Source organism: Drosophila simulans, chromosome 3R (genome assembly GCF_016746395.2).
Source record: "Drosophila simulans strain w501 chromosome 3R, Prin_Dsim_3.1, whole genome shotgun sequence".
Taxonomy (NCBI): domain Eukaryota; kingdom Metazoa; phylum Arthropoda; class Insecta; order Diptera; family Drosophilidae; genus Drosophila; species Drosophila simulans.
In genome coordinates, this window is record NC_052523.2 from 5,567,681 (window position 1) to 5,844,528 (window position 276,848).

A 276,848-nucleotide genomic window follows, 5' to 3' on the forward strand; every position below is an offset into this window, starting at 1 on the left:
ATAAAACAGACAACGGCAAATGAGTCGACCCACTAATTTATGCCCCGAACGGATATTCCTACTAACTAAGCAACTCTGCGGGAAGAATACCCCAACCACTCGCAGAGAAATCCAATTTATTTGCTTCACTTTCCGCAGCAAGAAAGTGTTTTATTTGATGGAAATCAATTGATAAAAGGCATTAACTTGCAGCTAAAGTTTCAGAACCCACTCCACCAACCATTTGGCCTCCATAAAATTGGTCGAGAGCAGATAAAGTCGACTGTTACACCCAAAGTTTGGCTATTAACGCTAACAAGATAACCAAGATCTTTAACGGCGCCGCCCTTATAGAGATTCATTTTGTAGGCATAATTAATCAAAGTAAATTTAATTTTTCCCTGCGATTTCAAGGGGTTTCAAGAGGTCGCAGGAAAAACAATTTGGGCACGCTCCCCGAAGTTCGGCCAAACTGAAATATACATATATATATGGCACATTTGCATAAATATGGCAAAAAGTTAAGGACCCTACAGGCAGGTAGTTGATAATTGGGCCAACAAATGGTAGAACAAACTGGTAGATGGCATAAATTACAAAAGTTTCTGATTTCATTACGTAAACCACACACAAATAGAAGGAAGTCAGCCATTGTGAACTCCTTTAAAAGCCTCACCTTCGCTGCTGCTGTAAAATCCTGTTTGGGCCAAGGCCTTAAGCTCCAACAACCAAGTTCAGAGATATAACCAAGTGGCATTGGAGCGTGCACCAAACGGACGACTGACCGTCTGACCAGCTGTCTGAGTGCTTTGGCTTTGGATCCCTTTGTTTGCACTCCTAGGTGCAGATAGAAGGACACGCCGGCAAGCGGATACAGAAGCTAACGGTGCTGAAGGCAGGCTATTCCCAATGCTCCTTCCCCAATCGATAGAGCAAACATTCCAATCCGAGCCCAGAAAAACAGGGAAACGCGCTGAAAAGTGGGGGCACTTAAAGGGAATGCCCAGAGCACACGAGTCAAGAGATTTGAAGATTTAATCGATTTAATTGTGCTAAATGATTTTAAAAGGGATTTGAAGCTAGCTTTGGTGGCCAAAAAACAACGAAGCCATGACTAACTAAGCTGTAATAATATAGTCATCAGATTTTTCCATAGTTTTTCGACCACTTAAAAACCACAAAAGAAAGATGGTCATTTTTTTCCATTTATTATTATTTCTATGACAGCTATATGATATGATATATGTATTCCTACAAAATATGCCACCAGCCACTTTTCAGCATATGCTTTTTTGTCTGCGTGTAATGGAAATACTCATTGATTGCGGTACTGTAGTATATTGCAAAAGTTCATATTTAAAGAGAAATAAATGAAATGTCCATGTATGCTAAATGCAAAGACCCCTATATTCACAAAACCTTCAATAGTTTTTAAACAGCATGTGGGCATCATATAAATTTGGTTTTTTCCTTCAACTTGCCAACTTTTTTGTCCCTGTGGACAACAACTGAAAGGACAGGCAGCGACAGCAAAACAAATAAGTCAGCTTGCAAAACTATAAAGCGGATTTTCAAATGGAGCGGAAATAAAAACGCAAGTTCGAGTGTTTCACCGATTCCCAGATTCTCAGATTCAGAGCAGAAGCTGCTAAGAGACATGGCCACAAACAGGGTTTACAAGAAATGGGAATCGTAGATGTGAAGACAGCTTAGCGGACTGCCGACTCAGCGAACTGTTTACACACTCTTACGGGCCAAAAGTTTCCCATTTGGCCAGTCGAGAAAAATGTATCGAACATTGTTATCTGGGCTTTAAGCTGCTGCCGCTGCTACTGCTAGCCTCGTTAAGTGCAAAAGTTTGACAAGTTGTTAGTTAACATTTTACGATAACTCGAAAAAGTTTCAAATCGCTGGAATAACAGGGATAACGCAATCGAATTGTTTTGAAAGTAAGCACCCATTAAATTCCCCACAGCATTATTAATGCATAGGGTCCTTTGGTAAACGATGCTCTGGCTGCTTTCAATCAGCCGAACCCATGTCAAGTTATTGGCTCGGCTCCTTTTTAACCAAGTACAAAAATACAAGGACACACACTTAACTCTGCCCACCCAAAGCCTGCCAAAGCGAGTGGTGACAATTTGCGCAAAGCGTTAATTCCATTAATTTAAGCCTAATTGTTATGGCCGCCTGAAGTGCAATCAACGGACTGGCCCGAAGGACCAGTGTTTTGTTGCCCACTCCCAAAGAAGGAAAAAAGAAAACAAAATATAATATCCAGCACGCACACGAGCCGAAAACAATTTTTGCAACCCACAGACGGGGATTCACGGGCACAGGACCCTTGGGGGAAAAGTCCGCAGTTGACGCGTTTAACGAACAAGCCGGCGAGTCCTGCCATCCGCAGGACCATAGTGCGGTTGGTCGCCCGGCTGTCAGCCAAGTGCCACCTGCCAACTGCCACCTGCCCGGCCATTTTGCAGTTCAATAACCCATTTCCTTTCCAACGATTGCCACAAAAATACTCGGAACAAAACGGGGCGAAAAACAAAAACAAAAAACAAACCGAAACAAACAAAGCCAAGAATATCAAGCTGGAGTTTGCGTTCGAGCAGGCCATCCAAAAAAAAAATGGCAAACAATTTGCTTTTATGGCAAAACGAAAAGAGCAGAGAAACATTGTTCGACTTTTCCTGCTCAGCGTACGAAAAACGTGGAAGTCGATTTCCGCCAGCTATTTTCTGTTCGGTTTGCATTTGGATTTGTGTCACTTGGTAAGTTGCTTAGTTATTGTTGCTGATAATTTGTTGACGGAAGCAGACGTTCGGCTCAACTCAATAACTTATTTGGCTCGATTCAATTATGATCCATCAGAGTTCGGTCGAGCTAAACGCTGACCGGCACTCGATTTCGCACATTGGTAATTTGATTTCGCAGATTACATCTTTGATGTCTGGGTGAGGGTATATATCTGCCCATAAAGTAGGTTCAACTTAAATGTACAAAAATTAAATACGGCCTGCGGTCATTTGTACATGGACAAACTTATAAAGGTCGAAATTAGCAGGAAAAGTGGAAAGGAAAAGGAATACAAAAGTTGTTCTCATCCAATTAGCTAGTTGACCTCAAGCACTTCGTGTTAGCTTGAACTTGAGCTAAAGTTCAGTCTTAAGCTGTTTCTTTACTCCATAGAGGTTCCAGGATTATTACAAATTATTTCCTGGATTAAGAAATCTTTAATTGCGGAAATCCCTAGATTTCTAATATACATTTTAAACAAAAAGTGGTCCAAATGAATGTCAGTTATCTGTTGCATCGCGGGACAATAAAAGACATGACCGCCATTTAAATTCATTCGGTGGGCATTATACGGAAGTTTGCTGCCAGAAAAGGCACAAAGAACGCAATTTTCGACAGGTCCTTTGTTGGCCATTGTTTGCAATGCACAGATTTATGACTTCCCCATAAATCGCTCCTGGGAAAATGGAGAAGGACGAGAGACGGGGCTCTGTGGCAATGTCGAAAGCAGATGGAACTTGCCCACCTGCGCATGGATTTCACGTTTTTATGATAGTATTCTCCGGTGGGGATTTAAATCTTGGGCGTGTGCCCAATGGCTTTTCATGAAAGTCATTTAATTTTCGCACAACTTTAATCCTATATATGAACTCATTTAATGCTAGCAATGGAGCGTGCCAGATTGTGGGCTATACAGAAAAACATTTCAATGTAAACACTTTTGGGAATGCCATTTATTTATTTCCATTCACTTCGCCATCCATCATTCCCTGGCTCCCACTCGAAAATTGCATTGAACTGAGTCCACATGACCTTACGTCCATTCACTCTCATCATTCAATCAGTCATCCAATCAAATTCAATAAATGCGTAGATTTTAAATACTTTAATTTAATGCGCATTTGTGGGAAATGTTTCATGCTTTTAAAGGTGGCCTAAATTGTGGCCCAATATCTCATTTATTTATTGGGTGGTGGCGGGCTGTATTTCCAGATTAAGCAAAACCTCTCTTGAGAACTCGGTCAATCGCCTGCGTTTGGCGTGTGCCGGAATTATTCTTCCCACGCCCACTCACTCGCCAACCCGCCAGAACGCCCACCCGCCATACCGCCCACCCGTGGCCACTCGAGTGGTTTTTGAATGCGAAATGACTGAGCAACAATCTCCCGGGCTTTCCTAAATGTCAGCCACAATTGAGCGGCAAGAGTTTTTGCCACTGACAGCGCAAGATAAACAGAAGTCCTGCCGCTCGGTTAAGCTGCTACACGGTGGAAATTTCCGTGGAAGTTGCTCGGAAAATAACCCTTTTTGTAACCATACAAATAACCACTTTTAATGACTAACATTGTGTTTTCATATTATACTACATACAACAAATACTATGAAAATAAAAACATTTTATTCACTTCTAGCTAATTACGATTACTTTTTGTAGAGGGTAACTAATATAGATATTTTATTTCAACTTGCATTTAATTTAAGTCCAATAATAAAGTGGAATACGTGAAAACATAAATTACTAATATTTAGAAAACATTCATTATGTGGTCACAAAAGTTCTACCATAAAAGTGTGTTATAACTTGTATTGACATCCCACTTAATTTGAATATTAAATTTGGAATCATATTCTTAAGCTGCATTTTACATAAAATAATTTTAAATAAAAACTTAAAAATATTAAATTAATAGCTTACTATATTTTGGTTCAGTATTACTGCCTACTGCTGGCGACCGAATACCAGGATGCCATTAAACAGCTGCATGCCGCTCAACGTGGTCGTATCGTTTCGCGAGTTTTTGTCGCAATTTCGCCGAAACGAAAATTACACAGAAACAGTGCCACTCCCCCTGCTTCACCACCCACCACCCACCGCCCACTGCCACCCACTTAGTCCATGCCATGCGATTTCGGTTCAATGTGCAGTTAGGCAGGCTTCTGGCCATCTTTGTTGCTGGGCCAATGGCACAAAAAATGCGGCAATATCAAAGTTGGCAGTTTGTGTTTCGCTGGCGGAAGCATGACAAGCCTGCAAGTATGCTTCACTTTTTGCGCCACAATGAGAGGGGAAAATGGGGCTCGCGGCCGCAGAGCTCAAGTGGTTGGTAAGTTTGGACGCAAATGAAGTTGTTGCCAACCAGGCAAATACGTACAAAGCACCGTGAAACGACTGCTAATAAGTTTTGGCCATAAATCAATTGGCAGGTCGGAAAAAGTTGGCAATTATGCGCAGTTTATCAAAGTTAACCGAAACGTATTTGGGTAATTTGTATATTTTCAACGGCAATAAGTAGTTTTCGCCATGTCTGCACTACTCGAAAGAAATATAAAAACATTATTTGCTAACAAACTTGAGTTCGAGAAGTGTAGATGGAATTTCGCTCTTATAAACCATTGCGCTGCATAAAAACCCAAGCTGATTCAAAAAAATCTTCACCTTCGTGGCGCCCACGCTGTTCCATCCAATGACGCAAATCACCGAAAGATGTCTGGCCGACCGGTTGGGAAAAATCCGGCAGGAGCCACCCGCCCGCCCATTCCCCACAGTGGATTGGTAAACTTATCACGCAATTAGATGCCCCACACCTGGCCATAATTTATGGCCGAGCACAGAAAGGTAGGCAACGCAAAAATTAAAAGCAGCCCGACTAAAAAAGAAGGGAAAACAACGGCATTATGCACGGTTCTGCGGTGGAAACTTGAAGAATGATGTGTACGTTTGAATACTCCAGCCGAAGTGCCTGTGTTGTTCTTTTTCCGGCTCCGAACTTGGCACTTTCGTGGCCCATATAACAACCACGGAGGCCGGGATAAGATTAATGCGTTGCAATAAAATATGATTTGTTTTTTGGGACTCCCTGTTAACAACAATATGCCAGGCAGTGTGAAAAGTCAACAACTGGCATAGAAAAGCCAAACATCACATTTCCCAGGTGTCCTGGGCCAGGTGTAAGCACACCCGACCAACGGTGCGTATACGTGTTTTTGGCGGCTTAGTGTGCTGCATGCAAATTGGCTTGCTTGTGGTTTCGATGATTGGTGTTTGGGCTCCATTGGGCTGCTGCCTGGCACAAAGCCGGAACGAAATTGAGCCATTTTGTGTGATCGAGCTGGGCAAATAAGGCCATAAATAACCCGAAACCGAAAGTGGGTCTTAAGCTCCGACCGCGTTCCTCTCTTAAATGTCACTTATATTCTTTGCACAACCCTGTGGACGGGAATCAAGTGTCATATACAGTATAGGCTTTGAAATAATTGGATTTTGTGTGTATTTACCAAAGTATGGGATATGTTTTTAAAGTATCTGCAAACTTAAAGGGGGAAATTGCTTCAATTTATGAGCACTCAATGTCTTGTCGTCCATGACCGAAGAAGGTCAACTGCTGATGCGTATTGGATTCCTAATACTGAAAAAAAAGGGCTCGCTTGTATGGCTGCTCCGCCATATTTTCCGATGAGTCATCGGAATTATAACTCGAATTGTCGCCATATCAACAGGTTGCCAGATGGATGACGAAACTCAAGACGAAAACAAGGCATGGAAGAGCACTTGCGTCATCAGTTCCCATTTCTGGGACTGGGTATCCGGCTCCAGTAATAATCTGCAGTGCTCATAACTGGCGAATCCCCATGAATCGAGCAAATAAGTAAAACGGTCTGGTCTCCTTCGCCGTCTGCCTGGTGTCGCGTCAGACATTTATGCAAATGGGCGTCTTCTGCTCTATGAATAGCACGAGTACAGAGCCATCTTCAAAGGACAATACATTCAATTATCAAGGACTGCGCCAAGAAGGGCCTTGTATTTTTGGTGTTTGCTTTTCCGCTGTCACAGACAACGCCGGTTTACTCAAATGTCTTTGGTCCTGGTGCAACTGCTGGGATTGTGGCATCTGTACTCGAAGCCCTTGTCTCATTGTTAACACCAATTACACAACATGACAGGGTGAAGCTGGAACGTGTAGTTTCCTCCCCGAACTTCTGCTACAGATTTCCGACTCAATTTATGAAAACATCCACCCGCCCGAAAAATAAGCGCCATTTCTGCCTCCTTGGCGTCAATGGTCTATGTGTAAATTGCACGCTGAAGAAGGCAATTTTTGGCTGATAAGGGATCAGGCGAATAAAATGGGGCAAATTGATGTCAGACCAACTGGCGGCAGGCAGCCGATAAGTCGCTTAATGTTGGCCTGCAGTATTTATGGCATATTCGACGGCTTTCAATCGCAATCCCCGGGCTTAGCACTCCAAGACTTTTGGAGGGCACGACCTAGGATATTAGGCAATATTAAAGTTCATTCAAGAAAAAATAGAAGAGGCTCTGTCTTCGCATGATATTTAAGTCAAATAATAACGCTGCTCTTAACAGTTCAGCAGCAAAGTTTCCTCACAAACTTGTGATTAAAGATGTTTGTTAAACTTTAATGGGTACTTAAACTTTGTATTTCTAAAGATCTGCATATATATATAAATTTAAAGAAAAACGCTCAACTATATAGGAGGCAGATTTGCCAATCTAGATTTCATTGAACAAGATTATAATAAATTCAACCAAAGTGTCTCTTTGTCCTTTTCTCTAACCAGAACCATCCAACCGGGAACAATCCAACTCCAGTCGTGTTACGAGTTTTTTTCCATTTCTGGATAGCTGGATGGCTGGATAGCTGCCTGGTTGGTTGGTTGGCTGGACACCCGAGGCGCCGCCTGCGCTCGTAAATGTTTTGGTCATTAGCCATGGCGTGAAAACCAATAAACGTGTCCGGGCATATAGAAATATAAATGGCTAAAACGAACCAAAAGTCAGGCTCACAAAAATCGCAATGAAATCAAAAACTACAAAACAAAAGCAAAATGCCTTTATGATATGGCCATAAAGGCGGACCACGCTGTCCCAACAATGGGCCAATTTGTGGCGGTCAATAAAAATAATACAAATATTGCAATTTTTGTTAAAGCCAACCATTCTGGCCACAGTCTGCGTAAGCTCTTTAGTCACTTGTCAGTTTGTTTGTCCGTATCTCTGTGTTTGTTTCATATTTTTTCCATTGCGGCACGTTTATGAGTTTTTATGGGGGGGAAAGTGAGTGGCGTTCAATGTGCTTGTGGTTTGATGGTCAGCTGCCACGCCCACTTTTTCGCAGCAGGTGGGCGGTGTTAATAACAAACCTTTGATTTATCGTGAATTTAATGTGGTTTTGTCTCGCTATCTGTCTGCACGGCTGCATTCCTCGGTGTTTGAAATATAATTGATGATTTCGCCAAATATTTTCGGTAGTATGAGTAAGATGTGACAGGTGTAAAGACATGGCTAAAACGTTAATGGGTGCATTTCGCTTGCGATCCATAAATCATAAATCATTTTGGCTGACCCCAACGGAAATCAGCTGTCAAAAATGCGGCGTTAATCAGTGTTATCCCATATTCTTTCTTCGCATTTCATATTCTCTCAAAACGCTTTTATGTAGTCAATGAAATTCGATGGTGGCCAGGCAAAAGTGGTTTTCCAAAGAATTTCCCTCGTAAACGCGTAGGCCACATATTAAATATAAAAGTTTGCTGCCATTTAATTCAGTTCTCGGTCGTGCTTTTCACACTTCAGAGCGCTTGCACTCGTATAACTTCTCACATCGCACATACGCCCCATTGCCCATTACGCATTCGCCCAGTGGTAATCATTTCTGTAAACTGTTTTCGATCCCCGCCCCCCGCGGTCACCCGCATCCCGTCATTCAGAGCACGTAGGAAGGGAAACCTTTTCGTCCTTTCGTGGCCCGCAACCACACACGCAAACTGAGTCCAGGGATCGGGATACAAATGGCTGTCCTGGGCAACTTGACTTGACTTGTCTGTCAGGCGGCAAAACAAATGGAGGAGCCCCAAAGCCGCAGAGAAACTATTTATATGCTGCCCCAGGCGGGGCCAGGAATCGGAAGAAATTGGCGCGAGTGCGACTGTGCCACCAGTTCGAATAGATGGATGGATGGTTGGATCCTTAAAGGTGGTCCGTCTCCTTTATTGGCAGCATATTCGAGCGCATTGTCTGCAGCTGCGGTGCGTCTTCGTCTTGATTAATCGACTTGCGGACATTGAATTTGTGCAGCGCCAGCAAAAGGAATCTCAGTCTACACTGCTGGCATATTTCCACGTGCCTGTCCTGTCGCGTTCCAAAGTTTCTCTCACCTAATTGGCACAAACTTTCGCCAAAGAATTACACCTAGAAAATAGGTGTAAGACTTGAGGATCTGGCAATAGGAGAAACAATAAAACGTTTAATTAACCGAAACGTAGTCGATGAATATCTTCCTTTCATGTATGTGTAAACCTTTATCCCTAAAATCGAATTAATTAATAGATTTCCAAATATTTTGAGATACTTTATATGCTCCTAATTGCAGTTTAAATGTATATTTTTGATATACAAATATTTGTAATCCATAACTAATCTTACCATTTAGGTTTATATTAACTGGAAATCATTAATTTAATGACATAAACATTTTTTCAGTATAATTTTCTTAATTATCAATTTCAATCAAAATATCTAAATTTCTATTAACAAAATATTGTCTTAAAATCATAAAATAATTGAAGGCACTGCTAAAAAATGTATATGCCAGTGCACACACCCCTAAAAAAATAAAAATGCACAACTAATATAAACAAATTGCAGTTTTAATACATATATTAATATGTATTGCCTCTTGTATCGTCAATACTTCTGAACTTATGTTTAATACTGAGACTATTGCCTTAAGTTATGTTAACTGCCACTTCCAAGAAGAGGCCACAAAAAACGAATCAATAAAAATACGTTTTTATCATAGGTGTGGTACCCGAAGCATAAGTTCCCACTGGCACATCCACCATTTCGATGAGTGTAGCCAACACCCACACACGCACTTCGCACCAGCGCTATCTCAGCTGGGAAACGCACGGATGGGCAAACAGAATGCCCCCCGACCCCAACCTAGACGACTCCATTACCTCCTGGTCCTGCCGAGCTGGTCCTCCCCTGGCTGCCGTGAGTTATGTTGTTGCTTGTGCTGCTAAATGCTAACGATGACGAGGCCAGGGAAATGGTTGGTAGGTTGAGAGCCGGGGAGTGGGAATTGACGGAGCACGGAACGGGGAACGGGAATGCGTCACAGGACGATGATGATAATGGCCTCGTTGCCATTACTTTGTTTAGCTGCCTGCTGGCGCAGCTCCTTCTTGGCCGTGTGGCTGTTGTTGTTGTTTCTAGCTTGTTGGCTTAATTGATTTAGTTGAAGCTGCACAAAGTTTAATAGTTGCTCATCATTTATGTGGCGCCCAACAGCCACGCGTAGCTCTTCGCTCCGTTCGCTTTATTTGGCGAGTCGTTTAATTTTCTCCGCCACTGTGCTACACATTTCGACGCGTTGATAGGTGGCGCGTGGAAACCGGTTGGGAAGCATCCACCATTCCGCCACTGCCGTCCCATGCAATCGAGCCGGGCTATTGAGTCAACGCCAACTTAGAGCCAACTCAGAGCAACCACTGGTCAACAATAGTCAACCTCCCTGCGAAGCTCGGATTGCCAACTGACGCCTCAGAGCCATGAATGGCGTTTTATCTTATCCGCGGCAAAGCAGCTCGTCGCCGGCAGTTGCTGCATTTAAAAACCCATTTTAATTATTTATTAGCAGATTAAGCAAGTAAGAAATTTCAAGAATCTGAACTGGATGCTGGTGACAGTGGGAGAGTCGTTTGCTTTATTACCCCTTTTTCTCTGTCATCCCTTATCTTTCATAGTAAAATTTCAAATACCCTTTGTAAATTTAAATTTATGGTACAATGTTATCAATGCAATAAAATTACAAAATAGGCTTTTGATTTCTTTTAACATATAAGTGAAAAGCTCTTTAAATTTTATTTCATATACCATTTTTCATAATATATGTCCGACATTATATGGTGTAATAGTATTTATTTGAGTGCCCAAGGGAGGGAAGCCTTTGAATAATAAATTAATTAAAGAGATTTATTAAAATTAAAATTATAAATTATGCAACTGACCTCGTAAATCTGATAGACAAGAATGTATTGCTAACTCGATATATGTCTCCATGTAGGGCAGCCAACGTTCCGAAGACTGGCTCGTGTCAATCAAAAGGCCAAGTTCAGGTGTAATGACAACTGCGTCTTTTGATCGGGTGGTCAAGCCTTATGGTGCACATTACACACATTAACAAGATCATTGTCTCTCGTAACTGTTGTTGCTGCAATTAGCGTTGGTAGCACTTGATTTATGCAGGTGCCATGCAAAGTGGCAGCAGCTTCCAAGTATAGACAGTGCCCCTGCTCACAATTAATCAGCAGTCGCAACCGGCGATCTCCGTATGACCGTATAAAAGCTGGCCTAGGGCATTGCCAACCGAGTCAGTCCCGCCGTGGAAGCTGTCGAGAACGGACTCGAAGGGATCGGAAACTAGCTCTCCAAGATGCGTGCCACAGTGGTGAGTGGAGTGACGAGCACATTATGTGGAAGACGGCTAACTTTTCGTTCTCCTAACCAGTTTTTCCTCGGCCTCTTGGCCATCAGCTTCTGGGAGGAGTCCCATGGCCATGTTGTGGGCCTTCCAGCAGTCGGAACTTATCTACTGTCTCCACCCGTTGTCTTGCTAGTCCAGCCACCTCCTCCTCCGCCGGAAGACGATGGCTCCTACAAGCCGCCTTCGCCCCCCGAAGATGGCTCGTGGCAGCCACAGCCTGGTCTGGAGGGAGAGTACTCGGACCCGGAATTAAGCCAGAGTGGCAGTGGAAGCGTTATAGCCAGTGACGCAGGAGCTGCTGCCTTGAGTTTGGTTGCCTCACAATCTGTAGACGCCCAAGATGCCCCTGCTCCGGCGGAGGCCGGAGGAGCAGGAGGTGCCGGACAAGCGGGACAGGCTGGAGCACTTCTAGGCGGAGCGGGGGGAGCAGGCGGAGCTGGTGGTGGAGGCAGCGCTGGAGGCGGTGGCGGCGGAGGAGGCGGCGGCGGTGGAGGTACGGCCACATCCGGCCAGAGCGGCGACAGTGGACAGCCTGGAGCGCCGAGTCCGTCGGGTGCTCAGCCCGATGGTGAAGATGGCGCCGATGGAGCCGATGGGCCAGACGGTCCGGATGGCTCCAAGGGCGGAAAGGGCGGCAAGGGTGGAAAGGGAGCACGCAATGGAGCCGGAGGCGGCGGTGGAGCTGGAGGAGCTGCTCCTCAGCCAGCGCCAGCAGCGATTCCTGTTCAGGCGGCTGTCCTGATTCCCGCACCCGTTTGGGCCGATCCAGAGCCAAATGCGATGTAAGTAAAAAAGGAGCTATGAAATTATTACATCACCAAGACTATCATTTTCTCACATTCCTTGCAGTCACGTTGTGTAAACGCTCGGTGACCTTTGTGCCATTTGCCTTAACCCCCCCTTTGATGGTCATTTAAGTTAGTCCTAAAGCTAGTCAATGTTTTTGGAGCTTACATTTACCCTAAGCTAAGGCAAGCGAATATTAAAATTCGATCACAAAGTAATGGGTTTTGTGGTTTTTATTCCTTTTCACATTGTGAACAAAGGTCAAATGGTGGTCGGTCACATAGGCGACCTTTTAATATATAAGTTGCCCTAATGGAATTGGGTTAGTCACTCTATTTTCGAAGTGTTCTATATTTGAACTGAATTAATACTGAAACAACCTAAGCATCTGTCAATTAGAAACGGATGTGTATAAAAGCTCTGACAGCAGCTTTTGAATGTCGGGTTGAGTAATGCATAAATTATGCCCAAAAGTAGGCAATGTAATTTACATATGCTTTTCCCTAGCCGATTTTCCAGGGGAAAATGCTAATTGCATGCCAATCAGTCGATGTTAATTTTGAAAGGGGGCGCTCCAAGACATGTTTAAGCCAACACCAAAATAGAGCATATAATACATTGTATCACGGTCGGCTTTCAATTGAATATTCATGTGGGAAAATGTCAAACCCTAGAGGAAACTATGCTAACCTTTCGAACTCTTTTAACAATTTCTGCTCAGTTGCATTCACTGTATTTCTATTCAATGTCGGTTTCCTGCAAACTTGCCTCAGCTTTGTCGGTGCAAAAGTGCTTCTTATTGCTTCGATTCTCATGCTTTCGTGTGGCTCACTTTGTTGCACAAATTGCGCGAATCGCTAGAAATCGAATTTTCAGCGTTGCACTATCTGCCTTGCAACAATGATTCTGCCTCATTCGTGTGTGCTGGCGCTATTTGCGCTGATATCTTCGAAAAGACTCACAAAGTGGATGAATCCTAATCGGAACAGCAGCTGCGACATAGTATCAGTCAGTGCTTAGACACGATTCCACTTTCGCGGATTAAAGTGGATTGCGTAGCAAATGGAATATCCACCGGAAGATGGCCAACTTAACGCTTTTACAAACTGGGAAGCCAATCACTTTTTCTCCACACTTACCATTTCGTAAGGCTAATGTCATTGGATAGTTATGGAAACACTTGTTGCTAATAGTAAGTAAGCTCTAGATAATCTGTCGTTAAACAATAAAGCATGAATATAACTTAAACAAACATACTACATTTTTGAATTACATTAAATAATAATTAACCTATTTGTTTAAGAAGTCAAAATAAGAGTATAATACTCTTTATGCCCTCTAATCATTCTTTTTATGTAAAATATTTATTAATAGGTACACATTAATTATATATAAAATTCACCTGCTATATATAAACTATTAGAATCATATGCAATTATTTTACAACTTAAAAGACATATTCGTAGCTCGTTCTTCCAGTGTATGACAGAGTTTATAATGTATGGCTCCTTTCTCATCCGACTAGCAATTTATTTACACAACAATTACCGATATATTTCGACACTCCTGCCATTGCAACATGTATTCAAATCAGACCAATTAGGCCATAAATTAACGCCTAAACCATAAATTAAATTTATGTAAAACATAAGACCCATTTGACCAAAGATATGCAAAATGCCCCTCGACGTCAGTGCAACGCCCACCAAACTAAAGACAAGACAGCGTCAGAATACCTGGGCCCGAAATCGCTTTCGGATTGGGTTGGCTTACAGTTTTGTGTTTACCCAACAGCTATGTCAGTTTAAGCCAAAAATCCGGGCCCTAAGCGCTGGGCCAAATGCCGCACACAACCACTGGCCAAAACAATTCTGGCCGAAAACCACAAGGGGCATCGATTGGTTTGCCTAACTGGCGGGCAAATGCAAATGCAATTCTTCAATCGGAATGAAATTTTTGAAAGCACGGAATAAGAAGTGAGTGAAAATCAACGCCAACACTTGCAATAATATTGCTTGGTCAAAATTAGTTGGCAGCAATGTTGCCGTTGCACATTCACTTTTGGCTGGAGCCCGCGACCACGCCCCAACACTTGCAGCCAACTAGGCGGTTGTTCCATCGGTGTTCAGATTCGGATTCGGATTTGGTTGCGGGTTCTACTGGCCAATTGGTCAGACTACCGATTTAGCTGGGTGCCAAATATTCCGAACTCCAGATAAACACAATCGCTTGGCGAGTAATTCGAACAATTTTGGGCTTTTATGTTCTGCCTGGCGTGTAATTAAATTAACTGCTGGGTCAGTAACCGGATCGAAAGAGTCTAACACTCAGAGCCCCACCTGCCCCACAAGGTCGAATATTTTTAAAAACGATTTCACTTATTGCCACCGTTAGCCGACAATTGGTCGTAAATCGAAATGCCAATGCATGCTTAATTAAATGGCAAGCGACCCATCCCCAAGGGCGTCCCGAAATTTACGATAACTCGAGCTTGGCGCCTTTGTTTATGCGTGGAAAATGGAAAATTGTGAATCCCTGCTCACACTTTCACCTGCCGGCTGACCTTTGCGTGCCGGCCAAGAGTTGTTAATTTTTAATTAGCTACCAGCCTGCCAGTGAAATAAACTAGCCTCCTTCTCGGCTCAAGGTCGGCGGTTGGGCCGAAAGGTTGCACTTGGATTTATGGCGCCCAACGTGGGGCCAAGGGACCACCGCTCGTCGACCATTTGTTGGAGCACATTCAATTCGAACTTGACAAATGCCTGGAAATCTATTTACTCAAATTGTTTGCCCTGTTTTCCAGGGCTCCAATAGTTCGAGTCACCCGAAGTCGAGTGACACATTCCCCGCATAAGACACACAATTTTGCAGGCGGCTGGGCAAAAAATACAAGACTCATACCGCATTGATTGATTGTTTGTTCGCTCTCAGTGTCGTGCCACATGCAGCTATTCCCTGATGGGGATTCAAAGGCCACGCCCACATAGCAAACCACCCACCGCCCCCCACAGGGGCACTTCCACATGGAACACACAAACACATATATGCACGGGGCTATGCAAATTTCAATCGTTGCATTGCAAATATTTATGTTCCTTTCAATGCAGTCACTGTGGGCGGAAACTGGGTGGTGCTAGTTGTGCGGTTCCAGTGGTGGCTTAGATGGTTGTTCTGGGTGGTGCGACATTTGACCTGAGACTGGGAAATATGCGAGAGGGTTTAAAGTAAATGGAATATCCCACAGACAAGGCCAAACCCTAAAACGGGATGCCCTTTTAATTAATATGACAAAACAATAGAAAAATCATAAAATATGGGATGAAGATAAAATAAACCAAGGATGAATTTTCAATTTCAACTTAAATTAAAATAAATTCGACTTAATTTAAATCTAATAAGACTAAAAAGTGTTTTAATTATTGTGTAGAAGCCTTAGTTAATTGAAAATATGTTAACAGAAATCATGGATTAAATGTGAAAAGTGATGTTGAAAAATAAAACCAAATATATTTCTAATTTTTTTAAGGTGCGCTTTTTATCAACGAAATTTAAAACCCTATCGCAAGAAGTAAGTTAACATTTCACCCTGATTTTAAATTCTTAATACCACAATCCCACCGCCAATTCCAAACACTTCAAAATGTGATCAAATACATTTTTGCAGTTTATTTGTCTGTTTGCATGTTCATATAAAATATAGATCTATATCTGGTCAGATACATAAAGATTACAACTGTTATTTACAACATACTCATACAGCGTTTCTCAATCGAAGTAACAAGAGGATAAAGATATAGATATAGAATGAGGGAAAATCAAAGTACAGAGAGAAGTATGTAGGTAGATAGAGATGTGTGTGCTGTGACTGGATCCAAAATCCAAATCGGTCAAAACCCAGCGGGCAAGGAAGGCTTCCTGCGAAACACTTCAATCTCCCGTGTGTAGTCGCTTTCAGTTTTCCGTGTGTTTTTGTGGCAGAGGTTAGGAAATAGCAGCAGTAATAGAACAGATAGATGTAAAGAAAGACAGATAGTTGCGAATGCTGTATAAAAGTGGCACTGGCGAGCGAATACGCAATGCAAAGTTACGCATACGCCACGCTGGCTTCGGTAGTCGGTTAGTCAGAGTGTATAGAGATGCTCGTCGTCGATCGGAAGTTAGACTCCTCTCAAGTGCCGACCACTCGCCACTTAATAGTGGTCGTAGTGCGCGTGGTACTGGCCATCATCCTCGTGTCCATTGCCACCGTAGTAGCCACCATGGCTGGCGGGAGCTCCATGTCCGGCGGCGGCCAACGCATTCAGATGCGCGGCACGGGCGTGCTGCACCTCGGCGGGCTCCACGGGCACTCCGTTGTGGATGACCGGGATGTGGATGGGTCCCTTGTGCGCGTAGCCGGAGGCGTAGCTGTTGTGGCTGCTGTGGCTCTGTTCCCAGCGTCCGTCGTAGCTGCCATCGTCCCAGGATCCATGCGAGGCTCCTCCGTGGGCGGAGGCCTGAGACAGGGCGGCGTAGTGGGCGGCCTTGGCATGCTGCACCTCGGGCGTATCGACGGGCACTCCATTGTGGATTACGGGCACGTGATAGCCACCGTGGTTGATGGGGGCAACGGCATGTCCGGAACGGGCGGCAGCATGGGCAGCAAAGTGCGCAGCCTTGGCGTGCTGCACCTCGGGCGTCTCAACGGGAGCACCGTGGGCATGAGCCACATGGCCCAGGGCTTTGGCGTGGGCGGCATAGTGTTCGGCCTTAGCGGCCTGCACATCGGGAGTATCAACGGGCACACCTCCATGAGTCAGCGGCACATGGGCGGCCTGTCCGTAGGCCCATCCTCCGCCGTAGATAGAGCGCTTGTACAGGTGGTGTCCTCCGGCATTGTGGGCGGCAGCAGCGTGGGCAGCAGCGTGGGCAGCCTTGGCGTGTTGCACTTCGGGAGTATCGACGGGGACGCCTCCGTGGGTCAGCACCGGGATGTGGATGGGTCCGTGGGCGTAAGGAGCATAGGCGCCATGGGCGTGGGCGGCAGCGTAAACGGGAGCGGCATGAACTTGAGGAGCCTGAGGCAGGTTGGTGCCCACAGCGTTGAAGCCATGGTGCGGATCAGCGGTGTAGGACACCGACTGCACATGACCGTGACCATCCACGTAGGAGTAGGAGCCGTGCGTGGTGCCGTCATGGCTGCGCGTCTCGTGCTTCTGTGAGTTGGGATCGGCGTACCCGTAGGAGTAGGTGTGGCTGTGCGGGTCCAGGTGCTGGTACTGTGTGGAGACGGCTCCGTGCCAGGAGGCGGACACCGTCGAGATCAGCAGCGCTGCGGCAATAAACTAAATAAAAATGGAAAATAATTTTTTTAATTTGAATGTAGCTAAAATTGGTTTTGGAGTATTAAATGTGTTTCCTAATATAAAGAATTACGACAAGAGAGCTCTGCACCTTCATTTCTTTGAATATTTCTAATTATTAACATATAGTTTATACATGTTTCTCACAGTGTAGAAGGTGTTAGGCGTGGGATTATGTGACTGCTCAATAATTACTCGTGCGGTAGCCACCGCCCAAAATCGTTAATCGCAGGTGTCACTCAGTGGAAGCTTATAAGCCGCCTCTGCTAACCTAATTACAGGCTTTTCGCTTTTCTTGCTCTTGCGCCAGCGTTTTCCGCTCGCTTTTCTTGCGCCACACGCCCATCTTTTCGCTTTTCTCCTGGACTCGCTTTTCCTCTGGATTCGCTTTTCCAATGGTTTCGCTTTTCAGAGCCGCGAAGCGCAACCGTTAGATGTGATTCCGAGATATGTTAGTCAGTAGTCGGTCGTTCGGCCAATATTCGTTCGCAGATATTACCGCATGCGGCGCGATTATGTACCATATTATGTGTCAGCAGGTGAGTGGGGCAGAAAGTGGTGGAAAAACGGTTGAATAAACTGTCCGACATGCAACATGTCAGCGGCTTATCAACGGGATTTCGCACGGAGTTCCATGGCAGCTGATGGTTTGCTGGGTGGTACGTTTAGCATGACGTGCCATGGTAATTGACTCTCGGATGGAACTGAACGATGCACAGGTGCCATTTTGTTCGGAGAGGAATTTGAGCGAATTAAATTGGGTTTACAGAAGCAATGTCAGTTTAATTTTAAATTAATTGCGCTATGACAGATTAAAAGAATGCCAGGAATGCATTCAAACTTAATGGCAAGTCACTGTCAAACTAGTGGTTACTTTTCGAACGGCTGACAAAATCCAATTTAACATTTGGTATGCCACACTTCTCTTTTGAAACCGACTAACATATCCCAAAGATCGAAAATGAACGAGCAGTTCTAACTACCAAAACCTGGCTGGTTATGGACTTTGACTACGATTTTAATTAACTTAAGCATTTCAAGATAGAATCAATCAATTAAATGTACTTTGATAGTAAAATCTTTGAATTTTAAGAAATATAAAAAAAACTGTCACATATAGATTTGAAAAAACAGGAAATTTTAGAATTGTATCTCAGTAATTCAAGCACTCAATCCAAATATCCTTTTCTCCTCACGTTTCTCTACACACACTCCAACTCATATTATTTATAACTTTAATCCTCTTGCACGGCGTTATCCTTTCGATCCCATGGCGCATACTTACGAATGGCTTCATTTTAGCTAAGATCACACGATTGAGCTTCGAAAAGGAGTTTCGGGAACACACTGGGGATGAGCGGAAAACTAACTACACACGACACACGGGCACAGGCACTGGTCGCTGGACGCTGGTTGAACCTCCTAGAACCACGACTAGGACTGTTAACGAACTGTGCTGACTGCTGGCTGGCGGCCCTAATATATACCGCCCGAGACCGGCGAGCCCGGAGACTGGGGATTGGGGAGCAGAGACACCGCAGCCGAGACTCCGGCTGAGACGCCGGCGCATGCGCAACATTGGTAACAGCAGCGAAAACACCGCAACACCAGCTATATCGGGCGTACAACAAAAGCCAACAAAAGCCAACGAGAGCAAGAGCAGAACAATGTGTGTTACCAGTTCCAGAGTAATCGAATTACCACTTTAATCGGGGCTCGAAGCGGGTTTTGGCCAGAGCCGAAGTGGATATCGCAGCCGAAGAATGTGTATCAATCGCTTCCATTGGAGCGCCGCTGCAGCATGTTGCTGGCCTGCAGTTGCACTGGCAACATGTTGCTCGTGCGTTTCCTCGCTGCGTTTGTCACTGTGGAAAAAATCACAGCTGCCATGACCTTGCTTTCGACGCGATTTAATTGCCGGTTTTGGTTTCAACCTGGCTTCAACATTAGGCGATTAATGTATTTTATTTGAGGTTGTTTTTGGGGGGGCTAGCTCTTTGACTTCCGCGGTGCGGACAATTAGCACTCATTATTTGGCCACGGGATTAGGCCGATCTTATCGATCAGTGCCTTTCCAAAAAACGCCCAGCAGCCACGCCCCAAGCGCACCGCTCGATCAAATTAAAAAATTCTTACCCACCGCTTGCAACATGCCCCAACGGGGGCCATAACGAAATGTGAGCTGGCCAATTTCTGGGCGTTTGCCTCTTTAATCATTGAACTGCATCGGAAAACGAAACGAAAACTTTGCAAATTAAAAAATAAGGAGAAACAAGAGCACTGCCCAAAGAAGCAAGCGGAAAACAAAAGACAGCAAAATGGATTTTCTATTCACTTTTGGCCACCGCTGTTGCCACATGTTGCAGCATTTCTTTGCTGTCCGCTAATCTAGATGTTGCACTCACAAATGCACTTGGAAAATCAAGATTCTGCAAAGCATGAAAATTATTAAACTAAAAATGAGAACTAAATCTTAACTAAGAATTATACCTAAGAAGGAAAAATGATATTCGTAGAAAACTCTTCATGTTTGATTAGACAATAATTTCAAATAAAAATGACTTTAAAATATATTTCGAAAGAATAGCTTTTGTAACTAACATTTGTAAGTATTACTAACCTTTAATTTAAAAAAATATGAATCTCTTAATTGCTAATGAATATCCAAATATTTTTAGAATAATAGAATATCTCAGTTATTAAAGAAGATATCATTTTAAATATTATTTATTAATAGCTCAATTAAACATATTATCCTTAAAGAAATAAATATAATTTAATGTAATGATTTCAATATCATATCCTGTGCATAGTTCGAATAGGAATATCATATATTTTCTCCAAGTGTAGCAGTGAGCCTCTCGTGTCCGTTGCAATATAATGAGTGCTTGCACCCTGGCTAACTTTGATTATTTGCATTCGATAAGCGGAATCGGCAGAGCGGGTGGCTATACGCCTATAGACTCCGTTTATAGTCTATATGGCACACTCCATATTCTCGAGCTCGTATCGGCAACTTAATTTGTTTGGCTTTGCCTGCCACCAATTTAATTTGAATAAACCAACTTCAAACTGCTCTTTTGAACTCGCATGTGCTGTTGTTGTTGTTTTTTGCGCGGGTGGGCGATCGTTTTGGGGCGTGTTTGACATTTTTGCGGTATGCGCAACATTATAAATTATATTTTTTGCCGGTGCCACTTTTGTTTTCATTTTATTAGCTCGGCCCACTGTCGACAGCTGTGGGCCGACTGCCTGAATGAATGCCCCGACGACTGGCTCAAGTGCAATCCACACATTTGTGGATTGTCGAGGTGCCCACCTTCAGCCACCTTCAGCTTCAGCACCAACCCGACCCGATCCAATCCAGCTCCATTTGCGAACGTCGTCTGTAATTATGGTCTTGGCTCTCCATGCGAACACTACTGGCCGGGTGTCGGGCATATGAATTCTGATCGCAATCTGGGTGAAAATTAACTAATTACCTGGTAATAACGCGTATTATGCAATCAGAATCAATTTATCTAAATGCATTCCTAATCTAAGCGCAGTCAGGCTAGAGTGTATTTTACAATTTATTTCTTTCAAATTTATGTGCTAGGAAATCAAAATCATAAGTAAATCGGACAATAAAATTTAAGTGACTTGAATAGATTGAAAAGGAAATAGTAAACTATATTAATGACTATTTGGAAAGTAATAAAATAAATCCCAGAAATTATTTAAAATAGTTTATACACACTTTTTCAAGTTTGTAATATATACAATATATATAATATATATATTTGCCCCAATTTTTTTCAGTGCTTCCCTTTAAGGCTTACTCATTGTTGGCTTAGCACGTTCCAATGCCAAACTATCTTTCTTTCAAAAAAAAAATAAAAGCAAAAAGATTGAAAACTATTTCGTACCACTTGCGAGCCCCCAGAATTCTCTGTATCTGCAGTCATTGTGGATTTAAAGATACAGGGAATGCCAAACAATTGCGAACAGCAAAGAAAAAAACTTTGAAGTGGGCGTAGGTTGGGTAGCACCCCCTTCTAGTTATGCAGTTACTTGTTGCCTTTTGATCCATTTGAATATATGCAAATAATCAGGGCTGGATGCGAACTGCATAGATGTTTTCCAATAAATTGCCTGCTCGATTTCAGTCTTTATTCAATTGCCGTTATTTACGGCTATGGGCCGGAAAAGAACATTTGCATCTGCATGGAATTACGTTGGTGTGGGCAGGTGTTGCGTCCGCAATCGTTTGTCTACTGATTCCGATTGCGTACGTGCACATGGCTAAATCATGTCCAATTAATTGAACTAGTTGTTAAACAACATAATTAAGATGAATAGCGGGTGGTGGTGTTTATAGCACTACTAGATCAGTGGGCTGACCACTTGCGACCGGCGAAGCCATTAGGCAAATGAAGCGTGGTTCGCTTCTAGCCGCGGCAATTAGTTGTAATTAATATTTAAAATTCTGCCCGCAAGACAATAAAATTCTTCATGATGTGTCGCAACTGAAACTGGCTTGGCCAATACCAGTTGCAATCGGAATTAGCATGGCAACACCAGCGGTGATGCCTTCTAGCCTGGTCACGCATCACCGAACCAAAAGACAGTAAGACCGCAGTCTAAAAACTCTTTTAAAAATAAATGCTCAACAGGTAAGCCTTTGTGAAACTTAAAAAGTTAATCAAATAGATTCAATGTTTCTATATCTTTTCACAATAAAACATACTGCTGCAGCAATTTGAAAGTCAGGTCTTTTTAATTAGTCATATAAATCTGCGTTAGTTCGTAAATTGTAAAAATACAATAAAATTGCCATGAAATCCGCGAATTCGTCCCATCGTACCATTTTGGCATTGAAATTCTTCTGGTAGTTGGTTTTGGCCATTCCAGACGCTATGCCCTGGTTAGCCCAGCGAAGTGGATGCACTGAAGCGGTTAGTGCCTTTTGGTCATGCGGATGCAATCGGGGTGTAAATGCCCTCTTGGAAATGGCTAATTGAAGGCAACGGCAATAGCAATCGCAATGCTTGATTTCGTTCTTTGGCTCACTTCTGCGCTTTTTCGTTCTTACACAAAACTACAAACTGTTGTTGCATCGAATATTTGTGGTGAATTACGAATGTTAATTGTTGTTCCGCCAGTTGTGGCCATAAGACAAATAAGTTTATGGTGCGAGAATCGAGCATTTCTTGGCTACAGGGTGGTGGAATAGGTTCACTTGGTAGTACCCATTGCAAAATGTAAGTTTCCGCTTCCCAGCTTTAATTGCTCGTAAAAGAATGTCTATAAACACCCTGTCTGCTGCCATTCAAGAATTAATTCAATGTGCTAAGCGTGCAGAGGAAAATAAATCATTAAAATTTATGAATTTAATTGGCTTCAATTATTGGCGCAGATACAACCTAAAGCAAGCTGCAACAACTCTAATCGAATCGGATTGAAACCATAATACTCTTCGGATCGTGTTGAGTGGTCGGCGATTCAATTCAATTCAATTCGATTCAATTTTGATTCACGAACAGGGGCCACCCTAACGTGGAATTATGAAAATTATATCCAGGGACTTTGGCTAACATATTATTAGGGTGTTGCTGACGAATGAACCGGGTCCAAGTGGGGCGCAACCGTATCTATAAGTATATGTATCTGCATCTGTGTATAAATCCGTATCTGGCATTTGTCACATGGCGACCCAAGCTAATTGGCAAAATGCTGTTGGGGTTAACCAACCCAAAAGCTGCGGGCGTAGCCGGCAGAAAATTAAATTGCAAATTTCCAAAATGATTGATTGGCGACGGGCAAAAGGCAGAGTTTGGCTTTGGGATGCCGCCGCTGAGAGGAGGTGGCTGCAGTTGCGCAGATTCACTCCTAGTTGGCCAACGTGGGAGGCTTCAGATGCGGCAATGGGCTTGGGTTCTCAGCGGTATCCGCTGCGATCTAATGGCCCAGTTCAAAACTGGTCAGAGGCACAGCGTGGCAGGCATCCAACCATAAGCAATTTGACACGCCACAAACGGGTTTCTGTTCACTTGCAACATCTGGGCCTGCAGCGAGTGGTCGGTTCACCAGCTGGGCGCCAGGTTGATACCCTCGCCACACCCACACATCGCGCCGTATTCCTGCAGTTGACAACACTCGTGTCCTGGCCCAAAACGTCGCGCAATCACGAATGGCCAAATTTCATATTTCCATTTTGTAGCAACGCAAATCCGTCGTCATCCCGCAATCTCGTGGCACAAAGTGCGCCGAGCGAATGGTTAACATTTTTGGAGGCGCACCCCGCCAACGGGCGCCATAAAGATATAGAGAGACATGAAAATCCATAGCTAACCCACATGCATAAAGCGAGACCTTAAAACTCCACACTGACCACCCAAAATTTTTGGCAACGTGCAAAGTCAGCGGGGTGAGCATAAAGTTGGCCAACAAAGTAAACAGCCAGGATGGAGCGTAACAAGGGGCCATAAAACGTAACAGAATGCTGCACGCTGATGTCTATTTTATTTTGTCAAAATGCACAAACTCATAAAAAGAGTGCCTTGAAAACTTAAGATGGCCCTGGGAGGAATACCATTCGCAGAGGTGAGAGGATAAGACAGGATGTAATTTATTGCTGGCATAACAATTTCATGCTTACATCAAACCGGGATTAGAGGCCACGCATTTCTCGGGCCTGTCAAATCCCTATTTTTCAAATTGAGCCACGTGCCACACGGCACACGTAGATAGATAGGTTATAGTATGCATGGTGTACGCCGGCTCCGCTCCTCCATTATTCATAGCCCACTTATGAAGGTCACGCCTGCTACGCCCACGACATCCGCTCGAAATGCTAGTCAAATGTCGACCTTTGGCATTAAGTCCGATTCGATTTTTGGGAAAATGCGAATCGGACTCAAGTGCGGCTCGCTTCTGGGGGCTCTTATCCATCTGTCAAATCGCCTATCTGACAGCCCAGCAGCTGTCTCACTTTCAAATCCACGCTATGATTGCGACTTTCGGAGAGATGTCAACTGAGAAACAAAGTAACAAAGGTCACGTTCGGTGTCAGCACAGCGAGACTTTCAATTGATGGATCGGGTCTGCAGGTCAGTGGTTCGTGGGTTCGGGGCTTTGGTGGTTTCAGGGCTAATTAGCCAGCGGGCCAGTGGGTAACCTGATATCCTACCTGCTCCAACATTCCCATGAACTGCAGCCAACTTGACTCCAAGTTCACGACACCGAAAGGGATTAAAAACTAATTAGGCGAGCGCGTAAATAAAAAGGCCAGAGTGCAAAGTGGAAAGTGAGCTACAAAGCTAACAAGGAAAACCGCAGACTGGCAGGCGGTTAGTTATCCCTGCTTTTGATTTTATAAAGTAAAGATGGGAGGCGATAAAAAAGACAAGCATCCTGCAACTTGTCTGCTGGCTAATTGCCGCACATTCTGCTAACTACTTCTTTAGATCCTTCGGAAGTGCCGATGAAAGTGCCATTTAAAACTTTATCCACTTGCTAATTGCTGCAATACCATTTGCATAATCCTCCGCAATCGATTAGCACAATCGCAACCGCAATATAAAAGTTGGCACACCAAGAGTGTGAAAGTCTGTCAGGAAAATTGTACTGCAACTGCAATCAAAGCAAATCAATTGGAATTAAATTGATTCGAGCGAAGTGAAGCCCGCATTGCAACATGCTAACCACATTAGTGACAAGTGTGGCAAATTGCCGCCAACCACACCAATTACTCGGCCCGGTGGCGCATGCGTGCTCGCACACCGCTGCGTATACGCAACCTCAGGGACAGCCCCGAATAAAACCAGTCGCAGTGGTGCAGTTTCCCGCCAAACGGGAATTCGTGTTGAAAGTCAATGCCATGGATGTTGCAAACGAATGTCGAGTTGCGTGAAAATTACGTGTTGGTTAGAAACAACCTTGAATGCAATGATTTTCGAACTGCGTTTGAGGTCAATGGAGAATTGTAGCCCGTTTGATAAATTGTGACCAGAAGCAAGAAATGTATGATATAATGGGCTCAAGGTGTCCTTGTCCTTCTTAATCAGTTATATCCTGCGGTTGACTAAGTTTTCATTTAAAATAATGTAAGAGAAGGAAGAATTGTGGCAAATTTCAAAGGAAATCGGTAAGAGAAATAGTTTAATATAATAATTCTAAACCTTATGGATATATAGCACTATATTATAGAAACATTTTGTCAAAAAATATGAAATGTTTGCATGTGCATGACGCAAGGTCCAAATTGCATGTCTAGTTTTGCTAAAATGTGTCTGTAAATATAGGCATGCCTAATTATACCCAGATATTAACTAGCAATCAATTATTGAGTTTCTTATGAGTTTCCCGCTTAACTGCAAACACAGATTTCCCCATCTGAGCTATCTGACTTCATGCAATAACTAACTTTAATTGGCCCCAAGTCCTTACCAGCGCATTTCTCTTAAGCACGGAATTAGTTAAGCGATACATTTCCATATCAATTTCCCAAGCCCGGCTTGTCGCAATTTGGCCAACGACAGCAATAGCCACTTGCAGTCGGCATGCAAAATAATATAAAGCATATCGAATGCTTGAATGGCAGCACCAAAACCAAAACCACCAGCAGCAGCAGCAGCCGAAAGACCCAGCAACACCTTTGCGCATGCGCAGTGCGCACCGCTTGGGAACCACAGACGCTGGCGGGTGGTCCGCTTGTCAGTGGGAACGACGGCAGGCAGGGCAATAAATGGCAAACATGCACTCTGCACCGAAAATAAAATCTGGCCAACTGAAATGTTAGCTGCTCATAAAAAAAAAAAATATGGCTCTTTTGTAAGATCGTTATGAGAGGGTATACCAAATGCCAGACAAACAGAAGAAAGTGTGTTGTTGCATTGCATAATAGTCTATAGTTATATTGTTTATAGGGTAGCTATAACACTTTTATGTGCTTATCCAGCACATTTTGGAACACATTGGCTTAGCCGAATCAGATTTAGTTTATTATTGTGAAAAACATAAACTCCTAATTTATATATTTTATAACTAATATGCCCGTAAGTGCCGTTCAAATCATGTATTTGCTATAACAAATTGTAGGTTTCATTTCATTTAGCTACAATATTTGTATATATATATAACTTGAAAGTAGATCTTAAGTTTATGATATTAATTTACCATATATCTAACTTGAAAGTATGTCTTAAGTTTACAATATTGGCTTGGATTTATAGAGTGATTGCACTAAAAGGTATTTATTCTTCTAGTCGAAAAATCCGTGTCGTGTATTATATATTTTCCAACCAATTGATGATATTACACCCAGTTTTTTTCATTGTGTACTGACCAGCGAACCGCAGTGGCGGCGCCGCAATAGTCGACGCCGACAAAGTGCAAAGTCACGGATGAATGAGCCAGTCGGAGTTGGCTGGAACTTTGCTCCAGCGATTCGTTTTAATTGATTTTGTTTTGCTGCAGGAACTGGGCCCATAAAACGCACCGCTTCACACCCCACCTGAACCACTGGCTAGCAAGCCGAAAGTCCAAAAAAATCAGCGCTTGGCCAACTAATTTTGGCCAAACATGAGCGGCCAAGGAGTTGGCAAATATTTACGGCCATTTCCAGAGTCTCCTAATTGTGGGCACCCTCTCGCTTTTGTTGTTGTTGATGTTTGTTTTTTTTTCTTTTTTTTTGTAATTGGCACGGTTGGTAATTCTTTTTTGGCTAATTTTTGGATATTGGATTTTATATTTGTGTGAGTGTTTATTTTTGTTTTCAGTATTTCCATTCGAACGAATGCCCGCTGCTGACAATTTGCAATACACAAAGTTGCACTTTTTGTTTTTGTGTGTTTATGCAATCAAAATTCTTGCAGTTCCCGGGGCGAAAAATCATGAAAAAAACACGGCAATAGGCAACACAAATGGCTCGAATGGCACTTGTGGGTGCAATTGTAATTATCCTAATTTATGTTGTCTGCTGGTCGCTCTAATGCAGTTTTCGGTTTTCCGCCAACTATTCTGAAACGGCGGCAGATTTATTGTAAATTATCTCGCAGTCCGACAATGATCGATAGTGCAAAATTTATAGTCGCCACAGTCGCATTTTCCCCCATTAATTTTTCGGGTTTTCCTTGTTTTAGCATTTAATAAAATGCCGGCTTATTTGCCGGCTTTCGGTTTTGGCCAACACGTTGGCCACCTTCGACGCTGACGGCTGTGTTTCACAAATAATTAGACTAATAAATGAGGCCGCAGTGCGCTGGTGGAGGAAGTGCATTAGTGAAATGGAAATTCGTGAGTGATGGCCCGAAATTAATTGACCCGTGCGAATGGTAATGTAATTAAAAAATATATTGGTTTTCCCACCTCGCCACGAATATTTGATGTGTTAAATGGCGGCCGTCAACAAAAATGTACAAACACAAACTGCCCATAAAATGTTTCACACACAAACAACGCCCTCAGCTCTTCACTTTGGTTAATTAAATCAAAGTCCTTAATTATTAAATGACCCGCATAAAAGGCACTCCAATAACAACTAAACTTTTTATTGCACGAAAAGGGCATCGCTAAGCAAACATGATTGACAATGGCCCTGTTCAGGTGTGGTCTTAGCCAATCAAATTGTAATTGAAATATTCTTGTCAGCCGACAGCAAACATCGTGAGTGGATAAATCAATGATTGTGGGATTGTGTGATTTATGTTCTTTTAGCGGGCTTTAAATTAATAAAACTACTCGCCTGCCAGTTGGAGTTGTCAATGGCACATTGTGTTTGATGAATTCAATTAGCATTTTTATAATGACACGGGTATGAACATGGATTTGAAGTGTGTTAACTATCTACATGTCACTTGCAATTATATTCAGAGTTTTGTTTGAACTTTAGCAGACAAAAAATATTTAACGTGTAAATTAAAATGTTTATTATGTTTTTAATTTTTTGATTTGTTTAGTGGCGCAATCGTTAATCAGAGTATCAGAGGTGCCAGAATTAGAAGTAAGTGAGGTATGCTAGACTTGTTAGTTTGTAACTGGTATAAGGAAGCGTTTCTGATCCTATGATGTTTATATATTCTTTTTCCGGATCACAAGCCGAGTCGATCTGGCCATATATATCTGACTATCCATCTGACTAGGATGAGAAGTGATCGTGTTTCAAGAAGCCATGTATCTTATATTATATATATATGTATATATCTTATCTTATCTTATATTATACATAAAATATATTATATATGAGTAGTCGTTTTTGCGAAAAATGTCATTAAAATTGTAAAATTCAGCGTCGGCCGATCTCCTGTGCACAAGTGAATGAATGGCCGTGAATCACCTCCATTGATGACGATCGAGCACGAATTAGACCCTTACAATCGCAACTCACCAGTCTATATCATAGTATTCCCTTTGGAAAACAGCAGACAGCTCAGTGGTAAAAGCCCCAAGCGATAACGAGCAGATGGATCACTACCAAGCACGCCGGTAACAGCGACGCAGTTCCACGTTCTAAATTCAAATTGAAATCAGTCTTAGAACGACTTCGCAAGCAGCGGCAGTGCTCCGTAATCCTCCACTGAAACGAATCCCGCGATCCAGGCCTTTTGAAGTATTGAAGTGTGGTGCAACCTGAGCAGCCATAAAGTGAGTTTGTTTGTTTAACGACATTCCCAAGTCAAGTCCTTTTGACCGAAAGAGTAATCCAGGTGGAACCTTTTTCCACCTGCTTTCGACTTATTGTGAAGTGTGGAGAAGGCGGCAAAGTGCTATAATTGAATAAGTAGTATAACTTAAGGCTTTCATATTCCTTAATGCATAGTTAACATTTTGATTGGAACTCCGAGACTTGGTCAGTTCATATCATATTTATTGCAAAATAGTGCTCTTAATGTATGTAATTGTATTTCATGTCCATCTCACACTTGAATTTATTACAATTTCAATTTGTTTTACAATTTTATGGCTATGTTTTACACTATGGCAGTAAACTTTATTGAAAAACTTAATAGCTGCTTTAACTAGTTCAGCTACCAATTACATCGCTAATTAAAGTAAAAAACAGTTGACTTCTCTAGCATAATATCTAATTAGAAAATTGCAAAAAAGTAATACACTTGAATAAATTTATGCGTACGCCAGTGAGTGCATTTATTCAAAACAAAGCCAGAAAATGAATGACGTCCAGTCCGTTCTCCCCTTTTGGTTGCCGTCTAAAATGATTAAGTTAGTTGAGTTAATTAATCTGGCGGTGTCGATAACCCGAGTTCAATAGTCATTGCCCCCTCGGAGTCCCGCGACCACCGCATCCAAATGCAATCCGTAGTCTATATGCGTAGTACACTCGATCCTCGGGCATATTTATTTTCATCAATTGATTGATTCACGACTCGTTCGTTTACCTCTCGCAAACCTGATGCCGCAATCGAATGTGTGTTTGTGTGTCGGTCGCAGCGTCGCATGTTGGCTCAGTGGGTCATGCGTCGACGGGTTGGTCTTGAACCGCAGATCAAGTGAACACAAAAGCCAATTGAAATTAGAATCCATCCGAGCGTTGGCAAATTGCATAACATTTGCAGTGGGGGCTGCAGGCCATTTCCATTTCCATTTACCCCCCTCCCCCCCACTCCATGGCGAAAGGCCACATGTTGTTATACACATGTTGCAGATTGCACTGCGGCATTCTGCTGCATATGAGATTGACAAATGGACGACGACGAGTCGACTAATCTCGGTCATAGTCGCTAATTAAAAGGTTTAAGGCTAAAATTAGCATATGAAGCAATCGCCATTTCCCCCGGCAGCATAAGCACAGATACAGATACAGATACAGATACACCCGCAACCGCACACACTCGCACTCATCTCACACAGATACACCTGCGTGTTTGGTGTTCATGAGACTGAAATACATGACGTGAACAAAAGCCATACCTCCTGGATTTCCACACCCCTGGCGATCCGCCGACCAGAATGGGCATACGACTCCATACACATACGTATGCAAAGTAAGGTGGCCGGCGGGCGGAGGGGCGGTGTTTTAGGCACATTAGATGGCATCGCATGCCACCAATTACCCGCATAATCTTGTAATACTAACCCGCCGAACCCTCCGCACTCTGAAGGGCCAATTTGGCTGGCTTACGGTTACGCCTCGCAGAGCTTTAATTCCCTTTAAATAGTGGCACACTAGATGACGCCCAGATGGGGATTACATTCCCCAAAAACACGTGTGACTCGAGTAGTTAGTGGCGCCCAATGACGCCATCTCTATTACACTTGAATGGTCAGGCTTAAGTGCTGAGTTATGGGCGCTGTTGACAGCGTTTAAACGCATCTGTATCTGTACTATGTGTAGTATCTGCAGTATCTGGGGTTCTTTGCCAGTCGAAAGCTTAGTTCCGATCCACCGCGTCCACTCGAGTAGGTAGCCCGTGGCCAGCTGTCCGTCGACGGACTGGTCAATTATTTTGTGAAATTAAATTAAATTGATTGAATTTAGACGCTTTGCGGACAGAGGTCAATGCGGAGGTGCTTGGGTGGCATCTGTGCACATGAAGAAAATATGAGGTGGTTGTTAAATTGTCTAATGGAGTAATAATAACTGTTGACAAAGCCAAATCTTTAGTTGATAAGATCGAGTGGGATTATTAGAAAATTTAAAAGTGTATTTTGAAACTCGAACTATTCGTCCACATCGTTATGACAACTTTGTTAGCTAATATGTAATATTTACATAGAGATAAAAAAAAAATTGAAATACCACAGTACTTAAACTTTCCCACTTTAATATTATTAAAATCAAAACTAACTAAACTAACTTTTCATTTGTGCATTTCTTTTAAAATGAAAAAGTTCTTTTAAATAACCATTTATCGTATAAAATATAATATAGTTCAATCTGAAAGGAATCAAAAAAAACATGTTGTTTTTAAAATATCTTAGAATTTAAATATCGATATAAAAGTTAGCTAGCTTGGTTTTTTTTTCTGTGTACAAATTGCTATAGATGAGCGTTTGTTATTGCTAGTTTTGTGATAATGACACAAATATTTGAACGATCTGTTTTGTAGTCGTTCCTGTTGATTAACTGAGATATAAAGGCGAATTAATGAAGCGATTGAGGTTAAGGGGTCAAATCAGTGCAGGTATCTGTAGCGGAAATCCGGATATTTCCTGTCCTTAGATCGGCATAAGTAGTTTTGAAACCAAGATCACCCCAAGCAGCATCCCCCTCCTTCGGCTGGAGATCCATTGATTGCATGTTGCCAGTTGATAGTCGCTGTTGCGCCGACTGATGTTGCTGCTGCTGCTGCGCCGGCTGCTGCTGCTGATGTCGCTGGTTGCTAGTTGCCGCTGTCGCCGCTCAATTGTTTGTCGCGCGCCGTGATTGCGCATCCCCGTGCGGCGCTTTCAGTTGGCGATGCGAGCGCGACTCGGCCGCAGTAGTCTTCGGTCTCCAGCTTCCAGTTCCAGCCTGCGGCATCCGATCTGCAGCTCGGCATTCTCGGCTTGGGTTACGTCCAGTGCGGCTCGGCAAACTGCGTTTCGCGAAAAATTGCGTTTAATTAAAGTATAAAGGCCAGCGAGCTCCTCAATTACGGCTGCTCGTGGGATGAGTCGCCACAGCCAACTGAAGCTAGCGATGCCCTCGGTTCATGGATCTCCAGCCGCCGCTCCTGGCTCGCCGATGAACGCGAAAGCCCGGAGCGTGAAGCTCGGACTGGGTGTTAATCAGCAGACAGGTCGGGTGCAGTGGTGTCCCGGTCTGACCTGCTGCAAATTGCTTCTACTTCTTCCAGTGGTAATGCTGCCACTGACCCTGGTGCTCATCCTGATCATGCGGCTGGACGGGATGCTGGCGGCGCTGCAGTTAAACGAGCAGAGGATGAGGGATTTGCGGAACTCTCACACCGAGGTGCCTGTCTATATGGAGGATTACGAAGCCCTTTTACCGGAGGGCAGTACCTACAACGACCTGATCAACGAGGAGTTCATACTGCCGGCGAGCAAGCGGACCCAACTGCAGATTTTAGCCGCGGAGAGGGCGCGTCGCTGCCAACCATATCGCTACGGGAACGGGGAGTCCATGGAGTTGGAGGAGCGCAACACGCTGATGAAGGACTCCCGAACCTCCTTCCTGCCACTGGGCATTCCGCGAGAGTGCCTCGGCAGCGGCGTTGAACTGGACATAAAGCCCATAGATGAGGAGGTCTACCAGCGGCAGAAGAAGCGCTACCAGGACATAGCTCCTTATTGGCTGGAGAAGATCAGAACACGGGAGCGCCGCGAGGCCGAACGTCAGGCAGAGGAGGCCAGTGCCGAGATCAGCGAGGAAACCGCCGCTCTGCAGAGTTTCTGGAACGAGGAAGGCACCCGGGAGGGCATTCGCATGACCCAGGCCAAAACTATGAAGCGATACATGGACAACAAAGTGGATCCCTGCGTGGATTTCTACAAGTATGCCTGCGGCAACTGGGAGCGCCTGCATCCAATACCCAAGGATAAGGCCGGCTTCGATACCTTCGAAATGCTGCGCGAGAGCCTGGACCTGGTGCTACGAAATCTCCTCGAGAAAAATACCCCTGTGCACCCCGCAGCGGAGCCACGAAAAAGTCCAGTGCGGAATACTCTATTTAAGCTCAATGAGCAGGGCGAGGGTGAGGGCGAAGCTGACCAGGCGGCGGAAATTACGGCGGAACGCCTGCGTCGGCACATAGTCAGCAAGAGGCAGTTGCTCAACCGCGTTCTGGTTCGCTACAAGCGGTATACCAACGGAACGAAAAGGAAACGCCTCATCGAAACCCCACGGGAGAGAACCAAAGAGGAGGAAGCTGCTCCACCAGTTGTCCTGCCAAAGGACAAGTCCAAGGACAAGTCGGATACCGAAGAGCAACTACATGTGCCCACCGATTTTCTAAAGCCCCATCATGATGCCCAGCTAAAAGCAAAGAATCTGTACCGATCCTGCGTGAACAGCGCGGTGCTGGCCAAGCGGGGATTGGAACCGCTACACACTCTCATTCGGGATCTGGGTGGCTGGCCAGTCCTGGAGCCCAAATGGAGCGACTCCAACTTTAACTGGCAGGTGCTAGCCGCCACCCTTAGACGTTACAACAACGACATCCTCATCGTCCAGTGGGTGGGGGCGGACATCAAGAACTCCGAGGAGAACATCGTTCAGTTTGACCAGACGGGTCTGGGCCTGCCCACCAGGGAGTACTTCCTCCAGCCGAGCAACGCCAAGTACCTACAGGCCTACCAGCGCTACATGGCCGAGGTGATGCACAAAATGGGCGCCAACAAGGCAGACGCCCAGCGGGTGGCCAGCGAGCTGGTGGCGTTCGAGACGCAGCTGGCGGGGATCACGGCTCCAGCGGAGCAACGACTTAACGTCACGAAGGTGAGTGGCTTCTAAGACTATAACTTATCTGAGTGCTGTTTATTGTGTTTTGTTTCGAAACATATTTGTATAGAATACCTACAAGTTTTAATACGTCTTCATATTTCATACAGCTCTACAAACGCATGACGCTGGACCAGCTGCAGGATGTGGTTCCGGAAATCAAGTGGCGAGCTTACCTGCAGAGTCTGCAAGATCGCGAAGTTCTGGGCTCCGAGGAAGTGGTCATCTATGCGGTGGAGTACATGAGCAAGCTGGTGACTCTTCTGGATGAAACGGACCCCCGAACGGTGTCCAATTACATGATGTGGCGCTTTGTGCGGCACAGGATCAACAACGTGGACGATCGATTCGATGACATCAAACAGAATTTCTACCACGCACTCTTTGGCCGCGAGGAGAGTCCGCAGCGGTGGAAGGTGTGCATCGCCCAGGTAAACACCAACATGGGCATGGCAGTGGGTTCCATGTTCGTGAGTCGCTACTTCGACAACAATAGCAAGCGGGACACCTTGCGGATGACGCACGATCTACAGCAGGCCTTTCGGGATATCCTGAAAACCACCGATTGGTTGGACGACACCACAAAGCAGTTGGCCGAGGAAAAGGTCAACGCCATGTCCCTGAAGATCGGCTATCCGGATTTTATCCTCAATCCCAGTGAGCTGAATAGCAAGTACGCGGGCATAGAAATCTATCCGGAAAAGTATTTTGAAAATACGCTAAATGTTCTGCTTCACACGGCCAAAACGGAGCAGGCCAAGCTCCACGAGAGGGTCAACAAGACCAACTGGCAGACAGCTCCTGCCATTGTCAATGCCTATTATAGCCGCAACAAGAACCAGATCATGTTCCCCGCCGGCATCCTGCAGCCGCCCTTCTACCACCGCCACTTCCCCAAGTCGCTAAACTTCGGCGGCATCGGTGTGGTCATTGGACACGAACTGACCCACGGTTTCGATGACAAGGGTAGACTCTTCGACCGCAACGGCAATATCCACAAGTGGTGGACGGACTCCTCGATTCGCGGGTTCGACGAGCGAGCCCGCTGCATTATCGCCCAATATAGCAACTATACCGTCGAGGAGGTTGGAATCGTCCTGAATGGAGAGAGTACGCAGGGTAAGTGGATTTGCTGTTGACCAAACGTACAAAAATATGATTGATTGATTGATGGGTTTATCACAATCATTCTGAAAGGTTTAGTCATCACGCTTCACAATCATATATATACATATATTAATCATTTCTAACGATTTATCTCAGGTGAGAATATCGCGGACAATGGAGGCCTGCGGCAGGCCTTCCACGCGTACCAACGCTGGCTAAAGGAGCATCCCAGCGAGGTGCCGGACGAGATCCTGCCAGGACTTAACATGACCGGCCCGCAGCTGTTCTTCCTGAACTTCGGTCAGGTTTGGTGCGGAGCAATGCGGCCGGAGGCCATCCGGAACAAGTTGAACACGGCCATCCACAGTCCAGGTCGCTTCCGGGTGATTGGGACGCTCTCGAACTCCATTGACTTTGCGCGGGAGTTCAATTGTCCCCTGGGCTCACCGATGAATCCTCAGAAGAAGTGCAGCGTTTGGTAGTCGGAGGAAACCAAAGCAATAGCCTAAGAGTATTAAGCATGACATATGCCACGCATTCCTAGACCAAAGACCGAAGGCATGCCATTTGGTGAGTACCCGGGTGGGAGTGGAACCTCCGCAGTCGGGGCTCTAATTGCGCTCCACTTTGGGCGCCACTTAACGGAGAAAGTGGTGGTGTCTGGCAGCGCAGCTTCCTTGTGGCTCGTTACCCATTTGGCCCCTAACTATTGTGCCAACAACGGCATCACACTTCAATTGGGGCGCATACACTTAATTAATGGTGATTTATGCCCAGCAGTTGGCTCAGTTTCTTGACGGGGAGCAACTTCTCCAATTGTCTTTCCAATCAAACTGCAATTGATGCGAGTCACTTGGAATGCCAATGGGGTTGGAGTACCACTACTCTATATATATCTATTAATACGCTCCGTTAAGATTTTCCTCTCCATTACAGGGATCAAGGGACGGAACACCCATCTGGTCATTGCCGAAGATTCACCTTGGGTTTATGGCTCCCCCATCACAACAAAGATAATGTGCCAAAAATTAACTTGCAATCTATATATTTTTCTTAGCCCTTAACTATTTATACTTGTAACTTGCAATAGTTTAGTTTATGATGCAATTTATGTTTGTGATAATTCTAATTAAATGTATTTATATTATCAACAAATGGCGAATTTTAATTTAATGGCGATTGTTCAACACTGGAAGCTTTCAAGTTCAAAAAGAATATTTTGGAAAACTTTTGAGTGGAATTTTTAAAGCAATTATGAGTGGCCATTCAGTTGGGAACGTGCGCTCGGCGACTAAGGAACTTCAAACACATCGCGCTAGTGGGTGATCCAAAAATATACGTATATATTTAGAATACCCATTGTTAGATACTCGAAAACCAGCGGTGGGAAATGAAAAACTCCCAATCCAAACTTCAATAATTGAATTCGATGCATTTCTGTTGGATATCTCTGATTATTCTCAGCCTGAGCAGAGTGCAGGCACAGTTTTATGGGGGTAATGCATACGAAGCATCCAGTGGTCAATCCATACGTCTGGGTGAGTGAAACATATGAAAGAGCTTAAGCAGATAGTTCTCCCGAATTTCGTTTTGACTCAAAAGAATTCATATATATATATAGGCCTTATCACCGACGACGCCACCGATAGAATGCGGCAGACTTTCGAGCACGCCATATCGGTGGTAAACAATGAACTGGGTGTTCCTTTGGCCGGCGAAACCGAGCAGGTGGCCTACGGCAACTCCGTCCAGGCCTTTGCCCAACTATGTAGGCTAATGCAGGTAAAGTGTTTGCAGTGCGGGTAACAAAAGGAATTCCCTTGATTAAAATTTGTTGAGTTGCAGAGTGGAGTGGGCGCCGTCTTTGGGCCAGCTGCCAGGCACACAGCCTCCCATCTTTTGAATGCCTGCGACTCGAAGGACATACCCTTCATATACCCGCATCTCTCGTGGGGATCCAATCCGGATGGTTTCAATCTGCATCCCAGTCCGGAGGACATAGCCAATGCGCTCTACGACATTGTAAATCAGTTCGAGTGGTCTCGCTTTATATTCTGCTATGAATCCGGTTGGTATTCCAAAGAATCCCTCTTGACTCCCAACTAATCATTGGTTCTGCACTAAAGCTGAATATCTGAAAATTTTGGACCACCTTATGACCCGATATGGCATCAAAGGACCTGTCATCAAAGTGATGCGCTACGATCTTAACCTGAATGGCAATTACAAATCGGTGCTGAGACGCATTCGAAAATCGGAGGACAGTCGCATCGTGGTCGTGGGCTCAACAACGGGCGTGGCGGAGCTACTGCGTCAAGCCCAACAGGTGGGCATCATGAACGAGGACTACACATACATCATTGGAAACCTCAACCTGCACACCTTCGACCTGGAGGAGTACAAGTACAGTGAGGCAAACATCACAGGTATACGAATGTTCTCGCCCGATCAGGAGGAAGTGCGAGATCTGATGGAAAAGCTGCACCAAGAACTGGGAGAGAGTGAACCCGTAAATAGTGGTATTACAACCCAATATTATATAAATAATTTTGAGTTAATTTCTGTGAAATTATCTTTGAGGTTCTACATTTATCACCATGGAAATGGCGCTTACCTATGATGCGGTACGTGTCATCGCGGAGACAACAAAGCATCTTCTCTACCAACCTCAGATGCTAAACTGTTCCGAGCGCCACGACAATGTTCAACCCGATGGCTCCACTTTCAGGAACTACATGCGATCGGTTAGTAAGCCTTAGCAATCATTAATAATTATACTAAATGTATAAAACTCAAACAGCTGGAGATCAAAGAAAAAACCATCACAGGTCGCATATACTTCGAGGGAAATGTGCGCAAGGGTTTCACCTTCGAAGTCATCGAACTGCAAACCAGTGGATTGGTCAAGGTGGGCACTTGGGAGGAGGGCAAGGACTTCGAGTTCCAGCGACCTCCCCAAGCTGTCAACTTCAATGACATTGACGATGGTTCCCTGGTCAACAAAACCTTCGTCGTTCTAATATCTGTGGCGGTATACTATAATTATTTGCATAGCTTTGTGGTTGTTAAAGACTTGACCGTGGGAAATTTAAATTACAGACCAAACCGTACGCCAGTCTGGTGGAGAGTATTGACACACTAATAGGCAACAATCAGTTCCAGGGCTATGGAGTGGATCTAATCAAAGAGTTGGCCGACAAGCTGGGCTTTAACTTTACCTTCCGCGACGGTGGCAATGACTATGGCTCCTTCAATAAGACCACGAACTCGACGTCAGGAATGCTCAAGGAAATTGTCGAAGGGGTAAGTATCAAGTCGAATCAAATAACTATGGATTAAAAATGAAATTTAATTACAGAGAGCTGACCTGGCCATCACTGATCTTACCATAACATCGGAGCGGGAGGAAGTCATCGATTTTTCCATACCATTCATGAATTTGGGTGAGAATTTTAGATTAAAGTACTGATTCCATATTCTGACTAAATGATTTGATTACCAGGCATAGCCATTTTGTATGTGAAGCCACAGAAGGCTCCACCCGCTCTTTTCTCCTTCATGGACCCATTTTCTTCGGAGGTGTGGCTCTACTTGGGCATTGCCTATTTGGGAGTATCGCTCTGCTTCTTTATAATAGGTCGACTTTCGCCGATCGAATGGGATAATCCCTATCCATGTATTGAAGAGCCCGAAGAGTTGGAAAACCAATTTACTATCAATAACTCGCTTTGGTTCACAACGGGAGCTTTACTGCAGCAAGGTTCTGAAATTGCACCCAAGTAAGAGAAACCATTACTCTAACTGTAACTTTATTAGCATAATATATATTTTTTTAGAGCACTCAGCACGCGGACAATATCTGCGATTTGGTGGTTTTTCACTTTGATCATGGTGTCTTCCTACACCGCCAATTTGGCTGCCTTCTTGACCATCGAGAATCCCACTAGTCCCATCAACAGCGTTAAAGATTTGGCCGACAACAAGGACGACGTTCAGTATGGAGCTAAGCGTACAGGATCTACAAGAAATTTCTTTTCGGTAAGCTTGGTAAAAAAGTTAAGTTTGAGATTAAACATTGTTTACTTAATACCAAGACGTCGGAGGAACCCATCTATATCAAAATGAACGAGTACTTGAACGCCCATCCGGAGATGCTAATGGAAAACAATCAGCAAGGCGTGGACAAGGTGAAGTCGGGCACCAAGTACGCTTTCCTCATGGAGTCCACCTCGATTGAATTTAACACGGTTAGGGAGTGCAATCTGACCAAAGTGGGAGATCCGCTGGACGAGAAGGGCTACGGCATAGCGATGGTGAAAAGTGGGTAACATAAACAATGATCCTTCAGATCCGTCGTACTAACTACCTCCCACAGATTGGCCCTATCGTGACAAGTTCAACAAGGCCCTGCTGGAGCTGCAGGAACAGGGTGTCCTGGCCAGGCTAAAGAACAAATGGTGGAACGAAGTTGGAGCCGGTGTTTGCAGTGTATGTGATTTGTGGGATGTGGACTCTTGATTAGCCCCATAATAAATCTGTTGTTGCAGGCAAAAAGCGATAATGATGGTCCTTCTGAGTTGGGCGTGGACAATCTGAGTGGCATCTACGTTGTCTTGGTCATCGGATCCATCATATCCATAATTATCTCCATTCTATGTTGGTGCTACTTTGTCTACAAGAAAGCTAGGAACTATGAGGTAAAGTAAACTTTTACCCTCCCAAAGGAGCGTTAAAGCAGATTATTTATTTTTCAGGTACCCTTTTGCGATGCCTTGGCTGAGGAATTCAGAATTGTCATCCGCTTTTCGGAAAATGAAAGACCTCTAAAGAGCGCCCAGTCCATATACTCTCGTAGTCGGAACTCATCTCAGTCCATAGAGTCCCTTAAGACTGATTCTGAGGAAAATATGCCGGTTGAGGATTAAATATGAGATATTCTCTCCAAAGTTTCGAAAAAGCTCTCCATAATTTCACTCAAAACGTTTTCCAAATTGACATTTTGGAAGCAACAGTCAGTTTTCGATTTTCACTCGAAGTGTTCAGTTCGGGAAACACAAGAATTTATTTTACCGAATAAAAAAATATATATATATAAATATATATGTCTCAAATAAAAGCCATATAAAATGTTTTTCAACCATTTTGTAATTTTGTGGAGCATTATTAGCATTCATGTTTCAGTTAACTGGGCTCAGTATGAGAACTTTGGCGGATACGATAACTACCAAAGTTCGGGAAGTGTCCCCATCGGTAAGTAATTTCGAGAAAAAGCCCCAAAATAACTCATTTGAAAAATGTGTGTCGCGTGAGTTTTTTTGTCGTGCAGTTCCAAACAAACTGTTTTCAACGCGCGATTTATTTTTAATTTCTCATAAAGAGAACACGCTGTTCGTTCCATCAACGCTGAAAGCTCGTAAAAACGATTTTAGTATTTGTTTGTTTGTTTGGGTTTTCCGACTGAATGGGATGATTAGGTCAAGTTGTTGTTTATAAACAAACCGGCAAAAGAGAAATGGCAAAAAGTGGATGAGAGAGACTTTTCTCGGTTTCAGGTCTGCTCACCGACCAGAACACCGAGCAGATGAACATAGTCTTCGACCATGCCATCGATGTCGCCAACCAGGAGGTGGGCACATCCTTGACGTCACTCAAGGAGGAGGTCAACTACGGGGATGCCTACCAGAGCTACGGCAAGCTGTGTAGGATGCTGGAGGTAAGTAGGAACTAAATGTTTAAATTTTCACAATTTATTATTGATGTTATAAACAATCAGAGAGAATAACTATCAAGTACCCTGCGATGAAGATAAGTTCAACTTTTACTGGATATTTATAGTTAGCTATTTATTTATTTAGATATTGTGATTTTATTAGCTCTTAAACATTTTCAAAGTACGTTCTTGTATCACTTTCCAGACTGGCATCGCTGGAGTCTTTGGACCCTCTTCGCGGCACACTGCCGTCCACCTAATGTCCATATGCGACGCCATGGATATACCCCACATCTACTCGTACATGAGCGAGAACGCGGAGGGATTCAATCTGCATCCGCATCCTGCTGACCTGGCCAAAGCTCTATACAGCCTAATCACGGAGTTCAATTGGACCCGGTTCATTTTCCTCTACGAGTCGGGTGAGCTGTCCATGTCGATGAAATATAATTGGTTCCGAAATGATTCCCAATCGCATTGCAGCCGAGTATCTAAACATTTTGAACGAACTAACCATGATGTTGGGCAAAAGTGGAACTGTGATCACGGTGCTGCGATACGATATGCAGTTGAATGGCAATTACAAACAGGTCCTCCGGCGCGTTCGAAAGTCCGTGGATAATCGAATTGTGGTCGTGGGCTCCAGCGAAACGATGCCAGAGTTCCTCAACCAGGCGCAACAAGTGGGCATCATCAACGAGGATTACAAGTACATTATCGGCAACCTGGACTTTCACTCTTTCGATTTGGAGGAGTACAAGTACAGCGAGGCCAATATAACCGGGCTGCGTTTGTTTTCTCCGGAAAAAATGGCCGTCAAGGAGCTGCTTATGAAGTTGGGTTACCCCACCGATCAGGATGAGTTCAGAAATGGTAGGCAATATTCGTTATGCTTCAAAATTAAAGTAATAAAGTTCGTTTGTTTGTTTCTATAAGGTTCTTGTCCCATAACCGTGGAAATGGCTTTAACTTACGATGCCGTCCAGCTATTTGCACAGACCCTAAAGAACCTGCCCTTTAAGCCAATGCCCCAGAATTGCTCGCAGAGAACGGAAAGCGTTCGAGATGATGGCTCCTCCTTCAAGAATTATATGCGAACTGTAAGTAGCAAGGAGAAATCCTCTTAAAACTCACTTTTTTACTTTTGAGCGTTACAGCTGCGCCTCACGGATCGCCTGCTCACGGGACCCATCTACTTCGAAGGAAACGTCCGAAAAGGGTACCACCTGGATGTCATCGAACTGCAGCCGTCGGGTATCGTCAAGGTGGGCACATGGGACGAGGATAGGCAGTACAGACCACAGCGACTGGCACCCACCACCGCCCAATTCGATAGCGTTGACAATTCGCTGGCAAATAAGACCTTCATAATCTTGCTCTCGGTACCGGTAGGTGGCACTACCCTCCAAGCCACTTTAATCATCTGAATGTTGAATGTTGAAATCCAACATTTCAGAACAAACCATATGCCCAGCTGGTGGAGACGTACAAGCAGCTGGAGGGCAATAGCCAGTATGAGGGATACGGCGTGGATCTGATCAAGGAACTGGCCGATAAGCTGGGATTTAATTTTACCTTCGTAAACGGAGGCAATGACTATGGATCGTACAACAAATCCACCAATGAATCCACGGGCATGCTGAGGGAGATAATGACGGGGGTGGGATATTCTATCCATGTTTTGGCCCATTAATAAACCAATATTCTTGCAGCGAGCTGACCTGGCCATCACGGATTTGACCATCACCTCGGAGCGTGAACAGGCTTTGGACTTTACCATTCCCTTCATGAATCTGGGCATGTCATATATTTATATATTTATGTATATATTTATTTATATTTATATTACACATTTCAGGCATCGCCATTCTGTATTTGAAGCCCCAGAAAGCCAAACCTGAGCTTTTTACCTTCATGGATCCTTTTTCGGAGGAAGTCTGGTGGTTCCTAGGTTTTTCCTTTTTGGGCGTGTCCTTGAGTTTCTTTATATTGGGTCGTCTGTCGCCTAGCGAATGGGATAACCCGTATCCTTGTATTGAGGAACCAGAAGAACTGGAAAACCAGTTCACAATAGGCAACTCAATTTGGTTTACAACTGGTGCTCTGCTTCAGCAAGGTTCTGAAATTGGTCCCAAGTATGAAAATTATCCAGAACACGGACAATGTTATATGCAATATATTATATATCCTTTTTAGAGCTTTATCCACTCGAACTGTAGCCAGTTTCTGGTGGTTCTTTACCCTGATCGTGGTATCTTCCTACACCGCCAATTTGGCTGCCTTCTTGACCATCGAAAATCCGCAAAGTTTAATCAACAGCGTCGACGATCTGGCGGATAACAAGGATGGTGTTGTTTACGGTGCAAAGAAGACAGGATCCACCAGGAACTTCTTTATGGTATGAACAAAACAATATTTTATCCTAATGGTCCACAATTAAATATGAATATTATAGACATCTGCGGAAGAACGCTATAAGAAGATGAATAAATTCATGTCCGAAAATCCCCAATACCTCACCGAAGACAACATGGAGGGAGTTAATCGAGTTAAAACCAATACTCACTACGCATTTCTGATGGAATCCACGTCCATTGAGTATAACATCAAGCGTGAATGTAATCTTAAAAAGATTGGAGATGCATTGGACGAGAAGGGCTATGGAATAGCCATGCGGAAGGGTAAGTAATGCATTTTCAGATTATTACATTTAATTTTATGACCTCAAAAATTTTAGATTGGCCGCATCGCGGAAAGTTCAATAACGCCCTCCTGGAACTGCAGGAACAGGGAGTGCTGGAGAAGATGAAGAACAAGTGGTGGAACGAGGTGGGCACCGGAATTTGCGCCACCAAAGAGGAAGCTCCTGATGCGACACCTTTGGACATGAATAACCTGGAGGGAGTTTTTTTCGTACTCCTTGTCGGAAGTTGCTGCGCCCTGCTTTACGGGATTATCAGCTGGGTTTTGTTTGTTATGAAGAAAGCTCATCACTACCGAGTGGGTTGACATCTTTTCCACGGGTGGGCACTCGTAGTTATTGGCTATTATTTTCCAGGTTCCGCTGCGTGACGCTCTCAAGGAGGAGTTCCAGTTCGTTATCGATTTCAATAACTATGTACGGGTATTGAAAAACTCCGCTTCCATCTACTCGCGCAGTCGCCAGTCCTCGATGTCAGTAGCTTCTGTGGCCCAGGAATCGCAGTAGATACAAATCCCCTTTACTCATCGGATCCCGATTGGAAAAATATTTGTTTTATGTGTCTTGTTTTGTCTTGTTTTGAAGAATATTCCTTATTTCTAAGCAGATTGAAAACAATTCTTACTTTTGCTGCAAGTTTTTATTAAAAGATTTTTATATTTCTAAAGCTGATCTGCGGAATGTAAAAAATGTCGTTCTGTTACAAAACAATAAAGAATAAATAAAACAATTAAAATATTTTTTCGTTTTTTATGATCGGGTAAACTGTTTGCATTTTCGTGCTAAAAATATTGGTAAATAACCCTCAAGTACACCACAATAAATTGTATATTGTATTAAAAAAAGAGCTGCGTAACATTTTTAAATAAATAAATAAAAATAATAAAAAAGCTATGAGATATAAAATTCAAAGGTAATAGATTGCACCTCCAATTTGTCAAGTAAAGCATAATATCGGCATTAATTTTACATTAAATTGGACAGGAAATAAATAGTCTTCAGCGAATATACCTCATATGTATCTAGCACCTTCTTAACAAGTTTGTGTAAGGATTTTTGGATTATTAAATACGTCAACAAATACTTCGAATGAGATCGAATTTAGGTCCAGTGCTTGGCGCGCCACAGCAGGCAATGAATGTGATTATCCACATCCGCCGGTGGCACGGATTTGGCTACACCATGTGTCGGTGTGCTGACGGCAGAGCTCTTGGTGGATGACTCTGCGGAGTCCACATATCGAGAGATCAAAGAGCGATATCGTCTTCCGATCGTGGCGATCAGCGGAACATTGTCTTTAGAAAGGGTTATTATAGATTTGATCTGTAAGGGAATTGAATGTCAGTATATAAAAATAAAACGCACGATTCGAGAAACTTACCTCATTTTCATAAGGTCGGAAAACACTAATGGGGCGCAGGGTCTGCAGTTCGGCCACGATTAAGCAACCCCAGGTCGTCCCAATATACAGTTCTGAATTGTGAGCCGCCAGTGCCGAAATCTGGCATTTTATAAGGTTCACATGCTCATCAATCGCAATACTTTGCAGAGACTCAGAGCAGGGCAGCAGCTTTGAGCAGTCCAGCTTGTTTTCTATCCGTTTGGAGATAACACCCCACTGGTACACCATACAACCGGGATACAGACAACTGAAGACATGGCTGTCATTGCTGCACATTCGAGCCACCTTGACGTCCTCGATGAGATTGGGTTCCTCGCTGTGGCATAAAGCCTGATGTCCCGACACTCCGTTCTCGTTCAACGGAAATACATTTATCTTACCCGCAATTTCGCCGCACCACAATTCATAGGTTCTATAGGGAGCACACTTTAGATTTAAGTAAATATTAGGTTATAGATTTGTCAGCTTACCCATCCACAAGAACGGAACAAGCGGCGTGCAACACAAAACCAGAACAGATCTCCGTAAGCACAAAGGAGCCCTCGGCAAATGCGCAATTGCTGGGCATCTGCGTGGCGTCAACCAGGAACACCCGACCGTTATGCGTTCCGACAGCCACGCGCGCTATTTTCTCCATGTAGACTAGACTGATCACAGCTGACTTAATGTTGGGATCGAGCATGTAGGAAAATAGGTGGGCATAGGTGGATGTGCTATAGGCGTGCAGATTGCCGGAAACGTCCCCCATCCAGATGGCGTCTCCTACCAGGCAGCAGCACAGCATGTTCATCTTGGGCAAACGTTGGGCAGAGCGGGCACGTGAATTTGCCCCGTTTTCGGGTGTCTTGGGCGGAGCAACCTGTGGCTGCGGAGAACAACTGATGCTGTTGCACTGCAGTAGGCTACCCGAGGTTGTGCAGTCTAAAATATCAATGCGAGAGCCGAAGGAGGGTAGCCACAGTTCGAGGCCACATCGTTCATCATCGCCCACACCAACAAGCGACTGGAAAACACCACAAACAATTTTCTCGCTATGCGGCATGGCAACGACATCCAGGAGGTGGATGCACTCCGGTGCACTCAGTATGGAAACAATCTGACTTGCCGTCGGTCTGCGACGAGGCTGTTCGTGCCAACACAAGACCATAAGATCCAAACAGCAGGTTGGAAACTGGGTTTCCCTTTGAGTCAGAGCCGGGCGACTACCTTCCAAGATGCACTCTTTAATAGACTCGTGGCCCTCAAAAGGTTGTCGTAAACTGATATTCTCATATATGAACATTCCAAATGAGAAGCAGTCCACCTGACAATAAAGAATCGATAAGCCATATGATTTATATGAAGTAAATAAATAGACATACCTTTTCAGTATATTCCTCCTCACCATTGTAGCGTATGATCTCGGGAGCCATAAAACCCTCGGTGCCACCAAATCCTTTAGCCCCACTTGGAGCGGTTTGCCGGCTAATTCCGTAGTCCGCAATCTTTATGTGCACAAGATTGCGGGGACTGTCTTCCGTGTGTGGTTGTGGGAGCTCCCAAACGAGGACATTTTCAGACTTTAGATCGCGGTAGATGATTCTTCTGCGATGCAAATACTCGATTGCTCGAGCTGCCTGCAGAACTAGTGTCTGGAAAGTATGTGGTCCCATGTGGGCGCCGCTGCGGCGGTAATGCCGGAGCAAAGCGTCCAGACCGCCTAGAGGAGCTAGTTCCAGAACCAGAGCTAATGGTTTAATGCAGATCCCGACCAAGGGTACAATATTTGGATGCTTAAGAGTTAGAAGCACTGCCAGTTCCTGACGGGCAGTGCAGTATGCCTTGCAAGAGTGCTGCAGTGGATCCCGGTCCCATTTGCCGACAGCTACCTTGAAAGCCATCAAGGCGCTCTAAAATAGAAAGTTCAAGAAACAAATAACTATGAATTTCAGTACATTCGTTAATTTGTAGTACTCACCTCTTTTGCCCGAGCTCCGGGTGGCACTGGCTGAAGCATTTTCATTGCCACCGGCTTAAAGGATCTGGCGCCCCTTACCTTGCAATTAGCTTTAAAAACGAATCCAAAAGCACCTCGACCAAGCAACGATCCCTTGATGATACACTCGCTTGGAATAGTGTGCTTATCAGGAATATCGGCAAAGATGACGTCTGGCGCAAGCTGAGCCATAGACTGTTCAAGATGAACAGGGCAACTGATCTTGCTTTGATTATAAACGGACAAAATGCACTCCTCAATCATCCAGGCATAACACACATTTGAGTTATCAGGCAAGTGATAGCCGGGATGACCATCAACTGAAGTGTTGCGCGAAGAACCGGCTGAGTCGGGACCCACGCCCGAGTCGGCGTCCGATCCAGCTCCCAAAGAATCCTCCGATCGGCGTTCCCTCCGTGCTGTGGCGTTTAAATAGGCAGAGAACACGTTTAAAGCACCATCCTCTCCGGGATCACCTACACCGTGCAGAAAGTATGCTCCCGCTCCACGCCTACTACTTCGACTTGGTCGGTTGCAACCCACTGGAGGCACTTCCCGATCAGACGGTTCGTTGTTCTGCTGCAGCTGCAACTTCCACAGACAGCGCGGACATAGCACCAATCGAGTGATTAGGAATCGACCCTCGGAAGTGTGCACAAACCGCGTTCCCAATGAAGGATACCAATCCTCTAAAAGCAAGTCAATATGATCCACTGTTAGAGCCAAAAGCTTGGCCACCTGAGACATGTGCGGACGAATCTCGGCCAGTAATTGACGTTCATTGTCATCCACTTCTTGCGATATGTCCACTTCATAGAGTGGAAAGTAAACTTCCAAAATGCTAGAGGAGCTGAGATTTACATCGCTCCAGATACCATCTTGTTTCAGCTTAAATCGGTTGCCATCAGTGCGGAAAGGTTGCGTTCGCTCTGTCTTCTGAAAGGGTACTTCCCAGATCTTGAATATTAAGATAGGTCCATAGTACAGTGCTAAACCTGTCTGCCAAAGATTCCACTGGGTGTCCTGCTCCAACGATGTGCGTAGATCAAAGTCCGCGTACATCTAGAACAAAAAAGATTGTACCTAAAACTTAAGAAGATTAGTAAAAAATGTTTCACTTACATCTTGCGAAGCCATATAAACGCCACGAATTGCTTCGATTATCTGTTCATCAGCTAAAATCCGTGTGATTAATCTTGACCAAAACCCAGACGGGAAATAAGTCATCAAAAGGATGCGTCGCAACCCTTGGCTAACCGATGCAGAGGAAGATGATGAAGAAGGAGCTGACCTCTGTTCGTATATTAAATTATTTAGATTTACTTCTTGCGATACAGAGCAACCCAAACTACGGCCGCGAGACCGTTGCGATAGCTTAACCGTGCTTCCTGAATTGGGAGTAGCTGCCTCCTGCGAAGGCAGTAAGGAGGGTATAAGTAGAGTTCTTGAATCCCACGTTAAAGCGACCTCAAACTTGTTAAGTAGACTGACAATGTAGCTTAAAGAAAGAAATTTTAATTAATACAAAATTACTTTACCGCATAGTTATGCACACTCATTTAAATACCTTCTGTTTCCATTTCCTTTAACCTGCACACTTCGAAACAACATCTGGAGATCATCCAGTTTCATCACGCCCGTGGGAGCAAAGGGATTGATCTCCCGCACGGTGACCACATGAGCCAGCATGTCGCAAAGCCACTGCGGGTCCAGAAAGTAGTAGTCCCTCAACGTAGCATCGTCATAGTGCAAAAGAACTCCATTTTCGTGGCACCATGTAGTGGCCTGCTGCAGCTCAGCGGCATCCCGGAAGCTCTTATAGTTGTGCAACCGCATCTGCTCGGTGACCAAGCGCTTGTATTGTTCACCATCCAGGACGGGATCTCGCCCAGCAGCGCGCAGATTGCATGCAATCACATTCACAATATCCTCCAAGGCAATGTAGCTGGCGGGGATCTTTTGCAGTAGCATGGGCTCCTTGGAACCAGGGGATCGCAGTTGCATGGCGGTGTCGTAAATAATGTTGGCCAATAAGTGGATGTTGTGTAGGGTACTAAAGTTCAAAGCGGCATTTTTTAGACTTTGAAGTCATATTAATAATTCAAAAACTTACCGGCAACTTATTTCGATGGAATCAATCACCCGTGGCAGTCCGATTTTTTCCGCATCGGGAATGGCGATAAACTTTTCCCGAATCAATTGCTGCAGTTGCTCTGCCTTTTGGGGCGAGATAGATTCACCAACGGCATCAAAGTGTGTGCCCACAATGATTACGGGGGAGTTGGGAGCCCTCGCTTGAATGTTGCCAAGCCACTGCAGCAACTCCGCCAGACCCTTGTGACCGTCGCTGATGCGCCAGAGCACCAAATACAGACTCCGTTTTGACAGAAAGTACTGATGTGTGGCGTAGTACTCCTTCTGGCCACCAAAATCCCAAGTACGAAACACCACTGGCCCGTGGGAGCCGGGTGCTCGCTTCCGTTTCTCACATATCCATGTTCCAATGTCCACTCCTACTGTAGAAATGTTTGCGCTAGAAGCGGACGAATGAGATCGTTGAGATCGAGATGTGCTGCGTGCGTGTCCCATTCGCTTGGCCCAATGATTTTCGCTGGCGCGCGATCGATGAGAGCCGGAGCTGGACCCTGAGCCCGCCCCCTGGCGCAGTAAGTCCAGCAGAGTGCTCTTGCCGATTCCAGCCACACCAACCACCATCAGTTTCATCCGAGCGTAGGGCTGGGCATCTTCGTAAATAGATTTAAGATATCCCACAATGTCCATCGTCTTGTGTTTCTTGCTCTCGATCATAGAGCGCAATGGCTCCTGCAGTAGACAACCGCGCGTATTGAGATTCCAAAGCCTCGACAGCAGTCCCAAGTGCGGTGGCAGTTCCGTGATGTTGACGTTACCACTAATATTCAGCACTGACAGACTACTTAGTTCGTGCAACGAGGCGGGAATCTCCTTCAGACAATTGTTGGTCATATCCAGCATAGACAGGTTGGGAAATATCACCTTAGACCGGTTCACGCCTACCACACTCCAATCGGCGTCCTCGCTCTCATTAAAAAGGGTTGTGGCGTCATCAGTTGATAGTTGGATGCGGGTAAGCAGATTGTCAGCCAAGATCAATGTGCGTAGTGACTCCAGGCGCAGATGACGCCTGTGCCGACAAACACTTTTTAACACCGAAGCGCGAAACGATGTGGCAGAGGAGCTACTGCCCTTTGAGGAGGCCGTCTTGTAGTCGTCATCCCGCCCCTCTGGTAGCTGGACACAACTGTAGCACAGTAGGTGCGGATCCGATTCAGTAATTCGCGGTAAGCTTGGCCAGCAGGATATCTCGTTGTGACTTAGATCCAACTGCTTAAGTGTTGCCGGGTAACTGGTTACATGTCCCATGGAACGCAGACTGTTATATGACATATTCAGCCGGGTTAGGTTTACAGCCAGACAGGGCAAAGCAGCGGGGATACTGGTGAAGAGGTTATTCGCTATATTTAAGCTACTTAGCTGGGAGGAGCCCACACCAGCTGTCTTTCCATCGCCCAAATCTTGTTCATGCTGCCACTTCATGTCATTATCGGTTATGTCCAAAGTAGCCGACCATAAATTGCGATGGGTGAGCCGTTGCTGAGTCACATTTCGCGGTTTGTTTGATGGCGGCTCCTCAAAAGATTGCAGATTCAATTTGTCTAGGCTGAGCAGCGAACTGCTAGTTTGCATTGGCGGCACAGGGAGATCCCGCAATAGGTTGAAGGCCACATTAAGTTCGCGCAGCTTGGGTGCACGCCACAGGTCGAAGGGAAGCTGTTGTAGTTTGTTATTTGAAACATCTAATATAGATAGGGCGGGTAGGTGAAAGATGGCGGCCGGCAGCGTTGTTAACTGGTTGTCCTGTAGAAAGAGTTCATCCAGTACCGGACAACCATATGTCTGGCCCATTGGTGCAGGTAGATCGGTTATTTTGTTTTGCGCCACATTTAAATACCTTAAATAAAAGACTTATATAATTCTTGATAACTTATTACTTTGTCTTTACTAACCTTAGGCTAACCAAATGGAAAAGCTCCTGTGGAATTGACGTGAGAACGTTGTGCGAGAAATCAATTCGCGTGATAGCTGTCAGAGCAACATCATTAAGTCGCGGATGCGACTGTAGCTTGGGATTCAGAAGCAACACACCGCTGACCATCCAGGGAACCCTTACAACAGACAACTGGACACTGGAGCCCATGCTGTGCCAGTCAATAATGGTTGGATTGTTGGGGAACATAGCGCTGTAAGATATGTTGCTGGTGGACGGCAAAAACACGTTCACCTCCACTGGTGTGGGAAGACCCTTCCTGTTGATCTTGTAGTCTGAGTCCGGATGGACTCGTCGGGCCAAAAGACGGCTCAGGATGGCCTCGTCGCCGCCTGTAATAGCCATTCCAATGGCCGTGCCATTATCGTCGCGGGCTCCATGCTTTAGCAAGAGATCCAACATAGCCAGCGACCTTTGCTTGCAGGCCTCTGCAATGGGGACATTACTGAGCCCATATATTTCCTCGCAACATTTCGGGTCGTTGTGATCCTCAACGGGCTTGGCTACAATATTCGGATTTGCCCCGTGCTGTAGCAGAGACTGCACCACGTCTAGGTGGCCGCCTCGAACGGCTGCAAGCAGAGCTGTTTCTCTCGCCGCTCCACATAGCAGATTCACGTTAATGGGACACCGTTGGCACTCGGTTGACTCTTGGGAAGCTAGGTCATCGGGTCCTTCTGACTCTCCAGATATGTGCAGCTTGGACATAATAGCCTGAATGCCAAATGAAATGCGTTTCCTGGTGGGTGTAATAGGAGTGCTGACCGAGCTGGCAGAATCGCCCAACGTACGCCGGCAATGGAGCTGCCACTTTAGAAGCACACCAACCAGCTGCTTGTTTCCTAGGATGCTGGCTATATACAGACTGGTCTGACCCGTCACATCATGAGCGTTGGCGTCGAAGGGGAGCCGCCATTCCCACTGGCCCTCCTCGTCGCGATATGTCTGGTAGAGGTAGTCAGGATAGCTGTAGCTGATAAGGAGTTCCAGCAGCTTGATGTGTCCATTGATGCAGGCGGCGTGCAGCGGCAGCCAGCGCTCCACAGTCGGCTGCTGGATTAGTTCTGGAAAACGGTCTAGCATCAGTCGGGCGATGCCCAAGTGACCGCTGTGGACGGCGGCGTACAAGGGTGAGTACTTGGTCACGGCATGGGAGCGACCATCCGCTCCAGCATCCAGCAATCGCTGTGTAATGCTCTCGTAACCAGACTGGCAGGCTCTAAAAGGAGACCGATATTAGTTTGGCTCAAAATTTACTAATTCTAAAAGACTTTCTCACAGGAATAGAAGGGTGTTTGCTCCTGAAGGAGCCATATTGACTATAATCTGACGCTCAGTTCCCAGAGCTGCCAGCAGCACCCGCACAGTCCGCTCATCGCCAGAGATTACTGCCGTTCGCAGCTCCCCGTGCTTGATCTGACGCACTTCCTCGCGGGCATCTGTGAAAGATAAGCTTTGCTTGGTTAAATAATACCCAGCACCTTTGGACTAAGCCAATTCCCACCCCGTATTGAGGATGCCTCAATGACCTCATCCACAAAGTAGTCGCAGGCTTCCAGAGCTGTTTCAGTTCCAGTTTTGGGCTGTTCCATGCTGAATTTCCAAGACATTATGTAACCCAAATCGGTGCGAATAAGCCCCAAAAATTAATTGGCATCGGAGATGATGACCGAACGCGCCGCTGGCAAAAACTGAACTGCGGAAAATCGATGGACACGTTTTTGTGGTCATTGATCCAGGCCGTATTTTGTCGCACTGCGCAAGTCGGAGCCCAAGAAGCGCGGCAACTGTTGCACTTGGTCAAGGATGTGGCATTGGGTGAGTGCGTGGCATTTGTTTTGATTTGTCCCTGCGTGGGTGTCGGATGGTCCAGTGGTTGCAGCGCACCAGTTGCTTCTGTGGGTGGTGGCTGTTTAAAAAAAGTTTTTGCGCGCCCACTTCCATTGCACCAAAGTCACCCTGTGCTCTTGCTTGTGTTGTTGAAAAACCAATAACAACTGGTTGGAGTTTTAATTGCACCACTAAGGTAATTTGCATAGTCAAGCGTGTAATGCTCATTTGCACTCTGACCGGGTTAAATATTGCGTAAAACTATCATATTGTGCATAATTTCACTAAAAGTTGTGTTATCTCACCTTCGTCAGAGTCGCTCATTGTTTTGGTTTGTGTACTTCACGAGATATTCAAGCCATGCATAGTATGTGTTAAATGGGCAGTATTTATGGTCCGATTGACCAGTAGCACCTATTACTGAGCCTTACTTGATTATTTTGCACATTTTGCGAAATTTTCACTTTGTTTACCTTTTTGTCCACAAACAGTGTGACCGCTGGATGTTTGCTAGAATATACCTCCTCATTTTGGCACGATAATTCTGTTAAGCGCTCTGTGTAAAAGATATATCGCAAGTGATTGCTGTTAATAAGTGTCGTAAGCAGGGGGACTCGTACTTTTCTTCAAAGATTAATACTAAATCATAATCTACCCACCTACAAACATTGATTTTTATGTCGATAAGGGTAAATTTAGAAAATAATGTAAAATGATTATAAAGGGTCGGACAAACATTTGGAAGACTCAACTATTTTTTTACCCATACGCATCTAACCATTTGTTTTCAAGTGGAATATTTGAAAAAAACGGATGCTGTAATATTTCCATTTCTAATAGCATATATAAATTCCAGGGATGCAGAACGAGATAAAGTGGTCCACGTTTCTGTTACTTTACACTGCTTGCCAACTTTCCAACAGTAATATCGATATTATTAAAATCAGTTAAGCAGCTTAAATCACTATCGACTGTTACTTGTTGTTATTATCTATATTCTATCTATCTGATAGGATTTGATTATTGGGTAGCGTCAATTGAACTTTATTTTGAAAACATGCAATTTCCTGTTATGACTGTTTACGAACATAAATTTTATAGCGGATTTATATTGTTTAATAGATGCTGATGCCAACTGAGACCCTTATCGATATTATAATCGAATGAAACACTATCGATATTAACCAGCACCAGCCCAGAACGCCCTGTGCCCAACAGGAGTCACCCTGTGGCTGTTAACGCTTAACAGCACGATCTCAACAATACAAATAAAAACAATTTAATATTCCTTAATCGAACACAAATTTGAGCCGATTGCACGGTGCGTTTAAAAAATAACAATAGCGCGGAATGGCCGACAGAGGCCAACTGGAGGTGCCGGTGCATAGAATCAAGTAAGGAGCAGAGCAAACTGCGCAGCTCACACCCAAAAAAAATGGCTATAGAGGCGAGGGCTGGCCAAAATGGAAGCAAAAAACAAAAACAAACGAGCTGCGCCACAATACAAGTGAAACTTTGATGAAAACTTACCAATCCGTGTGCTTTTCAAGCCTTTTCTGACCGTCTGCAATTTCCATTTTTGTGGCATCGCGACTTAGAGATGAGACATCGGTGCCGCGTAACTTTTTCCATACCCTTTCCGCGAATCAACTCCACCCGTTCGGTCATGGAATTTGAACACTCGGTTTTGAAATATGCCTTAATGGCTTAGATTTTCATTGTTGAAAACTTTTCTTTCAACGGCCATATCGAATTCGTTTTGGATCCTGCTTACTTCAGTCATTCAAGTGTCTAAAAATGCCAAAAACAACCATGTAAGGGCATTCATAGGTCGCCTTGGCTGACCCTGAATTCTTGTTTTTGTTTTCAAGTTGACCCCTCCCACCCCCAGCCAACAACTTATGACTGTGTGATTCATACTAAATAAAAGTCAGCGTTTTTGTTTTAATTAACAAGAACTGACGATTTAGAGGCTGCTTTTCTATTTTATCCCATGTGGTTAAGGGCGGTTAGAACCAACTCAGTTTTACGGTGCATCGATGGATGTTATCCAGATCTCTGATCATCTCGGTGACAAAGCCAAGGGGTCGCCTTCTTATCAACGGGTGGGCGGTTGATTTTTAGTAATTTCCGTAATTCGACACCAAAACAATTATCGGTACATATATCGCCATATGTTTTCTTTCAAGTAACCCGGCGCCACCTTCTGATTTATTCGCAGAGAGATTGGCGTGCTGATTTAAATGGAAAACTTTGAAAACAACAATCTGTTGATAAGGTAACCAGCGAAATGCGAGCCAACTAGCCTCCGTAGCCTGAAAGAGGCCACTGAAAAGCCTAACTAGGAGGAACTGGTGATCCTCCCGATCCGAGGCACCAGATCCGAAATCCGAACTCGAAGATCAAATAGTCATGAACATGATGGACAACAGGGCGTTGGCCTACGTGGCCCACCAGCCCAAGTATGAGACACCACCGGAAGAGGCGGAGCCGCCATGCATGCGCTTTTCGGTTAACCTGTGGAAGAACGAGATGCTGAACTGGGTAGACCTGATCTGCCTGTTGCCCAATGGATTCCTGATAGAGCTCAGGGTCAATCCGGCGAACACCATCCAGGTCATCAAGGTGGAGATGGTCAACCAGGCCAAACAGATGCCACTGGGCTATGTGATCAAAGAGGCCTGCGAGTACCAGGTGTACGGCATCTCGACCTTCAACATCGAACCGTACACCGACGAAACGAAGCGACTCAGTGAGGTGCAGCCGTACTTCGGAATCCTCAGCCTGGGCGAGCGCACCGACACAACGAGCTTTAGCAGCGACTACGAGCTGACCAAGATGGTCAACGGAATGATCGGCACCACCTTCGACCATAATCGAACGCACGGCTCGCCCGAGATTGACGACTTCCGGCTGTACATGACCCAAACTTGCGACAACATCGAACTGGAGCGCTCCGTCTACACCTGGCAGCAGAGACTACTCTACGAGCATCCGCTGCGGCTGGCGAACTCGACTAAGATGCCCGAGCTGATACGGGAGCGGCATCCGACCAGAACCTTTCTCATCGTCGTGAAAAACGAGAACGACCAGAGTACGTTTACGTTGTCGGTGAACGAGCAGGACACTCCCTTCTCGCTCACGGAAAGCACGCTGCAGAAGATGAATCGGTCGCAGATGAAAATGAACGACCGGACCTCCGACTACATACTCAAGGTGAGCGGTCGCGACGAGTACCTGCTTGGGGACTATCCGCTGATCCAGTTCCTGTACATCCAAGAGATGCTCTCGGACTCGGCGGTTCCGAATGTGGTACTGCAATCAGTGTACCGCCTTGAGTCCTATATCAACCACCACAACGAGCAGGCCATGGTAACCAAGCGTTTGCCGCCGAAAAAACAGACAGTCCACCCCCAAAAGGCAATCTCTTCGCTGTGGGACATGGGCAACTACTTTCAGCTGACGCTACACAGCATCTCCAATGTAAACTTTGACAAGACGCGCGCCCTCAAGGTGGGCGTGCATGTGTGCCTATATCACGGCGACAAGAAGTTATGCGCCCAGCGATCAACGGACTCCCCTAATGGCAACTTTGACACGTTCCTGTTTAATGACCTGGTGATGGACTTTGACATACAGATGCGCAACCTACCGCGGATGACACGACTCTGCATTGTGATCTTCGAGGTGACCAAAATGTCGCGCTCGAAGAAGTCGTCCAACAATAAGGACATCGCTCTGAAAGACGTCCCCTACAACAAAAACCCGCTGGCTTGGGTCAACACAACAATTTTCGACCACAAGGATATCCTGCGCACCGGTCGACATACGCTGTACACGTGGACGTATGCTGACGACATTCAGTCGGTTGAGGTTTTCCATCCGCTGGGCACCATCGAGCCCAATCCGCGCAAAGAGGAATGTGCGCTGGTGGACCTCACATTCCACAGCAGCGGAACCGGAACCGTGCGGTATCCCAGCGAGGATGTCGTATTGCAGTACGCTGCGGAGCGGGAGCAGGCCAATCGACTGCAACGGCAACTGGCAGGGCCAGAAAAGCCGATCAAAGAACTGAAGGATCTGGTGGCCAATTATACGGGACTGGATAAGATCTACGAAATGGTTGACCAGGACCGCAATGCCATTTGGGAACGGAGGTTAATATGCAACATATAAACATCCAATATTCTTTCTCTGTAGCCATCTCCTTTCCTTGCAGAAACGACATTTTGCGCGAGATTCCGGAAGAGCTGTCCATCTTACTACACTGCGTCTATTGGAAGGAGCGTGATGACGTAGCGGATATGTGGTATCTTCTCAAACAGTGGCCGCTTATTTCTATAGAACGCTCCTTGGAGCTACTGGACTACGCATATCCAGATCCGGCAGTAAGACGCTTTGCCATCCGGTGCTTACACTTTCTGAAGTAAGATACACGTTTTACCAGTTTAATGCTATTTCTTTGGTTAGTTATTTAATGGGATATTCCATTTAGAATAGGGATATCAGTACTGCTTGATAACATTCATTATACTTCCTTTAAAGAAAACATAATCAGTGCGCAAGATCGGTTATTTGCAAAATACCTTAGGTTATTTGCAAAATACGTTATATCGTGGTTTATCAAATTTTTATTGAATACATTTTTCTTTACCGACAGAGACGAAGACTTGCTCCTGTATCTGCTGCAATTGGTACAGGCCATCAAGCACGAATCGTACCTGGAAAGCGATCTGGTAGTGTTTCTGCTGGAGCGAGCACTGCGCAACCAGCGCATCGGCCACTACTTCTTCTGGCACCTACGCTCTGAGATGCAGACGCCGTCTATGCAAACACGCTTTGGCCTACTGCTGGAAGTATACCTCAAGGGTTGCAAACATCACGTGGCGCCGCTGCGGAAGCAGCTTCATGTGCTAGAGAAGCTGAAACAGGGATCTCTGATTGCCAAGAAGGGTAGCAAGGAAAAGGTGAAGACCATGCTGCAGGACTTTCTGCGGGACCAGCGCAACTCGGGGGTCTTTCAGAACATCCAAAATCCACTTAATCCCAGCTTCCGGTGCAGCGGTGTAACCCCCGATAGGTGCAAGGTAATGGATAGCAAGATGCGACCGCTATGGGTGGTATTCGAGAATGCTGACGTGAACGCCAGCGATGTGCACATCATTTTCAAAAACGGTGACGATCTCCGCCAGGACATGTTGACGCTGCAGATGCTGCGTGTGATGGACCAGCTGTGGAAACGCGATGGGTAAGCTAAAGTGCAGAGAGTGTATAAAGAATTTTATTTATCCTTGCACACCCGCAGTATGGACTTCCGCATGAACATCTACAACTGCATCAGCATGGAGAAGAGCCTGGGCATGATCGAGGTGGTGCGCCACGCAGAAACCATTGCCAACATACAGAAGGAAAAGGGCATGTTCTCGGCCACGTCGCCATTCAAGAAGGGCTCGCTACTCAGTTGGCTCAAGGAGCACAACAAGCCCGCCGACAAACTGAACAAAGCCATCAATGAGTTCACGCTCAGCTGTGCAGGCTACTGCGTTGCCACCTATGTGCTTGGCGTAGCTGATCGACACTCGGACAATATAATGGTCAAGCGAAATGGACAGGTGGGTGTCAACATGTTGATGAGTTTGGAACAAATTTTAAAGTGTCATTTCGTTTGCAGCTTTTTCACATCGATTTCGGCCACATTCTGGGCCACTTCAAGGAAAAGCTTGGAGTACGTCGGGAACGAGTGCCCTTTGTGTTGACCCACGATTTTGTTTACGTGATCAACAAGGGCTTCAATGACCGCGAGTCTAAAGAGTTTTGTCACTTTCAGGAATTGTGCGAGCGCGTACGTCTATCAAACCATAATCAAATGATGAATACATATAGTAACATGCATATTACTTACATTTGCAGGCCTTTCTAGTTTTACGCAAACACGGCTGCCTTATTCTATCGCTGTTCTCAATGATGATTTCAACGGGACTGCCAGAACTGTCCTCCGAAAAGGATTTGGACTACCTACGGGAAACTTTAGTGAGTCTAAGAGCACATTTTTGATTTAGGCCTAAGTAACTATGCGTTAAATTCTGTTTTTAGGTGCTGGACTACACGGAGGAAAAAGCACGCGAACATTTCCGAGCGAAATTCAGCGAAGCTTTGGCCAACTCCTGGAAGACTTCCCTTAACTGGGCCTCGCACAACTTCTCCAAGAACAACAAACAGTAAACAACAGACAACTACATCGACATCAACAAGCTGACAACAACAAGTCAGCGACATCTCCCAATCAAGCAAACCCACTCACCAAGTCTAAGTTTCTGCCTGCCCTTCCGAGCCTTTGAAACAGGCGTAGTACAATTTTGTATCCAATTCATAAAGTTCAAAACTATGTGTTCACTATGTTAGGCCGAGAACTACCCAATCGACAACCCCTCGATCCATAGCTGATAGTGTCGCTCCCACAAGTGCTCCAATATATACACCTTACTCTTAATTTGTACATTTCACGTTCACCCATTCTTGTAATTGTAATCATTTGTCGCCCCGCCCCCTCTCATGCAGTGATTCTTGATCCTAAAATTTGTTTTGTTGTCTATTATTCATTTGTTGTTTGAACACCCCGCACATGCACACACTGGCGCATGAACGTGCAAAAATTGTATCCTATTATGCTATATTAATTTAAGAGACATTAACTCTATAAGTTAAAATTAACGATTTTCTATCCCTACATTACGATTAATTGTGTACTATAATTTGTGTGTGCTTTTGTACCAGCAACCAAACCTTATCGTGTTTCCCGGTTTCATTTTATAATGTTCTCTAATATTTGTAACGTATTTTGTAAATCGCTGGATAAATACAATAAAACGAAAGAAATCAAATATAGAAACGAACGAATGTATACAATTAAAGCGAAACCAGAAAAATATAGATATATTATGTGCTTCTACGTTTACGATAGACCGCATTCGTCTCAATAACTAACGTCTTTTTCATGGGGAAATCGGATTAAAGTTATAGAAGATATGGTATGAAAGTTGATCATGCCCAACGCAAAGCTTTCGTAGATACGTTTTCGTACATTTAGTATAAGTTTTTATTGACATCAAGTATTCAGTTTCAGTATATATACCTATATAAAATATATTTCTTTAAAATTAATTTTGTTTCCGTTACTTTACACACACACTCCAACATCACGAGATGCAGTATCTTGAAACCCTTTGCTTAATTCATATATTTCACTTTTTGCCAACATTATTTTCGGGTTTGCGCACATTGTTCGACAATGCACATAGTTAGTACATGTGTTCGTTCAACAATAGCCACTCACTAAAACATCGATTTTTAAATTATAAACACTTCCGTTCAGTTAAACAAAAACGTCGTACACAGTACCGTTGTAAAAGTAAATTAATAGTCCCTAGACGCCTATCTAACTAACTAATCAGTAGGTAGTAGAAACCATATGGAATTTGTATGGAAATTGTATTTATATTTCTTTTTAATTTTCATTAACGCCTACTAAAAAGTTTAGCCGACTGCCACTTGCTTAAACATTTCGAACTGAAAATTGTATGTATTGGTTTTTTAAAAAATAAATGAACCTACTCCATTTTTCCATTGGAAAATATTTTTGATCTGTCTGGAACAGATGTGTTTAGTTCGGATTTTGTTCAGTGCATTAAGTTTTAAGCAAGTTTCAGGCGGCCTTGTGCAAACTGTTCTTGACCTCATATGGAATTCGTTTTGTTTTTTATTCTGCGTAATCAGATACAAAATATACAGTTACTTGTTAAAATCCGTTATAAAAATAGTTATATTAAATATATTGGTTATTTCTCGCGTATCGATTAACTTTTTGTTGTGTAAAAATACTGTATTTACAATTACAACTATTTACTTACACATTATCATATCGGTAAATATAAATAGACATTTGATTTATATAAATAATTTAGAAAATATGAGAAACCGCGTTTTGTTTTTGTCTTTTTGCGTTAGGAATATGTTTTTTATTTGTATCAGTTTCAGTTGTACGAGTTCCGGTTTGAAATTGTCTGCTTAGGATCTTTTTGCTTTCCGTTTCTTGTAAATTTGTCGTATATATGTGGATTTTTTGTACATTTTATTTGTTTTTGATTGGACAGCCATTGACAGCGAATTTGCACTAGGCAAAGTTATACTATAATAGTTTTGATGGTGACAACAATCGTGGAGGTTAAATTTAGATCCGCCGAGGATTCAAATTCAAACTTCAACAATTTCTTAGAATTGAGTATAGATATATTTTACTTTTTACAGTCTGTCAAAAATGTAAGACAAAAATCTCTTTAGATTTGAAGTACAGACGAGTTGTATGGTTTTGGATTGCTAGTATCTTTGAACTATTTTAGAATGATTATTCCGAAATACCACAAAGATACATTTGTAAAGTTACTTAAAAAGTTGGTGTCGTATACAATCTGCTTAGTGCATATTGCTGTCAATTGCATTTTGGACCACGATATAAAGAAATTCTAAAGTTTTCACCATAGAATACCTGCACATGCTTGCATATAAATGTTTTTATAGTAAAGTTGATTTTCTTTTTAATATTAATTTTTGTATCCCTAGTTCTGTTTCCATTTTTAAAGGCACAAGCATTTTATAAAAATCTGTTCATGTAGTTTTGTTAAATATACTTTAAAATGTTATATTCTGCGATTCGTAACTAAGTTTTTCATTTTTTTTTCTAAAAAAATTCAGGTTCAGTCTGTTTCAAGGAAATGTTTTGATGAAAAAAAACGTAACTCTTTTTTGAGATTCTTTAAGACTTGCATTTTATACATCCTATAGAAAATGTTTTTATTAGTATTTCTTTCCATTAGTCGGCATAGAATAAAATTCCTTTGCATATTTTAACCAGCTTGTCGAAAATAAAATTTCTCAACTGATTGTATAAAGAGTTCTGGAACGGGTTTAAAAACATAGTTGAGTTTTTCATCTCTTCTGTATGCGATTTTTAAATGTTCGGCGCTAAGTGAGAACCTAGGTTTAAACAATCGGGTTACAACTAAACTATCAGCGAACTTATCAAATTATATTACGTGTATTGAATGTCGTCTTAAGCGCTACTAGTGCGAAAATGTTCTTAACTCGAATGGTTGGCCCAGAAACTGGGGCAGCTGGGGCGTGTGTATGTCTCAGTGCTTTGACAGATTCAGTGGTAAGTCTAAGGAAGAAACAAATAGGAAACATGATTAAATGGTGTTTCACGTGCATTAAATTGACAACATAATATATGAATATGTAATATATTTTCTTCAGACATTGCCAGAGGAATGAAAATCGAACCATCAAACTGCTTCCCGTTATTGGTGCACTGATTGAATGCTTACCTGAACTTTGTTCATTCCTTAGGCTACTAGTATGAAACATTGCGGAGGAGCTGGCGCCCGAAGTGGCCGCCGAGGAGGAGGCCGATGCGCTCGAGCTGCTCGGCGAAGTGGAGGCGGTGCGATGACTGGACGTTGCAGACATTTGGTCGGTACTACTATCAGTCAGTTTTGGCGTGGCCAGGTGAGCGGGAGAGTGGTGGGTGGTCAGTGCAGCCGGGTGCGGATGCTGGTGCGGATGAGCCAAGTGCGGATGCGTGTGGGGACTGGGCGCCGGCTGTCCGAAGGCGGCGGCAGCTGCTGCAGCGGCAACAGCCGCTCCCACTCCGTTATACGCGAACGCGTGATACGCCGATTGTGGCGATAATCTCGCAGCAGCAGCTGCAGCAGCGGCGGCCGCTGAGCCACCGGGTTGTGGATGTGGCGACAGCAGGGGCGACGCTCCTGTCTGATAGTGGTGCATCCACAGCGGATTGTGCCTCAACGCCGCCAGTGTGGATATGTACGGGTTGTATATCGAAGGCGAGGGAATGTATGCGGCAGCGGCCGCTGCTGCCGCCGCTACTGCAGCTGCACTGCTGTTCGACGTGGGCGGCGCCGAGGTCGGACTAACGGCCGATCCGTTTCCGTTCACCTGGGGCGGTGGCGGGTACATATAGTAGTGCAGCGGCGAGCTACGCTGTAGGTGCGGCTGCTGCTGCATGTGCCGCCGTTCCGGGGGCGATGCACTCCGGTCGCCGGGCGAGGGACAGCTACTGCTGCTGGCCGACGGTGAAGCGAACTCGCGTCGGATCGATGCAGTCTTTTTGGGCACAGTACGCGGCGTCGTGGCAGGCGATGCTGGGGAAGAGCGCGGCGGCGACAGGTCCTGCGATGCTGAGCCCGATGTGGAAGGACGACCTGCTCCCGCATAGGGATCCCTGTAGAAGGAGTGGCCATAGTCTACGGGTGATCCCGCCGAGTACGGTGGCGAACGCTTCTTGGTTCCCGCATGCGAGGGCGATTTTCCACCCCCGCCATTGCTGCCGCTCACATCGGGCGACTTTGGCGAGGTGAGCAGGGCGCGTGGATAGCTCGAGGAACTGGGCTGGTACATTGAGTGCTGTGGATGGTGCACATTGCTGATAATAGCTGCCGGATGATCGCCGCACTTCTTGCCAGAGGAGGAGGATGATGAGCTACCGCTGCCACTGCTCCCACCTAGCAGTGAGTGGATACTGTAAGAGCTGTTGAGCCGCGTTGGCTGCGTTGACAAGGTCGCTGGCGAAGTACTAGATGAACTGGAGCCGGGACTGGGGCTCGGCTTTCCTTGGGGAGGCGCCAAGTTCATTGGTGACGCCTTCCCAGCCGGAGACGAGGTCGAAGTTCCCTTAGCCCGACTCCGTTTTCCTCCAGCACCACCGCTACTTGTTCCACCGCTGCCGTTGTTTACGCATCCGTTGTCCTCCAGCGACACCTTTTCGAACTCGCGCAGGATTCTCTTCCTTGGCGACACGTGCTGGGTGTGGTACTCGACTAGTCGGCCGGCTGCTGTCGCCGATGATGGTGGAGAAACCTAAAAGAAGATATTTAAGTGGTCAATTCAAAGTTTTTTCTTTATGAAAGTCCCTAACTGGATTTACAACTTTAACATAAGAAAGATTTACAACAAAAATGCAGTACATGATAAACATTTGAAACCGCAGCTGCAGGTTGTGCAACGTAAAACTTACTTTGTGCGTCAAGGCGTGACTTAGACCGCCACCAATGCGCTCTGAAGGCGTCGTTGTCGATGCGATCACAGCTGATGTCTTCGACATTTGCTCAAGCCGTGCTGGTACGCCATCGATAAGCTTCTGAATGATGCTGCTCAACTTGGCTTTTGGCTTTGATTTGGATTTGGGTTTCCCAATGCTCGCCTTTAGATCGCCGTTTAGGTCACCATTTACGGCATTCGTGATTCTGGGAGGCTCTGTCATGGGTTCCTCATCCTCGCTCGTATTCATCTTCTCAACAGTCTCATCTTTTGGTTGTGTTTCCACCTGCTGACCAGGCGATGCTTCTTTTGACTCGCTATCATCGCTAGTCGCCTTCTTAGGCTCCATTTCGAGCCGTTCAGCATCATCCTCGCCTTTGATCGTTTCCGGTTTTTCAATTTTAATCTCATTTGTGGATGTGTCCGCCACAGCAACATTTTCAATTTCAACGGCCTCTGCAGCTTCCGCTTTAAGAGTATCGTCTCCATTTTCCGCCTTGACTGCCATCGCGAAAATCGGCTGCTGATCCTCGCTGGTGGTCAGCGGCTCATGGGGCCGCCGTCGTTTGCGAGCGGCTGTCCGGAGAGCAGCCTGTCCAAGCGTACTGTTCCTGGGGCGGTGGAAGAAGAGCGACAGCTCCTTAGATATGCCGCGCCTGGGTCGGGACTGTTTCCAGGGCTGGTCTCGCTGCCAAGGAGAGGATTGTATCGAGCTGTTGTCGTCCGAAACTGTAATGAAGAGGAATATTAACGCAAGGTGCACATAGAAACATTTTAGTAGGTCATTAAAATTTGGCATAAATAATTATTTGCTTTTGTTAAAAAGAACCAAGTATTTAATTGTGACTGTTAACAATTTCTGAAATAGGATTTACATGTAAACACGGATGGAAGGACTTCATATTTTATATGATCAAATTGGACTACTGTCATACAAAGAACATGACCGATTGCGTAAAATTTCGTTGTTTCTTATTATTTCATTAATACGTTTAACATAATTTCGTAGATTTTAAATATGATATTACAAATGCAGAATGCATACAGTTTTAAAAGAGATCAGAGATTTTAAACATAGGTGTTTTCGTTTCTTCCGGTTTTTTGTTTGTTTTCGAAATTGGACTTTATCCTCTACGTGCCATTAGAACCATTTAAATCAAATAGGCACATGTTTTTTATAACTGCATGTGTTTGTAAGCTTCGACCACTCGAATTAATCTAGCTATCTACACTTGTTTCAAAATCCAATTCCTTTTACTCAAATTTCATTCCAATCGGGTCGAGTAATTAAATGGAAGGGGTAATCCGTTGGGAACTACTATGCCATGTGTTACGTACAGCTCAGCGATGTGGAATTCTCGTTCTTTGGATACGCTGTGGTCACCGCCGACGTTGGGGTCACAGTTGCGGAGGTGGCCGCCGATGGAGGGCGGAAGGTCTTGCGCGTGACCGAGACCCAGCCGCTTTTATCGCCATCCTTGGACCGCGCCAGTTCCAATATGAATTTGCCATCTACGCAGAATAGTTAAAAAATTGTTTTCTTTATACTGCTCTCATTCGGTATAAATAAAACCGAGATACTTACCTTTGAAGAACTGCAAACGGCCACCGTAGCCGCCCCAGCTGTTGTTGCCGTGCGTCGATATTGGTGTCCTGCCCATATCAAAGCTTCCGCCGGAGTTGCTTCCCTTGCCGATCTTCGCTGTTCCCGCTGCCGCCGCTACTGCTGCAGTGGTGGGCAGTGAGCCTGTTGCAGCTCCGCCCAAGGAACTGTAGTCCAGGACGCCGCCCAGGACATCGATGGTGGGCTTGGACGCAGTAGCTCCAACGACGCTGGCTGCCACTGCGGCGGACGCAGCCATAATGCTACTACTTTTGGGCGTCTTGGCATGCGGCAAAAAGCCATTTGAGGCGGTGGAGCTGGAGGATGAGGGCGTTGTCGTTGTCGTGGGCGTGGTCGTCCTGCTTAAGTTGGCGGGCAGAGGCGGTGGCAGAGGGGGAAAGCTGGTGCTGCTACTGCTGCTGCTACTACCGTTTAGGCCATTTTTCAGTAGAAACTTGGCGGCCGCCTCTGCAATTATGCTACTAGAATTGTTGTTGCTGTGGCTGCTCTCGTTGCTGGCGTTGTTGTTTTTGCTGTTGCTGCTACTTGCTGCGTCGTCGTTGCTGTTGTTGTCGTTATTACTGCTGCTGCTGCTGTTGTTGTTGTTGCTGGAGTTACTGCTGTTACTGTTAATGTTACTTTTATGCTCATCGGTCATTGTTGTCTGTCTGTTGCACTCTGCTACGCTTGTGACGTCATTAAGACAGGGCCTTCAAAGAGAAACATTCGTTTGCATCGGGCAAGTTAGGCACAATTTCGCATTTCCAAACCGCATTGTATGGACAATTTAAATACCATTTAATTCATTGTTTTTGTTGTAAATTCCTCGCGCAGAGTTCGCGGCCGGGAAAAACGGCGCCGACGGCGTCGCTAAGCAAAATATGCCAGCTCGGCACGGCGTTAGGAGCGTCTAGCACCATTTTCATGTTTTGGGGCACCGTACCGTACCGTTCCCTATTATTATTGCACACACATATTCTTATTGCATTTTGGCCATTGGCCCATTCCACTGGACGTAATTTAACCAATTTCACAGGCACACACGGCGGGCCGTTCTGCTTATATGTGTTTCTTACAGGCCCAAATGTTAAGCGGAGGCAGCGCACAAAGAGAGCACAAAACGAAGTGCGGACAAGGTGGAGATAAAATGGAAAAAACGTTCTCCAATTACCGTCAGCGTATATATCGATTGCCGAATGGTGTGTGAAAGCGGAGGGCGGTGGACCGGACCGATAATTCCGTGGTCAGCGGGCAGTTGGGGGGCAGCTCTATTTCCAACCAATAAACTAATAAATAAATTTAAAAATTATCAACGAAAAACGCAGCTCGGTGCGCTGTGTGACCGTCAACTAAGAACGTCAAAATCCACGGCGCCAGTCAGCATGCTAGCAAATGTCATGTTTCCACTGGCCAATGCTATAGTGGCTGCATTCGCTGCACGTTCACATTAATGTTATCTTAATGTAAGCTTACACCCAGGTTGCTGTTATTGCAAAAAGCTAGTGCAAGGAATTCCCAAATTAAAATGCTTAAAAATAAAAAAGAATTGTGTTCTACACCTTTGGGTGAAAATCCAAAAACCTATATTTTTACAATTACAGTCAAATAAGATTACGAATTCTGGCAATTAGCGATAGCTATTAATGCTTAAAAGAACAATCTCTAGGGATTGATTTTTTAAAATAGTAACGGTTTTAAATGAGAAATAAAATAAATAAATAAAATCAGTTTATGAAACGTAATAAATGGTTGCTTTTTATAGCAATTGTTCAATTTAACTTTAATTTTAAGATTGAAAATGTAAAACTTTGCAAACAAAAAAAGGTTTTAGAAATGTTTGATTAAAAGTTAAGTCATTGGAACTATAATGTTGTATTTTTCCTAATTTATGCTGTTTCCAAAATATATCAATTAAATTTCAAGCACCTGAGATTATTAAATTGGATTACGTGTAGGGTTTTAAAGATTTTCAACGCGAAAGTTTAAGGATATGACTTAAAGCAGTTGATAATGTTACATTGAAAAGTTCTTTTTTGTCGTAGAATAAAATATTTATTTATTATTAAGTCCAGAAGTTAAACATTAAGCGATAATATGGTATGTTACGATAAATTCCCACACATCGGCTAGGTAAATACTTATGGTTGCAGGTGTCTTTTTATTGCGTATAATACTGTTTGCTCGATAATCGAATTACTGGTAATGGTGAGCTCGGGCGGGTTAAAACATATATATTTAAATAGCCCTTGCATGCGGAGTACAACCCTTCTTCAGCTTCTTAAATTTAAACACAACTCGCAATCTCGCGTTCGCCACCGCGGCCATCCATCCATCAATTGTAATTCAGATACTCTGAAATCCTAATGCAAAATATAATGTTAGTCTTACGCGTCTATCATGTCGATTATCAGTAGGTTAGTTTAAGTATAGGCTACATTCGAGTTGCTTTTGATATGGGCGAAAAGTCGTCGATTGCACGAGAATGGCTAAGAATATATGCTTAGTAGATATTGCACAAAGTAAAAAGTAAGACGTCACAACAGAGGGCACACAACGTAATAAATTAAATTTAGTTTTGTCTTCCGTTTGCCAACATAATTCAAATATCACAGACGTTTTGCCAATTGTTTAACTAATTTGCCGATTTGCTTCATAATTTTGCATGCCAAACTGGGAAACAAAGAGTGATGGGAACCAAATTCAAGCCGCGGAATTCGATACATATATATACCTAAATGTCAGTCAAATGTGGAAAATGTGAAATCAAGTCTTGTGTTGAACATGGCACGTAATTGCTAAAAGGAAAACTGGAGCCACGCCTACGAGGGTAAATTGCTACGCCTATCATCTATGCTTTTCTCTGCGTGTAAGTACTAAGTGTTCTCTAACTGCTGGAAGAATGTGAGTGGGTAAATCCGGAGCTATTGCATGCTACCCGATGAGCTCCAGCGCGCATCTAGTGCATGTTGCCCGATGGCAGACCCAAGGCGGCGCCCAGGTTAAGTCCTGCAGGGACACCGACTCCTACTCCCGCGCTCACACCCGATCCCACGTTGCCCTCGCTTTCGCTTTTCCAGGACGACACGGGTATGTGGGGAGCTGGGAGGCAGTTGCGCAGCGTCTGCACGATCTGAATGGTGTCCATGAGGGCTGTCGGGGAAGAGAACGAGCAAGCAGAAGGAGGCGGTCAGCATCTCAGATAGCGAAACCGGTTCCCAGCCAAGGTACTCACTTTTCTGCAGACTCTCACTCTGCTTGCCGTAGGGCTTGCACATCGAGGGACGTATGTAGGTTTTCATCCGCGACATGTTTCGCATCAGCTCCGCGAAGATGCGCACTATCTTGTCCTGGCCCACGGCCAAGTGATCCATTCGATTGGCGTCGCCGGTGGCCCAGGCTCCATTGTGCAGCGCCAGGAGATCCTTATTCGATTCTATTGAGTCCAGATTGGAACTGAAATCGGAAAAGTAAAATGAATTCAATTAAGTGCCTAAAGCAAACATTTAAAAGTGATCAATTTACTTTAACTTATAGTAAATAAAAAATAATATTGTAAATAACCTAATTCGTTACATATCAAATACATATAATATCTTATGTTTGTTTAAATAAAAAAATAAATAAGAAAAAGCATTTAAAATACTTAGATTAAATTACTATTTCTATTTTGTGCTAATAAATTCCACTCACCGCAAGGAATCGGCGACGTTCTTGTGGGTAATCTGGTCCAGCGAGGAATGAGAGGAAGACGAAGAGGATGAGTGTGGCGACTGCGATGGCGGTGGCAAAGGATGGTGTCCATGATGGGCCTGCGAGCCGCTTGCAGCTCCTCCTGCAGCAGATGTAGTCGTAGCCGCCGGAGGCTGCTGATTGGCGGCGACGGCGGCAGCCACTGCCTGCGATTGCATCAGGCCCTGGATTTGAAGATTGGCGGCTGCAGCCGCAACGGCCATGGGATCAAAGTGCTTGGGATCCAGCTGGGCGAAGACTCGCTGCTTTTCCAGCGGACTGAGGTGGTTGCTAAGCTTCTCTAAATTTTGCTGGGCGAGGACACGGTTTTGCTGTTGGATGAGAGCCGCAGTCAATTGCTGCTGGTGCTTGGCTGCTGCTTGCTGTTGTTGCTGCTGCTGCTGCTGTTGCTGTTGTTGCTGCTGCTGTTGTTGTTGTTGGTGATGGGCGGCGGCAGCACTGATCTGTGAGAGCTGTGTCTGGAGGCTGCTCTGCTGCTGCTTGGTCAGGTGCTGCAACTGCGGCGGCACCGGCACCTGGGGCACCTTAGCGCCCGTCGACTTGGACAGATCGATTTCCACGTTCGCCGAACTCGAGCTGCTTGCCACGCTGGAGGTGGATCCGGCTGCGGAGCCTCCTGGTCCAGATCCAGCTGCTCCGCCAGGCGGCAGATGGGCCAAACGCTGCAGGAACTCGGGAGTGTTTACGCCCGGATACTGTTGCTCCATGAACGGCATGGGCGAGATCCCCATGTGGTTTTTGTAGTAGCGACATGCGGGACTGGGGCACGACTGCACCACCTCGATGATGAACTCCTTCTCCATGCCGAACTGATCCCGACCGATGGTGTACGACTCAATGACTGCCCTCACCGTGGCATCGACACTAAGGTGCAGACCATGCGGACCCGACATGTGCTTTAGCATGACCGCATTGGCAAAATGCTCGAAGGGCAAGACAATCTTTCCATTGTCGCGCAGTATCAGCCGTCCCTGGGAGTCCAGGGTCAACCGGTTGGCCAGGACCCTTCAAGCGAGAAGGTTAAAGAAAATATCTGAAAAGACTCAAATCCACTACTTACTGCAGATAGGCGGCGCTGGGCAGCATGGCATTGTCCTTGAGATCGCTGAAGCACTGCAGCAGCTCAGCACTGGGATTCCAGCCCTTGTTCTGCAGATACAGCTGCAGCAGCATGTACAGCTTTTCCGTAACATATCCCACTCCTGGCATTCCAGCATTTGGCTGTGGCAGCATATCTCCGCCTGCCACGCCCCCGCCACCGGCACCACCTCCGGGTCCTTTGGACAGAGCCGCCTTCATGGTCTCAGACAGATCCAATTTGTAGTTATCGGGATAGAAGTGCTTGGAGTGCTCCTGCAAGGATCGCAATGATTAGTTCACACAATCGGAGACAGGGAAACCCGAGATCTGAGCTTGTAAGCGAGGCCTGCCACCTCCACCGCCACCGTCACCGCCCACTCACCAAATTGTTCATTTTCGTCTGGGACTGCGAATGTCTAATCTGTGCGGCGCCAGTGCAGCATCCTGGATTCGAATGGCCAACGGTTGCTGTCGGGAATCACCCGTCGGTCGGGGGACGAGACTGGGCTAAGTGGCGGCCACGGATCGGGGGAAAAAACTGTATGTGTCCGCCGCCTAATTGTGTTGTCCTTGCAAGGAAGAAGTGGGGGAGGCCAGCAGTGTGACCGTCGCACGTCGCGGCCAAAAGCTCTAAAAACGACAGACAGCTTAATGCCCGACTTTCATATACATAAGCTAATAATTTAACATTTGTTGGCGTATAAACATAAACATTATTAATGTGCTTAAACATTTACCTAAGGCATATAGATATTCTTCTGTGCAACTGTTTAAGATTTGATTAGGACAGCCAATATTCTTAGCTTTCGCACAGCTCAAATTCTAATATATCTAACGGCCAAATATTCTTTTTAAGCTAATAAATAATTGTGCTTGAAATCTGTTTGTTCTTTAAATACAAAAATTAGTAAGAGCTTATATTATATATTACATCCTATAGCTGCCGCATTAAAAAGTTACATTTTAGAAGTGAATTGAAAGCTAAATTTATAAAAGTTACTTAGTTTATTTATCTGAATTATTTATTTTTATTTTATTATTTATTATCATCTTATATATTTTATTTTTTCAAAAACCTTTCAAAACCATTTAAAAAATATAAAACGTAGAATCGCAATTAAATGGAATATCCAAATGACCTCTTTAGAGAGAACAATTAATTAAATTACCCAACAAATAATTCCTTTACGTAGGATTTAATTTCTAAAATAGTCCTTGCTATATTTACATACCTACAAATCGTATGCAAAATCCTAAGAAAGTAACTAATAATGATGGCAATCACAATTTTGAGCACGCAAAGCGATGGAATATGAAAGGAGACCCAGCAGGTAACAGGTCTCGAGGACTCATTACACTTAAGGTGGCCTCCTGGTCACAGGACATTCGGCCGAGAGGGAGTAAGCACCTGAGCCAACCCTCCGGATAATGGCCATTTTGCATGCGTGCCCGGCGAAATTCGGGGGGTTGGGTAGCTATAGCAACACCACTCCCTCCACGAGTCCAATTGTTTACTTGCCTTCCTGGGCGCCTTCCGAATTGCAGCTGCAATCGCTCCAGGGAATTCAGTACCCTTTCGAATATTGAAGAGCGAGCAGCGACTCCTGAAATCAGAACAGGATGAGGATGAGGATGGGGTGCTTCTCCCGAACTATCAACTGGTGTTGTGCTCTTTTCTGGATTCCAGTGACCATCTGCTCGCTGACCACCGCGACCACAAATCCCTCACAGGTGCCAACGCCGCACACTTTTCGCTTCCAGAATCCGACGCAGTGCCTCAAGAACGAGTTCTACAACCTCAACCTATTCGACTGTGTGCCCTGCAATGAGGTCGCCGGCGGAGATGGGGTTCAAGGAAAACTGCAACCCGACAGTGAGTGGTAGTATTGATCAAACAGAACCCAAAGGGGTGTCAAGTGAAGGGGCAAGGACCTGAATGCTACTCAAGGAAAAATATTAATTTCCACCTGCAAAAGAGCTGTTATATATACCAATTAAGTTATTTAAACTTTTTATTGGTTTAAGGTATTGTCTTTAAACGAGTTTTTAATCTTCTTCGAAAGCGACAAGACTTTTTTGCGATATATAAATTTTTTATGGGTCACTGACCTCGAATACTCAAGATTTATTCACATCAATATTGGTCACTTAGCACAGCTTGCAAACTTCACACTTGAAGAGGAAATATTATATACTATAAAAAATCAATTTTTAATATTAAGTTAAATATTGCTGCCTTTACGAACTAATACAAATGAAACTATTCGAATTTTTTTAGGATTAATTTAATGATTTTTAGTTGTTTGATTTAATAAGTAAAGTAAAAGTATTTGTAATCATGTATATTTTTACTGAAAGTGTAAAAAAACTAACCAAATTGTTACAATTTTGAATCTTTTTAGGGGTATATATATAAAAACTGTATAACATTTTTAATTTCCCTTTGAATTGATTTGAAAGTTGTATACTGCGTTTATAAATAATCCCTTAAAACGATTGACAATTGTGACAAAATGAAAAGATTAGTTTACGTACATTTTCAATCCTTGATCATATGATAGATCTATGTATATAGGATATGCATTAGTATGGCAAGAAAATAGTTTTTTATGTTACTGAAATAAAAGCTTCTTGTTTATTGCCCTCCCAGAATTCACCTGCAAGTGCCCGGCTGGTCATCTGTCGATCTTTGAGCGCGGCAAGACGTGGCCCACCTGCGATGAGATTTGCACTCCGGACAGGAGCGACAATTGCACTTCAGTGTGGCTACCCCAGCCCCGACCTACCAACCAGTGCAGCTATCGGTATCTGAACTCCACGGCGGCCTTTGCCAGCCAGTGGCCAGTGCATCCACTCATTTCCGGCATCATACTGACCCAGACAAATCCGATGAGCAGAGCGGGAGACTGCCATTCCTGCGATATGACGCACAATTTCCGGTATCAGGACTTCTGCTTGGCTAGCACCCTGCTCCGACCGTATGTGCACTACAACGCCTTCTGGCAGGCCACTACCACACCGGATTCCAGTGTACCCAGCCGCTTTGGTGAGCTCAAGTTTGTGGCCTTCTTCTGCCTGACGCTGCGCAACGATACCGCCTGCCAGCAGCTGGCCAATCTGTGCGTGCTCTCGCACTTCTCCCTGGAAAAGCACTCGCCCTGCAGCGCCTTCCTGCTTACCCAGGTCTCTGATGTGGTCATGAAGTATGCCCACTCCGGCGAGCAGGTGCGATCCTTGCAGCCGTTCCTGTTCTACAAGAAGGGTCGGGTTACCAAGGAGCTGCTCTCGAAGACGCTTCAGCTGCCGGATCGCAAGGAGCTGCGACTTTTTAGCACCACATTTGGCCTAGATGGCGGACTCAAACGGTGGGGTGCCTTTCATCCAGAGATGCTGAACATGTGCCAGCAGAAGGCGCCAAGCCTCCGAGTGGCGCTACCCAAGAGTGAGTCGGAGGTATCCTGCAAGCTGACCCTAGAGCGTCTCATTGACCTGGCCAACCAGCGGCACAACGACGAGTTCCTCACCGTGTTCCTAAACTTCAGCAGCAACTGGCAGTATTTGCTTCACCAGTTACCTGTACTCATTGAGACCCTGACGCCGGAAAACCAGGTGAGGAGTGTGGTGTACTCAATTGGACAGAAGTTAATCCCAGTTCCATAAATTCTTTATCTCTTCAGCGAACCCAGCCGGAGGAGTGGCAGTTGGTGAAGCGTTTCCAGCTGATCTCCGCCTCGCCGCGGGATAATCATCTTCACCAGACCATGCCGCGCTACGAGGATGCCCACAAGCTGCAGCAATATTACTCCTTGCGATATGTGGAGGACATCGAAATTCGTTATACGCTGGACAAGGATCAGCCGGATAGAGTGGGTCTGCCACTCATTCGCCTGCGATACCGACACATAGAGATGGGATCGGGAAATACATCGCTCTCCCAACTGTACCCATTCAGCCTGAGGATTAGCTACGAGCAAGTTAAGCGTGGTTGGGATTGGTTGATACTGGAGGTGGCGCTGCCGCTGCTCCTTTTGCTGGCCTTTGCAGCTGCTGTCTTGCGTCTCCAGAATTTGAGAAGAAGGAGGAAAGCGGACCTCTGTCAGATGAGCAGTCTTATGGAATTTCTTCTGCAGCTGGCCGGAAATGTAGCATATGCTCTGCTGGCGACTACTCTGCTGCTCCTGCTGCTGCAGGCCTCCAATCCTCGCCTACTGAAAATCCTACTCTATACCGCCTTTGTGCTGCAGTTCATCTTTCTGGGCGTCCAGCTGTGGCGCTCCAGCCAGCTGGAACTGTTCCTCATCGACTGGGAAAGGCCGCGGAGCAGCTGCGAGGGACAACGCCTGAATCTGGACAGCTCCTCTCTCTGCTCTAGCGTGCGCACCTTTGTGGCCGAGAGCAGCGTCTCCGCCTGGCGAGTTCTCTTTACGGCCAATGCCTGGATTCGCCTTAGTGTCACCCAGAAGTACTCCACCTTGGGTCAGGTATTTGTAGTCATCGCTGTCTATCAGTTCCTGGAGAGGTTTACCAAGGGTGACATTTTCCTACGTTGCTGCCTAATAGCGGCAGCTTATCTGCTCACATATCTACTTCAGATAATAGGCCACCAACTATTTGTAGCCAATCCCCTCCAGAAGTTCATCGACCTGTGCAGTCTGGCCAACATCTCTCTGTTCTCACTGACGGAGCCAGGATTTGGTTACTACATCCACGGACGATCCCCGCACGGCTTTGCCGATACGGATATGTCCTCGATGATTTTGCAGCTGCAGAGGACACAGACCATGTGTGGGCGACGAGGATTACTAATGGACTCGGACAAGCAAGCGTACGTCATCCTGCCTCCCAGAAACCTTCAGTAAGATTTTGATTCTACTCCCAAGAGGATAATAATTAACATAGTGTTTTTACTATAGCATCTACCTGGAGCGACTGCTGCTTCCCTTCCAGCGCAGTCTAACCGGCACCCTTTCGCAGACCATGCTCTACCAAAAGGACATCGTTCCGAGCATCGATGGACAGATGGAACGCACATCTATTGCATATGCCAGCGTCAATCGCTTCTTCTGCGCCTTTATCGACCATGTAAGCTTAAAGTTTGCCTTCAAACGCAACTAATTTAGTTGCTATACACATTTCTAGTGAAGTAATAGTGTATAATTGATTGGTTTAAAAGTATGTAACAGGTTGATATTGATTACTAGCCTAGTTGATCCAGCCGTGTCCGTCTGTTTGTCCGTATAAGATCTGAGATCTGAAGATCTTAAAAAGCTAGGAATTAAAGACTAAGCATACAGATTCTATTTCTTAAAGATCTAGAATCTAGAAATTAAGTAACTAACAAAGCTCAGTTCTTTTTGCTGTTTGTAAGCCCAGTGTATTTTAAGATGGTATATTTATATTTGTGACAGGCCATCAAGGACATGGATTACATTATTAAGGAGAAGTCGTTTGTAGAGCAATTGCTGAACTGCGAAATAGACAACTACATCACGGAAAGTGAGTGCCTAATTCGAAGTTTATCTTTTATGTATTAAATCCATTCAAATTTTCAGACAGAGGTACCTTCTACATAGACGATGCGTTCAGCTTCTCCCGCGTTCTCCTCTTGGGTAACCATTTGCACATCTTCGTCCTGGAACTCCTCTTAGTGCTGTCGATCTTCCTGATGACATCTAATTTATTGATTGCAGCTGCTGGCGCTTGTGCCTTAAACATAGTAGGATACCAATTCAAAACTGATTAACAAAATAATTAATAAATAATCCATTTCAGTTACTGCGCCAAGTGTTCCGCCGTTGGGTGCGACGGAACATCTCCCGCAAGACCCTCATCGACGAGAGGTTCCTCTTGTAGCGCCAAAGCGAGGAGCAATATCTGCGAGAGGACGGATTCTTTGCCATATAAATGATATGCGAGCCGTTACAGGAAGTTTTTTATTATTTCATAATCCACTCGATAGTAAGTAGTACATTCATATACAGTGGTTAATCTTTAGTTATCGTAAAACTTACGGCTAAAACAGATAAAATAATTTCATAGTTTCACATTTATCATACAAACATTAGCAGATGCCCTGCATGATCTACTTAGCTTTTCTCGTGTTTTGCAATAGGATAGCTAGCACACATCAACGTCCGCTAATCGAGCACGTCGTACAAACATTTATGCATGGCTATATAATTTCATTAATATTTTTGCGCCCCTATATATTCCCTATTGTGGCGGCATTAGGAGTAGCAGACGTTTTAGCGTCCTATTGTAATATATTCTTGTAGTTGTCCAGTTTTAATTCTGTTCGTGTCTGATCTTTGTGTCTTGCATTGAAAACATTTATGAAAATATCGACCTTAGCTGATTTGGTTTTATTTTAGTTTCGATCCGGCATTATAAAAAACTACATACACGGTCGGCTAAAGATATACGTACATATATATTTATATAAATATATATGACAAGTGGATTCTTTGTCGGAAATATTTATGTACATCTTATGTTTGCGGAAGTCGTGTCCCGCCGATCGATTGGTAATAAATAGAGCTAGTCACTCCTTACACCTACTGTATGCTACTACGTCAAACGTACAATATTCAAACATTGAATTTGCTTACTCGTAATTTAAGGGTTTGATTCATCTGCGAAACTTAGAGGGCTAGAATGCAGCTAACTTATTTCAAGTGTCTTCTTAAGTGGTATACGAATGTATGCTGTTTTTTTGGGGTGAGCTTAGGAGCTTAGGGAGCTGCACATGAGCGTCCTAATTAGATTCTACCGATGGATGGTTAGCGGTCAATAGTCAATAAATATCGTACATGTCAAATTCGAAATAATGGTAGAACTTTGCCACATTGTTTAATTTAATGGTAATAATAATATATATTAATAAACGGTAATTTGTTCATCTTATTGTTTTTCGCTATCACAAAAGTAAATACAATTCCAACAAAGATTGGTTAGAACGGGTTCCATCCCAAACACAAATCGGTGAAACAAGGATGACAATTTCACTCGAACTTGAACACTTACACCTACTTTTAATCTCTAGTGGATCCCTAAAGAAAGGTATACATATTTATAGTTATATTTATATCAATGTTTATGGATATTCAACACTTAAAATGTAGCTAAACATATTTCATTTCAATTCTCAATTCAATTCTCGCCCAAGGGGATTCAATTTATTCCATTGTACTTAAAAATAAAATCATATCAAATGACTGGCTTGGTTTTACTATTTACAACTGAGTTTTTAAATATTTCCAGACACTAAAGTTCATCGGGCACCTCTGCATTTTTAGGTCTAGTTCCTTAGATGTATGTGTGTCTCACGATTGTGGGGGCAAGCCTACGGATCGATTTGTCATTGAAAACAACGAACTCTACCTTAGCGGAGTAAGGGAAATGTGCATCTACAGCCCAAAGGCTGCGGCGTACGCGTGCAATAACTGAAGAACATAATCGGCGCTCTCTTGGATTACACTACTGCCCAGGCTGTGCGGCCGCTGCGGCATCTCCAGGTCCATCTCCTCTAGGAACGCGGGCAGTTGCTGCTGCTCCTCCTGGCGACGTTCTTGTCCCGTCTCCGACGGCTGCTCCCCGTCTGTGCCCTTCCCGCCGGGCATTAGCTCGTTCTATTCGTGCGCCGAGCGTCTCGCCCTCTTGGCCGGCAAGCAGGCACCATCGCTGTCACCCAATGATGCCGAGCCGCAGCTCTTCCGTCCGTTCTCGATGGGCGACGGCGAACCAGTTGCATTCAAACCTAATAGCGCCGGCGAGTTTGAGGTATTTCGCTTACCCTGCGGCTTGGTGCCCTCAAATTGCGGCAACCACTTTGCCAGCTGCTCCTCGAAGAAGTTTTCCAAGTACTTGGCATTGGAGTAAGTTTTCGTGTCCTCCTAGTCAAAAATTAGCGCATAAGTAGGGAAGGCAAATCAGACTATATTACTATTAATCTCACCTGGTAAAAGAGGTATGTGTTGGAGAATATTAAACGCACGTCGGACACGAAGCCTGCAATGTCCTTGTAGTGATTCGGACTGGATGGATCCAGGCGGGTGCGAATAACGTCTAGTGACATGGGACTGCAATGGACAATTAAATATTATAACATATAATTTCAACATATACTCCTAATCAATAGATACAATCTAAATCATGTAAAGAATTGTCGCTATAATTTACCTGGAAACAATCTCGTAGTAGGATGTATTGGCTGGCGACTCCGGCTCCCGGAAGTTGAGACTCTGCTCGTACTGGCAGTACAACTCTAGGCAGATGCGCTGCAGGATGCGGAGCTCGAGGGCGCTTAGCTCGCCGGAGGAGCTCTTTTCACTTCCCTCCGCCTTAGTCAGCTCCTTGATGTTGACGCACAGCAGGCACTGCCAGCTCTCGCTCTCGTCCGGCAGCGAGCTGATCGCGGGGATGTGACAGTTCTGGTGGAAAACCTTGGGACACTTGTCGCAGCACATCAGCTCGCCTCCATCCAGACAGACGGCGCACCAGTCCTCGTTGGGATCATCTTTTTGTTCGTTTTTATTATTAACTGATATGATTAGTTTTTGGTTCGCATTCATGGTTCGGGTGTGTGTTCATGTGGGTGTGTCGTGTATGCATTGTTGTTGTTGATTAATACGAGTTGGTTTGAGTGTGTTGGAGTGTTGGTTTGGAATTGATTCAATTGTTAGTAATTTATTCGTGTCGTTCGTTTATGGCGCGCGTTTGGATTTTATTTGGAAATCGAGTTTATTTTGAAAATAGAAATAAAGAGAGCAAAGTTATGAGAATTTTAGAATTTTATTTGGTAAGCCAGCAAGCAAAACTAATGGTAATGATGCACCGCAGCGTTCCCAGCCACAAACAAGACTCCACACAAATCAGTATTCAACCTTCACCAAAAACATCTAAAACTAAAGCGGATTAAGGGCTGATGGTTGGAACACAAGTATGTAACAAGCACTCAAGGACTTAAACAAATTGATTTCCTCCACCGTTTGGATAAGACTCGAACATGAGATTTGGCAACTACAACGCCACACGCACATGAAGCATTTGCAGGCGGACCACGGTGAGTGAACTTACCTTCCTGTGTGTTGGACAGATCCGTCGAGCTGTGCACCTGCGGCGAGGTGGTCTTTGTCCGACCCTCCGGCAATACCTGCACTCCATTCGAGTCCAGCTTGGCTATGGTTGCAATCAGATCGTTGATCGAGTCATCTCGCACCTTATCAATGGGTTCGGTGAAGTCCTTGGTGTTCTGATAATGAGATAGAGATTAGCGAATGGCATTCAAAACAACAATATATATAGACCCACCTCATGGGTGCTGGGACTGGGCGTCTTTGGATTCGTCGAGGTGACGTTTGAGAGTATCGAAACGGCTGGCCCCAATCCCAGAGCAGCTGCGTTCAGTTGGGCGCTGGAGGAGCCGTTTCCGTGGCTCTGGTGACCCGCACCACCGCCCCCCAGGCTGGGCGGGGTGCTATTTTTAAGCGTGTTTGGAGATTTGAGTGAGATTTTAAAATTTTCCGATGTCTGGCGGCCATTCGCAAAAGGCAAAAGGGGACCTTGTTGCGAACACACTAAAATTAAACGCAAAATATTTGATGGGTAATGAGAAAATCTTGACGAAAGCATTTGAAAAAACTAATTTGAATTTACATAAATACAGTAAATCAATTGGGTTTGAGGAGTTTAATTCAATTACTCACTGTTCGACTGTTGCGCGGATTGCGGGATGTGCCACTTGGCCAGGCTGTGCATGCCGCCGCCGCCTAACTGCGGGGAGGTCTGCGGTGGGCCGGTATTAAAGCCAGCCTGGCTCCCATGAAACCCCAACGACTGTGGACCAAAGAAACAAAATAAAAGTGAATGATTAGTTATCCGCTCTAACTATTACGAAAGTTCTACTTTAAAGACTCACATTCTGCATGGCACTCACATTCTGCATGGGATTGGACATCATCGGTGGTCGCTGCAGTGCACCCGGCGAAGGGATTTGGCCGCCTCCGCCCCCCGCCGCTCCGGCCATGGCCGCCGCAGCCGCTGCCTGCTGAGCGTGGTTGGCCATACGCTGATACTGCGACTGGAAGCGCGCGTTGTTGTTCATAAAGTTGGCGTCCCGCGGACCGCCTCCTGGTCCACCGCCCTGCGAGAAACCCTGCTGGCCGGGCATGAAATGCGGACGCATCTGCGGGCCCATCGCTTGGTGGGCCGGAGCCGGTGCTCCTTGCGGCCCACACGGATAGCTGGGCGGTCCATTAAATGCCATGTGGGCATTCGGGCTCTGCGCCGCCTGGTTGTTCAGTAGGCCCCGCAGGCTAATGTCTGAAATTGCGCGAACAGAAAATTAATTTTCCACCTAGCCTGGTACCTAAGAGTCCTCCTTGGCACTTACCCATATTCTGCGGATGTGTGGAGGAGCTCACGTGCGGTTGTCCGTGTCGCTGCATGCCCACTGGCGGCATTCCCCCGAAGCGAACTGCAACACAGACAAAATTCCATTACAAAGCTGTTCGCCAAATTATAACTCCCACTGTCTGGAAGGAGGTAGCGTCTTTTTGGGAAAGCAGGCTAGCTCCTTCATGTAGTTGGTATGTTGGTATGTTACTATGTAAATCATTGAAATAACGAGAAACTTCGGCGAAAGTTAAAACTCCCTAGAGCTCTATTTTTTTGGTATTATAAAAACAAATCACATCTTGCATGTCTTAATGGCCATTATATTATTTACATTAATATTAAAAGAACAAAAGTTGTATACCCTAGTTAGCTTTGTATTAATAAATAAATAAAAATGAAAATCATTCATACCCTTACCTGACCCGTCACCCGGAAAGGAGCGACTCATGGACAGATTGTTGAACTGCTGCTGGGCAGCATTGCTGTAGAGCGGCGGTCCGTTCTGCGGTCCGAAGTTGACGGGCGGTCCGTTCGGCGAGAGGCCAGCGGGCATTCCGGGTGGAAGACCAGGGCGCAGGGGTGGGGCCATGTTCGGGCTGGGAGGCTGGCGCGGTGGGTGCTGTGGCTGAGGGGTTCCGTTGGGCGAGGCCGTGGGCGGATACGGTTTGCCATCGACGATGATGATGCCCAGCTGCGAGATTACCTTCTGCAGATCGGAAACCTGGTTAAGCTGCACCTGAATGCGGACTGGGATTTCCGGATTTGGGATATCCGCCCGTTGGCACTTGAGCTTCTGCAGGTGACGCACCAGAGACTTTTTGCTCGAGAGGATGGCGAAATCACTGCCTTTCTCCAGAGCGTTTTGCATGAAATCGATGCAGTGGTCCGTGTTGTCGGACAGCAACTGCAGCGTCTCCTTCTTTTCCACCAGCACCTTGAGTTTACTGTCGCACACCTCGTTCAATCTCATGATTAGCTGCTTGCCTCGGGTATTGACCGTATTGGTGATCTTCACCGCCATGGCTGTGATCTCTTTGATGAGGTCTTTCTTCTTGTCGTGGATCAGCTGTTGGCGGTCATCGATCACCTTGGTAGCCGAGGAGAGAAGGAAGCGTTTGTAGTTGATTTCGGAAACGAGTGTGGACAGCGCCTGTCGTGATTCCGTGGCAATCTCGTGCGCAAACTTATATTTGTGATCCCGATGGTCGCTCAACTGGCAATCCCGACAAGTGAGCTTGTCGCAGGTCTCGCAAAACAGCGAAAGTTTCTCCTGCGGATGCAACTGGCACATGTGCAGCTTGTCCACCCCGGCAGCTCCGGCCAGCTGCTCGTTGTTGGCCTCGTCTTTGGGCTTGATCGTGTGGTCCTTGGTGATCTTCAGGCGCTGGTGAGCCTGCACACAACTGTCGCAAATATACTCCGAGCAGTCAACGCACCACGACGTGGCCACCGCACCATCGGAGCAGCTGCTGCATTGGATGCTCGCCGCAGCGGAGCTCTTCTGACCCTCGCCAGACAGACCCAGATGACCGACCCCATCGCCACCGTCTCCGGCGGTGCACTGCTCAATGAGGAACTGGTTGTCCACGATGAACTCCTGCTGCGACGCATTGTCGCATACCGGACAATGGATCAATGGTGGCAGGGAACGGTCCAGCTCTGAGAATTTGGTGCTCACGCACTGGGCACAGGCCACGTGAAGGCATTCTAGCAGCTTGGGTCGATCGTTGGATCCGAGGAGTTGAGCGCAGTAAACGCACTTGAAAAGGGTGAACTTGGCTGATGCCGAAGAGTTTGACTCCGACTGCAATAGAAATAAGGAAAAGGCATTCGTTACTAATCTGTTTTCATTCAAGTGAATTTAATTTAGTTTTCGTTTTATGATTCATTTTTACTAACTTTAATATACTACCTGTTTCTGCAACATATCATGAATACATGTTTAAAAACCGCTTTTCAAAGTCGTCCTTCAATCGACAGTCAATTTTTAGATAAGCCTACCCCGGATAATTTATATTACAGGCTATTAAGCTATTAAAGAAGGCCCAGGTCATTGAAGGACAGTACTTTCACTGCGCCTAATATAGGGACCCTATCTTATCTTATCTTTCTCCACCAAGATAACGCTGACGAACGATTTATGAGCGTAATTCCCAAAATATAATCTTCTGACGTATGAGACGATTATTTAAATTTATTATTGTACGGTAAGTTAATATAGTTTTTGAGTGGAATTTCCAAACTTGGCGAAAACGTTCTACCTAGCAACTACCTTAAGCGTCTAAAAAAAGATTAATCAATTAGTTTTAATGAGTTATGTAAGCCATTCGCCTTATCGGCAGAGAGGCTTATCTGCACTCGAACTTTGAGACCGGAAATTACATTTACTCAACACAAGTGGCCAAGATCAACTCTCAACGTCGCAGCCTCGAAACTTCTTTACAATTAATAGCAACCACTTTTGAGAGGGGCTGAAAAATAAATTGCGCCCGATGCTGGAGCTGGAGCTGTAAACTGGGATTCCGAAGCGTAACCAACGTCTCCCCATGGCCTCCAGTGCCGGGCGTCCCCAACTCTGTCTCCGAATGTCGCTGGGCGAAGATTGATTAGTTTTATCTTCAGTTGGAGCACATAAATCCAATTGATTGATTATGTTTGTGCTCGATAAAGATTGTTGCATTGGTGTGCGAGTGTTTTACATGCAGCCCCACAGTGTACAAAGTACAGTGAATACATATACCAACGGAAGCGCCACGGACATTGATGAATGCGCCACGACAGGCCGAAGGAGAACCGAAATCCGGACTCGACTCCGGACATTGCAACGCCGGCATAGGGGGGACCGGGGATGTGAACGAAGGGGATTCTGGCTGGGTGTAAGTGCAGTGCACATTATTTTAGCACATGGATCCCAGTCGGGGATAGAGTCGATCCGGCGATCCATCTTCCGTCCGAAAGAAAGTTTCGCCTGCCTCAGTTTTCTCCAGAGCAAGCTCATTTCGCTACTTTCGAAACGACTCGGCGGGCGCTCATAAATCATACAAGAAACATCCATTTTGTGGCAAGTACAGCTGCGGTTAGCGTAATATGTTTAACCCAACTTGTAGAGTATACATATACGCAACGCGAACTGAATGTCTAGGAGGGAAACAGTCATTATACACTTTTTGAGCACATAAAAACCGGGGTTCAAAAGGTTAAAAGCACTGAATAATATACAATTTTATTTCCTTTCTGTGTATATTGTACTTCGAATTAAGGAAAACACATAGCCAGGTTGGCCGAGCGGTCTAAGGCGCCAGATTTAAGCTCTGGTTCTCGTGAGAGAGCGTGGGTTCGAACCCCACACCTGGCAAAAAGTTTTTTTTACAGTGTCTTTAGGTGCGTCTAAATAAGTAAGCCGCGTATTTATGGAACTAAAGCAATCCGTCCGATGACTAACTAGTTTTCGATCGCTTTCTTGATAATCCGAGCTTAGCAATTTAAGGAGGTGTACATGTGCACAAAACAGTGAGCTTCGGAATATACAAGGCTGTCTGACGTAAAATCTATGAAACAAGTGAAATATGTGATACATTGAAACTCATACTTTTATTGCTTTTCGTACTCCCACAACTATAATTTTGGCGTACATTGTAAGTGGGCGGCTGGCCAGTGGAGCTGTGTGTGCAGGGCGTGTCGGCGTGGAGGCGTCTCGGTGCTCAGAAGGCTGCGTCCCACTTGAAAGCCATTCATCATGGGCCTGTCCCCATCCCCGCCAGCTTCTCGCCACGGTTCGGTCTGGCATCGGACGTGGATCGGCTATGTTCGGATAGTGTTCGGCGGTTCGGATCGGTGCCGCGCAACCCACTTAGAGTTGCCCAAGACCCGCGGCACTGGCCCAGAGAGCAGGCCATTATAAATGTGGCGAAAAACCAGCTGCTACCCCCATGTTTCCATCGCATCGCAATGACTTGACGCAACTGGAAGCGGGTAGCAAACTTGTTTTCTCGGTCCGAACCTACAAAGCGATGCATATACATATATGTATGTATGTACATATATTTATATGCCATTAAAACATGTGTGTATATGTCTATGTCCGTAGCATCCCATCCGAATAAATGGCGGGCAACATGTGGCAAGAATTTAAAGAATCTGTTTCTGCAAGTAATGCGAATTAATAGATTTTTCAATCGTGCAAGTCGCTCAAATGGAAAATGAAGCCGACTTGGATTTGGGTTCTAATATCAACATCCTGTTAATCCCTCCACGTTTGTAAACTTTAAAGGTATTTGATATATTCATAAAAGCCTAGCTCTTGATAATTTAAGCAATTCCCTTGAAATTAAGAGAAAACGAAGTTTCATCTTAAACCCATTATATTTTGGCATTTTTCCTCCATTATACAAAAAGCCGCCAATCACGTAGACCATTAGTTTGCCACGCACATTGAAAAACAGCACGCTCGCACGAGGCTAAACCCAAATAGAGGGAAAAAGTCGAAGGCAAAAATAACTCTAAATCAATTTCAATTAGAAATTGTTGAAAGGATGGCCCAGCAAGAGCAACTACAACAGAAATGGCAACTAGACTGTGGCAACAACACACAAAAGCATCCGCACGAAGCTCTAGAAATGGGAATTGATGGAATGGCGACATGACAACGACTGAATGAGTGCATTTATGATTGATGTAATTTTGATGAAAGTAAATTGTGAAAAGTTTTCCCCGCTTTCCACAACAAACTTCCACCCATCTCTCGATTGGCTTGGCAACGGGCTTTAAAAGGCTTTGGCCAAATTTAATTTCAAATATATTTTCGAAAAAGTTTCAGTCTCGTTAGTCACACAGAAAACTTTGTTGCTGAAATTAAATGAAAGAAGTTCCACAACTGCAGTTCGCCACCGTTCGCGCCACACGCCCTCTCACTCGCACACAATCCCCTTTCTCTTTTTTTCCACAGGTTTCACGCTGTCACAAGACCAGAATCGGTTAAAAGTCCAAACTGACAACTTTTCGACACATTTCACATTCGAAATCCATTTTCTGAGACCGCCATAATTCCATTAAGTTCTTCACGGCCCTCCATCAGAAAGAATTCCCCCCCTGTGTCAAGGGCCGGAGATCTTTAGATATGGCGAAGGCACTCCCGAAGGGAAAACCCATTCATAGAGAAACTGTTCGAAATCAGATCCACTGAATCGATCCTACGACGCTTTGCACTCCACTATAGTCGGGTTAAAAAAAAACAGACGGTGATTAAAAAGCAGCAGGTGATTAAAAGTCTATCGGAAAACGTGATTGACACTTTAATAAATGACAGAATCGTTTTGTTTAGATGGAGATAAGCAGCACGGACAAAGCTTGTTAATTGGTAACTGAAAAGATTTAATTTAAAACCCTATTGATTACTGTTGAAAACAAAAACGGATGGAACTATAGGAATTCAGTAATGCTTACTTACTTACTTACTCATGGTTAAAAGCTAATAAAAGTACTTAAAGATCTAAATATTTCAACATAATCACGCACATTGACACGCCCACCATGACTCTCCCCAAGGGCTAAAAATGGAGATTTTAAAATTAAAATTTATTTTTCTTGCCAAACACCCATACCGCACGGATATCCATTGAAATTGCCGAAAAAATGTTTATAACATTTTGAAAACTGTGGGCATGACAACGTTTTTGCGGTTTGTAGGCGTGGCGAAAATGTTTTTGGCATATTGATAGAAATGGGCAAGACAAATGATAAAGAGAAAAAATTCAAAACTTTTTCAAAGTGTGGGCGTGATATCTTTGGGCGCCTTGTGGGCGTGTCAGAGACATCGTGACTAACTTCTGAAACAAACAACTTGCGCTGCTTTCATTCTAGCTAAATATTTAGCTAGCTATGTATCTAGGTACTACTATATCTAGCTGAATTTTTATCTTTCTATCTAGCTAGATATCTATATGCGCTGCTTTGATTCTAGCTATCTAACTAGCTAGCTAGCGATCTTTGTATCTAGCTATATAACTAGCTAGCTATCTATCTATCTGAATAACTGACTTTTAAACTAAATAGCTAGCTATCTAGCTTCTATCGCTCATACGGACGTTCATACGGACAAATGGACGTGGCCACATTGACTTAACTGAAATAAGAATTATATCTATGTGTTTCACTTAAAGTAGTAACCCCTATGTGTAATAAAACCACGCAATTGGATTCCAATATATCCCCACCAGTTGGCATTCTGTGGTTCTGGCCTCATAAAAGGTATTCCTTGTCACTCAGAGTTCAGGTAGACTTAAAATTTAATTAAGCTTTATTTAAATGCAATTTGTGGACAGTTGAAAATATGCTGCCCGTCTCTCTGGAGCGCCTGTGGGTGGGTGTGTCGATGTCGTTCGACGTGCAGTTGCAGCGTTCGTGTTGCACTTTTGGGTGGTTTCCCACCCCCCACTGGCAACCAACTCATGCCACATACGCACCCCACCGCCCACTGACCGGACCATAAATCAGTGCAATATGAGACGTGCATCATGGGAGGTCTGTCGTCCTGCTGGTTAAATGGCGATTTCAGATAGAGATGAAGCCCAATGATGCTGGTCCTTTTGGAGTTTCTTCGGATTTCAGACGGCTGGATGCCGGTTGATGATGGCCGGCCATCACTTGTTTATTGTTGCTCCTACGTCAATTTCGTTTATTTTGCAAATTTACAACACAAAACGGCAGGCATCAGATGGCACGGGCGTGTATGTGTGCGCACATGTACTTTGAACTCTCGGACAGCAGGGAAAATCCTTTGATACAACAAAAGCAGAAAATTAATTACGTTCTGGATTTCTGCTGGGCACACATTTTGGACAATGGCTAATCTTCAATGCATCATTCAGACTGCCCGTAATACGTGACTAAAAGTGGTAGAACAACAAGTACCTTTAAAGGAAATATGCCAACACCTAATTTAAATGTATAATTTACGCAAATGGAAAATAATTGCCTGTAGTTCGCTACGCTTTCCATTCAAGGTTCATTCGCCGCAGTTACTCGTTTTGGGCACGGCGTATCCATTCGATATGCTCCATCGATATGGTCGCCGGTTCATTAAGTCTGATCAATCTAATCAAATTGGAAATGCTTCCCAGATATGTAGGGGCGGGTACATAAATTCGAGATTCCAGATTCCTTGCGCTTGAACAATGCACTAGGGAATCCAAATATGATACCGATAATAATGGATCAGGGTCAACTCGTAATCAAATAAAATGAATCCGCCGTAATTGACTGGGTCTATAAATGCCACACCGCCAAGTCGGTGAACAATCGTGTTTATGGAACATACATAAAGCACTCAAAAGAACTTTTTCGCCGAGCAGTGGGACTCAGGTGACAGACTGGCACATCAAAGTCCATGAACCTCATGATACATTTCTCTTTCAACCCCTCATAAAATGCCCTGCTTCATCGCAGACTAATATAAATTTGCCAGGTTTATATATCGAGCGGGAGCGATGAAGACGAAGAAACTTGCTCTTGAAATATTTATGAGACTTTGCAATAAACTAAAATTTCAAAGACACCACCTCTCCAAAATGGCCGCCATAAATTGGTAGGAAAGATGGAAAAGGGAGCAAAGAAGACGGCGGCAGATAGAGCCGTATAAAATATATTATACTCCCCATAATAAAAGCGAAAAACTTGATTGTACCTGGAACTTGTGAGCCAAGCGAGTTCAGAGAAAATCGGGGCGTTCGAGGGGCGTGTCGGGCCAAAGTTGCTGCGATTTATGCGACGCCATCGAGCAAGGGAACCGAGCTGCAGAGCCGGGAAAGGTGCAGCAGCTGATAAATATTAATGGCGAGGCCACCGCCAGATGTCCATATAAACAAACCCAATCCGCGAGTTTAACATAAATAAATAAATAAAATTGTAAGTATTCAGAAGCAGCGAGAAGCGTCGCACACACGCATTAAATCCAAATACGAATTTCAAATCGTTAGGAGCACTCCAAATCCGATTCGTATCTCCTACCAATGGAAAAGGGCGGAGGAAGCGAGAGAAGCTTCGCCATTTTGGACCATTGGCCATTCGGTTTAATCGCGGGCATATCCGGCCAACGTCGCTGCAATTTCCGCCCAGGAGTTGGAGGAACACGAACTGGGTGGTGAACCATCCGAAACCCACCTAATGGACAAACCCTAATGACCCGCCATTACATTTCATAACGCAATTTAAGCCACCAAAAAAGTATGTGTACTGTACATAAATATAAATTTCTGCAGAAATGGTTTCATAAAAACCATGATTACGGATATACGCACATACACACACACACACAGTAATTGAGGAAAAGGCTGATGGCACTCGGGATTTCCTTTTATATACTTATATATATATGCATACACCATATATCAAAAATTTTCAAGCGAAATACCTCAAGTATTTCCAGAAAATATATTTCGAATATATATATTTTTTGGAAAATCTGAAAAGCTATCTGTATTTTAAGTTCTTCCCATAAAAGGGGCTGTTTATGGCGGAACTCATTAAATATTATACTTCTGTATCCTTCGGTTTGGTTTCTTTGCTCGAGAATGTCTCAAGCCACATCGCTTCAGTCGTAAAGATTTAATTGTATGGAAATCGTAAATGGCACGAACAGAAAAGTTTTGGTTTATTTTATGAGAAAATCGATGGAACCCATTAAAAGCTGTCGCAACTGGCGAACTACAGGTCCTAACCGAAGGAAGTTGACTGGGTTGACGTAAATAAAATTGCTATTTCACCGAACTGTCATCATCTGACAGACCCTTTCGTTGGGACTTAGGGTATTCGTAATGGCTTTGATAAGTGGGACTTCTAACCGAGAATGACACATCCAACGAGCAGTAATAAAGTGATTCATTGAGATTGTAATGGCAGCCAAGGGTCGTTTGTTAAATGGGTTGATCGATTAGATCCTTGATGAAGATAGTTACCGAACCTCCCTGATCAAAGGAAACTTAATAGCGGAGCTGTTCAATGCTCTATAATACTAATTCAAGGCTATCAGTTAATCATAATCTGTCTAACATCTAATGAGCTGTATGGAAAATTGGCAATTTGTAGTATATTTACACAGCTGTTTGCTGAATGAAATGTTTACTTTAAAAGCAAGAAGCAGATTAAATATAAACAAAATTGAAGGACAGACGAGCGAAACGGGCGAAAGTCGGATGATAACATTATGAGTTGCTATTTGGTTTCGACTACGGTTGGCATTGGCTAACCAAACCACTATGATAGTCTTATCTTAATTAGTTTCGCCGTATTTCTTCTCAGAAAACACCATTTTCTTTTCTGGTCCCGAACAAAAACGAGTTTTGATATTCTCTATGGCGAGTTTTACTATTTCGTGCTCGAACTCAATGTTTGGGTTGGGAAAACTTGACTAGTTGCAGAACGGAAGGTATAATAATTGCTACTCCCAATCATGTTGCGAGCATAAATTCAGTATTGAAAATCTTTTGCTGGGGGGACCAAGAGACCAAAAGACGTGGAGCCAACCGAAACGAAACCAGGAAACCGCAAACTAATGAACGGACTGAGCTGTCGGCTGGTCCCCGGATTTTGGACCCCAGCGATGCTGCTGCTGCTGCAGACGACGGTCGAGGGTTGCGTCGGGTTGCATTGGCGGTGGCCTGGGCAGGGCGTTGTGGTTACGTTGGTCCGACGAGCCGGTGGCCCTCGGTCTCTGGAGCTTACCAAAGCCGTCACAGCCGCTGTTTCTGTTGCTGCTGCTGATGCGGTTTGCGGTTCTTTTTGTGCCCGATGCAATTGTTCCTGCTCCCGGAGGGCATGGCATCAGCAGACACGTATACACCATAATATGTACATATATATATGGATTGGATGGAGTGTGCACGAACTACGAGAGTACGAGTGTTTTCCAAAATGGCGACTCCCCGCTGATGTAGATACACAAACCGGTAAGACTTCCCAGCCAGCAGGGGGCCCGAAAATCGTGACGCCAGTTGCAGGAATAGCAATATTATAACCGATATGGATGGCACCGGGACGTGGGCGTAGGCGTATCTGGGGGCGTGCCAAGGCGGCAGCTGAACAAGCTGACGCAGCTGAGAAATCTGCTTACATCTGCTGTCTGTTGCCGTAGGATGGTAGGAAATCAGACAGTCTCGCTTCTCAGGACTTATGCAGCTTATAAAACTTTGCCCTCTGCATTTCCCCTCCACTGACAGAAACGCTCCACTTTTAAAGTGGCGTCAGTTCGGTTTCCCTTTGCCACGGCCGTCCGACTGCACCATTTTTGTTGCTGTGCGTTATAATCCGCTTTTTGTGATCGGATTATGTCCTGTGTAGCACCTAATCCCCGCACAGGAGTGCGACCAGCGTACACATGTTGCCAACGAGCACCACCTCCACATCTACACCTACAACTACACCACTCCCATTCCCTTTTTCAGTTCCAATCCGATTCCATCCATCCGCACTGATCCCGCAGTCGCAGTCAACTTTAATTACGCACTGGACGTCGATGGATGGATTAGGGCGGCCTTACGCCCACCGGCTGCCCGGAAAAGCAATTAAAATGTGTATATCTTGGATAAACAGGAGGACGTCCCTAAATGGAACCACCTTTCAAGTTATACAGCTGTTAACATTTTAGAGAAAACATGTTTTCATGGGTTGTTACAATTAAGCGTTTCTTAACAATGAGTTAGAAACTTATTCTTCTAAATATAACTAAAAAGCTATTAATATTAGATTATAAGTATATAACAGGTACAAAGAACAGAAGACAGTAAAACATATAATCTTTTTCAAGATTTTTATATGCAGAGATCTCGGGATAGTGAGACATTTCCCAAACTCGAAAACCAAACACTAGTATCGAGAACAGACTTAAGCGACCTATCTTGTTCTAAAATATGTTGAATATCTACTTTCACATTGAGCGTACTAAATCAGAAAATATGTAATGCACATATTGACATTGACACAATTACCTTGTTCTTGACACGCACCTATAGAGTATTATTTCTAATCCTAATCCTGCCTATACGTGCCATAAAATCCCAGCATTTCAAAATCCCTATGGCTGCATTATTGCCAGGTAGTTCGGGTAAAGTGAAAAGAGAGTCATTTTCCAAGATCGACCCGCCCTTATTGCAGGGTAATCAAGTTAATTAGAAACTTTACTTTTTTGTGCATTTAACGACTTTTATTTTGGGGGGCCGGGGTTTCCTAGCACCGGCGTCTGGCCATCGGCACTTTGCCTTCTCCTCGTTTTGCTTTGCTTGCATATTCTCATCAAATTAAAGTTAATTGTACATCATTAAAGGCGGATTCTAAGAATTCGTTTCGGGTCTCGTCGGTATCTAACACAAAATGGCGTCGTACGATTTTGGGTTTTCATTTATTCCGATGTCAAGCAATTTAATTACAACCTGTCGCATGCATGGGGTAACACACAAAGACACGACTTCATGCATATGTATGTACAACAAGCGTACGTACATACGTATTTATGGGAGTATTAAATATGGCCTCATGGAGGGTAGGAAAATGCATTTAGGTGCAGTGTTTTGGAGATGACATATGGATTCCCGCCAGCGGCAACTTCTCCATCAGCTGTCACTTTTAATGCCGAAGCCCGCCATTTTGACAGGAGCTACAAATGAATAGGTTTCTCTTTTCAGTTAAGCTTCAGTGATTTTGAATGTTTTACCGAATCGGAAGTATTGAGGTAAAAAAGAAAGTCTCCACAAAAGCAGACCTTGTGTTTATGAATGAATAAAACCTTTCAAGCTACTTTTAATTAAAAACAAATAAATAATCATTTGAGTTTAATATGAGAAGAGGTATCTTTATGTAAAGAGCTTGTTACCTTTATTAATTACTAGTTCATTGTTTACTATATATAGAAAAAAATTAGACGTGAATTTTTAGTCTCCTCTCTTTATGGAGAAATTCGTATTCTGTTTTTCGCCCATAAAAGTTACTTAACGACATTATGTATTCCATGTATTCATGAGTAGGTACAGTTAGTATTGTAAAGTCATGCATAAATTAGAATAATTTACTGGGATGAAAAGGAAAAAATGCTGTTGAAAGAAGAATTAGCATTCAAATCTAAAGAAAATCTAAAGGATCGTATAATTCTTACTGCATCATAAATAATTCATTGACCTTCATATTAATGATTTAACCATTCCGTGCTTCACTGTTTCTTAAGTCAGCTTGTTTTGTGTTTAGGAACATGTATGTATGAAAATCTTTAACAGAATTACGAATCTGAAATCTAAAACCTATTCCTTTGAAATCCCCATCATCATCCATTCTGAACTCCACACCTTGCCTTGCCGAAGTACTTTCCACTTGATAGTTTGCCCGCATCAGAAATGGGCATTAAGTGATCTGGAGGGGATTCAGGCGGGGGGCTAGGGACTGGGCCTGGAGTCTGGGGGTCTTGAGTGCCCCCAACGACAGCAGCAAACATAACCGTTTGCATGATTGAGGGACGGATTGAATGAGTGCATGTCATTCCCAATCCCTGGTTGGGTTCAAGAGAGAGTGGCCACTCGAAAAGGCCCACTCTAGGCGAGCATTTATTTGCACGGCTGCAGGAGAAGTTTGAGTCTTCCATACAGTCAGACTTCCGTAACTAGAAGTATCACATGCATAGAAAGTTAGAGCTTGAATTTTTAATTACATACATGAAAACGTGTTTGATTTATTTAGCACACATAATATAATATCGTGACCAATTAGTGTCATCTAGAGCGGTTATCATTTGGGAAAACATTAATTTCGTTTTATTGTAATCACTAGCCGTTGACTTTAATTCAAAATGTTAGTGTCAAATATATATATTTAGATGTAGTTGTGATAAAATCTATAGAAACTTAAAATTGACCAATTTACGTTGAAATTAAGGTAGTCATATTGTGTATGTCCCAAAATTATATTTGAAGGTCAGTTAGGGCAATTTATCTGGGTGTACAGTAAGTAAGTAATACAACGAAAATGAATAAAAAGGTGTTAAAGCAATTCAAGAACTCTTTAGATTAAGGTAATTAAAATATTATTAGTATTTTTTTATTTTTTAGGAAAATTATATCCAAGCTTTCCACTGGGAAGATCTACTTAGGTTCCACTGTAGCTTAAAGAGCAGCTCAAGCACGACGGAGAGCAAACAAAAAAAGTAGAGAGCACACACACAACTACACACACTCTCTTGCCGCTCATCTGGAGAGTGGCAGTTGCAAGTTGCAGCTGATCTGCAATTGCAAGAGAGGAGAGACCATCTTGACTTAGCTCTTCCACATAAGTGAAAGCGAGGTAGCGACAACCCAGAAGCAGCTTGCTCTGCTCGCACCCATAGGGAAATCGGGAACCATCGGCACGAGACTCTAACTCACTACACAGTAAACAAAATTGCTCAATCAGTAAGCTAATAATTAATGTTAAATTTATAACTTGTTTAAATTAAATTCTTGCATTAAGTTGGTATATTATTTCTTCTTTCTTTCTTTGGTATATATCATTTCTTTATATAACAACTTAAATCTTTTTCATAGTGGCACTAGTTTTAAAGTTTATTCAACATTCGATAACATCACATTTCTTACTCACATCTTAATTGATATCTCCTAGATTAAAACTGTATAATTTTAAATCATATTAATTTACTATGTAAACATTTATACTGTAAAATAAAGCAAATTGCACGCCGTTTTTCTCACTGTAAGATCTCGGACTGGGCTGTGAAAGTGAAACACAACAACACTTGCATTGCCCGCTGTTTGTTTGGTTGTGTGAATACGCTGGCGTTTGTTTGCCTTGGCCTGGGAAAAAGATAACAAACGCTTTTTGCACGAGACTCGATTCGAAACGCTTGATAAGGAGGACGCAGCACGAGCGCATCAAAATCCAACCAAAACAAAAGTTTACACTGAGCAGACAAAGGGGATTATGTGTATTGAGCCGGCTGTTTGTTATCAGCCGCAAGAGCACGTGTGATTGGGCGGCTTTTGCTAACCTCAACTTGGCGGTAGCTTATAGGTAACGAACGTGTGATACGGACTAGCAACATACCCTTTTCTCGGCACTGTCGCAGGGGTTGCTCAGACTCAGCGAAGAGGAGCTCAATGACGAGGTGGTTGGCGCACCGCTGGCCGTGTTGGGTGTGCTCATCTGAGGCAGGGCATCCGTGGGCACGGCGTCCAGCTGCTCCTGCTTTATCCCGGCGATAAGCGGCAGGAAGTCGTTCTTTAGCTGCTCCAAATCCATATCCATGTTGGCGAAGTCCTGCGATTTAACCGCGTAGGCGGTTGCTGGCGATCGTTGAAATCAAAACGTGGGCGTGCTAATTATAGCCACTGATTTTTGGTTGACTGACCGACCGAATGTTTCCCTAAAAGCTGTCGCCTTGGAACGGCATGACTATTGCGATTATGTTGCGGTATTATTGTTTTGGAATTAGTTGGGTTGTTAATCCATTCCAATGCTTACACGCACGCACACACAAACACACACAGAGCGCGCGCACCAATACACGCGAACTTCACGAGAGCAGGCAAAAACAACGATATGTGGTTGTATGGATGTTCACAAACGATTTTTCGCTGATTCTTTAATTAAAGATCCGTGTTTTGTTCGTAGTTGACTTCTCCTGAATTGGGTGGCTAATGCATTTTAATTTCACCTTCGACTTCTGGCTTGCAAAAATATTGGGTTCTCCCTCTCTCTTTCGCACAGAGCGACACAACTTTCGTTTTACTTATACACGACGTTCGCTCGAATTTCGCTGCTATTTTTCCGTCTGGCCGTCGATTTTTCCAGCGATTCGTGCCTCATTTCGTCCGTACGCTGCTGCTATTCTTTATTCGCGCTGCGAGCGCGCTTTTAGTGCGGTTTTATTGGCGTAATTCGCTGCGAAAACACACGGTCTCACGGCGTTTGCTCTCGTTGGACGCTTCTTCTGTACAAAAAATGTTCAGCCATTTTGGATTCAATTAATTCATGTCGGCGTTGCCAGTGCGACGGCATTTCGAGGGCTGTTACGCACGGCCGTGGAAACGCAAGAAGTTGAGGTCACACTAAGCACGCGATCTGGCAATACCACAATTGAATTCGCGGTTCATTTCGTTAAAAATCATATAAATGTTGTTATACATGGTTTGGATGGTTTGGAAATTAAAGCTTGAGTAAATCAAAAGGAGCAATTCGGAAACATAACTGAATTATCGAGCAAATTCAAAGAACGCGATTTTCGAAAGAAAATATTTTTAAGAGCCAAACAGAGCTGTTAAATAAAACAGCTGATCCGTAACAGAGCAAGAAGAAGAAGCACAAACACACGTGTGTAAATTCCTCCGCTTTAAATACAGAATTGTTTACTTAATGTTTTTAAGAAGACTTTTAAACGACTACACCAAGGCAGGTTAATTATTAGTGATACACCTCTAATTTGAGAACTTATAATAATTAATTCTCTTACAATAGTTCGCCTGAAAACCCTTTGCACTCCCTGGAATCGCCAAAAATCCTTCGCCGCAGCGATGTCAGAGGCTCTAGATAAACTGGAGATGGAGAAGGAAGCCAGGAAAGAGGCCAAGGAACTGGAGGGCGAAGCCGTGAAGGACGCCAACCGCATCAAGAGAACACTTAAGCGCAAGAAATGGGTCGATTGGAAGGAGCAGGACGAGAAGGATGCCGCCAACGGGGTGAAGCGAGCGCCATTCGATCCCGCCGATCGGATCAAGCGCAAGAAGAGCGCCATCCTGCTTAGCTACTGCGGTGCGAACTACTATGGGATGCAGCGCAATCCCGGCATGCAGACCATAGAGGAGGAGCTCTTTAAAGCCATGCTAAAGCACAAGTGGATCACAGAGGACAGCTTTGAGCAGATTCAGATTTCCTGTTTCCAAAGAGCGGCCAGGACCGACAAGGGCGTCTCCGCCGCCCGCCAGGTGTGCTCCGTCAAGCTGCGTTAGTTTACTTATTCGTTTTTACAAGACAATATTAAACATATTCCATTCTGCAGCTGAGGAGCTGGACCTGGAGGCCTTCAATGCCGATCTGCCGCAACAGATCCGTCTGTTTGGCGTAGAACGCGTGACTAAGGGCTTCAATGCCAAGGACCAGTGCAATGCTCGGACCTACACCTACACACTGCCCACCGTGGCCTTTGCCTCGTTTGAGGAAAAGGTGGACGACGTGCACGACACCTTCCGGATTTCACCAGAGCTGCTGCAGAAAGTTAAAGAAACCCTAAAGCTCTACGAGGGCACGAAGAACTTCCACAACTTCACCAGCAAGAAGTAAATAAGTCAGGTTTATACTTCATTTGTGCTCCAACTAAGACTTTGTTTACTACCCTTGTAGAAGCTTTCTGGATCCTTCGTCCAAGCGCTTCATCATGTCCTTTACGAGCAGCGAGCCATTCCGGAGTCCCCAGGACATAGAGTTTGTCACCCTTAAGGTTAAGGGTCAGAGCTTTATGCTGCACCAGATTCGCAAGATGGTCGGTCTAGCCATTGCCATTGTAAGGGGGAACACGACGGCGGCCACTTTAGAGCGGGCACTGACAGAGGAGCGCCTTGACCTGCCGATGGCCCCTGGACTGGGCCTCGTGCTGGACACAGTGCACTACGAGCGCTACAACGATCGCTACGGCAAGGACGGCATCCACAATCCGCTGACGTGGCAGGCGCAGGAGGCGCAAGTCCAGGAGTTTATCGAGAGGGAGATCTTTAGCCAGATCTACAAGACGGAAGCCGAGCAGCGTAACATGCTCGACTGGATAGGAACATTGCATTATCACTCATACGATACACGGACGGAGGACGCGCCTCCACCACCTTCCTCCGAAGGCAAGAAGGTCAAAGGTGGTGATGACGACAATGATGAATAAGATAGATATGTTTATGAACATTAATAAAGAAAGTCCAATCAATTAACACTTGTACAATAAGGTAAAATGCAAAACCGGTTTTTATAATCAGCGTTCGAAAGTATAAAGGCATTGGATCTGTGTCAGTTTAGAAGCGGCCGCCCTTCTTCTTTTTGTGGCCACCTTTGCGGTGCTGCTGCCTTGGACCTGGAGCTGTTTCCTGGTAAACGGGTGTGGCGGGGGAGTTCTTGGTCAGATTCACGCGGCTGGACATGTCGCTGTAAAGAAACATTTTAATTAGAACAATTTTAACAATTTACTATTTAACGAGCTTACTATTGATCGGCTGCTCCCGAGGCCATGCCCTGGGAGCCCTTAATGACATCTTTGCCGCGTGCGCCACCTCGCTTCTTGCGGAAGCCTGTGCGCTCGTACTTGGGCAGCCAGCGCTCTGGATCAGGAGCCACTTCGGCGTTGTAGTTCTTGGGGAGCTTGCCCTTCCGTTTCCGGTTCCTGTTCTTCTTTTTATCTAGCGGTGTGCTCGGCGAGGGTTCGGCCTTGGTATTGGCAGTCTTCTTGGCCGCCTTAGCTGACATCACCCAGTTGGCCGCCTCTAGGGCGTCGATTTCGGAAGCGGTGGTCAACGTTTCCAATGTGGGCAGCTTTCTACTTAACTCAAGAGCCCTCTTGGGCTGAAACTGGGCGTAGGCAATGACCAACTGGGCCAAGACCTTGGTATCGTTGGGGTTCAGCTTAAGTAGTTCCTCCAGGGAGCTAGCGGCTGTCTCGGATGCGCCACCACGCAAATGGAACTCGGCTGCCTGGCGCCACATGTCCGACAGATCACCACTGCTCACCTTGTTCTTCTTGTACCAGTCGACGGCGGACTTCAGCAGCGCAGAGGCTGCTGTCTTGTTGTCCGTGCCCAGATAAAGGGAGACTAGAGCGGAGACAACGCCAGGCTTGTACTTGGCCTCGCCCAATGACAGCAGGGTTTCAATCGCATCCTTGCGGTTGCCCTAAAGCAAAAAAATACAAAGAATAAGATTCCATTTTCGAAGTACGACCTATTGCAACTTACCTGAAGCAGCTGAAGTTGTATGATGGCAAACTTGCTGACGAATTCGTGCGACTTGTGGGCTGCTGCGAACTTTTGTAGCTGATCGATGGCCTCCTTGTGCTTGCGATCCTTGGCCAGCTGGGTGCAGCGAATGAGCAGCGCCTCGAATTCCACCTTCGGATAGGTCTGAGCCAGCTTTTGGCTAAGCTGTTGCACTTGGTCGCCGGCATTAGTGTAAAGTGCCAGCAGACAGTTGTTGAGGGCTATGACCTGCTTCTGGCGCGAGGTGAGCCTAGACTCACAGGCGTCGGAAAGGGCAGCGCGAATCTTCTTCTTGGAATCGAAGACGTTCTGGTCCTTATTGATCACCACCAAGTTGTTGCTTGCCACGGCCACCAGGGCTGCGTCCTTTGGCTTATGACGCAGGCAGTCCGCGTAGATGCTAGACGCCTCCTTGGTCTTTCCCTGCAGTTGAAGGACGTAGGCCAGTTGGACGCGAATGATGTCTACCTCTTCAATGACCTCCCCCTCGGAGGCACACTCGTCCTCCAGGCAGAGCTTCTCGCTGGTGCGCAACTTGCGCTCGGCCTCGGCGTACTTCTGCCGATTAGCCTGGATGCACGCGCTGTTGAAGTACTGCTCGTAGGTGTCTTCCGGCACCTCGGGCACCTTCTTGGTCTGATCCACAGCCAAGTTGGCGGCCACGGCGCTGAGATTGGTCCGACGCTCTTCCTCGTACTCATCACTGGTGTTCTTAATGATGTCCCGGTAGGAGTCTAGGCACTCTTCGTAGCGCTCCAAGCGGTATAGGACCTGGGTTCGGAGCTCCTTAAGGTTCGGAGGCAGGGGCTGCAGGCCCGCATCGTCTATGGTCTTAAGCGCTTGCTCCTGCTTGTTAAGTTGGTACTCGCAGTAGGCCTTCTCAAAGAAGAGCGAGGACAGGCGATTTTTCTCGATGAACTTGTAGGCCTCCTCGAACTTCGAAAGCTGCACCAGGCAGACCACCTTGCAGTGCAGGGCGGTGGGATCGTCGGGGGCTACGCCTAGGACTACAAGAAATCATGGGGGAGTCATCTTTTGGATTATTACCTCGGTAATCTGAAAAACATACTGCGATTCACTGCCTTGACAGCCTTGTCAAACTCCTGGTTATTGCCGAACTTATTCACATCAGCGTATGCTGCCTTTATAAGCGCCTCCTTGGGATTAGCGTCCTTTGACATCCTGTTTGCTCAGCACGTTAGTGGGTGGTAAAATATATTTAATTCACTGACTTAAACTTTCGACTTTCCGTTTAACATGCAACTTTTGACAGCTGTAGACACATCAGCAATGCGGGGCTGCCAGATCGCGTGTGTGTGCAACCAGAGATGCCAGATGGCGGAAGCTGTTAAGACATTTAAATTTTTAAACTAATTATTTTTGATTAACTAATTATTTTAAATTAAAATCTTACGCCTAAATAATAATGAATGTGACATATTTTTATTAATTATTAAATACTGAAACGCTGTATGATATGTATTAATATCTTAATCCATGAAGTGCATTTCACTGGATGATTTCGATTTCAATTTCAATTCACTATTTACCATTATGGAACGTGTAATCTTTAATTCATTGTGAAGCTATAATTTCTTGTTAATTTATATCCACACTCTTCTTTGAGCCGCTGGTATTTTAGCCTCCGCGTATTTGGCCACACTTGCAGATTCGCTGGCGACGCCTTTGATCCAAACTCTGCGCCCGGATTATTGGATTATTTGACTTGACTATTGGAAAATGTCCGTTGAAGTGGATTTCGTCGACAAGAAGGAGGTGCACCTCCGCACCCTGAAGCAGTCCGGTCACGTGGGATTCGACAGCTTGCCGGACCAACTAGTCAACAAGAGTGTCCAGAATGGATTCGTCTTCAACGTCATGTGTATAGGTGTGTATATGCGGGTGCACTTTGCATGTGTGTGTGTGTGTATGCGGAACAGTGAATCAACCGAAGTTTTGCTTGCATACAAAACAGTGGTGGCCAAAGCAATAGCACTGATTTTTAATATTCCATGAAGGAGTCACTGGGACAGCTTGTGGTTCAAATTTTGTACAATGACTAGCTTGAAGAATGTTTCAAACTTGTGTTGCTTCTTAACTAAAAGTAGGCTTTATGTGCTTTTACTTTGTTAAACATTAGTACGAGTAAATTAGTATAATCGTAATAGAAATACAAATTTTTATTGAAAGCACAGGCTATTGCACAGTACATCTTGTAATAAAAATGCTATTGTTTTGAACACCGCTGTTTTATGTACTCAAGTGTCTTATGTTGGAGTGCATTGCTCAGATAAAGTGAATCACTTAGGTACATAAAAGCGGGTAAACAATTGAAATAACCAGACGCCCAGATACGATTAGTATGCAAAGTGGCCGGCAATCGATTGCCTCCGCCACTTTCTACAATTTCACCCTGACACCAATGCCGCACTGCTTCTGTGGCCAATTGAGCTCACTTGGGCGAAGGTTCCCCAAATCTGGCACCAATCTAATCTGACCCGCATTTCGAAATCTTTACGCTCCACAGGCGAAACCGGACTGGGCAAGTCGACGCTGATGGACACGCTGTTCAACACCAGCTTCGAGTCCACGCCGAGTCCCCACACTTTGCCTAGCGTCAAGTTGAAGGCACACACCTACGAGTTGCAGGAGAGCAATGTGCGACTCAAACTGACCATCTGCGACACGGTTGGCTACGGCGATCAGATCAACAAGGACGACTCGTTCAAGGCGGTGGTGGACTACATCGACGCACAGTTCGAGAACTATCTGCAGGAGGAGTTGAAGATCAAGCGATCGCTGGTGTCATGCCACGACAGCCGCATCCACATCTGCCTCTACTTCATCTGCCCCACCGGGCACGGCCTCAAATCGCTGGACCTGGTGTGCATGAAGAAGCTGGACAGCAAGGTGAACATCATTCCGGTGATTGCCAAGGCGGATACCATTTCCAAGGTTGAGCTGCAGCGCTTCAAGGCGAAGATCATTCAAGAGCTAAACGCCAATGGAGTGCACATCTATCAGTTCCCCACCGACGATGAGACGGTGGCCGAGACCAACACCAGCATGAACTCGCACATTCCCTTCGCCGTGGTGGGCAGCACGGAGTTTATTAAGGTGGGCAACAAGCTCATCCGCGCTCGCCAGTATCCCTGGGGCACGGTGCAGGTGGAGAACGAGACGCACTGCGACTTTGTGAAGCTGCGCGAGATGCTCATTCGCACCAACATGGAGGATATGCGCGAAAAGACACACACGCGCCACTACGAGCTCTATCGCCAGAAGAGACTGGAGCAAATGGGCTTCAGCGATGTGGACAGCGACAACAAGCCCATCTCGTTCCAGCAGACGTTCGAGGCCAAGCGCTCCAACCACCTGGCCGAGCTGCAGTCCAAGGAGGAGGAGGTTCGTCAGATGTTCGTGCAGCGCGTGAAGGAGAAGGAGGCCGAGCTGAAGGAGAGCGAGAAGGACCTGCACGCCAAGTTCGAGAAGCTAAAGCGGGACCACGCCGAGGAGAAGCGCAAGCTGGAGGAGTCGCGCAAGGCGCTCGAGGAGGACTACCTCGACTTCCAGCGGCGCAAGCAGCAGTTGGCCACCGCCCACCACACGCTCACCCTCGGCAAGAGCAAGAAGAAGTAGAATCCGGCGCCGCCGCCTCACAATGTATTGAGAATTCTGTGCGGTTCGCTTATCCCAAAGTAATTATTGCTTTCTCATCTCGTTGTCTTTCATTTGTACTATTAAGTTTACTTCAAATATTAACATATACACAACTACACGCATATGTACGCAGGCATATAATGATTATGTATTTACAACTAACGAATAAATCGAACTTAGTATTTTAACAAAGTAGAATAATGATGTTTGCCGGAAACTTGTGTTCTTAAAATAGTGAGCTTTGGTCGATATAATGTGTTTTTGAGTGTATATTGAAGGCACTGCTGGGTAAATACAACAAAATACCATTTATCTAAGAATTTCCTGGTTTCCTTAGAAAGTCATAGATTAAAAAACAATACACTTTAAATAGATCGCTTTTTAAATATAAAAAGCATCACATTTTGATTTTCAAGTTTGGCGGGCTTTTCATAGGACGTAACTGCAGCACGGCCTTATTTAGCTTGTCTTGTGCTTGGCACCTGGCCACACTGTTACCCACTCATTCACTGCAAGCTGCAAAAATTATAGAACAAATTAAAAACGCAATAATAGAATCACCGCAGCGAATTCAACGCAATCACGAAGTCCAGTGCTCCGTAACCCAAACGAAAGCAATTAACCGTGTTCAACGTAGAGAATAGTCCGTGAAAGTGGGTGTATCCGTTGGCAAAAAGCGAGATACCCCTTTGTGTTTGTTTTTTGTTCGTTATAATTTTGTTTGTCGCTCGGATCGACTGGCGATTTAATGGTAAGGGAGGAGGGGACTCGCCGCAGGGGTACTCCCAAGTGATTTTCCATAGCCAGCGCCGCCGAGTGGACGGGAAATGCCAATCGGCATGGCGAACATGTCGCCAGCAGCGTCGTCACTGGTTTTCCTCGCTCTTCTGCAGACAGGTATGGATAATGCTAATGGTGGCAGTGGGCAGTGGGTAATGGTTAATGGCTGGTGCAGTGTGGATATGGTTAAAAAAAGAGAAGTAGGCCTAGGAACGGGGTCACTAATGATTTCCCTCACACATTGCAGTTACCTGCTACACCGTTATCATCACCGCTCCCGAACAGGCCCTCATCGGATCCACCATCAATGTATCCGCCCAGCTCTTCGATGGCGACAAGCCGGCTCCCGGCGGCATCCTCTACAGGTTCACCTGGTCGGACAGTGCTGGCCATCGAAAGGTAACGATTCCACCTCCACTTCCCCACCCAATCCACTTGCGGAACGTGTTCAAACAAAGAAAAAGGTTGCCTGCGAATGCAAACGCCAATAGTGCAAGCAAGTCTACCAGCCCAGAGTTCGCATCAACGCCCATCAAACTGGCTCATTAAACTGGTCAGGAGAACTGGTGCTAGATGGTTTGCCTGCCCTAAACGCAGCAGAGCAGTATTTCATTGAAAATAATCTTTTCTTTTCTTATTAAAAAAAATCTCGAGAGTTCTTGTTTTCGGCTAAATTTAAAGTTTGAAGCTCATGCTAATAGACCATTACAAAAGTTTGTTCTAAATAGATATACAAGTCGTAATTGCTAAAAAAGAACTACTCTTTAGATTTAAAAATCTAAAAGTTTTTATTCAAAATACATTTTTCGAAAAAATCTTTAGAAAACCCTATTTAAAATCCAAACTTAAGATTAAAATATATAAGCTTATCAAGCAAATGTAATATTGAACATAATTTTACTGATCCGTATCTGTTGATTTAAATTTTATCAAATGAAATTACCAACGCTAATGTTTCATATTCGATAGAAGTCATAAATATTTTATTATTTACGATGACTGATATTCGATTTATCCTAAAAAAGCACTTTAAACACCCTAAGCTAAAGCTTACATATACAAACATATGCGAACTATACCAGTTCTAATCTCAGCCCTGTGGCATCAATTGAAATGGCGTCATTTGAATGGTAATTTTGCACAATTACTATTCAGCGGCAGCTTTTCCGATTGTGCCTGGTACGTGGCCATATCAGTGCCAATCGTTGGCTGCCATTGTGGACGAATTTGCATGCAGAGTGGCTTAAAAGTGCTACCAAATAACATTAAACATTTCTCTTTGTGCCCACAGGTGATTGAAGCGAACAGCGCTAGCAGCAATTGGTCTGTGACCTTCACGCAGGAGCAACCGGCCACGCATGTCATCAAGGTGGAAGTGGAGAAGTCTATCTCCTTCTTCTGGGTGACGGAGGCAAAGGCCTCGAGGGGAATCAAGCTGGACAGCTTGCTCGTCGGCAGGCTGGAGCTGATTCAGAACAATGTGATGCGACCCCATGAGTTTGTGTCCACCCAGGAGGCGGTGAATCACAGCGTATCGCTTTCCGATGCGGACCTACTTTTTCTGCGGTCGAAGGGCTATCGCATTCTTACGTATTGGTTTCAGAACTGCACATATCTCGGCATGTCCAGTGCGTTGGACTATGTGGCCACATATCCGAAAGCTGAGCAATACTATGATATGGAGGCATTAGTGGTGGCTTCACTGGAACTTCCGCCGGAGCCGACGCCCTCAACTACGACGACCACCACCACAACAACTACAACTACCACTACCACAACCACTACCACTACAACTCCAGCAACAACAACCACTTCAACAACACCTGCCACAACGACTACTCCAAAAACCACAACGTCGTCCACAAGTACAACGACCACAACGACTCCAAAGCCACCGGCACGATCAAAACGTGACTTAATCCAGGCGATGCATGCCAACGCTGCTCTTCTCGGATTGAACTTAACCAGTGCGCTAAAGCAGCAGAAGGCATCCGCTGGGAATGTGTCCGTGGCTTTGGTCAATCCGCTGGGAGTGCAAAGGGTGTCCAAGCTCACACTGGTGCCCGGCCTTCAGCCGCCTTTCGATTGCGTGAGCAAAAAGTTCGTGGCCCAGGACCCCAAGCAGATATACGGCTACTTCCAGCATCGCGTTGTATCCAAGGGTACGTTTATTAAATGATTTATATGAGCGATTCTCTTATATTCAAAGCTGAAAACACTTTAGATCCTATAACCGGTTTCGGCACCACGGGCAAAAATTGGCTGCAACACTGGGAGGTGCTTAAAATCAATGTAAACTGCAAAGGATCACCGCCGTTTGAGCTGTGCACTCGAGTCTTTACTGGTGAGTGGCATTGTAATAGTTCAAGGCTACTTGTTAACGACTGTTATGTTTCCATGTAGCTCCTTACAACTCCACGGGCAATGAGACCTGCGATCAGTATGAGCCGATAGAGACGTGCTCTTATGAGTATATGCGTTACTTCAGTGAAAGCAAGACCATTTTGTTCTTCATACGCAACGAGGTCTCCCAAACACTGAATCAGGTCACCATAAACATTTATGAAGGTGGGTAAAGCGATGTTTATGTATATTGAACTACTTCGATTGATTGTTCATTTGACTATGCAGCTCAGCGTCAATCTCAGCTTTCGGTTGTAGTTGTGCCCGTAAGCTGCACTTTGGTGGCGGTGATTCTTGTTGTTTTCGGCGTGGCCTACTATATTCAACGGGGAAATCGGTAAGCACTGTCGAACTACCAATGGAAACGCTTTCTACAAATTCTTTCGCTTTGCAGCTTTAATGTTGAAGTGGCCGATTTCAACTTCGGCGACACACAGTCGGTGGACATGGAGTACAAGACATTCCCGCAGCGCCTAATCGATAGCATCCGCGATGCGTGCACGTGGCCGGGTCAGCGGCGTCACTCGCAGTCCAGCGTAGATCTCATGGCGGACCAGGACCAGCCGCCCAGTCCGAGCTTTGCAGGCAATGTGGGCGATGTGGACAGCAACCTGCGCTACAACACTTTCAACTAGGTTCTCGACGGATTCGGTTCGAAAGCGGTTACCTATACAAAATATTCATATAATTTTAGTTTCTGCGCTTAAGTTTGAAGACCTGCTCCCATTTCCCGTCAAAATTTGGTCATATCTGTGCAATTGTATAGTCTTGAGCCCGAATTTTGGTTTGAGATCCATGGCGGGATCAGGTGTGATAGTTATTTGTTATTATTTGTATGCGCACTCTACGTGCTTTAGTCATTTTCTTGTTGTACACCAGGATATTGGGGACGCCCTGCTCCCCACATGTACATGTATAGAGATGATAATCTTTTTTACGTTTCCAAATACTTATCTCCCCCTACGTTACCATTGTAATCATCTCCTTTCAACATTACGCACACACTTGCTCATCGATGGCCAAAATGTGGAGTAAGAAGCATCCATTGGACCGCAATATTGGGCGCGCAGTTCCAGGATTTGGGAACGCAACTGCAGATCCCTTTGTATATTGATAAAGACTGTCTTTGTTCTAAAAGCAAAAGTAAATCTGGTTAAAAATGTACACCTAACTTATGCATGGCGACTTGCTCGTCGTGAGGAGTTACATAGATGCTAGCATAAGTCAATTGGATTGTATCCCTTGTATCGTGATCGAATTCTCTGACAAAGACAAGCCCATCACACACTTAACACGCGCGACACAAATATTCATTGTGATAGAAATAGAACAAACAGTATGTACGTTTACTAAAACGAAAAGTTTGAAGAAAACCCGTATACTTATAAAGCTACAATCTGTGTGTTTTATTAAACGGCGGTACAAAAGGGAAGTTGAATAATTTTATAGTGCAGATGGTAATATTCAAATATTTAAAGATTGAGTTTCGTTCTTTGAGTGGATTTTCGGAAAATATTTTCAAAATGATCAAAATGATTCAAAATCTCGCGCTGAACTAATAAAAATAGTTTTTGAAGAATTGGGATTTTCTTGTCAGTGCGATATGGTAACACACAGAAAAACAAATATCCTGAGAAATTGGCGCATAATTAACAATGTTTTTAAACGACATAGGCCAACCCTCAATACTGGAAAAAGAAAAAGTCTACAGCTCTTACGAGGAGGTGCGTACACCACGTAGCTTTACATAGATTCACTTTCATTACAATTTGGCCCTCCAGCACCGTGGACCCTTGCTCTTTACGTCAGCCGCCTTAGGAGAACTAATAGCACCACAAAATTGGTGCCAGTTAGCTGTGGGTTCCCAGCTGGACATCTCACGGCTGCAATCATATACAGCTGTTTCAGAAAGCTGGTCTTTTGAAATACTACTGCCGAATAAGCCCACCCGACTAGTGTACGATGAGAACGAGATCACAATCACATTGATACCAGCGGGAAGAAAGGATAACGGCTTGGAGTGCAACCTATTCTACATAGAAAGTGAGTACTCCCTGAGTACTGAGCCATTGGTTTCTGTTGGTAGAACTCAGAACACTTATCTCTTTGCAGACGGCCATGCACGATATTTGATTGTGGACTGCCTATCCGAGTATCTGGACTTTCTGCCAAAGGCCTCGGGCTTCTTTCACACGGGCCTCCGGCAGGGAATCGATGTAATGTACGTGGACGAAAAGCTCTTAGTTGAGAACCAAATAAACGAGGATCTCTACAGTTTAGCTGACCTGATAAGACCAAAGTTCATATACGGATTGCGGCAACGGGAACTGCCGAAGTGGCTGCTCGATCTGCGTCGGATTGATGATAGAAATAAGAAGTATAGCGTGCTTTCCGTACAAAATGATGCATTTAAGGTTTAAAACAAACGACCAGTTAACAGTCAAATAAAATCTAACTAAGACTACGCCCCGATTAACCCTTTGTCGCCTTGGCCTTGCTTTTGACCTTCTTCACCCGCTTCAGCCCGTCCATCTTGCTCTTCATGAACTGCGAGTACATGCCCATCATGGCGGGCACATCCTCCTGCCGGACAACGGTGGAAATCTGTCGGAAAAGTGGATTTATGAGTAAGCAGTCGTATCGATTAGCTCTCGATCGGAATTACCTTTTGGGACTTGGACTGGGCTCGCATCAGGCACATGTAGGTCTCCGGCTTAGGCAGCGGTGGCCGTCCTTCCCTCGGCACGGGCTTATCGTTGCCATCATCTGCGGCACAATAAATAAATTGTAAATTAGTTTCCGAAGTACCATGTTTTTCGGGGGCGAACACTTACATCGCTTGAACGTCAGCGTGAAGGAGGAGTCCTTCTTGGCCGCATTAGCGATCTTCTCCAGGCGGAGGATAAACTGTAAGGAGATACGGTTACTTATCGACTTATTTTGAATGTATTTCATTTATTTACGTTCGAATTGTCTAGCAAAACCATTTCGTGGCAAATAAAACAGGCGAAACGGGAAAAGTGACACTGACAGCTATGGCGGTATTTTCTAGTACATTTTTTTGGCCATAACCAGGGCTGCACAGGCTCACTACTTTTGTGAATTATTTTATTTAAAAACCCATCAAAAATATATATTATAAGGAATTGTGAAGTATTTGTTAATTCAACTTAGTACAATTTACCTACGCTTTAGACAATCCCTTGCTAAAAGCGCTGCAATAATATCGGACTAGCGATGGCACTAGACTACGAAGGCCGCTGACCCTGAACTATCGATAGCACACTATCGATGCGACCATCGATGGTTTGACAGCTCTAATTAGTTGAGAAAGCAGCAGCAAAAGGCTAGAAAAAATCGTAAAACTACGAAAACCTACAAGTGGGGGGCAACCGAGGAAGCTGTTGCACAAACATACACACTCACGCACGCTCGTCGTACCGCGAACCGCACGCCACGCCCACCTGCGCCCGCCCCCAACTCCGGTCGAGCGGCACAGAGCGAAAAATAGAAGCGCCCAGCAGCGGTGGTGCAAGCGAAGTAGGAAAATTCCAGCCGATCGAAACGTCCGCTCGCGACCGCCAAAGGAAGCGCCGCCCACGCCGTCAGTTGCAGAACACAGCGCACTAGCCCACGCCACCTGGTTAACCCTCATCCGCGTAGCAGCCGCAGCCGCAGCCAGCGCCACAAACTCCTCAATATGGTGAGTGCTCTTGCCGGTGGCGGGCAGTCTGGCGAGGATGTAGTGCATCCCAAATACTGCTGCCATAGACACCGTCGCGCTCTTAATCCATGTGCACAAATGTCGCCTGTGTGATGGCAAGACCAGAAAGCATGACACACTTAAAAAGCGCCACTGAACTTTGACCGAAACGAATCGCTTCGCATCGAATCAAATCAAATGGCTAACCCTCTCTATTGCAGGACGTGTTCCTTATGATCAGGCGGCAAAAGACCACCATCTTCACGGACGCCAAGGAGAACACAACGGTGGCCGAGCTGAAGCGAATGATTGAGGGTAAGTGTTGGCTTCTATTTATAGAGCAGCGGCCTTATTGGGTAACTCCATGACTGACCATACAACCCATCGATCGCAGGCATACTGAAGGTGCAGCCCGTGGACCAGCGGTTATACAATCAGGACAACGATGTCATGGAGGACGACAGCACGTTGCAGGACTACGGCGTGACGGTGTCCACGGCCAAGGCGCAGGCTCCGGCGCAGCTGGGCTTGACATTCAGGTGAGAGTCGCTGATAAGCCGGTTGCGGGTTATCTAGCGGACAAGGCGGGCGAGCGGCACGTGTGCCGCTTACAGGCTTACAGCTCAGCGTAGTAGTCCAACATCGCTAATCGCCTCCCTCTTTCTCTATCTGTCTTTAAGGAACGAGGTGGGCGACTTTGAGACACTGGACATGACACCCTACTCGGCACCACCAGACTTACCCGAAGTCATGAAAAACCAAGAGGCCTCGAACGGACAGGAGCAGGTGGCATAAGGAAGCCGCCACAGCAGTCAGTCAGTCAATCACCCCTACGAGAACAACAAACAGCAGCAAACACATCATCAAAATCAACAGCAGCAGCAAATCGAGACAAACTAAATCCGCTAACTCCAGAGACTCCCAACTACTGTCGCTCGCTTGTCCCACGCAAACGAAATGTATGAAATTGAAATCGAAGTTGATGGTCGGACCGGACGAAGGAGGAAGATCTATCTGTCTGCGATTCTCAACTTCCCGGCGTGGTGAAGAAGCAAAAGCTGCCGTCTCAACCGCAATAGCTAAATATGCATTTTTCGTTGTTAATAGCAAGGAACAATTAATTTACTATGGTTCCGACACAAAATTGTACTTTGGAATGGGATTTATAATATTCGGCTTTAATTTTACCCTACCCCCTTGATTGTTTCTTTTTAATGAAATTTATACGAATTTGTTGAGAAAATACACAAAGTCATAAAAACAAAATGTGCGAACTGAGCGAACGTGCAGACATTTCAATACCCGATCCGCTTGATCCTTCGTAAGCAGAGTGAATATTTAACTAATATTGGGATCTAATTATATTATAATTTATAATCAAATCATTATTTTTGTAATAATAAGATTTAATTATTATTAAAAACGAACGAAAAAACCCCCGTCCCTCGGCTAATCACTCTCGTCCAGCTCGGCCGTCATGGCCGCCACCTCGGCATCGTTGTCGTCCTCCGCTCCGCTATCCACGAAGGAGGCATTGCCGCTCTGCTGCAACTCCTCGTGCTCCAGGTACTCCTGCAGCCGATCCTGGAAGAAGTTGATGAATGTCTGCTTCTGCTGCGCCGTGGCCGGGAAGTAGTGTCCGCCGCTGTGCTCCAGCACCTCTGCGTTCTTAAAGTGCGCAGCCAGGGACTCGCTCATCTCCTTGGGAATGATCTCATCCGTCTGTCCGTAGATGTGCAGCGTGGGTATGCTGATGGCCTCTTCGTAGGCGCTCATGTGCACCAGACTGCCAGACAAGAAGCCCGAGGCTAGCACCGCAAACTCCGGCCTGATGGAGGTCACTGCGGTTGATGGTATACTTGTAACAAAGTCTAATTTTTCAGATATAATCATGACCGACACTTCTTTTTGGCCAGACCGCATATAAGGCCCACGAAACAGGCGCCCTGTGAGAAGCCTAGCAGTCCCTGAAAGGGGCCCTGCGTCCGCCATGCCTCCTCCACACAGCGCAGGCTCTCCTGAAAACCGAAGGCGGGACCGCCTTTGTTTGTTCCCTTGAAGGAGCCGTCGTCCTTGTTGGCCCACCAACTCCTCTGCTCCGGCACCGGCTCCGCCGCCGACTCCAGTGCTTTGGCCACGTGCGGCGCCGTAATGAACACGAACTCTGCGTACTTGTTGGTGAACTTGCGGAAGGAGCCCAGCTTATTTTTGAAGGCTTCTCCATTCTGGCGGTAACCGTGCAGGCACAGGACTCGCACCTTCTCGGTGATTTCCAGCTTCAGCTGCTGTTTGCTGCCGCTGGCCCGACTGGAGCCGGCTGCCTCCACGGCCGCATCGTTGTTGGTCATCTTAGTTTATGATTTTTTAATTTTTACTAAGGATTTTAACAGAGAAACAATACAAAATAAACAAGGTTATGGCTACGGTTAATGGAGATGGTCAGCTTTCGATAACAAAAGCTTGGGACTTGGTGGCAGCACTTAGCTGAAGTAACGCACCCGGTGGCAACGCTTGGCCTAGAATGCCGCATTTTTTACGTAAATCTTATTTTCCGTAAATGCAACAAGTTCCCCGTGATTTTCAAATAGCTTACAACGCAAGGAAGAAGGATCGCCATTGAGATCATGATCTACACCACAACCCTGATGTCCTCGCGCGGCGGCCTCATCGGCTCGCTAATCAACAAAGTCAGGCAAGTTGTAGCCAAAGATTGGCCACCCAGTGCTCCATCTCGTGCCAATGACACCGACCACCGACCCCTCACACCCCCTAGGCCCCTAGCAGCCGCCAGCATCAGCAACACTCCGGCGGTGCCGTCGAAGACCCTGGAGGAGCAGGTGGGCCTGCCGCCGCGACCAAAGAAACCGCTGACTCCCTACTTTCGCTTCATGCGTGAGCAGCGGCCCAAGCTGAAGGCTGCCAATCCCCAGATTTCCACCGTCGAGGTGGTGCGCCAGCTGTCCAAGAACTGGTCCGATGCCGATGCCCAGCTGAAGGAGCGCCTGCAGGCCGAGTTCAAGCGGGACCAACAAATCTACGTGGAGGAGCGAACAAAGTACGATGCCACACTCACGGAGGAGCAGCGGGCCGAGATCAAGCAGCTCAAGCAGGACCTCGTTGACGCCAAGGAGCGCCGCCAGCTGCGCAAGCGGGTCAAGGAGCTGGGGCGACCCAAAAAGCCCGCTTCGGCCTTCCTGCGATTCATCGCCAGCGAACGCATCAACACCCCGCAGGGCGACAAGCAAACCTACCGCGAGTGGCACCAGAAGACCACCGCCAAGTGGACCCGCCTCTCCGACTCCGAGAAGGAGGTCTACATGCAGGAGTCGCGCAAGGAGATGGAGCTCTACAGGTGCGTAGTCATCTCGGCATTCAATTTGGCGAATTTTACCAATCGTTAACAGATTTTCTAGATTGAATCATAATTTCATGGGATTTCACAGTGAAATTTAGTATAATATTTACATTTTGATTTAAAAAGTTTTAAATTTATTAAAAACAACTAGGTGCAGATTTGTGTAGAAACTTCAGAAATTTTTTTTTATATTCTGCTAAATTCATGAAGTTTCCTTTGAACTATTACCTTCTCCAAGATCTTTTATAAGCTTTTTAAAGTCCAACTTTCGACAGTAGAACTCTTTATGTGCTTGTGTTAATGTATATTATTAACGATTCTATATTAATCTGTATTTTGGCATGGGACTTGCTACTTAGTGCTAAATATTAGGATCACGTGGCTTTACGTGTTTTTTTCTCGCAAGCGCGCTATTTACTCAATACAAATAATGTCTTGAACCAGTAAACATACTTTCTAAGAACCATAACCTTTTTGTGCGTTTTAGGAAAGCGATTTCCGTTTGGGAGGAGAAGATGATCCGCCTGGGCCACATCGACGTGGTGCGTCACGGCAATCTTATCGATCCACCTGAGCCAAAGCCCCGCAAGACGCTGGCCTCCAAAGATATATAGTTTTGGCTGCTCGGCCCGCCCTCTGCCATCACATACATAATTCACAAATCATGCATCATTCTGTTTTTCGTTTTCTTTTTCCATCGCAAATTGTTAAGGTTAGGGCATTAAAGATTAAATGCTAGCCAGCCAGCATAAGTTTAACTTAAATCCCGTGTTCCTGCTGTTAGTTTTACGAAGGGTACTTCTAGTAGTTTTTCTGGACAACTTAAGTCTGTAGTTTCAGCATGAAATAAAAATCCAGCAACTGACTAAATATTGTACATATATGAAAATACATTTCTGAACTGATTAGTGAGCGAGTGCATGTGTCCATCGTGGACGAGTTCTAAGTTAAATAGATCTAGCCCTTGTAAGATCGCTTCGGCCAACACGTTGCATGTGGAGCAAACACGTGGCATCGGCTACTTGGGGCTCCAAAGCGAGCTGGCCAAAGAGCGGAGTCTTTGGCAGCACGTGTCTGAGTCTTACGGGGTTAATATCACACTGGTTTTTAGTTGATTTAACACGGTAATCGACACAGTTTTAATCTCTCTGCGTAGATCACGGTAAACAAATATGCAATGGATTTGTCACCTCAAATGCGCAGATTACAATGGTTCTTAAGGTACAGTCAAGCCTGGACTGGCAGTACAGTGAAGGCTAGGCCGTGGGACGGACACAACCGCTCGCTTCTCGGTTCAGTTTTCAAATGAACGCACCGTTTCGACTCGAAGCGAAGCGGCTGGTCAGCCTGGAACTGGAATGCTGGCGACTGGAATGATATTTCCGCTCTCCCTCTCTGCAAACGTACATATGTAGTTATATCTCTCCGATCCGAATTTGTGATTTGTGCTGAGGTCGGCGAATTCGGCGCACAAGGCAGGCAACTAAAATTGATAACCGTTCGAGTGTTTAATCAGGGACGGATTTTGTAGTTTTTAATGGCCCCCTTAAAAGGCTCAACATTGTTGGTACGAACTGGGAAACCTAGACTTAGTTAAGGTACTTTATGTCCACTAACTTTATTTCCAGCAACTTCTGCATCATTTTGGTGTATCATTTTTGAGTAGAAAACTACGCAGGAATAGTATAGCAATAATCAGTATATTATATAGTAAGTTACTAGTTGAATTATTTACTTTCCATAATGCATTTACCAAACCCACATTTTAGATTTCCAAGTATTCTTTCTAAACAGCTCTCACTCCTCACATTTTCTTGGAATGCCTCTCACTCCAGTTTCGCTTTATTTGGAAACAGTTTCGGCTCTCTGGAACGCACAGTTATGCTATCTCAGGTAGACTGCCTTCCAGTAATCCCCTGACAGGTAGCCGGATCACGACTCACCGCCGAGATTTCCACAGTTTTCGTCACGCCGCTTGCACTTTTCCGCTGCAAGCTATGGAAAATGTTTTCACCCAATTTCGAGGCAATAGCTTGGCTTTTCCCGCCTGGCATTGGCCAGAAAACACTTTGAAACGCCAACGACCGCCACATTCTTGGGCAAGAATCTGAGTTACCTCCGAGTTTTCTGGCCAAATACCACGTTCGGCGGCGGAATTGCGCAAGCCGTATTGCCGCAACCTTGGGCTACTCCAAAAGCCAAAAACTAACCACTTACACACGCGCACTAAAAGAAAAACAACAACACATTTTTTGCAATAGAAAAATAACAAACGACTAGCGGGCACCCCCTGTCCAACTCCAAAATCGCCCAGCCAGGCCAATAAAATGTGCCCAAAATTCGGCAACTCGAATGACAAAAGTGCATTAGACACTTCACCAAACAGCCAGCTGGCTGGGAAAACCGCTGCGCATGCGCACGATTAAGGCTATTAGATTAGCGATTTCCCAGTCTCTGGGTAAGTAGGTAGGCACTACAGTGGGGCCTCGATAGGAACGACAGTCATGTGATACATTAATGTACTTCATTTTCAGGGCGAGGTGCGTTGACACTCTATATTATAATGAGTTTTATCCATATGGCAAGTTTTCTTTGAAACTGAAGAATTTGTGAAATATTTAAATATTTGAATATATTATATTTGTAGTTGAGAAAGAAACAAGATCCAAATTTTATCTTTCATAATTAACCATTTATTAAGAAGTAATAACGACGATCAAAGTTCACAGCGTAAAACCCGAAGTCGTCAAAATGTCTGGAAGTCTTCTACTGACTATATTAAATCTGTTATTCCAATTAGCTAGTTAGTATCGGAATTGGCCAAAAACAGGTCCGACTGTAGTAAGATTCTCCATGCCGGGCAGCGAAGTGGAACCATTTATTAAGTGGTACACGTATCCGAGCGTGTATTGTCTCTAGTAGCCGTCTAATACTTGTTTCACTTTGTCTTCGGGTCCACCGCTCAGGTGGGCCCAATTTCCAAGCACTCGCGGACTCCGATTCTCCGACTCGAACTCGGACCTCCCTCGATGGCTTCCAAGTGGAGGCCAACTGCTTTTCGGCGGCAATTGCGCCACAGAAGTTGAAATTTCGGTTAATATTTTTTCTGTTACGTATTTATTCAACGAATTTGGTTCTTTGCAAAAGTTGTAAAGTTTTCAAGTTGTTTAAGCGAGAGATGCTACAAAACGTACATACATACACATACTGGTTATATTTATCGATCTCTGCCGGACGCGACATAAACCTAACACTTAGATGCTAGACGAATATTTACATATAGGTAAAGATAATACGATTACGAATACGAATACGATGTACAGCTCAGTGGAGTTTTTTTTGACAATAATTTAATACAATGGGTGGTAATGACTCGCGATTGAGGGATTACTAATTTCGAAGGTCCCGAACGAACATTTGGTGGTGTGATGGTTGTAATGGTCGAATAAAATGCTGATAAAGTATAGAGGCTGCTCTAGGGATTCCTTTCCTTTCTACCATTCAGCCAACTTCGGCTGATAACAGTGATTTGTCTAAATCCATTTAAAGTCTCTCTGAAATTCCCTAACTGCTCGACAGTGTACAATTAGCTAATAACAAAACAAAGTACAAATGAATCACGCACAGGATAAAGCCAATCCTCCTGTCAGCGCACCCTAGCCACGCTGCTTGCTGCTCCCACTGCTGCTGTGGCTGTCCTCGGACGGAGGACGCACCCATCCGCCGTAGCGGCGCTCCATTTCGCGGGCCACAGCCAGGCTGAGGTGATCCTGGCCCGGATTGGCCACCACCTGGATGCCCATGGGCAGGTTGCGCCGGTCTAGACCAATCATGCAGTTGGTAACCGGCAAGCCAAGCGTGTTGAAGATGGCCATGTACATGGGCTCCAGAAGCTTGTGGTAGATCTGGTAATGCTGGTGCGCCGTGTTGGGGAAGGTCGGGTAGAGGAAGACGCCGTCGTTGCCCAGCATCTCCTTGAATTCAGTCTTGAGCGCCTCGATGATGCTGGCCAGGTGCTTGTGGCGCGAGTTTGGGATGATCTTCATGAAGTTCTGCAGGTGGCCAAAGATCACCGACGGCAGGATGCTGTCCGAGCATCCGAAGAAGTACTTGACCGTCTCCTTGCACACGGTCTTGGGCTCCTCGCCCTCCTCCGTCTTGTGGTAGATGGTCTCGATGTTCTTCATGGTCAGCATGGCGGACAGCGAGATGTCCAGCGACCACTTCATCTTGCGTATGTTCACCCGCTTGGCATTGAAATCGGTGGCCACGCGGTTGATGGCCGCATGCAGATCCCTGCTCAGCGGCCGCATCATGCCCGATGGCCCATCGTTGTCCATGAAGAAGAACCGGATGCCATTCACACTGATCGGCCTGTCCAGCGTTAGCTTGGGACCCGTGGGATCGCTCATGCACTTGAGCAGCAGCGGCAGATCCTTGGCGTAGCGGGTCATCGGCGCGATGGTGAAGAAGTCTCCCCACTTGGGGAAGTCACTCGTCGGATGATGACCTCGGAAGGAGACCGCATACGGCGTGGGCTTGTGGCCCCAAATGCCACTGAACATGGCCGGCAGGCGCGACGAGCCGCCAATGTCCGAGGTGAGGCCCAGCAGGGAGGCACCGCTGGCCAGAAGGGCCGCCTCGCCGCCCGATGATCCGCCCGGAGTGCGCTTCAGGTCGTACGGATTCTTCGTCTGACCCGTCACGTTGTTGTACGTCTCCCACAGCAGGCAGAGCTCAGGTGTGTTGGACACCAGCAGGATGATGCCGCCGGAGCGCTTGATCTGCTCCACCACCGGCGCATCCGACTTAGCTATCTGCGGCGTCTTGAAGACGCGACCTGCCTGGTTGGTCATGCCCTTGACGGCAATGCTCTCCTTGACGGTCACCGGGATGCCCAGCAACGGGGTCAGCTCCTCCATCGACTCCACGCTGTTGATGCCCATCGCTATCACGTTGTCTATCTCCCGAGCCTCCTCCAATGCCTCCTCGAAGCGATCCTGCACGATGGCATTTATCAGGGGATTCACCTGCAAGAAATCAAACGGAAAAGTTTAGTGCACAGAAAAATAAACTACATTTCAAATATTATTTTAATATTTATACTTTTTAATTGATCAATAAATTATACGGATGAGTGTAAAGTTGATATTATAGGTATTTTATGGTAACGAATAAAAAATTCGTTTTATTTACCAGCGATAATATAAACTTCACATACAATTAATTCAATTATTTATTATTACTCCGTAAATGACAATCGTAAAACTTAATGTCCAGTCATTAAAAGTTTAACGATATATAGGAATTGAACTGTTTTATGTGAAGTAAAACACATTAAAATGCACATAAGTATAGTTCTAGACAGGAATATCACCTGGTAGAATGGATTTCTATACCATGATTATAACTATTATAACTCACCTGTCGACATCGTTCAATGTAGGCTTCCACGACTTCTTCGCTTTTAATCTGCAAGTGGAAAGCAAAGAATGTTTGAGTATTTCCGCAGGTTACCTCGCATTCCGAGCAGCTCACATTCCTCTCGGATTCCCATACCCATACCCGTACCCCATTTTAATTCAAATTCCCAGCAATCAATTCACAAGTCTATTGGGAAGCGGCCAGTGCCAGTGGCGAGGCAAAAAAAGCAATTTGAGTTAAATTAAAATCAATAAAAAGACAAACCCAAACACAACTTGCAGTCGTGACGTTCATCGTGCGACACATGCACTTTCGACCGCCCATTATCAGCGGCCACATGACGTATGAGTAATGTGCGAATGCCATGGGAGGGTATAGAACTCTTGGGGTCTCAGTTCAAAGAGGCTACACTCTTGGAATTGATTCACTTGTCAATACATAGATCGAAGTATGCTAAAATACATAATCCAGTGCCATGTGTTAATTGAGATATCAGCCAGACTGATTTCCGTGTTATTCCTTAGTGTAGTCAATAGATTTGTGAAGAGTTCTTTATGGTTTGAGCTGGCGATCAACAATGTATCAATCAAACATGCATTAAGGAAATAAACAATACTCGGCGCCAACTAAAGTCACAGAGATAATAATAGGAGTATTAAGATTGTGCAATATCTTGAGTAAATTAGAATTCTAAGGCAGAAAACAAGTTATCTGTGTGGTAATCACAACAAAATGTTGACAAAGCGTTGATCGATTACAGTAAGTAGCTAATCCACTGGCTGCAGCACGTCTTGATCACTGATTTGCCATCCATATTTATGTGTCACAATTAATTCATAAAGAAACCATTTGCAGCGATAAAACCAAATAGGCTGACAAACAAAACAATAAAATAAAAGAGTGTGTGTATATAAATGGGATTGGAAGTACAAAGAATTTCGATATTTGCGGATAATAAAGCGATCAATAGATCAAAACACGTATGTTCTCCCATGACTCACATATCAGCCATGGAATTAGCAGTGAATAAATACCGAGAACCGATACAATTATAATCACCCATCAACAGCACTTAGAGTCGTAAGCACTGGCTGTGTGATGGAGCCGATAATGTAATTAATCACATTCTCACCCGCTTTTCAGATAATCTGATTAGGTAATTGATGGGGGAAGTATGCATCAATCAAACCGAGCTTCGCTGCACTCAAATCAAATGTGTATCACTCAATCGAAACCAGATACTCGTAGCGCGAACCACATTCTGCCATCGAGGGTAACCTCTGAACTTGATTTCAGTTAATCTGGGTAATCGGAGGCAGAAGGCCTTCCATGTGCCCCGTCTTTATTGCGATTGAGACACAAATTGCCGTCTTGCTACTTCGCCTTAATTTGGGCTCATGCAACGCACAAATGATGCACCGGCGTATATGAAAGCCATATACGTATGTCGGTATGTGCCTATGTATAATTAAAATTAAGGCTACTTGACTTTTTCAATGACTTCCAGTGTAGTAAGAAGTGTAGTGGCGGCCAGGGGGGGTTCCGACCAGGTAAACACGCTGCAACCGGCCAATAGCATGCAACCAATAATGGCAAGTCGCGAGGGCTTCGCCAAGGGGGGCATGCTACAAAATCAGCGACCGAAAAGCGCTTTCGACTCCGATTCCGATCCGATACCAACGATCCAGCGCTCTGGTGTTTACAATGTGGAAAAGATCTTGTGGCACGGCATAGAGTATAGAGTATAGAGCATATAGTATAGAGTATACATAGTATATAGTATAAAGAAATCGCGACACACAGATTCAACTGGAGCTTATAAGTACGTATGATGGTACTATATGGTGTATGAAGTACGTGCTAAAAGAGTCAACAGGCGGAGCGAAAAAGAAAAACACGAAAAAAACGAAACACGAATTATGCGATTCAAGTACGAATCCACATGAGCAGATTTCAGATAGCAGATAGATCATCTGGTGCCTCTGCCCAGAAACCTAAAACCCAGGGAATCCACTTAAGTTCGCAAGCGGACAAGGGCAATTAGCAGTATCACTTTCTTAAATGCAACTTCTGGTCGCTGTGACGACGATTATTATTATTTAATATATGTACTAGCAGTTGATCAACCAACTAGTTCTGATATAATGCCAATTACAAAATCATTACGCTTGGCTCGCTGTGAGGCAATGCCTAACCTATGGCAATGAAACCCAACGAGCAATTAAGAGGGTAAAAAAAACACACATATAAAGATGCATAATTAAAATAATAATATTTAGCACTCGTACGCACCATATGACCGCCTCGCCGAAACAAGACAGCGGCCATAAAAAGCGCCACTAAAAAATAAATAAAGTACAATTTTCGTACTTCAGACGGACGTGCACTAAAAACCCAACTACCATCCATCCATCCAAGTGCAAGTTTTTTCCATGCAGCAGCAGCACACAGCGATTAAACAATGGCAGCCCACTGAGCACACGATATGGTAACTGGAGGGCGGGTGGTGGTCGCCACTTGGTGTTGCGATAAGGTCTCCCTCCCCACTCGCCGCCAGTGGTGGTGACCTCACACGATGTGGACCAACGAACGGAGCACAGATCTTGCACATCCCGTGGATGATATGTACACTCAAAAACAGACACTAGTGGCATGTAATTGGCAGCCCGAACAGCTCGTATCTTTAACTTTGATTTTGATATGATATAGATACAGATAAAGATACAGATATAGGTACAGATACAGCTTCGCTTGCAGAGAGTGAGACCCTCGGGCCTTGCCCATATGTATGATGATTTGCGAAACTGGCGCTGGCGTCATAAAAAACGCTTGGCTAGTGCTTTAGATGACTAAGCCGGCGGTTTCCTCCATCTCAATGCCTCGCGTCTATATCCCAGACCCTCGGTGTTTTGGTTTTGGGCCAATTGGCTTAAGTGCTCGCGATGGCGAGGCGGCGGTAGAAATGGAGGGGGAAAAAACCCAAATTGATTTCGATTTCATCTGGCGGTAATACTCTGGCCTAGGGTCACTCGATGCGATGTTATGCTTCTCGAAGCGTCGCAAAGACGCATTAAAAACAGGATTTTGAATAAAAACGTTTTTCATTAAATGTTGGCAAATTTCGCCATAGGAATTTTTTCCGAAATCTTCCAATAGCAAGGCAACGGCAAAAAGTAAGAATCATCGTTATTCTGAATTTATAAACAAAACTGCGCGCGGTTTTTTTTTTGTTGTCGCTGTTTTCCGCATCCGACAGCTGGGAACTTTTAAATGTTATGAACTTTAGCCACTCGATCTGAGCTTATTGACCCCTGAAGTTTGGCTATTTACACACAATTGGCTTAATGTGAAGCAATTGCCACCTAATTATGACCTCAAATTAATAAATAGGCCTTTTACTACGCTTTCAATTCTATAAGCCATCATTTAAGTATAAACTCTAATGGTTGTGAATTAAAATTTAATGAGTAATTATAGCCAAAACTAGTTGGTAATAGCCTGACCTTTTGATTAACTTTTAAACTAATATAGCCTGAAGCGAACTAATATATTAATTCTTCTAATAATTACATTTATTTTTAAGTTTAGACTTTGAACCTGCCTTTAATTTGATTCTTCAGTTCTGTTTAAATTTATTTGTCTGGTTAGGGTATTTACCCCTTTGCTTGCCGTCCATTCGTTCTACCCTCGACCTTTTTAATGGCTTACTTGTCTAATTGAAATGTTAGGGGCCAGTGCTCCGCGTCTTATAAAGTGAAAAATTAGAAACTCGCGTCACTGTCTCGTCTGCGTTTTTACTTTCTGCCAGAAAAAAAAAGCGAAACTATCTATTTCTCCAACTCCCCGGGAGTTGGCTGCAATCAATAGCTACTATTGGCCAGTATCCAATAAATGTGGCAACAGAAACCGCCACTGTGGCAACAGTCTTTCCAATTGATTTGGCAAGTTTTCGGCCGACCCATTTACCAGGTGGCTACTGCTTTGCTTTGCGTAAGTGACCCAATTTTTGGGGGGAGTGGAGGATTGCAAGTACTCACCTTTCTGGTGCGAATCAGCTTGGCCAGGTCGACGGCGGGAATCTCGAGCAGGTGGCTCCGGATGGGCGGCAACTTGCGCCGGATCACCTTGATGTTGGTGTACCGGCTGTAGGGGACGACGAACCAGCTGAAGACGATCATGGCCGAGCGCAGGAAGCGGCGCATGATGTACCCCAGGATCCTGGAACAGAGTAGCACAGCAATTTTGACGGTTTTCTCTCAACGCACCACTCGATGGGGGAAAATGTGATGTGATCTGCGTATCTCCGACTGGATACGCTGGATACGAGATTCTACAACGCGACTAACACAGACACCAAGCACACACACAGCAGCCAACGAACAGCAACAGGTTGCCAGGATTGTGCAATCCGCAATCGGCAATCCGCAGCTGACGACTGCAATCGACTTTTTGGCTTGCACAATTTTTTTGGGTACCGAGAGTTGAGAGCTCGACGAGATGCTTTTGGCTTTTTGGCTTGGTCAGTTGGCTAATAGTCGAGTCGCGGCTTTCTGGACTGCATTGGCCGCTAGCAATCGTAGTTGGCAGTGCTATCTGCGGGATGCACTCGCGAGTTAGCCGATTGGGAACAGCCGAGCTGCCGACGCATGCCCAGCCTTTGGCCGGCTTTCATTTTGTTTCACTCAAAACACACTGGCTATCTCAATCTGCATCAGCATCTGCATGTGCATCTGAATCGGTATCGCTTTCGGTTTCTTTCTGTATATATATATATGTATCTGTACGTGTGTATCTGATGGATCCACGAGCCGAACCGACGCGAGCGAGACGAGCTGAGTAAATAAACGCTGGTTAAGCTTGCCACCGAGTATTTAAAGCCCGACTCTCCCATTTCCCAATCTCCCAAGCGCTGCGAAGCTCTATCTGCTCGGAAACTGGTTCTCTTAGGCTGTCTCTTAAGATCCGCTTGGGCATAATGACCGGCGTGATTGTGAACGTGATTCCCGGCTGGCCCAAAGGAAATGGCCATAAAGCGAGCAAGTGCGTCATTCCGTAGATCGACAATTACATGGCCTGAACTCTTGATCCCAAGTGATTAAAGTAGCATTCGAATCTTGGAATGATATCGCCTTGTTTACAACGTTGCGAACAAAGGGAGGACTCCCATCGTAATTACACAGATCGGCGAGAGCAAGTGGGCTATGGCTATGGCTTTCGGATCGTATCGGGCTGTTTAGGCCATGTACATATGCTGACCCCAGTACCAGCTAAAACTTAGATCACTGCGCACATATTAGGGCAACGTCATTCTGAAAATAAATATTGATTCCACGAGGCGAGGTTTCCGGGGGAAAAGCCCGCATTGAGAAAACATTTCCAAGGAACTAGAACCTTGAACCAACTTCTACATCTCGCTAACAAGTTAGTAACTGGCCAGGAACAGGTATTTTCTAAAATTAGCTAGAATTTCTACACAAGAGAAAACTATTTCAAGGCCACGGTCCTCAAGAACTGATGGCTACGTCGACTTTGTCGATAAGGAGCAATAATTATGGGAAAGACCAAGCTATTTTAAGCTGAATCTCCAAGATGTGGGCAGTGATCTTGGCGAGATGATAATATGCCCACGCTTATACTTTACTTTTACTTTTAAGAAGATGCTACTGGTTATTCTAATTTGCTCAGCACTCAGATAAGAACAACAAAAGTATTTAACATGAATTAATTAGTATCTATCAAAATTGCAAAAGAATCTTTCAGATCATTGCTCCCTAAAAGTTCGTCACGTTTATACTTTGTATGCTAATCTAGTTATTACATATCAATTTGAATAATATGTCTTATAATTATTGAAAATCGTTTCCTAGGAATTAATTTGAGTACAATTCTTTCCCTGTGCATGAATCTTAATTAATCGCCTGCGCGTGGATGAACCAGTTATGCCCATCAATTAACATCACTAAACGTACTACTTGCGGATTACTAATCCGCCTGACACTTATGGTGAGCATTGAGGCGTAAGTTATCCAGCCACGACATTCAAATTACATTTTAATTGTGCTGGTCATTAGGGAATAATTGCCGCACATTAGGCTCGTGGCCTGTCAGTTTTTCAAGAAAAACAAAATGCTGTTTTGATTTCAGGCGGATCGCGCTTACTATAAGATCACGCTATCCAAGATGTCAGCAAGGTGATATAATCGGAGTACAGAACAAAACAATGCGAAGCGAGGCATTCGATCTCCACTTAATGGCATGGCATCGCGGATGACTAACCTCTCATTATCTGGTGGTCAGCTGAGGCAATTCCCCCCACGAAACCGAAAGGATGCGCGACATTCTCGGTGGAAACTCCCCAAGGTGAAGCGCAAAGAGAGACTCTTTTTCTTATTCTTTTTCGTTTTTTGGGCTTCCAGGTATTGTTTATCGCAGTCTTTAGATAGTTAACAAAAAGCTCCCACTCTTAGGCGAATGTTAAGAGCAACTCGAAAGAGATAAGACAACGAGCTTCCGACGACTTTTGGATGGAGGGCCACTTTCAGTGACGATAAAAGTGGCCGCGGATCAAGTCGGCCCGCAAAACTTTCCACACACATCATACATGTGTGTACTGGCTACAGATTAGTTGACCCACAAGTAGCAACAAAAAAGAACCATGTTGTCACAGAATTTGCGCCTCGTCCGGGGATTGCTTAATTACGGAGTTTGCCGCCCGAGCTTGAGAAACTTTGCAGCCGTTGGCGATAAAAACAACGCAGCCGATAATGCTAATGCCAGCGATGTGGACGAACGCCACCCGCTGCATGGTATCCGGATTTTGGACCTATCGCGCATCATCGCCGGCCCCTATTGCACCATGGTTCTGGCGGATCTCGGCGCGGAAGTTATCAAGGTGGAGCGTCCACATTTTGGCGATGAGGCGCGTAAGTGGGGACCACCCTTTCTGAAGAACAGCAACGATGCCGCCTACTTCCTGGCCCCCAATCGTAATAAGCGGAGCATCTGCATCGATATCAAGCGCGGCACACAACTCCTTCATCGCCTGGCCGAGATCAGCGACGTGCTGGTGGAGAACTACGTGCCCGGCACCTTGGAGCGTTACGGCCTGGGCTACGAGCAGTTGCGTAAGGTGAATCCCAAGCTGATCTATTGCTCCATGACGGGTTATGGCTCTGTGGGACCGTATGCCAAGCGACCCGGCTACGATGTGATTGCCTCTTCGGTTGGTGGACTGATGCACATCACCGGGGAGCGGGATGGACCGCCCAGCAAGGTGGGCGTGGCTGTAACGGACATGTCTACGGGACTGTACGCCCATGGAGCGATTTTGGCAGCCCTCTATCAAAGGACCCGCACGCAACGTGGCCAGAAGATCGAAGTCGACCTGTTGTCCACCTGCTGCTCCCTGCTGCTCAACGTGGGTAGCAACTACCTGAATTCCGGGGTCGAAGCAGGAAGGATGGGAACCGCACACTCCAGCATCGTTCCGTATCAGAGCTTCAAGACGAAGGACGGCTATCTCACCCTGGGCACTGGGAGTGATGTTCAGTTTGAGGACCTGTGTCGCCGCCTAAAAGTGGAGCATTTGGCGCAGAATCCCAAGTTCAAGACCAACAAGGATCGTGTGACCAATCGAGTGGAGCTGCTGGGAATCCTGGAGCAAATGCTAGCCAAGGACACCTCGCGCAACTGGATGAAGCTCTTCGAGGGCGCCTCCTTTCCCGTGGGACCTGTTAACTCCATTCCCGAGGTTTTCGAGGACGAGCATATCAAGGCCATTGGCCTGGTGAAAAGCCTGCGGCATCCCAAGGACGGAACTGTCAAGGTGGTGGGTCCTCCTGTGACCTTCAGCGAAGCGCGAAACGATGCCCGGACAGCTCCTCCGATTCTGGGTCAGCACACGGATGAAGTGTTGGGCGAACTACTGGGCTACGGGCCGGATGAGCTGGCCAAGCTGAAGAAGGATAACATTATTCAGTAAACCGATTGGGATTGAATTCGTAAATCCTCTGTTATAGTGCTCATAAGTCTTTTACGACCAAATATTTTAGTGATAATCATGCATTTACCATTAGACCGACTAAAGGCCTTAAAAAATAAATAAACTTCTCATAGAAATGCAACTAATAACAGAAAGAGGCTGGGATAACGATCTGATAGCTAAGTAATACAAAGTCGTAAGCAGAATTTCATTAGAACTCGATTTGCTAAACTTCTACGACGGGGTCAAGAGACCATGAAAAAGGGCAAAGATTAATTTTCGAATAATCTGTTATGTGTCGTAAATATCATGAAGCAAATGACTGTGAACATTTTGATTTTTACCTAGTTAAGGTACGAAGTATACGCAACCAAACAAATACGTCTCTAAAGCTATTTCCTGGTCGGGGTGAAATATACTGGATTAAACGTCAACACTTAAAGCTATAATCAAAAACACGTTCGTTAAATATCGTCAATTAGTATCTCACAAGCTAAAAATACGATATCTCTATAGAAATCGAAATTAGGGTAAGCTGAAATTCCGAAACGAATGTTACATGGTATACTAGTACGATTCAAAATGGATTTAAGAACAATATGCGCACCTTTAGTTTAAGGGCAGAGTATTTTAAACAATACATGAGCCATTATGAGCTTGTAGGATAGTAATATATACTTTACTGTATGATTAACTGTCTTCATAAGGTAATTGTTCAGATTTCAGCGATATACATAGAAAGATTACCTAAAATCAAGTTCCATAATATATTGACTTAAGCAGATTAATAACTTTCGATATCGTTTTTTAAAAATAGAATAGGCAAATGACGGCTTAGCAAAATTAGACTGTATTGTTTACCCAATAGATATGTGAAAACATTCTTTTCATAGCCTCCATCAAGTAGAACATAATATCATAAGATCCAACTGATTAGCCAAGATTGACCTCAATGGCGATCAAACTACATACACATGAAGCCCTAACACACTTTACACTTTAAGCACTTGATGCAATGATCTCCAATGATTCTGCAGTTGTCCATTGACCTCTTTTCTTTGGGACAAGAAGGTGAGAGTCGTGTTCTACTATGGAATAATTCCCTGGCCTTGAACGTAATCGCTTGACTGGCCTTTCCGATGAGTTCCAGCAGGCGGAGCATTAGCCGTGCAGGACGAGTGATTGGGACGGGGTTCTTGCGCACCGGCGATTCGCTTACCTGAGCCACAGCTCCTCCAGGTGCAAACGGATGACGGTCACTATCGATTTCAGCACTGGCAAAAAGGGCGGATTTAGGAGCAACTGGCACAACAATGGGTGGGAGAACTCACTCGCAAATCAACCAAAAGTACAAATATGTATGTGTATGAACTGTCCAATGGAGCGTCTGCTCGCCAGGAACCCAAAACTAAAACTGAAACTACAACTCAAATTGCAGGTGCTGTCCAAAATGGAATAGCAACAACAATGACAGCGACGTCGACGTCTATAACAGAATTTGTTTGTTTTGGCCCATTGCTGTCGTTGGTGTTGTTGTTGTTGCTGCCGCTGCCGTTGTTGTTTGTGTGCGCAAAGTGCATAGACCGCATCCGCGTCTTAGCCTCCAGCTTGGCCCCAAAGCCAGCGCCCCATCCGATCCCGCCCACGCCCCTCTGGTGATGCGGGTGTGGATTTCGCACTTAATGGGTTGAGTTGGGAATATGGGAAAAGGTTAGTTGGCGACGCAGTGGGCTATCAATTAACAGTTAGTTAACTGCCTCTTCGCCCTGCCTGCGTAGTGTGACCAGAATGGCGATTGAGACGAAAGCTTACGGTCATACTTAAATTTTTTATTTATTTCATAGTTTTAAATAAAATGGGTTTCATTGTGATAATAAATTTATATATTAATTTTAAGGTTTTTAAATTAGTTTAATTCGAATTTTCAGATTCCATATGTGCTTTCCACAGCTTATAATATTTTTATACATATCTTCTATTTTTTCCGAATTAGTTTTCATCTTTCTGTTATTTGAATAATTCAAAGCTTAAACAATATTAACTTGTAAGTAAAGTAGTATAATTACAAATTTTTATTATTATTTTGTTAGTTATTATGTTAGTTATAAAAGCGAAGGACCTTACCAGTTACTTCAGCCCTTTTTTAATCACAAAAAATCTTTCTAGAATTGCGCAGAATTTAATATACCCCACGAGAAGTGAAGTTCCCTTTTACAATGCCATTGATCTATTCTAACCACCTCCACCGCATTTGTCATTAAAACCAGCCACCGCAACAAACTAATGACAGATGCCTATCTGTCCAAGCAATCGAGGTGCCAGACAAAGAATTGCGAGACGTTTAGTTTCCCATTATTATCCCCGAAAACGTTGGACTTTGGACCAAGTTGGGGGAGATAGAAACTTTATTCAAAACCAGCCGCCCGTTTTGGAGCAGCGTTGTAAGTTGGTATTTTTCATTGATAAGATTAAGCAAACATCGCAATGCGGTCACATCGTCATTGTTGATTTGTGATAGCTGTTAAATAATAATAATTCCGTTTTACGCACTTTGTAAAGATGAGCAAGCAGCCCTCTTTCGTGTCGCGCAACCTGGTCGCCATCGTGATGATCCCCAGTCTGGTGGGGATCCATCTGGGCTGGAGCTACATGCAGAACAACCGGAAACTGGTCACGGAGGCGGAACAGATCGAGATGCCGCCGGTTACGGTATGTTAGTCCTCATCCTTAAGGCGACCAGCTTAAGACAGCAGCTCCTCTTTCTGTCCAGTTTGCCAGGTTTGTGTGGAACAAGCTAACGGGCGCAGGAAGTTCGGCGGAATGACAAACCATCTGGTGATGAGCTTAAGACATACAATCTATTTATTGTATAGAATAATTAAAACTACATGCAAACTTTATGGTACAATCGGCTGCTGCCCGGGCAACACATTTTGGCCGGGCTGCAGGTTGGGACACAGACAAAATGGAGATATAAAGCCAGAGACTACACATGCTTAGACTAGGGACAAGAGAGATTACTGCGTGAGGGCCGAGTGAATGGTGAGGTTGCCCAGCTGTGCGTTGAATAGAACGTCGCTGATCAGTTTCTCGGCCACGATCCGCTGCGTGGCGTTGATGGAGCGCAGTTTGCTCGCCACATTCACGCCAATGGCATCGTACTCGTCGTCTTGCCGGTGCGAAGTGCTCGGAGCCGCTGTGGTGGTATAGGCAGTGGTGCCGGCATTGCCAAACAATGGCTGGTAGTGATCGCGGCCTATCTGGATGGTGGGCACGCCCTGATGTTGGCCATTCGTCTGCTGCAGGTGGAGCTGCTGCTGGTGGTGCTCCAGATGATTGACCGCCTGCACGGGGAGAGGAGGTTATTGAAGACCCTAAGGTACTCTTCACTGCTTTGAAGCTACTCACTTGTTGTATCTCGCGCTGGGAGTTCGAGTCTAGGGAGGTGATCTCTAAGACCTTCACGGCATGTCCCTGAGCCGCCGCCGCCGCAATGGAGGTCTGGGCTGCTGCATGGGCTACCAATTGCTGGTGTGCTTGGGCTGCGGCTGCCGCCGCTTCGGCCGCCTGGTGCTCCTCGCTCTTGACAAGGGTCACACACTCCGCGGGCGTCACCGAAATGGTGCTCAGAGTGGCGCCCTGACTGCTGACGACCACATTGCTGGCCGTCGCCGCGACATCTTCCACATCGTCCGGGGACGTGGGTATTATGGACTCCATATGCTGAGACTGAGTGGCCGTGTGATGTGAGTCGTCCTCGAACTCCATTGACTCCTCGTCGTCGAAGCTGATATGGAGTTCTCTCTTGGGCTTGGTGCCGAGTTCGTGGCGCTTGGGCTTGTGGTCAGCGATGAAAAGCAGCTTGTCGTAGTACCACAAGCGCGTTGCGTAGTCGCCTTTGGTAGTCGTCTTGCGGAATTCCCGCCGAAAAGCAGACCGCAGTGAGTTAATTTTCCTGCAAAGGGTGCGTTGTGTTTACTGAACTGTACCACATTTGGCATGGACATTTGACCCACCTTACTACCATCGCCCTGTCCGGATTGGGCTCCACTTCTTTTAGCTTCTCCACCAGGCGATCGTAGGACTTGTTCCGAGCTGTGTGATTGCTGTAGTCGTTGTGCTTGGGCTGCCAGAGGCACTCTTCCTCTTGGTACTGCTCGATAAACTCCGTGAGCCAGTGGCGCGAGTACGATCGCAGGTCTAAGTTCATGGTCCTTTTCACTCGCGTTTTATTTTGAGTTTTCTCAATTAACTTCAGCTCAGTATTTTTTGTTTTCGCTGCGTCTCGCGTGAAGTTGGCTGCGCCACAAACGGGCCGGAGTTGCCACCCCCGACAAATCTTCGCGGTCGAGATTTTATCGAGCCTGCATTTTTGAATATAAGAGGCAAATTAAAATTAGGCAAATTAAGTAAAACAAACTAATTCTCTACTTAACGTTACTCCCTTAAATAAAAAATGATTACCCAAACGAAGCGAAAGAGTGTGAAACAGATTTGACATTAACGTTATAAATGACAAAGTGCATACAAATTCTGTATGCTGTATAGCTGTTTGATTCATTATCCGTTTTATTACTATTTTAAACCAGGAAATAATTTCTTACCTTTTATATGGCATTTTTGAGTGATTCATTTGCAAGTCAAGACGGCTAATATTTTGTTTAAGCAAACTTGTTCGACTGCCAAATTTGTATGCCGGTGAATAACACAAATATCTGTAGCATATGTTGAAATTACATACAACTTTTTGAAAGGGTGCAACAATGACAACAACGGCTCTGGAAAAAAGTTAATACAAATTTTTAGACAGCAGTCGTCTCTTAATTTGCACCACTGTGCCACTGTTGAATGGTTGCTGTCTTGGCTTACCTCCAGCGTGGACTCCGCCCACGCCGTCTGGCAGCGCAGTCAGTATGGCAACGCCGAGCACAGTTCTCGATGTTTTCGTCAATTGCTCTTTGGAGCTTCGCAGGCGGAGTCGAGAATCGCGCGGAAAATGTGCATTAACAAATAGAAAAGTCTGAAATAAAGACAAAGAGTTAGTTCGCGGTTAAAGAGAATACAGCCCCTGTGCTTTTGGAATCGAAAATCAGTGCGAAAACTCCCACTGCTGTGTGTTGTTGTTATTGTTGCCAAGGCCGAAAGGGAGGCCGAAAAAAAAGAATCTGTGCTAACAAAAACAAAGGTGCGTGTAGAGCCAAACACACATGAAGTCATACATATGTACGCATATGTATGCGTGTGTGTGTACAAAATAATTTGTTGTTCTCGTTTTGCCCAATTATATAAGGTGTCCGTGTGTGAGTGGTCTTTTTTGGATGTTGCAAGCGTTTAATCGGTGTAAACAAGAGCGAATAAATGGATTGCCAAACACTTGGTGCACACTGGCCTTTATCACAAAGTACTTAAATTTAAGAGAAACAAACAACAACAACATGAACACTTACAAGCAACAGCTGTTTTACATTCCCCTAGGCGCACGCAGTCCAATCAGAATTAAGTCACGTATGATTCTTATAAGACGATTTCAGCTTTGTAAACAACAAACTAAAGTATTTTGAATCGAATTATTGTTCGAGGAAATAAATTGCACAGAAAATCCCGCATGTGAAAGTGCACTTTCCGAGCAATTTGCATAAATTTCCATTGCCCCATTTGTTTTTTTGTTATTTTCTTCCAAGGGGGTACAAAGTCCAGTTGAAATGATGTTGTAGCTGCTTTACTATCTCTACATCCCGCCTCACCCCCCTCCGCCGGGCTATTTATAGCAAACAAATTTCATAGCCAGAAGCAAAGTGGAAAACACTTGCTGGATAAACTGGATCCGTAGTAAGCCACAACCTTGACTGAGTGCAAAAGCAGAGAAAAAAGTGCACAAACACCGCCTAACGAGCTTGTTTACGTTTATCAAGCGCCGGCAACAACAGCATCCCAGTGCACAGTGGTCGAAAAGCGCTGTCCATCGCTCGAATTCCTTATCAAAAAAGTTGTTTATGGGGGGCCAGATATCAAGGGGCTGTGCTAAAATCACACTTAAGCCGCAAGCAAAGGCGCGGAATATTTGTCAAACTACTTTTGGCCCAACTTTTCAAGATAGAAGAACTGAAATCGCTGAGTACAGTGAATACTTGTACCAGAAAGCTGCATTTAAAACGTGTCAGCTATAAATTCAATATAATTTAGTTAATTTACTTAATCCTAGTAGTTGCTTAATGTTTGTTATGCCCACTCACTTCTATATAATTTAAAAATGGTATAATATGTTTACTGCCATCCTTAGCCAGTAACCACTGTACAGCTCAGATTCTCACGTTCAAGGTTGCACTTTTCCACTCATTTTCAATCGCTTTGATGAACGCTCAGGGTTTTTCTCTCAAAGATTTCCCGCACCGGCTGCTCAATGAAAAGCGTTTAATTTTAGCCGCGCTCAGCTGTTGAACTTGGAAAAGTGCCCAACCCCCCAAGAAATCGGTAATCAAAACACACGTGTTGTCATATTCCGCACATTCGGGCGAGCTGAGCTCACATTTCAATATTCGGCATGATAATTTTTTTTTTTTTTGGAGGTGTGTGCCACACATAAACAGATACATATATATGTATGTATATATACACTAGGCATTATTATGTATTTCAACTGATAATTCGGTGCCTTTTGCCTTCCATAATGAGCACACGAAAGCAACCGGTTTGGCTTTGGAGTGCGAAAGAGTCAAGAGCGGGTACATCGATCCGTTCCGATCTCTTCTGGAACACTCCACTTCTATCTATTGTAAGACGCAATTGGGAGCTGGTGGTCAGGGCCTTATCAATTCCGGCTGAGAACCCGAGCTGTTGGCGGAATGACTCGACTTGGGGCCCAAGCAAAGTTCAATTGCCGGCAGGCAATGGAACTTGGCCAGATAGCTGAATATTGGTCAGTATTATGGGTTGGTTGGTTGGACGCTAAAAGCCATCCATCCGAGTGCCTATTTTTGAACCTATGCCAAGGGAACGTGCTTCTAACAATTACGAAACAATTGCGAGAGCCGCATATTATTTGCATGAACTTGCGAAATGTGTGTTTTCGCTATCAACTGGCACACATATTGTTTTCCTGGGCTCCATAAATACACCTGTCTGTGCAAGACTAGCACCCAAAATATTTACTCTTCACAATCAATACAATATGAACAGTGCTCTTGTTTTTCATTATTGGTCACACAAATCAATTATCAGCTAAATCCGAAGCTGTGTTTTTTTCGTTGGCTGATAAGAAATCCAAACACTTGTCAGAAAGTTGCACCTAAACTATTAGCTACTGTGTTTAGAAGAATTCTAGATTTAAATAAAATCATTAACCAATAATATATGGTATAATAGCAATGCTTTCAGTTTAAACTTAACCTGTTACATTGATTTTAGAACCTCTTCTCCAAATATATTAATATGTTAGTTAGTGCTATTATGTTGACCGCAGCTGTACAGCAGCGCCCACTCAGTTTGTTATATGTCTCTGCTGGGAAGTCTTATGAAAGCGAAGCAATTTTCGGCTGGTTTAGATTAGTTTTGGCCATATTGAGCTCTTATCTGTGGTGTCGATAAGCCTGCACTTTTTTTGGTGGGCCAATATAGCCGGCTCGGATTGATATGCAAATTGATTTCAGGACCCCAGCCCGAGTCTGCGATGAGCCGTCTCCTGGAGAAGCCCAACATCGCCATGTCCATCAAGTCCACGGGTAGTCAGCTCTCGAGCACGATGACCACGGCCTCGGCGACGCTGTCCGCGGACCTGGACGATGTGGACACATCCCGCACCCAGCTGAGCCCATCCGAAACATCTGGAGTAGTCCTCGTACCCGCCACTACAATCACTCCCAACGTCACAGTCACACCCAGTAAGTAATGCACAAAGATTATTCACGAGGGATTTGTTTTTCAGGCGCATGTTTTGAAATCGTTTAGGATATTAAACATTTTGATACTCGTAGGCAGCAATCTTAATTAAGTTTTATATGAAATCAAATGAATCTTCTCCCAAAGTGATTTCAAATTCCTAGTAACTTCTTATAAATAGAAAATTGACTTATTAAAATATAAACATGAACTTAAATTCAGGGACTCATTTTATAGTAGGCACTTCAATTCCATTTAAATGGCAAGCATGTCCAAACAAAAATTAGGAAAACGCTAAATTATATTGGCGATACAATGAAAACTCTTGAATTTTTGTGTTTGTCGGCAGTAAAATGTCGAGTATTTGACTGCAAACCAAACTAAATTTTAGAGTGTAGTGGAGAGTCAAAGTTTCCTATGTCCCTCCGTTTGTTTATCCATAGTCGCGCATTCGGGTATGAATGCATATTGAGATTTACTATTCATTTTCATTTATTTTCTTTAACTTGCAGTGCGCCAGAAAATCGACCAGGTGGTGATCAGCCTGATATCCGGAGCAGCGGCGGGGGCGCTGGCCAAGACGGTCATCGCCCCGCTGGACCGCACCAAGATCAACTTCCAGATCCGCAACGATGTGCCCTTCTCGTTCCGAGCCTCGCTGCGCTACCTGCAAAACACCTATGCCAACGAGGGCGTTCTGGCCCTGTGGCGGGGGAACTCGGCCACGATGGCCAGGATCGTGCCCTACGCAGCCATACAGTTTACGGCCCACGAGCAGTGGCGTCGCATCCTGCACGTCGACAAGGACGGCACCAAGTGAGTTCTACTCTGCTCTGGATTTCCATAAACTTCATGGCCAATCATTCTATTTTGCAGCACGAAAGGTCGTCGGTTTTTGGCTGGCTCCCTGGCGGGAATCACCTCACAGTCGCTGACGTATCCTCTGGACCTGGCACGCGCCCGCATGGCCGTCACGGATCGGTATACTGGCTATCGGACGCTGCGACAGGTCTTCACCAAGATCTGGGTGGAGGAGGGTCCGCGGACGCTGTTCCGCGGCTACTGGGCGACCGTTCTCGGCGTGATTCCCTATGCGGGCACCTCCTTCTTCACCTACGAGACTCTCAAGCGGGAATACTATGGTAGGAATACTAACTACATCCTAATATAAAATACTATAGAATTAGGGGAGATGTTCGTTTAAAAATTCTTGTATATGTACATAGAATTCTGTTTTAAGACCCAAGTTTACTGTGGAATTATTCAGATAATTCTTATTATTCTTATTATTTCTAGCACTTGCTAGAAGTTACCTATATTCTACTAATAATTTTTAGTTAATTCTAGTTAATGCTGAATTGCCAACTAAATGATTTGTTCGCTTGCAGAAGTGGTCGGCAACAATAAACCCAATACTCTAGTCTCGCTGGCCTTCGGTGCTGCGGCTGGTGCCGCCGGACAAACGGCCAGCTATCCATTGGACATTGTGCGGCGAAGAATGCAGACAATGCGGGTGAACACGGCCGGCGGAGATCGGTACCCAACCATCCTGGAGACTCTCGTCAAGATCTATCGGTGCGTACAAATCTTTCTCAACGTTGTTTTATCCATATTTTAAATGCGATTTCCAAACAGCGAGGAGGGCATCAAGAACGGTTTCTACAAGGGACTCAGCATGAACTGGATCAAGGGACCCATCGCCGTGGGCATCAGCTTCTCCACCTACGATCTGATCAAGGCGTGGCTTACGGAGCTGGCCAACTTGAGACGGGTTGAGAAATAGCCCAGCTCCCTGCCCCTGCCACACGTCACCCATAAACACCACACCAAAAACGCACTGCTTTGATCTTAAGTCTCGTGATCGATGGATGAGCTGAGGAGATAGAAGTGAAGCACCGACATGCTCTAATTGTTAGATATTTTTAGCTGTTAGTTGTGAGGGAGAGAAGCGATGAAGTGAAGACACCCGAAAGCGCTTAACTTTGTTATTTACCGTAATTGATTTATTATCGCCGTAAGCCGAAAGTATATCAGCCAATAAACTGTCTGAATAATGACTCGCCTGGCACTTACTGCTTCCCAGGACCTTGTATTCTATGGTGTTGCTTTGACAATAACATAATTGTACACCACACACGTTTACTCCTAGATTAATGATTACGATTTACCCGAACATTTTGTATATTGTGTATTTCCAACTCGATGTCAAGGCGCTGCGACTGCTAAAATAGTCATGAATTTAAGGGTGTTCACCAGCGATACCATCTTAAGCATATACTATGTAATTCTTGTACGTTAGTGTGTTTTTATTATTAAAATTTACAAAATTGTTTAACTGATCGATTATCTTAATCGTTTTTAAAGCGCGCGCCATTGCTTGTGACAGGTGGCAACTCCGGCGATTAAGCGATAACATCTTTTGCGGGGGCGCTGTCTATCGAAATCTGCTGGTAGTCGCGTTCGCAAAATTCTGAGTGCTCGCAAAACGAAAACAACGTAATTTTAGTGCGTTTAAAAAGTGATATTTAAGACTTGTTGCTTTGGAATTAAGTGTCCCAACAGCCGTGAGCTGCAGGCGGTGTTGTTTTAAGGATAAAAAGCGTTTTTCCCCCAACACCTGCCATAACCAAAAAGCCAATCTGAGAGGTGAGTGATTTGCTGTGCTGCGCCGATTGTGGAATGGATTAATTATTTAAGGTCTATTGATTAGACGGGGCCCATCCTTAAAAAACCCCTCTCCTAACAACCCTTTTCATTTAAAGAGGGGCGGGGGTGGCATTCCCATGCTCGCTTGTTGCTGCGCACAACAGGTGAAAATTCAGGAGTCGCGTATGTTTATGTGCAGAATACACAAGAGTAGACAAAAAACCATTAATTGTGCTTCTCTGCGACTGGGGTAACCTTGACTTTCGGTGGACAAATCAATCAAATGCAATTAATTACACCGCCAGCGGTGCATATGTGTGGGTGGCAACTCGTGTGTGTACAGACAACATGCGCACTCATATCTGCGGCGCCACAATGATGCGAAAATGGGTGTAAACCCCCTTTGATAAATGTTTGTTTATCGCAATTAGCTTCGCAAATTGTTTATTCTTTTGCAGCCGACAGTGCTGTTAATTTAACAGACTGGGAGGGTTGCAGTCCGGGCTATTCGAGTTTTGCACCATCAAATTAATTTTACTTCTAAATAATAACTTCAATCAACATATTTTTCTTTAAATAACACACAAAGTTTAGTGGAATATTAGCACGATAGAGATATTATATATAAATATTAGATGTTGAGCGTACGCTGCTCTATAAAATAAAATCAACTTAATTTCTAATTAGAATTCGCTATCTGCCCGGGCTGACAGAGACTTAACAGAGGGAATCGATAACCACTGTTAACAGCGATTGTTCACATGTGTTCATCGTCCGATGGTATCGCATGTGGATCGCTTTCGCTCCAACTCTAGAGACGCGGCAGTCGTTTTTTAGCCACTAAAGGGAATTGTTCGAATGCGGAGCAATTTTCAAATGCGCAACCAGTTGAATTCTTTTGCAAGTGCACTTTGTTTTCAAGGATTCGGTTAACTGATAGGATTTCCTTTGGTCGAGACTCCAGTTTTTTTTTCTAAATTCTCAGTTCGTGTGCGGGTGTGCATGTGTGTTCCGTCTCCCTCGCACTGCGTCGTGTGTGTAATGCTTGTGTGTGCGTGAAGCGAGCGCGATTTAAAAATAAAACGGCAAATACATAATAAAAAATATCGAAGAGCAACAGCGGCAGGCGTACCAATACAAACAAACCGATACCAGCCAGCCGTGTGTGTTTACACAGTGTTGTGCGTTGGTGTTTGTGTACCAAAGGTAAATAGAAAATAGGAGAAAAAGAGCAACAAATTTACGAGTGGTGGGGGGTACGTATATAAATGCGTGTATGGGTGGGAGGACTCCGCTGCAATTGTGCACTGCGCAAAAAGTGTGGGTGGCTTCTGAGTGGGTGGGCGTGTGGGCTTTGTGGGCGTGTAGTGGTTCCGCAAGGCCTTCAGGAAGGTTCTCTGCCATTTGGGCACACATTCGATGCACCATCATCATGTGTTTCCACTTGACGCTTTATTTATACATCAACAAAATACCCACACACATGCACATGTGTGCTTCACGCTCCTGTTTCCCGGTCTTCTTCTTCCCCGTTCATTGTTGTTTCCTGGAAAGCCCATAAAAACAAAGGCAACAAGAATTTCGAGTGCAATAGCACAAATGGCAGCAACAACAACACTGATATCGAGTATATTAGCTGTTCCCCATCTCACCGTCCCACTCGCTCCCTTGCACAGCGAGAAAAGCGAGGCTATAAAACTAAAAATTATATATATTTAATGTCCTCTGTATACAAAATTAGGCTATTTTGTATAAATACATAATACAATTTTTTCAATAGGGCATTGGTAAATTAATCCCATGTGTTGTGGCCCACCAAATCAACACCTGCTATCACAAAATTTGGCAACAAACTATTTTTCCAAGTGTCTGGCGTACGGGGCCCTATCATTCTCATATTCACATGCTACTCTTGCTTTCATACGTCGCCGACTTCTGCGCGCTCAACACTTTTATCTTGCTCGCTGTCGTCGGTCGCCTACTGCCCCCTCCTCCGTCGCGGGCTTCCCCTCTCTCCACCCTGACTTCTTGGCCTGGCTATAACCCGGCTGGCTTCTACCACTTCGGGCACATTACGATTGTCAGCGACGCCGACGTTAGTTAACCCCTTGGCGTTTCACATTTGATAAACCCGATCGGATTGCTGTGGACACCGTAGATTATCATTGGTCATAGTGGGTACTCCAATCAATGGCCAGGTGGACGGTCAACTTATGTTAGTTGGCAGAGGGGTTTTCGTCTATGTCAACTAATATAACGCATACATTATATAAATACCATTATTTATTAACAGTGGTTAAAATCATTTATTTTATAGGTAAAAGTGTGATACAATATGATATTGTTATACTTTATTCAGAATTGTATTTCCGTTCTGAGAAACTATATTTTACATAAAAAGTTCACCCTGATTTGAAAGAAAGTAGTAATGTAGTTTTTTTAGAAATTCAAAATGCCACGATACTTTCCTTAAAACTATAGGGTGCTCAAAGTTCGTTTCCCCAATCAGTTCTTCAATATCGTGTTGGAACTCACTCCCGTCAGATGTGAGCATATGTATTTATGCAGCAAAGTTTATCGCCACAAATCCAGTCCACCACATGTGTTTAAAGTTATTTCTGGACCTTCGATATGGGCAGTGCTAATTATTACGCGATTATGCGAATCACTATCCTCAAGCGCAAATCAAGCCGGCTTCTTATCGGCGACTCTCCTTATTATTTACTTTGTTACATTGACACCTCGTTATCAAAGTCGTTTATTGCGTTGCATTTAATCGTCGTAAATGGAGCACTCTGCTGCGGCTTCAATCGATTGGGTCCCTACTGTACTTACACATATTGTGCCAGCTTATCGCCAGCAAAATGCTTTTCTGGTGAGCAGTAGATGGCCCCCGAACTAGCGAATCAAAACTTCAATCTATATTTTCTGAGGAACTTATCTATAAAGTATTTTACAAATATTCTTGTCAATATGCCGAATAATCAAGTTTTAAACCTGAAAATCTGTCTAGCTCGTTAGCAAAGCTGTACTTATTATTAAAAAATTAATGATCATATTTATTTAACTTAATATTCCTTGAAAACCCCAAATCATAATGCTAATTAGTTCTTGAAAAACAAAAAAGTAATATTGAGCAGTAAAACGTGGATTCAAGGGAGGATTAATACATTTTTGCGAATCTTTTGTTGCACTGCGCTGATAAGGAGACCCATTTATTGGCATTTCGCTAAGACTTTACAGTTAAGCAATAAAAGACAATGTTTGGTAGCTGTATTGTTTGATAACCTGACTGACTTCAGTCGAATAATCACTTTTCGAAGCATTGAACCACCAGCACAAGACTGATAACTGAGTGATACCTAACCTTGAATGTCTTTGTATTGCAGTTGACAGTTTGGACAAATAGGACAAATATTCTTTAATTACTTTATTTTCTGACAAATAGACTTGTGCACACATTTTATGAGCTTAAGATCGGTGGGATTCATGAACTGATAAGTGAGGTCATCGGGGCAAGTGTGACAACAAACATTGATCTGTTCGCGGAACGAGCATTATGAGGTGATAAGAAGCCGTGTGCCGACACACTACTTAGCCCAATATACCCCAATCGATCCGGTGTTTCTCGGTAGACGAAACAAAAGCCGACAAACATCGTGCAAAATGTCAGGCGAGCAGCAACGATAAATGATTACTTAAATAATACTTGGTGGTTCATGGGGTGGCGGGGCGTTTTGGGCTCGGCTGGGGGTGGTGCAACGGCGAGGTTCCCATTGTCGGGGTACGGCGAACACCCACACAACCTCAAGGCAAAGAACACTGAGGCATGCTTATTAAACTTTTATGAGTACAAAAACAAATACCACAAACGGCTCTCGTTTCTCACAGGGCAATCGTAAGTGTGTGTGCGTTGTTTATAAAAAATTGAACAAGAAAAATATAAAATGAACGCGGCTGGCTGGCACAAATGTCGAAGCAGCAGAAAGCAAAAAGCGAAAAGAACAGCCAGGAACAACAAAGGCAGCACCCCCGCGCTTTGGGGTTTGGAATCGTCGGTTTTCGAAGTGGTCAGAAATGCTTGGACGCCACACCAAGGGCCGAGGAAATTGTAGTGACCCCAACCAAAGCTCTACGGGCACAACAATCCGAACTTTGATGGCATGCCCATACAAATTTTCCCCCCACCGAGTGCATGACGAATATTCAAATTGGTGTGTCCAACTCAAAGAAGGCGAATTTTTTTTAAAATTTGTATACCAACACTTTTATGGTTTATTTAAATAAATTGTATTATTGCGAACACATGTATGAACGTCGAGATCGCTAGAAATTTAAAAGCTAAAAGGTTTTGCGATTAAGCATGCAGATTCTACGCCCACAATATTTTGTGTTTTATTATTTGCTATTTTTATCGAAATTTCAAATGGATTTTGAATTCCCATTTTATTTGAATACAGAATGTTTGTTTCCGCACATCGAGGTACCACTGTCCCATTTTACCTTTTATGATACGTAGTTCCAACCAGTCTTATCAGTGCCGTGCTGCTGCCATAAAACTTTCCACTTGCCGCACTTGGATTCCTTGGAGCTTTTCAGTTCGCATGAAAATTGGGATCTTTTCTATCTGCGGCTATATCTTGTTTATACGCCCACTTTGCAGATAACACGTTTTCCAGAATTTTCGCTGTGGCAATAGGCCAGATATTGTGTGTGCATACTGCTTACGGGGATTATTCTCCATCTGAATCTGCGGATTGTTTATCCCAAAGATTTCGCATCGCAGATATAGAAAGATAAACAAAGTGACTCGGTGTGTGGAGTAACGATTGCCTGGTGCTCGGCGACGAATGAGTCATCATCCGACCAAATGCTTATCTAAAATGCGCCTATTCGGCATTTTTGTTTTAGCTCGGCATATTAATCACACGACTAAAAGTGCAACTGGGCTGTTTCCTCCATCTTCCTACCCCCTCCACTGTCTATCTTCCCATTTCTCATCGTATTTCTCTGCTGTTTGCGATTCGCTTTTTGTTTGCCGAACAACGGCAGCGAAAAGTCAACTTTTGTGTGGGCAGCTGGCCGGCGAGAGCTTGTTGAGAATCTGTATCTCGTGCGCACAGATACAAAAGTATCTACACATGCTCGTACAAATAGGCAAACACAATCCGTTGGTCAAGAATGTATGTATGCCATAACAATTGGCACTCAATTGTAAATGCATATTACTATGAACTGCGGGTTTTCCCCCGGCGAACGCTGAACTGACTTATATTTTTCTTGGATCCGCTGCTTTACATGCACAGCCCACAACAAACAACGGATGCAAAAAGCAGCCCAACCAGTTCGCTTTTCACTGCAGCTGGCAAACCACTTTCATTATATGCACTGGTTTTCATTGTGGAAAACTCAAGGCTCAAGGTCGCAGGAGGCACTGGTTTTTTCTGTGCGCATGCTGGTTAACTGTGAAGCTATAGAGATTATAAAAAATTAATTTAGTTCTCAGAACGTTGGAAATTCCCATTGGTACTTGCTAGGATGCATAGAAACCGTCATACTTCCGGGCGCTAAAAAAGCGATTTGATTAGATATGTATATATTATACTATATATGCATTGGATATACGGCGATTCTTCGAATGCTTGCCCAAAAGATAGACGTCAATGCAAATTCAAGTTTTGCAACTGAAAACATTTTCGCCGTCGAGAGATCGAAATGAATTTATATACATACATTTAAAAAATTGAAAGAGCTCCGTTCGTTCGTTACACATTTGTTGTGCTTGTGGTTGGAATATACTCGTGTTTGCGTGCTTGAGGCGCTTTTGAGGTCTGTGGAGGTCTGTTGTATACACGTTTTTAACCCCCTAAAGCCGGCCAGCCGTGCGCGTTTCTCATTCACCTCTCCATTTGGCCCAGAAGCCCCTGTGGACATGTGTGAACATTTACAACCGCGTATAAATAACGCCAACTAACGTGTTTGCCTGCAACCAACTAAGTATACTTCGCCTTTTAACTCCACACCCTTCCCCTTTCCCTCCTCCGACTAAACAAACTCACATTCTATATGTGGTCTATATGGCGCTATAAATCGCTGAAGTCGGTGGGATCGTGCGGGGGAGATGGGTTCAGTGGGGCTTCAGTGGGTAACTACCGGTTATCGCGGCTTTTGCGGTAAAGTTAATGCCGGCCGATGTTTTAGCTACAAAGCAAGGCAAAAAACACGCATCATAATAATAAGCGATGATTTTTCTTTAAAAATTCATTATATTTCGCTATTCGAAATTACACGTTTCCTTCTGTGCACATCTACTTTCCAAGTTGTTCCGAGAATCGTAGCCAAAAGCATGCTACTAAGGGTTATACAAATTAGAAAAAAAACCATCACACACTTTCACACAATTAAAATGGAAACATTTTTGATTTGATAAAGTGTTCCATGTGCTAGAAATTGTGCAAGGAGCGCATAATTGTTATTATACATAATTTAAAACCAAAGTTTGGGGCGCTTATCGCAGGAAGTTGGATAAGTCGAACTTTAATGCTTGAAAATCTAGAAAGATGTGTATGTGAGAATTATTAACAGCAAGATAAATATAATAATGTTATTATATATATATTTTATATATATATATTTATTAGCCACAAGGTCACGTTTTATAAATTTTCTAAAGCTTGAATGAGCTATTTAATTGAAATATTTTTTTCGTAGTGTGCTTTTTCGCTGACGTCACGTGCTGGAGATATTTTTCGCTTTCAGCGCAGTCAATAGCGAAACTTAAAAATGCCGCAAAATTTTTTTATCGCGTCTGGGTCTGTGCTTGGTTTGTTTAGCCTTTGTTTTTGTTTTCATTCAGCGTTTGCTGCTCGTGCGGCTGGCGGAAAGAAAACTGGATTTCAGTACAAAATCAAAATACATTCAGAGCCAAAAAAGGATTTGACTCGATATCAACAAGTTCTTAGTAACTAAGTTGTTTTAAAAATACACTTTTGATTTATGCTCTTAGTTTGCCTTAGATTGGACGCCTATATACGTTAGGTTGCCGGAAAATGTAAGTCCCATGCCGCTGTGGTCCCAAAAGACAGCACATGGCCAAAAACTCTAGCGATATGAGCCCCCGAGAGAGGCGGTGGCCACCCAGTCATCCATCCATGCATTTTTGGCTCTAATTATGGGGTGCGGTTGGTTATTTCGTTGATAATATACACCGGCATTTCCCCTTTTGTGACCCTCGAAGAGGCGATGTGCGTAAATTAACATAATAATTCCATTAACCGAATTTCATAATAACATCTTTGTGGACAAAAGCATTTTTCGCATACGTCGGTCAGTAGTTTCGCAGTTCCTAATAAACGAAAACTCTAGTCGCTTTTCCGCGAAGCCGTTGAGGGCTATTTAAAGTTAGTAAATTGACCGATAAGTGCCTGGTTCGGTTTTCCACCTAATCCATACGCAATCTTTCGTGGCAATTGATTCATCGATGCCTTTTGGTCAACGCGCTATCAGAGCATGGTAATAATATATGAATATGGCAAATTTCCAGCAAACACTGATTATTCTAACTACTTCAGCGAAATTTTCATATCATTCTTAATGGTTGGCCGTACTTACTTTGTCATTCACGTTTGCGCCTTATCAAGTGAAAGGTTTCGGGTATAAAAGTGGGCAGTCAAATTAGCCAAGCCTTTAGTTGAATTCGTTCAATCGATCGGTAAACACCTGTAGACAATTCATAACTTCACATATAATCATTAATTGCCGTGATAGAAAAACGATCTCCCCATTGTCGCAATACAGCGATTAGCTATCGCTTGGCAAATTGTTTGTAAACAGTCTGCTCACAGCCACCTGACAGCCTCTGCTCTACTCAGATAACCCAAGTGAGATCAGGAACAGTTCCCTATAAAGCCGGCGAATCGATACGAGAAATCGAAACATCTACTTCTGTTTCGTCTGAAGCTTTTCCATCGATAACCCTCGTTGCGGGTGACTCACCTCGGATGCAATTGTGTGTCTTTAGTATTTTTGCAGCTTTTCACGCTGATAACTAATGGAAAAGTACTTCTAAGGCCGCAATTCGACGGTGCTCCTAATAAGAATAAACAAAAAACTATTTTTGCCAACTTGACTGAGTTTCTTCCAGCTGACTTGGCACATTAGAGGCATCCGAAAGCAAACCAGAACCTTGAACCACTTTACTGTGGACTAAAAAGTGCCGAAGGGCAGAAAAAGAAAGAGCAGCCGGCAGCACTGACTTATGAATAGAAAGAAACCTGCCTGCGAGCGAATCCAAACTACCTCTTACCACCACCACACACCACACAGTCGCATTGGTTCCATCTACCTAAGCTGACTTACTCCCTGACTCTCGTACCTAGTGAGCCGCACATCCGAACTTGAATGCGGTTCCTGCGGGTCAGGTATCGGCGCGACCTGTTTTGATCATCCACCTCCTCCATCCCTAAAGTCCCTTCGCTTGGGCTGCATTTTCGGGCTTGTTTCGGCCATTAGATCCTTATCTAATTTTGTTGCCTGGACTGGAGTCGCCTGGAAGTGGACTGGTGGACTGGTTTGCCTTGTTTACACCACTCTTTCAACTTCTTCGTTTTCTTGGGCCATTCATATTTGCTACGTGAGCGTCGCGCTGGCCTTTTTTCCGGGTAACTACAGAAATTAGCGTATCGACCACAAAAGCAAACACGTTTCGGTTCGGGTTTGGCTTTCAGTTTGGCTTTCGGGTCTGTGAGTCTGGACCCTGCGTCTGGATTACCGCTCATTTACGGTCACGTTTCGACGACAAGGAATTGTCGCCGGTGGTGCGGACTTGGCCAAGAATCATCGCGGCACGAAGGAGAAGGGCTCGACCGGTTGCCAACGACGTTGGCACCGGCACCGGCACCGCCACCAGGCTGCCTTATCAGCACTATTTAGCATGACCATAAAGAGTCATATTCCCCACGGATCGCACTCGGACTCGGACTCGCCCGGTGGTGCAATTAATTTTCACACCTGTTGTTCGGAGCGTCTCGAATTCACCTCACGCGTTGGTTTGGCTCGTTTTTTGTTTACTTTCTCACTTGCGTGCGAGCTGGTTTTTCTCGGTGTGTTTGTCATTTGCAATAATTTTTCGTTATGGTAATAAAAGGCTAAAGCCAGAATGGTCGCATTCATTGGGCTCTTTACCGCGCTCATAAAGCCACGTTCTATGAGCTCACGACACGGCTGGGAGATCTGCTTCCTCCTCTGAAATTACACATCTAATTATATTTCCATTACCTAAATTGAAAACATTTCATTCGGCAGTGGAATTGTTTAAGAAACCTAAAGTTAACAAAACTGAATATCAGCGTACGAAACAACAGAGGTTTTCCTTTAAAAATTTGAGTTTTGAGCAATGTAAATATGTTTGGAATGTAAACAAGTACAATTATCAGTTCTTTATGATGTGTAACACTATGGAAGGCGTAACAAAGATGTGTTACTGATTAACATTTACTTTACCTTTCGATATGACACAAACATGACTCTGCTTATTGTTAATATTTGACCGAGGGGAGACCCAAACCTTGATAGATAAGTCAACAATTGGCCGTCTTTATGGAATACCACATCGAGTACGAGCTGCAGTGCAAATATTGTTTAAAGTCAGACTGTGGTCGCATCTACGAATCGCACAAAACCATAGCCGCCATCACATCACATATTAATCCAATATTAGGAGACATTATCGACATCGCACTTACCCTCATATGTACATATGCTTGTGTATTTATAGTTTCCTCCTCCTAACCATACTAAATTCAAACCAAGTCAGAAAAACACGATCTAGTTCGCATGTATGCGAGTGCATTTTATGGACGCCTCAGACTCATTTGCCTGTGGAAGCCAGCAGGACATTGATCGGCCCAAGAGCCAGCTCAAAAAGTCCCAGAACAGAAACTGAATCCGAGCCAGAATCAGAAACACCCCAACCGTTGCACTGATCACCATACACATTCAGCTGTCACAGCTTAGCATCCAAAATCACTATACCATCATCATATCCATCGGGTAGAGCAAGAGCATGAGCTTGTGGAAGCGCATCTCCAGCCATGTCGACTGCGAGCAGCGTATGGCGGCTTACTACGAGGAGAAGGGTATGCTCGAGCTGCGCCTCTGCTTGGCACCCTGGATCGAAGACAGGATAATGTGAGTAGAGTGGGGAGTTGGGGGTGATGGGGTTGATTAAAGCCAGCAGCAGCTTCCGAACGAACAATAAGTACGCTTAGATCTTTTTGGAAAGCATAATCTTATGAATCTCTTTTACCCCTGTAGGTCCGAACAAATAACGCCCAACACTACCGATCAGTTGGAGCGCGTGGCCCTAAAGTTCAACGAAGATCTGCAGCAAAAGCTTCTATCCACACGCACCGCCAGCGACCAGGCCCTCAAGTTCCGGGTGGTGGAGCTTTGCGCCCTTATCCAACGCATCTCCGCCGTTGATCTGTACACACATCTGCGCAGCGGTCTACAAAAAGAGTTGCAGTTGGTCACCGAGAAGAGCGTGGCTGCAACCGCAGGCCAATCAATGCCGCTAAATCCCTACAACATGAACAACACGCCCATGGTTACCGGCTACATGGTGGACCCCAGTGATCTGCTGGCGGTGTCCAACAGCTGCAATCCGCCAGTTGTTCAGGGCATAGGACCCATCCACAATGTGCAAAATCCAGGCATTGCCTCCCCAGCCCTCGGTATGGTCACACCCAAGGTGGAGCTGTACGAGGTGCAACATCAGATCATGCAGGCCCTCAACGAGTTTGGCAACTGTGCCAATGCCTTGAAGCTGCTTGCCCAGAACTACAGTTACATGCTAAACTCCACATCCTCGCCGAACGCAGAAGCTGCCTACAGAAGTCTCATCGAGGAAAAGGCGGCCATCGTACTCACAATGCGTCGCAGCTTTATGTACTACGAGTCGCTGCACGAGATGGTCATACACGAGCTCAAGAACTGGCGCCACCAACAAGCGCAAGCCGGAAACGGAGCTCCCTTTAATGAGAGCTCCTTGGATGATATCCAGCGCTGCTTTGAGATGCTCGAAAGCTTTATCGCACACATGCTGGCTGCCGTTAAGGAGCTGATGCGCGTACGTCTGGTCACCGAAGAGCCGGAGCTCACACATCTGCTTGAACAGGTTCAGAACGCGCAGAAGAACCTGGTATGCTCAGCCTTTATCGTCGACAAACAGCCCCCGCAAGTGATGAAGACCAACACACGCTTCGCAGCGTCTGTGCGCTGGCTAATCGGTTCTCAGCTGGGCATTCACAACAATCCACCTACAGTCGAGTGCATCATAATGTCAGGTAAGAATAATGAGTACTTTCTCTGCTCCTCAGTATATATGCCTAAAGTTTTCACTTCTTATTTACAGAGATCCAGTCGCAACGGTTCGTTACGCGCAATACACAGATGGATAATAGTAGCCTCTCCGGTCAATCATCGGGCGAGATTCAAAACGCCTCTAGCACCATGGAGTATCAGCAAAACAACCATGTTTTCTCCGCCAGTTTCCGAAACATGCAGCTGAAGAAGATCAAGCGGGCCGAAAAGAAGGGAACTGAGAGCGTGATGGACGAGAAGTTCGCCCTATTCTTCTACACCACCACCACCGTGAACGATTTCCAGATCCGTGTTTGGACCCTGTCCTTACCGGTGGTGGTTATTGTGCACGGCAACCAGGAGCCCCAGTCCTGGGCTACCATTACTTGGGACAACGCGTTTGCGGAGATTGTTCGCGATCCCTTCATGATTACCGACCGCGTTACCTGGGCCCAGCTGTCAGTCGCGTTGAACATCAAATTCGGATCTTGCACGGGGCGTTCTCTGACCATTGACAACCTGGATTTCCTATGTGAGTTGGATCTCCATTATTTGTTGATGATCGATATTTATTTTCGTTGTTCTTACAGACGAGAAACTCCAGCGTGAGGAGCGGTCTGAGTACATTACGTGGAACCAATTCTGTAAGGAGCCCATGCCCGATCGGTCCTTTACATTCTGGGAGTGGTTCTTTGCCATCATGAAACTCACCAAAGATCACATGTTGGGCATGTGGAAAGCAGGCTGCATTATGGGCTTCATCAACAAGACCAAGGCTCAGACTGATCTGCTGCGTTCAGTTTATGGTATCGGCACTTTCCTGCTCCGTTTCTCCGACAGCGAGCTCGGTTTGTTAAAAATACTTACATATTTAAGGTAACAAAAAATAAATGTTATAAACCACAGGTGGAGTCACTATCGCCTACGTAAACGAAAATGGATTGGTCACCATGCTGGCGCCATGGACTGCACGTGATTTCCAGGTGCTGAACCTGGCCGATCGCATTCGAGATCTGGACGTGCTTTGCTGGCTGCACCCTAGCGATCGGAATGCGAGTCCCGTGAAGAGGGACGTCGCCTTTGGTGAGTTCTACTCAAAGCGTCAAGGTAAGAATGCAATCAAAGATAACACGGTCCAACACTCCTAATCAGAACCTGAACCCCTCGTTCTAGATCCCGTGACCGGTTATGTGAAGAGCACATTGCACGTTCACGTTTGTAGAAACGGAGAGAATGGATCTACTAGTGGAACACCGCATCATGCTCAGGAAAGCATGCAACTGGGAAAGTAAGTTTTGGAAGCCGACGCCACAGCCAAATCGACCGCCAACAGCCACAACAAAAACAATAAACCATTTATTACCTTTTGCGTTTATACTTGGCTTCAAAGCTTGAGTGGAGAGCTAATGTTTGGGCCGAGATGATCGATAAAGCCTCTATGTCATGGCTGATCCGCCCTTTTTTTTTTGCTTGTTTGCTTTACTTTACATTGATTATGATTATGTTTTTGACCAAAAAGTTTAATCAGATTGCAATACTTTGAATTCGAAAAAAAACGTTGTAAAGGGGCAAAAAGTCGAAACCGAATGCGTTTGTTCCTGACTAATCCGAACTTGAGGCTCTTTTGTTACCAAACTAATAAAACTAATTGGATACTCTTTCTGAGCTCTTTTGATAAGCTCTCCATTTCACTCGTCTCTACTTATTTGTACTTACACAGATACTTACCTACCCTACTCTTTGTTTATTTTTATTTTCCACCTTTTGCGGCTATTGATTTTTTGGTGATGGTTCAGTATCTCGCCACAAAGCGGCATCACTTTCTATAGCCCAGGCCGACTTGAGGAATCAGATTCCGATGCTAGCGAAACGGCCGAGGCCCTAGAGAGAATTGTGATAGGCGCTCAACCCAACGATCCTGTGATAAGTGAAATCACTGATGCCTTATTGACCAGCAACTATAGACAGTACGTTTACTATTAATGATCTTATGCTGTGCCACCGCCTGCACCTGATGGCTGGGTACTGGGCGCTAGTTGATTGTGCCATTTACCGAAAGGTATAACATTATAGCTAAGTTTCGCATTCAAATCACTCAACTCCGATCACTGCAACCCGTTCACTTGTTGATACTTCCCGCGCTCTTCGTCCGCATTCACTCACGCCCTAATAGCGCTCTCATCCGATCGATCCGTCCTGACCGCCATCTCCCAGTTCCCCAATCAAATTGCAGTTGGCTACTTCATTCTCATACCATTGCATCGCCTCAGTTTATTCCTGGTTCATGAATTTCAGATGGGCTCTCTCGAATGAGATAACTAACTATACTCGTATGCCTAGTCGTTCGCAATTTAGTTTTAAGAGACTTAATTACTTACGTTTCGTTTTGTGTTAAGTGAGTCTTTTATATTTTTCACTTTATGTTCAAAGTATTGCCATCTCTTTAAACTTTTCAGGCACAACTCGATCAATTTTGTAAGACATTTGCAAAAGTTTAAAAAAAAAACATGCCCTCTAACCTTTATCTTTACCCTTTTCTTATTTCGCTTTGAACGCAGCTTGCAGAATAGCACCATCATGCACCTATAAATCTGATCTTAACCAATCTGAGTTAACCAATCAAGCGACATAGGCAGTTTCAGATTGAAAAAGAAAAACTAATAAAATTGACAAGTGTTTAAAACTGCTAATTGCTACACTAGATTTAAAATACTCCTGTGTGCCCCTTTGTAAGGGTTGTTGTTCGATTACTTGCATGTTCGTTGCTGTTGTCACTTTTATTACGAACTTAATCTCAATTTGATGTTATTGTTATTATATTGAATGTTAAGTGAATCCTTCACTCTCAATTGTTGGGGATTAGCTTCCATTAAAGCTTGCGCAACATTTCCCAAGTACAAATTTGTAATAAGTTCAGCACTTTGGCCATTTCATTATTTTATGCCCTCATCTAATGCATCCATCCCACCTTTTCCTTGGACCGCCTGCATGATTTTGATTTAAAAACTTCCGGTTTATTATTATTTCTTTTCTAATTTTACACAACTTTGTTCGAAACCTCTTTTAGTGGTGACTTTGGAATGGCGGACTTCGACACGATTACAAACTTTGAGAACTTTTGAAACTAAGAAACTATAACAACTATAGAAGCGTACGTATAAACGAAATCAAATAAACTCCTGAACGTGTGTCGCTATCTTGGAAGTCCGACGATGACGATTCCGCCACCTCAACGATTGCAACGATCTGGCGCATGACTCATTGTGCTAATCGAAAGTTTTATTTAATGTTATCTAGATGTAATTATTAGATTTGGGAATGCATCGTAGTGGAAGGTTTTGTTTGGTATGTATTTCATCTCTTGATATTTATTATTTTACCTCTGAGACTTCTTTTAAGACTAGCTAGAAGAGTTGAAACTTCGTACAGGGAACGAAACAAATTACGAATTTACATGCAGAATATCTATATATATTTATATACGTATATATGTACACAAGCGCTTTCTTGCCGCAGATGGTGAAACTATTTTTAAAAACCAACTTAGCTGCGTATTTTAAATGTTACTCGTGTACCTACTACTTGCGACTAAGAACTATTAAGAACTATTTTCATAGGTTTTCGTTTATACATTTTATATTGAACTCTTACCTTTTTCCTTGCAGCTTTTTGTGAAACGCCAAAACACAAGAACAACATCAACAACAATAAGATCTAGCCGATCAATGCATGCAACACAAACACCTTCAGCTCACAGCCAGAACATTGTCTATATTATATATCGTGATTATGATTGTGTCTGACTTAAGCAACATTTAGAATTTCTGTGTTGTATAAACCTTTGGAATGTGTCCGCACGTTGTTTTATATTTTTATATATACCTTTTATATATGTATGCATATGATTTCAATTTGTGCACTATGACATGTTCGTCTGTGACAAAGCATTACGTTTAGATGATACTGACGAGATAATCGGTTTAGTTAGTGAGTAACTATTTGTTGAATCTAAATTTTTGATTTTGATTTTAATTTTATGGAATATTTTTAAAACTTTGATATACAAATTACTTCGCGTGCTAAGCCTATGTTAAACGAAAGTGGAAAAACAATCAACGAGAGCAGCAACGCAGGGATTGATTGCATTAATTTTAGTTATAATCTAAGTAACATTGAATTGCTTTATGTAACCCCATCCTTTATTGGCTTCCAATGCTGAAAATGCGCAAAAATTTGAACTAATCAATGTATATTTTTTTGAAACTTGTTTGTTTGAGTCATCAGGGCAGAGTTTGCAATGCATTTCAAATGCGCCACATGCGATTGCCTTTTTAGTCAGCTACTAGAGACACGAGGACCATATTACGTTTGTTTGAGAGATCGTAAACATAATCATTTATGTATGTAAACAGCAACAATAACACAATACTACACTTAGCTTTGTACGTGAACCTTAAGAATTTTATAAGACTTAAGTACACCCCAAATAAATATACAATTCAATAAACTTGAAACACTTAAATGCGAACGGGAGCGGATTTCCTTTTGTGTACTCACAATTTGCGAAACCAAATGTAATACTGTGTACGTAAAGTTTTAATGTTTAATTGTGAAAGCTATTGCACACACACATTCCCCAAAAACTATAAACAAACAGCACACAACACACAGATACACACGAGAGAAGCTCGCCAAAAACAATGTTGATATTTGGATACTATTATTTGATTGTCCTGTCCTCACGGTGTACTTGAACTAATTGTGTACATTGTGTAAGTGTTTTAAATGTAATTTCGAACGCTAATTGGGTGTGCAATTTCTAAAGCTAATGTGGGAAATAACTAAAGAACTATTCTTGTCAAAATGGCCAATAAAGATTTGATTTTAAACATTAGTTTCAATTGATTGTGTATTTATTTCGTTGTCATGCCAAAGGGTTTTTCATCACACAGATGAGCTCGAGAAGGGTCCTGTATCTAGTTTTTGGTGGAGCAGCACTTGTCCTTGGGTCCGTTCTTGCAGGAGCACTGGCACTGCTGGCTGCAGGCGCAGTTGTCGCCGCACTTGGTGGCGGAGCACTGGCAGTCTAAGGGATTAAGTAGGGAAATTAGCAGCCGCACTTGATTAACTAGTATGATTACTAGTATACTCACTTGTTCCACAAGCCTTGCAACCCATTGTGTGTTTATATATTTTGCTGTTGAATTTATTAAAATAAACTTGATTCACTTAGCCGTTAGCTAGCACTGTTTGATGATTGTCGAATGGCGGTCCAGCATTCTTATAGTGCTTCTACTGCTTTGCGCACCAAGAAAATCGATTCCTGTTATCAGGGCGTGTGCAAATCGCTTTATCATTGCCGGGCACAAAAAGCATTATGCTTTTGCGCACGCCGATCGAGCTGCACACGGCTTTCTTATCTTATCGGACAGCACGGCCCACCGTTTCGATTGGACTGGATCGGGTATAAAGAGGAGGGTTTCCCAACCAGAAGGCATCAACAGGTTCAACAAGCTTCGAAGACTCGGAAATACCGCAGTAAATAAACCAAAAAAATCAACAAGATGCCTTGCAAGGGATGTGGAAACAGTGAGTACCAGTCACCCCAAATGGGACAACTTATATTTTATAAAGTTATACTAATAGAATGAACTCTCCACCTCTAGACTGCCAGTGCTCAGCCGGAAAGTGCGGAGGTAACTGCGCCGGAAACAGCCAATGCCAATGCGCCGCCAAGACGGGAGCCAAGTGCTGTCAGGCCAAGTGATGGCCGGATCCTTTTGGATTAGGTTAAATAGTCTCTAATAGTTGTTACAAACCCCCGACTGACGCTGAATAAAACCCATTATAATGTTGTGCTTATCTTAATTAAATATGGCTATTAATTATTGAAAATGTAGCACTTTAAGTGCTTTCAAAAATGAAAACATAAGAAAAGCTTTGTTACTGCCAATTGTTACCTGATCTATTCAGTTCGTCATAGAGTTATCATTGATCCCCATTTTGTGAAAACAATATTAAATTCTAAACATTATCAATTTATTATATATTTATTGTGCTTGCTCTAAAGTAGCTCTAAACCATCATGCATAAAAGTAAAAAATAACAGAAAAAATTTTCTGGCATTTGTGACGGAAGTCTTCATTCCCAGGCCCCACTTTGGGCATAAGTTTATAATCTACGGGGTTTATTTAATTTGCAGCGAAGCAAAACAGCTCGCTACCACTTTCTATGGCCCATTTAGCCAAGTGTGGTTAGTGTGGTTGGCTGTGGAGCAGGTGCGTTAGTTGAAGGGCCATCAGCCGACAGAGAAGAGGACTCGAGTCGCCGCAGTCTTTAAATGTGCAACTTGGAGGGGCCACTGCTGGCAGTGGCGAGCAGCGAATGCATGTCTGAGTGCCACAGTCGTGTCCTTGCCACACTGCTCGGAGGAGTCCTCTAGGATGCGTGCCGTAAACAGGTTGAAATGGCAGGATGGCAGGCAAGTGGTTAAACATCTGGCAGATTGAAAGCCGAGAAGGACACGCTCTCTGTCTGTCTGTCAATTCGCATCCGAAAGATGCATTAAGCGCGCTAATTGCAGTTGACAATCTTATTTAACAGGCAGCCGAATTGGGGGAACTGCCGGATCCGGAGGCCAAATTAATCTAGTTGGATATCCTTCGAGCTTGGCTCTTGGCCGAAATTCCCATTTCAGCGATTTAATATCGTTAAGCGGCGGAAATGGAATCGCGCCAGGTAACTGCTCACTGCTAACTGATTTTTGCTTTGCCGGTCCTTTCCGCCAAGTCATCAAAGTTAATTCGTATGGGTGGAAGTTTGAGCTATGATGTTTTTACAGCCATTTCCCGCTTCGAAATGCCAGTCAGCCGTTTGCCGTTTTGCCTTGCTCTGCTCTATTTGCTTTGTTTTGCTTCCTGGCCGGAAATTCGTGTCACACCATTTGCCAGTTGCTGCCTGATAAAGTGACACGTCGGCATTGAAAGTTGCAGGCTGCAAGTGGGTCACGCGATGCGTTTAAATCTCGGCTTAGGGGGCGCATACGCAACCAAAGCAGTGACGCACACGGGGCGTATACGCGATGCCTCTTTGTGGGCACTCTTAAAGCGCAAACGCAAACAGTTAATTACGACATTAAGTTTTCATGTCGCAGCGAAGTGAAACGGAGCAGAGCGGAAACAACTGCAATGCGGGCACTTCGTGAGGACTTTGTCGCCAGGCGAAAGGCGAAAAAGGACGAGGCGCCCGGCGCATCACTTATGCATAAGAACATTTTAACTTTTCGCTGGCCACTTTCGACCCTCGACGGGATCAGGGATAAGGCATAAGGGATCGGGGAATGCAGAATACGGTACACGGTATTCCGGAAACATGGCGACAAAGGACACGGGCTCGTGTTTATCTTTGCGTGTGAATCTCGCCTCCTGGCAGTGTAAAGTTGCTCTACGGTGAAATCAAATTATCCACACAAGTGGCGAGAAGTTTTTGGCAGGCAACGAAACATAAATTAATGAAATGCACAAAAACTGTGAAGCCACCGTGGAGTCACCCGCCCGCCCCCTTTGTGTGCAAATATTCTTAATAATTTATTACAATTTGTTTGCTAAGCGCTTCGAAACTTTCTTGAACTTTTCAACATAAATTAACAGATTAGTCGGCAGCCGTCGCGTCGAGTGGCAGACTCTATGCTGCCTCCCCCGCCAACCAAATTTAAGCCAGCAGCCGGTTGACCCAAAAGCCCCAGGAAAACCCAAACAGACTGGGCCCAGACAGGTCCTGCTTCAGTTTTGGCTCAGCTGTTCCGGTGTCCCTGCGTTAATTTCCATCTCCCAACGAGCTGGGAAAACTTTGCACCAGCACGCGCACAGAGGTGCGCTTGTGATCCAACCGCTGTGGCTAACACTATAAATCTTGGCCAATTTGCAAATCTCTCCAGCCGCCTTTTGTGGCTTGGTGGTCCGGAGCCCGTGGGGGCATGGTTTCACACATTCACCATAAAGTATTCATTTTTAATTCGTTTCATTTGCTGACCCCTAAGCGACATTTCTGCACAAATATGTAAGGGAATAACTCTTCGACTTTTAAAATTAAGCTATTTTAAATCTGTGATTATTTAAGTGGCAGAGCAATCGAAGTGCTTAAAGAATTTACTGCTCCAAGATATTAAATAATTTATTACTCTAGCTGTATTTAAAAGTAAAATTCTTCTTTTGATTTTATTTTGTTAAGACAAACACACAAGTATCCAATGGTATTGAGCATCAAGGGACTTAGTTTCACTGCAGTTCAATAAAGTTATTTATTTTCGTTTATTACTTCTCTCATCACTTTAAACATTTAAGTTGGAAAATGAAAACTGTCGACATAGACATTCATTTGATATGGTTGTTCACGTTCGTGTGCACGTTGGAATCCCAGGTGCGTAATCAAACAGGACCACCCACCACCCATCAGGTGGTGGCCTTTGGGGCCGCTTGTCTGTCAAGTCGCTTATCAATCGCTTTGGCGGCACTTTTCCATTTTTTTCTCGATTCGTGTTCAGTTTTCGGTTGCCACTGATTTCCCCAAGCACTTTAAGGCCATGACACCGGGTTCAGGGGTCGTGGGTCAGGGTGCAAGTAAATGTGTCACCTCATGATTGCCATAACTAAGGCCAAGCAAAGCCATTAGGGCGGCACATCCTGCGGTTGCAGGAAGTCCTTTGCCCTTTGTTGACAGCAATTTCATATGCACGACTGCACCATTACACAATGTGTCACCCATTGCAAAGACAAAGGCGGGCCCAGGATACGCCTCCAATCCCCAATCTGCAGTGCCCGCCTGTCCATTCGCCTGTCAGTCAGTGGAGCCAACAAACAAAATTACAGTTTTGTCCTTGTTGACCATTAGATTTATTATAAAACTTTAATGCAACTTTCGCAACACATGCAGAGTTGTATGGGTGTGTGTGTATGTGTTAATGCCGTAATGTTGTTAATTAAGTGAACATGGCAAGCGCCCTGACCTGGCAGCTGTCCAGTATCAGTATGTACATATCGTGTCCTGGCAACCGCCCCCCTTTAAAATCCCTGCCACCTGTCAGTTGCAACCGGAGAATTTCAGAGGAAGAAGAGCCCAGGGCTCCAGGATTCCACAGCTCCATGGGCTGCATGGGTCAGAGAAAAATGCAGAGTGTCAGCGACGATTCCAAAGCAGTTCCGAATGCCATCCGGCGGAGCAATGGGTCGGTCCGTGCCTCATTAGCTAACTGTGCACGTGCACAAATCAATTTGGCTCTGCCGAGCTCGCCCTTTTGCAGCCAGGCTAAAAACAATCATACGACGCGTTGTCCAAACGGCAATCAAAGTCAACTGCTTTCAGTGGTGAAGGAAATCTCACACTGGACGGAAACTACGAAGTGGAGCATTTGTTCCTTTGGTGTTTGGTGAGAGCTGGATTTTTTAAATATATATTTATCATTTATAATCTATTTGAATTTTAGGTACTAAATATAACTACAATAGCATAACGAGCATTTTGATATTGAAAGCTTCAGGATAAAATGTTAAGTTCACTTTTTTAATTTATATTTAAATTAAACTTTGTTGGGAAAGTAAAACAAACTACATTATGGCATGATGAGATGTAGCACGTTGTCATCGTAAAAAAGGCTCAAATGTTATAGCGTAAGTTTAAATTTACGAGCCAAATTAAGATGAAATGTTTTTCTGAGTGTAAATACAGTTAAAGTACGAGGATGTCGTGGTATGTTTTAATAAGCAATGGCTTAGGAGGATCCAGAAGGATGCCACATTGGGTGCTTCAGTTGCCAGCCAGTCAGCCAGAAGAACCCCAAGATTGCTTCAGTTTCGGTAAGTATAATGCAGTTTTTGCCCACACACTCACTCAGCTGATGCTTATCTATCGCAGTGCTTGCCAACCGTACTGATAAGTGCACTTCATGATGCTCAAATTATATGGCTGCCTGGGAACGAGCGCCATCAGCATTACGCCCATGAAGCACAAACATATTCACATTGTTGCACAGGCTATTAAACACGGTGGGTGCACGCGGGAGGGGGAGAAATGCATTTTTAATGCAGCGCAAATGTGGCAAGTGCTTGGCCGGGCTTAGAGCTTGCTAGCTTGCTTTTAGTTAACCAGAATTCGTGGTACAGCTGGGTGTGCTGTGCTTGCACCATCCATTGGCAAACTTTGGACCCAATTAAACACCAATTAGTGGGATGTGGGTGGGCTGCTGAAGTTTCGGCTTAGCAAAACTTTTGATTTTTTCGGCAGCGATTTTCCGACCCTTGCTCTGCGCCTATTTAACGACCTTCGATTGAGCAGCTCAAGTACAGGCTCGTTTTCACGTAGTCCTCGTTTTAATTGTAAGTGGCTCTTGAGGACAGTCGGTTGGAAAATTAAATCAGTGCGAACTACTCTAATGTAGTTGGAAACAATCACGTGACCTGGTTGCCCAATGCCCGGAGGATAATGTCATAAATTAATCAACCCATGTCCACGGACCGCAAACCACAAGCTGAAGCTGTTTATTGGATGGGTAAACACAGAGATTAGGGACAGGAAACAATAATTAGTCTAGTGTTATAAATATAACATCTTGAAGTTTGAAGTTTAGGAACAAAAACTACCTTCCTACTACCTACTACATTATACTTTCAGTGGAACTTTTTTCAATATTATTTTACATAACAACTTTAATAAGCATACTATAGTTTGCTGTGTATTATCTCGAGTTTCTAATCATTTTAGATTTTTTTGATTTTTAGTCTACTATTCATAACATTATATTCACATTTAAATCTAAATTATTATAAATATATTTGATATATAAATTATATTTGATATAGTTGATTATACCCTCCTGTATCTTATTGTTTTTAATAATAGTGTATGGAAGCTAAAGAATCAGCCACTAGCGACAATATTTTTGTGCTAGCTTATGTGGCTGTGTATTTATTTAATTGCCAGCCAAACAGCAGGCACGTTGAGTCAACACGGGAGTCGAGCTGCTGCTCGTAATCTAAATCCGCCATCCTGCAACCTCCAATCTGCATACAAATCCCGGCCACGAAGTCGATTTGCATACACCGAGATGTGGCCGCAATTGGGTGACTCCATGGTATACATAGCTCCTTGGCGATGGCGAATCGAACTCTTCGGTGCCGAGAGCCGCCGATTCTGACTACTCACTCCTAATCAGTGGCTGGAAAACAGCATGCATCACGTACTCGAGCCGTCTCCACAGGACCCGCCAGGAGTGCACAGGATGCAATTGGATGGCCCGTATCGACAACAATGGCAGCGGCCCAAAAACAAACCGAATCGAGTGCTCGGCAGTAAAAAGCGAATCAGCCGGGCCAAAAGTAGATCAACCAAATAGAAAGGCACTTCTGTTGCCGAACCAAACGGAGCGACAAAGGCACAATGTCCATGCCAAATGAGCAGGAAGCCGAAACGAGCTGCTCTCTGAACCTATTTGGTATGGAGCATGGTGGCTTACTCCGCAATTTCGGGATGTTCAGCTAATTTTGGCTACGGGAAATCCAGCGACTCGAGTCCATTAACAATTTCAATATACATAAATACAAACGAAAAACAAAAGCACAGGCATCGCTGACTAACCGCAATTTCTTTCAGGGATATATGTTTCGGCACAGGGCACATTTTTCGTCTACTTCCACGTGCCCGTCGGGCTTTTTCCCCAGATGATTTATAAAGTGCAATATCTGCGCGACAAGCGGAGCGTAAATACAAACTTATGCTCTACTCGCGCCGGCGGCTTTATGTGTCAACTCTACCGGATGGCTCCAAAGTGTATCAAAATCCATATGGAGAATGCAAATCGCACAGCGACTTTGTTTGATAGGCCGCCGTTTGAGCTGTGGCATTTTATAGCGTGCTCGTCGAGCACAAATGATGTTCATTCATTGCCAGACACACTAAATAATGCAGAAAGTGCAAACTTTCTTCTTGGTCTTTAAGTGCCGATGAAAAAGGCCCCTCTGCGGTTCCGCCCCCCGCCCCCTAATGAAAAATGCATGTACCGCCCCGCGTGCAATTGAAGATGTCGCCATCTCATGTGCGAACATGGAAAGGCTTTTCGGAAGTTGAAAGGTAGAAGGACCAAACAAGTTTCCTATACTAACTAAATACATATTGCATTAGCAAATCGACCAAAAAACACGGCCTTAGTTGAAATAGGTTCTTCAAGGATATATCTGTGTTTCCTCTTATGTAATATGTTTATATTAAGCAAGGAGAACTTTTAGAATTAAACAATTCGCTGCATACTTTGATAAATCATATGTTATTTTCTACCAGTGCATTTTAAGGCTACCAAACAGATGGTATTCGTTACTTTATTCAGCCAAATCAACACAAAAGAACAAAAATAAATTGTTAAGCAAAGCGCTTGGTACTTTCTATGCAAACTTAATTAAAAGAAGTGTCAATTATTTGCCGGCGGGTTCGATTGAAATGCATGAAATTCTAGACAGCTGGACCAACGTGCTGGTTTCAATGAAATGAAAATATAAAATATGCATTTACAACTTCTCGTGGCTGCCGGCGATGCCCGGATAAGTATGCTACGGGCAACGTGATGGGGAATTGCGCCAAAATCGCTCTCGTCCTGCATTCAAATGGGGCGTTGGTGCCAAAATGGGGCAGTCACCGCCCAGCGAAACCCAGTGAAACTGGGAGTGTAACCCGGTGGAACTGGGAGTATAGCCCAGTGAAACATAATCCCGGCAGTGGGTGCAGTACATCGTTCGTCTGTCTGTCTGTCGGGCGACAAAGCCACTCAATAATAAATGCAACGAGCGCATTTCAAACACTTATGGCAAGTTTAAAGTGCCACCGCCTTCGTTGCATGAGAAGTATGGAATGTGGCAGCGACTTTGGCCATATGCTCCTGCCAACTGAACTGAACTATGTGGCATAAGCGCACTGACTGCCGCATAAATAATTGCACAGTTGCTGCAAATAAAATGGACATCAAGACACCAACTTAGTCAACTAGTCTGTGTCGCCGAGGGTTTCTCTTGCCGTGTGGCAAGTGAAAACTTGTACAACTTTTGTATTGTCCCGGAAAAGTGGTGGGTGGCTGGGCAGATGGTTGAATGGGCGGTTGGGTGGCCTTACGGGTAACGGGTCGCTTGCACTTGAAGTGGAAAAACTTTGCTGCATTGCGTTAGGAAAAACTTTCGACGCTAGTTGTAGTATAAAAGCAAAAGTTTGCCGACAAAGCGAAAGTTAAAGTCGTAGCCCGGAATAATTTGAATAAGGCGAAAAGAAATATTTTTCAGCATTTACTTGGCCAAACATTGCTGGAATCCGAACGAAAGTCTCAATTAACAAAATTAAAACAATTATGTTGTGTGCTGCCGAGCATTAAACGAGTGTGAAGTCAGCTGAATATGAATTCAAGACATTTACCTAACCACACTTGCCAGCCCCAGTGCAAGTCTTAATTAACAAAATTTAAAGTAATGTTAAGAAATTATTTTGCATGTTCCCCGGGCATAAATGGGTGCTGGCGAATCCAAGGGAGTTGGCGAAATCGAGAGCGAAATGGACGACGGACACAAACACACGACTCCAAATGGCACAGAAACTTTCCCGTTTTCCCCCCCAGCTAGTTGCACGGGGAAAACAGAAATCCCCCACAATTGGCAATCGAAAATTGGAAAACTTTTTCCTATATTTGTTTTGGCTTCATTGACTTGATTCGCCCACACCAATCCACATGGCTTAGCAGCGTCCACATATAGACAATCAACTCCCGCTCAGCTGCTGTGCTGTGCTATTATCAAAAGTTTTTCCCCCAGCACCGAGTTCTCAGCTAACCGAGGGCTAAGCGACGTCGAAAACTTTAATGGAGCCCCAGGATCGAACGCACACACACACCCGCGATTGCGACTTTAATTGCAATCGGCCAGTTTTCAATTCAGATATCCACGCAAAAAATCCCCAATTGTGCAGTTAAATGTTTGGCAATTAGAAGCGATTAGCAAATAAGATACGTTTTATGCTCTAGTGTGGCGGAGTTTTCTTTATATTTTCTATAATTAACAGAAAATTTTGGCCAAAATAGCAGAAAACTACGGGTCGTGTTATTTCCAAAGGCCTGCCAACACGGCGGATGCGCAATAAATTGATATCAAACTAATTGAAAGCTGGTGAAAATATTCGAATATTTATTTTTGGTTGGTACTCTTATTAGTGGCAAAATACTTTTGGCCAAATTGTATTAATATCGGTTTTATTGTCGTTGTTAATATTTATTGATACCATCTTCTACCTAAATATGTTAAATATGCAACATGTTCTGCTTTTAAAAGCGAACCCCAAATAGTCTACATCGAATGTGTGCTACCTTTTGTAAATCCATGGGATATCGGAGTTTGAGTTCTAGGTATTTTTTTTTGAGTGTAGCGATATAGAAAGAAGCACCTAGGAACCAATCGACACGTTCTAGTTCACAGCGTATTATAACCATATATGTACATGGGTTTATGTGTTGATGATGATATCTGTGTGCTGCGTGAGCCCGATTCACTTTGTCGCCGCCGTTGATTTCCCCAAGCAGCCTGCCGCTCTTGCACCACCCACCCGGAGCCACCCCCCGCCATGTGGCACCACCCCCTCATCATGCCCCCTGTCGAGCGGCTATAGCTATCAAAGCGAGTGCGAGTCTGTCAATATGTTCGGGGTTTAGGGCAAAAGCTTTTCCTCTACTATGATTTAGGTAAGCGTCTCCCAGGACACCAGCCATCGCGATGAGGATGAGGATGTGTCTGTGTATCTGTATCTGTGGTTCCCGATGGTGAGTCTGGCGACTTGGACATGGCGAAACCAGTTAGTGATTTTATTATTTATTGTTCTGCGTCACACCGCAAAAGGATTTAACACATAAATATTTCATTCCCTGGTCGCTCTTTTGCATTTGCTAGGGGGAAAACATTTTTGAGAGCTGTCAAAAATGTTTGGGCATTTGTATTATAATCGCCGCATACAATATAAATCTATGGGCCATGCATATTTTATAAATGGTCGTCGGACATAGCCCCTTTTGCCCCCTTTTCCAATCCTATCCAATTCAATCCTGTGCCATACAAGCCAATCCAATCCAATCCAGTCCAATTCCCATTTCACATTTCCCATTCCCCTGCGAAATGTGAAAGCGTTTTACTTGAACGAATTATATTTCATGTGATAAATTCTAATGTCCTGGCAGGACGACCTAGGTGGACGAATTGTGTGTGATTAGGATGGTTGTGTGGCTTTGACAAATTGAAATTAAATTTCGTTTGTTTGCAGATCACATTCCGAATTTCATGGCAGTCCGGCGAGGCTTTTATTTAATTAGAAAAATGTTGAAATACGTTTTGCATGGGAATTGGTTCTGTAAACTGTGCATGCCCTTCGACACGATTAGTTGGATTAATTGGCTCTGACAGCACACACAATGCCTCCAAATCGACTCATGACCTTTTGCCAGCCCTTAATATAGATATAACCCAAATAGCTCAGCTGTATATATTCGGCTGTATTGGAAGGTTGGGGACTTAACTACACTCGCATTCGAATTCGTGACATAATTAAAACACAAATAATTGTTAATTAGTTAACCATTGCGGTGACCGCAGCTGAATAATCTAAATAGTGAAATCAAACTAATTATAATTAAAGGTAACTAATTGCAATTAGGGGCGACCGCAAATGGCAATTAATTAGGCGAAAACATCGACCCATGCTGAGCTCACTCGACCGGTTTAGACTTCTAGCCTTCTGGCGTTTCCACTTTTCACCGGCACCGGCAACGGCAACTCTATTTTATTATATTTCTATTTGTGGACCTTTTTAATTTCATTAAGTCCCGCCCGACCTGTAATTGGAACGCCACAAAGCGCTGCGATGGGGCTCGAGACCCAGGAGAGCTCATCTTTTCGCACAGTCGAGTGCGGATTGTGGACTCGCCTACGCATTTTCCTGTTAAAAAATTTCAATTGGCGCGTAAAAACGCGCGTGTCGAAAATAAACTTGCCTCGGAATGGAATAATTAAGCAGGTTCAGGTTCATTCATTAAATCTGCGGAGCCGAAAGTTAAATGCAGATCAACCTCCTCGCCAACCCGCGCTTTCAATTTTGGTTTAGAATATAGAATTTTTTTTTATTTTTTTTTGCATATATAATGCGCCGCTTTCTATGCGGAGCAAAATTAATAGAGTTGCGGCAAAATCGACGGACCGCTCTCCTGTAATTACAGAGGCCAGGGAGTCCTGCCAGTCCTGGCACAGAATTGTGTTAACAAAAAACAAAAATATACAACAAAAAAAAAAAAAAAAAACAGAAAAGAATCCCCAGCCAGCAGGACAGAAAGCCAGAAAAAACAAGCGACCAAATTGCATAGGATGAAAATGAATTTTTCACATGAGACAGCCGCTCGGAAGGATCCCATTTCTTTGGCACCAGGTGCGGATTATGCATAAACATAACCCAACTGGACGACCAGAAAAGGAACAAAAACCAAAAAAAGTCTCGAAAGTCGAGAGCACACTGCAGACAACAACTGCAACTTTGGGGGGCATAATGCATGCAAACTTGCAATAATTTTCCCTGGCCGAAATCGTTTTCGTTCCCATTTTATTTTTCCTTTTTGTAAATTTCACAACCAATAAATTTTATGCTTTCTGTGCAAGCGCCAAAGGCGCCTCTCACGAGGACCCCTGCCATCGGTGGGCGGGGCAGTAAAACATTTATGGTCGTTGCTAGATAATTAAGTTTTCAGTGAGTTTTCCTTCTCTAACCCATCGCAGGATGAGCTCCTGTATTTATGTCCGCCCCAAAGGGCGGATAATTTTTTAGGTGTCCTTTGTAGTGTGGGAAGTAAGAAACTGACTAATGAAACGTGCTTTCAAGCCAACTTTTGGCGTATCCTTTTAATATTAAATAATATTTATTTTTTTAAATTGTAATGTAAGCTAAATGGAAATGCTGTGCTAGTGACTTTTGAGCAGATTATAAAAAACAGGAAATTTTAAACGTGTTTTAGATGGCAATAAATACATTCAAGGTAAGGCATTAATATCAGTTTAGAAACTTCAATATATTAGAGCACATTAAGTATTACTACTAGATTTTTCCACCTAAAAAACAACACAGAGTGTCTTTGTAAAACGTGTGCATCTTAATTGGGCTTTGTGTAACCTTGGGATATATAGTATCCTGCAGAACTGCTCCCGTAATCCAAAACAAACTGCATTTGTCAGCAGTTGCCAGAAGTTGGGTCAGCGAACAAATCTGAAGTGAATTATGCAAATCCATTTCTCCACGTCGTGCGATGCGCATGCATTATTTACCCAAATTCCGCCCACTTGGATGCTGCCCCCCGAAAACTGAAGGACCCGAGTGCAGGTGTCGGTGTATGGAGATGGGTTTTGTGGATGTGCCACTGACAGAGGGATTGGACTTCCCGGCCAAGAGCTGAAAACTGCTCAAGGGTCCTCAGTGCTCAGCACAAATGTGCAAAGCGAACTTCACGTTGGTGACTTGGATGGGAATTCAAGAAATGGTACGAGCACCCTCAATGTTCGCCGCAAGCAGCCAAAATAACAGCAGGATGACGAGGAGCAGGATGAGCCACTCGAGCGCCAGATTCTGCGGGCCAGTTCCACGCACCAAACTGGGTTACTCTAAATGGAGGAAAAAGACGGAGAACTCTAGTGGCGAAGGCAAGTCAATGACGTTCATGCGGAAGCGCTGGGCACAACAATGCATAAGGTAAACAAAAACACGTGCTGCAAAATTATCCGCAGTGGAGAAATGACCGGAAAAGCGCATGTGCGGATACTGCGGAACTCTGGGAAGAGCGAAGAAATCCTGGATAGTCAGTGGATAAAAGAGAGCACGGAAGGACACTGCGGCGTATACGCAATTTACTTAGATACTTTACCAAGCCATGCATTTGAAAATGTGCTAGCGGCTAAGCGCCTGCATTTTAAAATATATTAATTTTGGATAAAACATGATTTGAAGTTTGTAAGATAAATCTAAAGAGTAAAACTATAACTATATTTTATAAATTATTATTATGTTTCGAGCATATCTATTAAGATTTAAGATAATGAAATTGTTTTCTTCGCTGATGAACAATTTCGATAAATAGCTAAGCTAAATATTTTTAGCTGCAATTCGTAGAATCCAATCGTTTGCGAACTTAAACTCTTTGGCCATTCTTAAAATCTTCTTACTGCCGAACCAATTCAATGAACTTTGCGCACATTGTTGTTACCATTCGTTGATTTCATATTTTTCGAATCGAAATTTCTGCGCTCAGGCAGCATCTTTACATTCCAAAAGCAGTAAGCTTCAAAGTGCCGGAGATCATGAGAACATGTCTTACATAAACAAGCACATAAAATCGAGCTTGTAAATCAGCCACATTGATTTGCATAGGTGTAAACGTTAAGCGCTATAAAAATAGTTTCAAAGTGTTCATTGAAAACTTATTGAGGCGTAACGCCAGATGCGATATATTCGCTTTAAATAGAGCACGAGCACCTGGCAATCTGGCAAGTACGTACGTATGTGTGCATATACACGTGTAAGTATGCGCAGGTGTATTTGTATTTTTGCACCTGTTCGAGGGTGAGTGTGTATGCAAACAGGATGCCTGCTGTGCGATGTCTGGGCTGCTTCCATTTATAGCCTACCTTTCCGGGCGGCAGGAGGCTGTCCATAAATTAGATATTGGTGTGGCAGGAGGACGTAGGAGGTGGGTGGGTGTCGGTAGGTCAGCTGTAAATAAGGCCTGCCATTGGGTAGCGTGTGCATAAATTGTACGTATTGAATTCGGATTCATTTACTCTGAAAATTCAATTTCGATTTAGTGACAAATGCAATTTAATTAAGCGTTTAGTGCCGCACTTCAATTGAGTCGTTTGCTGTTTGTTCTCCTCTATGCCTGGCGTATAAGCCCCGACCATCTGGTGTGCTCGCTTGCAGTGCAACATAAAGGCTCGTAATGCGATCGTAAAGGCATGTCATAGCCTGTGGCTGGCAGTCCATTAAAATTTCGTTGATAGCCCCATGCGCACACGCGATAAATTGACGCGGTCCTCATCTTTTTCGGGGCCAATTTAATTAGCCTGCCAGCATGTGTGCCGTATTTATTTTTAATTAAATGAGTAAGAACTGTCGCGGCTCATGTTTAAGACTGCACTTATTGGCGCGCAGCCGTGGTCTTACAGCTACTTAGGAGGCCACAGTGCGTATGATTGATGTGGTTGTTAGAGTGCGAATTGCATTGATGGCATCTCGTTGGGAACGACTAATACCACTCTCTGCATTCGGTGTGCATGGGATATTCATGAAATTCAGCTGGAAACATTCTGCCTAACTGTCAGGTTTGTTGACCCCTTTCAGGACCCGACAATTGTCCAGTGTTTTCCCTGTTCCGTCCCAGAAGCGATGTCCTGAATGTTTAATGAATTTGTTGCCAGCCACTTTTGTGTCCAGCTTTGCATTTTTTCCCCTCCACTATATGTATATGCTGTGTTGCCTTTTTGTTTGATTTCTTACCCATCTGAGTGCTGGTTATAAGCCTTTCTCATCGCATCTTAGCCCGGCTCATCCGCTTCTCATTGGATGAGCTCTCTGGCCTCGGTTAGTCTGGTGGTAAAACGCATTAATTCACTTTCGCAAAACATTATTAAAACTTTGCCACACAAAGCTGCAGCAAAAGTTCAGGCAGCAGCTCACCTTGTCTTTGTGGTCGAGTCGAGTATCTGGGTGATGGCAAAAGTTGTGCACTAATTAAGCGCTAATAACATTTTAGCACAGTTTGCCGCTCGCCGTGGGCAACTTCTGCCTGCAGCATGCAAATATGTATGATCGACCGCTGAAAGAGGAAAAACTGTGGCATGCCACCTCGATGGGCGGGCCATTTGGTCCTTCTCACAGTCCGAGCGCCAAGCTCCGAGCTTCAAGCTCCCAGCTCCGCAATCAATTTCACACAGCCGGGGTTAAAAACATTTTAATTTCCATTTGGCCAGAATGGCAGGCTGGCCAAATTGCTGCGATTGCCATCAAATCCCAGGGCGCTGGAAATTTCTCTGCAAGTTTTTAGGCAGCTGCCAGCTGTCACACAGGTGGGCGGGGTTGTCCAGAAGGCGGCGGGAAGGGGCCAGCAGGCTAGGACAGGTTGTGGCCCCCGGCGGTCTCGGCTACAACACTGGCAGAAAAGAATCTAAAAGCTGTTGCTAAAATTATATTAAAAGCAGTCTTAAAGTTACACAAGTTTACCTAAGGTTGTTTCTTAAATTCTCTTAAAATATCAAGTAAATATAAAATAAATATAAATTAAAATATTCTACTGTTCTCAGCATTCTTGTAAGCACCATTTAAATATAAAGTTACTTGTTTAAGTAATAAAATTAATATTTATTTTTACTGTGTAAGAGAAGAGTGCTGGCGAAAGAGGTACATGGAGAATAAAAACGTTGTTGCCATCTCGCAGTCAATTGAGTCTGGTCCTGAGCACCGTGTGTGTATAAGTATGTATTGTGTGTGTGGTGTGTGTGGAAAGGGGTGTACGGGTGTGTGGGTGCCAGTGCACTTTGCATGTGAGCAAATAGCAAGTCCCCAACTGGTCAGGGTTCAGTTTCCTTGTTTGTCCTGCCTCGTGTGGTGTCTGTTGGATGTTGCATGTCCTCGTGTCCTCGGTGCCTTGAGTAATGTTGTTTAGCCGCCTCTTACTAAACTGAGCTGCTGTTTTTGCCTCTGCTGCAGTTGCATCGTTGGCTGCCATGGATGCTGCATGCAACGAATGCATGCTTGTTGTACGGTTGTAAGCGTTGCTTGATTTATGGGCCAGCAAATTTCGCTTGACATAATCTTAGGCAATTTTCTTGAATATGGCTCCCCGGTGACAATGCTGCTTCTTGAACTGAATTGAATTCTAATTTTGCAAAGGGGAGTGCGAACGGGGTCAGTTAAATAGATACCCTCATCCTTCCAAGTATCTTACGTCTGTCGGGTCCTTCCCACCTGTCTGTCTGTGTGGCAAGGCAAATAAACGCTTATTTGCACACTAATTGCACCTGCGACGTGCTTTGTTATTATAAAATTTCATATTTACACAAGCGGGCGCCGTGTACCTGTGGGCCAAAATGCTGCCTCCCCCTTTTTGTTTTCGCTATTGTCACAATATTTGCCGTTCGCGTTGCGCCTGCTTGTTAGTGCTGAAAGGCTTTCTGCCTCCTCTGCTGAATACATTTTTCAAAGTCTTGCGAGCCAACGTGGCGTATGATTAACCATGCGGATGTCTCTACTGCTGCTGCGACTGTCTCTTCGGTCGTTGCGTGCTCGCAGCTTAATTATGCGCAAGGTTATCCCGTCTTTGCCCCGACTATATACGCCGGATACATAGCCATCATGTGTGCATCCTTGACCCAGGATCCACCAGCAGCAGCAGCAGCAGCATCGGCGACAGTAGCTCCTGCAGCTAAATTATGGTCATTAAAAAGCTTTCAGCTCGAGGACATATCCAATGACATTAAAACATGGACGCAAATTCATGCTTCTAAATGAAAATGACCTCTGGACTTTGGCGTCTGCTGCGCCCTGCTAAAATAACAATCAAAAAAGGGGAAAAGCTAAATTAAAGTCAAACTTATATTAAATGACTGAAAGTTCAAATAATATGTGAGTGCCTTTTCTGTATATAATCACAGCAAGCTTAAAATACGATTTAAACAGTAAACACTTCAATGGAAAATGTATTTAGGAATTTAGTGTGCAGTGCAGGTGTATTTAAGCTGGAACTGTGATTTTCAAAATCTGATTTAGTCCAGGATAATTTATGCTCAGACCTCAATAGCAATCTATCCAAGCAGCCAGCTTTGACCAGTTCAAAATCGATGCGCGAGGGGAATCCTTGAATGGTGACCTCCATTCCACGTAGCCTACTTCCCGGCGCTATCTGGCTGGCAATTAGGCAAAGTTTGGCTATGCAGCCAGCTAAAATATTTAAACAGCTTCGGCAGGGCAGAGAGTGGAGTTGCGTTAACCTTTGGGGAATTACGTGTGTCCAAATGGAATGAAAACGAAATGTCCAACTGCCGGCGACTGGGAATCGAAGAGGTTTAGGACTTGTGCTTTTAGTTTGCTGGCTGCTACAGCAGCTGCTGCATTTCAAGTAGGTAAAAAGCGCAATGGCACAAGACGCCCGGATCCTGAGAGTCCTGGGCCAGCCACCCACACCACCCATCTTCTGTGTCCGAGAACAGGACCTTTGTAATATGCGCTCAACTCGCTGCGAACTTTTGTCAACTCGAAATCAAAGGGGACGGACCAGGAAGTTGAAAAGTTTCGAGTTTTCTACTAAAGTTACTCGCCGAAAAAACCATTAAAGGCTCACGTAGTCAAAGTCAAAAGACAAATTTGCATCGGAACCTTATTGCCGCGCTTTTCATTCATTTTTCGGCTGCTTGAAGGTGTAGCAAATTCGCTATGGGAAATGCGAATGGCAAATGGTGAATGGCGAACAGAAAAGCACGCTTAAAGCATGGCTAGCAATTTTCTGGTTTTGTTTGTCGCGCATTCAGCTGAAATTGTTTGCACTTAGCTGCGTTTGCTTTGAGCGCACAATTAAAATGCAATTTGGCAGAGCAGCGAGCACACAAAGGGGCAAACAATGGAGTCGCCGAATGCAAAGCGCTCGCCGAGCAGCAAATTCGACACCTGGTCCGAGGGGGCAGGGAAAAATGAGCGCAAATCCGCGGCAAATGGTGGCATTTAATAGAGATTTCTTTAGCTGCAAATCCAATTTGTTACCGTTTCGGCTTACCTTGATTTGAGAACGGGTTGTGCCCCCTTTTTTTTTTATTTTTTTGTTGGTGACAAACCCCCAAGATTTAAAGCGTGCGCTCACGACACGGCTTCAATTCGCATTGAGGTGTGAAATGATCGCTGTGGGCGCTCGTTTAACCCACATATGGTATTTTTGGCAAAGGGGACCCCAAAAATCAATTAATTGCAGTACACACATAGCGTATGCTTGGGGCATTTCGGTGCCGACGGGCAACAGCAGTTGTCATTCGAGCAATCAAGTTTGGTTATTTTCTTTCCGTTTTTAATTCAACATGTCCACATGTTGCTGTTATAGATGCGTTTGCCACTTTGTTTTGTTTTGCCAATTTTCGGTGCAACAATGTTGCACTGTTTTTGTCACGTGCTGCTGCCGCTCGCTGCATGTAAATTGAGCTGCCACACTTTGTTTATTTGTTCTGCAGCACGTGTGACTGCGCCAATTGTTTATGATATGTCCGTGCCCGAAAAAACAGAACAGAAGCGCAGCAGAAGGCTTAACTTCAATTCGCCACATTTTTTCAATACGTCGATTGGTGCACTGAGAAACAGATGTATTAAAAAATGTTTGCAGATTGTGTCAAAGTATAATTGTTTTTAAATCAATACATTTTTATGTTACGATTACACACTGCTTATATTCTAATAATATTATATTATATATCATTATTATATCATATTAAAAACCAACAAATAATTGATTTAATTAAATTATAACTCTTCAAGTACAGTTATGTCATGAAAATATTATACTTCCAACAGAAGATTTTTTCTTTATGTACACTGTTTTTGTTCCAACATAAGATTTTTTCTTTATGCACACTGTTTTTGTTCCAATGCGTTATATAATTTCTCCATACTGTGCATTTTGCTTTGTGCCAAAAATATGGCAAACAAATAACGGCAATTATTTTGAGCCAACGGGTAGTATACGTTATGTATACTTCATAAGCATAGCAGAGCCCATAAAAGTCCACCTGCTTGGGCTGTTAATCGCACTGCTTGCCGCTGTTAACTTTTCGCAGCACCCAGCAGTCCCAAAAAAACCCTATACAAATAACAGCAAGTGAATATCTTAGGATAATATAATAAACCACTTTGAACTGGATATTTATGCAGCTTGTTTGTTTGCCGGTAATTCACAAAACAATTCGCACTTGCCAATGAAATAGATGACATTAGGTGATACGCCCCGCCACAGAATTGTCGTGCTTGATCCCTAACTGTTAATTTCTGCGGTGAGCTGCTTGCTAATTTGTTTTTGGCACCGACTTGTTTACTGCATTGTGGTTATTTGCAAAGAACTGAGGGTAAATTAAAATTAATGAAGACTACATGTCAATTATGGTACTCAATAAATAGTTTTTGAGCAATGGCCAAGTTCACTTAAATCCTTTCACACCTTTTGACAGATGACAATTGACACTGTGGAATGCAGGCCAATACAGTCCATTATGTTTGCTAATTTACTGACAGCGACAAAAACAGCTAATGAGTTCAATTAAATGTGTTAATTAAATTACGAAAACAGTTTTTTATAAAAATAACCTTTTTAGACATGATTGACCAATTAGGAGGATAAAAAGTATTTTTAGAAAAACTGCGTTTGAATTGTATGACTTATTTAATGGGGTAAAACTAATAAACTATAGAAATGTTTTATTCTGTGTTACTTTTTGTAATTAGCATTTTTCACATAAATGTTTTATATAAGTTAACACGCGCAAGCTTAAGTTTGCTGACAACGCTGCTACGCCGGATGCCGTCGCGACAAAGTTGCAGCCGAAACCAGAAACCCGCACGCGCAAGCTGCCTGACCGCCCGTTGCAGACGCTGACTCAACATTCAGCCGACTTTCCAGCGGCAGCGGCGGCTTCGTGGTCCGGCGGAGCTGGCCCTAAGTTTCAGTTTTAAATTTGTTCTCAAAAGGTTCTTACATACCAGAAATAAAAACAAATAAAGTTACTTGCTAAAAAAGACTTATTTCAATTGGCGCCCACACGGAAAGTAACCCAGTTACTCTAACTCTTCGAGCTAACGCAAAGAGTCGCGGTACGGTTCAATAAAGTGAATAACAAAATCAACAAGTGAACAGTTACTCTATTATCTAACCGAAATAACTCTTCGAGCTAAAGCAAAGAGTTGCGGTATGATTTAATAAAGTAAACAAAAACACAACAAATCCAATTTTGTGAAAAAAAAACCCAAAAATAGTGCAAAAATACGCACACAACAAATACAAAAAAATTAAGAACCCCAGCCAAAGAGCTGAGCGAGTAAAAAAATCAAATCAACAAGTACGAGCGGCCGACGGGAAACAGCATATCGCAGCGGCCACCACACCACTTGATCGAAGTTCGAATTTCATATATAAAAAAATGTAAGTGAGATGTTCATTTTTATTTTTCGAATAAAGTAAATAAAATGCTCAGAGCTGTCAGTGTGAGATCTCAGTGTTTATAAAAACAAACTTAAATAAATTTCTGCCTGTTGCAATAAAGCGTTAAAGAACCTCTATAAGCTTAAACAAAAAATTAATTCCGAAACGATTTGAGTCTTTTTATGTTGCGTCCAGGGCAATACCAAAACAAAGCGGGCGACAGTAGTGGCGACGAACTAATACCCTCATACTTAGAGCGGACTTTAGAACAATCAAAAAAAATGAATGCTGAACAGGTTGCCCGAATGGAGGCAAAGGTGCAGGCAGCCCTTGAGCAACAAGCCCGATTATTTGACGAAAAGATAGCCTCCCTGACAAACCAGCTTGGTAAAGCTAGAGTTTCTGCACCACAGATAGAAATTTTCCAAGAAGCTGAAATAGTGCCAGGGACCCGCTGCGATGAGCCCTTAGATGTAGCAAAGTCCATCCCCGAGTTCGACGGAAAGATAGAAAACTATGTTTCGTGGAGGCAAGCCGCTTCCGCAGCCTATAAAGTCTTCGAACCATACAGCGGCACCTCAAGACACTACCAGGCAGTAGCTATAATCAGAAACAAAGTAAGGGGACCAGCAGATGCTGTGCTGGCCTCATTCAACACAGTGTTGAATTTTAAAGCCATTATTGCTAGGTTAGATTTTACATACGCGGACAAGACACCGGTTCACGTAATCCAACAGCAACTAAGCACTCTTCAGCAGGGCAACTTGCCACTAATACAATATTTCGACGAAGTCGAAAAAAAACTCACACTATTGACAAATAAAACGCTAATGACGCACGACTCCGTCGCAGCAGCTATATTAAACGAAAAATTTAGAAACGACGCGCTTCACGTTTTCGTCTCAGGATTAAAAAAATCCCTGAAGTGGGCAGTCTTCCCGGCGCAACCCATAGATCTCCCCTCAGCCTTAGCTCTAGCCCAAGAGGCTGAATCAAGCAATGAGAGAGGCTATTTCGCAGCAAATTTTGCAAGACACCTTGAGGAAAAACCCCAAAAACAAAATTCGCCAAAGGCTCAGAACTGGCGTCAGAACGCCCAACAGGCAAAGGAAGAAAATCCTCAAAACAGGAATCCCTACTTCCAAAAGAACCAAAAAGACAGAAATGACCAGCAAAACCCAAATAGCGCAAAACAGCGATTTAACAACCAAAAGTCCCAAGGGCGGGGTCCCGAGCCAATGGAGGTAGATTCCTCCTCGCGCTCCAGGCAACCCACACAGGGTTACTGGAACAATCAAAGGTACGGCGACCAGTCCATGAGGACCCAACAAAACCTAAATCATCTACCCCAAGAAGAGAGTAGCGGTGACTACGAGTCACGATCACAGCATGAAACGACACAGGTTGAGGACGATTTGTCCGAAGTCGAAAGCTGTAATTTTTTAGCGGAAGCTCCCTGCTTCCGTTCATAAGACGAACGGTTGCAGGGCGAATTATCAGACTTCTGATAGACACAGGGGCCTCAAAAAATTATATAAAACCCCTTCCCGAACTGGCACATTGGGTGCCAGTTGACAGCCCTTTTCAAGTCAAATCAATTCATGGGCACACTAAGATCGAGCAGAAATGCCCCATCCACCTTTTCGGTGTAAAGTCCTATTTTTTCATGCTAGAGTCACTTAATGACTTTGATGGCATAATTGGCCTTGACCTGTTAAAACAGATCAATGCCCAAATAGATCTGACAAACAACGTCATTAAACATGACCATGGGATGGAAGAAATCGAGTTCACTAAATGTCAACAGGTGAACCATATTCAAATTAATGACGCAGATGTCCCTCCTGCTATCAGACCCACTTTTGATAGTATGATCAAAAAAATGGTAAAGGCATTTGCGGACGTTAACGAGTCCCTACCGTACAACATAAATACGGTTGCCACCATACCAACGGATGACGAACCAGTTTACTCAAAACTGTATCCGTATCCAAAGGGCGTGTCTGACTTTGTCAATGCAGAGGTTAAACAACTTCTAGCGAATGGCATAATACGACCGTCAAAGTCCCCTTACAATAACCCGATATGGGTCGTCGACAAAAAAGGCATCGACGAAGCGGGTCACAAACAAAAGCGTCTGGTTATTGATTTTAGGAAACTAAATCATAAGACAACCGACGACAAATACCCTATCCCATCCATTTCGACTATATTGTCAAATTTGGGCGAGGCCCAGTATTTCACTACGCTGGACCTCAAGTCAGGGTTTCACCAAATCGAATTGGCTGAAAGAGACAGGAAAAAGACAGCGTTCTCTGTCAACAACGGGAAGTACGAGTTTTGTAGACTCCCCTTCGGGCTGAAAAATGCCCCAAGTATTTTTCAACGAGCCATCGATGATGTGCTCCGCGAACAAATTGGTAGGATATGTTATGTTTACGTCGACGACGTAATAATTTTCTCCAAGTCCAAAGAAGACCACGTCAGAGACATTGAGTGGGTCTTGAAAAACCTTAGGGACGCAGGCATGCGGGTGTCTCAAGAAAAATCCAAGTTTTTTAAAAAAAACGTGGAATACTTGGGATTTACAGTGTGCAGAGGCGGGATTCAGTCCTCGCCCGATAAAATTAAGGCTATTAAGGACTTTCCCCCACCAAAAACCCTATTCGCTCTAAGGTCATTTTTAGGTCTAGCACGCTATTATAGCTGCTTCATAAAGGGCTTCGCCAACATCGCAAGGCCCCTAACAGATATCTTGAAAGGCGAAAATGGCAAAGTAAGTGCCAACTACTCAAGAAAGGTGATAATCGAGTTGTCACCAGAGCAGAATGAAGCCTTCGATAGGCTAAAAAATATACTGGCCTCCGAAGATGTAATGTTGTCCTACCCAAATTACAAGAAGCCTTTTGACCTCACAACAGACGCGTCTGGCTGCGGACTGGGAGCGGTACTGTCTCAAGACGGCCGCCCGATAACAATGATCTCGCGAACACTGCGAGGTAACGAGGTAAATTTTGCCACAAATGAGCGTGAGCTTCTCGCCATTGTATGGGCACTTAAGAACCTCAGAAATTACCTGTATGGTGTTAAGAATCTTAACATTCATACAGACCACCAGCCATTAACCTTTTCGGTATCGGACAAAAACCCGAATGCCAAAATAAAGCGTTGGAAAGCCTTCATTGATGAGCACAACGCAAACATAATTTATAAACCTGGAAAAGAGAACTTGGTAGCAGACGCTCTGTCTCGCCAAAATGTCAACGCACTAGAGGACTCAGTAGACTCGGATGTCGCCACCATCCACAGCGAAGAATCCCTCACGTATACCATTGAAGCCACAGACAAACCGGTGAATTGTTTCCGGAACCAAATTATTTTGAAAGAAGGAACTATTCCCCAACAGAATACGCTTATTTTGTTTAAGGCAAAAACTCGTCACATAATACATTTTTCTGATCACAGCACATTATTGCAAAGCATTAAAGATGCAGTAAATGCTGACGTAGTCAACGCAATTCATTGCGAGCTACCCATACTGGCTTTCATCCAACACGGACTGGTTATGGCATTCCCTTCCACCACCTTTAGATATTGCAAGAACTTGGTAACAGACATTGTAAACCCAATGGAACAGAGGGAAATTGCGACGGCCGAACATAATCGCGCGAGTTACGGGTGCCTCCGTTGGATCGGGGGTCCTCCTTTCTCTACTCTTAGTTAGTTGCTGCCCAGGCTGATGTGATGGGAGTCAATAATGACTTTATTGTGTACTTATGATATATATATATTTGCCACTTTAAATAAATCAACTGCTCGGTTTGGTGTCAAGATCAAGAATGATGAAAGCTTTATTCTTAATGTATACGCACGGGCAAGCAGCAGTGCTTTTGATCCCGTTAGTTCTAGGTAGCGAGTCTAGACGAGGACGTCGCGATTACGCAGTGTGTATGTGTGTGTGTAGGTTCATGTTAATTTCAACGTCGAGAGCGTCGCCACCACGCAGTATGTGTGAATATGTGTGTGTTCATGCCGATTTCATCATCGGCTGCAACAGAGTTTCAGGTAGCGGGGGACGAGGCTATGCTGGCATGGTAGCTCGTGATCAATATATATATATACAGCGTTGGCACTTTGCTGATGTCGCCTACCGGGCGGGCTTCATAGGCGGAGGTGGTTGTTGAGGGGGGTTAATGCTGGGCATGGTAACTCCTCCCCCCCTAGTGTGGAGAGATGGCCATAACGAAGGGATAGCCGACTCGACAACGTGAGGTGTGTGGGTGGGTTGCTGGGTAAAAATCGTTTTCTGCCTTTTACAGGTTCGGAGACAGATCACAAGTATTAGTACTATGCTCAATGCAAGGTACGTAGCGGTAAAGTATTGTTGAGTTATGTAGTCCATTTTCCCGGTTGTTGCCAATGCCTCCAGGTGCAGTTTTTCGAGTGATAGGACTTTCAATGTTTTGTTATTTTCTATTCGTTCCATTGGTGGTATCTCGATGGTAAGTTTGTCGTGGGAGACAATGAAGTATGAACAATGTATAGGTAAGGGAATTGTTTGAATGAAATGATACATTTGCTAGTTGAAAAATGGATTTTTAACCTTAAATAATAGTTTGGTGTTGCAAGTAAGAGTTTAACAGGATGGTAACAAAAGTTGTTAATGTGTTCATCCAATTCTATGGTTACATTTTGCTTATTAAATAAAATTCGTATGTCTTCTAATTGTTGTGTATTAAACATAAATTTGAAAATGAGGCCTAACTTACTAGCAAGTAAGCTTTCGGCCACGTTATTGCTCTTTAAAAATTTGGTTCTGGTAATTTTCGAAAAATTTCTATATCGAAACTTGTTTGTTATTTACGTGTTCTATTTTATATATGATCCTGATAATAATGTCCCTGTCTGTTTATCAAATTTGTCTTTTAATTGTTACATTTTCATGTTTAGTTGAATTCATTAAGTGTTAGTGTTTGATTGGGACTGGGTGTTCACAGTTCTTTTAATGTGTTTCCTAATTTTTTGTTTATGTAATTTCTGACCTCTGGTAGTTATTAGTGTTATCCCTCTGTCTCTTTCTACCTTGTGTAGAGAAAATCTAGGTGTTATTTTGTTTCTTCTGTTTTCCTTCCTATATATAGTATTATTTTCCTCAACTAGAATTGGCGGTTCCCTGTCCTTATTTAACTTAGCCAATCTCTTATCGGTGGTGTTTTGTAGGTGTTGTTGTATTTGGGGGTATAGTGTTTGTCTGAATTGATTTAGTTTTGAGAGGTAGTCATGATGATTGTCATAAGTTATGGTTTTTCCAAATATGTGTGTCCTGCCGTGAAAGAGTTCGAAAGGGGTGTGATTTGTGCTAGAATGTATCGCGTTATTGTAGGTTGTTAATACTTCGCTAAGTATTTCGGTATGTTCGCACTGTAGGTGTAATTCTTTTCGACGGTTCATAACTATTCTGTACAATTCTGTTAACGTAGAGTGAAGTCTTTCGACGGGTGAATTACCAGTCGATTGTTGGAATGAAGTAGTATGTTGGAGTATATCGTATTGAGCAAGGAAATCGTTAAACAGGTTTCCGGAAAATTCTGTTCCCTGATCGAAAACAAGTTTTTTGGGTATGCCAAAGTTGCTCATGAACTGAGACAAGGCGGCAATGATTTTTATGGAGTTTCTGTTATCAAGCGGGTATGCTTGTGCGAACTTTGAAAATTTGTCAATGACAGTTAGATTATAAGTACCATTGACGAAGTAAATATCTATGTGGATCACCTCTAAAGGTCCTGGTGGGGCAGGTGGTGATTGCATAGCTGGTTTATGGGGTTGCCTGTCGTATTTAAGTGTAAGGCAAATGTCACAGTCTTTTATTACTTGCGTAATAATATCTTTCATGCGGGGGAAATAAATATCTCTTTTTAGGTGTTGAAAGGTTTCGTCGATACCTCTGTGGTTGTTCTTTAAGTGGTATGTAAGTATTCTTGTTTTTTGGTCTTCCGTTTCGGTTATTTCGGGTAAGAACAGTTTGCAACGGGAGATTTTATATGAGTCGTTCACCGAGAAGTAGTTGTTATACGCTTCCTCTATGAGCAAAAAGATTTGATCTGGGGCAAATATTGCAGTCATTTTGTTTGGTTTAAGAATTGATTGCAAGATGTTAGAAATAGTGTCAAAGGTATATGTAGGTTCTGAAATGACTTGTCTTGTTTTGTACGTAAATGGTGTTGTGATTTGTACTGAAGACTTTTCCCCAATGTGGAACACAATTTGTGTATTGAAATGATTTAATGGTTGTTGGACAACTGGGATTTTTTGTGGGTCTTCGTTTATGTTTAAATTTGGTTCTATTCGACTAAGCGCATCAGCGACCACGTTTTGTTTGCCTTTTTTATACACTACTTCGTAATCGTATGCGGCTAGGGTAGTTTTCCACCGAAGTAGTTTAGGGTTTTGACCATTAAAGCTTTCTAACCAGACTAATGGTTTGTGATCTGTGACTATTTTAAATTTCTGGCCAAAAAGGTATGGCCTAAAATGACTTACTGACCAAATAATAGCTAGCATTTCTTTTTCTATGGTGGAATATCGAACCTCTGTGTCTGATAGCGTTCTACTAGCGAAGGATATGGGTCTGTCGTTGGTATCGGGGCCTTGTGATAGCACTGACCCTATGGCGTAGTTGCTTGCGTCGGTCGTCAACGTGAATGGTTTTGTAAAGTCGGGGAATATAAGTATTGGGTCGTTGCATAATAAATTCTTTGAAATTTCGACTGCTTTCCTAAATTCGTCGTCTATTACTATTGATTTTTTTCCTTTTAATTGTCTTGTTATAGGTTTTGTTATTTTTGCGAAATCTTTGATAAACTTCCTATAGTACCCAAGTAATCCCAAAAATGACTTGATTTCCCTGATGGTTTTGGGGCAGGGAAAGTCTTTAATAGCTTGTATTTTGTTTGGGTTGGGCTTGACTCCCTCCTGAGTAACAATGTGTCCCAAAAAGTCAATTTCTTTCCTTAAGAAGTTACACTTAGCAGGTTGGATTTTTAGATTCGCATTCAGTAGCTTAGAGAAAACAAGTTTAATGTCGCTAATGTGTTTCTGCAGTGAGGGTGAGAATATAATAATGTCGTCTAGGTAAACCAGACAAACATTACCTATAAGGTCTCCTAGAACGTTGTCCATCACACGTTGAAAAGTGGCTGGTGCGTTCTTCAGACCGAAGGGCATTCTTGTGAATTCGTAATGCCCATTTTCGACTGTGAAAGCTGTTTTGTTCGCGTCTTGTGGATTCATCTCAATTTGATGGAATCCACTTGCCAAGTCTATTGTTGTGAAGTATTTTGTTCTACCTATTCGGTCCAGTATGTCTGCTATGTTAGGTATCGGATAACGGTCGGAGATGGTTTTTTCGTTTAATTTTCGAAAATCTATTACCAACCGCCATTTTTCTTTGCCTGTAGTGTCGGCTTTTTTGGGTACGATCCATACGGGTGCACTCCAAGGAGAGTGACTGTTTTTAATAATATTTTGTCGAAGCATTTCTGATATTTGTTTACGAACTTCTTCTTTGTGTACATATGGGTAACGGTATGATTTAGTGAATATCGGAACATTGTCTACTGTTGGTATGGAGTGTTTAACGACATTAGAAAAGGTCAAATGGCTCTCTTCATAATGGAAAAGTTTCCTAAAGGTTTTGCATAGATTGATTAGATTAAATTTTTCTTCTTGGTTTAAATGTTCTGTCTTAATATTAAGTTCTTGTTGGGTGTCCGTCTGAGTAGTATCCGCCATTGTAGACATGCAGTGTAAAAGTCCATAGTGTTGTAAAGAGAGTTCTTCTGCTATTAATGGTTCTTCTAAATAAAGTGTTTGGTTGTAGTCTGAACTGTTACAGACTTCGAAATAGGCTATACCTGCGGTTGCAGTATACAGTCCACCTGTTATTGATAGTTGGTTGTCAAAATCTGTGGTCCCGTATATAAAGTCTCCTTGCATGAAGTTTACTGGTAGTGGAAGCCTTACCTTGCTATTTGATGGTACAGTATGCAAAATGTCTACAGGGTTTGGTCGTGTCAAAATTGGAACTGCGGTTTCAGGTGTTTCCAAAATGGAATCCGCGATGTTTATTTTTGCATTCAGAGTGGATAGAAGGTCCATGCCTAAGAGGCCATTGAAGTGTGGATGAAAATTGAACAAAAGAAACTTCTGATTTGACAATTCTTTGAATTGTATAAATTTAATAGTGTCTGTGAATTCCGTAATTTGGAATGTATTAAGTACTGTATGAATGGCTATGCTTGAATTAAGTTTTTTTATATTGTCTTCTGTAATGAGGGCCGGGTTTATAAATGAATAAGTGGACCCAGTGTCTATTAGGAATTTAAGTGGTTGTGAAGGGACAAATGTTGGGGATAGCATTACATAAGGTAATGATGACCCGTGGGCTTTTTTAGTTATGAATCCGACTGGTCTTCCGAGGCTCTTTGCGGAAAATTTGTGTCGTCATTTATGTTGCACAAATTTACATTTGTGTTAGTATTGTTTCTGTATTGTTGGTGTGTTGAAGTTGGTTTTTCGTAGTTGTGGGATGTGTTTTGATTTCTCATCGATTGTCCCCCTTGCTGATGATTGGTTTGTTGGTGCGAAATGTTGCGACCATTATTATTTGATAGTTTCGGTTCTTGTTGGTTATTTTTTGGGTATGGGCGTCCTCTGTCCGTTGGATTGTCACGGCGACGGCCCTCTACTTGTCTGTTTGAGTTTTGGAAGAAAAAACTTTGTTCCATTTGTCCGTATTCGTAAGCTTTTTCGATAGTTTCCGGGTTCCTAATTCTTATGATTGTTCTTAATGGATCCTTTAATCCGATGATAAATGCGTTGAGACATATATCATCGTAGAGGGTACGTTTAGTTGCGAGTGCATTACCCGTGGTATCCATGTCTTTAGCTATTGTTATAAGTTCGTTTCTCATTTTAATTATACTGTAAAAAAGTTTTCCCATTGTAAGGTCATTTGGGAGGGTCTGTATTTCCCTAAGTATCATCGCTTCGGTTCTCTTGCTGGTGTAGAGTCGTTTGAGATTAGTCTTGATGTCGTCCCAGTTCAATCGAGTGTCGCAAAGGGTCAAGGCATCGTCTGCTTTTCCTACGATTTTGTTGCGGACGGCCCTTAGAAGTAGTTGTCCATAAGGGGTCTTGTCTACTGATCTAATGAGGAACAGCAGTTCCTCAGCGCTAGTTATGAACTTGTCGAGATTGCTAGGATGACCTTCAAAAGTGGGGAGTTGTTCGATAAAAGCCAAAATGTCGGTTGGGTTAAGGTTGGTGTTAATAACTGTGGAAGTAGCGGAAGTAGTCGGACTTAAAGGGGCTGGTGCGTTTCCCGAGTCCATGTTGTTGCTGTTGGTGGATTGTTCTACTTGTTCCCTAATTTGAGGAAGGCTGCCTCCACTTCTAAGTCCAAGTCTTCTTTTACTTTGGGTATTAAACGGAATTCTCTGTGGCATGTAGGTGTTTTTGATTTGTGTAGTCTGTGTGTTGTACTTAAAAATATGGTATATGTGTTATTGTGCTTATATACTTTTGTATACGTGTACCTATGTTTATGTGTATATGTGTATATGTTTAGTGTAATAATGTTTTAGCTTAAATAATAAGGTGTAATTAAGTAATTGTAATCTTATATATAGATAATCTTAAAATGTAGTGTGTATTTATAATATGAATCCGTTTGTTTCTTTCTAAGTAAGTGTTGGCTCCAATGTTTGACTGTAATATATTATGTACATTAGTAAGTATAAAAAAATTTATATTCAGTTTGTATAAGTAAATGAACACATGGCAGTAACACAATCCGAAGTAGTAAGTTGAGTGTATTTGTAATTTGACAAATGTTTCTCAATTGGGAACATTCGCGAACAAGTATATGGCTTTTAAGGAAAGGTTCAACCTGACACACATAGTGATTTTATTACTGATTTATTGTTTAATTTCTTTCAATGTTGTGGTCCCGGTGCCTTTTCAGCGATTGATGTACACATATTCGGCCACAACATTGAACTAGATTTATTTGTTTTGCTTATTTATGTATGGTCCCGGTGTCTCATCAGCGATTGATGTACACATATTTGGCCATAGCACTGAATGATGTTAACTTTTTATGTATGTCATAAGTGATCCCGGTGCCCTTTCAGCGATTGATGTGCACATATTCGGTCACTTTGAATGTAAAGACATTTTTTTTATGTGTGATCCCTGTGCCCTTTCAGCGATTGATGTGCACATATTAGGTCACAATAGTTTGTAATTATACTGTATGTCACTGTTGAACTTGTTTGTGTGAAGTTTTTTCCTTTTCTTCTCTTTTTTTGAGAACCATATATTTACACTTGGCTCCTCAAACTTGTGTTTTTTTTTTTCTGCCACTTGTTCACTTACTTACCCGTTTACAGAAGTGGAACGAAGAACGTGAAAGGCGTTGTTAATCCTTTTAGTTCTAGTCCGGCTGCGCCAGTTACGGGTGCCTCCGTTGGATCGGGGGTCCTCCTTTCTCTACTCTTAGTTAGTTGCTGCCCAGGCTGATGTGATGGGAGTCAATAATGACTTTATTGTGTACTTATGATATATATATATTTGCCACTTTAAATAAATCAACTGCTCGGTTTGGTGTCAAGATCAAGAATGATGAAAGCTTTATTCTTAATGTATACGCACGGGCAAGCAGCAGTGCTTTTGATCCCGTTAGTTCTAGGTAGCGAGTCTAGACGAGGACGTCGCGATTACGCAGTGTGTATGTGTGTGTGTAGGTTCATGTTAATTTCAACGTCGAGAGCGTCGCCACCACGCAGTATGTGTGAATATGTGTGTGTTCATGCCGATTTCATCATCGGCTGCAACAGAGTTTCAGGTAGCGGGGGACGAGGCTATGCTGGCATGGTAGCTCGTGATCAATATATATATATACAGCGTTGGCACTTTGCTGATGTCGCCTACCGGGCGGGCTTCATAGGCGGAGGTGGTTGTTGAGGGGGGTTAATGCTGGGCATGGTAACTCGCGCACAGAGCAGCCCAAGAAAATGCGAAACAAATACTTAGGGACTACTTTTTTCCAAAAATGGGTCACTTAACATCAGAAATAGCTGCAAACTGTAGAATTTGTACTATGAGCAAACATGATCGGCACCCAAGAAAGCAGGAATTAGGAAAAACCCCGATACCGTCGTTTGCCGGAGAAATGTTGCACATAGATGTTTACTCCACTGCTGGTAAATATTTTCTAACCTGCATCGATAAGTTTTCCAAGTTTGCAGTAGTACAGCCTATACGGTCTCGCGCAATTGTGGATATAAAAGCTCCACTTTTGCAACTTTTGAACATGTTCCCCGAAACAAAGGCAATTTACTGCGACAACGAGAAATCCTTGAACTCGGAAACTATTAAATCAATGCTCAGCAATAACTTTGGCATCGTGATTTCAAACGCCCCACCCTTGCATAGTCTCTCTAATGGACAAGTCGAGCGGTTCCATGGCACTCTTGGGGATATAGCACGCTCTTATAAGTTGGAAACACGAGTAGAGGACACTGTCGAAAACATTCTCTTTGCAACTATAAAGTACAACAGGTCAATTCATTCGGTGACAAACGAGAGACCCATAGACGTAATTCACGCAGCCTCCAAAGATAGTACAGTGCAGATCAAAGAAAAAATTGCATCAGCACAGCAAAAGACACTTGACCAAATGAATAAAAAAAGGATCTATAAGTCGTATTTGGTAGGCGATCGGGTTTGGATAAAAAACAATAAGAGACTAGGAGATAAACTATCACCCCTATTCACAGAGGGTATAGTGGAAGCAGATCTAGGTACGACGGTTCTTATTAAAGGAAGGGTGGTCCATAAGGACAATCTTAAATAGGCTCTTGACATTTGAAAAATCATGACAACTATTTTTAACTAATTACATTTTTATTTAGGTTGTATCTTTCCAGTTTAATAATAGCAGCCATGACCTTGACCGAAGCGACATTGAGACTCAACGACTACTCCCACGCGGACTACATACCTATAGTTGACGGAGACGTAACAATCTGGGACTCGTACACTTATTTGGGACACACGACGAACTTGACATCGTTCGAAACTTACATCGACGAGACATGGAAATTAATAGACAAACTACCCAAAGACCATATGAGACAGGTACTGAAAACGGACGTACAGCACATAGCCACTTTAATAACTTCCCTGACCGTTCATCACCGACAAGCACGTAGCATTAACATGATAGGTAGTGCCCTTAAGGCAGTTGCAGGAACCCCAGATTTTGATGACTGGGAACAAATAAAATTCAAACAAAATCAGTTAATAGAATCCGAAAGTAAGCAGATAGAGATCAACACTAAATTCCAAGCAAGACTCAATGACGTTTCAAGGGCCCTCAATGCAATTTTGAAACCAGATGCAGAGGTCGAACATTTTTATGCAACTATTTTGGCAAAGAATAGAATGATAATTACAAACCTCGAGGACTTAATCCTCACTGTTACACTTGCAAAAATAAATTTAATCAGCCCCCTTATACTAGACAGCATCGACATTAAAGAATTATTAAATGAACAACTCACCAATACTAGTATAACCGACCTTTTAGAGGTCTCCCATATAAAAGCTTTTCAAAATTCTGAATTATTGTACTTTCTGATCAAATATCCCAAACCTCTGTTAAGCTGTAAAAAAATAGATATCCTTCCTGTCCAGCATAATAACATAATATTAGATCTAGAAGAGGGTAATACGGTGGCCGACTGCGGAACAAAGACCTTCGCTGTACGTGACTGCGCTGCTACTGTGAGCACCACTTTCTGCAGAAGACTACAAAATACTTCATGCGCTCAACAACTGGTATCTGGAACTGTCGCTCACTGTGCCACACGCCCCGGTCACCTGGCGCCCGTGATAGTAATCGGAGAGGGTATTGCAGTAATAAACAACGCGACCATGAATGTAGTGGACAGCACTGGACACAAACAGATAATCGCGGGAACTTTCCTCGCGACTTACGACGATTACGTCTCACTAAATGGCACCCGTTACGTGAACCACCGAGGCATCCTGAAGAAGAAACCTGCTGTATCCACGTCAGCCGTGGTCAACGTCACCCTTTTCAGAGAACATCTGAGCCTCCCATTTCTACATGACCTAACCATGAAGAATCTCCGACATATCGGGGATCTTAGAACAGGATTATCTTCACGATCGTATGGCGGCTTAGCACTCATCGCCCTATTCCTACTCCTCCTGGGCACCTGGAAATTGTACCAGTGCAGAATGGGAAAGAAGAAACCCGAGGACGCGTTTCAAACTAGTAGGGGAGGAGTTAACACGCGCAAGCTTAAGTTTGCTGACAACGCTGCTACGCCGGATGCCGTCGCGACAAAGTTGCAGCCGAAACCAGAAACCCGCACGCGCAAGCTGCCTGACCGCCCGTTGCAGACGCTGACTCAACATTCAGCCGACTTTCCAGCGGCAGCGGCGGCTTCGTGGTCCGGCGGAGCTGGCCCTAAGTTTCAGTTTTAAATTTGTTCTCAAAAGGTTCTTACATACCAGAAATAAAAACAAATAAAGTTACTTGCTAAAAAAGACTTATTTCAATTTATACATATTTGTTAACGATTAAAAATACGCCTAATCATAAAAAGGACATGCTATATATTTTACATATGTCTATAAATAATATCCAATATATTATGTTTTAAAGATACATGCCAAAACTACCCTGTAAGCTATAGATACTATAGCTTAAATGATAATAATCTAATTATATAGATGTCAGACTTTACGCTCATGTAGACTTCTGTTTATCCTATATATAGTTAATTTTCCACTCATTCCCCTTGTGGTAGCTACCGAATCTAGTAAATTTGGCAAATCTGGCATATTCAATTAAGCAGCAAAACGAAAGTTGCTCTCTGGTCGCCGAAATCGCCGAAAGAATTTATCTTTACAAGCGTCACATATTCCGGGCAATCAAACGATAAGCTTTATACCGATCACTATCAGCGTGCTGGCGGTCTAATCACGTCAAGGTTCCTGCCTCTTTCTCTCGATTTAGCGCTCCGGACTTAGCTCTTTATTACCTGGCACTGCCAGTGCCTCAATTGAAGTTGGCTTGGGCAACGGGAGATGCACGATATGAGGAGCGGTGTGAGCAGTATGGAAATCCCGATCCCAGCTCCCGCTCCCGAAAACGCAGCTGATTGGATCGAGCTGCCGATGCCGAACCGCTGCCGGTGGCGAGTTGAGCTGATAAATCGAAAGCGGCTGGATGTTTCAGTCCGCTGCCAGCCATCGGCGACTTCACACCTGCCCGCCCACCTGCAAGCAGTGCTGTCCGCCGAACGGATCGACCGAGACCAGAGCAAGCAGTTCGGATTCCAGTTCTAACTTTTAACTTTCATTGGTGCGTTTTGAGTTTAACTTTCGTTTTTATATCGCAAAAAGTTTGTGCAGCAGTTTGTGTAGTGTCTTCACTTGTTACCAAGTGTTTTTGTGCTGGTGTTTATTGAACCAACTGTTTAGTCAACAGCTTTCGATTAAGTTTTAATTTAAGGCATTCTGTCGCATTTTTGCTTGCAGCTGCAGTTTGTTTCTTCTAAATAACAAGGGTTTTTAAAGGAGAATTGATAAAATATATATTGGTTTGAACATTTTCTTAGTTAGAAATGTGTGGTATATATTTGTATACCCTTGCTGAGATCATTTTGGTTTCAATCAGAAGCTTGCAGTAAAGGAGACATTTGTGACCATACCAAACATATATATTCTTGATCAGTAATAACAGCCCAGTTGATTTATGTACACAGATGTGTTCGCCTGTCCGTCCGTCAGTTTCTACGGCAGTTAGTATTTTAGTATTAACGCTGACTATAAAACATTCGAGAAATTCTCCTTTCTGGTTGTTTTTGATCATACACGAGTTTTTATTTTACGACATTACGTACATTAAGTACATAAGTATATAAGCTACAGTTTTCCGAAGATATTTTTGGTTAAATACTGTTCTTATAAAAGTATAGGTGTTATTCAAATTAGAATTAATGAATGAGTGCAGTCAGGTCAGTCAGTGCCATGTTCTTCCATGATTCTTTTTAGTTAACTTTTTTTTTAGAAACAAGGTAAATATTTTCCTGCGAAGCTGCTACTTATCAGAGGCAATAGGTTTCTTATGAGGCTGTCGAAAAGGTCTGCCCCAGGCGAACCTATCAGCTGAGGCGGGAATTTATGGTATCCAAAATAGCGCTGTATAAAACCAAAATCTCAGCGGAATTTCTTGTTATTCTGTGTCCAAAATAAAAAAGTCGCTTAAGATAACCATGTGGCTATAAAAGACAAAGACCTGGCTATATATATCATTTTATGAGCACTAATCTAGAAGCATAAACAAAGTTTGAAGTGTAGCCATCAGAAATAACCCTATTAAATATCAATTAGGTTTTTAAACCGACCAGCAAACAGTTTTATTATGTGACTTGTGGAAATATTTGATAGCATGGAAAACTTTTGGGAAGCACTTTCCATTGGTTTATGGCAGACTATTGCACGGTAGTTGTCATAAACATATAATGATAAGCTGCCTGTAAGACGATTTTTCAGTATCTACAAAAGCTTGTACACTTAAAAAATAGATTTTATACTGTTTCTAAGAAAATATCAGTTCATAACAGTTCAAAACTCAAATTTTGCTATAATATAACCTATAAACCAATTGTTCCTATACCTTACATAAAAAAGAGTAGAGAATTTTCATCAGTGTAGAGTATCAGAGTAGAGCATTTTTTTCAGTGTATAACCAAGTACTTTCACTGAGCGCAGAGAGCCGGCTTTCAACACGTGCGTGTGCAATTGCTTCAATTTGAAATGACATTCAAAAGCAGCGCGTGTTGAATAGTGCCGAAAATTCCTGCAATTTGCAAATCAAGGCGAATCAAGTCGGCCAAACGTGGCTCACTTACGCCACAATTATTAGATTATGGCATCCAGAGTGAGAGTGAGGTTCTGTGCGGGATTTCGCGTGCCACAATTGGCGAACCATTTGCTTAATCGACTAAATGGATAATTGAGTTAAGATGCGTTCCCGCGTCGGATGCCCAGCTCAGATTTCTATTCTCATCTCAGAACTGGCATCTTTGGCGTTTTATGTTTCCGCATTAGTGGCCCACAAATTGCTTAGCAAAATGTTTGCTCCTCGCTCAGTGTCAATGACAATTACGCCAATCGGCACGCAACAGATGCCCGGCTCTAAATATATAGATATTCGCATACTCGTATAGTTGGGTGCTATTCGAGATCTAACAAATCGGGGAATTATAACACGCTTTTGTGTGTGGTGGGGTGGGGAGTTCATTATCTGTTGGACTGCACTTGTGTCGGGCCAATCAGCTTCAATTCGAGTTTAATGAATCGCCAGCACGCACACGAGTTGCCGGGCCCCACAATTGCCGCATTGTATAAACAAATTAATCGTATTTCAGGCTCACGTTGATCGGCTGGCACAATGACCGACCTGGAGTCTCCGAAGAACGGCAAGCACCTGGATCAGGTGCACCACAACAAGTGAGTAGTTTCTACAAGGTCATGTAGGTGGAACACCTAAGTGGTTCCGCATAGCTTAAGAGCCGAAGTAATACCAGACGATCTATTAAATAACCAGTTTTAAAATACAAGAATGTACAAGAATGAAATATTATATTTTGGAATAGAGTCAGTACACGTGATTTCTTTATTACATTCGAACTTGAAAAATATGGGTAATATGAGAACCAGATAATAAATAAATACAACCGAATATTATTTTTGTTACTTTCCGATAACTTTGTTTTTCTAACCATAAATAATGTTCCTTATTTGCATAAACCTGCAAACACAACTGTTTGTATAATAAATAGAGTTTGGGAGGCCCTGGAGCGATATGGGTTGAATAACCACAACTCGAAAACGGGTTTTCGGGTCTAGACATATAGCAACAAAGTTAAGCGAAACCGCCTGCAGCAAGTGATTGCGGACCGAAAGGGAAAGTAACCCTGCCGGCTCCTCATTTGTATGGCCACCACTTGATAATTAATAATCGAAGAACCATGGTAACAATACCAATTTGCTTATATATCTTTTATCCAGTAATGAAATCACGGAGAGTGAACCACTCACCTGGCGATTTTGGCGTAAACAGCGCTACATTGTGGTGCTACTGGCTTTCTTCGGATTCTTCAATGTCTACTCACTGCGAGTGAATCTTTCGGTGGCCATTGTGGCCATGACGGAGAATCGCACCGTCTTTGATGCCGATGGAAATGTGTCCTACCAGCAGGACTTTCCCTGGGACTCCAAGCAGAAGGGCTTGATCCTGAGCTCCTTCTTCTACGGCTACATCCTGACCCAGTTCCTCGGAGGCTACATCGGTACCAAAATCGGTGGCAACATTGTGAGTTTAAGATAGCATTTATATTATGAATAATTACAGATATATTTACATTTAAATCAAAGTGGTTGAATATATTTATATATTATTAAAATCTATTTAAATTATAGGTATTTGGTACTGGAATTGGAAGCACTGCCATTCTGACGCTGCTCACTCCGATGGCTGCCTCGCACAGCTTGGAAATGTTCCTGGCTGTCCGTATCATCGAGGGCTTCTTCGAGGGCGTCACCTTCCCCGGAATCCATGCGGTGTGGGCCCGCTGGTCTCCGCCGTTGGAACGATCCCGAATGGCTTCGATAGCATTTGCGGGCAACTATGCGGGAACGGTGGTGGCTATGCCGTGCTCCGGATTTCTGGCCACCAAATACGGCTGGGAGAGCGTGTTCTACGTATTCGGCACCATCGGCGTGATCTGGTACATCACTTGGCTCGTGTTCGTCAAAGCTGGACCCGAGCAGGATCGCTTCTGTTCGAAGGAGGAGTGCGATTACATCCAGAAGACCATTGGGTATGTGGGCTCTAAGCACATCAAGCACCCCTGGAGGGCCATATTCACGTCGATGCCATTTTATGCCATCATGGCCTCGCACTTCTCGGAGAACTGGGGCTTCTACACCCTGCTCACCCAGCTGCCCAGCTTCCTCAGGGGTGAGTTATTTGGAAAAATACTTATCAAATTAGTTTCTATGTAAGAAACTTAATTTTTAAATTTAAATGTTAATATGGGCCATTGACTAATAATAATATTCCGTCTGGTAGTTCATTTAAGTTTTAAATTAAAGATTTTAAAAGAATAGACTTTAAAAGGAAAACTTGGATATACAACTAATGGGAATAGCTCAACTAATCTTCACGTTTAAGTGTACTTATTTTCTATTTCCTTGCCATTTCAGACACGCTCAACTTTGACCTTGGCAAAACCGGCATTCTTTCGGCTGTGCCATACCTGGCCATGGGCATCCTGCTGGCCGTGTCCGGCTATTTGGCTGATTGGCTGCAGGTGAAGGGCATTTGGACGACCACCCAGGTGAGGCGGAACTTCAACTGCGGAGCCTTCCTGGCCCAGACGGTGTTCATGATGCTGACGGCCTATTTGCTGGATCCCACGTGGTCGGTGGTGAGTCTGACCATTGCTGTGGGCTTGGGTGCCTTCGCCTGGTCTGGATTTGCGTGAGTGTTCATTTTCCCCGAAGGGGGAGATCCCTTGGAGATGTTGTACTCATTCCCGTACTTAATTTATAGCGTTAATCACCTCGACATTGCGCCCCAGCACGCCAGTGTTCTGATGGGCATTGGCAACACATTCGCCACCATTCCGGGCATCGTGAGTCCGCTGCTGACGGGCTACGTGGTCACCAACCAGACTAGTGACGAATGGCGCATTATCTTCTTCATTTCGGCGGGCATTTACCTCGTCGGCTGCGTCATCTACTGGTTCTACTGCTCCGGCGATTTGCAGAATTGGGCCAAGACGCCCGAGCAGAAGGCCCAGGAGGCGGAGGAGAAGGCCCAACTGCAGTTGACCCAAACTGCCGGCTTTGTTAACAGTGGCGCCGAATTGAAGGACTAAGCCATTTAGTTCGGCGGCTTCATCACATCATGAATTTTGTGCCCTAGTATTTGTCGTTGTTACGTTTTTGTGATGTTAGCGATATGCGCACCATTGTGTCTATATTTATGTATGTTAATCCATTTAGTCTTTCACGACACTCGCCGCGAGTGTTTTTGCGAATAAACAAGGCATTTTATTACAAGTATCACAAGTCGTTTTTTATGACTGATCCGCAAAGTATGCAAGGTATTCTGACGCTGGGACGTTAATGGGGACTTAACGACACAGCCTAAAAGCACGTATTAATTAATAAGTTTTTCCTTCAATAACATCTGTTAAGACCTAACAGAACAGATCTTTTTGATGACAATTTAAGACTTGTTTTATTAATTTAAGGATTTTTTATTATTTTTTCCCATTAATTAACTCGATTTGTTGTGGTTTTTGTAGGCTAGAATACTCTTTTTTCTTAAAGATCACAAGTTGTTATCTAGTTTTATAACATTATATGTACTTATGTATTTGTTTTTTGCAAGCTAATTCAATATCATATTTTGCAAATATGTATTTTTTGTATTCGATAGACTGCTATCAATATTCCTATGTACCTATGTACATATATATGCATCTAATCTTCCCTTAACCATAGTACGTGGTGCGGAGCAGTGCAAAAAACTGATACGACATGCTGATTACCTTCATAAAGGTATTAAAAGATATGGGTGGAAAGGTAGGCGGTCTTATAGAGGCGGGCTTCTGGCTGCGCGCGATAATAAATTGCAGGATGCGTTTGTATTTGGTGCTGCACGGCAACCAGTTCTGATTAAATGCGGAATGGCCAATCCGAGAGCTCTGAAATGTACGTTTCTTGTTAATACTAGAGCAAAAACAAGACATATTAATAAAAATTGAACTTACTGAAGAGATCATTTCATCGCCGTAGTAACAGACCACAAAAACTTGAACCAGCGAGGCCGAGAAAAATATGAAGTACAACACTATGTCCTCCACATTGGAGGCTGTAATCTGAAAGCCTGCAAAGCAAATCACCAGCGAGGCTGCAATAAAGTTCCACAGGATCAGGAAACTAAATATGTTGTTGACCTCCTCGCTGAGGCTGAAAAATATATAATAAGAAAGATATGTTGTAGTAGTAGTTTAGTTCTTATCCTTAATTTGGATGAATTAAGAGATATAGATTATTTATAACCGTAAAACATACTCCAGCGCCCTGGCATGATAGACTACCAAGTTGTGCAGGTATTTGATATTTTCTTCATCCGTATGATCACCTCCTTCGTAGGCCTCCAAATCATTCGCTATGAAGTTGAAGTGCATGGTCAGTTGGGTTATGGTCGCGATCAGCAGGAGATCCACGCAGACGTAGGAAACTCCGGCCACATAGGCACAATGAGCCAATCCCCAGTAGGAGAACCAGTATACCGTCAGATCCGTTTCCGCGTCGTAGGGAAACAAAATGTGGAATCCGTAGTTGCGCTCAAAGATCTCCGAGCCCATAAGGTAATACTTAATGGTCGACTTGATGGCTGGATAAAAGCTAAATGACGAGGTGTAGGTCATGCAGAGGATAGTGAATAGGGTCATGACCCTGTTCATGTGTGTCCTGTAGAACGATACGTTATACTTCCGCTGCGCCTCTACATCTAGGGGAAATATCTCCTTGAGATCATCCAGCAATCTGACCAATCGCTTTCTATTCACTGTCAGACCGAACTGCTTAAAGTCGGCCATGAAACTGAAGCCAATACAAGGTGCCACTGCAGTAGCCTCCAAAAGAGTAGTCGTCGACATTATATGGACTATAAAGTACGCGATTTCGCCCACTACATAGGCATTGAAGTTTAGGAAACCGAGTACCAGATAAAACCGTAGCAGGTAACGCCTTATCACATTGGGATCCCTGTCGGAGTACAGATCCTCGCCGATGGTCTTGTAGAAAGACATCGGAAACCGGGTGAGTTCGTCGAAGGTAATGACTTCATCGTCACTTTTTGGCTTACGTTTGCGGAACAGCATGATTCAGCTGTTTGATCGGCTGACAGAATAAGTTTTAGGTTTATATAGCTTCCACCAAAAGTGTCCCATTAAATTCGCATGAGATACCCTTCGCTGACCTCATAATTACTTAATTGAATTTGGGGTAACAGAACACCTGTCAATATTGACTTGCTAAAATATTGAGTTCTCTGAACTAAGCTACAGGAATGTTCCCAGGACTACACAAAGAAAAATCGAATAACACTTTGAGGTTTAGAGAATATTCGTGGCATTTGTGGTAAGAAAATGTATTTTATAGGCGGTTTTCTGAGACTAAGAAGTCATACTCTAAACGAGTACTGCTGGCTGATTGGTTAATGTTTATGTGATGTTAAATATATACCCTGTGGTCAACACAAGCACAAGAATCAATTATAGATTTATTATACCCGTTAATGATATAGTAAGGTATATAAGATGTAGAATGATCAAGATAACTCGCCGAGCCGAATAGCCCGTGTCATTCTTTGTGTTTGTTCTCGAAAACATTTTTTTGACAAAAGTCATAAATATATATAAAGTTGTTCCGGGTGTTTGGTTTTCCGTGGAACGAACTGTTTTCGCAGCTCCCTCAGAGCTTATCGTTTTAGCCTAATTTGCAGCGCGTTTTTTCCGCGATTAATTTTTAGTTAGCTTTCCACCTGTGATATTTTTATGGCATTTACGCTGTTTTTTTTTTGAAAAGAGTTTAGTCGTAAAGCGTTTTTGCAGCCAATATGAGCATTTAAATTTGTTTTACTATAGTCTTTTATTTATTGTGAAAAACCCCGCTGGTTAGCTGCCTGCTCTTTTCATGCTTTTTATTGTGTGCTTCTGGGCTGTTGGCTGAGTCACGATACGCGGCGTATACGCAACGTATACGCAACGTGGGCAGCTGATAAGCTGATGAGGAGGTCGTGTGCGCCGAGTTGGCGAGCAATCGCGTGCGCAAAAAGAATTGCCTGGCCTATCGTCTGATAAATTGCGAACCACTCGCCCCCAGGCTTGCACACGACGTGATAAGTTGGGTCAAACAAACAAATTTGTTTTGGATTTGTGCAATTTTGCACTCGTTCGAGTTCGAGTTCGAGGCAATCGAAGTGGGTATAAAAGTGGGGGAGTTGCCGGACTGGGTCATCAGTTGAATAGCCAAGCAACAAGCAATCAAGTGAATTTCAGTTCGCCTCAGCCAAGTGAAAGTCGAGAAATAGATACCTACAAGATGGTTTGCAAGGGTTGTGGAACAAGTAAGTGCTACATCGCAGCAGCAAGCTGTATAATTGACAATCGTTCTCGATTCCTCGACAGATTGCCAGTGCTCGGCCCAAAAGTGCGGGGACAACTGCGCCTGCAACAAGGATTGCCAGTGCGTTTGCAAGAATGGGCCCAAGGACCAGTGCTGCAGCAACAAATAAGCGGGCCAACTATATAACTAACTGTATAACTTCTAAACTGGGGCTTAACTCCCAACGAGTTGGCCGCAATAAATAAAGTTTATAAAGATTTTGAGCATTTAAAAGTTTCTGCCGTTAACTTTTCGTTACTGGGCGGTCGGTCATCTCACCAAGCGATAATTATATTTTCGGCATTTGGCAGCTAAAACCAATTATGGTAAAATAATAAACGTGAGCTGGCATTTCAGTTAAGCAAACCGCAAAATAGAATTACATGAAAAACAAACAAACGCAATGCGACAATTTGGGCGGGATTTGCAAATATTTGTATGTTCGCGGACAGCTGCACCGGAATTAAAATCCAATCCATCAGCCGTGATTTTGGTAGAAAACTCACCGAAAGTCCATTGAATTGTGCCCAAAACGGAACATAAATCGAAATAACATTCAATTTGGGTGGCCATCGAAGTGAAACCAAATTATTTAGCCGCTTTTATCTGCGACTGAACTTTGCCAATATGCCAATGGCCGAAATTGCATAGAAATATAACCAACCCACTTTGTTTTGGATATAAAATGTATTTCGCTTTTGAGGCAATTTTTCAAAAATGTTGTGCCGATTTTATTGCATTTTCAAAAAATATCTATCCTCCTAAACTGGCAGAAAATTCCTACAGCGTTATGTTGGGTTTAATGGTCTGCCAATGGAATTGATGCGCTTCGTATCGGCCAAATAATAACTTTCTAGCCAAGTTTTATTTATTTAATAGCCATCCTACTCCTACCCATTTCACACACTTTTGTTTGAAGAGCGGTCGAGCTTTCCATTCGAGTGGCTAGGCCTGAGTTTCCAGCTGTCAAAACCAAATGACCAATTAAAATACAGGCACTTGTGGACAATTTCAAGCGTCCGTTTCCGGTGCTTGAGCTGTCAAAATATTTATGAAACAACAGTGGTTCAGATCCATTAGCATAATCAGAGGTGCGTGATTGAGGCGTTTCCCAAAGACCTTTGTTGCGTGCTCAGGTCGTTTTGTTTTCTTCCATTTTGCTTTGTTCCCCGGCCGGAAGTGAGTAGCAGTCTTTTGGCAAATCAGGTGTAAATAATGTGACAAGGAAACGCTATTGTAATGACTAGCTAGCTAGGACTTATACTCCACGCAAAAATTCCAACAAAAAGTATGATAATTACCATTTCTGAAATTAACAATGGAAAGTTTTCATAATGATAATAAAATATATTTACAGATTTGTGTAAGATTCCCATGATATCTGATATTAAAAGCGGCTTGGGTTATTATTATTAATAATAACATAATATCATATATCCTTGCACTAAGTGTCAAAATTGCCTCACATTAAGTTTCATATATAGAAAATACAATTACAATTTCTTTAACGGATCACGAACGGGAAAAAGAAGTTTTGAAATGGAGCTCGGGATCTTGGAAAATGGTCAAGACGAATCGGTCAGCTTAGTTGAGACAGGTGAGGGGCAGACCCCCAAATAATACGCTTGATTTTAGTATAATGATTTCAGATGATAAGGATAAGCCTAAAGCAGCTGCTTGGATAATAATTATGGTGATACTACTAAATACATCTTTGATTGCTCTGGCTATTCCAATATATCTGTATTTGAATTCTGTCGACGAAGTGGTCAAAAAACGTTTGATAGACTATTGCATTGTTATAGGAGGCATTATAGGAATTCCGATGCTGTACAGACTAGGAGTGAGTGAAATAAAAGGTAAATAATAAAATTAAGATGCTAATTATGATGTTGCAGGATCTGTCGAAGGGACGACCAAATTTCTACTACATTTAAATAATTCATTTGGTTAGCATGATGCACTATGATTTGAAAATAAATTCAAAATTTTTGTGTCTTAATGTTGATATTATGTCCAAAAAATTTAAAGTCTTTAACACCAATCATGCTTTCCTTGCTTTTAAACTCGTCAGTCGTTAGATCAATCTCACACTTTCAAATACATATACATTATACTCACATTAAACGAACAACACACAACTAGATTCGGAGTAATAAATTAAGGGTAAGAAGTTAGCAATTAGATAACACAAGATGTCGATCAGAAGGGGTGGATTGATGTCCTACAACCAGCGGCGTATTGCCCGCTGGTACTTTGGAGGCCTGGCGAGCTCCATGGCTGCCATGGTGACTCATCCGATCGATTTGATCAAGGTGCTCATTCAGACTCAGGCGGAGAAGCTATCGGTGTTCCAGACCACCCGCAAGATTGTCAAGGAACAGGGACCTATGGCCATGTACAATGGCATCTCGGCCTCAATGCTGCGCCAATACACGTACACGTTGGCCCGTTTTGGCATTTATTCGGTGGGCTCTGGAGCTATGGACACCAGCACCATGACCGGCAAAACATGTCTAGCAGCGATTGCCGGAGGAATTGGCGGGTTTGTGGGCGCACCTGCAGATCTGATCAACGTCCGCCTGCAGAACGATGTCAAGTTGCCACCAGAGAAGAGGCGCAAGTAAGATATTTTATGCACAAAACTTGCCTTTACATTTAAAGACTTTTGTTTGGAAAAAACATTTATATCGTTAAAGGAAGTGTTTCCGACCATTTAAAGTATTCTTGAGCAGGTCTTGTCCGGTTGTCCGTCCGTTTGTCAACGCAGCGGAAGTTTGTTGCCAGGTCTGCGAACTCTGTTGGAACTAAAAATTACTTAAAACGCTTAAAAGTTATTGAAATGGAAGTAGGTTATTTTACGAGTTCGTTTCATTTTTTTTGCAGCTACAAGCACGCCATTGATGGACTGGTGCGAATCACCCGCGACGAGGGATGGAAAAATCTCTTCAATGGCGCCTCGATGATCGCGCTCCGTGGAGCTTTTATGACCGTAGGTCAGATCGCGTTCTACGAGCAGAGCAAGTTCCAAATGATAAAATTGGGAATGCCGGAGAATATGGGCACCTACATCTTGGCATCGATGATCTCCTCCGTGGTGGCCACCACCTTGACGCAGCCCATCGATGTGGTGAAGACACGTCGCATGAATGCAGCACCTGGCGAGTATTCTGGATTGGGGGATGTGTTTGTAAAGACTTCGAAGGAGGGACCTCTGGCTTTCTTCAAGGGATACGTTCCCTCTTTGAGTCGATTATTGCCGCACACGGTATTATTATTCTTGGGCCTCGAGTACCTGAGGACTCACTTTGGATATCTCCCAGAGCCGAAACAAACAGGTGCATTTTATCGATATGATGATGTCGATGACTGAGCTATTTGCGTTATTTTCAAAATTTCTAGCTTTGCATTACATGACCATTCATTACATCGCATGTCAGAAAATAAAATATACATATATTAAGCATGGCCTTAGTTAATTTGTATGTGATTAATGAAGGTAAAATAGATAGAAAATTTTCTTGAAATACATTTTTAAATTTTACAAATTTCCGAAACCTTTCACGTTTGCGCCTATTGAAAACCAATCAGTTTGTCGTGGTGAAAATCTCCAGGAGTACTGTGAGTAAATATCCTGGCATGTTCTTTGTTTGCTAACGAAATTAAATCTCGAATTTGCAATTTGCATTTTCTTTGGCCGAGGCTTTCCCGGCTTTTTATTTTCGCTTTCACGACTCACTTCTTTTTATTTTGATCTCGTTTTGTTGGAGCTGGCCTTCTGAATGACTGCTTTATGAGGTGAGGTACTCCATTACCCAGATGAATGCTTTAATGGCCTTTAAAGCTAATGAAGCTGCCGTGTGCCAGTGGAACTGCCATTTCAGCAGGAAAGCCATAATGCGGGCGTACTGGGCTGATGTCCTGTAATCGCATTAAAGCCATTAACAGGCTACACGAGAAATGGGAAATTAGACCAGCCACCGAGTGTAAATGGGAAAAGCGAAAGGAAAGCCAGTTTAGACACACGATGTGTTAACATGGGAAAACAATCATACGCCTCGTGTGCCGGACAAGACTCAAGGTGAATGCCATACTGCTCTTATCGATGCCATCACCCATGCAATATTGATGCCAGCTAAAGCGCTTTCAATGTCCTGAACAGCGTTTAAGTTCTGGCCAAAAGGTAAGCAACTTTTCAGCACTTTTTCAGGCATATGTCGCAGACATTTGTCGCTGCAAAGTTATTAAATTACATTTTGGAAACATTAAAAATGAAATGTGTTCCGAACCTTTTCGGATTCAAGTGGCACATCTGAGCGTTTGCGGAAATAAAAATTAATATTAATTACGGAAAAAATTTAATTTCACCGGTCACTAGCTGTTAATACATACGTGAGCGCACAAATTAAAGCACAAATGTTGTTGGAAAAATTGAATTTAATCGAAATTTCTCGGGTTGCGGGTCATTTGGTATGTACAAATAATTGCGAGGTTTGGAAAAGATTTTATGACATGCTCTTTGGTACTGGATAAGCATTTAAATAGTATCTGTGGCGGATTAATTGCTTTGAAACATGAAACACTTAAAAAATCAATTGTCATCAACACTAATGGTTGTTCCATGAGTTGCATAAAAAACTGAAAGAGAATTATTATATTTTTATTGCCCACTTTCACATTTTTAAAAGAAAGTAAAACAGTTTTAAGGCACATAAATTAAATTTTTATTAAAGACATCTTTTGATTTGCTGGAAAAAAAAGATTGTTTACATTTTACACAGCATTATAAGAAACAATATATTTTCTTGTGTTTTCTTGAGTTAATGAAAATTAAATGCGATTTCAAGTTATTTGTAAATTATATTTGCATTGCCCACATTCACGTTTTTGAAAAAAATGTAAATGTAATGTAATTTTTAAGATTTTTTTGGTTTAGCTCAACAATTGTAAAAGGAACAATATATTTTCTTACGATTTGCGGAGTTAATAAATATTAAATGGGCCTCCTGATAAATTATTTCCTAGATTATAAAATTTGTTTTTAAGCCAGCTGTTGTTAGCCTAGCCGCATTCCCTGCTAAATTCCACTTTAAAACTTTATGGCACCGCTTTGATGTCCCCACGAAGTACACCATAAAATTGTCATTGGGTTGCGCAAAATGTACGCAAATGCCTGCGCAGCATCGGTCGGCAGGACCAACAGGACATTCAGGACAACCAGGCCGAAACAAGAGTCAAAACAGCGGCAATAACGACCGCAGCGACAAATGCATAAATCAGTTTTAATGCAAATTTCGTTACATTCCATGTTGTCGTCTCAATAAGCAGCCATTAATATGCTGAGCCTGCTGCATAAATTGTGTGATTTATGCGGTTTTGCTTAATTGTACGCATTGTCGCAAGGACAACAGCCAATCCGAGTCCTGCGCAGTTATTCATGCGATGGTCAAGGACAACAGCTACCAGTTGCCGCACGTCGGTGGTCGTCTGAATGCGTAACAGTTCGCGTGGAAATGACTCGAATGCAGTCAAGGGACAGCCAATATTATTCTTATAAAGGGTTAAAAAATGAGGATCAAGTTCCAAAAATCAAAGTAGATAATTGTAACATGGATAATGTAATTGTATGCAATTTACTTGCTTGGTTTATTTCAAATTCTAGGTAAATATTATTTCAATTGTTTAACTTTTTAAAGTATGTCATGAATACCACCGATTTTTGCGAGTGCACTTATGACTGAATGGAGTCGCAGCAAGGCGTTCGCAATTGTCGGCCATTTAAATGCAGGCCAATAAATTTGAGCGCAATTTGAAGTGGCGCTTTGTCTGGTCGTTCGTCCTGGCATTATCCGCTTAATGCACGGAAGTCCATTTATATTGCCAACCGGCGGCGTTCGAGACACAAATGAAGTGGAGTTGCCGGCACGGAACACGCAGAGGAGCCCTTAAATACCTTCGTGGACGACTCCACATTCCCATTTCCCCCAGATGCCCCAGAATGCAATAAACTTCTAAATCAGTCGATTAAGCTGCGAAACTGCAAATGCCCCTAAAAGCATAGTATATATACATATATATATGTATGTATGGGGTATGCGTGCCAATGTGCGCGTACGAAAAGTTTCTGAAAAATGTCGAGCAATTAAAATAAGTAGCGTGAATCTCGAGGGTGTGAGCTGGCATCGGAAGTTGGTTTTGCTACGGTTTGCTTTGTTATCTTTGCTGTGGATTTGGCTGTCAGCAGAATACGGAGTACCCAGCGAGCCAGAGGGTTAAATTGAGTGGGGCAATCGGTGCTGCCGGTGGATTAAACAGCACATTCTGGACCATTTAATTATGCTTTAATTTAATTTTAGGGATGCGAATTTATCCCAAGTGCTCAAGGGAACTCACAGGTGATTCAACAAGAAGGGCACGCGTAAAAATATCTCACTTTTCCCAAACAGTCTGGCTATTAAAGTTGGTACCATTTTAAAATAAGTATACAAATACTAAAATTTATTTTGTTAAGGCAAATTTCTTTAATTAAATATGAATTTAAAATTTTAACCTGGACTGACATACTTTGAGACTGAACTGGACAACTGGAGCTTTTGAATTTTGTGGTAAAATTATTTTGCCAAGTGGTTGCTTGCCTCAAGTGATTTTACAAAGAGAGCTCAAGCGAAGGACTTCAGATTCCGAACGCATGGGAAGTTATTTGGCATCTGTCAGGCGGGAATTTGTTGGCCATTTGAATGCTCGCCACATACGCAGAAGCAGGAAGCATAACAGTTTATCTTTATAATTAGATCTCATCGTATCTATCGGGACGTAAGTACATAGTTCCTCCACTCCACTTCCAGGGCAATTTCCCTGGCCACGGGGTCATACTGTCTGGTTACACGTACTCCAATCCGGAGGCCATAACGGTACCCGAACCCAGGATAGAATCCAGCGTAAACCGAACCGCGAATCGCGAAACTTGGCTCATTAAAGATTAAGACGCATTAACACAAATGGTGTGAGGGGTTAGCAGTTTAAGCGCCATCAGCATAAATATTTATGCAAATTGGGATTACGAGTATTTTGTATGTACTTTGTAGGGCCGCCTGGTGGAAAGTTTCAGCGATAGCTACGGAAAATGCCCGAAATTGCTATTTAATTAGAACTAAAGCCATGCGTTTCGATTACCGAAAGCTTCTTAAAGCTCTGGCATTTCGTTTACCAGTGACCTTGTTGTATTTTTGCGTGAATTACAGCATTGCCTCGTCTTTGAGTTTTCCCTCTCTCTGTTTCGATTTTCCCGCTGGCTGATTCTGCTGCAGCTGCTCCTTGTTTCGACGTGGTAGTTTGCATTTGCCGCACTCAAGGCCAACGCCGTGGCAAATAAGAAAAAAGTGGGAAAAACTCTCGCCAAACAAATGCATGCGGTATAATTTATGCTGCCACGGAGCGAATCCAACTTCCAGCTCATAAAATGTCGAGGTGAGTTGCGTTGAACGGCCAAGGCTGCTCGGATTTAGATAAATGCAATGCATAAAGATCCCGCTGCCGGCATCCGAGGTCAACTGCATTTCATGCATTCCATTTCCAACTGGTTGGCCATAAAAGGTCCTGAAATTCAGCGCTTCATGGCACTCGCAAGGATATCAAAATGAAGTGGACGGCCATTGGTTGAATTTCAATGCATTTTCGGAATATATATTTCTAGAGGCACTAAAGTGCAGTTCCTCGACTATCAGATACCCGTTATTCTACTCAAATATGGACATCGATAATATGATTTTGAGTGCAGGTCCGTTTTCTGCGCTTTGTGGTCGAAATGATTTTGGCAAAGAAATTGGAAAAACTTATAATAAAATGCAAAAAATGTGTAAAAACTATTTTTCAAAGGTGCATGCTAGTAGAATCTATTTACTAGATTTTATAGATCCCGAGAACTCGATGGTCAAACGTCGGTAACATAACATTTAACAACATTTATATTTAAACATAATTTATTTGGCATAGCTCATCTCCATCTCAGAATAGATACTGCGAAATTCATCATTTGAAATCATTGCTTACTTTCGTTGCTTTCCATCTGCGAATTAGCCCCCATATCGCTCTTTGCTCCAAGCTGAGCTCATCAATATGCATTGAATTTGAATTGAGTGGGAAAACTTGTTGGGTGCTTCGATGTCTGTCAAATGCTTATTGGCAACATTGTTTCCTAATGCAATTAGCCGCATTTATGCGCAATTTCGGTTGGCCCACTCCCCACACTCGAATCGTAGACATGGCAATTTCCCAGCTGCTTGTTTGTTGAAATTTCATTACTTTGTGTAAACAAAGTGCACGTGCTCGATGCGCCTCCTCCGCAACATTCGCCCCTCGAATCCTGCAGGATTCTCTCCTCGAAAGTGGCGCATGCGCGGATAAACCAGAAAGAGTTATCATTCCGCCGGATGGGGTCGCCATGAGATATGGCGTTAAATCATTCTACGTTTTCCTGTGCTTCATTCAATTATCAAAAATAATTTAAAATAATTTTATGTACCGCAGCCACACACCCAGACAGTCCCGGTCTTGCAGAGATAGACTTACTCACTTTTCCCGACTGGTCACGTCGTAATCAGCAAAAGGTTTCGCCTAGTTGCGGCTGTAAACTCGGCTACGTGACTCCCATGGTTGATGAGCCAGAAAACGTTCCCATAAATACTAAAATTCCTAATTTATTTAGTTTGCGTTTTGGATTTATTGCGTCTACTATTCGGCTGTTGTATATCATTTATGTGCGGCTGGAAATGGATTCGGATACGGATATGGATATGGAGGGGATTTAACGTTTTAAGCGTTTCGCGCCCCACGCGGCGTATGAACAACGTTCTTAAAGCCTGCTCGCTGCACATGGCGTATGAGCAATGTGCTTGAGCAGCATTTAATGCGTGTGCCAATTTAGCGGCCTGAAGTGGCGCTTCACTCGAGTGCAGCTGCTTGACTTTTGGATGGATGTACTTGGCCAGAAAAGAATCACACAGCTGCACGCTGTTCATCAACTAATTAAGCAAAATTACCACTGCTAATGGAACAGAAATGATATGGACGAGGCCTTGACGACACGGTTCTGCCATGGGACTGGAGCTGGAGCTGGAGCTGGAACTGGGACTGGGACTTGAATCGATCTTTGGGGAGCCCTAAAGCTGCGACACGTCGAGGCGTTTCCACGAAAGTCACACCTCCTTTTTGCTCCGCGCATGAACAATCTCATAATCAGCATAATTTTCGTGTAAATACCAAACAACAACAGGCAAAAGTCAGAGGCACTTGACTCCGGCCGGGCTGAGATTCTTGGCCACAGGCAAGAAGCAAGTAAGATGTGCTGGTGGCCCAGATTATGCACTGAGATAATTATCTGCCCACTTGCCGCTCATCCTGGCGATGGCTATGGCGATGCCGATTCCAATTCCATTTCCACTCTCGTTTTCCTGGCTTTCGACGCTTTATGCCCCTCGACTGCTGTTGGCAAGTTGCGCCCTGGAGACCAGTTGGCCAAGAAGAATAATGTTGGCCCGTGTTATTATCTCTTGTGCCGGTTTTTGTGGGCGTAGCCAGTGAGTGTCATAAATAAAATGGCAACTATGTGCCGCCGTCGGCATTCCCGTCTTCTTTCCACTTAAGAACCATTATTAGGCAAATATATGTAAGATATGGTGGCTACTTTACGTGGACCGCCCGCTGGCCAGTTTCGTTTTACTGCCGCTGCTCAAATTTGATTTCGTTTGCACTAATTGCTGGCAGTGTAGAAATATGGGCTACCATTAATCACAGATACAACTCCTGGCGTGCCACCAACAAAAGGCACACAAGTGCGAACCAGCAGTATGGGCCAATTGCCGAAGGGCTGCGTATTTTATTGGTTGTACTCCGAGTAAACAATTATAGGTACACACAACAATATTTGCCCGGCTCCAGGCTGTTTAATCAAGGTGAGGTGGGGTGTAACTACTATGATTTGTGGCTGATATCGGGGGCATATATTGTATCAGATCACTTACCAATTTGCTGTCCATATAAACATATGTATGTCTATCTATATGCATGGCGCATTTCCCATCCTTGAGAGCTGCCAAGTCACTCTCATTTGCGCAGACAAATGAATCGCGGGAATGTCAAAAATTTCATTAGCTCAGCGATAAATAATAAATGCTTTCCTGTTTGCCGCTCATGTGAGTTAATGGCTAAGCAGCGTTTTATTTGCACATTAAAAAGTCAGACGCAACCAGGGGTAATAGAAAAGCAATTTTCATGGTCTTATCTAATAAATAAAAGAGCTCCGAAGCTTGTATACTCTATATGTTTAAAAAATTAAGCGGTTATTTATCAAATTTATTGGAATTATTATTGTGCTTTATGATGTTTCAAGCAAATTATAAAACTTTTGGGAAAAAATAAGGTATTACAATACAAATCATATAACTTACAAAGGTACCACATAAATGTTTATGCTTTTATAGGGCATTTAAAAAACGCACAAGTACCTTAATTTCTCCAATTAACTTTTTGTGGTTATTAAATGTTTTATTCATGTGGTTTTACAACACAAATCACATGGCTTAACCGACTACCTTATGCTTTTCTTCACACGAGCTCGACTTAATGTGAGCTCATAAATTGCCCATAAAGCAACTGACTCGAAACATAGAGCCCACCCAAAACACATATGTGTAACATACAGGCGAACTAGCGTTGTTCTTTATTGTTTGAGGGGATAGTACAAGTCATGCGGCCAAAACGCTTTCATGGCCGAGTTGTTTTTCAGCCGCGTTCTGGCAGGATTCCGGGAACTGTTTGTCATGCCAGAGTCAATTTTCTCCATTCAAAGACACTTTATTGGTAACTCGACAAATGCAAACGGCACAAAAGGATGTGCATGTCTTGCGGGCAAGGGAGAGCTAAAAGTTTGCATGTCATTCGAGCCGCACTTCATTTCATCGCCAGCCAGCCAGCATTTTTTCCCCCCTTTTGGCCATTTGTCTCCCATTGTGGGCCACCAAGGTGTGAAACATTGTGTCAGGCTGTCGGGCAAAAGCGGAAAAGGAGAAAATTATTTGCACTCTCAGGACTCGAAACACGCTTTCTGCTGCTGAGCCATTTCAGTGCACTCCCATCGCCTTTTTGGGGCAGATTTGTTTTGCTTAGCCCCCAAAAGGTAATGTGCTTTACAACATGTGCTGAAAAGTTTTCAGCCGAAAGTGTGCTCCTCCACTATTTTCGAGTGCGTATGTGTTATGAGCTAATGCACCAAGGAATTTCCTCAGCTACATTTTCATACGCTCAATTATTTAATACACCAGGCGAGGAACAACAGCTTCACTTGCACGACCTGCTCGCAACTTTATCTGTTCTGGTTTATTCGAGGGAAACAAAGTTAAATTGTTTGCCCTTCAATGCCTTTAATGCGGAGCCACGAGGTGGGTGGTTTGGTTGGTTAATGCTCCGTGGAGTGCTAGCAATTATAATGCTGGCTGTATCGCCTTTGAACAGCTCGTTGTCTGTCATAGACACGCCATCGATTGCAGCCGTTCTGGGCAGGCCAACTTTCTGCCCCATTTCACTTCTATTGCCTTCAAGCACTTAGAAAATACAATACATTAAAAGCAAGGCAAAGAGCATCAATTTTGTGTGATAAAATACATTTTTCCTAATAAGGCTACTCTTTTTGGAGGCTAACCAAAATCTTTTTATAATATTCAACATTGAAAAAGTATACAAAATATTTTCGAATAAAATGCAGCTGGCTTTAATACCTTTTGATTAAGAGGCAATATGCAATTTTTATTTAAGAACACCACATATAAGCTAACCTAAACATATTATTCTCATATTTTTGGATACTTATTATTAATGCAATAAAGTAAAATACTGCGATAAGAGGAGTGTTAATTTGGTTTATTTAAGTTAATTTAAGTCTGATTCGACATTTCAATAGATAAATATTCAGATTTAAAAATAAATGGTTCTAACACGCACTTCCAATTCCCATTTAAGACATAATATAGTGATTTAATTGCTTCAAATCAATTAATATACGATTAATTGATTTCCAGCTCAAAAACTATTGGCTTAGTGTATCCACGGCAGCCACAAAGAAATGCTGGCCAGAAGAACAACGGCAGCAGCAGCGGCTGTGGCAACAACAAAGAATAAAGGCCGACAGCTGCAGAGCTTAAGTAACATAAGGCGCCTCATTGCCTCATAGTTTGCTTTATTTATGGCCCGAACCGGCATGAAAGTGGCTTTTAAAGCCGCCATCGGCCATTGTTTGCTTGAATTATTGATTTTCATTAGAGTCTTGCCCGTCTTCGATTACGGCGACAGTTTCGGTTTGTTGTTTTGTTGGCCTCCCTTGGCTTTGTTGGTCAACCCCATCCAGATTCAGCTGGTGGATTGTGTATTTGATTTCCTTTGAAATCACTGCTCAATGGCTTCGTCCGGCAAGTTTGACCGACCATGTGCCCATGTAGCGCTGATTTAATTACGGCCGACACCATAGCCGTCGCAATTGAAATGTTCGGCAGGCTTTAACTTGGCCCAAACGACGGCGCATGGACGACGAATCTTGAGACAGCCAACACACCGGCAGGCAACTGGGAATTTTTTAATTTAATTAAAATGTCGACGGTGAACGGCAGACGGTAGGTGGTAGATGGTAGACGACTCCTCGTCGGCTGTCCCTGCGGCCACAATGCAATTGTAAGGTTTCCATTTTAATTAAAGTTTTTACGCGCATTTCACTTACTCGAAATCGCTGCGACGACAGGGCTACAAACAGCGCCCAACATCCGCCGCCGACTGGCAACCAAAAGTGGCAAATTTCATATTCCGTTAGAGCCCTGGCAACCTGGATTCTGGATTTCAGATTCCAGATTCCGGCTAGAGTGGCAACGAGTGGGAGAGGGACAAGCGAGGACAGCGAGAGGACTATTTAAATGGGAAAAGCGGAAAAACATGGGAACTGCCGTGGTGCACTCAGAAAAATTCAAAATTAATGGAATGCATTTAAGATTAACATTTATGTTTAATTATGTTATCTAATGATGATTTCATTATTATTAAAAGTGAGAACCCGTTTCAGAGAACGCGTAAAATTGGAAAAACGCGTATTCTTAAGTGACCCATTTTCTCTACAAATTTGTTGTTTTCCTTGAAAAACTTTAGCAGACAACTTGTAGTGTGTTGATTGTGCATTGATTCTCAATTTTCAGTGAGTGAGCTTCGCCTTGAAGGATCTGGTTACCTGATTCTTCGTAGCAGGAAGCCAGTTCCTGCGGCACCAGCTGCTTTTCACTCTCATCTTAAAGTTGAAAGCTGCAATGGGTAATTGATTAAAAGCGATTCGCACTGGCAGGTGTTTAATTCGATATTGATGTGTGTGGTGCTGACATTGCGCATACGCCGTGTGGAATTCTTGGACCGCCTTAGACGCGGTTTAGCCAGGGATAAGATGGCTAAGAGCACACTTGGGGCTTCGCCGGCTCTTATCGCGTAACTTTTAAAGCTTCGCAAGTTTATGGAGCACATGCATCAACCTCAACCCCACGTGGAATTGGCGCGCCATTGCTGTGCATAATCGAGGCAATTATGCAGCGCAATGATCTGGCAAGGTCTCCCGAGCAGGCCGACTTGAACTTGTCATCAAGGGTCTGCTATCTGCGATGTCGGGTTATTAATTGGCAAGCCGGCGCTTGTGCAACCTATCCCCATTGGACACTACGCCCACCCCGGCAATTACCCCTTTGTCTTTTCCAATTAGACCAGTCAATGACCTCGCCGCACAGTCAGCCGGCTGTTGATGGCAAATAATTGGCGCAGATAAACCGGCATTAAGCCACATTAAATTATGCACTGAGGAATCCCCTCCTGACCCGGCGGACTGGAGTGGCTCTGCATCGGATGCGGAGCAGATGGAGGCCAACTGTGCAGTCCTGGTCCTGGAGTTTCGAGTGTGTCAGCAAGGAGCGGCAGGCGTCGCTGCTTGTGCGGCGATGATGGCAACGCAGCGCAACGCAACGCAACTCAACGGCGGCGAGTAGCAATTAAAATGTCAATTGAAACGCCCCCCGGTTCACAGCGAAAAGGGGCGTGGAGATAACTGGCGCACAGTTGATCGAGGACCAACTTTCTTGGACTTTCAATTCTCAGTAGAATGAAGAAGCTAGTAATGAAATTTTCAAGGACTGAGCCTATTGAATGCAATATATATTTAAGCGCTCTTCGTTGGAATTGAATCAGCCATGAGTAATATATATAGCTTAATCAAATAAAACAGAACATATCTACATATAAGTAGGTTTTTTGTTACATCTACGGATTAGCAATATATTAGCTTTAAACTTATACTATATATAAATTAAAACACATTTCACATGTGTCATATAATTCTAAAATTGCTTTGGATAGTTAATTGGCTTGTCGAATATAGTGGACCCACTGTGAAAGCAATGACGGATATTGCAAACGGAGGACTGCTCCCTGTCCGTGTCCGGGAATCGTTTTCGGTTGCGGACTAAGCAGAGGAGACTGGCGGGCTGGACGAGGCAAAGGCAAACTCAAGCCAAAGGCAAACATTCCAATTTCATTCGGCTGGCTTTGGGGACCGGCTGGCTTGTTTTAGTCCCTGTTTTAGCTGCCAACTCCAGGCCTTCCATTGTCAACTAATTTCGAAGCGGTTCGGAATCAAAGTTGCACTCCCAAGCACAAGCCCAAGCCCAAGTCCATTATAAACTTTCGCTTTTGGCAGCGCCACCAAGTTGGAGCAAAACAATGGGATCAGGTGAATTGCACCTGGCCAAAGGAGGCGCACCAGGTGGTGTGTGGAAATGGGGCCAAGTGTGGTGGTATTATGGCATTGTTGGCCTGACAAACGGCAAACACGCTGAAGGCCCAAATCCGTGCCGTGATGCGGATGTGGATGTGGATGTCGTGCCCTTGGTTTTGGGTATAATTAAATTCCGCTTTTAAGTGCAACACCGCTCGGCGGTAAAAATAGTGACTAATGTGCCAAACGAGCCAGTCGCATCCCATTTTCGTGGTTCACTGGCTCGGCTTAATTTCGTTTCAAATCGTTAAAGTCCTAAAAATACCGCTTGCTTGGGTCACACAAAATGCGGAAGGTCCAACATGTCATAGGTCAAGTCTGGGACTTCACCCCCAAACTTAAACCCCTCGCAGTGGCAGGTGGGAAATCACATTACATATATGTACGTGGGATTTATTTTCTGCCTTGCACATTTTGAGTTTACAATTAAATTAGAAACTTTGACTGTGCTCCGTAAAGTTTCGGCGGCAACGTCAGAGCTTCGCCAGTTATGCGGACAGTTTTGGTCAGGTTCCCAGTTCCCTGTTCCCCGTTTCCGATCCACCATCCCCAATCCCCTGACATCTGACGAAATAAAATACGTGACACAATTCCATATGAGAATAAGCGCTCGAGGAGTAACAACAGTTGCAGTAACTTCTGGTGTGCCTTGCTCCCAATAATCCCCGTACTTCTGGGGAGTTCAGTGAACTTTAGAGCTGAGCCAGTACCGAAATTGACACAGAAGAAATGGATATATCCATCGGCATATAGAACCCGGAGGTAGTCAGCTTAGTGCTGCTAAATCACGCGTAATCATCAGAAATAAATAAGTTTAGTTAATGAAAATGGGCCTGGCATTCAAACTGCCTTAAGCTTAAATTTTATACCACTATTCAATAGCATGCATTTGTTAAATGTATGCTCCACCTTAATCTATCTTTTGATCCATGTTACTTTCTACTTCATGTATACTGCATTCCACATCGAGAAGTTCACCGAACCATAAATGCATAGGAGCTCGACTGGTACATATGTATGTGCGCCAGAGTGTGGCAGGTGGCAGATGGGGCAGACACTTGGCCCCATTCTTTTTCAATTCGTTTCGTTTTCGTAGTCTTAGCTGGATTTTATTTATTTATATGGCCAAATGTTGTCTTTCGATTCGGCTTCTTTCATTTCCTAGCCGGCAGCCGCTTCCTTGTTTGCCAGGCCCCCTACATCTATTTCCTTACATATATCTATATCTTTGGCCCCGGCTCGCTGCACTTTCGCTCATTAAACATTTAGCTATATTGTCTGGCGTATCTTGGATATGCGAAAAGGTGCCTGGGATGCCGGCTACCAAGGGAAACTGCTTAGCCCGGCTGCAGACAAAAGATATGAGGCAAAAGCGCAACGTCAAAAAGGAAATTGTGCGCCTAATGGTCATTGCTCGGCTAAATGAAGCTGCCATTGGGTGCCGAGCCGGCTCCTTCTGTCTATTGAAATATTTAAAAGGATTTCTTTTTCTGCCCAGCTGCCTCTTTCGGCCATGTCCCTCCAGTTACTCCGTTCGGCGAACGATCTGGGATTAAGCAAATCAAAAAGTCAGTGGCCCAGCCTCACTTTGAACCACCAACATCGACAACTGTACATCTGTGCACTGCACGAAATATATTTCGCAAGTAAATCAGCATGTATCCTTTAAGGGAAGGATAAAAGGAAAATTATTTGTATCTTTCATAGATTGTAAAAGTTAAGATACTTAAATAAAGCATTTGCTAATCAGTCTAATTATAATATTTTAAAATATTTTTTAATACAATTTTATTTAATTGTGAGCATTAAATAAACGACTTGTTCCCATGCTAATTTTTATAGATTATAGAATTATATGAAACCATTTTAAAAAATGTTTTCCGGATAAGTAGGTGGTTTATAAAAAAGCTCTGATGCATGAGATTTACATTTTTTGTTAAGTTTATTTTTAAAGGTTTTTGTACATTTTTTTTTATGTCATATCGCACTTTTTGGTCCGGTCTCTGGAACGGCTCGCTGTCCTTGTCATCGACGTTACAGTCACAGTCGCAGTTGCAGCTGCACTGGCTGCCTTGTCCGAATGCAATTAAAATGTCAGCGATGCAGAAAAGGGGGCTGCCCGGTGGCGGGAAAAATGGCTGGCTAACATGCGAGGGAAAATGGCTCGGAATGGAGTGCGAGATACTCCTCCGCCCGCGGGACACGGTCCAAACACGCATTTGCCATGCCAAAGGGACTGGACAGGACACTCGACTTGCAACGTTTTTTCGAACTGGAGCAGAGCAGGAGCACCGGGATCAGGTCTGGATTCGGGAAAACCGACGGGAAAGGGTCGACCAGCGGCCACGCCCATACACGCCATTAAGCGCACTTGTGATGTACGTAAATTAATTTACTGTCGACCATTTATGTTCGCCGGCGAACCAATGAAGGCGCCACAACATCCACGTCAACATGGCCAACACAAAGATGAAGAGCCAGTCGCGTTGTTAGCCAGCTTTATTGACAGACAGAAATGTGTAGCCGTCGAAAAGAAATGGAAGAAAGTTACACAAGCCGCAAAAGTTTGCTAATAAATAAAATTTAGCACCCAGTTGGCCATAAAAACACGGCCCAAAAGCGAGACACAACCTACATAATTATTGATTCGACAGGCGGGATATATGTAAGCAGAATTTATGATTCAGCTTGATATATGTTCGGAGATTTTGATTCCTCACTGCTGAGCTTTTAGTTGGCTAAATGGAAAATCACAGGGCAATAAATGCGGAAAGAGGGGAGAAGTTTATAGCATTTTTTGTTACTGATTAGAGTGGGAGCTTGCAATATGTTTTCTTATTTAAAAATAAATTAAGTATCAAATTAAGTATCAAAGCGGTATATATTTATGGGCTGTTTTAATTATACTTAGCTACTCTAATATGGCTTTTATATATAATCATATAATCATATATTTCCCAATAACTTGCGATGGGTGGACTTCTGCCACCCATTCCGCGCCATTGATTGCGTCCTACATTACAGCCAGCACTGCAAGTGGTTATTATCAGTAGGGTTATTCAGGGGAGGCACGCGCGCGTTATGAACGGCAGTGTGTCGCACGCGGAGACCGCAAGTTGCGGATATTATCTGGAGGGTGTCACTTTGTCGGCAACAGATACTTAAGTGCTGTCCGGCAGCCCCGAGCGTCGCATTCCGGCGTAGTACGGAGCAGTCCGTGGCAATCCGTCGCAGTCCGGCCGGACTGGATGGCGGAAGCACGCGACTACGGCGGAAATTGCTGCACATGCAACGCACGCAGCCCGGCCACTTGGTAACCCCTTTTGCCGCCCAGTATCCCTTTCACCCCTTTCATCGGGATGCCATCAACAGCCGTTCCGGATCGCAATGGAGTTTTTCCACTCGCCCCTCATTCGAGTTTACAAATTAAAGTTAAAATTACAATGCATGGCATGCCATAAATACGAAAGTTTAAGACCTTGACAGCCATGACCAATTGACCCAATTGTTTGCCCGTTTTTCCCGCACTTTGCATGTGCCGAGCTGAGGCGGAGGTGTTTTCGGGTGTGGGCGCTTTATTATCAGGGGGGCGGGGCGGGATGGTGTTTTCGGGCCTTCGAGTGCCCCGAAATTGCAGCAGCCAACGTGAGAGTGGCCAAATTGAATTTGAAGCGCAGACCCAAGCCGAAATAGGGCCATATTCCCAAAGGCCTTAATCGCAGAGCCAACATTGACTTTAAGTTTGTTGCGAGCCAAAGAGAAAGGCGCTCTCTTTCACTTCGAGTCCTCTTCTCTCTTTCGGCCCGCTTTTATCCGGCTAAGAGTTCGGGTACAAGTGTAACTTCGGCTTATGGACACGACCTAGGCGAACGGAAAATGGAAAAGCGGCGCGCTTTCCTCGCCTGTCAGTTTGCCGCAGTCGAGCAATGAACACGCAGCGCGCGGTTACAGCCACCGAAACGCGAGGATAACTCAGCCAGGATAACAATATCGTGCGATCCTTCGACGAGGGTCGGTTGAATATAAATATAGAGGTGGCCCCAGAGGCAAAAGCACGAAATAACCCCGTACCACAGTGTTTAGAAAGTGCAAAAGTGTGTGTTTGTGTGAGAGATAGAGAGAGAGAGAGAGTGTGGCATTAGCGGGGTCACCGCCTCCCACGCAGTTTGAACTTGTGGCAAAGCCGCAAATGCAACGGCTAGTTGCGAATTCACAGCGTGCCACGGGCAATATACTGACACCTCCATCTCGCTCGGTCCCGATCCCGTACCCGCTTCCGTTGCTGGTACCCCGGTAAATCCGTGTCCATCGAAATAACCCGTAACCCGTAACCCGTTTCGCATCCGTATTCGGTATTCCGTGTTCCGTGTTCGCGTCGCGGTTCGTTGAGCTGGCAGCCAAAACTGTCGGTTTAGTTGCGCCATCGCCATTATCTATATGCCAACATAGCAGAATTCGGCTGCAGATTGCATCCCATATCCGCGGAACGTGTCGCCATCGCCACCGCTGGCCATGTAAGTGATATCCGTGCGGGTTTTGAGTTGCCACAGAAAGTGTGTACCGCAATAAATTACCTGGCAACTGACATGTTTCCGAATCGAAATGCAGTTGCGCCAGCCCATCCGCCTGCGGATAGGCCCCGTCGTAATTAAATTTCTGTGAATTTTATCACAATTTACGGCACTCTTGCCGGAGCAGCTAGCTACTAGAGCCGGAGCATCAGCCGCCAGTGCCATCGGTCTTTTTCTTTATCCTTTCGTGGTCCTCTGTTCAATAACAATGGAACCATGTCGAATTCGGGCCGCTGGCCATTTTGCGATGCTCCTCTGATACACGTTTTTGTGTCGGAAAAATTCAACAAAAACTAAAGCCAAACTCCATTAGGAGGTTGCAAGAGCCGCATGATTTATAGAAGGGTCATGCATCATATACCTAAACACGCCAACACATTTACGACCTATATAGATAATGTTATTGATCCTTTTGACAGACTTTTTAGCTGGGGGTCAAGCAATCGCAGCAGAGATTACACACTTCAGCAGTGAAAAGAGGCAATTATTTGAGGGAAATAAAACACTGTTTCATAAACATTTTAGATCTAAACTTTTATCTTGAACTATCCCAACCAAATCATAATAAATAAAGCTTCTGTTTGCTTGCAAACAAATATCATGAAAACGGAAACGAGCAATCAGAGCAGACATTGAAATCGAGATTACAGATTTCACCTATGGAAATACATTTAATGGCAGATGTACTGCCATGTACCGAAGATATAAAAATAGTTTCCTGGCTTAGCTTCTGCTGTACTGCCATAAATGTAGGCCATTACTTCGATACAACCCACACCAGATCGTAATAAATCAAAGTTCTGCTTGCTCAAAATTAGCAAAATGCAAATAACATGACAATATTAATGATTTCGCCCAGAGACATGCACACACTGCACATAGTAATAAAAATATGAAACAAGGCGAATACTCGTACTGTTTGGCTGAATGGGGTATGTCTTAACGATGACTGGCTGGGAAATATCGAATACCCGGTGTTTTATCAATTGCCATATCGCGTGCTCGAGCGCGAAAAAATAAAGAATTATATATATATGTATATATTCGTATTTCTCTGTAGTAAATGAATGTAAGAAATACGAAATTGTTGCGAGTGGCAGCCATCGAGTGGAACAATGGACTCCCGTTCCCCAGAAGTGTGTGAATCGTTTTGGCCAACAAGAAACCTGATAGCGAGCCGCACAAAAGAGCACTTTCAGTTGCGAATGGCACCGGTCCTTCGCCTTCGCCATTTGATGGCGGCCATTAGCTATTTGCTGCCGCTAATCGAAGTTTATGTTTTGCATTCATGTAAGCCCCCCTTCCCCTTCCCCAGCCCTTCGAAAATTTCGGTTAGTAGCAGGGGGCTGTGGCAAGGACACGCCCTCGATCGACCCACTATCAACTAGCAGGCAGCCGAGCTCTCATGTTGCGACTGTCAGTTTAATACAAATGAACTGTTTATGTTAATAAATGAGCTCACCGGTTTATGCCGTATCCAGCTGTGGGTGGTGGGCAGGGGTCTCCCCGAGGGGGGTATTACATCATTAAAGCAACACCTGCTGTATCCAAGTGTGTATAGGAGTGTGTGTGTCAATGTCAGGAGGCGCCACCGGAGCTCCATCTCCAGCCCATCATCCCTAGTAACGTTGCAAGAAAATTACAGCTAATTAACATTTTCTGTTTTTTCAATTTGTGCATACGATATTTGGATGGGCTTCACAAAGAGCATACACCTGAGAAAAATAGGCAAAATAAATACGTTCTAAATCTGTACTGATTATCTTCTTAAATGTGTTATTTTAAGGGTTACTGTTCTTTAGTTAGGAATTGGTATTCAACTCTAAGTAAATAGGCTCCTTGTAGAATTTCAACAGAAGTAAAATTTAAAATATAACAGCTTTCAGAGAAGCTTATAGCTTAATCCTTTTCGAATTGGGCATTATTCGTTCCTCAAATGGTATTAGGCAGCACTGTTTTTCGGTTTTTCTTCCAGTGCTGTCAGCTGAAAGGCGACCTGAGAGTCTTTGCCGCTCTGTTGGGCGTTTAATAGCCGGAAATCTGTCTATTTCCGCTTGCCGTGGCGTTGATTATACTTAATAGATGACCGGCTGGAGCGCCCCCTTCTTGGCTGGCTGCTAATTTTTCTTTTCTGCTGCTTTCTGCCTGATACTCGAGTATTAGTGTAGCTGTAATTATGCTCTAATTATATCCCCTATGTGTGCAGGTGCGAGTGTGTGAGTGTGTGCTTGTATGCCTGTGGTGCAAAGAAAAATCTCTGCTGTGATGTAATTACAACCCAACGTGTAAAAAGCCGGAGTGTTGCCTCCTCCCCTCCCGCTGCCGCCTTCGCCTCCTCCAGCGGCGGCTTTAATCCTGGTTTCGCTTTTCTTTCTCTTTTCTTTTTTTTGAGGTCCTCGCCAGGTAATCTGGCGGCAGGTGAGGCCATCCAGATAGTGGAGGTCCTTTTGTGGGTTTGAGTGGCCTTGCATGTGTTTAATTGGGCTGTCACTTGTGGGAAATCATTATCACTGTTAACCACAAATAATTGTCTATATTTAAACAGAGATTTTCAATTATGTTTTTTTCTACTCTTTGCAGGTGAACTGTAAGGCAAACAATTTAAAGTTGTAAAAATCAATTAATAACCAATGAAGATAAATCCGAAAAGCAATTAATGTGAACGAAGGAATTTAAATAAATCCATAACTTTAACGATACATATCAATGTTAGTCTGATTTTCCTTTAATACCATTAGCTTATTAAATACCCATATACACGTCAAAATATTAAAAGTACTAAGATTCCTTAAAAATAACCAAGTTTAAAGCAGAGCCTAGAGCAATTAAATCGATTTGAAATTCTTAGAAAACAAGTGAAGCGTTGAAAACGAGACCCGGTGGCAAAATAAATATTTAATTAAATCGACTGTGTGTGCAAAAGGATGCAATTTAATTGAATGGATATAACGAATCACGCGAGTTTTCCTGAAAAAAAACCTCAAAAACACGCACATCCGTGTCGCGCCAAATCGCTTTGTCATGTAATGTCTTTATGTCCTCGAGCGGATCAAGTGCTTAGGCGATAAGGAAAAGCAGCTGGAGCGGCTGGCTCCTTTACGGATTTCCGGATTATATGCATAAATGAAAGCACGCATGCCACGGCCGTAAGCCAAAGTTTCAAGGGGCCTAGGATTCCATCGCACAGCGGATTAGCTGCAACATAAAGCCACACACACGTACACACACACAAAGGTCCTGAATAGAGGCGAAAAACGCGAAGAAGCAGCAGGAAGCTGGGATTTGGTGCCCTTCATGACGTCAACTGTGTGTAAATGGGCAAGCAATTAAGCCGTTAACGATGTGCCCGCTCTCAAAGGCGCCACGCAGGACCTCCAGGACCTCCACGAACTTCAGCACCACCCCGATCCAGAAAGCGATAGAACGCCAGATAGAGTCCTTTACGAGCACAAGCGAACCAATAAAAAATGCATTCAGCCGCGCTGCGTCCAATGTCGCTGATTAATTCCAAGTAAGTTGATGAGTTCGTCCTTTAGCTTCACCTTAACGATTCCACTTGGGCGCTTTACGGGTCTGCCAAGGAACCAGACAACACGTTAATTTCTGGTAATCATCATGGTTTTAAGACGATAGCACACGGTTGAAAGAAACACGGGAAATGCAGTATCGAGTCCCCAATGTAGAAATCTGACCCCAATTTGATAAGTAGAGGAAATGGATTTATATCAGTACAGGAAAATGAGTTGTGGGTGGCTTTCGACCAATTTTCCTTGCTTAATTGCAAGAAAACTTGATAGTTTTTGCACAGGAAAATTCATACTGAAAATGGATACAGTTTACCAAAAATAACCACTGTGATAACCACAATGACAAACATAATTTATTCAAAGATTCGTAGCCAATTTATTCCAGTTCAAGGTCTCCTGGTGGCACAAAAATATTAAACGAAGAACTTTAGGGCTTTACAAGTGAGGCATAAATAAATTAAGTATTTAAATTTGAATCAGAAGCCAATACAAATATAATTTTGACAAGCAACAAATAGCATAGCCTTTATAAATCCCCGTAGCTAACTGGGTAATTACGTTTGAATTAAACAACCGAAAAATCCACACTGTAATTTGCCTCTCTACCTTTTATTACTTTTCCTGAACAACATTGTAACATTGCACTATGGTCCAGAATTCGTTTTTTTTGGCATAAAGTCTAAATTTTTATGTCAATATATCGTCCTCTAGCAATTATTTTCTAATAGAAAATTGATCATATAAATAAAAACCAAAAACAAAATTGACCGAAAGCTTCACTAAATCGTTTTATGAGCTTTTAAAGTTGAAGTGTTAAAAAGCTGATTGAGAGAATGCAATTTCCGAAAAATTACTTGCTTACTTTTGCATGTGGTATGATCGTTAATACGCATCCAAAAATTATAGTAAAATATGGAAAATAAATGCCAAGGTATGATGTTTTTAACTTATTTAGGTAATATATGTATAGTTGTACTGTTTTTATGTTGTGTGACATCCAATTTATGTGTATTTTAACAGAAAATTCTAACGTGTCCCCTGTGTTTCGTGGAGTATAACTAATTTTCTGACAATTTCTGACAAAAGTTAAAAACGTCAGTTTGTACCTTTAACTATTGTATTTCACGGTAAAGTAATATCTTTTGCCCATTTTTGCTCGTTTTCTTAAAAATTTGATTTTATATAGGCAATTTTGAGTTCAGACATAGCGACCTCCTGGACATTTGGAGGCGTAACAATAGGCAAATAAGTTATGTTTCAGATTACGTTTATTCCGCAATCAACAACAATAATCAGGAAGCGAAACAGACAGAAGATATTGACAAAAAAAAAGAAAATTTTGAATTATTTATTAAAAAAAAACTGCCCGAGTGTAACAGATAACTAGACCGATTTATTTCCAAACATACCAAGTGGATGGCGACAAAGAAAACTATTCTTGTTAGAGATTTTGAAAACTCCACGACGCCGAAGCAAATGGGACGCCGAAACTTATCTTACCAAAATGCAGGAGAAAGATTAAAAAGGAAACTGAAAATACGAGTGAAGCCCGGAATAAGCTTTACAAAAGGGATCGACTATCACATGCAAGGAAAAATAGTCGGATCAATAGGATGAGTGATATTTTCCACAGAGCGATTGATAACTCGGACCCACTATTATCAACAATTAGTTTAAAAGAAAGAGAGAGAAAAAATAGGAAAAACCACTTCCGAAGGCAGTAATAAGTCTTTTGGAAATACAGTATAATTTTAAACCTGATCCATGAGACAAAATATTGGATTCACAATCTGATTCTGATTCGAGTTCAGATTCGGAAATTTAAAATGTAGAACTAGAAAAAGAAGAGGGCGATTATTTTTAAAACAACAATATACACGACTTTAAAAAAAAAAAAAAAAAAAATTATATTTCGTTGACTCCTGAGTCATACCAGTAGTTAATATGGGAGGCAAGAGAGGGCGTGGTCGCACAGACTTCAAATTTTCTGTGCAAACTATTTGTGATTTAACAACAAAATGTACAAAGTTTCAAGTCTGTAGCTCAATTTTTAGACTTTATGCCAAAAAAATCGAATTCTGGACCACAGTGCATTGCATAAAATCGTATACAAAAAAAACAGCAGCATGCCGACCGAATATGTAATAAATTCTTATCCTTTATGCTCTTGCAAACAGTAATCAAACAATTTTGTGGAAAATGTTCCCCGCTTTATATATGTAATTTCGTTTTTAAAATTAGATTACAGACATTTGCCTGTGGGTAACGTCCAAAATAGCAGCATACTTCTCGGCGCTCATCAAAAATGCGAACGAACGAACGAATTTATAAAGAGATAGCAACGTGCCGGCAGCGGGCTGAGTTTTGGCAGCTACTATAGCGTTGCTATTATTGTTAGCCCAGTTGGTTGTTAGGTTGGTTGGTTGGTTGTACTAAAAATACAGCACCGAAAATACGAGTAATTTTTGAGGGCTGCATCCGAAGCGAATGCTTTCGGAGGCCCCAAGGCCTTCGCTTTCATGGTGCCCCTCTGCGTGAATGGAGTGCGGTGAGTGGAGCTGGCATTTTGTTTGCCGAAAATCGGACATTCGGCAGACAAATACATGCATAACTTGAAAGCGAAATCCGGGCATCACGGCCCCCAGAAAGTCATCTAATTCTCTCAATTCAAACACTTTTACCTAAGCCGCACTCGCATACAAGTCCAAACATCGGAGCTTGTTTGTTGCCAGCCATTGAAAAGTGGGTAAACTGAATGTGAAAGCTAAGCCCACTGATGTCTGCACTGTAAGGAAAGTAGAGTGTCTTTGCAGTTGAATAAACACTCAGTTGTAACAAGGTCTATAATGTATTTAAATAAATCTGTTGGATAATACGTGGAGTATTTATTAAAATAAATTATTTCAATTGATTTTTTCCAGCTAAATCAAATTTCCTATAAAAAACAATTCCATTCATTAATTTTGAGCTGGTACTTTTGGGTAACAGATTCTTTATTTTTTACTCTGTTTGCCAGCATGCAGAGACAAAAAGGATGAAGCCCGGCCTAAAACAGGCAATTCATAGTCAGCCAGGCTGCCAGCTCGGATTCAATGGCGCTCATTCACCGGCTTAGACACTCACACATGGGCAGGAAGTGGGTGGCGAAAGTGGTGGCATACGTACATTTGTGGGCGGAGTGTGTGTGGGGGGTATAAATCAAACACACACATATGCACACTGGTGGGCGGCCACCCACTTTTCCGCCCACCAATGCTGCAGCCGATGGCGCTTAAAGGCATTTTCGCAAAAGTTTTTGACTTGAGCATTTCAATCGCCTGTTTTATTGCTCACATATTTTATGCCGTTTATGCTCAAAATTCAGCTCAACATGCGCGACTCTTTGGCTTCACACAAATGGCGAAAGGAGCTGCCTTTGTCTGTATGAGTGTGTGTGTGTCCTGCGGCGTTGAGCAGGCAACTCTTGCCAGAGCTGAGGAAAAACCGCAATGCGGCACATTATGCGCGCTGAAATTCCCTCAAGTCCCTTTCATTCCCGAAAGAAAGTCGAAAGTCGGGGGAAAACGCAGCCGCGAAAGAAGTGCGCAAATGCTTGCCCACCCCCCGCTTCCCTCTTGGATTTTCCGGGCAAGGGGGGCTGGGAGTGGGCGTGGCTGTCAGTCGGACACGGCTATTTGGTTGCATTATCCCGCCGACTGATAAACTGGCCGTCGCCTGGGAGTGTTTGCCTTGCGGTTTTCCGTTTGTTTTAGCCAGCTTTGCTTGGGCAACAAAAAATATAGCAACTAATTAATGTTTTGTGCGTGAAAATGTATTTTAATTGTGCACCTGCTGCTGCCGACACTGCGGTTAGGTAAATATTAATGTTGTGCGTTGACTTTACCTTAAATCCCAGCCTGCAGACGACATTTGCTCCTTTCCTTTTCCCTTGCCTTTTGAGTTCCTGGAGGGTTTGGGGATTGGGGCTTTCCACTTTTGATTGAAATGTTTGTCAAGTTTATTTGCCCGGGGCTGCCGTAAAATGATTTGCCAGGTAGCCCGGCAACAATGTAAACACTTTTGCGTGTGCGCCACCATGTCCTTAGCAGAAATGAGATGAGAATTCGGCCAGGACGGCCGTGAGGAAATTGAAAAGGACTCAACTCAAAGAGATCTCGGCCTTAGCTCTTGGCTCAATTAAGACAAAGCCTTGCTGCCCGGCACACATATTGATTTTCATTCACTAATGAAAAGTGAACATAAAAAGCAAAAGACACTTAACCCTTTTATTAAATCGGCCACGCAATCTGCCGATGACGTCAGATAGTGCCTGACTAAAGGGCAGACTCGCCGATTGACTGACTCACTGACTGAATGGCTGGCTGACTGACTGACTGACTGACATAGTGACTGACTTTCCAGGCAACAGCTTGGTTCAGCGCCTCCCAAGTGACAGCACTCGCCCACTGAAATAACACTTTAAAAACAAGGCCGCGTGGCAGTTGGGGGATCGTGTTTACACTGGGGGAAATATTTACTCGAAACAGACCAGGAGCCTTTTAGCAAAACGAGGTCAAGTGCCGCTTTCAATTTAATATTAAATTTGATTCTATAACGCCCTAAGAGTTAGCTGGCCTTTATTAACAGGATTTAAATGGCTAAAGGAGTAGGCTAAAGTACTCAATATAGTTGACTGGTTTTATAAGGTTGGGTTTGATTTAAAAGTTAATTTAACTATTAACTAGTTTAAAGAAATTGTATTTAATTAAATATTCTGTATTTTGGTAAGTTATTTAAATATAAAAATTAATTATTTTCATATACAAATTAATGAAAAGTTCTTCAAAATCAAACCCTTCTCCCTTTGTAATATCCTTGCAGTTAAATGATTGTTGATATTTCTTGCACGAGGCATCTTATTTTGAGAGCATTTGTGAACTCTGTTAGTTTTTCGCTCAGTGCTGGCTAGTGTCTGTGTTTGTGGACGTGTTCGTGTTCGTGTCTGCCTCTCGAAGCGCACACAGCACGCCTGTGGATGGAAGGGGGCTGGCTTTTAACCCACATAATAATTACTGTACCGAAAGGTTGCCACGGTCGAATGCGAAAAGTTGGAGTCGATAATTGCAGCGGCATTCGGGCCCCGCTAGGCGATTGTTTAATATGAGTATTTGCGCAGCGGTGTCTTATAATCGGTACTACTAATTGCGCACGCTTTTCCCCATACAAAGACCGTGGTCCCCCTTAATTGTCGACCATCGCATCGTTGGGCTCGAATTCGATTTTCGTATTTTTTGCGGCGTTTCGACGAACATTTTTGGTATTTCACATACGCGATTGAGTGGGTAAGCAATGCGCGGTCGGCTGCATGTGCCACTTCCGCTTGATAGCGTCATGGTTCCGGCTCCGTATCCGCATCCGCGTGAAGTGGGTGGCGCTTGGAAGGCGCAAGGACCAACAGTGCTTTTCGCATTCCAGGACCACCCGCCAACTGCACTGGAATAGAACAACGTTCGCGTGACATTTGCGCGTTAGTCACGAAATGCGTTTGTTTTGTGAGGAAATGCCACATCGAGACCGCTTTTGGCATACCTCACTGTGTTCGCAGGACTTTATTAGTTGTTTGTCTGTGGGACAGGGGCACGCCAAGCTTTATGATGGGCCTGCTATTAATAGTTCTGCTGACACAAAAAAAAAGGGACAACTAGTATAATTTAAACAATTTTGCTTAATTTTCGATTGGTACTTCAACTGCAGTTAACTTAAAGCTGAAACCCAGCTGACTGCCGTTCATGTGGCGCTGCAAGGAAGGCAACACTTTAATCTCGGAGTCCCCAAGGATCAGCCCGGTTGTATGCGTGTGCGTGTGTGTGTGTGAGTGTGTCTGAAAGCAGAAAATGCATTTAGTATGCAAACAAAATGGGCACAAAACTGTCGTTATTTATGCAAACCTAACTTCTGCTCTTTAGAAATTATTATTTCGCTCCTTTCACATTCTCCTCTCCTGTGGCTTTTTTGTTTATTGCAGTCAGTCCGTTGTTTCTCTTGCTGTTGCCAGTTGGTTTGCATTTCCGTCTTTATGTTTGCTCACCCGCACACAGACACAGTGGCACCCACACACACACTCACACATACCCATGCCGCACGGAAGTGGAGACGCATAATGAGCGGCCGGAGCATTTGGCCCGCTTCCTTCCGTCTTCGGATCCCATTTAAAGTGCGCACCCTGAATGCTGAATGCTGCACTCCTTTGCCCGAATGACTTTAACCCTTGCAGCCTAAGTGAATATTACATTATGTAATGCGATTAACAAATATGCACTTAATTAGATTCTAATAGCATAAGATGCTAAATTAAAACATTAACAATAAATAGTATGCGAATAATAGTTATTTATATCATAAGAAACGGTCATAATACCAATGGATTTATTCCCATTTTTTTAAAAACAGAAAGGATAAATTATATTGATGAGAAGACAAGGTAGATTTAATGCAATAAGAAGTTAAAATCTTGGCTAGAAAATGTTTATAAGTATGCTGTATTTATTTCACATAATTTAACTAAAGCTAAGCCAATTCAACATAGCTTTGTTTGATCACTTTAAGTGTCTTGTCACACAACATTTTTATTTATATTTAAGGAGAAAAATTGTTTTGCTATTTTTATTTACTTCGGGTATTTCATTTAATAACACTCAAACAGTAGCTGCATTTAGACAGTGAAAACTCTTTTTTGTTATATCATATTCAACTTTCCTGTATCAGGTTTACTTGCAATTTTAGCTGCATAAAAGCATAGCAAATAAACTTGATTTACTTACAACTAAGACTTTTATTACCACACAGCTAGTATTTCATATAATTCTTTTATTTAATCAAAAGCATTGCCTGTTGGGAAGAGATGAATCTGCGAGGGGCAGGCTTAAAGTGCTCACCTGGTGGCATCAATTAAAGCCAAATACTTTGTGCCGTGCGCCGGGGAAATAAAGAGCAAAAAATGTATAGTATAACGCTCATTCAGGGACCCGCCGGATTCAGGGACAAAGCTTGGCGCGCCGTCACCAAATGAATGGCCACCTGACAGGCATCTATTAAGCCGGTTTGGAGTGGAGCTGACTGGTCTCCTGATGGTGGTAATGGTGGTGATGGTGGTGATGGTGGGTTCGTGGTGGCAGTGGGGCTGGCTAATTTGCCACAGGCCTCTGGCTATTCAATGGCCACCGGGCTGGTTGTCTGCAACTGTTCGCGTTCGGGAGGGGGAAGGGGGCGGAAATTATATGGCACGGGCATCATCAACGAGTCGCCATCTCAACAATCACTTTCCAAATATGTCAACATAATTAATTTTCAATTATCCCAGTGACATTTGCCGCACAACCAACATAGGGACACACAACTTGGAATCCGGCTAATTGGGTGGGGCCGAAGGTGGGGTTCGCAGGCGGGGTGGGAAGCGGGCGTTCGGGCGTGGTCTATTATTATTAATGGCAGAGTTCGCTTTGCCAGCGACCCTCTGGTGTCACTTAGTATAATTGAGCGGCGTTTGATGGAAATAATTCACAATCCCGCTGGCCCACAATGGGCAAAGTAAATTATTTTTGATGTTCTTGCTGATGTTGATCGATTAATCACGAAAGCAAATGCCAATGCATAGTTTTTGAGCAGTCCAGACAGTCGGCTCAGCCAGGATAATGTACCACCTGACCCCCGGTGACCCTGACCCAACGCAAGCCGCAGAAAGGTGACAAGTCTGTGGGTTGCCATATGCGTATGCGTATGGGGGTCCGCGATTTAATGGCAGGCCATCAATTTGACGCCTTTGAATGCGCTAAAAGTAAATATATAAATATATATACGTATGTATATAGACATATATAGACAGGCCGAGTCAACAATCATTTCGTGCCGCATTTTCATTCCGAGTTGAAAACGTGACGGGTGTTTGGGTGACTTGGATGGAGACGAAGACAAGGCATTTACCCAAATTAAATTGGCGCTTCAAAGACCCTTTTATCACCTGGCGTTAATCAAAATTCAAAACCCCGGCAAATGTAGCGGAAGAAATGGGAAACGCTTGAGGAGCCGGATTGGATCGGATTGTATCCATTCCAGGCCGCTGCCTCGTTTTTCGGGCCCGCTATGCGGTAGTTGGCCTAATCATCGCCCCCGGCTTCGTGTTAAACCGCAAAAGTATCGCCGAGTTCAAGCTGGAGCGTCCTTGCCAACTTGGGTGCACTGAAAAAAAAGCAGGAGTGCTTTAACAATGGAGTTATTTAATTAATTAAGTATGATACAACGGATAAAATGGAGTCCCAGTATATGATATTTAAATTGGAATTAAAAGGAATTTGATGGTTTTCAGGGAATTAAGGAATACTTTTGAGGCAACAATTTAATGAGTTCTTGGGAACCAAATATCCGTATCCGTATCCTTAAAATTCACATTTATATAATAATTTAGGCAGACATCAATTAAAAGTGTACTTCGCCGAATCATCGCTTGCTTTGCTCATAATTAAATGTAATATAATGTAAGAAACTCAATGATCAAATTAGAAGAATGATATGTAGACCAGAAAAAGACATTCTCAGACTCATTTCGAGCAGTGTAATTACCGATTGCCCAAGCTGCTTGTCTGCCGCTTTGCTTTCCGGTTTGCATAATAAATGTCACACAGCTCACGACTGCCAAGCAGAATGGCAGCGGGAATGAACTACAATGGCTCTAAGGACGAGAACGAGAATGCGAATGAGAATGAGCGGCTATATGACTATAGCGGCGGCAGGAGCAAAACAAGTCGCTTAACAAGCGACAGCAACTACTTATGCTCAGGTGGAGTCCCACAAAGGAGCAAAAGCGAATGGGCCGAGGGTGTGGGGTGGAAAAATGGCAAATGGCTGAAAAGGAATCTTAACCGGAATTATTCATAATGTTCAGGAGGCACGCATACATTTGCATTTCACGGATGTGAGTGTCACTATTGAGACAGCAACGAGGGGCGGCGGCACGTTAACATGCCGCCTGCAAGCCTGGAAGTCTGGAAGCCTGGAAGTGAAACGGAGCCACCATTGTGGGGCAGGGTGACAGGATCGCCGGAGGTACGAAGATATACGGTAGAGGCTTCACATGGGCGGTATAGCCCCGTTTCGGGCCCAGCCAAGCAAGTCATTCAATTTGGCTACCAGACATTCACACACAGACACATACACACACGCGCGCACGGGCGAAACAAGGACACCAGAAGATATACACTAATAAAAGCGAAAAAGGACGTGAGCAACGCTCTCGGAATTTCAAGCATGTTGCATCCTCGTCAGCTCGCAATCAGACGAAACTAAACGCGATTGTTTTATATTTTGTATTTTTCTCGAAAGCGAATGGAAATGCTGAGAGCGACAGGAGCCGTAGAAGCAGCAGAAACGGGAAGCTAAACATCCAGCGGAATCAGCAAGACAAACACAAGGACATCCCGACAAAAAAATAAAATCAACAACAAAGGGAGACAAATAATTAAAGTAAAAGTTTCCTTCATCGTTTTCCTTTTTGTACTCATTTTTTTTTTGTTAAATGTTCACTGGCAAGGAGCACAATTTTTGTATGTAGAACTTAAAAAGACCTTCAACTTTCTCGGTTATGAGCTTGATGTAAAAGATGTCCTTTTTGGTAGACCAAACTAATCTGGAAATATTTTCCATATAATATTCAAACTTTATTAGTTTGCTTTTGTTGTTATTAAAAAACAGATTTTGTAAAACAAGATATCAGTGAGTGCATTTTCCAGTTCAGATTTAAAAGAAAATCCAACGTAAAAGCAAGTTTATACAAATCCGATTAACTTGACTATTATTTTGATTTTCAGTCTCTTAATGGTTTATATAAGGGTATTTAAAAATCGCTGTGAAGTGTTCAGCATTTGAGCCTGTTCTTATTCATTTCACGTTGATTTGCGGCTGGGTCAGGAGCTCTTATCAGTCGGGCCAGAAAGAATTCATCAAGGTCAAAACGTTGATGGCCTCCGTTTCCTTGCGCCTCTGCTTTGTGTCCCATCGCCATGGATTCGGTGGTTAGGTCGGGTTCCGGAACTTTTCCTTTTTTTGTTTTTTTCTTTTTATTTTTTGATGCCTTGTGGCTTGTCTGCTTCGCCTGACTGCCTTTGACAACGGCTCCAATGACTCGATGGCAGATGGTTTTCGGCGGAACGAGGGGAAATGGTCTCTAAAACGCGTCTTGTTCCTTCCTCGGTTTCAGTGTTTATCGGCGGGCCAAAAAAGTAATTTCTTAAAAAAGTTTAGCATGTCTGGGGCCAAAAGGGTTGAGAATCGGCAACGAGTGTCAAGTGTTATTGACGATTTGTTGATGATGTGGCACAAAGAGTGGGTAAAAAAGGTATGCGATTGGAATTCGTGAAAGGGTTCTATGCCAGTGACTTGAGTGACACTGCTGGCCGCCACAACTCGTTGTCTTTCTGGCTCATTTTCCAGTCCTTCCAGTATAACCATTGCATATGCTTAGTGCACAAAAGAAGTTTCCCTGTTCTGCCTTTGGCCATCTGAGCTCGGGAAATAAGAAAATTAGTTTGAATTTTTTTTATTTTGTTAAAATGCACGTGCAGAAATGCACGCTCGAATGTTATAAAGCATATATTTTCTTTTTATTCAATGAATTTTCTATAGGCGTATAACTCCGTTAAAAAGCGGAAGTGCAATAGCTTTTGAAAAGAATAATTTCAGTTATATACTTAAAAAAAATCATAAATTAAAAAGAATACATTCATTTGAATGCTTTGTTGTTACTCCTTTGCAATGGCTCTAAATAATTTACCTAGTAATACCAACAAAGAATTCGTGTGGCGAATATGGCAGAAAAAAGCCTATTTTACCAATTTGTTCTATTCAACGAACTTGCAGATGAAACGATAATAACTACAAGCTAAAGTTTAATAACATGTGGTCAATTTTATCTAAAATAAACATGGCTTAAAACTGACGTGTACGCAATTTGCGGCTGTTTCTTTAAAGCCAAGTTCCAATAGATACAGATATCAAGCAGAATGGCTAAGTTGTATGGGCTTCTTTCAACCTGTCACAGGGATGCAAGGGAATAGCACCTACCTGGCCAATATTAGAAAAAAGGCAACACAAAAGCATTGGCCAAGGTAAGCACGCAGGGCACGAAACATCTTTTCACTGCGATAACAGAAATATTCCGCCATTCAGACAGACATGAGGCACGTAACAGTTTTATCTCTTATTCAAAGTGCCGAGCTGGCCTTCCTTCCAGTGGGTGAAAGTAAACTTTTGGTTGGCAGAAAGCCGCCTCCAGATCGCCCAACCCCCACCCCCTCCCACAAAAAAACTTTTCAAGTGTTGAGCAATAATCAGAAAGGCTGGACCTGCTGGCCACGCCCCATTTTTCGGAACAGAAAAGTTTTCGTGTTGCGGGCATAGCTTAAATGGGTTTATGGGTTCATTTGCAGTTGTAATAGGCGTTGAAATGCTGGGGATTGTGGCCCTTTTCAGCCGACGCGTCTTTGTTTCTTTTCCATTCTTTCGGCGGGATTCCTTATTCCGCACCTCTAATTTGCTCTTCATCTCCTTGATGGGCTGCAAATGAGGGCGGGCTTCAAAGTTAATTACACTTTGACCCTAGAGCAGCGCACGCAACCATTCATGTTTGCCGGAATTTTAGTGTAATTTTTTCTCGTTCTCGTTACGGCCTAGTCATTTAGGAATGTCCTGTGCGAAGTTTAGAGCACATAAACAATTTTGTATTTCAATTAAACGAATGGACACGCCACGAAATCAATTGAAACTGAATCATGGGCCGCCACCGGGGGGCCAAGGAACGAGGAAGCCGACGAATGAATCAAATCAAATATTTATTGTTTTCGATCCAATAAATTTTTATCACTCACCGGGGTCGCTGATGGCCAGCCAAATTGGGCGTGGTAGGTGCGAATATCCAAGTGACAACGCCGCCGGCGACAGCGCACATTCGCTTTCACTTACAGAAAGCTGAGCAGCAAAATGGCAAAAAATAATAATCATAAAATGGCGGATAAAATTCACAAATAAATGCGAAAACGAATACAAATCAAGCCGACCTTCTGCATATGAGTTTTTTTTTTTTTTTTTGTATTTTAGGGAGGTGTTTACGGCTGAGCCGAAAATGCGAGCATAAAGAATTTGCAATTTAAAAGGGATTTACTGCGCCTCGTAAAACAAACACAATAAAAGATCAAACGACATGACAGGCTAAGGCCTCTGTCCCTGACCCCTGAACCCTGACCCCCGACACAAGTCCACCGAGCCACCAATTTCCCGATTTTCCGAACGGAACACCCCAGGCGAAATGCCAAAAGGATGAGGCCCAAAATGTGCGACATCATGGCAAAGACAACAGGCATGAGCCGAAAGATGGCAAAATAAAAATAAAGCCGAATTTGGTGTGACAACTTTGCAGGCAGCAACCAGATCGAGATGGATATGACATGGCCAATACACACGCATCTATACGAGGGCAAGTTGGCTCACACACACGCACACCCACCCACCCACACACACGGAGTTGCGAATTGTTTTTCCTTGGCTTCAGCTGCCTGCCACTGTTGACGTTTTAATCGAATCAATCCGGCAGCCGAGCGTGCCGAAAAAAAGTTATAAACTTGTTGGCAGTTGGATTGAGAGTTGATGTTCCCATTCCCACTGCCACTGTGGTTTCAGCTTGAATTAGGGGCAAAAATGGATGGCTGGCACACATGGCTCACAAGTTTCATCTCACAATTCCTATCTGGCAAGCTAATTTACTCAACAATGTAGAAGTTGCTTGTTTGCCGGTTTTTCCCATTTTGACTAGTCTGTTTGACTAGCATTCGGTACAAAGTCAAATGATTTCCGACTTTCTGTGATTTAAGTCCAATGAGCAAATGAAAATTATTGCCCGGGGTTTGATTTGAATTTTCATAGCCTTTTTTGTGGTTGAATATTCAAGCGTAAATAAGCTAAAGATTTTACCTCTTGAGCAATAGGTTTAGTAAAATATATTAGGTATGTATTAGGTATGTGTATTATGCTTGTTACCTAGTGTTTATCAGTCATTTATCCTAAATACCATTAAAAAGAGATATTTACTAAGCAATGACATAAATATATGATTTTTCACTTAAAACGCAAAATATATTTAAATTAGTCACCTACTACTACGTACAACAATATGTTAATATAATAATATAGATCTTCGATATAATAGATCACGATAAGATCCTTAATTATGAGTAATTAGGTGTGACCTTAGTACACAAATTTATTTTTGCTTTATATAATCTTCATAAATTAAGTCGAGATCCACACAATTCAAGGACATCATGAATTTCACAAGGAATCACAGAGGCAATCACAGCTTTAGTTAAATGGCAAATGCAAGATACATTGTCCAATCGATGGGGCCACTAATCAAGTTTATCGAGCTAAAAATTAAACATAATTGACATCAAATTTAGCACGGCTTGCTTTTCAATTATTTCTGCTGTCTGCCGCAGAAGCGTTCAAACCAATGTCAAACGAGAAACATCGTGTGTTCATTTCTATGTGGGCGAAAGTGGGCTGGCGACTTAATTTGTAATTTAATAAGCTTGTCTGCAATTATGCAAAATAAATAAATTAGAAATCCGTCGACGTGGCAGCATTATTGCACTCGAGTGCGACGAGTTTGTGTGCGGCGCTCGAGTAAGCAAACTATAGACTTAATCCAATTAATGTCGAATTTAAATGCTCGAGACGATTTGACTGGCGCCGAGCAGCAGCTCATCCCAACTCGATTGGCCATCAAGGGGCTTTGGGGCCTAAGGGGGCCAGGATGGAGGGGGCTACGATGAAGGGACCAGGATGAAGGGTCCAGGATATCGGAGGACTTAGAGCCGGCGATTCACATTTCAGCTTGCAGCCACAACCGCATCGTGTACAAGTTACTCCTGGGAACGTGGTGGAAAACGGAAACTTTTTCTGCGACGTAGATAGTTTTTGCCAACAGCTCATGTGTGCGTGGGCGGAGCAGGGGGCGTGGCAGCATCCAGACTCTGCACTCTACTCTTTACTCGGCACGTAGACAGCCTCTCACTCAGGCTATGCACTTTCAGGAAAATGGCAGGAAAAGCTCATTTCGGTACATTGGACATTATTATCAAAGGTATCTGGCGAAAATGGTGTTTATTAGGCCAGAAATATAGTTGGATACATTCGAAAGCTATGAAAACATCAGAAGACATTATGAATAAAGAGGCATTACAATATTTTCATATTTGTAAGATGTTTTAATATGGTTGATATTCTTCTATGTTTTTATACAAAATATCAGAAGTAGTTTGATTAAATTTTACACAAAGGTATTGTCTCCGCCTAACCTATGAAGACTATTTATGTATTGTATATATTGTATAATAATACCATACAAAATTCATTGCAATTACCATAAATATACATTACATACAATACATTTTTCTTAGTGTGCTTGTGTAGTGGTGGGAGGATGCGTAATGCGTCATGTTCGAGTTTATCGCTTGGGCCCCGAAATTGCCATAGTGGGTGAAAAGAGCAGCAGATAGCCCCTATTCGAGTCGTGGGTCGACGGGACGTGAGTGGGAGGAACCTGGTCGCCTGATGGCTGAGATGTGACCGACGCGGAGAACCAGGTTCAGTCCTTGGCCGTGGCCAATGTCGGTGCTAACTTGGCTCAGAGTGGCAGTCCGGCGAAAAGAGCAGGGACTTGGCTGAGCATGTGCCAATGTGCTGTTAGTAATGGAACCGCAAATTGAGCCAACCCCGTTGGGCGGAAGCGGAAACTGAGGCAGCCAGCTGGCCGACTGCAATTTGCAACCAGAGACCTTTTGCTGTTGCAACTAGAGAAATGCTTGCTCATCGCCTTGATTCAACACTCTTTGTCCGCCGAAAAGCATATTGAATGTATTTCCCGGCCGTAGTAATTAGATTTAGCTTTTATTCAATTCAGATTGAACGAGTGAGTGCACAGAATCCAGCGCACAAGCGAGCCGATATCAATTATATTTTGGCCGGCAACTAAATGGCGGAAAAGCTTTCGCGGCTTTTAGTTAAAAGAAAATTGAGCGAAATATATTGTTCGGTCTATCGGCATAAATTTTAAATTTTAATTTAACGGCAAGAGCGAAATAATAAAATCGATTTCCCGCCACGTCATATTGGTTTTAAGAAATTTAATTAAAAGTATGATTTTAAAGCGTGCTTTTTCTTACTTTCAGCTCTTTTCAGCTAATAATACCATGGGAGCAAAATTCGAAAATTAAATGCACTCTGATTGGCAACTAATTAGATTTCCTTGCTATTCGATTCAAATCAGCCGAATGACTGCACAGAATCCATCGCATATGCTCACTCATTTGATTTGGGCGGAAACTAAATGGCGGAAACGCGCCAGCCAAGCATACCAATTCACGTGGGGCGACCGCGCCCGCCCGTTCACATCTTCCATTTGTATCCACGTCCGCTCGTCTCAGCGGCTGCGGCTAGTTTCCCCACCTGTCGCACGTCCCACATTCGAATAGCCTTCAAATCGGCATTGCCTGGCTGCACACAAACTACTCAACCTTACGCACACAAACGCACCCGGCAAAAGGAATTGTCGTCCTGCGGCTGCTTTGTTTTCCTCCTCGCCACTTGACTTTTGCTTGGCTTTTACTTGTGGCATGCGACTATTGTGGTTGCCGCACACTCTTAAAAATTTGCAATGAAAATCAGTTTATGCTCTTTAATAAGTTACCTCTTTAATACATAAAAAAATATAGTATTAGTGTAGGCAAATCTTTAGTAAAAAAACATTCATTCACAGGGATTGTTGGTATATTTAAATTCAACTAAAAAGAGTTAAATAATAATAATTAAAAAAATAAATTTACCATAAAATTCTATAATTAAAATGACCCCTAATATTTAATTTAATTTCCTCTGATTGGTTTTTGAAAATAAGTTTATTGAAACGCTTAAATTTTTTACGCAGTGCATTTTATATAACATTTGCTGTTAATTTTCAAGTCGGCTTCAAATTGTTTTTGTGTGTTGCAAAGGGAGTGACCATTCTGTTGAGTTGTTGTGGCAACAAGATTTATGCAAAACAATTTCATTGTTGTCTCGAGCATCCAACTCGAATCCTTGCTTTTCTTTGGCCGATTGTTGACTAAGTGGTTTCATGTGGCTCCCAGTGCTGAGGCCAGCTGCTCGGCAACAGCCACTTTAATCTCTTCGAGGCTCGTGGCTCATAAAATTAAATGCCCACTTAATGCCGGGAACCCAAGAATCCTGGCGATGGACCTGTCCGAGTGTAAACCATCTGAAAAAGCGGGCCTGAAAGTTGCAAATGTGCTAAAGAGCAAGATGAATTGCCTGTTATTATTGCCAACTTCATTTGCCATGCACTCAAAACGGGTAGCTAACTGGGCCAAGAGCCCCTCAATGAGGGCCCATCTTCAAGATGCAAAACGGGATGAAGAGGGGCTCCAAATTAAAACCACCTCTCCTGATGGCGGGCTGCGTTACAAATGAATATTAATTATGGATGGCATGCTAATTCAGCGAATCCATTAATCACAATTATAATTTATGCTGTTGCTTTCACCTTTTTTACGTGCTATAATTTTCACATTTTTATCGAACAATTTCTACTGGCACTTGGCTGCCCATTTGGCTCATTAACATTCGCACGGATAATAGAAATTTAAGTTGTAAAATCAATAAAGTGCCACATTAATTATTACAGCAACAAAAATAATGGCAAGGACAATGCAATCACGCGACGCTAATAAATCCCTGGGGTTATGTACAAATCTGGGAATAATTAATGTGTGAACTCGAAATGGCATTCGTAATGACCCATACCATAATGGATATTATAATTGCATAGGGCGGTTGAGATTGTCACACTCGCATTAGCATTAGGCTTTGCCAAAAGGTTGCATAATCGCAGATTATTAATACAAAAATTGAATGACATTATGTAAATTGTGGAAGTCACGAGAATTTAAGGAAATACATTGAATTCAAATTAGGCCTTGAATACATTTATTCATACTTACTCATGTTGAATTGTTGAATGTTGCACAAGGATCAAGGATTTATATATCCTTATGTTTGGTTGCTAAGATCCAAAAAATATGCTATAATAATTAATATTTATCTCCTTTAAAGTTAGCCATGAATATTTTTAATCCTATATTTGTATTATGATGGGACATTCACCTTCGACAAATTGCACTTATAAAAACCGACAGAAGCTGTTTTTAAGCAACATCATAATTTTATTTATGCTAGAGTAGCTTGACAAATGAATTTTAAGCACTTCCGGCTGTCTTTGGGCCCAATCAAAATGTGCATAATTTGCATTTCGCAATTTACATTTGCGTTTGCGAAGATGCAGCCGGCCACTTTTATGCTTGACACTGGCAGCATAATTGTTCAGTTTACATTTCGTATTTATTATTTGATTTTCTGCCATTTCATTATCCTCTCGAACGGCGCTTTCAGCTCGTTGAAAATAGTGAAATTGTAAATATTTTTCCGTGTCACCGTTTACTTTATTTTCCTTTGGCAATTATTCAGCTGTTCGCTTCAATTTCAATAATTAATTGAACAAATTGTACTTCTCTCTCTCGATTTCAGCTGAACAGTAGACAACGTCCGCTGATATCTGGATTCCATTTGTACTACAACCAATGACAACATGCTGAAACCGTTCGCCGTGATTATCGGAATTTTTTATTTAGGTGAGTCCTTTCGAAAGTCCTATCTTCCACTTTCAGGCGTTCGGTCGTTCAGCGCGTATTATTAATTACAATCGTTAAATGGATTTTCGACATGCGAAATATGCGGGCGAGCGAAAGTTAATTAATCACATTTGCCGCTAAACGATTTGTGTTCAAAGAGTTTTTGCTCATTAAGTCGATTCGAGAGCTAAATACATTTCTGAAGGATTTACCGTATTTTATGCTAACGAAAAAAACATTTTTAAATCAGTTGTCATTTATTCAGTTATCATAGTTGTATTTGTACTTGTGGAAAAAGTATTACAGTTTGGGAGACACTAATGTTTCAAACTTTGGGATGAAGATATGGTCTGGAAACAGGATATTTATAAAGCACACCACTTAATCCAAATGACTGCTTTTCAAAGCAGTGTGCGAAAGCTTACCGCCACAGTCCTTCTAGTGCTTTCAAACGTGTTTGCAAAAAGCTTTGACAGATGTAATGTGAAAAGCTTCAAGCTTGTCTGTGGCAATTCTTAAAAGCTAGGAATATTTACTTCTAGCCGATTCAAGAACCTCTTTTATTCCTCGAAATCAGGGTGGCAGCGTCCGACATCCTTGTATTTTTGAATGGCAGCATAGGACATCATTTTCATTTGGTATGGCAGCGCTGAATAGCCTTAGATAACAAGGTGGCAGTGCCCGGCATCCCTAGAAATCAGTATGGCAGCTTTGAGAATATCGAAAAAATATCGGAGATTGCCGCGAAGATACGTTATTTTCAAATGTTATTATCGATTTAGGGTACTAAATACAGCAGACACAGACAAATTCCAATAAATTATAACGCCACTAAAGATTCTTTAATAAAAGCAGACCACTGACTCATGATTTAATTGCGACTTCTAGTCAAATCAATCTATTAAATGTCCGTGAATTCATAGAACGCTTATCAACGAATCACTTTATAGCATAACTTTAATCGCGCTTCAATCACCAGACTTTTTCGCGATTAGAATGCCTGAATGGCTGTGGTAAAAACCAACACATAACGGCAAACTATAATTATGTTTATCTTAATTATATTGCGTGACGCAAGTTTCTTATTAACCGGCAACAAAGTCACAAAGTCAGCAACAATTTACCATGTTTATGGGCGGCGGGGCCAAAGCCCCAAGGAATTATTATTACATGCAGGTGGCCCCTGGGCCCACCCACAGCCCTTGGAGTCGCGTGAGCAATCAGAGCACAGGTGGGCAAATCACCAGAAAGCCAGAAAGTGGCCAAGCCAAGTGGTCACTGCCGAGTGGCGCCTTTGTTCACCTGCTCCTTGTGGAGCACACAGCACTTTATTTGCATATAAAACGTGTGACGACGAGGGCTGGGGCAAACGCGTTTCTAATGGAGCCACAACAACTGGCGGGCCTGGCTGTGCTTGATTTCTTGCGCCTTGCAGCGCAGAAAAGTATGCTAAGAAATTAAGCACATTGGTCATTTTCATTTGCGTGCCAGCGAGCTGTTTTGGGGCCACGCGGCGTATGCGCAATGCCAAGAAAATGCCTCGACTCCAGCGACACACGCAAAAAAACAAAAACTGCACGTCATTACCTTGATTTGTGGCGACTTTTGAGAGCCACCCACACAGTTTCGAGCATGAGCCATACAAATTTCGCACTTAACTTTCAGCGTTCCTCATCATTTATGCTAATCAAAGGCATTTTAAAACCGCTCGTCGATAGTTCAAGTGTCCTGCGATAAATCAAAATAATTAAGTCGCCTTAAACTGACTTGAGTCGCAGTGCGGCGGGTCCACAAAGTGACTGGCATTAACCAAAACTCCCAAGTGGGGCTCTAATAAGCTTGAGACAGCGCTAATTTTACCCTCATTAAACAAGCTGACATGCCAGGCCCAGGGCCGAATCAGGACCAGGACCAGATTGGTGGCTCACAGGACGCCACGATGCCAGCTAACGGTTTAGAGAGCTCAATAAACTCAAAGGGCTGGTCGACGTCCTTCGTTCCTTTTCCAACCTCCCGCCTGATGCCTTCCTCAGCCCACAAATTTGCCCCTTTAACCCCTGCGATTGCCATGCCAGCAAGCGTCGCCATTTTGGCAGTCATTAACGGCAAACTGCTTCATCATTTAATAACCCAAAAGTGAGCTGGTTAAATGCCGAGCGATGCGATGGGGCTCTTTGGCCCAAATACTCCCCCACAAAAGGGCACACAGACACTCAGACAACAGCTTGGGCTGGCAAGAAAAAAGCCAGAGTGGCACAGAACATGCCACACTTATTTTTATAGATTTCATTTTAACACCGAAAAAGGCAACGCATGGAAACTTAACCGATGCCGTTCCAGACCCTCAGACACCCGCAGCCCCTGGCACACTCCCTCTATTCGCTTGGCAGGCCCGAGACTACATAAAATTGGCAAGGCGTCAAAACGGGCGGCAGCCACGAAAAAAAGGGTTCATTATGGCAATTTGCTTAAACTCGCGGCGGATGCTCCTCAATTCTTTGGGAAGCTCGGCGTTGTGGCTCTTTTTTTACTGTTTTTCTCTCTTTTTTCTTCGTAGTCAGAATCTTAAAGCACACAATAATTTCGTGGGGCTAAATGAAAAATAGCGGCATCATTTGACGGTCTGGCTTTCATTTCACATTCGCCACACTTGGCGTGTCGGTCGGGTTCGTAAAATATAATGAAAAGCAACATTTCCGGGCTCGGCGATTTTCCAGCTCCTGTCACCTCAAAGCGACCAGAGTTCAATGCTCTCCTTTGCATTAGCTCTTATGCCCCCAAGTTTTTCCAATATGTGTGCTTAGTGTCGCTTTGTTTGGACATTGCCAAGGGGGTTGTCAAGTACTGGGACTTGTGGACTCGGAATTATAACTTGATTCCAGTGCAGCAGGCTGTACACAATTTTTAATTGAGCCTCGATGGCAGTGCCACAGCCGACACGCAACCAGGACTACTTGGCCAGGAGCTGAGCCTCAATTCGCATTAGAAAAATATTTCAAAAAGCACTTAAGTTTCGGTCAGGTAGAAAGCTAAAGCACCCACTACAAAGAATGCACACGAGGAAAAACGATACAAGTTTAGTGGATCTTGAAATTAAAGGCTGAAGTTTGGTTTTAAAGTTATATATATATATAGCTTAGAATGTCATCCAGATATCAAAAATAGTCTGGAAAATGTTATTAAATATTTATTTTTATTGATTTGTATTATTTCAGTGCAGCACAAAAATATATATTTTATTTCGAGCACTAAAGTCGAAATTTCCATTTTAATTCTATTATTAAGAGTTCGTACTGTCAAGCATCAGGGGAAAATTAAGAAATTTCTTCTCGATTTTCGATTGTGTGATATTTTGCTCCATTCGAAGCTGTTGTGGTCGTTTACCCAGTTGTCGTCGCTGCGGCCGGAAGTCCTTGCCTCCTGGTAAAATTGAAGGAGAAAGGCGTTTGGCGTGTTGAGTTTTCGTTTTTCGCTTTCCGTGCGTGCCTAATTATATTTGCGTGCGCATGACCAATTGCAGAGAAAGCCTTGGGCCGACTTTAAAGCCGTTTAAAAGGATATTAGCAAGGATGCATCATCGGCAGAAGGTGACAAGTGACATGTGTAGGCACCGCTCCAACTGGTCGCCATCACCATCACCGCCACCGAATTCGAGTCCCTGGTCGCGCAATGTTGACTTTATTGTCAGCAATATGATTTGTCACCTCGCAGGACAAGGAACACGGACAGCTCTCCCGGTCGCCTGACAGATGAGTGTCTGGTTTGGCGGTGAGCGAAGGAGTCCGGAGTCCACTGGCCACTTGGCACTTGCCACTTGGAAATGGCGTGTCGGCTTTGTGGTCTCACCCACCTTGTGGCCTCGGTGTGCCTTGATCGATTACCATTACATCCACATCCCGGAGCCGATGGAGAGCAGGACCTTAATGGGTAATAAGTAGATTGCGTGATTGTTCCCACAGCTCGTCGCATTTTGCAGTGATTGCTCACTTTTCGACACTTTCGGGCGATGGCACACAAAGACCAAGAGGCCAAAAGGCCGGGGTATTAACTCCAGTCCCGCTCCATCGGACCTCAAGTGGGCGTCCATTAATCAAGTCCTGGCCAGGAGATGTGTATGCTCTTGAATGGGCGTGCTGCCTTGCGGAACTATTCGTTTGCATTTTCTATTATTATGAAGACATGCCGTGTCGTATGGCCAACTTTTTGTTTATTTCTGTTTTAGTTACCACCCCCGCGTGTTTGCCAAGTAATTAGTGGCATAAGGCAAAAGTTTTTGAGGCAAATGTGTTGGCATTTGATTTGGAGGCGCTTCCTGAATCGAAAACAAATGGATGGTGGGTGGGGGAGCTTGTATTTAAATTAAGGTCACAGGCCCCGCACATTTCCAGAATTTATTTCCTAGAATCCGGCATTTAATCAGTCGTGCCACGCATTTATCGCTGCACTGAATCGAAATTATTTTTGCGAGGGTGCTTTGCGAGGATATGTTAAACAGATAGAAGCGGATTCCATTGGATATCCCTTTTGGGGGATTCTTAAATTTATTTCCAAACATTCCGACAGCGTAATTGTTTCACGCCTGAATTTACAATTGTAGGGCGTAGTGCTCCTTTGGCTTGCCATAAATTTAAGCCGAGAATGTTTGGGCGGCCCGAGCGGGCCGAGTGTTTTGGCCAACTTGTTTTGCATGAAAAAGTGTCAACAACAAGCGGCGGGTCCTGCCTCAGGCTGTGACACCAAAGCTGACAACACTAATGAACGAGCGATGGGTGCACTTGCCACGCCTTCAACGCCCCCTTACGCCCTGTGCCCTTTGACCCCCGCCCACTGGACGGCGCCCGCAACTTTATGGCATTTGTTCTATGCAGTTTTCACCTTTCCTTCCCTTGGCATAATTTCTTTTTTTTTCATTTTTCAGTTTTTAGTTTAGTTTTGGTTTTGTTTCTGCCGCCCGCAACTTTGACATAATTCAGGGCAGGACTGCCAGGCTGGCCAAAAAATATGAAACTTTGCGGGTGTCGGTGCAATATTCTCTCTCATTTTTTGCCATTTTCGCCCTCAGTGCGTTTTGTTGCTGTTGTTGTTGTTGTTGCCCCCGGCAAAAGTTGATAACGAGCAGGTGTTAAAATGTGACCAAGTGTTGGCTGGCTTCTGGCACGCCTACTCCGCGCCCTGCCGCCCACCGACGCCCACTCGGCTGCCTTGGTGATTACAAGTTGTTGACACTTTTGCAGTTTGCGGCAACAACTCAACTCGGGCGAGCTCACATCGGCTCAAAGCGAGAGCCAAAGTTGGCTGGCTGGCTGTGGCCATGGCCAAAATGTCGCCACATCACTCCCCAGTCTCCAATCCGCTGCTCCTGCTGCTGCTGCAATTCTGGAGCTGGCAACTTGGGCGCCACTTGAAGCTGCAGTGCAGCCAGATTTGCTGGAAGGGATCTCAACTGATTCATTATTCAATATCGTGTCAAAATAATACAATGTTTTTATTCTTCATATCACCAGTATTGACTCTTTTAATATATAACTTATTATTTACTAAAAACTAAGTGCATAAAACGAAAACTTCTTCATATGCTTATATCAACAAAACCTTCGAAACACCAGTTTAGCTACAGAGTGGGATATTATCTATATATTGGCCAAGTTTTTTTTATATATATACATATAATGAGCACTTGAACATTTTGAACATTTTTTATCATCGATATCTTTATTTGGTGCAATGCATTTCACATTATGAATATAAAATTGTTTGCTTTTCAGTTTTTAAGCTTATTCATAATAAATTGTATATGTGTATATGCATATTTGGAACGACCCTTTCTCACCTCTATTCTCCTATTTCCCGACCATATTTGGGTTTACGACGCTGGCGTTGACTTTTTAATGAACACGGCAATTTGCCGAAAGGTGAGGAAGAACACTGGCTCACACACTTGGGTGGGTGAAATGCGATGGGATGGGTTGTGATGGGAGGGGGCGTGGCATGGCATGGCATTTTTGATCAGCCTCGAATATCATTTCACATATCGTTAAAATTCGTTTAGGCGCAGCATACAAATTGCTACATTTCCGCCAAACTTCAAGGCGTTACCCGGGACTTTAGACCTACACCTCCATCTCCACCTTCACCTCCTGGTCGACCTTCCGCCCCCACCACCCACTCGCCCGCTTTTCCTGCTCAGCGAATCGCTGGTGGAGTACTTTCAAAAATTTCCTGCGTGCGTCTGCGGTGGGCCTCGTGTAAATTGAATGAAATTGAAAAATTTAACGCAACAGCAATTCCATTACGTTTGCCAGGCTCATTTTCACCGCGTTTGGGCTTGGCCCTTGTCCCCCCGCCCCCTTAACCATCGACACCCTCCATCTGCCACCCATGCCACCCCCACGTCCTTGCCTCGAAATTTATTCATTACATGCAATTTTTTGCGCCGTCTTCACTTTCGTTTATCTGGGTTTCCTCAACATTTTCAAGCGCATTAGGCTTGGCAATCAGAAATCATGTGTGAAATGGGAAAAAATGTGCGAAATAAAATGAAAATCGCGCTGCCAAACAGGAAAAACACTGGGAAAACATCAATTTGGGTCCCAATGGCCTTCAGGCATTTGTCTTCATACGTGTGTGTTTTCAATTACAATGGCAATTGTTGTGGTTACAGCCATTGCCTTCAGTGCCCAGAGCTAAAAAAACGGAATCAATGTGAATAAATAAACGCTTACAAACAGAAATGCACAAATAGATTGTCATCGGTCTCATCAGGCTTCCACAGATTACCGCATTAGGCGGGCCACAAGCAAAAAGCAGGCAAAGTTGATTCAAAAGATTCGAATTCCGATACAGATAGATCCGATAGATAGATACATAGGGATATATGGTTGGGGGTCGAGATGCATATTGTATTTATGCAATCTGCATTTTATAAATATTTTTATAAGCAATCAACAATGACAGCAGCCGAAGCCAGGACCATCAGGACCTTCAGGACCTTCAGCCCTGAGCCAACATGTTGGGCATGCCAAGTGCGTTCGTTGTCTTCCATTTCGCATTTCGCATTTCCCGTGTGTTATGTTAATGTTTAATATAAATGCCCGCTGCCATGTATTGGCTCAGTCTGCTCCTGCCGGCTAAGGAGCTTTTGAAAGCCAAGAAGGACAGAGTACTTTGCTGCACTGCGAGGAAAAAGAGGCACTTATGTGAAATTTGAAAAAGTAATAATCATTGACTTTTTTTCTAGATAGTACTGCAAAGCTACACATCATTAAATTTAACTCTTATGTGTTAGAGCAAAGTGAATTCTTGTTTAATTTCTAAAAAATCAAGCCTAATTATTGACTCATTCTGCTACCAAATGCTATGCAACTTGGTCTTAACTGTCCTATATTGTTTGTGATTTAATGAATGTTCAATCACTTTATCTTTCATGGGGCGTTTTTTTGTTGAGTGTACGCTTAGCTCCCTTGAAATGCCTGGCGCATAAGCAAATAGATATTGCAGTCATCTGACTTGACCAAATCCAAATCCCATCATTTCGATGTTTATTCTGTATGTCGGAGCCTTTAAATTGACAACGGAAGCGGATCACAGGATAGTCGTAGGAATGGACCATGAAAACGGCTGGGTTATTAAATTTTAAAGGACGAACATTTAGGTTTTTTTCCGTCGTCTGATGAGTGTGCTTGTGTGTGCAATTTTGGTTAGTTGATGTCGCCAACAAACTTGCATACTAAATAAGCCGCTCGCTGCCGCTATCTCTCTATCCGCATCTCTGCACTCGCTCTCTTTCCACCGAATTTTCCACCCCATTCCGCCCCCCTTTTCCACAATTTTCCCCTCTCCTTCAGAGGCCTCATGCATTTTACATTTGCAGTCAGCCGCTACTCATTTGTTTTCCTTGCGCCCAAAGGCAACCAAAAAAGTAGAAAAATCCTCCCACACACACATACACACATCACCACATGTTCATGCAATTACATATACCGCACCACACACACAGACAAGCACACGCATTGTTGCAATTGCAGGGGAAATAGACTTTTTGAATGCGAATGCGTTGCACATGTCAGATGGAATGCGCTTAGAAAAAAGCAGGAAAAACGTGGCAAACAAGAAAAGTAAGTGCGAGAAGAAAGAAGATGAAATCCCGCAGCAATTCGAGGCTTCCTTCTTCGTCGCCTGCTTTTCTTTTACTTTGCAATCGCAAGTAAGTTTTTCCTGTTTTTTCCTTTTTTTTTTGCTACCAGGAAGGACAACAACTTGCTTGCTATTCCGAATGCAATGCCCGCACATTGGCTGAAAGGCATTGTAAAATTAAAGTAAGCTGTAGACTTTGTTTAGTAATTATCTAACTTATTTGTGGTTAATTATTATTCATTAAAATACATTATCTGTATAGCACTATAATATAGCATTAGTAACATAAGGTAAAATTTCGATGAATGAATGGTTTCTTAAGTTAGGATCCTTATCATTGTAAATCATTAAAACATTGTTGGTCAACATTGTTAGATTTATGATGTGTTTGGAATATGATGTGTTTTACCAATCTATTTAGCTGTTAATTTGTGTAATAAGATGTTTTCTATGGAGTTATTTATGAAGTAGCCACTGTGCAGTGCTTAGTTATTCTTGTAGTTGCCTTTGCATTAGTTCCTCCAATTATTGTTGTAGGTAGATGCTTTGTTGTTGGGCTGTGGGCCCGTCTCCATGTTTCTCCATGTTGTCAGCAGGGCAGTCGGAGCAGTAAGCATCTGCTGTTCCGCTCACTAAATCCGTGCTACTTAAATCGTCCCTAAAATCCTCGTGGCAATTCTTTCGCCATGGAGCACATGCAGCTTTTGTGTGTGCTGTATGAGAATTTAATGACATTCTTAAGTTGTCATCAGTGGCTGACTGGCTGCCTGGTTACTTGGCTGCTGGCTGCCTGGCTGGGTGGCTAAAAGGCAGGGCGAGTCTAGTCGCCGGGGACAGCGATTGGGCCAACTATCTTGGCAGGCTGACTGCCTTCAGCGCTGGGCTCCGACTTGGTGGCATCTTATCCTGTCGCCGTCGTCGCGGTTCCTGTCCTCCTCCTACGCCTCCAGCCAGCCAACTCCATTTCTTACCATTGTCGTGGCACTGGTTGTCCTTGTTGGCCCTGCCGGCATGGCAGGAATATCAAATTGAGTAAGACCAACAAAATGAGTTGAATCATTAGCGTGCACAACCCATACAAACCGAGATCGCTGGGGATAAACAGATGAGGTCAAAGTTTTAGAACAGATGGCAATGTGTCTCTATGACCCACTACTTTAAAGGTAGTTGTTATATGTGATAGTTAGTATTAATAAATACAATTTTTAGTTGAAGATGTGTCCAATGTAATGCTTATACCTATATCATATTTTTATGTTTGCTTCTTATTTGAAATATTTAAATAAATGGTAATTGTTGATGCTGTGACATTTGAATATTTGTACCTGTTATATCACACTAGTAACTGCTACCATATCCATCACGAGTGTTTGTTGGAGCCGGAGGAGCACCCTGGAATCACTGGGCCCCATCTACATCCTCCACTCCACATATTGCGCAATCGCTGAGTTGGCCGGGAACCCCGTGGCAACTTGCGCCGCTGGATGCATTTTGCCTTTTGAGAGGATGAAGCCATATCAGCATTAGCGTCTGATGTCTCTTGTCTGCCCATTTTTGGGGACATTTCTTTGGGGCGAAATCTCACAAGACAGTTCTCGTTTTTTTCCAGGTCAGGTCGGGTCAGATATGAGGCATGTGCAATCCGATTGTGCAACCTTTTTTGGGAGCGACCATGGGGGGTTGACGAATTTAATTTTCAATTTCGGGCCAAAACATTTGCGCCTTTCATTTCACGCTGTCTGCCAGTCAAATACGAAGGACCCTATATACCATACTCCATAGTCAGGCAGTTATTTTTGCGCTGCATGAGCAAATCTTTAGTATTTGTACAAGCGACAGCCGCAGACTGAAAAAAGCCGCCGCATTTGAATATGCAATTTGCAATTTGACTTGGCTCTGACGCTGAAAGGAAGGAGGCCAAAACCGCGCGATTCTGCTGCCTGTCGACAGCTAGGACCTCCCACCCCCTCAAAGCTCCACCGCCCCTCTGCCATGAGTTAATCTGCGAGCTTAAGAAATCCCAGACTGTAACGAGTGAACTGGGGGTTTTCAGTTACTGAAACAGTAGAGGGCACCGAAAATAATTCTTATTTTATATATTTTATTACGATTTTACGATTTAATTTTTATTTCATTGTACATATATTGAATTCCGTGTGCAACAATTATAGTTTTTTATATACAATAATTTTAGGTCCTGTTTTATAAAATAGGAATCATATGCTTTTGATACAATACCATCTACCGATATAATTCTTACGGAATATCAAGAGGAGGCCACGAATTGCAAAACCATATCTTCCTAGGCACACAGGCAAAGTCAAGACTAATTTCTATACCAATGAGTTTCACAAATTTGGTGAAGTGTCTTCGGCAATAGTTTCATATAAAGTCTGTACTCCGGCCATTTTATCACAGTGCCGGGCGCGTTTTTGTCGAACGTTCTGCGCTGACATTTCCGCGCAAGATTTATGCACTCGGGCTGCAGTTGAAGACAGCTGTCGTTGGAGCTGCTGTCTTTTCCCGTTTTTCCCAGCACCAGGGCTAGTCCTAATAGCTTTTTACTCTCTTGCATGAAATATGCCGCCGAAATGTGGAATAAAATAGACTCGGAGCAGAGTTCATTGTGGGCTATGGAAAGTGTCAATCCGGATTTGCCATATTTTTTGGGCTCATGTCCTTTCACCCTGCGCAGTGCATCGTGCTCCACTTTCAAGTTCATCAATTGTCAGCCGCAAGTAAACTGTGGACTGTGGAAAAAAGGCCGGAAAAGGGTGGCAAGGGGGCCACTTGAGCGTACAACAAACTAAAGCTAAGTTCACCTGACACACCAATGACAAGTACACACGTCTGTGTACCCGCCTACAACCAACTACACCCTTCTACACCCATCCAAACACACACACACAATTAGGACTTGATAAATTGCTTTTGTATGCTGTTTCAGTCATAAGCCAACGCGGCAGCAAAATGAAACAATAAGCCACGTCCGTCAAGTCAGCTCTTGAGGTGGCTAAAAGTCGAGTCGAGTTATGAGCGGAAGTCAGGACACCCTCGCACACATACACACACGTACGGTCTATACAGGCTATACACCCAGGACCGACGCACACACTCGCAGACAACACTTCGTCACACTTGCCAAGACAATGGGACTAGACAGCCAGACAGACACCTTCCTGGCTACGCGTTCGGCGTTTGCTGGTTGCATCACAGAAGTAGTGTTTAAAATTAGCTATATTTTTGTGCTCTTCAGATTTAAGAGTTAGCATGACCATAGTATAGTAGCTGAAAAGTCCTGGTCTCTGTTATGTAAGCCACCCCAGCAGCTTTTCTTTCTCACCTGAGTTGAATAGCACATGAATTTCGAAGCACAACTCCCTTTGACTCGCTTCTGTTTTTTTTGCTGGCTATTATCGGGCTCAGCCGCAGCGCAACTTTGGCTAATTGAAAACGCGTGTTAACACTTGAATAGAGCTTCAGATTGGGAAATCAGTCAGGCTAACTAGCTTCCTATAACACTTCATTTTCCTCAGCTATTTACATTTTGCCAGAATATTTCGATGGCTTTTTGTTGGCAACACCTTTGGTGTCTAAGGTCTGATAACTTTTCGGCTTACTGGCCACCTTTGTGGGAGTCCCTTTTTGAGGCAACTAAATGGCAATCTATTATACGTGTCCTTTGACCGTAACCAGCACACACACACACATTGCTGTCTGCTGTATACATATATGTGTATTTGGGGCAATGTTACCTTTCGGCCTGGCTGGCTGCCTTGTGCGGGCCTTTATTGAAAATTGTCCAATTTGGTCGGAGATTTTCGCACCCCCGCCCCCTCACACCCGGCTAATGCACACAATTTGCTTTGTATATCCGTTTCAGCAGGCTCGTCCCTCTTTGGGCCCGAAAACATTAACAATTTCTCAATGGGAGTTTTATGACGCAAAAGGGTTGCGCTGCTCGCAGGATAAAGAAATGAAAACAAGGCGACAATTACTGAGAGAAGCTTAACTTTAACTTTCACTTCAATCAACTCCGGCTGAGTGACAGCGGCAATTGTCCTGGCTGACATGGATGCGACTGAGTGAGAGAGCGCCAAGAGTCCTGTTGGCGCTGCTTCCGTGTTGCGGTTTTAAGTGCCTGGCTAGCGCGCTACAGCTATTGCTACTAATTATGCATGGACTGCAGGGCAACAAACCGCGTTGATGTTGACACACAGCCAGAAAGGGTTCTGCTCTGAATCTCGGTCTGAAGCTGAAGATGAATCTGGAGATGGGGACAGCGATGCAGATGGAAACGGGGACTCAAACCGAGCGGGAGATGCAGCCAAGGAGCCGCTGAAGTGGCTTGCAACTGTCACACGGACGAATGGAGATTTCTGCTGGTGCTCCAAGACGCAACTGCGTGTTTGTCATGTGTGTCATCAAGCTGAGAGAAAAAAAATGAAGTTTGAGATTATTATGCTATTATAATCTGGACTTGGGCAGAAAGCTATAAATTAAAAGCTATACAATTACATGCCTAGTAAAAATAGAACAAATTTATTTATATATGTTTTTTCATAATGTGTTATGATTTATTGTATTAACGTAAGATGCAAGAATGTTTTCGAAGGACAGGGGTTTCACAGGAGCGTCAGTTGGATTTGTATTTGCTTAATCCCTATTGCAGTGTATACAAGAAGTGGTGAGTGTTTTTGTGCGTTTGTGATATTTTCTAATTTTCACAAAATAAGCAATTCTCACGTCTGTGTCCTTCTGCCTCGTTCGCGTGTCGCTCCTGCGCCGCTGGCCCGCGTTGTATCCTCCGCCGAGGATTCAATTCCAGCCCGGGCATGTTGTTGTTTAGCCAACGGGCTGCAGGTGGCAACACCAAATGCTTTGTACTTCAAAAGCAAGTCAATTTGCAACTGTGTGCGAGTGTGTGTGTAGGAGTGCCACCTCAGGAGCCCTCGCCAGCGATTGTCTCTGTGCCTGCTGCAATGTTTCTGTGGCACATTGGTTTATGTTTCCCTCGTTTTTGAAAAGTAAAGTAAATTTGCTTTATTTCTGTTGGCAATCGATTCACGTTTAGTTATTTCGCTGGCTTTGATGTCGGATGGGAATGGCCCGCTTACATATCCCGCCAGCAGCAGTTTTCCCCCACTCACTCACTCACCGCAAAAAAATAACATTTTCCCCGTCTTATTTTCTTTTTAGGTAAGCCCCGAAAAGCGTCCTATACTCCAAACAGTTCGCAGTGAGTAAAATGTATCCTGCACTACCAAAAAACACTTGTTTTTCGTTTATTGCTTTCAATTAATTAGGTAAATGAATTAAAGCGCTTTAGAAGTAAATTGAAAACAAGAAGTGGTAGGAAATCGTATTCGAATCAAGCAATAAGCATTTTCTTTTAACGGGCAGTGTAACAGGTAAAACAAATTGCTCCGCACCGAGCATAAATTAGCAATGGCAATGTAATTACACTTTCATTAGATTAAAATATCATAAGTGCCATAAAAATTAAGTTATGCCGAGGGGCGAGCACAATGGAAATGAAATAATCAGCTTACCTCGGCTGCGGGAAAACATAAAAGTCCGGCCGCACAAAAGAGCCTCGCCGTCGAGGAGCCACCGCGTTGCCAGGACACCGGCCAGGACTCATTGTTTTGGCAGGGAATCGCTTTGATTTCACGCGATAATTACAACGTGCTCCGCGAAGAAATATTCCGACTCGGGTTCGTGCAGCTATTCAGGTGGCAAGCTTCGGGATCCTCAATCCCTGAGTCCGCCCACCGATTCTGGTGGAATCGGAGCGTTTCCTTGAGTCCTTTCGACGGCCAGTATTTATAGCCCCGGCGACATTTTGACATGCCGGCCGTGCCGACGTTCAGAGCCAATTTCTTGAGTCCTGGGCAATTTTGACCCATTCTTTTAGCTCTTACGAATGGGAATTCATATTTTTGGAAACACTTATTACTCTCTGAATTAGAGAAACTATGGTTTTAATTAACTAAACTTTAGGAGGACGGTGAATTTTTTCCCATCTATACCTGGACTAGCTATAAATATTTAACAATACATATTAATTTTAAATGTGTATTAAATAAAATATTCAATATTGCAAGACTTTTAGCATAAGTACGCTAAAATCCTTCATTTAAATAAAGTATTTTAAAATTATCCCACAATGTTTATATCCATTTAAAAATTATGCATGCATTTATATTTTGATACAGAACTCGATTGCATATCACGAAATATAAATTATAAGCTGTGAAAGTATTTTAGGGACCTTTTGGGTAATAGATTTTTATTGCGAAAATTTTTTGCCGAAGCCCTTTCATTTTTTAGTGCTGGCAGCGAAATGGACGGGCGGGTGTGTGTGAAGTGTCGAAGGGTTATCCTTTTTTTGTGTGTTTCTTTTGCCAATTACCGCACGCTTCGTGAGGCATGGTCGCCGCTTCGGGCACTCGCTGCGTATACGTAATTTTTATTGGACACTCTCACGCGTCGTCATCCATCGTCTGCCCTCGTTTCCACCCGCCATCCATCCGTTTGTGTGTCAAGTCGTGAGCTTTTGCCTCGTACGCAGAGTCCTAGGCCAACACGACAATTTTAGTAAGAAATCTAGTAAGCAAGCTCCAAACGCTTATGTTAGTTTGGTTATTAAACAGGAGTCGTTTGTATCTAATATCTATTAGGGTGACGTTAATCCCTAGAATGCAGGTATCCGTGAGATAATTTTTTATTGTGATAGCTTGATATCAAAACATAACGCTTCAATAATATAAACTTGTTAACGAAAAAAAAGTTATCTCTTAATAGTAATTTTTTTCTACTAATAGAATTAATTTTTTTTTTTATAATTGAAGTCCATTATGGACTTGACATTTAAATAACGCAAACAATACTTACTTGTGTATAAAAATACCAAAAGTACTTATAATTTTGCAAAACCACAGTAAACTTTTTAAAGGAAATGTTTCAAAAAGAATATAGCATGCGAAGCGAGTGACTTTCTATAAAAGACCTTGTTTCTTACAGTTTGAGAGTCACACTCTCCTCATTCCACGAAAAAAATGAGAAAAGAGAGCGAATTTGCTGGGCGAATGTGCAACCAAAACAAAACTGATAATTGTGAGTGTCCCTTCTCTCTTTTACTCTCAGCTGGAAATCTCTGACTTTACAGCTGTTAGTTCTTAACTTTGCACTGTTAATTTACATTTGCCGATGGCCCAGAGAACTCGGAGCCGAGTCCTTTGAGCCTCGTGCGTTGAAAGGACCCGACTTCGTACGGGCCAAACAGTTTTCGACTGAGACTCGTGACGAACGGACGCGCGGCCAATGGCAAGCGGGCAGTGCGATTCAATTCGATGCGAATTCGACTCTAGCGGAAGCGGAAATACGAATGCCAACGAATTGCCAATGGCACTGCTGACATGTGTGCGTGCCGCGAGCGAGGATCGTCAAGTCGAGTGAATGGAATATCCTGAAACGTGGATCTCAATCTTCGAGTGAAATCGGAGCTAAGCTGTAAATCATAAAGTGTCAGTCAGAAAAACCAACAAAAATCAGTCGAGTGTGCTTTCTTCGCCCGAGATTTGTGCCACTGCATAATATAGCCCATAGTATATAATTTAATTTGCCAAATGTGTTGGAAAATTGTATGGCCCGGCGAAGGGGAAAGTGGCAAGCAAAGGAAAACTCCGAGCAGCAGCTGCCAGTGCCGCACGGCTTACTGCTTACTGCTTATGCTGGTAATGGGTTAATGCGGTTGAGCACTCGCATGCCTTCACGCTTATCCCCCCATCGCCCATCGCCCCTCTGGCATCGCACATCGCTTCGAAAAAGCAAATATTTCATGTTATTTACCTAGGTGCGCCACTTTCGTTAATTGTATGCAAAAAAGTTGCCAACCCAACCCCCTCCCTCCACACTGTGGCACACTCTCCGTGTGTGAGTGAAGTGAAGTTTTTGGCTCAGGTTTATTCGCTACAACAACTTTCGGGTGGCTGGTTCAATTACAACCCCATGGCCCACAGCCCACGGCCCACGGCCCATCGCATATCGCCTGCCGCACTATTTCCGCTCTAAAATTTGAGCCAACTTGCCGTTGCCAGCTGGGCTCCTCCTGGTTTAGTACTGTTTCAGCAAAGCAAAACCTGTTCCTGCGACGTTGCTGCGCCTCACTTAGTAAATAAATTGGCAATCGCATTTAATGTGAGTTTATGTGCGTCGCTACCTTGGGTCGACTGCTCGGCTCGGCTCCTCTACTCTGCCATTTGGTAGTTATTTTTTTTCGGTTTCTTGGCTCGTGCTCATGTGCAAATCGTAAATTCACGTTAATGCCGAAATTTCACGTGATAATGACGTGATTACCTGGCGCACACACACACACACATACAGGCCCACAATGTGGCGATCCATGCACATGTCTCCATGTCCCCATGTCCTCATGTCTCGCCATGTCGCCTGCCTATCCTTGTCTGCCAGGACTTGGGGCATAAATACGTAACATTCAACTGGGAACTTGGTACTGGTAACTGGTAACTGCTAACTGGGAACTGGTAACTAGGAACTCACTCCGCTGGCAGCTCAACTGAAAAATGAGTGCCCCTAAAATAGTTGCAATGCATTCAACTGAATCGGAGTGCGGTGGTAGTCCTGGCCGGGAATTTCTGGTTAGGCCCAAGCGTAAAATTGTTGGCGTAGTTCCCAAGTGCTGTTCAATGAGTTGGAGTTGAAATTGCAGCAATTGTTCAGTGCCACCGCTCCATTCGTAATCCATTCCCAATTTAAATGGCAAAGGGGTTCTGTTCTGATTTTTTTTTAAAGCGTTGCCTAACTGTCTCAAAGTTTCTTTGCAATCGCGTAATTTGGCCGTATTCTTTGCGTTTTATTTGCAACTTTTTAATTACTTTTGAGTAGCGATTTGAACTTTGCGCCTGTCGCCCGTTTACACTCTAATTAAGCGGCCCATTCAAGGGCTCTGTATTTTGTATTTATATCCTTTTGCTCCTGCTCCTGTTTCTTATCGCGCCAAGTAAGAGAAGTTCTCGGCTTTTAAATGCAGCTGTCCCAAGTTGGTGGCGCTTTAAACGTTCGCTGGCATTTCCGTTTCCGTTAAATCGCTCCTAAGCCAGTTTGTTAGTTTTACCTTGACATTTTATGCAGTTTTTCTCGGTGTTATATGTATGTATTTTTTTCTAGCTACCTTTTGTGTGCCTTTGTTTTGCTTGTTACCTGCGCGCAATTTTTTCTAGTTACACAGGAAAAATAATTTTAAAGAGATTACGAGATTATGATACCACCTAACTTTTATTTGGATGTATAAACAAATGCGTCTCGGCCTAGTCAGTGTTCACTTTGTTAAGTTAAATGACTTAACTTACCAAAAAAAAGGTTTCAAGAATATCGGTTTCTGGCTTCTTTCATTGTGGTCAATCGAGGACAAGCTATTATTCAGATACTTTCTGTTTTAGCAACATAAAATTAATTCTTTATTTGAACTACAAAAGAAGTACGCAAAAGTACGCAACTCCAAAGTGACTTATTTCGCCGTGTGTAGTGGCAATGGCAGCAGCTGCTTGTGGAACAACTTTAACAATATTTGCTTTGCTGCAACACTCCCCCGCCCCCTGCTCGGCGATCCGTGGCCTTTGTTCGGCTCCGGTCTCCTTTCACTTTGAGTTCCCCGCTGTCCGCACCCGAATCATGAATCATTTCTAGCGCTGCACCCACCAACTCCCATCAGCTCCTGCCGTCCTTTTGGCCACATCTAAGTGTTGTTTAATGCAGCTTTTCAACTCATTCGCTTTGACATACACGTGTGTGCCGGGCTCTCGGTTATCCGTTCTGGGTTCCGGCTTCTACTTTCCACTTTCTACTTTTTATTTGCCAACCTTCCAACCTTGCTGCCTTTGCATGTAGCATCAGATTTGCTTATGCAAATGCGTCGCCGAGAAGGGGATTTGCCATTTGCACCGCTCGTCCTCGATCGAAATGTTTACGGTTTCTATTCGAAGAGGGCTGATGTCATAGCTTGTCGATGGCCAGTTTAAATAATTGCCACCGCAATAAATTATTAAATCAACAACAATTACTCACTGGCCGGCCAAAGGGAATCAATCAATGCTTGTGTGGGAGTCGAAAATCGAGTGAAATGAAGTGATGTGGAATGGAGTGGATTCATAAGCTGACAAAATGCCAGCTCACTCCACGCACCGTAGGTGTATTATAACGAGTTTCATGACAGCAATTATGCGAGGTCGGCACCGCACTCCTCCGCACACACACACTCGCACCTATGAATACTTATTATTACGCATACGCAGTGGTGCCGGAGCAGGCTAATGTGTGGTTTGGGCGTTGCTTTTCGAGGGCTTTGTAATCGATATTACAATGGCATTGTGTTAGAGCCTCGATATGCTGGCAGTACAGGTATTTTTTCAGCCTTTTTATCGCTCCCTGCATCGCGTTCAATAGATCTGGGCGTATAATCGAAGGGTCGTGTTTGCCCGGGGGAGTTGACAATGCATGTTTAATGTACTTTGCCAGTAATTTGTAATTAATAATACATGAGCTGCATGTTGCCGCCCGCCGCCTGAGATTTTACCATATGCCAGTGCAATCGGCTTTGGCTTTGGCTTTAACTCTGGCTCCCACATGCAATCTATACGTATAGTAATATTTCGTTGCCTACTTTCGTGCGTTCCCCCATTGATTTCACTTCGATTTCAGTTGAGTTCAATTCGTTTTGATTCCGTGTTACATGTCGGCAGTTTGCCATGTGCCAGCTGCCTGACAGCCAGATCACCCAGCCAGCTGCTGTTGGTACACTTTATGTCATTTTTTGATTTATGTGTGATTAGTATTGGCCGTCCTTCGTCTGTTCGGCTGTCAGTCGGAGCCCAGAATGGGGCAAGTGAGATTTTCCATTTGTCTGGCTCTCTTGCCAGTTGTCATTTCGTATGAATACATTACAAAATCCGAAGTCTGTCTCCGCTTCACCCGTTTTCAGCAGCTCTCGGTTGACTTTTGTTCCGGCAGCAGTGCAGCTGTGGAAGTCGAGGTCGGATTCCGTTTCACCCCTTGAATTACACGCCTCGATGTTTCTGTAAAATGTGCAAATGAAGTCGCCGTAAGAAATTCCCAGGCTGACACACATGGAGCGAGAGATTTGAACAATATAAACAATGACAGGCCATAAAATATGCAAGCACCCTAAATACCTGCAAGGCCCTAGGTGGTTTCTGATTCAGTTTCAGTCCTTGTGAGTCCCTCGATCCTTCCATCCTGGCATCCTTTCATCCTTCGAACTGGGAACTGTGTTTGCTTGCCCAATTCGGATTGTTGATGTAAATGTCAGAATAAATAATAAATACACTGTGCTGTGCCTTCAATTTCATAACGCTGCGCAGTTTCGTGACTTTAACGAGGCTTTAATTTCAGAGATTATGGATTTAATCCGCTTTTAATTACAGGCAACGTTACTGCTCTGCTGCTCATGCTGCTCCTGCTGCCGATGGTTGTGTATAATTAAAGTATCAAATGTGTTAATTGATTATGCAATTAGCGGACCGGGCGTGTTAGTTAATTAAGCGGCGATGAATAAATTTATGGTATTTATATATCCATCAATGGGCTCCACTTACAATCGCCATGATTGGGGAAGAGGTTTATTAAATTACGAATGCCCGCAATTGAGAGCACTTGAACTATTAGTTTATTTGCCGTAAGCATTCATTCATTCGCATTCAGATGGGAAACTCCTTGGGTTCCTCTTCCTGTTTCCTGCTTTCTCCTCTCTCGTTCCTCCTTTCTCCTGCTCCTTCTCCTTCTCCGGGCTTCTTTCTTCTCGTTTTGCTGCTCTGCTCCGCTGTGCTCTCATTTATTCATACGTGCGCTTATTGCAATGTTCATTGCTTCATATTCATTATGGCAATGGAGCAATGTGCGTTCGCTTCTCCAGACAAGAGCACGTTTGTGTGTGTGTGTGTGTGTGTCCGATACGTTCGATAATCCAATAAATATTTATGAAGCACTTTATTGGAACAACACTGAATTACTTTATGGCAGACGTATGTATGGATGCCCGTCCATACGGCATACACACGTGTCTACTGCTGCCATATGCAGCAGATCCTGGAGCAGAATCGGCAGGAGCAGGACCAGGACCAAAAAACTAACAACCAAGCAGCAGCTACAAGCGAATCATGCGATTCATGCGGGCCAGGAGAATAGTCGGAGTGGAGAAACAAAAAAGGAACTATATATTCGGCATTTGGTGAAGTGCTGCTCGAGCTGCTGCTCCTCCACATATTGCTCATACGCACCGGGGTGCGCTTTGATGCGGTCACTTTGGCCAGACGTGGCTTGTTGGCATTTTGGTTTTTAATATTTTTAAGAGCCCTGTCTGTGGGCTCAACTGCCGTCCAACACTAATTGCCTCTCGTTCACCATAAATGAGTTCTTGTCTGTGTGTGTGCATGTGGCCAGCACTCATGTTTAAATTATAGACTGTCGACTCAAGTGATTTGGAGGTAAACTGCTGCTGCAGTTTGTTGACCCAATTAATCTGCCGAACACTAAGCACCTGGGCCAAGACGGTCTATGTCTATGCACAGTTCGCATTGTTAACTTCCCGTCAGGGGTGTGATTGTGTTGAAATGACGTTTGCTTTACGACCCCACAAGTCCAGCGATATGTGTACAAATGGATATATACATATATCCTGGAAATGACAGCGGTTGAATGATTTAGGTTTGCTTAGGCTAGGTCGCTGATAATTTAATTTGAATCCATAAGCCACGCGAATTAATTTAAATCAAAACTAACACATCGATTTTTACAGTTGGTGTCGAACGAACGGCTCTTGAAATAAAAATTGTCAACTCTATTTAATATTCTTTTAAGGCCAAACGCAATTTAAACCCAAATTTTCTATACAAACCATTTGTTGTTGTTTCGGTTATGGTAAATAAATATTCTGGTATTTATAGGATTTGCTATGAGTAAATAATTCTGCAAATTGGATAGTGACCTGCAAACAAGAAATCTAGTTTAATTATTGTTATTCACTTTATTGCGTATTAGCCTGCATTTATAGCCGCTCTGTTATTTTACGGTGACAATAAGTAATTCTATTATGCTGACCGCAACTGTGGCGATATTTTTTGCGATTTCCCGCTGCTAAACAAATTTAAAGGCAAACACAAGTGAACGCACCAATGAATACGACAAAATCAATGCAAGTGCAAACATTAAATGGCAACACGACAATGACAAACAACAATAGCTCCAAATATGAATGATGTGATGCGGCTTGACAGGGGGCGTGGCTGCGGTGGGAGTTGTTTGGGCATGGGCTTCACCCAAACACCCTTGGCAGGGAGTTTAAAATTATTGACCAAATTTTCGGGCAAACATACCGCAAAAACGAGCACAAGAGCAAACTATGGGAACAATGCATAACTGGGTCAGTTTGACATGTCGTTGTCGCAGCCAGTCCTGACGGCCTCTCGCCCTCTCTTTCGCTCCATTAGCGGCCTCTCTTTCTTTTCTTTGACGTCCATCTCCCTCGCACTCCGTCCACAATATTTGGCAGTGCATGTGGACAAGGAGGACGGAGCATGGCCGACGGAATGGGGACGAATGTCAATGCATAAAATTCATTCAATGACTTTTGCAGCTATTTTTCTTCCACTTTCATGATGGGGCATTGCAGGGCGGCTAAGCCAGGGTGGCCCTGCAAAAGGGGGCGGTCCTGGAAGGGCAGACAAATAAATTGCAAGACATGCAATAAGACGAGGACGAACCGAATGTGTGTCTAAGTGTGTCTCTGGCTTGTCTAGCTGCCCTCCGCTCGCCTTCTTGTATGCAAATAAAATTGTACACGAAATTGACTTTATGCAGGCGCCCATATAAACACACACTCACACACATTTATATATATATATATGCATTAGGGTGGACCAGTATTAACAATCCTGCCAAAATTTTCAATGATTTGGGCCAATTCAATTTAACAGAGTTGGTTCTTGTAAGATCTGATTAGCATATGCGGGTGTATTTTTGGGAGAAAAGATATTTCCAATTATACCATTGAATTGTGAGCTCACCGCGTATTCCGCGCACCAGAGGTCCACCCCCCAATGTCAGTGTGTGCATATTTTGTGGAACGTTAGTGCGAGACATGACTTTGACTAACGTTGCTGCCGCATGTAAATGGCACCATGCCGCACGCCGAGTCAGCCGAAGCCCAGACCTGGATCCGATCCCGATCACAATCCCTAACCCAAGCCGTACTCCAAGCCCATGCCACATTGGTGGAGACCATGCCACACGTTTCCCCGTAATCATCCATTATCCTAATGCCAGGTCCATGTGCCCAGGTCCCCCGAGTCTGCAGCAAGTGTGTGTGTGTGTGTGTACACTGGCCGATTGGATTATGCCTTTAACCTGCGTACACTGCTCGACTTTTCGTGGCCTTCGCAGCGACATTTATTAATGATGCGACCGGAATTTGTATTTTGGCCCACTTGGATGCAGTTGCGCAGCCCCAAAACTATTTGCGTAATCGTTTTAATTGGCCCATTAAGGGAGGCATCGATCGATGTGGGCAAAACTGTAAAATCGAAAAGGGCAAAGGACTAAATCCAAGTCCTTCTGCGTCACTTCAACTGCGGGCAATTAGGGTGAGCCACACTCCTCCCCCATTCACTCCGTGGCTATATTTTAAATGTTTGATTCATTTTCCAACCCATCCTACTATCCTATTTCCTACCGGTGGAAATACTCGTGTACCTCTGACGACATCTGCTGCGATTCTCAGATAGTTACACGTACATTGTGGTGGGCAGGTGGGGTCCTGAAATCAATACTCATAAATTAAAGTCATAAAATGGCAACATCATACCAATACAGTAATACAGTAAATATAAATAGAAGGCAGACACGAATTTTCAAGTGCCACCATCAGTCTGCACGTCGGAATCAATCGATTCACGTGTCGTACTGCCTGTCATTCCATGGCTGAACTTTGAAGAAGGATATGGTCCGAAAGGACAAAGTTTAAAGCCAAAGTAGGAAGCCCAAATCGAACGAGAGATCTAAGTGCGCTTTCTAATTACCATGTGTACTCCGATGCTATTTTTCAATTCAGGTGAGATGAGTTGGCTGGGACATCAGAAATCTGGATCAGGACAGGTCGGACAAGTTTACGATGGCAGGGCACATGACAGTATCCGCAGACGCGACCTTCAGGCCCATTTAAACTTTCACAAACAATAAAAATCGCCCTACATAATACATGAGTCCGTGTTACGACCCCGTGACAGACAGACAGCCAAAATAAGTTCTCTGGGCTTGGATTCGTGGCTTTATGCCCAAAAAGCCAACAATCCAGCGCGGAGTGAAATGCGGAAAACAAGTTTTGGATTTGAAGGGGCAAACATTTGCGCACTCATTACGGATCTGATTGTTTGCCTGCCGACTACCACAACTTTCGCCCTATTAAAATTTCATTAGAGTTTTGCTCTGGCCTGTAATTATGAATGGAGTTAACCAGACAGTTGACCAAAAACCCGAGGAAACTTTTCCTATGAAAGAGTTTGCAGCTTTGCTCACTAATCCGCATTATAGTAACTTAATTTAGTATGGTTAAGGCTTAGTAGGTTGCGCCATCAATAACAAATTCAAGGATAGGATGTATAATTAATAGTTAAATATTGAATTTTTTGCACACTATTATATTTTCAATTTCACACCTTTGCCTCGTAGTTTATAAAATTTGCCTTAATTCAATCAGTGATGCCTCTTAACTTTAGAGGAGTTAATTACCCTAGATCACAATTAACTTTGCCAGTCGAGTACTTTGCGGCTCGAATTGCATTTGTCATGCATAGAAGACGTACCGGAAGGCAACAAATGTCACTCGACACTGCGTCATTGTTGTGACGTCAAGGTGCAACCGCATGAGAAGGAGCTCTCAAAGGACTCCGTGGAAGTGGGAAAGGGGATGGGTGAGGGGGTGATGGGATATCAAGTTGTTATGTTGCACATAATTATATCAGAGCCGCGAAAGTTTCCCGACAATTTCGTTGAGTGCCACTCAGCCAGCCGGCGAAGGAGGAGCAACTTTTATGAGATCCTGACACTGGCAGGCGGCTAATTAGATATTCTATCGTCCTATTTAATGCACTCGACTCCCGGCTAGCATTCTAGGGATTCTTAGCAAAGTGTTGTGTCACTTCGCCCCGCTCGACTAACTTCTAACTCCCCCCCACCCTTTGTCAACGATTCTTATTGCCGGACTTAAGAACTAAAGAATTCCAATTTAAATCGAATTTTCGGCATGGCATGTGAAAGGCATGTGGCATTCTCTCTATTTTCCAGGCCAAAGCCTTGCCAAGTGTGTCGATGCAGTGACTCGGAGAGCTTGACATACAAATTTGTGGTACATTTATTGGCTTGTTTGGTCAGCCCACACACACTCACACACATACACAAATAGATAAAGAAGGCGGGGTCCAAGGGGCAAGATATTTAAATGTTAAGCTGACTCTCAAAGTCAGGGGCCATTGACACACATATTTGCACAGCTGGTGAGCTGAGACCGGACTTTCGGTTCCGCTCCAAGATCCTGCCAGTAAGTCCTGGCCATGGCCGTGCGGTCCAGTCCTGTGCACTCTAATTTGCTTTATTTATTACACATTACCAGACCAATTGCAGGGCACAGATGGCCGCCTTTTGGCTTCAACGATAACTTATGCAAAAAGTTGAAACTTTAAATAAATAAACTTTGAGGCGGAGGCTGCTCCTGCTTTTGCTCCAGCTCCTGTGCTGTTCACACGTAACAATTTGCGAGGTAAACATGGCTTTAATTTAGTTTCAATTTTCGCTTCGTTATTTTTCCACACATACACAGACAAAGGGGCGACTGTTTGTTTTTAGATTGCAGCAGCGCGTTGCATGTTGTCTTTGCCCGTCGCCGTCGTCTTTTTGCCGCCATTTTACGCTCGTTATGGCAACACTTTGGCTCAAAAGCAAACGACAGCCCTGAACACATCTCAAACGGCGGCCGCGTTTGCACAGCGAGAAAAAAGTCAGAAGGATTGGCAGGAGAACGATCCTGCTTCCACCGCCTCCTCCGAGGAACCGAAGCAACTGCGGGCTGCCTAGATGGCTGGCTGCAAAAAATCATTTCAAGCAGAAACAACAAGGGAAATGCGGAAAACGCCTTCGCGCCTCTCCTTCTGCAGGGTGGCCCCTTTTCCAGTCACATTTTCTGCCTAACCCCCCAGCCGTTTGTTTGCCTGCACTCGCTCCGTTGACTAGCAACTTTCGTCGCCTCGGCCTTCGTCCTTCAACCTCCTGCCTCACCCTAGCACCCACACACCCACGAAGCCGACGTGATTGACTGCACTGCGACGTGTCTGATTCACAGAGAAAAAAGGTGGGGGTCTATAATTCTCGCTTTAAAACGCTTCTTGGATCTCACATCAAAAGGTGGAAATATACCCACTAATCCTACTTTACAATCCAAAGAAGTTTGAGTTATTCTTGTAATATGAATGATATCAATTTTGGATGCGAAATCGAAGTCATATAACTGTTGGGTTGAAAAAGAATTCACATGGGGAAACCAGTGTGCAATTAAAGAGAACGACGTAGTTCACAATACCATTGTACTGGCTTGATTTATTTACCAACTTATAGATAGTGAGATACAATGTTTTTTCACCGTGTTCCTTGTTTGCCTTTTTTATCTTGTCTGGTAATAATTTTGCTTTCCTGCTCCCAAAGATGCGTGTTGCATTTGCCTGTCTGCCGTCGGTCGTCTGTCGCCGGGATTTGTTTACATGATTGCGCACAGGAGGAGTGTCTGCCCTCCACATTTCCTTGACTGCTTACAGCTTTTCCCTTATCCTTCGCCTGCTGCATTAGCACTCGAGTGTTTGCATTTCCTTTGAGCCAAATCGCAGCAAATTATATTTTTATTGATTCGGCAAACATTTGAGCTGCGCGATTTGCCCGATAAAGGCGCTGCTAGAGTGGCAAAGTGAATTAATTTTTCCGCTTGGGAATTTACAGTTTGCCTTGGTCTTGGTGATGATGTGCACACTGCATATTGCGCATACGCCACCGACACGGCGGACTTAGATAGCGGAGCGGTTGAAGCAAAAACCGCAGAAGGAATAAGAAAAAACAACAGCAAAGGCAACGGCAACGACAACAACAACAGGAAGAGGAAAGCGGCGGTAGCCACAACTTTTCGCATTTACCAAAAACTTTTCAACATTTTCTTGTTACCCGCTTGTCTTCTTCGTTTTGCAACATGGCCATAGACATAGACCCACTGAGCAAATTGTAAATGAAAAAGTTTTTATGTTATTCAGTGTTTGCAGAGGGCGGAACCGCCGTCTAGCCCTCTCTTTCTGCCCCCTCGTGCCGGCTCTGTCTTTGCTCTGGTATTGTTGTTGCTGTCGTTATTGCTGCATTATGTCTATTGTTGTCTATATACATTTTTGTCGAAAGTAATTGTAAATGCTGTTCATAGTTTGACTGTCGACGTGATGTCCCTGTCCTCTTTATATTCCCTTTTGCATTTTCTGTGCCACTCAATTCGAGAGTTTTCCATTGCCCAGTTTCCAAGTTTCCCAGTTTTCCTAACGCAGCCCCATGTTTTAAAGTCAACATTTTGGCATTTGGCGTTGGGAGTTTGTTTTTAAACGCTCGGCTTAAGTCTCTGAATATTATTTTAAGGCAAGCGAAAGTATTGCAGTTCTGCAAGTGAAATAAACACATTCCCAAGCTTAAGGCATGTGTGAACTACGAAAACTGAAAATAATGCCGCACAGTGCTCAAAACGTAAATTAAGCCAGCCACCAGCGACAGTGGTGCAAAAACGAATAGAAAAAAAACCATCTTTTACCAACATTTGAAGTGGCGGACGAGGAGGCTACAACCACAACATGACCCGCTTTCGCATAAAAAACCTGAAAATCCTCTCCTGCTGCCTCAGCCTGTGGGTGGTCCTCTTCGGTGGAGCCCTGCACCTGGCGCAGGGCAGCGAGTTCCCCGAGCGCGAGTGCTGCGACCTCACCACCACCTCCACGGTGGGCCCGCTGCCCATGCCGCCCGCCGCGCTGCCCACCGACAAGTCGCTCTCCTCGGCCACAACGGCCTTGGAGACGGATCTGGCCATCGGACGATCGGGTAAGTGGTCATCTGGCTGCACTGGAACAACTAATTCCATAACACACGCTTTAAAAATATATCATATATCAGTTAAATTTAGGTACATTTTTAAATCAACTAGGTAACAATAAGTAAGATAAGATAAGATAAAAAATATTTGGCCTTCAATTACAAATTTCAAAACAATTTTCATAATATTTAGGATATATATTAACATAGGTCTAATTTATGATATCAACACTGTGTTGCAACAAGATTGGTTAGTTTCCTAAGCCGCCTTGATGGCTCCCCATAGCACTATTTATCTTTAGAAACCTAGCCACATTTCTTCGACTGCATCGGTTGGCGGCTTGCGGTCCATTGCCTATTCATAGTGCCACTAAAAATGGCCCAGTCTAATTGCCAAGCGATATTTAATGGCTCAATGAGCAGCAGGACTCCCCGAGAGGGTTCGGCAATGGAGAGATAGTGGAGGACATCATCATCACTAACGCTCCAATTAACACAATGACCTTTCGCCAGCCATCGATGCAGCTGAGTGGTCCCAAAGCACCCACGGGGCCGCCAGGGGGTTAACATCGTTTTTTGCCATGCCATGCCACTGCGGTGTGGGAACAATTTGAAATTCAAAGCAAACGTCAGCCGTAAAACAATTTATATTCACTTTGAATTGCGGTTTTGTTTCGCATTTTATTGTGCGGCAAGACAGCCAGATATATAGACAGACTGAGAGGATGTAGTGCGGATATATATGGGGTTATGGTACGTGTGTGTCTCAGTTTCTTGCTGCCAAGTTGAATCGTATTAAATGTTTGCTGAGCGACGCTACGTGCCGCAAACAGCAGCAACAACAATTGGCTGCCACATACTAAGTAAATACAGAATTCAATAGAGCTTTTTACCCAGGTTACAACATATTTTCTGTTTGGTGTGCTGCAGTGTTCTTGCACAGATTGCACAGATGCAATTCGAACAAAACTAAAACTGCCAAAGCCAAATCAAAATCAAAATAGGTACAGAATATCAAAATTCCATGAAATAGTTTTTCTGCAGGGGGAAACGAGGAAACGATTACTTGCCATTTATTTGCACTTCTCTCAGTACCTCCGAAAAGTTTCTCAGTCTGAGTGTACGAAACTTTTTTGGCCCACACAATCGCTAGCTTTGTATGCATCCTTAAATGTTAAATTAGCCACGAATTAAAAATGTCAGTTGGAAAAGTTGAAGGCTCCACTCCGCTGCACTCGACTCCGCAGGACCTCCAACTTCCCATCCTGTCCAATTCCCTCCCAGTAAACTCTAACTATGACGGACATTCTATGGGTTCGAGGAACAAACTAAAGTGCATTAACCCAACAATTGCAATGGGCTGAGTGGAAATCAATACACGCACTTAGTGGGGGTTCATGTCCTGGTAATTGAGTTTATTAAATAATCACAAATATCGATTGGATTCGGTTCATTTCTGCTTGCCACTCAAATTCAAAGGGCCGGGGCATTCGCATGAAAAGGGCCAATTGCCCAGCACAAAATGCGAAATGTTAAAAAAGTTTATTATGCAACAAACTTGATTGACTGACTGACTGTCAGACGGGGACATAACTCACACACTCGCAGTCACAGACACAGGTTGGCAGGACAAATTAGTCATTAAACGATGCTCTCAATGTGCCAGACCCATTGAGTGCAGTGCAGGTCAAGAGAGCACTTCCAAAACGGGGGGAATCGGCATGTTAAGAAAGTGGTGAGCTACACTGGAAAAAATATACCAATTTTGGGGTCAGACTGGGGCTAAGGGTGTCTGGCCTTTAGAGCCAAAATAGCTTGAGATCATACCTTCCAAGTTCCAAGCTCCAGCTTTCATGCTCACATATCGTCCCTTTCAAATCCAATTAATCAATCAAACTAGTGAGTTATGATTTGTGCGAAATCAATTTCATTTCGAAACAAAAGCCAATAACTTTAACCTCTGATAAAAAGAAACTTCTTGACGTGCATTTCGCAGGAGGAAAGGCGAACCGACTGGCAAAAGGACATAGTCCTTACTGCAATGGGTTTGACGTTGAGGGACATAAAAATTTCCGTTCTATGTAAGCGGCTTGCCTTTTTTCCTGCTGCTCCTAACAATGTTACTTGGACATATGTTGGGTGGCAAAGGTTGGGTGGATACATGTAGGTGAAACGTGTGGAACGTCGAGAACATCTTGCAGTTTATGTATATGGCCTTTAGATTGAGTTTGCACGAATGTACACAAGTTGTTCGAATTCGCATTTGAATGGGGAATTTCTTTTAGTGGCCGTCGAGGACGACGAGGACGACGGATGTGCCTCCTTGAGCTGTGGACCTCCGGATCTCTCGGTCTGCATGTCCATCTGTCTGCATGCCTGTCGGTTTGTCTCTCTGTCCGACTGTCTGTCTTTCTGCTTGTCGTTGGGCTTAGCCATGACATAAGATTTTAATCAGCATAAAATTTTCGATATTCCGTTATTTCTTCGATTGCTTTTCCCCTTTTGACATGTGCAAAAAAATGGAAAATGGAAAAATATCATATTTAACATTGCTTTCCTTATTTATTCAAGTCCCGGCTGCTTAACCTATTTTCTTTCATTTTCTATTGGTGTAACGGGGCAGGTTGCCAGTTTTTCTATTAAATAGGTAAATTCTCTTGAAAATGGTGTATCCAGTTTAAGCTATCAAGGTTTTATTCTGTTAAATTATACTAAAAAATAGGCAACTAAAGTATGGCAAATATATGAAAACAAAATCTTTGTTTTTGTTTACTTTCCATTTATTTTTATATGCTGGATAGGATATGAAGTAAAATATTATTAAAGTCAAAAGAAAGCCTGCGGTTCAAGTTCATATTTGCAGTAGAATTCTTAAATCTTAAAAGAGATATAGCCTTAAAGGACCAAAGCATTGTGTTGGCTAAAATATTGTTGCAACCGCATTTCCTCGCTAACACGCTTACCCTTAAATCGCATCAATTTTAAACGCAACAGACACTTCACTCCGCACACAGACACACGGACACGGGCACGGGCACAAACACTCGTAAGTTATTCCACCTTAATTATATTGCAACACCCCGACTCGACCCCCTGGCCCTCGTCCACTTCTTCCGCCGATTCAAGCCGAACCGACCGATTCCGACCCACTCCAACCCATTCCGACCCAATTCGAGGCACACATCGCGCCCAGGTGCCTGAAGGTCCATGTAACACAATGTTTTATGTACTGCCCATGTGAGTGTCTCGCTGAGAGCGTATGTGTGTGGACTGGCGGAGTGTGCGTGAATTAGTTATGAAGCCAAAGTCAAAGTGGGTCAGCAGCAGTTCTTCCTTTCCCGCTGCAATTCCGCCTCGAGTTGCCGCCGCTGCATTCGAGTGTGGCCATATTTTTAGAGCGCAGCCAATGCCAATTTAATGTTATTGCGTATACGTGCCGTTGGCCAGCATTATCAATAGTCGGTGCGTAGTGTGTGCACAGCGAAAAATGACAACAATATCAGTTCTTTATGGCAGCCCTAAGATTGGTTATGACATTTAAGGGGTATACAAGTTTGACCTTACTCACATCTTTTAAACAACTTAAATGTATCTTCGTTTCAAGAAAAGTATACCGTTTACCTATAGTATCAAATCGAATATATTGTAATTTGGTTAGTCGACGTATTGAAGACACATTTTGTTCTCAGTGCCTATATGCATCTTTGTGCGTTTGCAAGAGTTAAAATTGTAATTAAATTCAACACCCGCACATGTGTAATGTAAATTATGTATGCGTGTCACAGCCGTCGTGCCACAATAAAATGCAACACGAGGTGAAGGAACAACTGAACTGCAGCTGCCGACATACATTTCAATTTGTAGGACACTCAGGACCAAAAACAGAAGCCGAGAAGAAGGTACAAGCTCTCGCCACTTAACCTTCTGCCTGAAACAGACCAACTTGAGATGGCGATTGCGATGAAGGTGGTGATGGTTATGGCGATGGCGATGGAGATGGCATCCCGCTGCCATGAGTGCGACCTTCATCAAATCAACGAAAGGTAGCAGCCTTTGCTGTTGCTTTCAGTTGCTCGCTGTTTGCCAGGCAAATTAAAAATTCAGCAGAAGACACAAGACACGGGGGCGGAGACGACGACGACCTCCTCAGTGCGATGCCAAAGGTTGTTCGCGGCTGCTGGTCGACTGGTCTCGGTCTCGGTCTCGACCTGTCTCGATTTCACTTGAAATGGGAAAAAATGCTCCCAGTCGGAGGACTCCAAGGGCGTAGCGCACTGAAAGCAGAAAAAAGTAAATTAAAATTGTCTGTTTATTTGCACAAAATTCCGGCAAAGCAAAGAATTAAATATGCTGACTTGCGGGAGTCCTTTAAAGTCAACTGTGTGTCAGAGGCGGTTTTGGGTGGTTCTTAAAGGGTTAACACACTACCAAAATCATACGTTGATACAAATTTTTAATGAAAATTCCCATTATAAATATATCCGTTTTTAAATATAATTTCTCGTATTTGGTGATTAATATAAAATATATTTTACCTTACCTGAAAGGAAACGCTATTACTTTATATAATATCATAACGCCCAAAGTAATTCTTTGAATTAATCGCATTTAAGACCTTTGTAAAATGTAAATAATATAATGGAGAATCAAATTAAAAACGTACATATCAAAAGTAAGCCTCCATAATGCAAGGACTCGTCCCGGGCAAGAGTCACACTTGCTGAAAGTCAAGGCTGCTAATTAAGTGCTTTTTTGGGGTTAAATACACATACATATAAGCAGCTTCCGTCACAGTTACAGCTCGGGCTAAAGCTGGGATTTATCCAGCCGATTGCGACTGTGCTGGGCACAAGCTATTAAGAGTCCTTTACTTTCTGTCTCTGTGTGTGTGCTGCCTGGATCATGTTTTAAGCTGCCGGGCTTAACATCAATTTTTGAGAGCTTACTCCTTGTCTGTATGAGTTTGTGAGTGGGGAAAGAGGGCCTCGGTAAACGAAGAGAACTTATATTGTTGCACTGCCTCGTATCTGGCGGATTTTCTCATTATTAAACTGGAACCCATCTAATTAGGATGCGCTATCCCGCACACATACATACACATTCATCTTGCGTGTGTCATTTCGTTAATGACACTTTAATGTGCTACAAAATCAACTGACACAGCTGGAAAAATAAATCACATTTTTAGCAGCAACATTTTGAAATAGAACCTCCGTAGGGCGCGTATGCCACAGGCATATATCACCGCCTCGCCCAACCCCTCTCGTCACCTATCAAAATTCACTTTTCATATACAACCTACCCACCGGGAGCTTGGTCTATATGTCTGAATGTCGGTCCGTTTGACTGACTGACTGGATGGCACACATTTAACCCGCACGTAGTCGCAATTTTAATATAATAGCGGGCTGGAGCGAAGACAAGTCGCCGAGTTGAAGCCATATCAACGACCTAGTAAGCATCTTTATACAATTTCATGAGGCTGTCGGCACAGGCACACGCACTCTCACACCAGTGCAAAAATACCCACGCAGGGACACGGAGGACACCTGGCGACGCAACCGCGCACTTTACATAAATTTGTTATGCATATAAAATTAAAAGCATATTTTTAGGCGCTCGTCCCGGCAGTGTTGATATTTTTACGGCAAATACTCGTAATTTGTAACTCTTACAAAACTCGAGAACTTCAAAGATACGTAGATAATCAGACGAATGGAGAGCGGTTTGAATCAGAAACAGATACGCGAACACACAAAAAAAAAAAACTCATCGGCCTCCAAATGAGCAAAGTTTTTCTTTTATTTGATTTGCACGGAATTCAAAGGGAAAGTAACAGAATCGCAACTGTTTGTCTACGTATCGTGTTTTGTTGGCTTTCTCTTTTTTTGGCCCAAAACAAACGGCAGAAAGTTAAGTTCAAATGAGAGAACACAACGAAAAGTCATACAAATTTGCCGAGCAAATGGTGGAAATATTAACACGCGTGTCTGTTTGCCACTCGCATGCCTGTGAAATTAAAAATGAACTCACGAGCACTGCAAAGAATTTTTGGTTCAAACTGCTGTAATTTTTTAAAGAAATTTATTAATTCTTAAAGTTAATTTAGATTTCTTTACACTGAAGAATGATACATTTTTAAGTATTTTACAATTCCTTTGAATGTCTTACTTAAATTCAAGAATTAGTGTTTACTGTATTAACTTTTTTTATATTTTATTACATTTTAACTTTATACAAAGTATTCAGCGGACTTAGATGATTTTTATCAAGAATATGTGAATGTACAATTAATTAGGTTTTTTTAATCTCCAAATAGCACAGCTGATTTCACAGGAATTTTTTTTAAATATAAATAATAATAAAAAAGTATAAATACATAAAAAAATACAAATATTAATATATAAGTATATAAATATTTTATTGACCAGGCTGTAACAGTGCAGTGAATCAACAAAGGCAGGCCCAAAATGTTAGCTACTGCCGGGCCTGAAATCAAAAAACATTAACGCGTTGCGTGCCTGAGACTGTGTGTGTGCTTGGTGGTGGTGTTCGTGTGTGGGGCAGGACGAGTGGGTGAGCCACTTCATCACCGCGGCAGGACCAACGGCATATGCAAATAATTCAGGCAAACCAAAGCGACACTCAACATTCGTTCCGACCACCCATCACTCCACTCCACTCCAAATCCACCATCCGCCGCCATTGCCAGCGGCTTAAGTTTGCGTTTTTATTTAATTGCGGAAATTGTGGCTTCGCCCTGCCACACACACACAAACACACTCACACTCGCACGCACACATGGAAAGCTACAGCACACAGCGATTCTTGAGAAAGCGTTGCCTTTATAATTTCTTTCATAACGCAACCAAGCATTGTAACATATTTTTATGGCCTCACATTTTTCTGCTTTCATACAGTTTCGTGTCGGTTTCTCGGGCTCCCCTTTTGCTGCTCCCCATCAGCGGTTCTCCAAAACATTCTCGAAATTCCAAAGCAGATATGAGTTTTGATACCGTCGAAGTGGTTGCAGCCTCCTCCCAACTTCTCGCTTTGATTTCCCTTTTCCCTCGTCACCACCACCGAAATGAAAAGAGAAACAAATTGAGTCAAGTGCGTCTTCCTCGTTGGCGAAATGGGGAAAATGAGTGGTAGAAGAAGGCAGATGGGTCCTGAGAACGGAACACATCCTGTCCCGCTTGAAAAGCCAAACTAATTAGAAAGTCACTTTAGACGCCGTTTCAACACTCCCACAGGTCGAAAGTCGTTGAGCATAAAATTAAAACCGACTCAAATGTGATTTCTCCTCGCGTGAATCTTATGAATGTTAATATAAAAATGCCTAATCATAACCACATTACTTTCCGAGCTAATGCAATTGGAATAATTATTTCAACACATCGGTTTTTCTATTTCTGTTCTCCTTTTGGTTTCTGATGTCGAAAATCGGCTATATTTATATCAAATGTTTGACAGATGGTTGTGAAACTTACGAACTAATAATCCGGAACATAAAATTTCTAATTAATATTCTGAATGTAACGTTTTTCCAACCGAAATTTTCCAACAATCACCGTTTAATAAAGTACCCACAGCAGTTTGCTTTGTTTTTCAAATAATAGCTGAATCATTAGGCGCCACGCGCCGTATACGCAATATGCCATAACCTGACTTTATTGATTTCAATTAATTGCCAAAGGAGGCAGCTAGTGCTGGCATTTACGAAAACTGCTCATAAATGAATTGGAAAAGCGTCGAACGAAACAAGCCACCAACAAATGGCGGGCAATCAGTTCGGTAAGTGGCTTACGCTTACACCAGGCGGCTCAGCCCAAATATCGATGTTGTTCCTCCCTCCACCTTAGAAGTTGGTAATGTGTTCGAGCGCGGCCCATATCAAAGCATTACGATCTAAATGACACTTTGACAGGAGCAGGACCTGCCACGGAGTTCGGGTGCGGTGGCCTGCCAGGAGGTGACTCTTCCCTGCCGCTCAGGTGCACGCAGTCGATGGCTGCGGCGATAAGGGGAAGAAAAATCGAGGCAGCCCACTCACATGCCCGCGACACACGCTACTTAACTGTTATTATTTAAAGTTGCAACAGGAAGCAGCACAGCACTGGAAAAAAACGGGGCTCAAGTCGATCACAACATCTTAAAAAGTATTGAGCCTAGTGGACTAACAATTCATATCAGTATTCCTTTTTGAAAATATCATTATAGCTAATCAAAGGATATCGGGGATCTTCTTCATTAAATACTCCTCAAAAATGCTGTTTCTTTAATTCAATTATTAAATAATTCCGAATATGTTTCTTTGCTTTGAGCCACATTATTTTTATCCAGTGCATTAGCAATCGCAGCAAAACTGCGAGCCGGAAGCGGAAAGCTTTTCGCCTGCGGAAGTGTTTCGTGCGCGCCAAGTTTATATAAGCGATGGTGATACGTAGGAGTGTATGTGTGTGTGATCTGTCTGTGTGTGTTGCTCTTGGCTGCAGCCTCATGTGTGTGTTTGTGCAAATTGCAAGGAGTTTAATGACAAAAGCAGCAGCTACATTCGAGCACAATGCGTTTAAGCACAAAGCACTTTGTTGTTTCTAAAGGTATTAGTGTTAGTGTTTGTGCTGCTGGTGGTGTTGCTTTCCTATTGGTGTTGCCATTGCTATTGTGGCTTTTCACCCGGGTCTCTAACGAACCGACGACAGACCAGGATTTCACGCCTTTTCCACCTCGCTGCTGCGAAAACACTTTCACTAGCGCCCGGCCGCTGGCAGCTTGGCTCTCAGCTCGGGTAATCTGGAATAACCGAACGCGGGTCTTTTGCGCACTCCATTACACAGAGAAAAATAATGAAGCTATGCGATTTCATTAAGTCTTTCAAACAGAATACGTCTTGAAAAATGTATTATTAATGGCATCTTTAAGTTAAGTTAAGTAGTGAAGATTAATAATAAAGTAAGCAAATTTGAAATTTTATAACATTTATAAACTTAATTCGGTAACAAGATACTTCATAAACCTATTGCGAATTCTAAAAAGCTTTTAAATGTCTCAATTTGGTAAGTTAAATGTTCAGTATCTATTGTTGCATATTATTCGATGCCTGGCTGTTTTATTTTCTTGAGATTATCAATAACTATTTTCCTGTTCGTTTAAGGGATATCTAAAATCATATAAAATAAGTAATAACCAAATTATTTAAGAATAGTTCATTTATTTAATGTAAATTTTCAAATCTTTTATATTTTTCTCTGTAGCAGCTATGGCTGCCTCCTTTTTTCGCGGCCCCAGCGCACTCTGCGATTGCTTCTCATTTCGCCGGGCTTCTAGCTCCATTTCCGTCGACTGCCAGTCGATGATTTTAGCCGACATCTTGTTCGCCTGCTTCCGTTGGGCGCAGCTTAGCAGCAGTGTTTGCTGCATTTGTTCTGCCTGTTGTCGCTGGTAAACGCTGCACAATCACCGCAGCTGCTTTGCATTTTCCAATGGCTTTTCCTGCGCCCCCTGGGCGACCTGGTCGACTGTCGCGTGTCTCTGTAGATTGAAAAACATTTTCCGTGATTTTTTGTTGTCTGCGACTGCTGCTGCTCCGGCTGCAGTTTTGCCTGTTATTCTCTTGGCATTTTCACATTTTGCATGTATTTTGTTGACAGGCCGAAAATAATCTAGGTGGCTCCCATGCATTTATTTCTATTCCATGCAGGATCTCAATTCACGGTGGCATTCAAATGGCTTGACTACGTGACTGCTCGAAGCAGAAGCTTTGGAAGATCTGGTTTAATATGGTTGTTAAGGAGGAATTGAGGGGGACTTGGGTGGTAAAATACTTAGCAAAAAATATCTCGAATTCTTCAAGACTAGCCTTAGTTCATGATCTTGATACAGAATTAATTTAACTAAATTATCCATATTCCATATAAACTCGATTCTGTGAATAAGTGCTTTGCTTATCTGAGTGAATATCCTGAGAGAAGCGCCCGTGGAGAATATCATGAACTACATTGTCTTGAAGGCTTTATGTTAAGTATACAACGGAGGGTATCAATATCCATTCAAGGATAATTATTCATATCCCCACTGAATCGAACCAGTGCCTGGAATTGTTCCCTGTTTCGGCTAAACCCATTGTTTTGCTCCCTGTTTGTCTGACATATGCTAATTTGTAATTGCTCGTTTGTGTGCACCTACACGACCCATTTAAACACGGGTTAGTGCGTGGGTGTGTGTAAGGACACACACAATTAGATGCGGCAACAACAACCATACCCCTAGCGATGTGTAACAACTATGGTGGATATAAAATGCATAATTTATAATTCCTGCGGTCACTTTCGTGCGCGCTGTTAATTGAAGCATACTTTTGAGAACCGACTGAATTTATTGACATTTATATGATTTAATTAAAATGCAACGTATAACAGAGCACACAGCAAAATAGGCAGCCAAATCAAAAGCGGCCACATTATAAATATGCATAAATTAATGGCACTGCACAAGTTAAACAATTTAAGCATTAAAACTGTCCATCTCCCTGTCAATTGGCCAAATTGAAATATAACTATATATAAATAATTGAGGCAGTTTTCCATGGCTGCTGCTGTTGATTTTGCGACAATTATGCGACTGCAAAGTCGGGAAAATCTTTCGGTAAGCTTCATAAAAGCTTCCGCATTATGTTTACAAGCTAATAAATGTCAACGGCAAACTGGAAACTGCAAACTGCCAACTGAAACTGCAAACAGCAAACCGAAACTCGAACTCCGGCGATGCCCGAAATGCAAAGCCAACAAATGGCCGGCAAGGACAAACAAATTAAGCTCCTGAATTTTGCATGAAGCCAATTGCATTTTGGGCAGCCGGCCAAAGCACATCCAATGGTCTGTTGGCCGGCTTTTTGGCCAGATCAAGTTGTAGCAAAGTTAGAGAACTGCTGACACACACACACACTGCCAGTGCACAGGGTCACAGATTATTTGCAGCTGACTGAAGTTGGCCTAATTGATTAATGATCCCCCTTATGACCATGAGTCAGCCATTCGGTAAAACCGAGTGGTGACCTTTAATCTGGTGACCCGAGTTGGAGCCCAATTTTGGGAGAGGTTGTAAAAACGATTGCGTTGCAAATCGACTGGGGCACAGAGATAAAATATATTTTATTTGTGCCTTATAAATCCAATCCAAATTGAAAATAAAATAATTTCGAAACTTGATCTCTGGTTTTACTCTAAACAATTTATTTAATCATGCAAATGATACAGCCATACATTTATTTTGAATAAAAATAAAAGAATTTTTCATATTCGCTCATAAATTTATGTCTGCTGAAATGTAAGAGATTTATGTGGATACAATTTCATCAGCGCACATCGAGCACAAATTGCCATTTTCTTGGCGTGTACGTGAGCGCTTATAAATAATAACGATTTGGCTAAACCGGAAGCCAAAGTAACAACTTCCTTTTGTACGAATGTTAACCCGTTCGGTCACATGCCACTCACACGACTCGTCCGTGTTTGTGCGTGCATTCACTTATGATTGAGTGCGCTTTGGGGGCGAGTAGCTGAATGGTTCAGCATGCATAGGTGTATGGGTAATGAGCCCGTGCCACACACTCACCAAAAAGGTCAAAAAACGCAGAATGCTCAAAATGAAACGTCAGGAACAACAACACAGCAACAAAACAACAAAATTGCGTGTATGCTGCTTTTTTTACGGGCATATTTGGTTTTTTGTGCTTTTTTTGTTGCGAATATAGAGGCCTACACATCATCATCAGCGTGTGGTTGTTTTTGCTGGCCCTTCCATCGCGTCAACCCTTTCGGAGTCGCTTTTTGTTGCCTGCTTTTCGAATTTCCGTCTGGCATGAAATATATAGCCGGCTTTCTTTTTTGTGTGTGTCGCAAAGTCATGCAGTAAAAATTACATATGTACACATTTGTCTGCCCATGTGTGTGTGTGTATGTGCAAGTGTTTTTCAGCACACGCAACAACACCAGCAAAAATTTAATTTGAATTTGCACATCAAATTCGCATATAAATTTTTAAAGCCACCGACAGGCGGAGTAAAAAATTTAATTTATTAAGCACAACACAAACAAAATCCACGAAAGTTCGTTGGGGAAAATGTGAGCGCGATTTAATCATTCATATGGCCATTTATGTGTGGCACGAGATGCCACAATATCGCCGTCTCTATGACACAATAAACGTCATCATTTGACAGCATTTTCTTTTGGGTATGTGAAAATCACGGCAACATATTAATTGGCACGGCCAACTACCCACTACTAACCCCACTCCCGCGCCACAAAGACAAATTTTTGTTTGGGTCCAAGAGATAACCGACGTATAAGGAAGAAGTTTTTTGGCCCGCAGTTTGGCTTTTACCAGATTTGAACGTTTGTGCGACTTACAGTTAGTGGCGTCACCGAAAATCGTTAACTGGAATGGTTTTGGCCAAGGCAGAACTTTTACAAAGTGATTATTATTGTATGGAAACTTTTGCGGCCTGGTCGAAAGCATGTCTAGTTCTACTTCTAGTTTTCCCACTCGCTCTTGTAGTTACATATGTAAAACCAAAATGAGGAAAAAAGCCAGACCGAAACGAGGGAAAACTTATGGGCACAAAGTTTTGGTAGCATTTTCATGCCCCTACCTAAGGAATATCGCCTAGCCGGGGCAACAACAAGCCGGCAATACTGAAGACAACGTGAACTAACACCAATTAAAAGTCATTTAACATACACCTTCATATAGGACATTCTAGCCTATAGTAGTGGTAGAAATAATAGTGCTTATACCTAATCTTCTTAGTAGCTACGAACATTTTCCATTCTAAATGCTTATTTTCCCATATTAAGCGCTCTTAGCACTTAAAAACACTTTTGAATACAAACGAATTTATAAGCCTATTTTGATTTACTCTATATTTCACCACTTCTTGGCTATTAAAAATATGGCCCATTGGCAGTCTTTTTGTTTAGCTCTTTGGTAAATAGGATGTAACCTCATTAAAAGGAAAGCAAATCTGGCGAGCCGTCAGTGCTATTAACTTAACCACTGCTGTCTTTTGGTTTATAGAAGGCGGACCAATAAAGGACCAAAGACTGCCTCTGACAGCTTCTGGTCATACAAAGTAAATGGGTTCAAGTGTTTAATATTTCAAAAGTGTTTTCGCCAAACTACGTGGTGTGATGTGGTGCGAGATGCTGCCCATACCACATGCCCCTGCCCCGTGCCCCATGGTGTGGTACGAAAAGCTATTGGAAATGGCCGGA

General features: G+C 43.6%; 33 protein-coding genes, 3 long non-coding RNA genes and 1 other non-coding gene across 72 annotated transcripts in view; 22 read left to right on the forward strand and 15 right to left on the reverse strand.

Moving 5' to 3' along the window:
* The first annotated feature begins 11,313 nt into the window (after positions 1 to 11,313).
* Positions 11,314 to 12,511, forward strand: LOC6727307 (circumsporozoite protein). Its single transcript, XM_039294909.2, has 3 exons — positions 11,314 to 11,471; positions 11,532 to 12,289; positions 12,357 to 12,511. The coding sequence occupies exons 1-3, from the start codon at positions 11,457 to 11,459 to the stop codon at positions 12,367 to 12,369; spliced, it is 786 nt and encodes a 261-aa protein (XP_039150843.1). The 5' UTR covers positions 11,314 to 11,456; the 3' UTR covers positions 12,370 to 12,511.
* Positions 12,512 to 15,934: 3,423 nt separating this feature from the next.
* Positions 15,935 to 19,124, reverse strand: LOC6727308 (histidine-rich protein PFHRP-II). Its single transcript, XM_002102659.4, has 2 exons — positions 18,921 to 19,124; positions 15,935 to 17,617 (listed from the first exon to the last, which is right to left on the reverse strand). Exons 1-2 carry the CDS (start codon positions 18,930 to 18,932, stop codon positions 16,484 to 16,486), a joined length of 1,146 nt encoding a protein of 381 aa, XP_002102695.1. The 5' UTR covers positions 18,933 to 19,124; the 3' UTR covers positions 15,935 to 16,483.
* Positions 19,125 to 28,896: 9,772 nt separating this feature from the next.
* LOC6727309 (neprilysin-4) lies at positions 28,897 to 36,281 on the forward strand. Of its 3 annotated transcripts, none has more exons than XM_016176343.3 (5): positions 28,897 to 29,260; positions 32,416 to 34,016; positions 34,130 to 35,138; positions 35,283 to 35,696; positions 36,063 to 36,281. In XM_016176343.3, coding segments are annotated over exons 1-4 (2,937 nt in total). In that variant the 5' UTR covers positions 28,897 to 29,259; the 3' UTR covers positions 35,609 to 35,696; positions 36,063 to 36,281. The 3 variants fall into 3 exon arrangements, with proteins under 3 accessions (XP_016033845.1, XP_039151575.1, XP_016033844.1); XM_039295641.1 differs by lacking the exon at positions 28,897 to 29,260 and adding an exon at positions 30,949 to 31,036; XM_016176342.3 differs by lacking the exon at positions 28,897 to 29,260 and having other exon boundaries at positions 32,020 to 34,016.
* A 90-nt stretch (positions 36,282 to 36,371) lies between these two features.
* On the forward strand, positions 36,372 to 44,069 carry LOC6727310. Its single transcript, XM_044923380.1, has 27 exons — positions 36,372 to 36,664; positions 36,748 to 36,908; positions 36,972 to 37,194; positions 37,253 to 37,645; positions 37,707 to 37,870; positions 37,927 to 38,157; positions 38,226 to 38,429; positions 38,485 to 38,569; positions 38,629 to 38,905; positions 38,963 to 39,164; positions 39,221 to 39,446; positions 39,502 to 39,614; positions 39,674 to 39,823; positions 39,881 to 40,039; positions 40,247 to 40,376; positions 40,679 to 40,839; positions 41,042 to 41,258; positions 41,320 to 41,709; positions 41,773 to 41,936; positions 41,994 to 42,224; positions 42,293 to 42,496; positions 42,549 to 42,633; positions 42,695 to 42,971; positions 43,033 to 43,234; positions 43,292 to 43,517; positions 43,574 to 43,836; positions 43,895 to 44,069. Exons 1-27 carry the CDS (start codon positions 36,556 to 36,558, stop codon positions 44,042 to 44,044), a joined length of 5,397 nt encoding a protein of 1,798 aa, XP_044779315.1. The 5' UTR covers positions 36,372 to 36,555; the 3' UTR covers positions 44,045 to 44,069.
* Positions 44,070 to 44,174: 105 nt separating this feature from the next.
* Positions 44,175 to 53,442, reverse strand: LOC6727313 (leucine-rich repeat serine/threonine-protein kinase 1). 3 transcript variants are annotated; one of them, XM_039295639.2, is made up of 12 exons: positions 53,305 to 53,442; positions 53,137 to 53,251; positions 52,281 to 52,440; positions 50,961 to 52,220; positions 49,028 to 50,905; positions 48,482 to 48,967; positions 48,037 to 48,412; positions 46,897 to 47,976; positions 46,301 to 46,828; positions 45,410 to 46,242; positions 44,919 to 45,351; positions 44,175 to 44,860 (listed from the first exon to the last, which is right to left on the reverse strand). In XM_039295639.2, exons 2-12 carry the CDS (start codon positions 53,153 to 53,155, stop codon positions 44,639 to 44,641), a joined length of 7,275 nt encoding a protein of 2,424 aa, XP_039151573.1. In that variant the 5' UTR covers positions 53,156 to 53,251; positions 53,305 to 53,442; the 3' UTR covers positions 44,175 to 44,638. The 3 variants fall into 3 exon arrangements, with proteins under 3 accessions (XP_039151573.1, XP_016033846.1, XP_016033847.1); XM_016175701.3 differs by having other exon boundaries at positions 53,137 to 53,245; positions 53,305 to 53,428; XM_016175702.3 differs by lacking the exons at positions 53,137 to 53,251; positions 53,305 to 53,442 and adding an exon at positions 52,506 to 52,609.
* A 568-nt stretch (positions 53,443 to 54,010) lies between these two features.
* Positions 54,011 to 59,811, forward strand: LOC6727314 (phosphatidylinositol 4,5-bisphosphate 3-kinase catalytic subunit delta isoform). The gene is made up of 8 exons (XM_016176344.3): positions 54,011 to 54,225; positions 55,053 to 56,988; positions 57,051 to 57,257; positions 57,492 to 58,079; positions 58,137 to 58,443; positions 58,503 to 58,673; positions 58,742 to 58,861; positions 58,925 to 59,811. Exons 2-8 carry the CDS (start codon positions 55,244 to 55,246, stop codon positions 59,051 to 59,053), a joined length of 3,267 nt encoding a protein of 1,088 aa, XP_016033848.1. The 5' UTR covers positions 54,011 to 54,225; positions 55,053 to 55,243; the 3' UTR covers positions 59,054 to 59,811.
* Positions 59,812 to 60,555: 744 nt separating this feature from the next.
* On the reverse strand, positions 60,556 to 66,944 carry LOC6727315 (protein hairless). Of its 4 annotated transcripts, none has more exons than XM_016175698.3 (6): positions 66,718 to 66,943; positions 65,529 to 66,256; positions 65,282 to 65,455; positions 63,921 to 64,672; positions 62,212 to 63,763; positions 60,556 to 62,045 (listed from the first exon to the last, which is right to left on the reverse strand). In XM_016175698.3, exons 2-6 carry the CDS (start codon positions 66,202 to 66,204, stop codon positions 62,017 to 62,019), a joined length of 3,183 nt encoding a protein of 1,060 aa, XP_016033849.1. In that variant the 5' UTR covers positions 66,205 to 66,256; positions 66,718 to 66,943; the 3' UTR covers positions 60,556 to 62,016. The 4 variants fall into 4 exon arrangements, 3 of the variants coding, with proteins under 3 accessions (XP_016033849.1, XP_016033851.1, XP_016033850.1); XM_016175700.3 differs by having other exon boundaries at positions 66,342 to 66,943; XR_001599909.3 differs by having other exon boundaries at positions 60,556 to 61,861; positions 61,921 to 62,045; positions 65,529 to 66,944.
* Positions 66,945 to 67,582: 638 nt separating this feature from the next.
* On the reverse strand, positions 67,583 to 70,989 carry LOC6727316 (neurogenic protein mastermind). The gene is made up of 5 exons (XM_002102667.4): positions 70,759 to 70,989; positions 70,357 to 70,649; positions 69,237 to 70,301; positions 68,779 to 68,999; positions 67,583 to 68,696 (listed from the first exon to the last, which is right to left on the reverse strand). Exons 1-5 carry the CDS (start codon positions 70,768 to 70,770, stop codon positions 68,503 to 68,505), a joined length of 1,785 nt encoding a protein of 594 aa, XP_002102703.1. The 5' UTR covers positions 70,771 to 70,989; the 3' UTR covers positions 67,583 to 68,502.
* A 924-nt stretch (positions 70,990 to 71,913) lies between these two features.
* LOC6727317 (meckelin) lies at positions 71,914 to 77,590 on the forward strand. The gene is made up of 7 exons (XM_002102668.4): positions 71,914 to 72,249; positions 73,027 to 73,985; positions 74,054 to 75,231; positions 75,290 to 75,458; positions 75,785 to 75,872; positions 75,929 to 76,092; positions 76,149 to 77,590. The coding sequence occupies exons 1-7, from the start codon at positions 71,997 to 71,999 to the stop codon at positions 76,227 to 76,229; spliced, it is 2,892 nt and encodes a 963-aa protein (XP_002102704.2). The 5' UTR covers positions 71,914 to 71,996; the 3' UTR covers positions 76,230 to 77,590.
* On the reverse strand, positions 76,296 to 95,683 carry LOC6727318 (transcription intermediary factor 1-alpha). 7 transcript variants are annotated; one of them, XM_039295166.2, is made up of 10 exons: positions 94,842 to 95,683; positions 81,189 to 82,575; positions 80,767 to 80,850; positions 80,311 to 80,696; positions 80,081 to 80,210; positions 79,686 to 79,951; positions 79,452 to 79,626; positions 78,555 to 78,915; positions 78,331 to 78,454; positions 76,296 to 78,268 (listed from the first exon to the last, which is right to left on the reverse strand). In XM_039295166.2, the coding sequence occupies exons 1-10, from the start codon at positions 95,040 to 95,042 to the stop codon at positions 78,005 to 78,007; spliced, it is 3,378 nt and encodes a 1,125-aa protein (XP_039151100.1). In that variant the 5' UTR covers positions 95,043 to 95,683; the 3' UTR covers positions 76,296 to 78,004. The 7 variants fall into 7 exon arrangements, with proteins under 7 accessions (XP_039151100.1, XP_039151101.1, XP_039151097.1 ...); XM_039295167.2 differs by having other exon boundaries at positions 78,555 to 78,891; positions 80,293 to 80,696; XM_039295163.2 differs by having other exon boundaries at positions 80,293 to 80,696.
* Trnal-uaa lies at positions 84,043 to 84,126 on the forward strand. The gene has a single exon. It is a non-coding gene; the product is annotated as a tRNA-Leu (tRNA).
* Positions 87,044 to 89,146, reverse strand: LOC120285015. Its single transcript, XR_005544245.2, has 2 exons — positions 87,681 to 89,146; positions 87,044 to 87,544 (listed from the first exon to the last, which is right to left on the reverse strand). It is a non-coding gene; the product is annotated as an uncharacterized LOC120285015 (long non-coding RNA).
* A 220-nt stretch (positions 95,684 to 95,903) lies between the features above and the next one.
* Positions 95,904 to 97,736, forward strand: LOC6727320 (tRNA pseudouridine synthase A). Of its 2 annotated transcripts, none has more exons than XM_016176346.3 (4): positions 95,904 to 96,189; positions 96,252 to 96,737; positions 96,793 to 97,069; positions 97,134 to 97,736. In XM_016176346.3, the coding sequence occupies exons 1-4, from the start codon at positions 96,150 to 96,152 to the stop codon at positions 97,660 to 97,662; spliced, it is 1,332 nt and encodes a 443-aa protein (XP_016033854.1). In that variant the 5' UTR covers positions 95,904 to 96,149; the 3' UTR covers positions 97,663 to 97,736. The 2 variants fall into 2 exon arrangements, with proteins under 2 accessions (XP_016033854.1, XP_016033853.1); XM_016176345.3 differs by having other exon boundaries at positions 95,904 to 96,185.
* Positions 97,720 to 100,068, reverse strand: LOC6727321 (signal recognition particle subunit SRP72). Its single transcript, XM_002102671.4, has 4 exons — positions 99,813 to 100,068; positions 98,723 to 99,750; positions 97,978 to 98,660; positions 97,720 to 97,919 (listed from the first exon to the last, which is right to left on the reverse strand). The coding sequence occupies exons 1-4, from the start codon at positions 99,922 to 99,924 to the stop codon at positions 97,790 to 97,792; spliced, it is 1,953 nt and encodes a 650-aa protein (XP_002102707.1). The 5' UTR covers positions 99,925 to 100,068; the 3' UTR covers positions 97,720 to 97,789.
* Positions 100,069 to 100,375: 307 nt separating this feature from the next.
* LOC6727322 (septin-2) lies at positions 100,376 to 102,598 on the forward strand. The gene is made up of 2 exons (XM_002102672.4): positions 100,376 to 100,631; positions 101,271 to 102,598. The coding sequence occupies exons 1-2, from the start codon at positions 100,484 to 100,486 to the stop codon at positions 102,380 to 102,382; spliced, it is 1,260 nt and encodes a 419-aa protein (XP_002102708.1). The 5' UTR covers positions 100,376 to 100,483; the 3' UTR covers positions 102,383 to 102,598.
* A 258-nt stretch (positions 102,599 to 102,856) lies between these two features.
* LOC6727323 lies at positions 102,857 to 106,982 on the forward strand. The gene is made up of 7 exons (XM_002102673.4): positions 102,857 to 103,300; positions 103,431 to 103,582; positions 104,475 to 105,345; positions 105,408 to 105,527; positions 105,587 to 105,751; positions 105,815 to 105,923; positions 105,981 to 106,982. Exons 1-7 carry the CDS (start codon positions 103,231 to 103,233, stop codon positions 106,219 to 106,221), a joined length of 1,728 nt encoding a protein of 575 aa, XP_002102709.1. The 5' UTR covers positions 102,857 to 103,230; the 3' UTR covers positions 106,222 to 106,982.
* Positions 106,983 to 107,152: 170 nt separating this feature from the next.
* LOC6727324 lies at positions 107,153 to 108,050 on the forward strand. The gene is made up of 3 exons (XM_002102674.4): positions 107,153 to 107,310; positions 107,368 to 107,629; positions 107,699 to 108,050. The coding sequence occupies exons 1-3, from the start codon at positions 107,242 to 107,244 to the stop codon at positions 108,004 to 108,006; spliced, it is 639 nt and encodes a 212-aa protein (XP_002102710.1). The 5' UTR covers positions 107,153 to 107,241; the 3' UTR covers positions 108,007 to 108,050.
* Positions 107,975 to 108,693, reverse strand: LOC6727325 (signal recognition particle 14 kDa protein). Its single transcript, XM_002102675.4, has 4 exons — positions 108,550 to 108,693; positions 108,421 to 108,493; positions 108,252 to 108,352; positions 107,975 to 108,190 (listed from the first exon to the last, which is right to left on the reverse strand). Exons 1-4 carry the CDS (start codon positions 108,571 to 108,573, stop codon positions 108,059 to 108,061), a joined length of 330 nt encoding a protein of 109 aa, XP_002102711.2. The 5' UTR covers positions 108,574 to 108,693; the 3' UTR covers positions 107,975 to 108,058.
* Positions 108,694 to 108,870: 177 nt separating this feature from the next.
* On the forward strand, positions 108,871 to 110,555 carry LOC6727326 (elongin-B). The gene is made up of 4 exons (XM_002102676.4): positions 108,871 to 109,289; positions 109,511 to 109,604; positions 109,684 to 109,828; positions 109,970 to 110,555. The coding sequence occupies exons 1-4, from the start codon at positions 109,287 to 109,289 to the stop codon at positions 110,082 to 110,084; spliced, it is 357 nt and encodes a 118-aa protein (XP_002102712.1). The 5' UTR covers positions 108,871 to 109,286; the 3' UTR covers positions 110,085 to 110,555.
* Positions 110,556 to 110,637: 82 nt separating this feature from the next.
* LOC6727327 (esterase CG5412) lies at positions 110,638 to 111,756 on the reverse strand. Its single transcript, XM_002102677.4, has 2 exons — positions 111,190 to 111,756; positions 110,638 to 111,130 (listed from the first exon to the last, which is right to left on the reverse strand). The coding sequence occupies exons 1-2, from the start codon at positions 111,635 to 111,637 to the stop codon at positions 110,739 to 110,741; spliced, it is 840 nt and encodes a 279-aa protein (XP_002102713.1). The 5' UTR covers positions 111,638 to 111,756; the 3' UTR covers positions 110,638 to 110,738.
* Position 111,757: 1 nt separating this feature from the next.
* Positions 111,758 to 113,521, forward strand: LOC6727328 (transcription factor A, mitochondrial). 2 transcript variants are annotated; one of them, XM_002102678.4, is made up of 3 exons: positions 111,760 to 111,981; positions 112,063 to 112,641; positions 113,132 to 113,521. In XM_002102678.4, the coding sequence occupies exons 1-3, from the start codon at positions 111,914 to 111,916 to the stop codon at positions 113,256 to 113,258; spliced, it is 774 nt and encodes a 257-aa protein (XP_002102714.1). In that variant the 5' UTR covers positions 111,760 to 111,913; the 3' UTR covers positions 113,259 to 113,521. The 2 variants fall into 2 exon arrangements, with proteins under 2 accessions (XP_016033856.1, XP_002102714.1); XM_016176348.2 differs by having other exon boundaries at positions 111,758 to 112,641.
* LOC123327283 lies at positions 113,334 to 114,838 on the reverse strand. The gene is made up of 2 exons (XR_006541912.1): positions 114,407 to 114,838; positions 113,334 to 114,314 (listed from the first exon to the last, which is right to left on the reverse strand). It is a non-coding gene; the product is annotated as an uncharacterized LOC123327283 (long non-coding RNA).
* A 904-nt stretch (positions 114,839 to 115,742) lies between these two features.
* LOC6727330 (fatty-acid amide hydrolase 2) lies at positions 115,743 to 127,831 on the reverse strand. Of its 3 annotated transcripts, XM_016175696.3 has the most exons (5): positions 127,381 to 127,831; positions 127,269 to 127,323; positions 122,106 to 122,286; positions 118,069 to 118,116; positions 115,743 to 117,674 (listed from the first exon to the last, which is right to left on the reverse strand). In XM_016175696.3, coding segments are annotated over exons 1-5 (1,659 nt in total). In that variant the 5' UTR covers positions 127,382 to 127,831; the 3' UTR covers positions 115,743 to 116,300. The 3 variants fall into 3 exon arrangements, with proteins under 3 accessions (XP_016033858.1, XP_044779216.1, XP_039151103.1); XM_044923281.1 differs by lacking the exon at positions 122,106 to 122,286; XM_039295169.2 differs by lacking the exon at positions 122,106 to 122,286 and having other exon boundaries at positions 127,269 to 127,831.
* On the forward strand, positions 124,508 to 126,196 carry LOC27206460 (succinate--hydroxymethylglutarate CoA-transferase). Its single transcript, XM_016176349.3, has one exon. The coding sequence runs from the start codon at positions 124,724 to 124,726 to the stop codon at positions 126,047 to 126,049; it is 1,326 nt and encodes a 441-aa protein (XP_016033859.1). The 5' UTR covers positions 124,508 to 124,723; the 3' UTR covers positions 126,050 to 126,196.
* A 682-nt stretch (positions 127,832 to 128,513) lies between the features above and the next one.
* Positions 128,514 to 128,949, forward strand: LOC6727332. The gene is made up of 2 exons (XM_002102681.3): positions 128,514 to 128,758; positions 128,820 to 128,949. Exons 1-2 carry the CDS (start codon positions 128,609 to 128,611, stop codon positions 128,871 to 128,873), a joined length of 204 nt encoding a protein of 67 aa, XP_002102717.1. The 5' UTR covers positions 128,514 to 128,608; the 3' UTR covers positions 128,874 to 128,949.
* LOC6727333 lies at positions 128,889 to 130,400 on the reverse strand. The gene is made up of 3 exons (XM_002102682.4): positions 130,066 to 130,400; positions 129,458 to 130,004; positions 128,889 to 129,393 (listed from the first exon to the last, which is right to left on the reverse strand). Exons 1-3 carry the CDS (start codon positions 130,257 to 130,259, stop codon positions 129,067 to 129,069), a joined length of 1,068 nt encoding a protein of 355 aa, XP_002102718.3. The 5' UTR covers positions 130,260 to 130,400; the 3' UTR covers positions 128,889 to 129,066.
* A 568-nt stretch (positions 130,401 to 130,968) lies between these two features.
* On the forward strand, positions 130,969 to 136,259 carry LOC6727334 (mitochondrial coenzyme A transporter SLC25A42). Its single transcript, XM_016176350.3, has 6 exons — positions 130,969 to 131,234; positions 133,696 to 133,926; positions 134,437 to 134,740; positions 134,801 to 135,066; positions 135,313 to 135,499; positions 135,560 to 136,259. The coding sequence occupies exons 2-6, from the start codon at positions 133,716 to 133,718 to the stop codon at positions 135,705 to 135,707; spliced, it is 1,116 nt and encodes a 371-aa protein (XP_016033860.1). The 5' UTR covers positions 130,969 to 131,234; positions 133,696 to 133,715; the 3' UTR covers positions 135,708 to 136,259.
* Positions 136,260 to 136,325: 66 nt separating this feature from the next.
* Positions 136,326 to 152,825, forward strand: LOC6727335 (signal transducer and transcription activator). Of its 10 annotated transcripts, none has more exons than XM_039295784.2 (10): positions 136,326 to 136,570; positions 146,346 to 146,758; positions 146,885 to 147,915; positions 147,984 to 148,463; positions 148,522 to 148,779; positions 148,838 to 149,038; positions 149,084 to 149,219; positions 149,728 to 149,990; positions 150,490 to 151,276; positions 151,597 to 152,825. In XM_039295784.2, exons 2-8 carry the CDS (start codon positions 146,634 to 146,636, stop codon positions 149,912 to 149,914), a joined length of 2,418 nt encoding a protein of 805 aa, XP_039151718.1. In that variant the 5' UTR covers positions 136,326 to 136,570; positions 146,346 to 146,633; the 3' UTR covers positions 149,915 to 149,990; positions 150,490 to 151,276; positions 151,597 to 152,825. The 10 variants fall into 10 exon arrangements, with proteins under 10 accessions (XP_039151718.1, XP_039151717.1, XP_016033867.1 ...); XM_039295783.2 differs by having other exon boundaries at positions 150,999 to 151,276; XM_016176357.3 differs by having other exon boundaries at positions 149,728 to 149,898; positions 150,999 to 151,276.
* Positions 151,596 to 153,232, reverse strand: LOC6727336 (metallothionein-4). The gene is made up of 2 exons (XM_002102685.3): positions 153,085 to 153,232; positions 151,596 to 153,017 (listed from the first exon to the last, which is right to left on the reverse strand). Exons 1-2 carry the CDS (start codon positions 153,107 to 153,109, stop codon positions 152,908 to 152,910), a joined length of 135 nt encoding a protein of 44 aa, XP_002102721.1. The 5' UTR covers positions 153,110 to 153,232; the 3' UTR covers positions 151,596 to 152,907.
* Positions 153,233 to 153,274: 42 nt separating this feature from the next.
* On the forward strand, positions 153,275 to 153,799 carry LOC27209416 (metallothionein-2). Its single transcript, XM_016184850.3, has 2 exons — positions 153,275 to 153,520; positions 153,598 to 153,799. Exons 1-2 carry the CDS (start codon positions 153,496 to 153,498, stop codon positions 153,696 to 153,698), a joined length of 126 nt encoding a protein of 41 aa, XP_016033871.1. The 5' UTR covers positions 153,275 to 153,495; the 3' UTR covers positions 153,699 to 153,799.
* Positions 153,800 to 168,361: 14,562 nt separating this feature from the next.
* Positions 168,362 to 169,620, reverse strand: LOC123327263. The gene is made up of 2 exons (XR_006541874.1): positions 168,969 to 169,620; positions 168,362 to 168,899 (listed from the first exon to the last, which is right to left on the reverse strand). It is a non-coding gene; the product is annotated as an uncharacterized LOC123327263 (long non-coding RNA).
* A 17,885-nt stretch (positions 169,621 to 187,505) lies between these two features.
* LOC6727337 (sialin) lies at positions 187,506 to 192,425 on the forward strand. The gene is made up of 6 exons (XM_016176361.3): positions 187,506 to 187,650; positions 189,722 to 189,803; positions 190,365 to 190,668; positions 190,776 to 191,316; positions 191,562 to 191,838; positions 191,911 to 192,425. The coding sequence occupies exons 2-6, from the start codon at positions 189,745 to 189,747 to the stop codon at positions 192,236 to 192,238; spliced, it is 1,509 nt and encodes a 502-aa protein (XP_016033872.1). The 5' UTR covers positions 187,506 to 187,650; positions 189,722 to 189,744; the 3' UTR covers positions 192,239 to 192,425.
* LOC6727338 (putative odorant receptor 92a) lies at positions 192,294 to 194,272 on the reverse strand. Its single transcript, XM_002102687.4, has 3 exons — positions 193,443 to 194,272; positions 193,139 to 193,337; positions 192,294 to 193,072 (listed from the first exon to the last, which is right to left on the reverse strand). The coding sequence occupies exons 1-3, from the start codon at positions 194,255 to 194,257 to the stop codon at positions 192,860 to 192,862; spliced, it is 1,227 nt and encodes a 408-aa protein (XP_002102723.1). The 5' UTR covers positions 194,258 to 194,272; the 3' UTR covers positions 192,294 to 192,859.
* Positions 194,273 to 195,381: 1,109 nt separating this feature from the next.
* Positions 195,382 to 195,776, forward strand: LOC6727339 (metallothionein-2). The gene is made up of 2 exons (XM_002102688.4): positions 195,382 to 195,504; positions 195,566 to 195,776. The coding sequence occupies exons 1-2, from the start codon at positions 195,480 to 195,482 to the stop codon at positions 195,670 to 195,672; spliced, it is 132 nt and encodes a 43-aa protein (XP_002102724.1). The 5' UTR covers positions 195,382 to 195,479; the 3' UTR covers positions 195,673 to 195,776.
* Positions 195,777 to 196,980: 1,204 nt separating this feature from the next.
* Positions 196,981 to 197,683, forward strand: LOC27206791. Its single transcript, XM_016182599.3, has 3 exons — positions 196,981 to 197,139; positions 197,192 to 197,385; positions 197,441 to 197,683. Exons 1-3 carry the CDS (start codon positions 197,082 to 197,084, stop codon positions 197,477 to 197,479), a joined length of 291 nt encoding a protein of 96 aa, XP_016033874.1. The 5' UTR covers positions 196,981 to 197,081; the 3' UTR covers positions 197,480 to 197,683.
* On the forward strand, positions 197,599 to 199,006 carry LOC6727340 (mitochondrial dicarboxylate carrier). Its single transcript, XM_039294908.2, has 2 exons — positions 197,599 to 198,165; positions 198,429 to 199,006. The coding sequence occupies exons 1-2, from the start codon at positions 197,738 to 197,740 to the stop codon at positions 198,913 to 198,915; spliced, it is 915 nt and encodes a 304-aa protein (XP_039150842.1). The 5' UTR covers positions 197,599 to 197,737; the 3' UTR covers positions 198,916 to 199,006.
* A 15,271-nt stretch (positions 199,007 to 214,277) lies between these two features.
* LOC6727349 overlaps positions 214,278 to 276,848 on the forward strand; it is a 108,966-nt gene continuing 46,395 nt past the window's right edge. For 2 of the 10 annotated variants that reach the window (XM_039296017.2, XR_005544402.2), the window contains exons 1-2: positions 251,648 to 251,909; positions 263,128 to 263,580. In XM_039296017.2, the coding sequence (XP_039151951.1) occupies positions 263,337 to 263,580 (244 nt within the window). In that variant the 5' untranslated portion in view covers positions 251,648 to 251,909; positions 263,128 to 263,336. Of the gene's footprint in view, positions 214,899 to 217,535; positions 218,467 to 236,143; positions 236,248 to 251,640; positions 251,910 to 252,017; positions 252,120 to 263,127; positions 263,581 to 276,848 lie in introns of those variants that run through there. The other 8 variants (XM_039296019.2, XM_016176367.3, XM_039296021.1 and 5 more) reach the window with 8 other exon arrangements.

Bases quoted from the DNA above. Each gene is read 5' to 3' on its own strand.
- LOC6727317 (XM_002102668.4), top strand. From the start codon at position 71,997: ATGAGGATGAGGATGGGGTGCTTCTCCCGAACTATCAACTGGTGTTGT. The intron at 72,250-73,026 runs GTGAGTGGTAGT...TTGCCCTCCCAG, and splicing joins AGGAAAACTGCAACCCGACA to AATTCACCTGCAAGTGCCCG. The intron at 73,986-74,053 runs GTGAGGAGTGTG...TTATCTCTTCAG, and splicing joins CCCTGACGCCGGAAAACCAG to CGAACCCAGCCGGAGGAGTG.
- LOC6727338 (XM_002102687.4), bottom strand. From the start codon at position 194,257: ATGCTGTTCCGCAAACGTAAGCCAAAAAGTGACGATGAAGTCATTACC. The intron at 193,338-193,442 runs GTATGTTTTACG...TATATTTTTCAG, and splicing joins TATCATGCCAGGGCGCTGGA to CCTCAGCGAGGAGGTCAACA. The intron at 193,073-193,138 runs GTAAGTTCAATT...CGTACATTTCAG, and splicing joins GCGATGAAATGATCTCTTCA to AGCTCTCGGATTGGCCATTC.
- LOC6727337 (XM_016176361.3), top strand. From the start codon at position 189,745: ATGACCGACCTGGAGTCTCCGAAGAACGGCAAGCACCTGGATCAGGTG. The intron at 189,804-190,364 runs GTGAGTAGTTTC...TCTTTTATCCAG, and splicing joins GATCAGGTGCACCACAACAA to TAATGAAATCACGGAGAGTG. The intron at 191,317-191,561 runs GTGAGTTATTTG...TTGCCATTTCAG, and splicing joins GCTGCCCAGCTTCCTCAGGG to ACACGCTCAACTTTGACCTT.
- LOC6727318 (XM_039295161.2), bottom strand. From the start codon at position 95,042: ATGGATATGGATTTGGAGCAGCTAAAGAACGACTTCCTGCCGCTTATC. The intron at 80,697-80,766 runs GTAAGTGCCAAG...GCGCAATTTCAG, and splicing joins CACACATCCGCAGAATATGG to ACATTAGCCTGCGGGGCCTA. The intron at 78,269-78,330 runs GTGAGATTAATA...ATTTTTGACTAG, and splicing joins ACACATACCTCTTTTACCAG to GAGGACACGAAAACTTACTC.
- LOC6727324 (XM_002102674.4), top strand. From the start codon at position 107,242: ATGTTTTTAAACGACATAGGCCAACCCTCAATACTGGAAAAAGAAAAA. The intron at 107,311-107,367 runs GTGCGTACACCA...TTGGCCCTCCAG, and splicing joins TCTACAGCTCTTACGAGGAG to CACCGTGGACCCTTGCTCTT. The intron at 107,630-107,698 runs GTGAGTACTCCC...ATCTCTTTGCAG, and splicing joins CAACCTATTCTACATAGAAA to ACGGCCATGCACGATATTTG.
- LOC6727327 (XM_002102677.4), bottom strand. From the start codon at position 111,637: ATGACCAACAACGATGCGGCCGTGGAGGCAGCCGGCTCCAGTCGGGCC. The intron at 111,131-111,189 runs GTCGGTCATGAT...CATCAACCGCAG, and splicing joins CGGTCTGGCCAAAAAGAAGT to TGACCTCCATCAGGCCGGAG.
- LOC6727309 (XM_016176342.3), top strand. From the start codon at position 32,229: ATGAGTCGCCACAGCCAACTGAAGCTAGCGATGCCCTCGGTTCATGGA. The intron at 34,017-34,129 runs GTGAGTGGCTTC...TATTTCATACAG, and splicing joins AACGACTTAACGTCACGAAG to CTCTACAAACGCATGACGCT. The intron at 35,139-35,282 runs GTAAGTGGATTT...GATTTATCTCAG, and splicing joins GAATGGAGAGAGTACGCAGG to GTGAGAATATCGCGGACAAT.
- LOC6727316 (XM_002102667.4), bottom strand. The intron at 69,000-69,236 runs GTGAGTGGAATT...TTCCGATTTCAG, and splicing joins AACGTCGCCGATTCCTTGCG to TTCCAATCTGGACTCAATAG. The intron at 68,697-68,778 runs GTGAGTACCTTG...CTTCCCCGACAG, and splicing joins GAGTGAGAGTCTGCAGAAAA to CCCTCATGGACACCATTCAG.
- LOC6727314 (XM_016176344.3), top strand. From the start codon at position 55,244: ATGAACATGATGGACAACAGGGCGTTGGCCTACGTGGCCCACCAGCCC. The intron at 57,258-57,491 runs GTAAGATACACG...CTTTACCGACAG, and splicing joins CGGTGCTTACACTTTCTGAA to AGACGAAGACTTGCTCCTGT. The intron at 58,080-58,136 runs GTAAGCTAAAGT...GCACACCCGCAG, and splicing joins CAGCTGTGGAAACGCGATGG to TATGGACTTCCGCATGAACA.
- LOC6727322 (XM_002102672.4), top strand. From the start codon at position 100,484: ATGTCCGTTGAAGTGGATTTCGTCGACAAGAAGGAGGTGCACCTCCGC. The intron at 100,632-101,270 runs GTGTGTATATGC...TACGCTCCACAG, and splicing joins CTTCAACGTCATGTGTATAG to GCGAAACCGGACTGGGCAAG.
- LOC6727334 (XM_016176350.3), top strand. From the start codon at position 133,716: ATGAGCCGTCTCCTGGAGAAGCCCAACATCGCCATGTCCATCAAGTCC. The intron at 134,741-134,800 runs GTGAGTTCTACT...TCTATTTTGCAG, and splicing joins GTCGACAAGGACGGCACCAA to CACGAAAGGTCGTCGGTTTT. The intron at 135,500-135,559 runs GTGCGTACAAAT...ATTTCCAAACAG, and splicing joins ACTCTCGTCAAGATCTATCG to CGAGGAGGGCATCAAGAACG.
- LOC6727332 (XM_002102681.3), top strand. From the start codon at position 128,609: ATGAGCAAGCAGCCCTCTTTCGTGTCGCGCAACCTGGTCGCCATCGTG. The intron at 128,759-128,819 runs GTATGTTAGTCC...CTTTCTGTCCAG, and splicing joins TCGAGATGCCGCCGGTTACG to TTTGCCAGGTTTGTGTGGAA.
- LOC6727310 (XM_044923380.1), top strand. From the start codon at position 36,556: ATGCATTTCTGTTGGATATCTCTGATTATTCTCAGCCTGAGCAGAGTG. The intron at 36,665-36,747 runs GTGAGTGAAACA...ATATATATATAG, and splicing joins TGGTCAATCCATACGTCTGG to GCCTTATCACCGACGACGCC. The intron at 39,447-39,501 runs GTGGGTAACATA...TACCTCCCACAG, and splicing joins CGGCATAGCGATGGTGAAAA to ATTGGCCCTATCGTGACAAG.
- LOC6727315 (XM_016175699.3), bottom strand. From the start codon at position 66,204: ATGACCGATGAGCATAAAAGTAACATTAACAGTAACAGCAGTAACTCC. The intron at 65,456-65,528 runs GTAAGTATCTCG...TATTCTGCGTAG, and splicing joins CCGTTTGCAGTTCTTCAAAG to ATGGCAAATTCATATTGGAA. The intron at 62,046-62,211 runs GTAAGCATTCAA...TTTCTTCCTTAG, and splicing joins AAGGAATGAACAAAGTTCAG to ACTTACCACTGAATCTGTCA.
- LOC6727339 (XM_002102688.4), top strand. From the start codon at position 195,480: ATGGTTTGCAAGGGTTGTGGAACAA. The intron at 195,505-195,565 runs GTAAGTGCTACA...ATTCCTCGACAG, and splicing joins TTGCAAGGGTTGTGGAACAA to ATTGCCAGTGCTCGGCCCAA.
- LOC6727335 (XM_016176357.3), top strand. From the start codon at position 146,634: ATGAGCTTGTGGAAGCGCATCTCCAGCCATGTCGACTGCGAGCAGCGT. The intron at 147,916-147,983 runs GTAAGAATAATG...TCTTATTTACAG, and splicing joins CGAGTGCATCATAATGTCAG to AGATCCAGTCGCAACGGTTC. The intron at 149,220-149,727 runs GTAAGTTTTGGA...GTGATGGTTCAG, and splicing joins GAAAGCATGCAACTGGGAAA to TATCTCGCCACAAAGCGGCA.
- LOC6727340 (XM_039294908.2), top strand. From the start codon at position 197,738: ATGTCGATCAGAAGGGGTGGATTGATGTCCTACAACCAGCGGCGTATT. The intron at 198,166-198,428 runs GTAAGATATTTT...TTTTTTTTGCAG, and splicing joins CCACCAGAGAAGAGGCGCAA to CTACAAGCACGCCATTGATG.
- LOC6727323 (XM_002102673.4), top strand. From the start codon at position 103,231: ATGCCAATCGGCATGGCGAACATGTCGCCAGCAGCGTCGTCACTGGTT. The intron at 105,346-105,407 runs GTACGTTTATTA...AAAACACTTTAG, and splicing joins GCATCGCGTTGTATCCAAGG to ATCCTATAACCGGTTTCGGC. The intron at 105,924-105,980 runs GTAAGCACTGTC...TTCGCTTTGCAG, and splicing joins TATATTCAACGGGGAAATCG to CTTTAATGTTGAAGTGGCCG.
- LOC27209416 (XM_016184850.3), top strand. From the start codon at position 153,496: ATGCCTTGCAAGGGATGTGGAAACA. The intron at 153,521-153,597 runs GTGAGTACCAGT...CTCCACCTCTAG, and splicing joins TTGCAAGGGATGTGGAAACA to ACTGCCAGTGCTCAGCCGGA.
- LOC6727325 (XM_002102675.4), bottom strand. From the start codon at position 108,573: ATGGTTTTGCTAGACAATTCGAAC. The intron at 108,494-108,549 runs GTAAATAAATGA...ATCTCCTTACAG, and splicing joins TTTTGCTAGACAATTCGAAC to TTTATCCTCCGCCTGGAGAA. The intron at 108,191-108,251 runs GTAATTCCGATC...CTTTTCCGACAG, and splicing joins CCCAGTCCAAGTCCCAAAAG to ATTTCCACCGTTGTCCGGCA.
- LOC6727330 (XM_016175696.3), bottom strand. The intron at 122,287-127,268 runs GTAAGCGAATCG...ACTCTGTTCCAG, and splicing joins CTGGAGGAGCTGTGGCTCAG to GATCCTGGGGTACATCATGC. The intron at 118,117-122,105 runs GTGAGTACTTGC...TTCCACTTGCAG, and splicing joins AGCTGATTCGCACCAGAAAG to ATTAAAAGCGAAGAAGTCGT.
- LOC6727321 (XM_002102671.4), bottom strand. From the start codon at position 99,924: ATGTCAAAGGACGCTAATCCCAAGGAGGCGCTTATAAAGGCAGCATAC. The intron at 99,751-99,812 runs GTATGTTTTTCA...GATTTCTTGTAG, and splicing joins TGTCAAGGCAGTGAATCGCA to TCCTAGGCGTAGCCCCCGAC. The intron at 97,920-97,977 runs GTAAGCTCGTTA...GTTTCTTTACAG, and splicing joins TCGGGAGCAGCCGATCAATA to CGACATGTCCAGCCGCGTGA.
- LOC27206791 (XM_016182599.3), top strand. From the start codon at position 197,082: ATGGAGCTCGGGATCTTGGAAAATGGTCAAGACGAATCGGTCAGCTTA. The intron at 197,140-197,191 runs GTGAGGGGCAGA...TAATGATTTCAG, and splicing joins GGTCAGCTTAGTTGAGACAG to ATGATAAGGATAAGCCTAAA. The intron at 197,386-197,440 runs GTGAGTGAAATA...ATGATGTTGCAG, and splicing joins CGATGCTGTACAGACTAGGA to GATCTGTCGAAGGGACGACC.
- LOC6727326 (XM_002102676.4), top strand. The intron at 109,605-109,683 runs GTAAGTGTTGGC...CATCGATCGCAG, and splicing joins GCTGAAGCGAATGATTGAGG to GCATACTGAAGGTGCAGCCC. The intron at 109,829-109,969 runs GTGAGAGTCGCT...TCTGTCTTTAAG, and splicing joins CAGCTGGGCTTGACATTCAG to GAACGAGGTGGGCGACTTTG.
- LOC6727313 (XM_016175702.3), bottom strand. From the start codon at position 52,593: ATGGAACAGCCCAAAACTGGAACTGAAACAGCTCTGGAAGCCTGCGAC. The intron at 52,441-52,505 runs GTGGGAATTGGC...TATCTTTCACAG, and splicing joins TGAGGCATCCTCAATACGGG to ATGCCCGCGAGGAAGTGCGT. The intron at 47,977-48,036 runs GTAAGTGAAACA...TTTTTGTTCTAG, and splicing joins TTTATATGGCTTCGCAAGAT to ATGTACGCGGACTTTGATCT.
- LOC6727328 (XM_016176348.2), top strand. From the start codon at position 111,914: ATGATCTACACCACAACCCTGATGTCCTCGCGCGGCGGCCTCATCGGC. The intron at 112,642-113,131 runs GTGCGTAGTCAT...TGTGCGTTTTAG, and splicing joins AAGGAGATGGAGCTCTACAG to GAAAGCGATTTCCGTTTGGG.
- LOC6727320 (XM_016176346.3), top strand. From the start codon at position 96,150: ATGTTTTTAAGAAGACTTTTAAACGACTACACCAAGGCAG. The intron at 96,190-96,251 runs GTTAATTATTAG...CTCTTACAATAG, and splicing joins AAACGACTACACCAAGGCAG to TTCGCCTGAAAACCCTTTGC. The intron at 97,070-97,133 runs GTAAATAAGTCA...CTACCCTTGTAG, and splicing joins CACAACTTCACCAGCAAGAA to AAGCTTTCTGGATCCTTCGT.
- LOC27206460 (XM_016176349.3), top strand. From the start codon at position 124,724: ATGTTGTCACAGAATTTGCGCCTCGTCCGGGGATTGCTTAATTACGGA.
- LOC6727336 (XM_002102685.3), bottom strand. From the start codon at position 153,109: ATGGGTTGCAAGGCTTGTGGAACAA. The intron at 153,018-153,084 runs GTGAGTATACTA...TTAATCCCTTAG, and splicing joins TTGCAAGGCTTGTGGAACAA to ACTGCCAGTGCTCCGCCACC.
- LOC6727333 (XM_002102682.4), bottom strand. From the start codon at position 130,259: ATGAACTTAGACCTGCGATCGTACTCGCGCCACTGGCTCACGGAGTTT. The intron at 130,005-130,065 runs GTGGGTCAAATG...CACCCTTTGCAG, and splicing joins GACAGGGCGATGGTAGTAAG to GAAAATTAACTCACTGCGGT. The intron at 129,394-129,457 runs GTGAGTAGCTTC...CTCCCCGTGCAG, and splicing joins CCCAGCGCGAGATACAACAA to GCGGTCAATCATCTGGAGCA.